Raw genomic sequence first — 213,982 nt, forward strand, 5'->3', positions numbered from 1 at the left:
GTGCATCCCTCCTTTCTGTGAGCCTTCTGACCGGCAGTGGCGCAGGCAGCCGTGCCAGGGCGCTGCTGCCCACCGGCCCGACCGCCATCGCCCCTACGCCCTGCCACCCCTTCGGTGCCGCCATCCCCTCCCAGCACGGCCCGCCGCCTTCCCAGCCTGCCCCGCGCCCTTTCCCGCCTCGCACCTCCCGTCCGCCCCGCGTGACGAGTCTCGCGCGCTTCCCTCCCCACCCCCAAAGTCTCGCGCCTCTTCCCCGCCGCGAGGCCGCTGCTCTCGCGATAGGCAGCGGCCGGCGGGCGGGCGCGCGCGGGGCGGGGGGGCGGTGCCGCGGCAGCCGCTGCGCCCGCGCTCCCTGACAGGCGGGCGGCGGGAGCGGCGGCGGCGGGCGGGCATGTCCCTCCGCGCCGCGCGCAGGTGGTGGCGGCGACGGTGGCGGCGGCGCCGCCCCGTCTCTCCGTGACTCCCGCCCGGCCATGGCCGGCTCCGCGCCCCGGGGGGGCGAGTGGCGCTGCAGCCGCCGCTGAGGAGAAGCCGCCGCGATGAGGAAGGGCCGCTCCCGGGGGGACAAAGCGGCGGCGGCGGCGGCGGGGCCGCCGCCGCCGCCGCGGAGGGAGCCCGGTCGGGCGGTGGCCGCCAGCGCGGCGGAGCGGAGAGCCACCCTGCTGGGGGGCGGCGGCGGCAGGAAGGAGCCGGAGGACGCCAGGGCCGCGGGGCCGCTGGAGAGGGTAAAGCCGGGGCGTGGGGCCGGGGGGGGTCCCGCCGGGCCGGTGGCGGCCGTTGGCATGGAGACGCGCGCCCCGCGTGGCGGGCGGGGGCGCCCGGCGGTGCCGCCCTCTGCGCCCGGCCGGACTGCGGCTGCCGCAGGGGTGCGCCGGGCCCGGGCGGGGGCTGCCGGGGCTCCGGGGGGCGGCTGGAGGCCGAGGGCCGGGGGGAGGCGAGGTGCTACGATCTGGCGGGAGGGGTCGGCGCCGGGCGGCAGCGCCGGTTGGGACTGCATCCTCCGAGCATCCTCTCTCCTTCCAACCGCTTCCTTAGGCAGATACCCCCAGAAGAGGAGGGGGTAGGATTGGGGGTGCGCAATGGAGCGGTGGTGTGTCAGTGCTGTGGCGGCGTGGCGTTGGGTGAGAGGTGGGGCAGTCGTGGTGCCAGAAGTCCTGCCTGCATGCCGATGAAGAGGCGAAGGAGGATGCGGTGAAATCTAGCTTGTGCTATATACTTGCTGGTATTAATAATTACAGAATACTTCTTGCTAGTAACCTTCTGTAGGTCATTCCTAACTGTAACGGTAATTATGATGCGTTTTCCAGCATTTTTTACATCTTAATTCTTAACACTCGAAGTGTCTTTCACCCCCACAAAAAAAAAAAAGGATCTACTGATTGCTGCTTAGGGTTACAGGGATGAGAGATACAAGAGATCTTAAACTTTTTTTCTATGTGTTTTGATATTCCTAGTTTTACAAGAGTGAAAAACGGGGGGGGTGAGAATTAGCAGTTTAAAAATGTAGATGGCAACTAATGTTGCTTTTTTTTTTTTTTCTTGGAAGAGAAGAAGAAAGTATCACAAGTGCGAAGAGTCCCAGGATGCAGTAATTCATTGCTTTGTTTTGCTATTTTTAGGAGCAAAGTGAAAACCTAGGTTATTTTACTTTTCTTGTCAAAAACGTGTCTTAAGTTTATGTCATTGTTGCAGATGCGCAGGTTTACTCTGCCTTTTTTATAATTTCTTTGGTTTTTCTAGAAAAGCTGCGTTACATTGCCTTCAATTATAGGAGACTTGTCTTTGACTAGTGGATATCTCTTGAATATAGATTTCTCGGAATGGGCCCCAGAGAAGAAGAGACTTCTACTTTTTTTATTTTTTATTTTATTCTCTAGTGCCTTGTTAAGCCAGGTGGTTAAGAGGTGCTACTGCTGTTGATGCTTACCACTTCCTGAAGCAATTAAAGAACACTAATATCCTTATTCAGGAAAAGAAAGAAGTAAAAGCAGATGAGGTGACTTAGTTTCTTCCTAACTGTCCATTAAAATAGTGGTTGGTAGAGCTATCAAATGCAATGGCAAGGTGTTTGTTGTGCTGTTTTGACATTTTGTGTATGATATTGATATGGAAATTAGAGGAAATTATTTCCATTCTTGGTAGTTGTGAACTAAACTTTTCATAAATCATGCATAACAGAACATGCTATGTACCACGTAATGTATTGAACACTCAGGAAGCTTCACTAAAACAACAATAACACTGCAAAACAGGAAAGGCTGCAAATTCAGAAATGCGTTTTTGAGATGCACGAGGCTTTTTAATGGGAGATACTGCCAGTTTGTTTTTAGCTTGGGTGCTCTAAGACCTGATGTCATTTATAGGAACAGATCTTTATGTGCTGGCAAGTATTCGGTGTGATGGAGTCTTTGAGGAGTTTTGCAGCTAAAGCTAAGGAAGCTTCTACTCAACCTGTGTGAGATGCCCAGACTTCGAAGGAGAACCTCTCATCCTCTCTCTCCTTCCGTCTTCCATTTGAACTGGTGGAAGTTTAAGTGTGGTAAGCAGCTGGAAATAAATAGATATGTTGGCAAATGTAATAAACACGACATATAAGTCTACTCACAGCACTTCTGTCTTTAATATCAATAATTCAGCATTTCTTTAAACATCAGGAGTTGGTAGTGCGGATGTGGTGGAAAGGGCCTTCTGAGGTGCAAAAGGCAGTGTGATACTCCATGTTCACTGATGCAGCTTGTGGCTTGACAAATATTTCCTTTGGGGCCGCTTCTCATTTAAGTAGCCCTGTTATTTCCAAGCCTGTAGTATGCCCTCAGCTGTACCAATGCAACAGTGTGCACAGCTGCAGGGAACCGTTCCGAATTAAATTCAGATTTCGTAGTTTGTTTGACATATATTTGCACAAGTTTGTGGCTGGGGGAGACTAAGCTACTCTAATGTTGGAAAAAGTACTTATTAAACTGTGACCAATCACTGTGCTGACCTGTAGGCCTTTGAATCTGATCCTTTAATGTGCCGTGCTTATGGTTCTGACATGTATATGCGATTAATGTTTTTACTTTTTTATGAGTTACGTAAGAACATAAAAATGACTGTACTTGGTCACATTAAAGATCCCTCTAGCCCAGTATCCTGCCTCTCTGAGCTGCCAAAAGCAGATGCTTGGAGAAGAGTATAGTGTATATTGAGGAAATACCTCTCCCAGCCTCCAGTAATTTGTGGCTCGCAGGTTTCCGGAACTAGAAGTGATATTTGTTTTTAGTGCCCCCAGTGGGTTTTTTTCTTCTATGAGTTTGTCCAATCAGTATTTGAAGCCATGTGTGCTTGTAGCATCCACAACGTCCTGTGGCTGAGTGTTTTAAGGCTTAGACATATTTTGTGTGGAAAAAACACTTCTTTTTGTTTGTTTTTAAACTTTCTACCTGCTTGTTTCATGCCTTGTTTGTTAATTCTTGTATTAGATGAGGCAGTGAAAAAGAGAATCCATGTTATTCTGTCTGGCTTACGAGTTGATAACTTTTATTTACCTTCCCTGGCTTGTGACTTTTCCAGAGACGTTTTAGAAAGAAGTAACTCTATCCTTTTCATTGTCCTTGCTATTTTCTTTGCACCTTTTGCAGGTGTGTTCCTGATTGGAGATAGTGATGCAGGAATCAGAGGAACAGGTTTGGGGAATGATAACCAGGACTGGCTATAACACCCTGTAAACTTATATAGCATATTAGGTTTTATTCTTTAATCTTCTACCCGCTTTTTCTTGATGATCTTTAAGCATTGAGTTTGCACTTGTGTGGAACTGTCTATTATAACTCCACAATCATTCTTTTAAATTGGTAATAACTAGTTCAGAATTTGTCATTGTGTATATGAATTTAGGATTTTCTTTAACGTTATGCATTACTTTACACTTATCTACATTTAATCTTATCTGCTATTTTACAGCCACTTAAACAGTGTCATTAAGGTCTTCTTCAGATCTTTGGCCATTGCTTTGGCAACCTTGAATAAGCATTGTCAGCAAACTCTGTCACATAGGTGTTAAGCTTCTTTGCTAGATTTTGCTTTCAGATGTTGAAGATGTTGATCCCAGAACAGACCCTTGTGGGACTCCACTGGTGATCCTCCTTTTTTGGGAAAAATGCCAATAGTTCCAACTTCTTGTTTCCTATCTGTTAATTGGTCGTTAATTCATAGTTGAATTGTATGTCTTATCCCATGACAGTTCAGTTTGAGCGAGGGCATCTGTGACAAACACCCATAAAGTTTTCCATAAAGTATCAGCTCAATTGTTCTATGTTTGCTGACTGCATTGAAGGAGAGAATGGAAAGTTGACGTGAAAGTTTTTGTTGCTTGTGAATGACAGTCACCCTCATCCAGAGGCATATTATAATCATTAGGTTGTTTCCCTGTCATGCTTACATAATTAGTTTGAGACATCGTGATATTTATTGTGAAAGATCTCACATGGATCGTAGCCAGTATTTGTCAGAGGTGCTTTTATTATCATTTTCTACTTCAGGGAGAAGTCAAAGGTCAAACTTCTCACATGAAGGATTCTTCAGTGTCTAGAAGATATGACTTAAAAGTGGTTATGATGAAAATATACAAGACCATGGTTGGCACGTAGAGGGTAGATAGCAAACAGCAGCTGACCGTTTCTCTAGTATTCAGCTGGGAGTCAGGCTTAAAAAGAGCTGGATTTTCATGCAATAAGTAATGCATGTATAATTATTTTTTTGTTTGTTTTTTGCCAGGGGATGTGATAGATGCAAAAAGCATTCAGAGGAGGAGGGATCTAGTGAAGATTGTTAAACAGGCAGACTGCATCCACCTGAGGAAAACAGCTGAAATTAACTACCGTCTAGGAGAACATTAGAATGGAGCAAATGCATGATGCTTCCCTTTACTTGTCTGCAGGGAGTGTCTTTGCTATTTTTATAGGTGTTTTCCACGAGGAGTGGGTGTTAGACTGTCCCTAACAAATATAAATCCTGTCTTCCTCTGAAAGCAGGGGGAGAATAAACAGATAGGAGGAATGCTGAAGTATGGTGGCAGGTCTAGGGGGATGGAGGTTGAGGGTCAAAAGAGTAACGATAAAGGACACAGCACTGGTATCCCTGAACAGCGTTCTCTGCTCTAAAGGCATCAAGGGAACTTAGTGGGTACTGCCCAGTGGTGCTTTGCTCGGAGATGCAACAAGGTGAGAGAAAGAGATGGACCTCATGCTGGTCAGCATTTTGCCCTCACTTCTGTCAAGCTTCCCTCTCCTCTTGCTATGGATGGCCAGGTCCAGGAGAGGATTTATAAGTAGATTCCATGAGTTTGTGATTTTGTAGCATAATAAAGAGATGAAGAGGACAACAGTAGCAGAATCTCAACAAGCGGTTCAAGGGACTGGTAGAGGGACTGCAAGTTGTAGAGGTGGGATTTTGGGTTAGATGGACCTTTTGTCTTGTATAAAGTTTAACTTGGTTGCTGCTGACAGAGTTGGACTGAAATGTTGCTGAACTGGGGGCTCCCCTGCGGCATGTATCTTCATTGTATGGGAAATGTTCAACTGATGCCAACAGGCAAGCTGCATACATAATATCAAGAAAGATGAAAAACGTCCTTAGTTCTGGTTAGTTTTGTTTTGGGGGAGCCCTTTCTATAGGGCAGTCATTGCAGTAATCTCTTTAGTTGTAAATTTTGATGTCCTTGAAGAAGGGAGATCTTGCTTGTTCCCCAAGCAGTACATTTTGATATTTCTGCATTGGATAGAAGGTATTTCCTGAGTTTTGAACAAGGTAACTGACTTACAGTCAAATCATTGAACTATTACAGTCATTTGGAACTGTGGTGCTACAAACTTTCTGAGAGTAGCAAAAGTATTCCTTTCTCTCGGTGTGTCTTTGAAACATTGTAGATCTATATGTCCCAAAGCCAAAATGGGTTACTGTGGCGGTAGCCAGTGTGATTTCCTCACATGTTCAGGTTGTGGAGCTTTCCTGAAAGATAAATTAAAACATCTCTCTTAGAGACTGATCTTATCTTAGCCTTAGATCATGGTGTGTCTGTCACCTCTTCTGGAAAGCTCTGCCAATGTTTAATTATTCCTGCAGTTAGGAAACTAAACCATCTTATTTCAAGGCTTGTTTTGTCTAATGTCCAACTCTCAGCTGTGGAATATGCCTATGCTAGCACAGGCAGTACAAATTCTCTACTATCTGATATCTTTTCCGTGTATAAGTATTTGAAATGTAAAATTTTGCTTCAGTTGGAACAGAAGACACTGAGTTCTTTCGCTTCTAGCACTTTGTGCTTTCCCCCTGATTGTTCTTGGAGTGTGTGCACCAAAAATAGGTAGTATTCTGGCAGCAAATTAGAATAGTGTGATCACAGACAAGGTTACTCCTTTTTTGTTACTTGTCTTTTTACAATTTTGGGGATTGCATTACCACAGTTGGGTGTGTCATATGAGAGGGAGTTCTGTAACATTATGGCTATGTGGATATTTCTACTCCCTGTATCCAGGACATTGTGCAAAGTGGTCCAAGACTACTTATAAAGACTGCTTATAAACATTAGGTTAGAAAGCTTATCCCTCCTTTCATGTTGTCTTTGTCTTATTTTATTTTATTTTTTTAAGGAATGGCAAAGGATCTTTTCCACTGACTTCTCACCCTGTTCATTTTTTTGGAAAGCAGTCAGCGACCGGCAGGGAGAAACTGGCCAAACCCCAGAGTGCTAGTCAGATTTGTTTTGCCTCCACAGCTGCAAAGAAGCTGTTACCATGCTTTCCTTGCTGCGTGGCAAGCCTGGAAATTGAAGAGATCATTCTTTTTCCTAATCAGAACTTCTGTGCTTCAAATATAATAAGCGTTTTCTCTTTTTTCTTTTCCCTCTAGGTGCCATCAGTGCTATTAAAGGCAGTTCCTCTATTGTGATGAGCCCTGTACGTAGACTGTTGTTCTTTGGTTATTTCAACCATATCTTCCCTTTTGTTAGATAGATGAAGACACAAGCTTTTGGAGTTTGGTTGACACTTCACTTCTGAGCTTTCTCTATACCTCTGTCTCTCAGGCTGCTGGTCAGAGCTCTCTTGCAGTTCCTCTTCTGCTCCCCCAGCCATGGACCCTATGATTAACCGCTCACAGCACTCAAAGCTGTTTCTTCATATCAAACCTACAAGCTGGGATGAAACTTAATCTGAAGAAGATGGAAGTTTATTTCCAAAATTCAAGTAAATAAAAAGAATCAAATGGACATATTGCTAGGAATGCAGATTGCATTTGTAATAAAATGTAGTTTTTAATATTCACATTACAAATTCTATAAACACAAATATAGATTAAACTTAGCCAAAATACGTTCCATAAGCATCATTGCCCCAAATTGTCACAGGAGAAATGGAGTGCTGATGTACTCTAGAAGATCAGGAACCATCTGTTTACATAAATACTTGTAGCCACCTGTTTTGGGATATTGTTGCTGATTAGGCCTGATTTTAGGGCAACTCTGTCCTGTTTCTGTTTCATGAGGGGAGCTAAAGAAAGTCTTAAGGAAGACATTGGTAAATACTCCTAAATTATGAGCTGCGGATGTGACTTATCATTAATAACTCAGTTACTGTTTGTACACCTCAGATTTCCTTTTCCCACCTCCCTTTCTTTGTTGTTGTCTATCTCTTATTACAGGGAGAGAGAAAAAAAAAAAAGTGAGTTTTTTTATAAGAAGATGCCAAGTTGTAGCCTATAAAGCTTCTGATATGGTGGACTCGAGTCCAGAGTGTATGGTTGGCTGGCAGGCATTCTTATTTATCCTCAGAGTTTAATTTCTGAAGTTTATCCACTTCTCTGTGGAGAAATATAGTGAGGAAGCCAAAGCATAGCTGAGGAAGAGGGAACTGCTCCCTATGACATGTATGGTTCTGTCTTTGTTTTCTCCTCTGTCGTTTTCCTGAGGAGGCAAGAAAAGAAGCCAGAAAGAACAAATGTCTCAATGTCCTGTAGGTATGTCTTGCTGCCTTGCAGATTCTTGTTGATGCCAGAGCCTGCCACTCTGGAGCCTTCTTGGCTTCTTCATTGGCAATAGTTTTGCCTTTCTATATTTTGATCGCGCAGCACTGACAGCTGCTGGTAACATATTAGTCTGAGTTCACTTGTATGTTCATGCTAAAAAGGAAGCTTACAGAATATGGAAAGAGGGACTGGCCACTTGGGAGGAGTATAGGAACATTGTCAGGGTACACAGGGGCGCAATGAGGAAGGCTAAGGCCCACTTGGAATTAAACCTGGCAACGGATGTCAAGGACAATAAGAAGGGCTTCTTCAAGTACATCAGTAGCAAAAGGAAGACTAGGGAAAATGCGGGCCTGCTGATGAATGAGGTGGGTGCCCTGGTGACGGAGGATGCAGAGAAGGCGGATTTACTGAATGCCTCCTTTGCTTCAGTCTTTACTGCTAAGGCCAGCCCTCAGGAATCCCATACCCTGGAGGTAAGAGAGAGAGTCTGGAGAAAGGAAGACTCTTGCTCGATCAAGGTGAATCAGGTTAGAGATCATTTAGGCAAATTTGACACCCACAGATCCATGGGCCCTGATGGGATGCAGCTGCGAGTGCTGAGGGAGCTGGCAGATGTTAGTATGAAGGTGCTCTTTATGTTTGAAAGGTCATGGAGAACAGGAGAGATGCCTGAGGACTGGAGGAAAGCTAATGGTCATGCCAGTCTTCAAAAAGGGCAAGAAGGAGGATATGGGAAACTACAGATCAGTCAGCCTCACCTTCATCTCTGGAAAGGTGATGGAACAGCTCGTTCTGGATGTCATCTCTAAGCATGTAGAAGGAGAGAAAGTTATCGGGAGTGGTCAGCATGGATTCACTGGGGGAAATCATGCTTGACCAATCTGCTAGCCTTCTATGTTGGCATGACTGGCTTGGTGGGTGAGTGGAGAGCAGTGCATGTTGACTACCTCAAAGTTGGCAAGGCTTTTGACACTGTCTCCCGTAACATCCTCATAGGTAAGCTTAGGAAGTGTGGGTTAGATGAGTGGACATTGAGGTGGATTGAGAACTGGCTGAATGGCAGAGCTCAGAGGGTTGTGACCAGTGGTGCAGAGTCAAGTTGGAGGCCTGTAACTAGCCGTGTTCCCCAGGGGTCAGTGCTGGGTCTGGTCTTGTTCAACATATTAATCAATGACCTGGGTGAGGGGACAGAGTGTACCATCAGCAAATTTGCTGATGACACAAAACTGGGAGGAGTGGCTGACACACCAGAAGGCTGTGTTGCCATACAGTGACACCTGGACAGGCTAGAGTGTTGGGTGGAGAGGAACCTAACGGAAGTTCAACAAGGGCAAATGTAGGGTCCTGCACCTAGGGAGGATTAACCCCATGCACCAGTACAAGGTAGGGGTTGATCTGCTGGAAAGCAGCGCTGCAGAGAGCAACCTGGGAGTCCTGGCAGACAATAAGTTGACCATGAGCCAGCAATGTGGTCTTGTGGCCAATAAGGCCAATGGGGTACATTAAAAAGAGTGTGGTCAGCAGGTTGAGGGAGGTCATCCTCCCCCTATACTCTGCCCTGCTGAGGCCAAGTCTGGAGTGCTGTTCTGGGCTCCCCAGTTCAAGGAGGACAGGGAACTGCTGGAGAGAGTCCCAACAGAGGGCTACAAAGACAATCAAGGGAACAGAGCACCTCTCTTATGAGGAAAGGCTGAGAGACCTGGGTCTGTTTAGCCTGGAGAAGAGAAGACTGAGAGGGGATCTCATCAATGCTTATCAATATCTAAAGGGCGGGTGCCCAGGGGATGGGGCCAGACTCTTTTCAGTGGTGCCTGGCAACAGGAGACAAGGGGCAATGGGCACAAGCTGGAACATAGGAAATTCCATCTCAACATGAGGAAAAACTTCCTTACTTGAGGGTGCCAGAGAGGTTGTGGAGTTTCCTTCTCTGGAGATATTCCAGACCCGCCTGGATGTCTAACCTCCTCTAGGTGACCCTGCTTGGGTGGGGGGGTTGGACTAGATGGTCTCCGAAGGTCCCTTCCAATCTCTACCATGCTGTGATTCTGTAATGTTTAGAAGTACAAGGGGGAAGAAATGAGACTGAAGAAAAGTCATCTAAAAGCAAGCAGAGGGAAGTAGCATCAAGTGATCAATTCTGCGGTGTGTTTATTAAATAATAATAGAATTGAGCCAGAAGATTCATCTGGAAGCAGACAAAAGGGATGTAGAGTCAAGTGACCAATTCTGCCATGAGCTTGTTAGATGACAGCAAAATAGTGCCAAAGGGCATATGGCGCTTCTCTGGCCCGATGTAATAAAACCATCACCTTCCTCAAAGTTGGATATTAATGGACAAAGCTAATTTCTTTAAATTGGTTTGTGTAGATCAATAAATAGGTAGGCATTGCATCAGCAGCTTAGATGATTCAACTTGCCCATGTGAGATTTCATTTTCCTGTCACAAGTGAAGAGTAAGACCAAATATTGTGTACTAGCCACATTAATTTAATATCTTGCATATTAGAATAGCCAGGCAGGCAGTGGAGAGATTATGAATATATAGGTGTTTGCATTGCTGATGATTTGCGTCTGATCTAATTCTGCTAATAGTAAAAATACTTAATGGTAGTTATAATAAGAAGCTGGATTTCAGTGCACTTCTGTAGTGCTGCTTCCATTATCTGCACATTGTGCAAACATCCGTCAGTTCATTCAAGACAGATTTCCAGTAACGCTTAAATTTGTTGCTGATATGAGGCTATGTTCTGCTTGCCCTAACTTTTTGCAGCAACTGTGGGCTGTCTTACGGAAATTAGATCAGTGTACTCTGTGTGTGTTTGTGACTTTGATATGTTAGCTGCTAGCACATCAGGATTAAAAAAAAAGTATAAAATTTGTTGATTTTTCCCTATTGGATTTGATGGAAGAGTTCACAGACCAGTTTGTCTTTTTTATGACAGAAGAAAAAGTACAGAATGGTTACAATGGTAAACAAATGCTGGCCTGCAGCATATAGAAAGCAGTTTTACTGAAGACTGAATTATGTGTACAGTTGTACCCAGACTTGAGACACTTTGTCATCTTTTCTTAATCCGGCCAAACAAAAACTAAGTGTAAAAGGTACATCCACTAAGGAGTGAGGGGAATTCAGTACTGTCTGCAGGATGAAAACTTGTGAAAACACTTTGTAGCTGCGTTTTAGGAAGCTCGAAGATTTTTATGAAATATAGTACTTGTCAAATTGACTAATTGATGCTCAAGTGTGTTCTTCTTTTATCCTTCAAATACACAGCTGTCATTCTTTGAGCTCAGTGAGAATCATTTAAAAAACAAAAAAAAGTAGTAGGTTTCTAGTATGTCTTCCTGGTACTATGTATGCGAACTGGAACTCGATACTGCTGCTTCTGCATGCTTTTTTCATGACACTGAGAGTCATACGCATGCAGAAGGACTGCGTAAACACCTGATTTAAGTGTGGTTCCATGTTTCCAGGAAGGGTGTCTCTCTGTGCATATTGATTTCCAGTGTCCCAGGTATTAAACTTGGGGTTTGCTTCTCTTTGCATTGAAGAGCATACAGCTTAGAACCATCAAATTGCATTTCTCTGCACTCTTTCTTAAAATACAATTTGTCATTACAAAGCAAATACACAAATCAGCAAAATTGCATAGATATCTTTGTCCTTTATGTGGCTTTCGGAACTTGGAGGCATGTACAAGACCCAAAGAATCCAACTTTACTAATGCAGGTGAGATGTTAAACTCTTGGAAAAGCAAAACTGAAAGAGCATGTAATGGAGATGTGTGGAGCTACTTTGGGAAAAAATGCTCTGATAGGCAGTGAAATAGTTGAATGTCTTGCATTGTTTTTTTGGTATTTGTTCTGTTAATCTCCTGTTAGATGCAGGTACTCTGTTTAGTGAGGACTAGCTGAGAGTGCTAGCAACAGTTCTTCTTATGATTGTATTTTTTGCTATTTGAAATGGAGTGAGACCTCAGTTTTATTTTAAAGAAGCTGTTGTAAGGCCCCAGAGCAAGGAAATGTAATCTCAAAAATGGGATGCTTAATAATTAAAACAGGTTTATTAGTCACTAAAATCACACCATTCAATCTCTAGTGTATTTAGAAGCACTTCATTATCATAAAAATCACGTTTTAATATGGAGCCTTAGAAAAGACCTATAAAAGGAAATTAAGTGGTCAGGACTGATCTTACATGTTCTGGACAGAACCAGAAGATCAGAGTACAAATAAATAAATTACAGTCACTGTTTTAGAGGAAAGCTTATCAATGAGTTGTATAGTTAACAGAGTGACTGTAGGCATTGAGATGTTTAAACACTTAGTCATAGATGGATGCAGGGGCATATTAGTACCAAATACTTCTTTCTCTGTTTTATTAAATGACTTAAATTCGACCTGTGCAGTGTGAATATGGTGGCAAAAATACGTGACCCTGAAAGTTAAATTATGCATTTGGTTAGTTATTGGTATGTTCTTTGACCTTTGCGTTGATCCCTGTTTTTAGGACAGAGGAGAATATGTTTACAGCATTGTTTTGGCAGTTTAGCAGGCACTTTAGCAGAAGTGTTTGCTGACTGTAGTCTTTCAGTTTGAGCTTGAGGCTTGGTGATGTTCATAAACCCAACAGTTGGGCATTGTTTTAGTTCTCAAGCAGAAGGGAAGAAACACATGGCTTGTCCTTGAAAAAAATTTATCTGTTGTTTCTTTGGGATGTAACTGTATTATGCTGCTTGGTGAGGAGAAGCTTTTGTGCCAGACTATAGAGAGTCCCTTTCTTTGTGCAGATACCGATAAGAATTGTGAATTTATCTTTGTCTGCCATTTTATGTGATTTCTGTTAAGAAAACCTAAAGATCACATGTTTGTTGTGTTTCCAAAGGTTAACTTCATTTCCTTTAGGTCTAAAGCCATTGATAGTTTTATTTTCAGTCTTATAATCACATGATAATTTTTTTTTCGCATTCCATATGTGCAGATCTGCTGTTGAGTTTGAGGTAAAACTTGTTCTCAGGAAAACTTCACATAAGTGCTTCTTAATTTTGCTGTGCATTGATGTGCTTATCTCATTTGTGGTAGGAAGTGAGAAGATTACAGATGGTTCATGGAGACAAAAATATTGATGCCAAAGGATTGGAAATTTCACTGTCACAAACAAAAAAAAGTTTTTAATTTTTTTTTTCCTGCTGCAAATAACAATCTTCCTCAGTGATGATAACACCAGATTAAAATGTATCTTGGTCTTTCTCAATCATGTGTATGAAAAAATAGTGTTCTAACTCTTAGCAGACCATTGTGCTTTGTTAGATTTTTATTTTGATGCTGATCTCTGTCTAACTACACATGGTTCCACTACTACTGTTCAGGTGATAGCTGTGATATGTAAAAGCATCCTGGGCAAAAACATAGAGTGGTTAAAGAGGACTCCTGTAGCGTTTTTTGGTTTCATACTTTTCTTTCTGTGCAGCGTGTGCTATTCAAGTGAGCTTTATAAATTAAGATCAAGTCTTAAAATTGTATTACACATCTGTAAGTAGTCATTGAATGTCTAATTAGAAAAGCCCCTTTAACTCACCTGAGTGGTTCCATGCCAAAGTTCAGTTCATGAGTTAACGTTTTTCTTTTCTTTGTAGGCAGCGTCATTTGAAACAAGCTTTGGAACAGCAGTTGGGCATGGATTTCTCTCTTTTAGCCCCCTTAGCCTTGGGACAGGTTTTTAAGGGCTGTATCTCATACTGGACCAACAGAGACTTTTATTTGAGACTATACTTCAAACTTAATGGCTCTCAACATTTTTCTTTGGGAAGTCCTTTTTTCAAAAGGAGGTTAGACCTCTGCACTACTAGTAAATAAGTAATTTTCATACAACATACGCATTTTAATACGCTATATTATTGTTCACTTGTCATACTTTGTGTTTTCAGTAGTATTTTAATTTTAAATATATTTTATTTTTGCCTTAGACATAGAAAATTGTTTTGGATTGAGAACCAAATATTAATACAGATAACTTCTCAGTTTTTGACACGTGGCCCAGAGATTCCTGTCTGTAATGTATAAAACTAGGTGAAACTCTCTTACAGGTCCTATTGCTATGAAGCAATTGTTTGTGTGAATTGACCGAACCTTTAACCTATCACTAGGTTTTGTTCATCTCTCTCCTTAGATAAACAAGGAGTTTACGTTCACAGTGAAAATGACTTCATTGTAACTTTGTCTATAGGCATTAAGCAGAATTTACACAAGTAGGTATTTTGTGATGTTTTGCTCTTTCCCTGATAATAAGACAGTGAGACAATGTTTGTAATGTAAAGAAAAATAAATATAATTTGAGATGAACTCATTCTCACTCATTGGAAAAAAAAATAGCATCAGCGTTTCAGGGAATCAAGGCACCCTGCACAATGTTCTGGTGATTCTCCTCCTTTTTATAGCCAATATGAAATCATAGGTCTTTTTAGATGCACAGCTTAACATACAGCTGTGTTTCTGCTGCTTGCATGGTTCCTTAAGCAGTTCCCATTCTAGTCTTTCTTGCAGCATAATTGTAATAAAAGGTGCTAAATTCAGTGTGTTCTGCATAATGTCTGAATAAATTTGTAAGAAACTGGCAAACGAGAAAAGTTTTGGCTTGTTGATACCATGGATTATGGTCTTTAGCAAATCTAAACATACATCTCTATTTGACTGTATAAAATCTAATAGACAAGAATATAGAAGATAAATGAGTATTTGATAATGCATAGGATGCTAAAGAGAACTTGCAGTAATACTAGTCAGTAATGTTGGGACACATCACATGCTTGGCACGTCTTCTGAATTTAATGGAAGAAAATCTTCAGAGAGAAGGTGTTATTGATGTCTTATAACACCAAATCTTATTACAAATCACATTTTTTTGGTCATAATTCTTTTAAACCTTAGAGCAGACAGGATTCTAATGTACAGATGATGAATTATAAAGTTGTTAATTTTTTATTTTTTTTAATCTGGTCAGGAGATAATTTCCCTGCTCTGTACAACCCTTTTATGTTTGAAATATTCATGCTAGAATACCAGTGATAAAGGAATGATGTGGCCTTTAATGTGCAGTGTCTTTGTTCAGACTAGTTTTGTTTTCAGTGTAACTAGTGAGTATGTAGTGGGGTTTTGAGTCTTGATATGATAGTGATTTTTTTTGAGCTTCTGTAAAGTTTGATGCAGACTTTAGTAAAGGCTCTGTTGCTCTTTCTTCCCTAGATGAAATTCTTTTGCCTTTAGGCATTTACAAGCTGAATTCAGGAATTACACTACCTTTTTGTCTCTTAGTTGGGAGATCCTGAAGTAGGATGAAGTACTTTGCTTGTGTAAACCGTTGAGGTGTTATTTGTATTTTCATATAAGGACCAAACATCTAAGCTGATATAATTTAATCACAAATTACCTTGTCTTCTAGACTGTGGTTCCATTAGGAATAAAACGATTCTGCATCTTGGTCATCCTCAGAAAGGGGGTAATAATGTACACAGTTGTAAATATTTACTTCTGCTTTTTAACAAGTTTTTTAATGTGTTCCTGCAGCTGGGAACACTTGTCAACAAAGTTAACAACTCGAACTTCCCCGGTGAAACAACATTAAAGCTTCTAATTCATTAGTTCTAATCAAGCACGCCTTGGAGCTGTTTTCCTGAAAAGTTAAGAAGGAAAAAAATCTTCCTATTGGAAGAACAAGATAAGGAGGGTGAATCTCATAGTATAAGTTTCTGATACTATGTCTTTCAGGAAACATTTTTTTTCTTGTTTGTTTTTAACTGGGGTATTTTTTTTTTACAGAAGGATTTAAATTTGCTTTGTAACTTTTCTGTAATACGTGTTATAGCTGCAGATGAGTGTACAGAGGAAGCTTTAGGTATTCAGAATGTTAAATGTGTTTGTGTTACACTATAAAACTATTGAAAACATCACTGTGGCAATAATGCTTAGCTTTCCAATCATTTTGAATTCTTAGTATTGACAATAAATTAAGTTTATATATTTACCTATGTGGGAATGCTGGGATTTATTGAAAAATTCTTCAAATAAATCTATTAAAGAGAAAAATATTGTAAAACTTTTCCCTGTCTTTAAAATACTGACACTTTTATATAATGTAATATATTCTGTAAAGCTTTTCTCTCTTGTTCATGTAGTAAACCAATACATTATAGCCTCTAAGAGGCTATGTTAATTTAATGTAATTTTCCTTGATTCTGCTGTCTCTGACATTTTTCAGGATGCTGCTGGCAAGTACATGAGTTAAGCAGAAACAGTTAAGAAGAGTCTTAGTTCCAAGTTCTTATTCAGCCTCCAATTTTGGTCACATTCGGGCTCACCTCAGCTTCCTGGTAAATTGCTGGCCCTCTTTCCTCAATATGTCATGTCTAGGCTAGAAAGTTCAGGCGAATTTCAGAGCTAAATACTAAAGCATAAATACTGTGATTCCATTGCGTTAATTGCTACTTATATAGATAGATATTTGGTTTGTGATCTGTTCTCTAGGCCTTTAATTTTCTTTTTCAGTGAATTTTAAAATATATTAGAGTAGACCTAATGACAGGATCAGATTTATCTTTTGTTAAGGGCATGTACACAGATTATATAAAGTGACGAGGAAGGGCTGGGAAGGAAAAGAATGCTTCTCAGATATGTGTATGCAACCCTGACACAAAAGGCTTTTATCTTTTAAACGACAAACAGTACTGTATTAAACACTATTATTCAGTGTTGACTATTTTTATTGCTTAAAAAAACCCCTCAAAGTGTCAAGTTATCCTCAAATTGCATTACTCATCAGTTATCTTCCTTGCAAAATAGGGTAATATTAGTGTATTCTTTGCCAATTTATTGTATTTAAATTTTAATTCTTTTCTTCCTTCCAACAGTTTGCTAGAATTCGCTTCTGGATGACCTTAGGTGGTTGTACTCATTAGGCTTAAAAAAAAAAAAAAAAAATTGTCATTTTTCTTGTTCATGGATTACCTGTTCATATAAAACTCTTTTGTAGACTCCCCCCGCCTACCCCCCAGCTAATGTTTTGACCTGCAGATTTGAATATTCGTTGGTCACAGTCGAGTATTTTTACTTGTTGTAGACATCTCTAGGAAATATATATTTTTGTGTTAGTTATAACACAGTTAGTTACATGTAAGGAAGTGCTCCTTTGTATATGATCTGTTACATCTTAAATGGAGGCCATAAAGACAGGTCTTAAGGAGTTTTTTTTTCCTAACATTCATCTGTTGCTGATATATCAGTCTCACTAATTGTGTGGTACTTCATCTGGCAGTTCAAGGAAGCACTCTGACATGCATCCACACTTTCAGTATTCACCTGCCATTTGCAGATTAAGGATCTGTGCTGTGTTACTCTCTTGCAGCACCATTAAATGAACATTAAAAAAAAAAAAAAGCTGCTGAAAATCATTGCAGTGGTATATGTGGTTGTTCTTTTATTTCTTGCTTGAATTGCATGGGAGACTTTCCCTGTGCAATGGAATGGAAAAGATGACTGAGAAGGTTCCTTGTAGCTGTGTTCTGAAATTACCAGGTCAGGATTTTAATGTGGGATATTAGTATAATTTTACATATCAGGAAGCGCGTTTGGTTTCTTGTCTTTTGTCTGCAGCTGTTGTTGCAATCTGTCTCATTCTCCATCTTGCTGAGTGTGATAACCCCTATTTAAGATTTCAGTCAAGGGAAACAAACTTGTATGTATTTTCAGTGCCACAACTATTTTAACTGTTTTTCTATGCAACTGTGGTAAGTGACCAAGCTGAAAATGCGGAGCCCCTCACTGTTCAAGAAAAGCCTTTGCCATTCTTCTTCATATCCTACTGTTTCAAGTTATGTGAGCAAATTTTTGTATACCTTTGAAGGGACTGATAAGAATAATCATTGCCTAGCAAATCAAGATTGTTTGTGTGACGCTTTTATCTTCAGCCCTAAGCTTTGCAGGGTTCATCTGACTGTTTGAACCTGATTTTCAGCTTGTTGCAAAAGCCAGAAGGCCAAAGTAAATGCAGAAGTTTGTTTCTATCACCTTTGAAAAGAAATTAACAAAGAGATGCTCACAGTCCTTTTCACACTGTGTGAGCAAAGTGTTTCTGTTATGTGCTTACTAATGCTTTCATTTCTAAAGCTGCAAGAATTTTTTGTTTTCAAGAGTGGAAGTGGAGCCCTTGAAATTAGGGCAGTCTGTGCTACATCATATATTGTTCAACCACTTGTTCTCGTGGTCTAATTTACTCTTTGGAAAGCAAGTAAGCAAAATTTTGCTTTATCACTGCAAAGAGTTTTATTTACCCACTGATTTGGAATGTTGTGTATGACTTTTTTTTTTTTGTCCTATGTATGTATTTCCTCTTGCTTTGGGGCAAGGACAAGGAAAGATCTCTTCCTGGGGGGTTTTTTTTCCTTCTTTGTTTAAAAGTGGTAACATAATCCACTGCTATTTCCATGTAGTTCGTCTATGAACTGCAATACTAAAGCTGGGTTTTGATGGATGAGTGAAATAAATTATAGTCTTACGAAAGACAGCTCTATTGTCAAGTTAAAACTTTCCCTCTTCATTGTTTTGCTGACACAATATAGGCATAGCTCTTAGAAAATGAAATTTTAAACTGGCTGTGTTGTACTTAACATTTTTTTAAAATCATAATAGGCTGTCTCAGAACAGTGGACTGGATTTTTTTTTTTTTTTAATATTTGAAAAGTGAGTCTAACAGTATATAAACCTGCAGAGTGTGATTGGGGTCCCTTTCTTCAGAACATTCAACAGCTATGTAGCCTTCTGAATATTGCCAAAGTGTTTAATTTGCTTAACAAAAAAAGAGCTTATGAAGAATTTTCCATATGTACTAAGCCTGTCTTCTGTAGAAGACAGCCTAGGTTCTTTGGGGGGTGTGGGAAGTTGTTACCTTTCCACTGTTCCTTTCATATCTTTGTGGTAGAAGCCCTGGTGGGGAGGAGTTGCTTAGGCTGGGATGGCTGTTGAAGAAGTGCATATGGAATGATGTTTTGAGAAGTAGCATGTGCCTTTGGGTTGACCTGAAAGGTGTGTGTAGGCAGGATGTTGCAGCTGAGCGGATATTGTGGTGTGTGCCCTTCAGTGTTGGCGCTCCATGTGCTCCTTCAGTTGAGGAACTTCTGATTCAGGTATTATCAGATCTAAAAAGCTTGTGTACTGTAACTCAAGAAGAAATATTAAGAATTTGTAATTTTTTTTCACTGGCGAGAAGAGACTGCATAGAAGTGAAAGGGGAAGGCTAGGGAAGTGGGCGCATTCTTTGATTGGTAGGGGTATGTGAATGTCTATATGTTGGGTGGAAAAAAAGAGATGTAAAATACAGAAATTGCTTGTAATACGACTTAGTTTCTTTGTTTGTTTCGAACATCACTGCTTTTCCTTACTTTCGTGCCCCGAATGAATGAATGTGTGGTGGTTTTTTTTTTTTTTTTTAAAGTTGCAGTTCACTGAGAAAGATGGGTGAGATGTGTGTGTGTTAGAAGAGGTGAATGTGCACCTGAGGGGAAGAAAACCAAGACAAACACCAAAAAACTAAACCCACCAACAAAGAACCCCAAAACCTGGAACTAACAAAGAAGTCCCTGTTAGAACACTTTTCTACATGTTAATCTTGAAATTTTAACTGCTGATGGGTATTCTTATTAATACAGTTATCTCAAATTTTTTTTTTGTACAGTATTGTTCTGCTGAAATTTTTTGCAGGCAAGAGAATACCTTGTTTTTTACCTTCAAACGAAGAGAAAGTCCTGAAGGGGGTGTCCCAAACCAGCATTTTAAGTAGGCGGTGTTTTCTGTCTTCGATACAGATGTATTTGGGAAGGGAAGTGCAGGAGCCAGGTGGGCGAGGTACTGTTTCTACTGGCACTAGCCTCTGTGTATCTTCCGCCTGCCCTCTTCCTTCTGCCTCAGCTCAGCTGAACATGGTGGAAGAGCAACTACAGTTGCTGCATCAGCCTGACAAGCAGGATTGTGCTTCCCCTTCCTGAAGAAACCAATGTGCAATGGTGAAGGCAAGACAGTCGTGGCAATGGCCTGTGCAGGGTGAGAGCGGGGGGGAAAAGAAATGGCTTTTTTAGGGATTTATGTAAGCAGGCCGTACGCAGACTGTGGGGATGACCAGTAGCATCTTCTGTATAGAGCCCTTCAACAGTTCTGACTAGTTTCAGGGAAGTAGCTAGATATTGAAGAATGCTGGGAACGTTTGTTGGAATTGAAGCATGAAGGAGCATGGTAGGCTGGATGAGATTTTTAGCTAATTTGCTTGTAACCTGGAACACCCATGTTTTTTTGAGGTACGGTAATTTCTGACTGTCACAGTTGGGAAACACATGACAGATTTTAGATGTTGTAGGCATTTAGCACAGGCCATATTATATATATAGTATATTTCTGTATGTCTACTTAGACACGTATACACATGTAACCACTGTCTACCATCCCAAATGAAAACAGCAAAGACTGTTTTTCAGAGGTTTCATCAGCTTGTGCAGCTTTCAGAGGCATGCTAGTGTTCAGAAGACTGCTAATGTTGCAGCTTAAAACTACTTAGCTTACTCGTAAGTGCAAACAGAAAGTGTGGTAGATGTCTTTTCAGCTCTACAAATGACAGAAAAACAAGTACAGGCTGCTGGAAATGAAGGTCTTCAGTAGCTTTGTGGAAAAAGTCAGAGGCAAATGACAATGTGAGGTTCTTTGCTTCAAGATGTGTATGAGGAACCTTAAGATTAAAGCAGTGTTCAGCTCGAGCAGTTTTCGCTACCCCAGGTCACTTGTTTTTGTGCCTCTCCCCACTCTTGCGCCAACACAACTGTTTGCAGCTGTGATGAACTGGGTAAGTGAACTGACCTACTTTAAGTTCCCCAGGTCTCTCTCTTGATTTGGTTTAGACAGCGCAGCGACTGAATGTCTAACTGTAACCAGAGGAAGAAATTGTATCAGAGCAATACCTCTCAACCTGTGAAAGGTGCAGCACTGAAGCAGGTGTGGAGCAAAGGATTCCTGTCCCTTAAACAAATAACAAAGTTATTTACTATTATGAGGTGCCAAAAGATTTCATGATTAAAAGGAGATGGGATCTAAGAAAGGTCAACAATGAGTGACTTGGAGCTAAGTGAGGATTCTATTTCAAACTCAAAATCAGTTTTTCATTATGTAAAACCACTTTATTAATGTTCTTCCCTCCTCCCCCTCCCCCCCCAAAAAAAACCAACCACGCTAAAACCCAAACCCCAGGCAAAAAACAAACCCCATGATTTAAAAGTATGTTAAACCATGTGCTGATGTATCATGCAGGGAAAGTGTTCCTTTCAGTTTATTTTCTGTCTCAGATGAGATTATATGAAGATAAGCATGGCTTGAAGTGCTGTATAGCTAATGAGAAGCATTTGAAATAAAATGGAGCAAACCATTAAGACCTATGGAACGAACGTGTTGCACTACTGCAGAGAAGGGAGAACTTAACCGAGTTCATCTATGTAGGCTATAATGGAAAGTGTCACGTTATCTTCAAATCCATGTATGATAGCTAGGCTCGTAATTCTTCTTTGGGTGTCAAATGAGAGTTTGACAGCTCCAGAACAATGAAATGGGTGAGGAAAGCACCGTGGTTGTGCTCACCACTGTTCTACCTACTGCTGTTTTGATTGAAAGTTTGCTGTATGCTGTGAAAGGAATTTACATGTGTGGGAGTGTTTCTGACAAATACAGGTCTAATTTTGTTTATAGTAATAACAAAGACATTACACAAAGGGTGATCTCTATCCTAATTATTATTTAGTGATACATACGGTCTCGTAGTAGAGCTGTAACTTATAATAAGAGTTTTGGGTTGCAATTAGACATTGCAACAGTTTCTTTGTAGGTGTATTACTCATAGACTGGATGGAATAAATATTCAAGAAATTCGGAGAAAATACTCTGCTTTAGCAGGAAATAACTTGAATCAAAGCTGAGCCTGATTTCTCAGTAGTCTCTCTTTCTACATACTGTAAGAGCAAATAACTGCTGTAGCATAATTGCCTTTTTCTGACTATTATTAATGATATTCTGTACAGCAGTAGTGTTCAAGGGCCATATTTGACTGGGATCTTGTGATATATTTTTTGTGCAGATATCTGGCACAGAAGAGGGGGATTTACAATTTTAAGTGTGGTTTTTTTTGGGGGGGGGGGCAGGGAGGGTGTTTTGGTTTGTGTGTTTGTTTTTCTTTTTTTTTTTTTATTTTTCCCAAACAGTCTTGTTTATGCTTTGGAGATTGTATGTTTCAGAAAACAGATACTTAGCTGTCATTAACAAACTTCTGCTTGTTTTTCTTTCTACAGGAGATGATAACAGAGTCCACTCCATTACGTTGCAGGAAGCTCAGCAATCCTGACATCTTTTCATCTGCCGGGAAAACCAAGCTCCATCGTCAGCTAAGTCAAGATGACTGCAAGCTGCGAAGAGGTAGTTTGGCAAGTTCTTTGTCAGGTATGCCATTTTGTAAACACCATATGACAATTCATTAGTATTAAAGATGCAATATTACTTGTTGGCATAACAGTTGTCATAAAAGATACTGGTAAGTCCTTTTTTTAAAACTAGAGGTGACCTCTTGTTGGGAGGGCGTACAAAATTTTATGTAAGAGAAAGATGCAAAAAGAGATACTAGTAGAAAAGAGTGAAAAAGAGAGACTGAATTTGGAGTGAAATTCTACATATTGCCCAGAGTGAAGAGTTAGAAGCTAAGACTTAATGTGCAAAGTTAAAAGAAGGGAGTAGTGAAACAGGCAACACAGTGATCCATTCTTACCTCTTTTAAGGTCAGCATGGCCTGTGTAAGCTTGCCTATTTTGCCATGTTGTTTCTTACTGAGAAGCTGACTTCTATATCTGATTCAAATTATTATTTAGTTTCTCTTTGGCTTCAAAAGCACTGTAGGCATATGTGATTCAAAGTAAAAATGTTGCTTACTAACTAGATGTTTTTTCAGTTTGTATAAAGTTTCTTTTTTTTTCTTGTGAACACAGTCTTCAGCTCTGTCAGAGAATTTAGTTTGTCAACTGTAGAACAATGGAGCCAGCATAGTCTAAGTAATTAGCCAAAAAATGGTGGATCAATCTCAGTAGTTTTCTTTTTCAAAGACTTTGTACATGGGGTAGGGGGTGGTTTCACAGTTGTTTAAAGCTGGTATCAATGTCTGTGATGCTGGCATTAGAACATAGAGAGCTGCATGATCAGTCTAGAATAACATAGCTGATCTGCCTGAATACCACTGTTGTTCTGTACGGTTAACTTGTTAATTAGGCTGACTGTTTGCTTATTTGCATGTTAGTGCAAGAACAGAAGGGTTGGAAACTCTCAGGTGGGAGGGTATGAGGAAGAGGGTGAAACCACCCATTTTGGCAGCAGCACGAGTTTGACTTACATGATTGTGAAAATACATCCAGTCCTGGTCCCTCCATCCTTTATCGGGGAAGATAAATATTTAATGTTTGAGGTGTTAGGTGTAATAGGATTAAATAAGCAGTAAAGTATGCACCTTTTATTTTGGCTCGGCCTTGTCTTAATGTTTTATTTGTATTAAGTGGCTTGTTTCTGAAAAATTGAGTTTCACAGTGTCTTGCACTCGTGTAAGCTTGTTCTCTAAGGTAGGTTAATTGCTAGAGGAGAACAGAAGTTTATTAACTACACAGCTGTTGGCTGATTACAATGGCTGCCGAAGATAGTACTGTAGTTTGGGTTTTTTCTTTTTTTTAACCTTGAGTAGAAGTTAGCAAAGGAAAGTAAATAGGAGGAAGTAGGAAAACTGGAGAAGTTCTGTTTGTTTTTTAAAAATAGTTCTTCTGTTTGGAGATAACATTCTTGTAAATTTTATGTTCTGAAATGTTCTCCAGAACTTGTTGCTTCATTTTAATGACTTTTCAGTCTACTATAGTCCGATTCACAAAGGGGAAAAGAGCCCCAACAAGATCAGTTTGACCCAATTGGATGAAGAAAATGCAGATATTTAGATATATATTTTGAATGTGGGTGTTTGGAATGTATGTAGGGCTCGAGGCATGGCAGGGAAAGGCTTTAGCTTCAAGCTCCGTCCCCAAAATAATTCCACATTATTTTTGGAAAAGAATCAAATAAGCTTAAGGGTTATAGATGATTGTGCATGCAAACTGGTTGGCTTAGATGTGACTTTTGATGGAATTCTGTCTTCCTGGATTCAGATTTTGTGTAACTAAAAGGAGACATTGATAAATTTGTCTTAGGGAGATTTAAATAATGTTATTCCCGCTCTCAAGCACTGGCATTTTGAACTGTTAGATAATTATATCGTTTGAATTGCTATTATGGGATATATTAGTGCTTTACTGAGATAAATACAGCAATATACATTTCTGTAGTTTTAGATCTCTGCAGACAAAAGGAGTCATTGTATTTATGCATAATCTTGAAAATGAGCAAACCATGGAAATCACGTCCACAGCTGTAAGCAGCTTGAGTGGGACTGGGAAAAAGGTACTAATACGCTGTGTCTCTGTTTGCTAGTCCAAGTTGAGCCGTCTCATCTCTCGTACACTTCGACTCATTCTGTTAATGTGCACTTGGCCTGTTGCTCATTACTTTCACAGAAAATTAACATAAAGAAGTTTAAAAAAAAAAAAAGGACACAAAAAAAAGACAGCACTCCTCACCCCTCCGTCATCGTGGCTAATCACATTATGTGACAGTTGTCCAAATAATGTCGCCACTTCTATGTAATGAATGTAATATTTCATATCTAATTCTAAGGTGAGGTTGAAGTAAAATCACTTGCCGCCTCTGAGAAAAAAGTATTTTTCTACAGTTTATCTGTTTAAAGATGTAGAATTCTTCCTGTTACTTACTGCAACAAATGCCATAGTCCCCTGTGACTCCTGTTGTAGTATCTGAGCATGTAATAATCTGTTGAATGCAACTGTCTTCACCATGCTTGGAAGGGGCCGTCTATAACTTAGTCTCACAGTCCTACTTTTCAGGAAAAGAGGTATTATTCACTTCCATTTTGCAGATGGTGAAACTGAAGTACAGGGGTTGACTAACCAAAGTTACAGAGGAAGTCATCTGGAAGCTAATAATGGAACACAGATTTACAGACTTTTTCACTTATGTGTTTTTAACCACAAGACTATCTTTCTTCTCTTTTGTTTTTTTAGGTTTTTTTTTTATGAATGACATTGTACATAAAAGGAAATTGTCAAGCTTGATGGAGTCAAAATAAGACCTACTTTGACTTTGGTTCCTTCTCATTGTGGAAATTTACTGCTTGACATTTTCCAAAAAGGAATGTTATATTGACTAGAAAAAAAAATATATTGAGCAGATCCTTTTAAATGATTACTATATTTCCTGCAGTAAAGTACAGTGGTGTGAACTTGTTGAGATAAGAACTACTCATCTCACTGTTTGTGTATGTAGCATGGGACATCAGCATCTATACTAATCAGTCGGATACAAGGGAGACTTGGGAAAGCTGTAGAATATTTTGCTTTTAAGGTAATACGGTATTGCTGAAGAGTGAAATTTTTTAAACAGAAAATATCCATCCATGGTTCAAAGCTGAACAATGTTTAAACATATACTACATTCTGATCATGGCTGCATGAAAGCTACTGCTGAATGTTCCAATGGTAGGGGAAAGTGGGGATGTCTAGATGGCAAAGCTATTTAGAAGAGGTAATATTTTACAATTATGAATGCATTTTCATAAGAATTTTTAAAGTTATACTTGGATTTTACAGCATTAACATTGCCTCTATATAGGGCTGTAATTGGTGGCCCTATTGTTTCCTTTTAAGCTGGGTGAAGTAGAGAACGGTATAAAGTGATAGAAGTAATTTTCTACAAGGTTTTGGATTTACCTACCATAATGTAAACTAGATTTTTTGGAAATACTTAGTTATCAAACATAATGAGTTCACAAGTAGCATGCTCTTACATGTTCTAACCTTCCAAAACCTTTAAATTGTTTTTTTATTAAATGCTCTTTCTCCACATACAATATTTGTTTTCAGCATTGTATTTTGAACTTGTGAACTTGTTTAAAAACAAGCTCATAGTATTTTGGTTTTGTTTTTAAAGGAAAACAGCTACTTCCCTTATCAAATAGTGTCCACAGTGGAGTGGGACAGACGATATGGCAGCCACCTGGAGATACCTCAAACCTGGTCCGCATGAGAAATCAGTCCCTCGGACAATCTGCTCCTTCACTTACTGCTGGTTTGGTGAGCGAGTCTGGGAATCCTCATGATGATTTTGTGCTATAAATAAAAAGTGGTGTGATCTTCAGCTTTAGTTTTTACCTTGCTTTCCCTGCTCCTGCTCAGTGAATGCAGCATTTTGTTCCCATGGGCCCTTTTTAGGGTAGAAGGTGAATTAAGAGGAGAATATGTTCATCCTGCTTTTGACAGGAAAAAATGTGTGTGTGTGAAGAATAATTTCTTCTTAGGGAAGCTCCTTCTCAGTGCTACTTTAAGCTTCCTGATACCTGAAAGAAAATATCACTGGATGTCTAGGGTGATGTGGCATGGGAACTTGACCATTTAAAACGAGTTTAATTGAGAAACAGCTTTCTGAGTAGCTACCTCTGCCTGTTTCCGTAGAGAACAGCTAGGGAGATGAAGCTGAAAGGGATAACTGTCCAAGGAATTGAAGAGCTGGAACTGACATCTGCTCTTCTGTGTGATTTCTGTCAAAAGGTTTTGGTAAAGTGAACGTATTTTTGAAGAACGTTGCATCTGTTAAATTAGCATTTTCTAAGAAGAGAGTATTCGGGGGGAGGGAGGGGGCACGATGGGACTCCAATGGCTATAGTCAAGACAGAATTGTGAGCCAAAAGGAACGTATGTTTTGTTTGTAGATGTTACTTATTACCTCTAAATATCTAAAATCACTGAAGTGCAAGGAGATATTTATAACCTGTCATATATATAACAGAAGTTGTTGCTAAATAGTAGACTAAAAGCAAAGCTAGAAGCTTTTTTTGACAAACTTCCATAGAGTTGTTTGTATAACAAGTTTTACTCAGCTGAGGAAATTTTGGTGTGCACTACTTTATAGAGCCACAAGTAACTGGGTAAATTTATATTACATTGTAAGGCTGTTTAGAAGCAATTACCCCTTAAGTAAAAGGGTGTACCTTGTATATAGCCCTTAAATTGCTAGCCCTTAGAATTTTTGGGGGGATCCTAGACAGTTTGGCACCACCAGGCTATGAAAAGAAACTTAAATCTTTAAACTTCAAAAAGCCATGCATTTGTGTTATGACTAGTTTTGATTTTGCAATGAAGTATTTGTAGTCTCGGCATTTTCAGACATGCCACTATATTGAAATTCCTCTAATTTGATTTAATTGTGTTGTGTCTTAGTTTGGTGCCTGTTCAGTGTTTGTCTTAAATGTCTATTCTTAGTGGTTATAATTTGACTGTATCAATAGAAAGGGAAAATGGTTCACGTGAACTTGGCATCTAAGTATTTATCTGGTGGGGATTAAAGAAAGTAACATGTTAAAATACTGGTCTGTTCTCTAGAGGCAGGCACATGCCTTGAAGCTTCATAGCTTAAGTTAATGAAAATAACCGTGCTTTAGAACAAAGCATTAGTTCTCAGATATTTAATTTGGAATGCTAGTTTGTTGGTTAATGGCTGTGTACAAATCAGCGAGCTGCAGATGCATTTGCGTGTTACAATTCTGCTTTTTACTAATATGATGTACTTTGTCATGGCAGTGTTTGTGCTGCTTATCAAATGTTCTGATATGAAATGCAATACCAATAACTTGTTTTCAAATTCTCTGCTTTGTAATTAAGGCAGAGAAATTAAACTATAAATCCAGTATTTGGCCCTCTGTGATGGTGTTAGGTATTGAAGTATATGGTCACTTTCCCGTCTCTGTATACTTTATGGTGGGCTGTATGTTAATTACAGCTGCAGTTAATTGAGCCTAGAAATTAAGATTTTTTTTTTTTAATATATGAAGTGGGCTTCTAAAGCAATGACTAAAGAGCTGGTCACAAGATGAACACCTAATTAAATGCAGTGAATCCTGGGATCTTGGAGCTAGTTACATATTTGCAGCTGTTTTAATATGCTTGTGGTATTGAAATATGCTTCACAAATTAGAATAGCAAAAGGTCTCTTGCCAGTATAATTAATCTCCTTTGAAGAATAGCTCTATTAAGAGATGAGTAGGTTCAGTAATGCAGAGTGTCATTTTAATATGCCAGCCTTGATTGCCAGAGCATTTAATTCTTTTATTATTTGTTATAATGCAATAGACAGATAGCTAGAGAGAAGTGGGAGTGTGTTATGGGAAAGCTGGAATACTCAAAGCTATGTGCATTGTTTCTGCTCCCTCTTTTTGGCACTGTAGGTGTCAGTGGATTTTCCTTTACTAAATTGCTTTGCTAAAATCCTTTGCTTTGCTTGGCATTCAGTAATGTGTTTTGTTTTAGTGTTTTTTTTTCTTATTTTTACTTTCTAACCATTACTAATCCTACAGATTGTTTGCTGTGCTTAAATTACATTCTTTTCAACTTCAAGTATTTGCAAAGCAAAAAGATAAATTAACAATAGCAAATCTATAGAAATTAGTTTGCAGCTTCTGAAACAAGACTGATAGCCAGGCTAGTTATCAGCAACAACTCAAGAACTGGAAATACATCAAACTCTAACATGCTAAACTATGTAAGCACAATTTATTGTGAGACAAAATCTTTCAGCTTGTACATATGTGATAGTCTGGATTAATGTGTCTGCATAGCAGTTGCCACTAGATCTGTGACTTGAGCAAGAAGCCAGGGCAGACTGAATGCTGAGTCCTGTCAGTGTGGAATGGTAGATGTTGATCTGATCTGTGTGCCTTCTAAATATACGTGGGGATTTCAGAGGATGACCTTCAGTTGATCATCTGCTCCTAAGACGGATGGCTCTGATCCTACTAGATTGAATTCTGGTGGGGAGTGTCCTATTTAAGACTTCTAAATCCCTAAGAGAACCGAGGAAATAATCAGAGAAAAAAGATAGGAAGCATCATTGTGGGCATCTCAGTGGTGTTTTCTGCTCTCAGGACTCCCAAACTGGGATGCAGGGAGTGTGTATAAAGCGTGTGTATAAGGAACAGAAGGATAATAATGTGGAAAATGTCTTATGACTTAGTTTGGGGGTTTATTTATCTGAGATATCAACCTACAGGCACCTACAGGAATTGATTACCAGAAGCAATGCCATAATGTGTCAATATTCCAGGGCTGGAGTATTTATGGGTGGGCAACGGATGATTTTTCCTTCATGTTTATTGTTAAGGACAGGTTGCTCAACTGGAGCACTACACTAATGCTGAATATGTATTTACATTTATGGAGAGAGAGGTGGTTTTTTTTGTGTGTGTGTCCCACCCTCTTACCCCCCATAGAGAGCATCTCAAGCACTGTCCCCAGCGTTTTGTGAAAGAAACATCTGAGAGTGTGCTACCCATTAATTAGGAATACATCTTACATGCATTGCTCGCTATCTAATGCTTGGAAAAGTTTGAGATATTCCAAGAATAAGAAACTATGCATGTTCCTTCTGCCAACCATGGTGGTGGGAAAACCCTTGAAGAAGCCTGTCAGTGGAAAATTAGATGCATTTCTGGAAGAGATTTTGAACCTTTTTAAATTTTTCTTATACTTACAAACTTTAGTTTTCTGAACTGTTCCCAGTACTGAACTGAAACTCACTGTACTCCTTGAACCAAAAAATTGAACATAATATTTGAAAGTGAGATTCAAGATTCTAGCCGGGTGGTTGCAGTTCTGTCTTAGGTGTAAGCTTTCTTCCTTATATTCTCTACTATGTGGTATGTGGTGAGAGCCATTTCTTCGTCGATGAAATCTGCTGACTAAGCAGTTGGTACTCTGTTAATCTTCTGATGCCAGATCTGCAAGTTTTCCTTGTAGGGTCAGTCTTCTCTTCAGAGAATAATTTGAAATGACTTAGAGTTTTACATTTACATTGTAAGGTAATAGTTAAAACAAAATGAGACAATTGTGTATTCTTTGCTGTTGAAGAGAGTGCCAGATAGTTCACCTTTCCCTGGTCTTGTTCTAGAAGAAGTGGTTAAAAAAAAAAAAAAAAGCACCTCTCAGATTTTTCTGTCTGGAGGGTAGAAAGGCTCAAATGCAAAGACTTGAAGTTATTAACAAGTTGAAGAACTTCCTGTGTTGAATAACACTGAGCCAGGGATGCTGCCCATTCAGCCTGATTTATTCTAAACGTTTAGTTCCCCAAAACTGCAGATTAGGCAATACTGAGTGGAATGGGGAAAATGGTTGTCCTTGTGATGGTGGGTCCTTGGCTCCGCAAGGAAGCGTATACTGGAAACCCGGTAACTGTCATTTTGTGGCGTGTTATCTTTGCCCAAGTTGGTGTATGCTTTTTAGATGTAGGAGAGAATATTTACTGTTTATTTTCTAAATTTTTACTCTTTTGCTTTTTTATTTCATTATTTCATTTTAGATATATTAGCAATAGAATACCTAATGTATGAACTTCCCATAACAGTATATCTTCTCTGTGCAGATTGCTCTTTATTACAAAAGGATGTATTTCAAATCTGTATCGTTCCTGGCTAATTGGCTACAGACTTGGGTTTGTGGGTGAGGCAATTTAGGCAATTCCCTTTAAGTTCATGTGAAAGCTAAATCCAATTGCTAGTTTTCATAAAGCCTGCTGAGGAGTTTGTGGGGCTGGTCTGACATCTGCTGGTGGGCCTGCGGCAATGGACAGAAATCATTTACTCTGAGATCCAAGGAAGTTTTTGTAAAACGTTTTCAGAGAGTTTCGTAATCGTTAGTGATTTTACAGCACAGACTTTCTATTTCTGGGATCGTGTTCCACGGTAATTACTTGCTAATAACCTGGCCTTTTTTTTTTTTTTAGCTGGAGTATGAATTACTGTCATGTTTTAATACTACACTGTCATTTGCAACATTCTTTGTCTGGTAATAGAGAGATGATAGTTGAGATAGTTATGAATAAATTAAGATTATTAATTTTTAAAAAATTATTATTTGGAGCTAATTGTATAAACCATTGTTTGCAATTTTGAGGTCAGAAGCTGTGTTGCCTAATTGTGTGTTGGTCTATGGCCTGCTAGGTGGTGCTGGAGTACTGGAGGTCTCAGTATGTTGGATTGTGTTTTCAGCACAAAATTACACCATTGCTACAGGACCAACCTAAAGAAGAGCTAGAGGTGTTTTCCTGTAGACTGTAGCTATAGGAGACCTTAACTCTGTGTTGATTGTCAGTTCAGTACAGAAATTAATAATTCAAAAGGCTTGATGAAGTGCAGTGGAACTAGAAGTTCAAGCTTCTTTATACTCTGCTTCAAAACCCCTCCTAGTTATAAATGAAAATTCTGTCTCTGGGTCTCCTGCTTAGTCCCTAGTGCTTTAATGAATTTACTGTTTATTATTTAGCATCTCTGCTTTGTGCAGGCATCTGGGTAGTGGCTGTTAATCTCACAGAGATGAAGTCTTGGAAGGAATAGAGTTTATAGTGACTAGTAGGTATCCGACTAGCAAATTAAATATTAGTTTGCAAAGCACAATAGCAGATCTTCAACCGCACTCTACACCTTTCTGCTGGATATGTATGTTGGCGGTGAGGTGAATGCATAGAGCTTAGACTTCTACCTCCTCACAAAAGAATTAGATGTAACCCCTGTCTTTTTATTGAAAAATACAACAGTAGTTGGGGAACAAATCATTAATGCCAGTTGTGCATAGAGCTACCTCCTGCTGATTGACTGGGTACTTATTACAGAAGCAGACATTTGAATCTGATGAGAAAACGTCATTTACATTTGTGTGTTCTGAAATATGCAGCTGTGCTTTTCCCAAAATGTTTTGTCATAGATAAGGTTACTTTTAGTTTGTATTCTAGGTGGTAATATGTTGACCAATTAAATGTTGTAGAATACAGCTGAAAATAATTTTGTCTAAGAATAATCATTAAAGTTATAGCTAATGAAGGTCATAAATTATTTTAGGGAGTAAAGAACTTTCAATACTTAACTGTGCAAGTGGAATTTCACACTTATATATTGTTAGAAAAGCAGAAGATAGCAGAAACTGTGGTTGTATGAATGAATGGATTTTATTACTGTATGAAGTAACGGAAATTGCATTTTAAAATAGCAGTTGTAATTATAATAACCTGAGATGGGAAGTAAGTTAACTTCCAAATTAAGACCATGTGAAGTCTAAGTTTATGCTATACTAATAAAAACTTTGCATTTACTTATGCTGCAAGGTCTATGGGTGAATCTTTGAGAGTTTGGACACATTATCAGTTTTGGAAGATGTGGTTATAAGGAGATAGCAGATGAGTGTGGCTTGAAGAACTAAAGCAGTGTCCAGGCTTGCATTTGTTTGAAGGGACTGGGTCTGAGGAAGAGGTAAGGAACTAGTTCTAGACGGAGGGTTGTATGTATCAGCATGAGCTGAATGTTAAAACTTGAAAGTAAGAACGAGGATTTTGGATCTGATTAATGTGGAGCAGCGGAGAATAAGGCCTTTGCAGAGAAGTAAATGATATTGTAAGTAAACTGCGGAAGAGCTGCTTTGAATGTATTTAGGTATTCTGAGCAAAATTCTGAGCATTGGGCAGTGTTTAGAGTACTTGCAGAGACTTACCTTTGTCACAGCATTAAGATATCACTGGTAGGAAAGTGCATATGCTATGATTCTGTATGTTTTCATGATAGATTCAGGACACATGCTTCACAGTGGCATTCAAAACTGATATTCCTGATAGGTTTTTCACTAGTAAACTTCATTCTGAATAATTCATGTGTATCTGTGTAACAAACAGCAAAGAGTTATGATAAATCCTGTACTAAAGTTATATTTAATATATAGTGCATGTTACTTAAATACAGTCAGCATCTTGCTCTGAAGAAACTTCAGCATATTACTTAAACACAGTCAGCATCTTTTTACTCACTTCAGTTAAGTGAATTCCATTTTGGAGTGAACTCATTGGCTCAAAGGAGATTTTCATACTTGAAAGAAAATTTGAACATCCTTCTATGTAACCTGAGGCTTGTCATCGTAGGAAATATGAATTCATAAAACTTGCCTTGTGATAATTGTTAGGCACTAGACTGTCAGTTTGAATGATTGCAGTTCTCATTATCTTCAGATGCTGCGTGTTATTTTTTTGTCTGTGAGTATGTTGAATCGACTTTTGGCACATGCAGTCAGTTCTGTTCCTGACAGCAGCACTATTGTAGGTGTAAAGTGAGAAACTGCTGTAGTGTGCATGGAAAATTAACGTTTTTGCTTGGGGAGCTGTGGGGAACTTAAAATATAAAAAATTATTCAGACTGTCTTGAACGCATATTGTCACTGAGTGAGGCTTTGTTCTGTAAGAGTGTTGTTCTGTGGTTCTTACTGGCCTCTATATAAAAACATACTGATGTAGTCAGTAAAAATTTTGGTTTTTAATTTAAAATAGTGAAAAATTGACTGGTTTATTTTGGTGATTTTGGACGGGTATTTCCATAGAAAGGCAGTGTGAGTTATCCACTTTTAGTACTTTAATACGGCTGCTTTCTGTGTCTGGTAACACTTCGGGTAACCGTTTCCTAGGATGTGATTATAGGAGGATCAGTCTTTAAACATGAAATAGTTTGCTTGCCTAAGTTTCAAACTACTTTGTTCCAGTAATGAAAACTGTTTTGAGCTTTAGGACATCTGTAAAAATCTCTCGTAACTCTTTGACTAAGCAAAAGCTTTGGAGATGCTCTAGAAATTAGTAGCATAATCCTCCATGTTTGGCTGCTGGTTTTTGTTTGATGTGTTTTCCTGTACTGTATTATTTCGGTTTGTCCGAAATGTGTCATTCCAGCCATCCAAACAGTTTCAGCTCCAGAGACTCAGTGATTGCTTACGTTACCACTGGGAGGAAAATGGGAATATGGTGGTTTATATGCTTCACCTCTGAACAGCTACAGCTCAGAATCTTTCCTACGAGTTAATCTAAAGCCCTTATTACTTTGAGATTACTAGAGGGGGAGAGGTGAAATCTCTTGGCAGAGATAAGTGTAGCCTTGTAAGTGAAGCACAGTAGTAAAGCCTGAGACTTATGCAACAATCCTGATATCTGAACTTTGATAAACTAAGATACAGAGAGGTTAAGTCATTTGGTCATCAGTGGAACTGGGAGTGAAGCGTACCTCACAGGCTTTCTGTAAAGCTTGGTTTATTAATGCTTGGAAAATGTTTGAAGCTGAAATGGTCAGTGCTATGAAATAACTTATTCCTGCAGTCACTGTATATAGTGTGCCTGTGTCGTTCTCTTACTTCTGTTTGTGTTAAAGACATTATTTAGGTTTTGAAGTTAATTGTTCAAAAGCCAGGGAATACCTTGATCTCTTTCCTGGCTTTGCTATGCTATTATTGCTAACCTCAGCATTTCTGCAGGAACTGTGAATTTAAAACTCTTCCCTGGTGGAAACGGCAGAGTCCTTGTGCTGTGAGAACATGAGGTATGAAGTCAGAATAACCATTACACTAGCAAGCTTGATTTAGAGTCAGTATCTGTACTTCTTCCCTTTGTGAACAGAGACTGGGATAAATAATGTCCAGGCTGTTTTTTCAAAGCTTTGTTTATTACAGGAATAGATGAAGAGGATTCTTGTATTGTGGCGTTTTGGATTGATCAGAATTTTGTTTATTGAAAAGCAGTTGTGGCCAACTAAATGTATATAGTGCAAGACTTGCTGAGAGGGTTCCTTATGTGTTCAAAAAAAACAGCTTACCTAAGCTGTTTTATTAGTAAATAGAGTGGAACAACTGACTGAGGTACTTCTTGCAGTTGTTGTTTATTGCAATGACCAAGTTTCCATTAAAAAAAAATATTTCTGTCTACATTGTAAATATAAAATGCTGTCATGAATGCTGTCATGTTGAGGCTATAGTGTGGGTATGCAAAAATGTGTGTCAATGTGAACTTTAAGGTATTGGTAAGGGGGAGATGTGTATAATAGAGGATTGAAAGATGTGCAGGGATTCAGAACTGTCATAAAAAGATGTGAAATGTAATTAACCTAAAATAACCTTTAAAATATTTTTTGAGCCTGATAAATTACATGAGCTGTTGAGATAACTTAATGAGAGATTTTAATTTTACACCTTAAATAATATCCTATTAAAATCCTCAAGATTTTGCTTTGTGATGGAATCCACTGAGACTTACATTTTCACAACGACCTCATGATTCAGTAACATTGTTAATATATTGGGTGCACATTTGAGGGATAAGGTCTAGGTTAATGGCAGCATTTGTTCTTTAAGTGCTTGAAGCTACAAAGCTCTAATTGAAGATATGAATGTTCAAACCTCATTATTTTAATGTGGTCATATGGTATAGTGACAGTAAAAGTAGTTATATGATGAACTCTTATGGCAGGGTTCATAATTTGTCCATGAAAACAAATTATTATGTGAAACTTGGAATTAAAATTCTCTGCCTTGGAGTTTAAATAAAACATGAAACTTCAGGTCTAACATGATTTCTGTATTTGTCTTCACTCAAAATTAGAAATAAGTATTTGCATACCTTCAATATAGAGAATACTGCTATGTGATTTGTCTACACAAAGTTACAGTGCATGCACTAAACTTTTCACACAAAGACTTCTAGTTAGATTCTTTGTTACATATTTCTTTTAAATAGTTAAGTCTGCAGAGGTACTTCTGGCAAATTTGCATCTCGAATTTTCTAAATACTGGTAATTGGCCTAATTTAGTGGATGAGCTGTTGCCAAAGGAAATACATAGTGTGTTTATCACCATGTCAAGAATCCAGGGGTTGAAGACAAAGGTCAGAATGTTCATTACTGCTTGCATTTCGTCAGTGTTGCTAACCCTGGTTGGCTGTTTGCAGCTTTGCATACTGTGCTGTCTCTAGATCCCTTTTAGGATCCCTCCTGCCTGTTCTGATGTTCCTAAGCTCCCCTTTCCCTCCTGTGTTCTCCCAGAAGTGTTTATTTTTCTCTGTGGCTTCTCTTATCCCCAGAAAACAGGAAAAAACCTCCCCACAGTAAAAATCAGTTCTTATTATTTGATGATATCCAGAAAAGTTGTGAATTTGGATTGCTTTGTGCCCAAGTATACTTCTACTGTGACCACCTTAATCCCTCTCCACTATAAATTCTTTGGGCTGTGGACTACTGGTTTGGGAATCTCAGCGTGAAAGCTATAGAGGTGTGTCTTGTATTACAGTTTTACTGTTGCTCAAAATTTGCATGTCTGTTTCTTACCATACAGTCACTTGTTCTTGTACAATCTTTGTTTCTGAAGTATCTCCTTGCTGAATGAACTGTGTTCTGAATCATGGGCTTTTGATCCACAAGTTGTTCTACTCTGCTCAAATGACAGTATGCAATATGAAATTAAGTTTGTGGTAATTATTTAATCTATTGATAAGTATCTGTTTTGTTTTACATAAGTTTTTGTTGTTTTGCCTTAATTCACTTATCAAATAATTTCTTTCAAAATAAAGTAAAACGTAGGGTGTTATGAATTTAAAACACAGGCACGCATTTCTTATCAAAGAAATCTTAAATCTTATTAGAAGAAAATAGGCTAATGAAATAATTAGGTAAGTTTGACAAGATAAACTGATGAGGTTTTTGAAATAAGAGGAACAATGTGTAATATTGTGTACACGCAGAACTATCTGAATTGAGAGGAAAAGTGTCATGTCAGCATTGTCAAATTATATTGATCAGGCATCAGCATCAATCCTGACTAAATAGGCAGCTGCTTAAAATTGTATATTTGACAATTACATCTTTTTATTTTCCATATGATTACTTGCCTGCTGACATGTTTATATTCTTGATGTAATCTACATACTGTGTTTAAAATGTTGCTGACTGAGAACTAGTTGAATTACACCAGACATAGAGAAGAAAGAAAATCAGACCTTCTTATGGCTGGTATGAACGTTTATGAATATCAGGTAATATCTACAAACAAAACACTTGATTACATTTATGTAGCAACTTAATTCCAAGAGAGCACTCTAATAAATTGAATGGAATGTTTATCTTATTTTTTTTTTAATGCTAAAGGTTATTTAGAAATTGGTTATATATAGATGAGACTTAAAAAGAAAATGGCAGGAAATTCTTGTATAAATGAGAGGTGTTGAAAACCTTGGGGGAACGGACCCTGTTTCTATGGATTATTGTCAGATAAATCTGTGGTATCAACTTCCATGGGCAAGTGTCAAGAATAGATGAAAACTCGTTTAACTGGAGGAGTGCTTGTCCATTAAACTTGACTCTACAATGACGTGGTAGATATCTTTTACCATGCTAGTTGCTGAATTCCATTATTTTTCCATAAGCAAAAGGTAAACTGCTGCTCTTCCCCTTGGCTTACTATAAATTGCAGTAATTTAAAGGGAAAGGTATTGTGGTGCCTAACTTCTTCAGTGAAGTACATTAATGATGTATGCCCGTCCTGTGACCTGATTTCTTTTTCTGTCCCATTATTAACAAGGCTTTTATCATCAAGCTTTGCCTGCCTTGTATGAAATCTCCATCTGAGCATAGTCATGGACAACTATTAGTAATTGTTAGCTCCATTTTTCCTTGCACATCAGGAAACTTCTCCAGTAGTTTTGTGGTTCAGAAGAAGGTAATCATGATTTCACATTCTGGAGCAAGCAATGAAAGGTTGGTTAAACTGCATTTTGTGTTAAGTAAAATGGATACAGTTGATTTAACTCCACTTTACCTAAGCTACATAATTGAGCTTATCCTTTTTATTATAAGCTTCTGTTCTGTGTTGAATCCCTCAGTTCAGAATAGTGGAAAGTGTTCAATAATGTTCACTACCCATAAGTATAATTATTACAATTTCTACTATGTGTTTTACAGATAATTACTTTAATCCCATAAAAATCCTCAAATTCTGACTAGGCTATGTGGAGGACTGGCTGTCTCATTTACATGCACTTCTGTGTCCCAGTAATTGTGTCCTCAAAGTATATGGGAAAGGTTAAAGACGACGGGGTTGTGGCTGGGTGGTGCTGCGTGTTTAAAGACCCTCCTCCCCACCCCTGTTGGAAACAGACAAAGCATCAGTGAGTAGCATGGACCACCTAAGCTTTGAAACTTGGATCGAATTAAGAAGTATTACCCAGGGGATGATACAGATAGGTGATGCGGGACTGGACACTGTAGAATGAAACATTAGTGGGAGACTTCTGTTACTTATATGTAGACAGGACACATGCCCCTCTGGGACATGATGAGAGTAGACTTCACATGTTCAGTGGATGTTTCATAAGAGAGGTCAAGGTCCAGCAAAGAGCCCATCGGAGGAGAGGTAACATTGCTTTTATCCTTAGCCGTGTTCAGTTCTGCTTCAAAATGTAAGTCAAAAAGCCACCCTAAAGGGTCCAACTGAAATACAGGTATGCAGAGCTAAAAATAGTCAAAAACCCACTAAGATTGCTTTCAGTTTCAAAAAGATAAACTGATTTAGAAAGAGAAAGCTTGTTGAAGAGCAAGGAATATCAGCTAAGAGACCTGCATCTTTGTAGTCTCCATGGAACCTAGTTAAGGAATTCTTCAAGGCAGAGGAATGCAGTGTTCCCCCCTCCCACCCCTGAATAAGAGTTAAGAATGATTAAAAGGAAAGTGGAGTGGTTAAAAACAGGATGAAGGAGGTTGCTAATTCAGTGAGTAAAAGGAGATAATGACACAGCTTTAAAAGAATTCAAGGATGAAACAGGTGAGCGTTATTTGTGCTGTATAGCCCATTGCTTAAAGCAGTTTCAGTAGTTGAGGACTGGAAACAGGCAAATGTGGTACCAGTATTTAAAAAACAGGATCCAGGAGAGATCTGTGGAGTTACAGAATTGCAGATGTTCTCTTCATTGCTACAGTTGCCTGAATGCTAATGCCTATGAGTGTAATTAAGCATTTGGTTGTATTAACACAATATTTGAATAGACCAGCCTTACCAAGTCATTCAGATGTCCCTGACAGTGATGACCTCACTGTTTATACTCCGCTATTACAGTAACTTTGTCATCAGTGGTTTTATGTTTATTTCTAGGTCATCAATTAAAATGCTGAATAATATTACATGCATGACTGTTCTGTTGACACAGAATGGTCATATTGAGTAGCAATTATTCTCACAGCTACTTTTACAAATTCAATTGATCGGCAGATTCTTAACCCAGAAAGTTTTGCCCTTTCCTAGAGATACTTTTTATTTTTATTTTATTTAGAAATGTAGTTTACAGGCAAGCCTGATGTCTACATGTTTACTTTATCAGCAGAGGCAGTAATTTAAACACCTTGACCCCCGCCTCCCCCATTGAAAAGCACCTAAGAACTCTTCTCAGAAATGTTGCAACCTTTATTTTTATTTGCAATCTTATTTTTTCCATAAAAATCTCAACAATTGCTGTTACTTCTGCTTTTTCTTTACTTGGAAAAGCTGATACAGGATTAAACTAATTATTTTGTCCAGGATTGACATCATCCTAGCAGCTCTGAAACCTACTGGTTAATCTGCTTACTCTTTGACTCTTGTTTGGCTGGGTAGGAATGGGCTCTCTTGGACTTTTCTGCTGTTGCAAAAGAAGGTTGGAAGGCACTACTGAGAAGGAAAGGGGACTGCTAGTGTGGGAAGTTCATGAGCATGGGACAGAGAGCAAACCGCTATAATAAACTGATAATGCTGATGCCTGATAACTTTGAGGTATATTTAGAACCATGCTGCTGTTGTCGTGTTTGTGTTTTGTCCATGGCAGCTTGCACTTCCATTTAGTTGCTTTCTACTTCCGTGACTTCAGAAGGAAACCTTAGGAGACAGGGGTTTCTTTGGCTTCATTACCTATTCTGGAAAGACCTTCTCCTTCCCTTGAATTCCACCTTGACTGCACAGATTTGTGTTTTGCTATGAGATCATTCTGTCAATATAGGCTTGTTTACTTAACAACTTTGGCAATTTCAGAAGGCTTCTTTCAATATTAAACCGTCCACCTTTTGCATTAGCAGATTATTTTTCAGCACGGAACTGTGGATTGCTGCTGGTGATTGCCAGTGCTTCTTTCTTCTGTGAAGACCTAATGTTTTGGTAGAATTGAATTCTCTGTTTTGTAATGTAGTTTCCTGCATTAATTAGTTTCTTTCTGGATCCTGTCAGATTCAGTATGATACCAGTCTTCTGAGAAGCTTCTTTTGTTGATGTATTTAGAAAAGGCTCTACTTTCATGGAAAGAATTTTCTCTAGGGATGCTGCCAAGACTTGTAAGATCAAGAAATTTTATGTCTTTGTCTTTGATTGTAATCAAACTGGCACTCATCGTCATTTTGTCTCTTTAGAGCTGGAACAGATCTGTAGATGAATATGCATTTTTGGCATTGACGTTAACCAAAATTGAAAGTAATGGTGTAAATGATGATCATAGCCAGGAGCATTGAGCAGTGATAGGGAATCAAAGTTGCTGCAATTGTTCATTCTTTCCTGGTAACTTCCAAGCCGCTGGGCAATTTCATCCAGGCTTGAAAAGAAGAAGAAATGTCAAAAATAATTGCAATTGCAATTTCATAAGAATTGGAACTGAGTAGGAGGCACCCTCTCACATTGTCTCAGAGAGAGACAGTTCATTGTTTGTTGTGGCTTGGCAGCACTGGTTGACACTCAAATGTGGCAGCTCTTGATTAACTGGGGGAGATGCTGTCTCCAGTTGGGTGGAGGTAAAATAGGAGAGCCAGAGTTACCTCTGTAAGGACCATGGGAGGGAGCAAGACGACCAAAAGACAAAGGCACATGATTTCCTACAGACTCAAGTTTATTTCTGTTGCTTGAGAAGCAGCTTGTTTATATTGCAGTACTGAAAACATCTGACATGGTTCTGTTTCCAAAACCATTGATGCTAGTGACCGAACTCTGGGCAAGGTTGGAAGAACAGATCTTGAAAAACGTCTTGTCATCCTTCCTTGTTGTCAGTTTGGCATGTTACTTTTACTGTGGAGGGAGTGGTGGGATGCTACTCCAGCAAATTGAAGATCTTTCCACATGCTGCCTTTGCAGCGTTCTGTGGCTGTCCCAAGCTGAGACTGCACTGAGAGGCCAGCAGAAGGAAGCGATGGACGTCTGTCCTGGACTGTAAATCTGACCTTTCAGAAAGGCGGAGAGAATCCTCAGATTTTCGTTGTGCATATTGGAGCAGAGCATACTTGTGGCATCATCTGCAGTTTATTTCTTTGCTTTTCACTACTAAAGACATTAAAAAAATTAGTATTCTACAAGCTTGAAAGACAGACTATTATCTAATTGGCTTTTGGTTAGGAGGATACTGATTTCTAGGTCAATGTAAAACAAATGAGCATTTAAATTGAAGAGGAGCAGCTGTTCCAAAGCCCCTTTCCACAGTGCCTGGTTTTGTTAAGGATAATTATGTCTAATTTTAAATTATGATAGCTTTGAGTATTGAGCTTTGCCTTGTTACATCCACTAGCTCATTCTCCTTCATCAGTAAGAATATTCCATCATGGAGATAGGTTTCTGATTGTATTTATTTTTCTGGGTCTTTTGAATTATGAAGAGAAACACAGCTTTAAAGATGGGGTTTTCAACACTTTCATGCCAATGTTACCATACTCCCATTTTATTTTTCAAGGTCTCAAAACAGATACGAAGTTGTCTGATTCCAGTGGAAAGATACTGCTGGGAAAATATATATTTATGTAAACATGTAAGATTTTTGTTCATATTTTTAGCTTGAAAATGGAAACGTTAGACTAGTGATGAAAAATCCAAGAAAGCTCTTGTCAGCCCTTGGAAGCAAACATATGCTAAAGATGTCCTGTGGATTACATACTGCTTGTTTCAATTAACACATTGATATTCCCTGGCAGTTCTTGAGACAAAAGCCCAGGTGACAATTCAAATGATGCATGAAAATAATATTTCAATTTTTTACTGGTAAGCTTAGATTTATTTTTTTTTTTAAACAAAAGAACAAAATGTTTCAACTGCTAAGCTCAATGTTATATTAGTAATTCAATAGGATGTCTGAACACTTTAAAGAACATATAATATAAATATCTTGCTGCTGCAATGAAGCACGTTTGTTTTTATGAAATGTTCGTTGCTGGACATGGCAGTATTCTAATGTCATGCATAAAGATTTTTGTGTTTGAATTGAATTTGGAGTAAAATGTAACTATAACTCTAAAGAAATGTAAAATATATTTTTTGCATTTTAATGTGAAGTCCAAGAATTTTTTTCACCTGCCAGTTTTATGGAAAGAGGTTGTTTTCACATGCCTTTTTAAAATAATGAATGTCACGCTTTCCTCTGAGAAATATTCTTTGAGGCTCTCAGTCAGCATCTCTTACTGTCTTTGTTTCCTCTCCTCTGATTAAATGTAATAGGTTCTGTTAAGCAAAAGCAAAAAAAGTTTGAGAGATTGCCAAACTGTTATTATGCATCTGCTTTTTTTGAGGAAAAATAGCTTTCAAAGAAAAAAAACCCCACAAACCAGGAGAAATCATAAAAATTTTTAGAGGTCTGAAGCAGTTTCTGAAGGAGAGGAAGAATAAAAAAAAAAATTTGTCACTGCACTTTAAATCTTTGAAATCCTGAATGAATTTATTCTTTTATCTTCCAGTTTTTGTTCTGGTTAAGTGGATAAACTTTGGGAAAAGGGATATCTATAAAAAAAGAACAGCTTTTAACTTGTCTAGCATTTTAAGGGGATGACAAAACTGTGAGAAATGAATAGCAAAATTTTGTTTGAGACCAGAAATGGAAGAATAAAAATCTGTCAGAATACATCAGTGAAAAACTGCTGTGAGGTGTCTTGCTAGATATCAGTGTAAGCTTAGTCTGTTAAAGAAAGAAACTAAAATCCTGACTCCAAAGTTTTGGCTTATCTCCAAGTGTTTATTTCAACGGCAGTGTTTGAATGTGGATCATGTTGGTCTTAGGTGGGCAAAATGGTGCAATCTTTGGAGACTTGTCCAAGCACTTTAATGTCAACTGGAAACCAAGGTAAAATTCAAGGTATATTGAAATGAATTGCATGTGGATTAAATTGGAAAAATATATTCAGTGCTGTAGAGACTGTTGCGAGCAGAATAATTAAAGAAAAATTAGGTGTTAACTTTCATGACTTTTTTTACTTGTAACTACGTTGACAGCTTAATTTATTATTTGTAAATGTTATGCGAGTGTAATAGAAGAGGTTCCTTGTTTTGCGAAGCATCAAGTGTTTGTTCTGATGAAGCGAGTGTCCAGAATGGGAAATCATTAGGGAAACACAAACAAGAGTTGGTATTGGGTCCTTGCGCTTTGGTTTTGTTGCCATTCTGATTAGAGGTGTTCACCACTTATGTTTTAAGTCTGAATGTCTCTAAAGCATGAGGGTTGTCTTATAATAAAGTAAGAGAATCCTGATTTTGGTAATGTCATCTAAATGTTTACTCAATATAAATTATATTTCTTCAGGTTTAAATTTGCAGCATATATTGAAAAAGGCTTCTCTGCCTACTGAAAAAAGTGTTTCTTTTAAAAATGGTATTGTATTTGAAATGTAGCATCAGAGAAGGTAGTTTCCATTCTGTGCTAATGCCAGTTTAACTTTAGAACAAGAATGTTTGCATAGTGAATTCAACATCTTCTATAAATATTAAAGTTTAATTGAAGAATCCTTTCCAAAGATGTTAGCTTTCGAAGGGGCTTGAGCCAAGGAACTTGTTTCTGCCTAGAAGCTGGTGTCTCTTTGGAATACAACTTCTATGGTACAGTATGAAAACAGTTGGTGTGTAGATGAATGAACTCTGTCCTCCACCCTTGTCGACAGCAAATTTACATTTGTGTGGCAGATTAGTGGGTGTGCTGCCTTTCATAATGTGGGGGATGGGGCAGTCTTGCCTGGGAATCTAAACCTAACAAACTGAAAACAGAAAATGTACTGTTAAAGCCTGATTATTGTGTAAACCTGGAGGATTTTACACATTTTTTCAACATTTTTTTCTCCCTGGGACCAAGCCTCATAAGTGCAATTTGTTGGGGTTCAGAATGAGTTCCGATTATGGTTCACTGTTAATGCACAGCTTTGCTCCAAAGGTCTTAGTTTATCAAACTGAATCTTGTAAATAGGAAAGAAATCCAGAAGGAAATCAGACAAGCTGTCAGGCGAGTTTCTTTAGGTTGACTGCCAAGTTGTTTGGTTTGTGTTTTGTTTTTTTGTTTTTTTTTTTTTAAACAAGTTACCTCATCAACCTTCCTTGGTTCAATAGTCTGTCAGTTTATCTCAAAGGGAGACATTTTCAAATCTCCAGATAAACATAACCTGATCAAAATAAATAAAAAAACTCCACCCCAAACACTTAAATTTCAGATTGACAGTGAAACATTTGGCTCACTTTGGTTGCCCAGGCAAATGTTACCAAAGACTTAAAAAAAAAAATCCAGTGAAATTGTCAGCCGATAATCTTTCAGAAAGTGATTTTATTTCTTTTTCCCAGCAGACAATATGTTATGTAAGGAAATGTTATAACTTTAAGGTTTGCCACAGCCTGATGTCTCTTGCTTTTAGTTTTGACTAAATAGAGTAAGAAATACAATGAATTTTGAATCATGAAAAACGAGAATTTTAAATCTCAGTATTTTAGATCAGGGAATTGTTCCTTGATAATAAAATTATGCAATAAAAATTGTTGCAGACAGTTGAAAAGCTGTTAGCTTTTTTTAGCTTGATTTTTGCATGGGAGTAATCCTTTTGTATGAAAAAGCATGCATGGGTCTTCATCATTGGATCATCCTATTGTGTAATGTTGACGTCCTGCACACCACATCTCGTATGATGGGGTCCCAGTTGTGTTGAGAGGCTTTCTGGTGTTTCTGTGGTCAATACTAAATAACACAAGTGGCTTAATACCTTTTTTAAGCTGTCAATGCAAGTGGACTTAGACTACTAGTGTTATGAGTTTAAGGTCTACAGCTATTGGATTCCCTTAAGCTATACTGGAGAGTACACAGATTTTTGATCCACAGTGTAATGCTTTGATTGCTAATACAACCTTTACTGATTTTGCTTTTATGGTAATGGTAGGTTTCCATTCTAATGCAACGGTTTAGCCCAGAGAAGATGGCATGATGCAGTACCAAAAACGTGAAAGGATTAGGAAGAGATAGCAACATTAATTACTCTCTTCTTCATATTTTAGTTAATTCTTAATAAACTGGATGAAACTTTTCCATGAATGTTGAGTGATTCATGAATTATTCCTCAAGTTTCAATTACAATTTAAGATATGTAGAAGGTCTTTTTATATTCAGCATGGATAGTACAACAAACTGAACACAGCTCAAAGATGATCCATGTGATTCTACACAGTTACATCTTTGTGCATATATGTGCACTCTAATATAGTAGATACAGGCTCCTTTCTTATTTATCCCTCTTTTCAGTTGCTTTGGTGATTAGAAAATCTGAGTAATAGCATAATAGCTTATTCACCATTTCTCAATTATTTTTATTGTGAGATGTATTGTACATAGGAACAATCACACTACTTCATAGCGACTTCCTGTGGTCGTTGCTTTCCTAACTATGAAATTGGTATGCCTTTGGTCATCTTCCACTGGTGCTATTCAGAAACCTGTGGGCTACAGAAAAACTGAAAGAATCGTTGCTTTCATTATACTGAAGTTAGCAGATGGAAAACTCCAGTCATCTTCAGACAATTACTGGAACTATTCTAACCTCTCAGACTTTTCTTTTACAAGACAGAGGAGTAATAGATTTTGGTAGCAGGTGGTGTGGAATGAGGTCTGAATCATGGATGAAATTTCTTCTTATCAACAGAAATGAAATGCTGACCGAGATCTAAGTGCAGACTCCTCCTAGAGTTTTGGTCTGAGAGGGTAGGGTTGGTTGCTTTTTAGTGTGTAAGGAGTAAAATTCCAGGTCTCCTTAGTATTCTTGAATGTCCTGTCGTACTTGTGGTCTTTTCTGTGATAACTGAAGGAGATTGAGTTCCTGAAGTCTTTTAACTCTGATCTTTTCCTGCCCTGAAAACAATTCTTTTGGATCTTTCTATTTTTATCAGTACTTATCTTGAAATATAGGTAACAGACACGATTTTCCGTAATGCTCTCATGAATATCATATGCAGAGACAATACCCCTCATTTATGACATGTAAGTTCGTTTGGTCTGTTCAGGGCCTATCTGCACTGTCATAGCTCTTGCACTATTTTTACAATTATTTTTCAGTTTACAGTTTCACTGTTACGCCTAGTTCCTTTGTGGATTTGATGCCTTTTAGGTTGCAAGACACTGTTGCCTTCAACAAGCGCTACCTTTGTACTCTCTACTTAAATAAAACCTAGCCTGATTCTACTGGGTGAGCCCATTAGTTTATCTCTGCTAGCACCTGATAGCAGGTGTCTCAGGCAGGTTCCCTTCCCAGAACACTTGCAGCCTTTTGTGACTCTGGGTCAGCTTCAGTGTATTTTCCTCTTTTAAGAGTACTTGGCAGATTCTTCAATGAACTTGCCCAAAAGCTTTTAGCCATGCTTGTGATTTATTTTTTTTTCCAACCTTTTACAGCAAGAAATAGCCCAATGTGACTATTGTTTAAGGCACTACCTCCTTTTTTTTCTTTTCTTTGGAAATTGCTCGTAGCCTCGTTTAATTCATCCTAGAATTGGCAAGCTGATAAGATGTCTTTCCCTACTTATCAGACTAACCATTGTAGGAACACACTTACCAGAAGTTCATGGCTCTCTTTTTCTTGATGTCTTCAAATCAAGATTGAATGGCTTTTTCAGAGAGAGCGCTGCAGCCAAACAGGAACCGGTTGGACTATGTCTAGATGATCCCAGTACCACACTACCTTTTCTCTTTTCTCATTGCTGCAGAGCAAAGCAAAATTTTCCCCAGATTTGTGAATCTGATGGAGAAAGAATTGCATTAGGTTACTGATGTTACTGGTGAACAAACTTTCAATACCCTCTTTTTATCCCCCTTCCTAGTTTTTTTTTTTTTTTAGTGAAGTTGAGTGCTAAGGTAGATACTGTAATTCTTAAAGGATTCAAATATTACATCACCTCCTTATTTTGAATTTTTCTTCTGACAAACAGATATTTTATTAGATCTTTTCTAAATGCTGCCTGCATCTGAAAACTGTTTGAGAAATTTGTTTTATGATTAACTTTTTATATAATTGATAAAATATAATTTTATGTACTTCAGTTTCTTTAGTAGCTTTCAGTAGTATATCTCGTAGTGAAAAGTCTTGTAAAAATACATTAATTGGAGACTTATCTGCAGACCTTTTAAGGTGTTAAAATGAATGTCTAAGGATGGTGTTATCTCTTGAAATGATGACTAAATTTCTAAAGGTAATATTTTGTAAGAAAAATTTTCCATGTCAGAGAGTTGCATTTCAATTCCATTTGTCTTTTGCTTGATTCAGTTTGGTACTAAGTATTCTCTCCCACCCTCTTTCGTCATTGCTTTACTGTGGAAGATTTTGTTGAAGGAAAAGAAAGGCAGAGTGGATGAATGTTAACAGTTAAATAGGAGGGAGGAAAAGGTGGTCACCACATTGGGATCTTGCTGCTGGTGGTTTTTGATCTGACATTTAAATAAGAATTATTTCCTCTGAAGAGGGGAAGGGGAGAGGGAAGCTGGAGGAAAATCCATGCCTGCTTTTTTACAGCAGCCGTGATCGGCTTCTCTACCCCAGAAACTGGGTAAGTGTGGCAGGCAGCCAATTTGAAAGCATTCTGCCCAAGAAAGCTTGAAATTTGGAAGGGAACAGATGATTCTCATGGTATTTTGAGACTCGTGCCAGCCTCAATCAATTATAAGTCACTTGTGAAGACATTTTGAGAATTGGCAATGTCTGAAGATTAAGGTAAATAATCCAGGAAGGATTAGATGTATATGTGCTAATGAGAATGTTTTCAGTTACGTTATAGAAATAAGTGGTGTTATATACTAGTGTTATCAGGCTTAAACCTTTTCATTTCATAGCTGATTTATGAGGAAAATGCAACGTGAATGGTATTGCATAATTAAGACTCCTTGATTCCTCTCACAGTGTATGTTGTTTAATGCTGGTGACCTTAATCAGAAGAGGTAAGATCAATGATCCAGTTAATGCACAGTCTAATATAAATATTCCTAAAATCTATGATAAACTGCAAAATGCATGTAATATATCTGAGTATGTACGCCAAGATATTTTGTTTCTTTGGGATTTTTTAAGTAAAAATAGAATTTGGTTGATGCTAACGTCTGATAAACGAAGTTAAAGTCTTTGGAATATTTTTCCAAGGAAGCTTCTTTGATGGCAAAATGCAGGAAGTATTACTTACATACATCATAAATATTATCACAGTGAAGAAATATGATCATCATATGTTTCAGTCTGTTTTTAAGCAGAGTTTTATCTGTATTTTTATGTTGCTGTTCTCCCTGGTGACAGGTTCTTAAGTTCTCATGCAGAGTTTTGTGCATGGCTTGTTGTTTTCCAGTTATATTTGCAGTAGAAGATGCTGTTCCTTTAAAATCAAGTGGCTCATTGAGTTGTTTTTACTAGCGCACAGCTTTTTATATGGTACAGTATACTCCATGCAAATGAGCTGCCTGCTCAGGCTCTGTGTGGCTGCTTGCCCTGGTGGGGAGCTCACAAAGACTCTGCAGACCTAATTCAGCATTCAGTTGTTTAAAACGGCAGATGGAAGGAGGTATCGGCAAGATGAGGATTTATTAGCTACTCACAATAAAAGACCACACTCGCTCCGCGGAGGATCAGAAACAGCTTGGTGAATGGGATTGAGTTGTATCTGCTTTCAGCTGACTTTACAATGATGTGTTTAGCTCATGTGACTTGGTCACTTAGCATGAAGATCAGCTAAAGATTTCCATGTAAATATATATTCCTTTAAGCACCATCAACCTGCGTGCTTGCGTTGAGACTTTTTTTTTTTGGTTTGCAGCTGTCATAACTGTGGGAACAGGAACACTTCATCAAGCTGTGGTAGGCAGCCTACGGTCTGGGCTCTCATTGTTGTTGCATTTGCACACTTCAGGATGTCTGGCTGAAATCCCCTCATAAACACAGCTCCTGATGAAGTTTGATTTCTTTTATATATTGTGAAATCCTTCAGAAGCTGAAGTTAGTCTTTTGAAATACAGTATTTATATTCAGAAGTTATAAGTAGGCTCTTCCTAAGCTTTTATCAGGAGATGAAATCTGTTGCTTTAGCTTTCTGCCTTAAAAAAAATTGAAGGTCGTTGCAGCAGTAGGTTGTTCATTATATTTGCAGTATTTCCTTTTTTCCTTTCTAATACAGAAAGGGCATGTGTGGGACAAAGGCTCCTTGACGAGCCTAGTAATTTAACTAATACTGGGATGAATGTATCTAGATTTTTGTTTTTATTAAAATGGTGTTTGGTATAGCTAGAAGCATTATCGTTCTTTATTTTTCAACACAGGCTAACAGCTCATTTTAAACTGTGATTGGGATATTGTACATAAAGAGGCAAAGCCTTTTTTTGACCTTGCTGGAGTTGTCTGTGTGAAAGTAGCTGGAAAAAAGAAACTGCAGGACAGGCTGAAAAAGCCTCAGCTGAACTGTGCTTTTTCTTTTTTTTTTTTTTCTTTTTTTCCTTTTTGCCATGGATGATGAAGAGGGAAGGGCTTCTTAAGACAGCTCTGTCAGTGATGAATAGATGAATGAATTTTTAAATGTTCCGAACTCGCAACATGTGTTCCAGACCCTTCAGCACATGAGAGTCGCAAGATCTCAGCAATGAACTAAAGAATGTGCCGTGTCTGCTGCATATGAGGAGGAGAGCAGCATACCTCACAGATAGCAGAAACAAAAGAATGTGCGACAGTATCTGAAGAATCTGACATTCGCTTTGTCGTACAAAGGAGTAAAGGAATTTTTCAACATTTGGAAAAATAAAATTTCCATTTTTTTCACAGTGAGGCTTTTCCGTATTTTAAATAGAACTTTATCCTGTGTGTCCACAGAATTGATTTTTTAGTTAAGTATGACTGTGTGTTTTTTAAAGGAAATGTGACCTGGTTTTTGTGAGCTTATTATAAACAGTAAATGAAGGCAGCTGTTGTAGTTTACAGATCCCTTAGAACAGCATAAGTAAATTGAAATAAAGTGAAAATATGTATGTGTGGGATCTGAATTAAATTCCACTCTTTGGCCTTACATGGAGTTGTGGATTATTATATATTTCTATACAGTTGTGTATATGAGGGGATTGAGACATCCAACCTTGAAAAGATTCAGGAAAGTCGAACAGATTTTTTCCAATGTGACCTGCTAAATCTGCCACAAAAGAGGCAGGCAAAATTACGGACAGATAGTCAGAGACCGTGGCTGCAGTTCTTCATGACAGGCAAGTGAAAGACCATGTCCTATTTTTAGCGAGTGGATAGAGCAGGGGGGGGTTGGAGGGGGAGAAAAGTTTGAAAATAATGGACTTCTTTAACAGTTAGAGAGCAAAGCTAGCCAGAAGCAAGCGAGCTTTAGCAGGAATTTGTGATCTGCAGAGTCAAAATATGGATGATTCAAGTATTCTTCGAAGAAGAGGGCTGCAGGTAAGTGTAACTTCAGTCGGCTTTTCTTCTTTTTTTTCCCTCCTGCTTGCAATGTCAACAGTCTCATAAAAATTGTGACAATCTTTTGAAGTAAATCAGGTTGACTGAGTACATAACAGTGATGCTAGAATTTGATTTTTTTCACCCTGTGTATATTTTATTAACTAAAAGTAGGATTTTGTATGAAGTAATAAAATACAGTTTGTTAATTTATTGGTTTATATCCAGTAGTCTTGTGAATATTCTTATGGAAAGAAGTGAAGTCTAAACTATAAGGATGACCTTATTTTTGAAATTTCACTTTTACAGATACTTATGAAAATTTAAGTGACTTTTCAGACTTGCCTTAGAGTGGCCATTTTAGTTGAGCATTATTTAGAAATTCAATGTCAAAGCAGAGTGAATATTTCCATCTATTTTAGAGCTATGCTTTTTTATTACTTCAAATGCACAGTAATATAACACCAGAACGCAATTCTACAATGTAAATAATATTTATATTTTATTTTCAACACCTATCATTAAGTTGAAATAAATAGTCTGTCAGTTTGTTTTGAACTTCAACATAACTAGTGAAGTTTTATTTTGTAGTGGAAGTTTTAGTCAATTGCAATAGTATGACAACTATGGTAATCTGTGTTAGTGTCAATGGTCTATGACGACTGAGCTGATTCTTATGGAGTAAACCAGCTGGAAGTGAGTCAGCTCCGAAATCTTGTGTGAGCTGGGCATGGAATAGATTTTTGCCTGAAAGCACCATATCCTTTTTTTTTTTTTCTGCATTGTAATATGGTATGGCCTATTACATACTTGCTAGCATAAATAATTGTTTATAGACCATGAACCTTGCCTATTAAACAATAGGAAAGGCATGGTTAATTTAACTTCCTTTGAGGAAAATAAATTTACCATTACCATACATACTACCATTTATACCTTACTGCCGCTTTAAGGCAATTACACAATTACTGTTGCGTTATCACAATACATTGTATATATCACCTTTTTATTTTTGTTTATATTTTGATCTATCTTTGTGCCAGGTTATTAATAGTACCAAAATAGTTTGAAACAGTGTGCTGCGTATAACATGGTGACAGTGTGTTATGGTAGTGTATTTGCTCATCATAAAATCAGCTGTATTTAATGTTTGTATAACTGAGTATATAGGAATAAGTAAGACTAGTTTTGGATAAAACTATATTTATTTTCAATGTATTTAAGTAGTCGGAACTTCATAACCAAGAAAATTGTTTCTGACCACAGATAATAAAAATTTTTCAAGCCCTATATGCTGACTGTTTAGAGCTTTCCTCAGCCTAGAATTTTTCTGGGATGTTGTATCTGTTTTGATGTGTGGGGGAGTGGTTTTCATGATGATGCTTCAGGGGAGTGTTGGAAAAGGAAGGGAAGCTGGAGGAGCCCAGTTGTCTACCAGTGTCAGCAGAAGACATGCTGGGAGTGAGAATGCATTTCCCTGGTTTGACTGTGTAGTATGGTGGAATTTGAGAATTTTAGTAGCCTTGAGTATTTACTGTCTATATGTGGTTTTGTGTCTGTATGCGCTTGGGTAGGTATGTTTAAATACACATGCATGTATATAGGTGTAATTAATATCTACATCAAAAATGCTTTGGGAACTAAGAAAATATGCCGAACGGACATCAAGAAGAAAGACAGATGTGTAAATCCAACAGGAAGTTAGTGTTGGATCCCTTCCCCCACCCCCCCACTCCTGATTCTTGGAGTAGAGTTTTTAGAAAGGAAAAATTTCAGGAAGAATTAAAAAGGTGTTGGTTCATGTTGGCACTGCCAAGGCAATATATTTTAATTACTTTTTTGGGGGAGCTGGCTGATAATAGTTTGGGAAGCCACTGATGAATAAAAAAAAAGACTTTGCTAGTTCAAATTGGATGTTGATGGCTTTTAAAATGAACATCACAGCCTAAATTAGGTCCCCTAATTCAACCTCTCTGCTCAAAGCAGTGCTAATTCCAAAGTTAGATCAAGTTACTGAAGGTCTTGTCCAGGCTGGTTTTGAGTATTTCTAGGGACGGAGGTTTTGCAGCCTTTCTTGGCACCTGTTTTGGTACTTCATCACTTGCACTGTGAAAATATTGTTTCCTTTATATTTTGGTATAGAAGAATACTTTTCACAACCCGTTAGTACTATTTTATGTAATATTTACAAATTGACTACTGAAGATTGATTGAGATGAACAAATTGATTATCTTAGGTTTGTGGGGTTTTTTTTTTCCCATGACCAGTGTTCCTGTTTTATCTTGATAACCTCCATATATTTTTTTTTTGGCTGTTTTTAACACAGATGATTTAGATTTCTACTGATGTGGCTTTGCTGAGACTGCCGTGCTTTAGGGGTTTTTGTTCTTTTTTGTTTTCATATCTTCCTGCTCATTCAGCGTCTCATATGGTGGAATAATTTTTTTTTTTGGTGATGTTTTAGTCTTCCCTCTCTTCTGCCTTCCCCCTATTGCTTCCTGTAACTGAGTTCTCAAACATACCTCTTTCCTGTTGTATGTTATTTCTGATGACTAATAAAAGCAAACTGTTTTTTTATTTGTTTTCCTTTTTTCTGTCCCTATTGAGAGCACTGTCTATAAGGCAGTAATCTGAATTTCCATGTGCTTTTCCAATCTCTCCACTCTGTTCATATCAACAGAAATTTCTAATCTGTTACTGGATCAAACTCTTTTTCTCTAACCTTTAAGTTTCTTTCACTTTACTTCCACGGATTATTTTGAAAGTACTGTTGAGTCCTGCCTTATTTTCAGTGATCACCTGTTCAAGGACCTGGGTTGCATGACCTTCAGGTTTCCTTGTGCTCATCTCTCACAGGTGGCTTATTCTTTTCAAAACCTATTCATTTTTTCACTGTAAAATAAACCATTCGCCATCCAGCTCATCCTGTTCTCCAACAAATGAATTGCGTATGTTTTCCTTTTGCTTCTTGTTCCCTCCATTAGCTTGAAATATACCTGATATCACTACTGTGATACTTTCTGTCTTCTCTGGGAATTCTCTTCTGCTGTGATCCCTGCAGTAAATAGGCATTGTAGTAGTGTAAGCAGGTAACCTAAAGGAACTGGAATTGTTCCTACAGGCAAAGTCTGTAGGACATGCGTCACCCATCTGTATCACCTTATGCATTTGCTCAGTCTGTTTTTGTTCATCTTGTTTGGTGCCACAAACTTGGTCTACAAATTTGTTATAGTGAAATATGTGGAAATGAAGATCCAGGAGGGACAAATAAGATTTTCTCTGTATGTATAAATATATATACACATATAAATATACACAGACACAGAGCATGCTCACAGTCTGATACAGCTGTACAATAGCATTGACAGAAGGCTGAGAAAGCGTTTCTGATAATGGAATATTCTTTTAATTTCTAGGCTTTCATTGCAGGTAATGAACTAGTTACTGCCTAGGGGTGAGTGCTAATGCAGGTGGTGGAGCTGCTTCTGCTGTGTTGGGCAGAGATCGGTGTTGTTTTTTTTTTTTAGTCATTTGTCGTGATGTAAAATCCATCATGATACTAGCCACCAATGTTATGAGGCTTCCTAGGTTTGTTATTGTTTCCTGTACATGTATATCATGTGTTGTTGCTGGTATTTTTGTACAGATGAAAAGCAGTAGTACACACTATGAAGATGAGCTTGTATTTTGAACATCATCTTGTACTAGAAATCTGTGATTTTTTTTTCGCATTGCAGTAGCTGCTGCCTGTATGCTTTTACTCTTCTCACACATACAAGAATTTAGAGTTTCTATCCCCAAAATCCTTACGAGTAAGTGTAAGTAAGAAAAGTAATGGAGAGTGTAATATTCCAAATTTCAGATACTTGTCATGGATCTTATATTCTGCACTTGTGGTACTTGTCCAGCCACATCTGAATACTGCTCATTATCATCACCACAGTTCTCTGCATCCACATCTTCCAACAGAGTGATAGCCCCCTTTCTTTTTCTGCTGAAATCTGGGCTAAGTTCAACTAGCTAACTTACTTTGGACCCTTTTTGTGCTGGTTTCAGTGTAGATGTGAAACACAAACTGCATGACAGTACTTGAATGTGTTTATTTTGGCTAGTGTTTTCTACTACGCAGCATGTTTGACTTTACATATATATATGTATATATAGGAAAAATATAAAAAAACCTCAGTAGAATGATTTCTTAATTCTAAAGATAAATCTTACATTTTCCTCCATGGAGGTTGGAAGCTGCGGAAATAGGACATGGAGAATATAATCTCAGAATATTTGGTGGAGCTTGCTTTTGAGTTTATTTTATTCAAAGGACTGAGCACTTTGTTTAGTTTTGTTTTATGGGGAAAGGGAATCAGTGGTTAGAGAAACTCTAAGCATCAATATATTTAACAAGAGAAGACTTACTGTACTGTTCAGTTTTCCGTACAGTTTAAACCCTCTCTGGGACTTCTTTGGACATAATTTAGAGACCCTGAAAATTGACATGCTCTTCAATTTTTCTTGCTCAAGAGTGTCTTTCATAATTAACCGAAGACATTTCTGGCTGGCTACAGAGCTGGTTACAAGATCTAATAAAACATGCAGTTAGTAAGAATGTTGCATTTCACAGTATTTTTATAAAAAGCTAAAAGTAGAAATTGTGTTCTATAAAGGAAAAGAAGCTGTTTATGGTGATGGGAGATTGTGAATGGGACTCAAAATTTGATTTTTTTTTTGTTCTGCTTTTTTAAAACTTTTGAAATACGTATTGACTGAAAGGTTAATTCGTAAATTTTAAATTAACTTTAAATGCTAACTTTAAATTTAGCATGAAAATGCATGCATACATGCACGTGTGAAAATCTTCAGATATTACGAGTCTATTGGACTTGAGTTTTTGCTACTGCCTGCTACAGGGTATCCTGCTGTGGGAAATATTGGCACTGACTCTCAGGAGAAATCTGACTTTGCTTTTACAGCCTTTAGAAGAAATTTGACTTTGAGTGGCTTTTTAATATTATATAGATTTCTCTCATCTTTACATCTTTCATTCTTGTGGTGCATTTTTCTTGACTTACATGTGTTCTAGAGCTATGCTAAGCTCTGTAAACCATCCGATAACTCCCAGTGACTCTGCACCCGACTTTAAACTCCCTCTACTCCCCCAGATCCTCGCTTCAGCGTTCCACAAACAAAACTTGTTCTGGCCAGGGATGTTGTTCATCTTGGTTTGGGGCTTGGCCTGGACCATATATTTTATTTTGTGCTTGAGGCTTTGTGGGAGACGATGGAAAGTATGCTGAAACAAAAGAAAACATTTGGGTTTTGAAGGGGATTGGTTTCTCTCTCCTATACTGGAGATGTATATCCTTTTGGGATACCTGTGATGTGTTTAAAAGATACAAAGGTGAAAAAACCCTCACAAATTGAGATAAAAAAGTTTGAGCATCTTTCGTCATAATATTTGAAAGGATCATTTTAAATAGCATTCTTCTAAAATCTTTGAATAATAAACAGTATAAATTGGATAATATTACTCTTAATCAAGCTAAACATTGGTCCATATGCTGGCTTCCTGGGATTACCACTAGTGTTCTTGTGTGTACATGGAATAATGGCTTTTGTCTTAAGACAACAGAAGAATGACAGTGTTATGTTTGTATCAAAGCAAAGCTGACAGGTCTGCTTTGAAAGTTCAAGCTTAAGTGTTCTTTAGGTAGAAGAAAGACAATTTTATTGAAATTACGTTTAGAAAAAATGTGGATATTTCTTTGAGTTGTGAAAGTTGCCTCTGGAAGATAACATTAGAAACTTGAGTGTAAAGTTTCACATTTGAAATCTGGAATACACCCTGGAATATGGTGTATTTCCGTAGTTACTTGTCATTACAATTACTTGAAGAATTCAAAACTGCAAGAGAAATAACAAATTTCCCTTGGAACATAATCATATTTTCTTCCTAATTTAGATTCTTTGCATTAACGAGACTTATTTTATACTGCTTACAGATTTACCAGGAACATAACTGAATCCACAGATCAGATGTCTGCTGAAGGGCTTCCAACAGTTATGATGTAGGTAGTCACCAGTTATACTGACATCTGAAGAAGAGGTGGTAATACGAGAAGAGACAGAAAAATGATTTATGCAGATACTGAAATTGTAGACTTATCTTAGAATACAAGAAAATGTGTACTGTTTTTCTCTTAAAAATATTAGTTTAAAAAAGGTCATATTTTTAGGCTAACTTCCAAAAGAAACAATATTTGTGCTTAGACTTGGTTCCTATTTTCCCAGTAACAGTTTTCCCAGTTCAACACTTAAAATTAATTAAAATTTGGTCTAGAGAGGATGTCCAAAAGATAGTTTAAGTTCTTAATCTTCTGTGAAAATTAGCAGCTGACAGAAGGAGGGGGATCCGCTTTAGCGTTAGGACAGTGGTGAAGGCCAAATGAGCTTGCTGTTATGGCTAGGTTGGCTGGTCAATAGTTGGGTGCCCAGACTAGCTGGATGTTGTGCACTGTCTTCTGCTCAGGTGGAGCATCTGAAGGGACTTGAGTGAGAAGCAGGACTGAGGAACACTGACTACAGATGAATGGTTACTAGAATTCATTAACTAGATCAGTCTTAAGCAACTTGTTTTGACCAAACTCAGTCTGTGGAAACAAATAATGAATTTTTATTATGCGAGTCTGTTACAATCTTGTGCTTGGATGCCATATGTTATAACATAGGAAAATGGATTGTTATGGTGTGTATGAGTATACTGCATCTCACTGCAGGACTGAGGATTCACGCTCAGAGTGGTATGGAGCATCGTTGATTTTTGGTGGATATCTGCCTGGCATGTGAGCTTTCGCACTGGTCTGATTTTTCAGGGTTGGTGCTTGGGGCCCACTTTGCAATGAGCGGAAAAGAGTTTGGGGAGCACATGCTTCTGGCATTCACTTTGAAGACATTAGAAATTATACCAAGGGAAAAATGTGAAACCTTGTCAGAATAAAAAGTCCTTCAAATATGGACAAGGATAAAAGGTTAAATGGTTTGTTCAGGCAGAAAAGATAGCATTTAGCTGCTGTCTTTGGGGTATTGTTAAATTGGTCTGATAATTTGCTTTAGTTATGCTTAAATAAGTGCTTTCAAATTGTCAGTAAGGACTTTGTGAATGCTTGTGAAGCCGAATTAAACTTTTTATTTTCAGCCTGTGAGAAAAGATAAAAATGCCAATAATTAATTCTACTACTTCAGGAAGAAAGATTTTGTTAGCAGATGACCACGTGGCAGAATGGTGGGGGGTGTGTGTGCATCTGAGTCTAGGTAGATGTTGGACAAAGTTCTTCCCAAAGATAAACAGTAATATCTTTTTCATACATTTCATCAGCTTGAAAATATCTGCTTGATAGACTTGCTTGTTGCCAGGAGGGTACAATGAATGCTGCCGGTGGTGGTTGCAGGGGTTGCTGTGTAGAGAGTGGCTTCTGTTTCTTTTCCTCACCATTAGCCACTTGGGGTGCTTCGCTTGTGTTAATATCACTTCCATTTTGTACCTGCTTAGTGCTGGAAATCCCAAATCTTAAAAGAAAACCCAGTTCTCCAACCTAGCAACATAATGTGCTGCTACCATGCTGCAAGACTAGTGTTTAATCTGCTTATCTTTAATAGTCTTCACTGCTTACGCAGACCCACTTACCTCTTTAATGAGAAGAAATGTCCTGCAGTGAGGCAGCATGTATTTTGCTTCTAGGCTTATGTCATCAGCCTAGAAGTTGAAATTGGTTAGAGCACTTTTTTATTTTCCTGTCAGTTCTGCTGATTATGGTTGCCTCTTCAGTTTCTCTAATACACTGGAAGATAGTGGGTTTTGTAAAAGGAAACCTAATTAAAACATGCCAAGTGAAAATCTAATTTTGAAAAGCTATCAGTATTGATTGGGGGCAGGTAGCCCTCTCATATTTTCAAGGGATAAATATGGAGTATCTTAGCATTGTGAATACCTGTAAATTCTGGCTACTAGTCAGATAAATGACAAAAGGATATTGTGAGTTGCAGTATTTTAGTAACACCTAGAAAAGCCTCTCTAAAATGTTGAGAGACATTTAAAGTCAGTTATGTTGCAGTATTTCCCATATGATTTAGCAGTTGTTCCTCTTTTACTTTGTATTAAATTGCTTTACTGAGGCCATTAGAATTTATGGGACTTCCAGAAGGTACACAGGATTTTACCATTTCTGGGATCAAGACAAGATAGGCTTTTCAAGGTTGGTTATTCTTGAATTTCTAGAAGCTACTATTAAAAAATACAGAGTAATTTGTAGACACCAAAGTGTGTCTGTGCAAAATATCTGTGGTGTTTTTGTGTTATTCTCTGAAGTATATGATATTAAACCTTCAAATTGGATTTATTTTTAAGAATTGCATACCCTAGACTTTTTTGATACACATACCCAACACAACAGAGATGCAGGTATCTGGATTACTTTATTCAGCAACTACGTGAGCAGCAGAGTCTCTTTGCCCACCAGAGCAGTGTGCAAATACAACTATTTTTCTCTGCATCCAAGACAGTTCAGGTATCCCCTGTAGTTTGTGTTCAACTATGTGGATGTACTCTGAAGTTTCAAATCCGTAATACACTTTAGCAGCCTTTTTTTATTGCAGGAGCAAACTGTCTAAAGTTTATGTACTCTTTCAGGAATCAAAGAAGTGGAGTTGGCTTTGGTGGACTTACTAAAATTTTGCTATCTCGATGTTCATGTTTCTACTTGTTAAAGGTTTTTCTTAATTATCATGCAGGTTAAGCAGTGTAACTTCTGGCCTGGTTGTGAGTGGCACATTTAAAAGGAATTGCTAAACAAAATAAATGCCACCTGAAAATACAGGAAATTCAAGTGGTGTGGGAATGCTAGGTTTAATGTAGCAATGTATGCTTTAAAAATACACATTTTCACTTTACTCATATCTTGCAGAAACCTTGTATTTATACTGTAAATAATGCAGTAGAGAGTTCCTTAAACTTGACTTATGAGCTTTTAAATCATTCTCTATTTGGAAAATTTACTACAAATCACATTTTGTAGTTTTGTGATTCAGAGCCTAAAAGAAAGACTGGTAGGTTATACATCTATTAATTTGATTTTGATAGTCTTATTTATTCCATATTAGAAAGCTAATTTCAGTTTGAACTATTGTATACTGTAGCATAAGTACATAATACATGGCATTTTACATAAATGCTTCTGTATGATTAAACTTTGAAGTTTCTCTTTTTGCTTTAAGGATCAAAAATGATATCCGGTATAAAAAGTATTAAGTTGTTTCAGATTTTGATGGTCTTTATTCTAACATTAGGCCTTACTGTCCTTAACTATTCTTCCATGTCAATTTTATTGATATGTTTGAAGGTAATAAGGTCCATTTTTCCATGCATCCTGACATGTTATTGTCTGCTGTGGGCATTTGGGTAAAGTGTTCTACTGCAGGCTTTTTGTAATATAATGAATAAAGGGTTTAATTTTTCCACTTTCTATGCAGAAGGTATCCCGCCATAGTCATTGCTGTCCTTTTAATGAGTTTCTTCTTTCTTAAATAAGTGCATTTATAGTTCTGTATTTCTGTTTAGAGATGAGATAGATATCATTAAAGTCAGGGCTTTGAAGTTAGCAGCACTTTGTCTATGAATATAAACAAATAATTGTCTGGTTGGAAAGTAGTTCAACTTTGTTTTTACCTGTCTTTGGTCAAATCTATAAATGACTCATTTTACTAATAGCAATGCTCCTTTTAAATCAAATTGGTTTAGCACAACAGATGCTTTTGTAGTTGAAGGTTTCTCTTTCCAAAATGCTCTAGGATATTAGTGTGATAAAATCATGTTTAGAATGAGGATGAATATAATTATTGCCTATTGTATGGCATAGCTTAAACAACTGTATCCTGATATAATTACTTTTAAATTGCTTTCATCAAAATATGAAAATACTAATTGACTTTGACATTTATCACTTGTTCTGTATCAGCATAGGCTAATAAATGTCACTTGTATTGGCAGCCAAAAAAATGAAATGATATCGGATGTCACTGGGGTAGGTTGGTGCAGTCCGTGAATAAGGTCCTTTCTGCTCCATTTGTTCTGTGAGCTGTGCCTTGTACATGCTGGTAATGACTCCAGGCTACATTGGTTTGAAATAGAACAAGCCAAACCCATGGTCGTCTCCTTCCCAATGAATTTGTGGCCCTCGGACTATTATAAAGTCCTGCCAATATTATGCTGGTCTTTGTCTTTAGTTATATGTAGTGATCTCCTCTGTAAAAATGTGTGTAGTTTAGCTTAGCTTTATTTTTCATGATTGTAGTGAACAATTTGGTCAAGGTGGAAGAATGTGTACTGACCAGAAAAGAGATGCCCCTGTGGGGGCTAATTGTTGATTGCCTGTTGGGAGGGAATTAGGATCTTAAAAAAACTTAAACAATGAGGATAAATTTAAAGGCCAGAGGAACGGACTGTGATGAGGTCAGGGCAACAAAAAGATTGGCGGTGACTTAAACAGGGACATGAGTGATTCTACATTTCAGATTGATATGAGGATTACAAAGACTGCGGGCTGACAGTTTAGTTTTTCTAATGGTCTCTAGTCACTCACTGTTTATTTTTCTAGCTCTTATCTTCTCTTCCTTTCTTAAGTGTGAATGTCTTGCAGCTAACTGTTCTTAGCTTGTTGCCTGTTTTTGCAGGCCTTGCCTTCAAACTCTGTGGGCCAAATTTAAACCTGGCAGTTCTGTTGCACTTCGTGTCTCAAAACATTTATTTATGAAATAGCATCCAAAACTTCTTGTATGGAAATGGGCAAATATTAAAGATGTTTTAACAGCTATGATCGGGGACAGTTTTGCTGTGTGCTGGTGACTGCCTGCTTGTAAATTTTGATAGTTTGACAGTGCTGAGCCGATGTTTTTCTTCCAAAGTGGCTACCATGAAGAAAGCCCCTCAGGGACACGAGACTACTGTAGACTTTCAGAAAGCAATGTTGTGCTTGATTAAGTTTAGACAGATGATAGAGAGATGTAGTAAAATCATTTTTGTTAAGGCATAATATAACATAGAATGCAATGTAGTACCGCTGGGACTGATAAAAATGAAATACTAAAGAAAAACCATGCCCTTACATACAGCTTTCAGCAGCAGACGCGATAGATGTAATTTAGCTGTGTGGTGCTGGAAACATGATATTGATTTACCGTGAATCAAGAGAAATAGCTTGTACCTTGCCTGGTTGTATGGATCGCAGCAATCTTGGTGAAACAAGTTACCGAAAAATGGTACTGTAAGAGAATTCCTTCTTTTTGATAGTGATGGGGAGGTGAATGTAGCCAGGTAAAAAATCCAGTTACGTGTCTAAATGGTGAGCTGAGAAGTACTTCATGTGCTGTTGCTGGCAACTGCCAATTTTCCATGTACTTAACTCTTCCTTTTTAAAAAGAATGATTTCTTGACAGCTAGCCCTCGCATAACTTGCATAAAATTGAAGGCAGTGGAATGAGGGGTTTGGGGTAGAACTTGCCTTGCGTTACTTGCACAAATAACTTCATCTTTTTGTGTAGGGTTTGTGTACCACAAGATAACCATATTTTTTTTTCTTTAAAAAAAGTCAAACAAAATAGCATTTGAGGTAAAATTGCAATGACTTCAGAGAAAGTTAGTGTGGTTACTGTGTGGCATGTAACTTCCTTCTATTTTTGACTTCTCTCTGAGAGGCAATAGTTCTCTTGTCTTTAAGTGAATTACTGGATGAAGTGATTTCCATTCCATGCTTGTGTTTTTTGGCAGACAATATAATACTAACAAACAGTTTTACTAATTTCACCTTTCAACCAGAAACAACTGTGTTTTCTTACTGTTTAAGAGGTTGGTGTATGGCTTTCATTCATTTATTCCTTAATCCTCAGGTGACCTAGTTTCTTGCTGAAGTAAAATGAATTTAAATACCCTTAATATGGACACTGATATTTTAAACAAAGCAGTCTAGTGTTGGTGCCTGGTGTTCTTGAAGACTCTGATTTCGTTGGTCTCTTTCTGCTCTGGTCACCAGTATCAGGTGAAAGTGAGTATTTCAAGAAACAACTACTTATTTTTTATGTTTAAACTTAGAAAAATTCCCCATTGTAGGCAAATCGAAGCCATCTCACAAGAAGGCTTTGCCTCCCTTTCTCATTCCTCATTTATCTTGAAGCCACAGCGTGCAGATCCCAGTTGTTCTGCAGGTGAAGTCAAACAGCATCGCAGAACTCTGTGTGTTGTATAATGGGACTCGAGAGGAGGCTTCATACTGAAGTTTCTTCTGTTTTCTGAAAACTTTGGAGTTTAACAACAATCATTTCAATATTCTCTACTTTTCTTTCAGGAAGTGAGCTTGATTAGAGGGCTGCTAAATTAATGGCAGCAGGGCGCATTGTGCAAATGAAACCTGACCACTTGAGAGGAGAAGTGTTGTTTTAAATAGAATGGTTGCATTTTTTTTCCCAGCTAGCCACCTCAATTTCTCCCCAAGTATTCTTGGTAAAGAATTAGTGCTTCTAAACTCCTAGGAGGCAGATTTGAGAAAGCATTAAAATAATTCCTTTTGGTATTTCAAGAGCCCCCCTGCTCTCCTGAAGGAAAAAAGAAATACAGCAAGATATTTAGCTGTAAAAATAAAAATAGGCTACCTTTGTATATAGGCTGGGCTTTTGGGTCTTTGCTGAGTGTTTTTATGGAATCGATTGATCTGCTTTTGGTTTATTTTATAAAAAGGAAGAAATGAACACTTTGTTTTAATGAACCAAAGACTGGCATAAATTTACAATCTTCTTGTGTGGAACAAGTTGTTGTTAGGATGGAGAAAGATGGGTGACCCAAATTGTATGTGAAAGCTGCAAGCGCTCAAACAGTCTGAGATGCCGAGTCAGTTCTAATAGAACTCACAAAAAAAAAAGAAATTTCTATTTAATATTTGTGTAACAAGCAGGTTTAGGGACTGTATTATGCTACACAAATACAGGGGAAAAAACCTTCTATAACTCTTGTAATGAATGAGGATTCTTTCCTAAATGTCATCCATGTCCCACGTTCTCTGCCACTTATAGTCTTGGATGTATGTCAATTTTAAAAAAGCAAAAATAGAATAAAATCCTTTTATTAGTGTAACAGATAGTGATTGATAGTTGGTGTTATGGCTAGAAATTAGTTTTAAGCACAATATTTTGCAACAGTTTGAGCAATACTATAGGCTTTTACTTAACATGCCTTTCAAAATCTTCTTGTTTCTGCTCTTTCTCACAGTCTTTCAACTATGCAAACAGATATATTTGGACAAGATGATCTGTTTGAAATAACATTGACTTTACTGTTAAATAATTATTCCCTTCCCTCCCCTCCCCCCTGGAATCTTCCATTTGGTGTTTGTGTTGTTGCTAATTTGCATAGTGCTAAAATGCTTCATAGCAGCCAGAAACAGAAATGAAAAATGATGCAGACAAAGGATAAAAATATCTGTAAATATATTTTAAGTTGTAGGAAAAGGCTGTGCTTAATTCCTTGGCTAGAGTATTTTTCCGAACAGAGGGTAACTTAAAGACTTGTTCTTGGAAAACGCAGGCAAGGGAGTCAAAGTAACTCTAAAGATCATAAGATACAGCTGAGAGCGCCATAAGGCAGAGATAAACATTAATAGCATTTGAACATGGTATTAGTTTTTAAAGGTTAAAATTTTAAATCAAATTCAGAGGATATCTGTTTTAATTAAAAATGAGGTAATATGAGAATAATGAATGTTCAAATGTTAAACCAAGGACAACTAGGAACAAAAAGATGCGCCCCCCTCCCTCCCCTCCCCCCCCGAAAACAGCATTACCTTACTTTGTGCTGGAAGGTTAAAAATTGGTTTCTGTTTTTGTTAGCAGACAGTAAACCAAACTCAAGCAAAACATTAGCAAAAGTTTTTAGCCAGGGGTTTGACATACGTGAGTCTAAAACACGGAGTATAGCGAACAAGACTTTGGTCTTCTAATATGTGTAGCATTGAAAAAAATAGGTATATGTTTGAACCTACACTTCAGTACTGGCTGGGTGATATGAGAGCTCTGTTAAGTGACAGAAAATTAAGGAGGCAGGCAGATGAATGCCGAAAGCCATGAGGCAGGATGTAGAAACTGTAAGAACCCAGAAGGACATTGAAGACCATAGTCTTGCAGTGCCTTCACATCTCAATCTGTATACACAATGTTAATTCTTGTTACACTGCAATGAGTTCTTGGGTCAAATAGTATGTACGCTGAGTTTGAAATCCCAAATAAAAAAAGATATCTGTCAGAATCTGCTAAGCAGTGTTCGCCTTTATAAATTGAACAGAAATCAAAGCCAGTGAAACCAAAATGAAAAACTAGCAAATTTGAAACCAGTTAACTTTAGATTTAACAGTAGTAAGATAGAGGTTATTCACCGTTACCACTGTGAAATAAGCTGATAGGTTATTGAATTCATGTGTTTGGGAAAAAATTACTTTAGAAATAATACACTCAACTGCTAACATCAGGCAGCCTAAACCAAATGTTTTTAGAATTGAATTATCAAGTAGCTGTCAAGTTCTTAGGGAAAAGCATAGCACTGAAAAGAGCAGAAAAATCATAGATGCAAACAAACAAAATGCTACTTCCAAATCATTTTATAAGTTTATGTGAGAGAAATACTGAAGGGATTACTTTGGAAGTATGTTCCTTGATTAAATTTTGTTTCCCATATTAAAATCCACATTTGGGTCTTGTAAATGCTTCCATACACCATCTCTTTGTATTAGCTTTTACTGAATTTCTAAGATAAATTATGAACTGAAGGAGCTGGTTTCAAATGCATGTTATGGACAAAAGGTTGCAGTAAATGTGGAATCTGATCATATGGATATACTGTCTTTTGAACATTTCGGGAAGCAAATCTTATTTTGCTGCTTTAATATGTTTGAAGTCCAAATTAATCTTACACCTAGATTAGCATTACTGGGATGTGATAATGGATTAAGTACTGATCTTTTTTGCCCCCTGTTTCATCAGCTGCTTTCTTCTGCAGGAGTGGTAATTGCTTTGGAATGGAAATCTTCAAATAGTATTTCAGTTGATAAAGATTTGTGCAATATCCATGCAGATATTATTTTGCATTAAAAAGGATTTTTCTAATATTTATTTTGACACATGTTAAATAGTGTAAGAGATATCAGAGTGTGGATCATAATTCCTTAAAGAACTCGTGTAATAGCTATACGAGTAGTCTTGTGTAAATATAAAATCATAACATGGAGATCAGCTCATGAAAATTTTAAACTAAAAATACAAGTATCAAGTAAGAAATAGAATGTTTATCATAAAATACACCCAATGCCACAGGATTCACTGTATACAAAGCAGAACTATCATAAGGGGACAATGTAGAGCATTAGATCAAGAAGGAGAATATATACATTAGTACTAATATTAGAAGAAAAGTGCTAACATTACTAACGTGAATAAGGTCTCCTATTTTTGATCCAGGTAAAAATTCATCTATACTATTTTGGTCTGGAAAATTAAAGACATAGCTGCAGATCTGATGGAATTCCAACCTCAGAACAAATAGAAACAGAAGTCGGCTTTCAACATCAGATGAATTCATCAGAGCAGGCGAGTGTTAAGAAAGTTAATGAAGATAATGTAAGTAAGGCTTGTAATGGACTTGTAGCTGTGCACGTGGCTAGCTAATGCATCTGACCTGAGATGTGGCAGCTTTGTGTCCTGTCCTTACCTGGTCACTCGCAGTAGTTTGACCACAGCCTGGTTACCAGGCAGTTTGAGAATAAACTGAGAAATAAGACCATTTATGCTATTCCTCAAGGGCAATCTCAAAACAATGGGAAAAACTTCATTGCACTTTAAGGCAGCCAATATGCCACTGGGTTTAGGATGGTAACTCGGGGTTGCAGGACAGGAATGAGAACTTCACTGACAGCAAAATATTTAATAAGAACACTTGTTAAACACAATTTAAACTTTCAACAAAGAAAAAACATTGCGGAGGATGAAAGTGGGGGAAAACTCCCAATCAGTGACATAATTTTACAAGAAATTGATTTTTTTTTGCCATGGGAGGTTACTTTCTGATGCACAAGGCATAATAACAAGCCAGTACTAAAAGAATAGCTAGATATTGTATGACTCCCTTTGTGCCCCGGTGGTGGACAAAGTAGAACTTTCTCCATAGTACAACAGAGTTTTAATTTTTACAGGTATTCAGTTTCATTTTATTAATGGTGAAGATTAATTGACCAGTGTTATTTCCAAAGTCCAAATCATAAGTATGTGTAATATGAGATTTAATAACCAAGTCAAAATTAAATTAAATATTTTAATTGATTAACATAAAGGTGCTAATTCTGTTTTCAATGGTGAAAACCTTATTGTTTAGAGATTAAAAAACCTGAAATAACAGCTCATGATGGTTGCTGGTGGAATGGGAGTCAAATGAGAAAACCTTTGGATTCTTGGTAGCTCTTTCTTCGCCTGGAAAAAGTCCTGATCCACAGTGTCGTCTTCAGCAGTGCGATTCCTCCTCCTGGAGTGCATCCTCCTGCGAAAAGACGTGATATAGCTCCGTCCATCCCAAATGACACACTTGTGGTTTAAGGAGTATTTCAGCTGGGACCTCAGTGTATCAGCAGCCAACAGATCCTTCTGTAGTCTTCGCTTGCTGAAATTGGGGCTGATAGTCTTGCAGTTAATCTCTCATAAGGTAACTGGTAGCGCAGTGTATTAACAGCGTGGAGGAAAAAGCCAAAAAGGTCGTATGTAACTAGAGAGGATTCACTGAAGATGAGCCACAAAACAAACAAAAAAGTGCCCCCACAGAAAATGGCAATGGCAGCCGTAAAATCAGATAATAAAGCGATCCTACCATGAAGGCAAAAAAGCAAAAAACAATTAATCCCCCCCAGAGAATCAAACTAAGCAAAAAACAAAAAGCAAACAGGCTTAGTGCAGAGAAACACAGGCATATAGCAGCGGCCATGTTGCCACTAAAAAAAATCCTGTCCTTAAGCAGATTAGGAAAATTCCTCTTGTGCTAAGGTTTCACAGTTTGCTTGCTATATATATTGCAGGCTGTTTTTAAAGGCCTCCATAAATTGTACTTCTATAAAATACATTCCAGAAACCTGTGGCTTCTAAGCCTTTTGTTTTCCAAAGAAGGAAGTCAGTTGTAAAAGATAGGCGTGTTATAAATAATACTGCAATCCGTGCTGCATCAGTGCATTGGAACAAAACTTGCTTTTCTTTTTTTTTTTTTAAGTTTGCATATGTCCAAATTAAAAGGTGTGAGCTTTCCATGTATCCCAAGGAAATTGAATTTCTTTCTATGTGTGTGTATTCACGGAAGTTGTGTGTGTATATATACATATGTATGAAATGAGGTATATATACTGTCCAATTGTATCTCTTTAGGACCATAGGGAATATAGGTACCTCATAATCTGTATTGCTACTGTTTCAGAAGCATGGTCCTCTGAAAATCAGGAACTTTTAATTTCCATTTCCAGCACATACACATGCACCCATTTGTCTGCATCATTTCTTGTGCCAGCATTGTCCTTTGTTCTGAGTAGCTTTCCTTCCATGGGGATTCTCACTTGATTTTACTCAATGAATCCAAGAGACTGTCCTCACCGCAGCCAAAGATTACTTTTGCTGGAATGATGGCTGCCAGCGTTTCAATGTTCATTTCTTTTAGATGAACTGAAGATGCTCCAGTGCTGAACTATGTACGGCACTGCTCAGTGCCTCTGCTGTCACACTGCAGTCTGTTCTTTTGGCTAGAAGGACAAGTTATTTCCTGTCTTCTGAAAACTTGTTCCTTAAAGTTGGTGCTTGGAGGTTTTTTCTAGTTTTAGGCTCAAGTATATATTACATAAGAAAATGAATTTTAAGAATAGTAGCTCGCTGTCTCAGCTTGGAGCCTGGGATTTGTCTTTGTGAATGACATGACCAGAGCCAGACATGGCATCATAGCTGCTGATGTGTTTCTGATTGAGCTAATGGCATTATAATAATTTCCATATTATGTTCCATCCTGTTCTTGATGCTGCCTAACAGCTTGTTTCCTTTTTTCCAAACTCCAGCTGTATATTGTCTTCAGTGAACCGTTTACAGTTTCTCCCCTATCCTTTCTGAAATGAGTGCTAGTTTGGCCTTATGTGGGTGTATGTGTAGTTAGTTGTGTATATATAGATTCTGGCATTGTGTTGACTACTTACCTAGTAAATTCCTCACACTGCTAGGGATTTACAGAAAATCTGCATATTTGGTCTTGTGCAGTGTGTACTAATGTACTGTATGCTGGAGTTAATGGAGAACCTTGAGACTTTGCTGTAATAAAATAATTCTCATCTTCTGCGTTTGTTTTTTTTACTTCTGTATGTAAGATGTTTCACACGCTTAAAACATTACCAGCTTTCTGTCCAAGCATATGGGATACCAAGAATGCTTAGCCTGTTCAGAGATGCAGGGGTGCAAGTAACAGAATTTTCTAATTTGTACAGTGAACAGGGGACAAGAAAAAGGTTGGCTGTCATCAGTGAAGGGAGAGAATGCCTCAAGTCAGCATTTAAAAAAACCCATACAACCAACAACAGAACCACACCTAACACAACAACAAGCTAAACATGCTTTTGGATATATCTCACCTATTTTTAATTTGTTGAATAAAAGTAGAATAGGGTGGGAAGAGATTAATCTTACTTACTTACTTAAAGGAAAAGCTTTACTAATAATAGCTTCCAATGCCTAACACATTTTAAACACAAGATAAAAGTAAAAATCTAGTGTCTAAATGAAGTGTTCTTCAATTATTGCAGAGAATGCAAAATATATGTCGTCAGGGAGCAGGGCTTAAATGTGTGCATGTGATTCAAGGAGCCCCCAGCACTAGGAGACTTGGATTGCTCTTTTCAGATGGAAGCAGCTGAACTGGACCAATGTAGTAGAGTTTCATAGATGAGACCTACAGAGACATGACAGGGTATTCCCATCTTAACTGTGTCAGCCTCTCTGCTGCTGCTGAGGATGTGCATTTTGGAAAAAGAGGGCAACCTACTGAGAAACATGGACCCAGTCTTTTAGACAAGAAACACCTTCCAGATGTTTTCACTGTATCCTTCTGTACTGAGGAGGCTCCTGCGGCAGAGGTGATCCCTAAGGATAAGAGGAAGCTAATTTTGATAGTGGGAGAGTCTGTCAGTAAATGCAGTTAAATGTATTTCTGATGTAGGATGTCTGAGGACGGATACTCTTGAGGCTAAATTCAGGTTGCCAAATGGGACACTTAAAGACAAGATTTCTGTGATAACATTCTCTGTAATACCTGCCAGCTCCGTGTCTGGGACTCGGTAGGCAAGAAGAGATTAACAGCCCCGATGTGTGGATGAGATGATGGTGTAAAAGGAGGAACTAGGCGCGATGGGAACTGATCAACCTTTTGGGACTGAAGGCATTTGCCCAGGAGGAATGCTGCAGCAAAGTCAAGATAGATTTGTGCTGTGGGCACTAAAAACTAAAAAGAATGTAGAAGACTGGAGACTAAATCCAAAATAGCATCTCTTCTTGGATTTCAAACTGGTCTTCCAGGAAACAATTATTTACTATGTCCAAAATATTCTATTGCTTATCCTAATGAGGCACTGTCCCAGTCCATGTAGGGAACTGAAATCTTCTGCTCTCATGACTTGTCCTAACTGTGCAGCTTCCCTAACCTTATTTAATGTTTCCTGATTGTTGTCACTGTCCTGATTTGAGAGTGGGTAGCACAGTCCTAGAACTGCATTTTTTACTATTACGGCATGGGATTCTTGCCCAAAGAGATTCCATGATGCTTTTCTTCTGTAATATTTTTATCCCGGTAAACTTCATCTACAGAGCCACTTCCCTGCCCATACATCTTAGTCCATCGTTCCTGAAAAGTAGATATTGACAAGACTATCTCACAGGTTATCCTCCTATGGGTAGGTATGTGGGATGCCTGTTACAGAGGCTGGTTGGTTGATGCCAAATATATTTTTGTCTTATTTTTCAGGCTTCTAGAATTAATGTGGAAGCACTTCTAAGTATTGCTTTGCTCCATGGCTCAGTATTGCACATGGCAGCTAACTGGCATTGTAGGCAGATTAACTTCCCTTTCCTGTATCTTACTATTATATTGTTTATTTGCCTGTTGTTTTTTTCAGCCTTTTTTTTGCTCTCTGCGTTTCTCAGGCTCCAGAGACTTATTTACCTTGATAAGAATACCTGAATTTATGAAGGCAAAAGCCTGTTAGGTATGAAGGAAAGTACAGATGGAGATTTTCAGACAGTACAATGACCTTAATTTCCTACTTTCTACACTGAAATTAATGGAAACTTGTGCAGTGAGGTCCCTATATTGTTTTGAAAATACTATCTTTTTGTCAGTCACTTGCTTTATCAGGTTTATATCCTGCTCATTATCTCTCTAGGACTGAAAAGGCCATGGAAAGCTGTTTAAGTATACTGAAATTAGCAAAACTTGGAAGTATTAAGACTGAAAATAAGGTTTAGTACTCTTCAGTAGTTATTTTACAAATAATTCTTTCTAGTTTGTTTTACAGTATGGAATCTGCTTCTTAGAACCAGTACACATTTAAACACTCTGTGTACATCTGCACTTAAGGGGGGCAGAGCGGCTTATAAATATTCAATTATAATTATTGGGAAAATTAAAAGAATATTTTATTCATCTTTAATGTCTATTGATTTTTAAATAAGTAGGCATAATGTCTATTGATTTTATTTTTTTTAAGCAAGTTGTACACTGCAGTTTAAGCAGACTAGGCATAAATGCTTGCTAGCTTCTTACAGCTTCAGGCAAAGGAGGGAGTATGATTTGAGCTGCTTTACCTCCAGCTGAAATATATTCCAACACCATGTTAACAAAGCAATGTACCTTCCCAGGGGCTCATCTAGTAAGACAGCAGACTTACTACATCTGAAAAACTGCTCTTTTCTCTGAAGATACCTATTAATTTATTTTTTTTTTGGCCAAATCTCTGATAGTTCTTGTCTCTGTGTGAGCCACCTCAATATTTTTCTGAGCAAAATGTCAAGCTGATGTTTTAATTTGTTTCAAAGGGAAATACTTCTGTGAAAATAAATGATGGGCAGAAAAACTTCATAGTCTAATTCATTGTTTAAGAAGATCGTGGGGAATTAATAACAGTGAAAAAGAACCAAGAGTGTTATCTGTGACTTGCTTTTTTTTATTGTGGAGGTGAGAAAAGACAGTTCAAGATATTCAGTCTAAAAATATCACTTATAAATATCATGTAAATCTGCAGTAGCCCCAGAAGCTGCCTTGGGATTACTTTGGGGTTTATCTATGTTACTCAAGTAGCTAGCCGTCTGTAATTTCTGGACTAGATGGTGGTTTTGCTTTCAGATGTTAAAATTCTGAATTCAACAACTACGAAGTCCACATTAAAAATAAACCCTTAAATCCTGGAAGTTTCTGTCTGAAGGTGTATCTTTCCTCTTAAGTAAACTGAAATGCTTAAAAAGTGGTGGTGAATTTGATGTAATGTTTTAGACCCAAGAATAGGATTTAAATGGGAATCATGATTTTTCCTTTTCTTTGCTGAAAAAGTGAAAATATTTTAAAAGAGCTTTGAACCTGTTGCAGTCAGAATATGTTGGAACTATTTTATCAATTTCTAAATGGCTTTATTGAAATGAAAAGTATCAGTTATCACTGAATTTAAATTCAGAGAATGAATGAACTTAATTCAGTTTTTGTGTATGCAATGAATGATTTTATAGGGTTACTTTAAATGTTTTATTAATCCTTGGTTCTGGCTACTGAAGTTGCACTTCTGTTGTGAGAATCTGGTGAGCACCAGTACAGCTTGTGGCAGCACTGGCTGAGAGAAAACATTAATGTCTAAATATGGATTAATGAGTTAAACATCTAAAGGAAATAAACTAAGGATTTTCTTGATGGAGAAGACAAGTTATATACCAAAGAGCATATAGGTAGAAGGTTGCTATTGAAAAAGTTAAACCTTGAGACTTTCCTTTCAAGCTATTTAGGTTATTTCTTCACAGGTGGTCACCAAACTTTTATCTTTTTAGGTTTTTCTTTGCAGTTTGGTCCCTCTCAAACAAAAATGCAAAAAATTCTGTGAAAAGTCTTAAAACATACACGGCAAGCGCATAAAAATTGTAAGTTCTACTCTGAGAAAAGCTATTGAATTGGGGCTGATGGTTAGCGGAGTGGGGATAGGCAAAAGAAAATTGCAATAAAACTTGAAAAACAATAGTGAGAAAGCTTGCGCAGAGGTACACAGTTGTGTTTTAGGTGCTTGCACCACTTTTGTACTTAATTTCTTTGTACTAAAAATTTGCCTGTTTACACTTTGCATACTACGTTTTCTCTCCAGTATGTATAATATTCTGTAGGTTGTATGAAATACTTATCAGAGAAGCACGGACTTTGATTCTGGTATTCTAGTTCTCCTACTGTACGCTAAAGGCGTAGAGTTAAAAACAATGTATTGAAGACTTTCTAACTCCCCAGAAGCTATTGTGAGCTGAATGCTTTAACCATGCATTGAATTGAACCTGAAAGTGCAAACAAGGATATTGATCAGACTAGCTGTTGTGAGATCTGTCAGGTTCAGGAAAAGCCCTTTCCCAAATCCTTTTTGTTCCAATGACAATTCTTGATGAATTTGCAAGTCTTCAGAAATTTCTTCTGTATCCATAGGTACAAACTGGAATATACCTTAAAATCTGCTTTTGAAGCCAATGCCTGAATGAAAAAAAACTTGCAGTTTCTTCCAAAAGGCGTAGAGGATGGAGAGAACTCTGTGCTTGATAGTATGGAAGAGTAACAATGGTACAGACAGTTCTGAGCACCTGAGAGGTTTTTCCTGCTGATGAAGTCAGTGTTTGGTCTAATTTGAAGTATGGTAAAGGACAGAAGACAGAAGTTTTAGAGATTGATTAATGTCTTTTGTCTTCATATATTTTCAAGGGAGTTCATATTTATAATTTAAACGCAACAGAGAGAAAATCCTAGCCAGAACATGTCCTTGTAATAGAATCAGCTGTTTCTGTCAGTCCATTACAGAGCACACTAATCGCCCATCAGAACTAAAAGTCATTAGGCGCAGTCTGCAGTTTCTCAAATCTGTGCTTTGGGAGTGAGTGCCTGTATTTTACCAGTACTTTAATTGGGGATGAATTTTCCTTTACTCTGAAACAGATCTCTTGGCACCAAGTAAGTCTGAATTATCCAACTGTATTAAATGTAAGGTTGTTCAGAAATAAATCTCTGAAAGATGTTTAGATGTATCACATGCTTTTTCATAGGAGAAGTCTTAGAGATCCAAAAACCTTAGTTCACTTGACATTTGCACGATTTCTGATATACCTGAAGGATAGGCCTGGATGTGGTTATTTAAAAATATGCCCAGGGATGAGGTCAGTCAGTGCCTATGTTCCCAGCTCTGCTGCCTGTCATTTTGAAGGCAATAGATGCTGCTTTCCCGAGATATGTTCCACCTCCTCTAAGCCTGAAGATTGTCTTGCATGCACCAGCGTAAACCTTTCACCACACTCAGTTTGATCTGTAAATTAATCTTGGGCTTGGCCTAACACTGCTTTGCAGTTTCACATTTTATATTTCACCTTCAGAGCCTTGCCACATGTGAACATGACAGGCAGTGTTGTTCCCTTTAAATTAAGATAGTCCAAGATTATAATTTTAAAATTAGGGTAAGATTGGTGGTTATTACAGTTCTACCTCATCAAAACTGAGAGGACCGTTTAATTGCCTCTTTTTTTTTTTTTGTCTTTACAGTTAATTTAAATATTCCTAAGCAGAAGAAATACCTGTTTGAAAGTATGTGTGAGGGAGATGACAGGAGAGCAGGTTTCAATGTAATGTTTGTTTTTCACTGAAAATATTGTTTTCCAGAACTAATTATAAAAAGGTAGTTGTTGAAATCCTTTGTGTTATAACTCTGAAATGAGTCACACTAGGTGTGTAACCACTTTATATTTCTAGGGGATGATTCTCTTTGTTTGCTCATAATACAAATGTACAACTATTGTGGCTATCAGCTCTCGCTATAAAAAATATTTATTATCTGGGAATGAAGCAACAGAGCTCTTTCTTTCATCACTTCTGTCAAGGATTTATGTTTCAGTTTGGCTGCAGTTTGGAGCCCAGCAGACAGAAGCAGTATCGAAGACCATTCACTTTTGAGGTCAAAGAGAGAAGTTCACATTCTGTTGGCTGCTTACAAAGATGTAAATACTGGCTGGTGTTTGCTTATTCTGAATTTTCACATGGTGCTCAGCATGTGGATGTCTTCATTAAGTGGATGATGGCCTTTAACTGTTCCTTTGCAAAAATTGACCAGAGCACCCTTTGCCTGTCCCTCCATCCCTGTTTCTGTGGAGAAGCAGTGATTCGAGAGGGGTAAGCTGAAGTGCCTCATGTAGACTAGCTAAGCAATGAAAAATGACATCTGCTTGTTCTGTAAATAATGTCCAGTCAGAGCAGATGTAATTAACTACTGAACTTAATGGATGCCTCGTGAGGTTACAGATGCTATCAGTCATAAACTAGATGAAGGCAAGGGAGCTTTATATGGTTGGAATTCCTTTTAGGACTAATTACTAAATACCCTTAAAATTGATTGCTTATGCTTTCAATTTCTGAGAGTGTTTTCACGTGATCTGTGCAGAATGGACTTGCAGCAGCTTTAGGGTAGGATGGGAGACACCTCCATTGTTGAGGCTTTTTGAGGAACTGAAAGGTTTCTCTTCCCTAGGACTTTCTCCCAGAGCTTTATTGTTAGGAAACTTGGTCTTATTTCAGGGGTTGCCATGCTGTCCAGCCGTCCTGGGAGACGGGTCTGACAGAGATTTGTCTAAATTAGTTGAGAAATAGACAATTGTAAAGATAAAATTCTGTTAATGTATCAAAAGTCTCAGCCTAACATTGACAAAGTATTTGGAGACACACGGATTGCTTCTCAAAAACAACCACCAACACTTAATTTCTGCCTGTCTGCTTCCAAGTACTTTACAACTGAGGAGTCAGTGAGAAACCAGCCTGGCAGAATAAACAGAACCCTTTGGACTGTTGCGAGATGTCTGCTGATGATGTTAATATTGAGCTGACCGTGTACCTTTTCTTGGTCCAACTACAGTGTTGCAGATTTTCTCTCAGATGATTTATTTCAATATAATTTTCTTCGTAACCTTTGATATTTGTTCATAGTATGTATTAACAGTGCACTGAATGGATGTGAGCTTGTGAGCAGGTCCAGGAGTCTTCATGAGATGCATGTCGGTTTGTGTAACTTTCACATAGGATAAACCAGAAGGGTCCCCAAACTCCCCAAAATTACGCTGGGCTTGATTATTCAGTTTTAAATTCAATAAAGGATGTTTAAAGATTTTTATAAATAAAATTGGTGGTCAGGTAGCCTTGATGTCAGCTGTCAATTCTTTTAGAAACAACCTTTTAAGGAGTAGATGTGTGTATAGTAGAAATGACAACTGACTTAATCATAGATTAATATTAGTACAAGCTAACAAGGGAAAGAATAAAACTGGATTTGTTTATTTGTAATGCTCTTGGCATTTTTAGCAGCTGTGACTGGTTCCTTGTGATCGTTGCATGCCCAGTCTTGAAGGAATTTTTGGTGCAAGTCAAGACAGAGTAATTTTAAGAGCGGTTTCTAACAATAGCGTTACAGCTGCAGTCCTGTATGGCTCCGAGATGACACTCTTTTCTGCATTTTCCAAAATTTTGTAGAATGTGACCTTTGGACTTAAATTTCTGAAACTGGTGTAGCCTGGCAAAATGAAAGAGAATTTCGAACAGTTGCTCCCATTATTTTGCATGACCGTTCAGTGCTGGGGAGGCTGTTTCACACATAGGGCAGATCAGTAATCTGCTTCATGGCTTTGTAAAACTGGAATTAAGTAATGAGAAAGATTAGTGACCTGTCTAAGCCGTGCGCTTTATTCCTCTCAATATTCTCTCTCCCTTAGGCTAATTCGTGCAAAAACATAATACGTATAAGGAAGATTTGGAGCATTTATTAAGGGTGTTATTTCTCAGGTTTTAAAGTATAACCTGCCTTTTATTTAGAGAGGACTATCATGCATCTTCCTTTTTATTTAGTTGATCCACACACATATTTTGGGTGGCTGTTATTGTTTATTTCAGGGAATAAGTTATCGTAATGGTCCTCTGAAGCTACTGCTATTGCAATTTATGGATTGTTATGAGAGCAAATTCACCTTTTTTCTTTTGCTCTGCTGTTTTTTCTATGCTTCTGTGCCACATCTAGGACTCTGGGTTGCAAAATTAAAGCTGTAATCTTTAAATTTACTTTTTTCCTGCAAATGAGATTACATCTTCAAAACGTAGTCTTTTATGTGCTATGTATCGCTTAAAAATAAGTTTGGCAAGTATATTTAAAGGGGGCTGCTGCTACAGTGTCGTTTTTTTTAAGTCTTGAGGAAAACAATCAAGTTGATAGTAAATTAGTTTGCTGACATCTAAGGATTGAACAGCTGAGTTACTGTACCTGCTATTCTTGATGTGACCAGGGTTCGCAGAGGTTGTTTTTAATTTTCAGCAACCGTTCGCTGTTTAACCTCAGCTGAAAAGCTTGGGCTCAAATATGAAACTAGCTATTTTCTTCACTATGAAAAGAAAGGGACTGCTGCTTGACTGATAGCATGAAATTAGAGTGACCCTGTGCTCTTAGTCCCAAATAACAGAGATAGAAGTGAATCCTGTGGAGGAAATGAGACTCGGAGAATTGCAAGTCATTCATTGCTCTGGTTAGCGAGGGATACGCCTGCACCACCCTGCCCTTGGCTGCAGACGCCTTCTCCTCGCGTCATCTGTAGCTCAGCTGTGGCAGCTGGCTTATTCCTGGCGTTGGGGAACACTCCCTTCACCGACTTGGGAATGTCATTTGCACGCATCGTTTCCATTGTCACCTGCCTATCCAAGCCACGATGTGTGGTTTCAGTCGTGTTTGTTGCCATGAGTTGGTTCAGTCTGGCCCATGGTGTACTGCGTATTGTTGTATTTTGGGCTTGAAGACATGATGTAATATACGAAACATGGAGTAGAGACTTCAGCTTACTAATATATATATACACATATGTGTATATATATTTACTAAAAAATACATATATATCTCAGGGTGAGAACTGAAAACATTCTGTGAAAAGTGGGAATTCTTGTCTGTTTTGAGATGTATTCTGGAATTATTTTAGGTCAAGTAACCAATACCCTTAATCTTATGGAAAGCCCCGAGGTTAAGTGATATGAAAGGTTAGCGGTCAACTTTTGGAGCCATATATTCCTGACAGCTTAATGCACAGATGTGACCTGGATCCTTAGCTTTGCCTACAAAAGAAGAATTTTGTGTTGCCCAGGCAGGAGGGCTAGTGGGGGAGGGAAAATAATTTGCTGTGTTTGAGAATTTTGCTTAAAGTTTAGAGAGCGTTTAGCTTTATTTTCTTCTGTAGAAACTCTAGCTTGAAATAAACCCAAAGGCTTTTTTTTTCTTTTTTTTTTTTTTTTTTGTTTAGTAAAGGATTTCTAAGCTGAAGAGAAGAAAAAGACCAGAAGATGCTAAAAACATTAAACGCATCATTGGCTGATTTGTGACCCATGGGTTTGAAGACTGATATGGACTGATTATTTAAAGACATAGATTTGCCTGTTACTCAAACAGCTGATTTTTTTCCCCATTTGATTTTATATGTTAATGTGCTTTTCAAAGGATGTTTTTACTGACACGTAACTTGTGTTGAGGTAGAGAACAAATCCAAATAATACATTTAATTTGCTTTGAACTTGTAGTATGTTTAGGGTGACACTGGGTGAACAGGTATACTGTTAGCTATTGTAGTGCCACACGCATTGTCCTGAAGGCTCTGGCACCCTGTCGCCATGAAGGTGAGATCTCTTAGGAAAGGGCAGTTCCAGGCAGTCTGGCTGGTACTGGGAATATGGGAGGATGCGCTGGAAATAAGTCATCCGTGGCAATTCTGGATTTGTGTGATTGCAGGCATAAATTCTGGGCAGTGTGGAAAAAGGTCTGGGAATTAAACTCTGTGTCCTCTCAATATTTTGAATGATATTGGCAAGAGCTTGGGTATCCATTTTCTGTATTTTAAGAGTCTCTGTAGCTAAGCAGATGAACTAACGATGTGATCCTGAATTCAGTTTCTAAAAAGTCAGGAATTATAGAAACTATCTGCAGCACATTCCATAGGTTAATCTGGCATTCAGTACAGACATGCTTTTAGTGTTGCTGTTTAAAATTCTTTGCTGATGAATTTGGGAAACAAGTCCAGATCTAATCACTTCTAGAGAGAAAAATTGAGAAGTACTGTTTTTAATAACCATTTACAATGATATGGTGAAAAGAAGGAAATTATTTTTCTTGACAGATTCTGATAGGAAAAAGAGAAGCTTAGTGTGGGGTGCTTTTTTTTAATCACCATGAAAAATTCCTTCCTGTTAATCTGATGGATGGATTACAGTTTGTCCTTGCATGGCCAGGTTGTATTTTCCATCAGAACTGGAGATTCCAACCCTCATTATATCATTTCTGTAATGCAAATGCTTATGTATAGAAAGAGATTTAATTAATCCCCCGCTGGTTGGTAGTATACCCTAAAGCAAACATAGTCAGCAAAGTAAAAAAATTAAAACACGAGTACGTGGTACCAGGTCAATGAGTGTCAGTGGAATTTCATCATCTGTGAAATATTAACTTATTAACTGAAATATATTTACTGTTATAGCTGTAAAAATATTTGTCTATTGTCCCAACTGGTATGATAGTGAGCTACCCTGCAAGAAAGCCAAGGTCAAAGGCAGTCTCAGGAATCACACCGTCTGCTCTGGCAAAAATATGGAACATCCTGAATGTAGCGATGGTTCTCACTTTAATTTGAAAGGACTACATTTAAGCTGCCATCAGTGCAGGCTCCAGCATCCAACTTTGCCTGTGGGTCTGTGCCATATGCGCAGCTACATATTCAAGGACAAATTACAAGACTGAGAGAAAGTGACAATTTTGAGTGATGGGCTCCTGTTTTCTTCACACTTTTATAACGTAACGTATCTGTTTAAAAGATACGGGGTGTCTTGTAGGTCAATGAACAAATAGATTTCCAGACTTTATTTCCGTTTCATATTGTGTGCATATACGTATGCAAAACCCCAGTGCTCTTTCTGATGCCTGAAACGTTCCTGTTTTCAGATGCAGTTTCTGTGTACGAGATCACAATAAAATAGAGTTGCAGTGTCTATGTACTAAACAATATATCATGTAAACAGAAAAGCGATGTTTAAAATGGCCAATGTATTTTCTCTTCTAGCTTCCTTGCTGCCTCAAAAATGGTAGGGCCTGTGAGGATCCAGTCCTATTGTGAAACCTGAACTGTGGCATGTCACAGTGTCCAACTGATGTTACATCTGCACGATCTGAGAGAATAAACTTAAGATAAATGGAAATAAACATAAGGAACTCTTATGAAGGAGGGTATTAGACTCAGCTTTTTATAAATTCCACATTTCTTTCCCAAGGTTCATTTATAACTAGTTGTCTGAAAATTTGCTGCTGCTTTTGTCATGTAGAGCTCAAGTAGCATATTTAATAATTATGCCTTGAAATATGGAACTGATACAAGAAATTAACTTTCAGAACAGTCTGCTCCTGTCATTTGGGTACTGCAAGATTTAATACCCTTCTTATTTTTTAAGACCTGTGAAAGTAGTTATTTGTTTCCACTTCTGAAAGTTCTGTGTGAATAGCGTGCAACAAGCTTTTAAAATATTCTTATGCTATTTATCACTTCATAGAAAACAAATATTAAATGTAAGCCTTTTGGGTTATTAAGGGTTACGTTGTTGACCTAGAGAGTGGGTGGCATGGAGGCTGGCCGAAGTAATAATGGTAATACACAGAGGTACTGGGAGCGCCAGTGCCCAGGGAGGCAGATGTGCTGTCGGAAAAGGCAGTTTGAAATCTTGAATGTTTGTGATCACAGTTCTCACCAGAATGGTGGCCTTACATGAAGGATATCTTTTAGGATAAATTAAAAATAAAGCATGTTTACTTAAAGGATTATAGCTGCACCCTGTAAACAGTGTTTCAGACCAAGTAGTCACAGCTCAGCACTCTTTTATTAGTTATCTTACCTCTTAAAATGTGGTTTATTTTTTTCTTTGTGGAGTGGATGGAAACCAGTCAAATCACACTACTATCGTTTACTCTCTATAATCGTTTATAATCTAATCTGTACTATAAAACTGATTCTGACCAGAGTTTCACCTTTATAGGGTACTTCTGAAATGCCAATGGACTTTTCTCTGATGTTTGGCATAATAATTTAATCAGTGGCTTTGTAGTGCTGCTTTGTATGTCTGAAACTACCCTATCATTTTTAGATGTAAACCCTCAGTTGGTCCCATTGCACACATTAAAGTGTTGAGCCATCTTGAGACCCAGCCCAGTCTCCGCCCTGTGAGGGTATCCCCATCTCTGGTGGGCATTTTTGTTGTCCGCTCTATCTCCTGGAAATCTGCAGTGCTATCCTAACAGTGGGACATCCTCAAATAGGTGCCCTGAAATGGGTTATCAGTGTGTCTGCAGGCTGCTCCCTCGCTTCCAGCTTCAGGCATTTCCTTTCTTCTTCCCTAAGATGTAATTTTTTTGACAGTAACTCACTGGAAAGTAAAAAAAAAAAAAAGCTCATAATTATGCTGTTCACAGTCGTTTACCTTCTAGCTCTGATGCTTTTGAGTTGGTCCCACCATTCACGGTCTGGTTTGAGGATTATATAGAAGACCTGCCACCAGCCCTGCTCTGGAGGAGCAGAAAAGGGCGAGTAGCTGCAGGGGTTGGGCTTGGTGATTCTCCAGAGGACGGGAAAAGTGCTGCGGGAGTCAGGGCATGGCTTGGTGCATGGCTGATTAGGGGGTTTTGAAGGGGAATTTAAGACTTAACACAAAACGAGGCATAGTGGAACAACAGGTATAAAAATTGATTGTTTTGATTGTGCTCTTTGTTGTCAAGACCAGAGAGGTATTAAATTTGAACTACTGCCTATTGATTCCACAGCTGCACTGTGTTTGTCAAGGTGGAGGTGCAGAATGAAACAACTGCTACATGGATAGAATAATATTTCAGTTGCACTGAGATGGCACCTGCTAGTACTTTTTTTTTTCCGTATTTGGAAACTCAGTTGATCACAGATTTCAAAGGATGATTTCAGGAACAAAGACCAAGTCAGTCCTCCTTTTAATGCATGTGTTTAATCCTGAATTAGCACATCATAGGAAGTATGAAAGGTGATATTGTCTGAGTAAAACAAGTGTACAGTAGAAGAAAGGAAAAGGTTTGTCCACTGCTGTTGCTGGATCACGATTCCCATGGTGTATGTCCGTAAGTCACAATTAGCGGAGCTGCGCTGCTGCAGGGAAGTGTTCTCTCTTTAAGTGACTTCTCAGCCCTAATGACTAGAGCAAAGCCTGTAAACGTGAACCCTAAAACCTCAAAAATTAGAAGGTAGATAAAGACATTTAAAGGTCACTGTTTTCCTTTTTCAGCCAGTACCATGAAATTCCACATTCATTCTGAAAATTTCTGGGTCTGACAGTGTTGGAATAAACAGAAATACGCCATTTGAATAGAAAAAGTACCCTCTGTTAAGCACCTTTGTTATATCAGATCTTTAAAGAGGATAAATTAAATACATGTGCTCATGTGATGTAAGAGATATGTATGCTTATATAAGTAATATACTACATACACAAACAGAATAATATATGATATGTAATACCTTACCTATTATCCATTTGCCGTGGCAAAAAGCTGTCATTGCTACGTAGACTTCACAGTTGGAAACTAATTCTTTCTAACAAATGAGAGTGGGAGAAGTACCTTTTTAGAATATAAAACACACAACCTGTTATAGATGCTAATGATTTATTATCTTACATACTTGAAATGTTTTGATTAGATCTTGACAAGTTTGTCTGATGACAGGAATTTATTTCTTGGTGCTGTAAGCTGTCAGCCTTGTGATAATTCGCACATGAAATTTGCTCAGTGCTGTTAAACTGCAATGAAATTTCAAATTGTAGAGAACTCGCAAATAACAACAGCGTGTTTAAGATTTAATGATATATTTATTATTATTTTTTTTTTTAGTTCTAGTAGCTGTAACGTTTTGGTATCTTTGAAAAACTTTGTTAAGTAAAGTCCGGCGTATTACTTAACAGACCACTCATTGAGAGTTTGTCAATAACATTGTTAATCACTTAAATCAGCATGTGCTCCCTAACTAAATATGGAAAAGAGGTTACCGGATTTTATGGATTTGGGTTTTTTTTTTTCTATTGACTTTTTTCGATATTGGGTGAAAACACTGATTTTTTTTCGTTTGTGTTTTTGTTTTTCTCCCCCCCCCCTCCCTTAGCGGGGACGAAAATACGGCAGGGTTAGATCAGCATCCTGACGGTCAGAGATGGGAACCGGCTGTTTAGTTATTTCTCGTCGGGTTGTGAAAAGCTGCGGTGAAGCATCCCCGCACCGGTTTCCAAGCTCGGTTCCCACCGCCGGTGCGAAGGGGGCGCGGGGGCTTTTTGCTTTTCACGGTGTTTTCCCTTCGCTCCGGACGGAGCGAAGGGAAAACACCGTGAAAGGCAAAAAGCCGCGGGCGGGGTTGTGGGCGGGGCTAAGGCGCGGTGGGCGTGGCCTGCGCACGGTGGGCGTGGCCTCGGCGTGGCGTGGCGCGGCGGGCGGGCGGCGGCTCCCACCTAGTGGCGGCCTTTGGCGGCGCAGGACCCGGGGGGAGCCACCCGTGTGCTGGGACGGACCCGAAAATAACAAAACGGACGCGGCTGGGTGTCGCCTCATGACGCGGTCAGCGCCGTCGGTGCCTTGTTGGATGCTCACGGCCTGTTTGCTTAAATAAAAACCTTAAAATTCCCGGTCTTCCTCCGCTTAGGTGCAAAATGTCGCTTTTAAGTGGGAGTTATGTTTTGTTGACCTTGGGTTTTTTGTTATAATATATAACCCAAGTAATGTGTACGTTTGGAAAAAAAACCCTTAAGAGCCACTCTGTTGCGTTAATTTTTCCTTTTGGTGAGAATGTGGGAAGGTACATGCAGCAGGTGCTAGGCATCTTTATCAGGGAGTGTAATGGCAAGACACGGGGTGAAGGCTTCGAACTGAAAGGGTAGATTTAGACTGGATATCAGGAAGAAATTCTTTACTGTGGGGGTGGCGAGGCACTGGAACAGGTTGCCCAGCGAAGCTGTGGATGCCCCATCACTGGAAGTGTTCAAGGCCAGGCTGGATGGGGCTTTGGGCAGCCTGGTCTAGTGGGAGGTGTCCCTGCCCAGGGCAGGGGGGTTGGAACTGGGTGATCTTTAAGGTCCCTTTCAACCCGAACCATTCTATGATTCTATGGATAATGTGTACCACGCTGCTGGAAGTGGTTCGGATATAACGCTGATGAGGTATGTAGGATAGAATTAATTACCGCCTTATCTACGTTTAGGCTTGAATTTCAAAGTTATGTTTGCTCTGTTGAGTGCTTCTGGTTTTGTGACTGCAAAGGCAGTGATTATTCTGACAAAACGAGTAGCTTTTGTCCCACAGACTACTGTGCTATGAATGTCTGCAGATTCACCTCTTAAGTGCTGTGCACAGTTTATACACTGAGCATGTGTTTGGAAATGGCCAGCTTTTTATTAATTTTGCCGGAGTCATTTATTGATAAATGAATAATATATAATACCAAGTAACATTTTCATTCTTTCTTTTTTTTTCAGAAGGAGCTCAGTCTCCCCAGAAGAGGAAGCTTGTAAGTATAATTATTCTTTATTCATCACTTGGTTAGTTTTGAACATATATAGCTGTTAATTGTGGAAATCATTTAAATGGGCAGATACTCTATTTTCTCTGTTGGCATTTTCAAGAATCTGTCCTGCACTTCCGAACAGCTAGCTAGCACTTCTCCGAGGCTGAAGCCTGTTCATTTCCTTAAGTGTAGTAGGAAAAGTAGTAGTAGTGTAAGCTTACTTCTAATTATCGGCTTGAGCTGATCATGATACGGGAGTAGCTGCGGTGTTGAGTGTTGCTCGCACTGACATCGCTGAAGTGACTCGACAGTCACTGATTATTTATGTGATATGGACAACTTTGATCACTGCTCTTCAAACCGTCTGTTGACAGAAATCTAAGTACGCAGCTCCTGGGCCATGCAGGTCAGGTGTTTGTGGAGCAGGCAGTGTAAGAGATATTTTTACAAAGTAGCAAATGTCAGTAAAAGTAGGCTTTTAAAAATGTGGTTTAAACAAATAGCATTTTTTTAAAAAATATACATTATGATGTTTAACAAATTTTAGCAAACTAACTTGTGTTTCAATGATATTATAAGTGCTTAGTTTCTGCTATGCTTACAGATTTTTGATGGAAGAAACTGTGTTATTGATTGCATTATATAAAAGAGAAAGCTTTTGTACTGCCTGCTATTGCATTATGATTTAAAATTGTTTCCCGAAGCTTGTGTACTGCAGACATGAAGCTCACAAAAAGCATATATAACCTTTCTTCCTCAGGTTTCTGGTTCTAATGAGAAATGATTTTCAGTCTTTTAATGCAAGCTCTCCCCTTTGTATAAGAACCAGTGTTTGGATAATGCAGTGTTTGGAAAGTGCCAGTGATTCAGGGCTGAACAATACAACGGATCAAAAGGCCTTTTTTTAAAATGGGGCATGACCAGACCTTTTTGTTTAGTTCATATGACAATGGTAAACCAGCCAGGGAGTTATTTAAAGGACATGAAACACTGACTGTTTTTTTTTTGTGTTTTTTTTTTTTTTTTTTTTTTTTTTTTTTAAGGCTAGCTTAACTATATCTGATAGATTTTTAAGAAAGATGGTGTTCGTGATTTTAAGATTGTGAAGGTTCTCTGAACAAATAGCGGAGCAGTGAGTTACCAGTAGGGCTTTTGTTTAATGTGACTTAGATGTTTTCATACAAAACTTTTGGAATTGAAATTGAGGATGCCAGAGATATTTCCTTCCCTCGGTCAAGCGTGGAGGTGGGTGACACAAAACTACTCATGCATTTACATTTGAAATATCTGAGATAGAATTGAAGTGCTTCAAATGTGTAATGTTTTATTTAGTAGTAGCTAAACCGAATGACTGAACGTTTTATTTCTATATTGACTTAACACCTTCAGTTTTCATTACTTCACTTTAGTTTTCTTCCACAAGTGAGTGCCTTTTAAGCCATCATTATGTGAAGAAATTTAGCACCCTGTGTCAAGGAGATCCAGGCCATACATTTTAGGCACAAGGTTGCAGCTACGAGTGAGACTGAAAATCTATGAAGAATTGAAATGTTTTCGGGTAGTTGCCTGTGTTACCTAGTTGATTATTTGATTGCGGTTTCTGAAATTACAGATTCTGTAGTCAATTCTACCAAATGATTTCTTGTTGTTTGAAAAGTTTAACTATTTAGGAGGTCAGTAGTGCGTTGTGGCTTGTGTATATTTGTGTTGATGCTGCACTGTTAAGTGTATAGCATCACTGAAAAGGGTCTTGTGGAGCTGATGTACATGATTTGCATATTCCAGTGGCAGCGTGCTTACTTGAATTCAAAAAAATCCATTCTTAGTCTTCAAATCAGGAATTAGAGAAATTTATACACGAAAGGGAATAATTGTTATGTGTGTGTGTATTATAATAATATAATAAGCCACATATAAGTCCTGTCAAAAAGGATGGCCTAACAATGTGCACTTAAATACAGAATGTAGGCAGTTCTCAGTTGTTCTGGAGACTTTTCCCCTCCTCAAATCAACTTAACAGTGAACCACATAAGCAAAAATAAATTCTGAAAATAAAATTTATTCTGAAAGCTGCTGTTGTGCTGTAGCTAGCGAGTAGGGATAGTTATGGATGTAGCTAGGTTCTGATACACTGACTGTCGTTCATTGACTTCTGTCCACTGACAGAAGCAAAAGCAGGAATTGACAGAAGGACGAAATATCTGGCTTGGAGCCAGGAACCCTCAAGAGGTGCATCCATTTTCTGCACAACTCCAGCCTTTGTAGCAGTTCAGTAGCAATTGTGTTATGTAGAAAGACAGAGCCACTCAGCATTTTTCTGTGTGCTAGTCTGGAGGCAGGGGTGCATTTACGACCGTAAAGAGATTGTATTTGGGGAGGAAGTCATTATTTTCCAGCCAGCCAGAAGCAGAAGGAAGACTTGATTATTGCTGCTTGCTGGGTGATTGCTTTGGTTCATTGTTGAGTTAGAAGGGCTTTAGACTGTGGATTAGCCAGGGTATTTGTCATTGCCGAATGGAGAAGGGTGAGCCCTTCCTGGCAGTGCTTCTAAATTTTCTTTATCAGACTGATGTTGCTTCATATTTACTTGGATCAGTATGATTGCGCATGAACCGATTGTAGGCATGGACAACAACAGTTGTTTGTTGTCTGTACTGTACTGTTTGTACTACGTTTGTACTAAGAAAAAGGAGGAGTGGAGTTAGATGTCCCAGTATTTTTTGGCAAGAGAGCATGAGGAACTGTGTCACTTGAAGAAGGTCTTGGGTAGAAGCTGAACAGAATGAATGGCGGGATGGAGTCTGTGAAGTCCGTTGATTAGCGACTCTGCTTCCCTATTAGCAGAAGGGAACACAAGCACACCATAAAGGATGGCTTTGCCCTTGGAGATCTTGCAGTCTAATCTTGAAATAATCAGCACAGAGTGAGCAGGCATGTAGAGCAGATGGGGGAATTGCATGCAGGGTGACATTAAGAGGAATGCCTGATTATTTAGATACTGTTTTGTTGTTAATATGCTTAAAGTGTGCGTGTTTCTGTAGGGGAGTTGTTTAATACAGTAAAGGAAATTATACTCAACTGAGTTGTAGGCTGCAAAGAGGTTGAATAATACAAGTGTAAGAACAGGAACAAGTAGTTATATTCTGTCTGGTGCAGTTCAATAATCAGAGTTCAAAGTTTTCCTTTAATAAATTATGCATATAAATGTATTGGTTATGTTTTTCTCATGCTTTGGTCACAAAAATAATTACCATTCATGAATATTTTCTTTAATTTCTAACAGCAAATGTGAAGTGATAGACCCAAACTTTGATCTCCATCCTATTAGTGGAAGTGGTTTAATTATTTTCAGCCATTACGCTGTTCTGTTCTTTTGGTGCTGCAGCATGTATACAGAGATTGGTTTTTGTATTGTTGGCTTCAGCCGAACCGTTGGCTTCAGCTTTGAAATGGTTTTGATGTGCACCTGCACGTGGAGCGCACCGGAGACGTTCCAGACTTGAGAGGACAAAGGTGGGGACTGCGCAGCGAGATGAGACACGTGTGTGTTCATGTGTGTAACAGCAACTCGGCATCCAAGAGACCAGGCTGGAAATTCCAGATTTTCACTGTGACTGCAGCATGCGCAACCCCATCCTTGGAGCTCACTATTTCTTCTCATCATCAGTCACTAAATTGAGTTGGGGTTGCATTTGAGCCACCTGGTTTCTTGCTCAGTACCCCATTTTTAATAAACGCAATTGTTTATAACATTAACTTCATTGAGCCGTTCTGCTTTTTTATGAAAAATGTGGGTTTGTATTTGAAATCCTTCTGATTTATTAGGCAGTGTTACTAGCTCGGGTTGCTGTAATTTTTGTAATATCTAAACATAAAATTTTCTAAAAAGAAAATACTGCTTTCCCACATTATGTCTAAATTTGAAAAGAGTAATTTCCTCAGTAAACTGAATTTGCTAAACCAGTTCTTAAATTCAGATGCAAGTTATTTTTGTTAATTCTTTCCTGCTATCAACCATCTGTATCAAGTATACTTTTAAAATTTGTGTGTGAAAGGAAAAAGAACATGGAGGCATACGAAACGTGAAAAATAATTATGATCTAGAATATATGCAGTAAAAATACATGTTTAAATCAATCAAATATTACAAACTGCTGCTTTGATGGTGATAGGTGCTGATAAGAAATAGTATTTACCTCAAGTTTTTATATCTGTCTTTATGAAATTTGGTAAGCAACATGATAGTGTTTGCTAAATACATGTGCAAGGCTTTTATGGTCGTCTTTATTCCTTCTAATCTCTTTTTAAGGCAATTTTATGTCCACTGTGGGACTCGTTTTCTCTCTTTCTCTACCTCCTTTTCTGTCCCCCCCTTTTGCTTATAAACCTGTGAAGGTTCTTCGTTGCTGCAGCCCTGGACGTTTCATAGGGTGTCTCGTTAAACGAGTCTTCATCATAATTTGCTAAACTTACCCCCAGCTTCCTGACAGTAAAATAACACACAAACACACCAAGGAATTTCTTTGGAAGGATATGCTGAATACCAGTTTAGATCAGTTTCTACTTGTATTCTTTTTAATGCCTAGAGCTTGGAAACAACAAGAAGTTTGATGGCAGGAAAAAAATTTCTGGCCTTTAGTGCTGGTTTATGGCTTTATCTTGCCGTGCTCAGGTGCTGTGGGAATTTCCTCTGTATCTGCAGAGAAATGGAGTATATCACTCCGTTTCTGTTCGTGTTGGCGGGTAAGTGTTTCTGCTGGGGATCGATCGATGCCGTTTCCCTGCCAGGAGCAAGTGCTGTGCCTCAAGCGTGGAGAAGCCAAAGTGCTGGAAATGGAGGAAAAAATGGTTCTGAAAAGGCGCAGGGAGTTTTGCTACTTTTGCACTCTGTTTTGTCTTGGATCTGGAAATAGAGTAAGAAATAATGCTGCCATTCAGTGCTTTCTGCTTATGATACTTTTTATAGATGGGGAGATAAAGAGGTGGTATTTTCTCACCACTCCATCCTTCTCTGAGCTGCACAGAAGCAGATCAAAAATAACCCGTTGCTCTTAAGCTGATATGTGGGCCTGGCTCTGGAGGTGGAACGTGCCGAATTATTTCTGCAGTGCTCTGTAGGAGTGTTGCTATTCATATATTAGGCTTTAAAAATAGTTTGAAAGCATTGTTTCTATAAAAGAAGTGATTTAGTGAATAAGGGGGATTTCAGTGTTCTGTATATACTGTAATCTCAGAGTCAAAGAATTTTTGGAGGTTTTCATCAAGCATTTAAAAGTGAGAAAAGTCTTTTGTGCAGATTTTATTATCAAGTTTGCACTGCTCAATCCAGGGTCCCATTTAATAAGTATAATAAAATTAGATATAATGTACTAAATTTTGTTGCTTGCTATGCTTTCTTACTCTGAAGGCACGGCGTGGGGGGGGGCAGGGGCTCTGGCTGTTTAAGGACCAGCCACACTGGACACCCTGGCCCTTACTTCTGAGACTGTTGAGAGGTTGTGATCTTGTAGTGTGGGGCACTCCTGCTGTGATTTGACTCATGGCAGGATCTGAAGATAATCCTGAATTTGACTTGGTTGATGAGTACTCCTGAATAGCAGTCTTTGCCTGCCTAAATACAGTATTTAACACTTTAAAGTATATCTATATTTGGGATTTTTAAGGGGAAAGCTGTCTTCTTACTAAAAAATATCGGATCTTATCTTTGGGCAGTTTTGTTAATGGCATGAAATTGATTTCGAGCTGATTGAAATTGCCATTTGCAAACAAAAATGCAAGACTTGCATTGTACGAGGGAATATTGTCTCCTGATGAAAGTGATTCTTGCCCCCCCGCCCTTCAGCATTTGGCTCCCCAGGCTGCTGCATTGCTGTTGCTCTGTTTTTGGTTCTAGAATCCATAAAGTTTGTAGCTGAAACGCAGCTTGGGAGTTACCGGAAGATGTTTTCAGATTAAAGTTGTGTGTGCGCTTAAGGGGATTGATATCTGAAAAAGGGATGGTTCTGGCGTTCCCCCGCCGGTGGAGAACAGCTGCTCTTTGCACCGCTGATGACTCTGCAAGGGCTTCGGGTGGGAGCGGGGACTCTATTCCTATCGCAGTGTGAGTTTTCAAGCTGCTATGTGAGATTTCTGCCAGAATCCTTTCAAGTGTGCCATCGCTCCCTCTTTGGCTTTATGCTTTCCTTTTGATTTGGTGAGAGCGGCTGTTCCCGCTCCGTGAAGCTCCAGGAGAAGTTTGTCACTGATTTGCTGCGGGCTCAGCCCGAGCGTGTCGGGACTACGTTGCTGGCTGCGTGAGGGGTCAGATGGCTCATTTGTGGCTTGGACTTTTCTGCACCTTCGTTTCGTACTGGTGGGCTTCATTTCCTTTCTCTGGATGCTATGAATAGACTCGCAGAAGATTATTATTATTTTTTTAAATAATTAGGTTTTTGACATGAGCAGTGTGATTAATCTGGACCATTACTGAACTCCTGAGGTCTCTGTGGCACTGGGAGTACACGAAGAGCTTGGAATTGCGGTGATTGTTCTGTGCTCTGCGTTGGAGTGATAACGGTGGGCTCTTCTTCCTGGCTCTAAGCCTCTTACGCTGGGAAGAAACATAGAATATCAGCACAATGATGAAACGGAGGAAACAGAGGCTTGGAGCCCCATCTCTGCGGATCCAGTAAGGACTGTTGTGAAAAATAAATCGCACTTAAACATTTCAAATTGAAACTATGAAGAAAAACAAGCCAGACATCAGACAATAGGCATTGCTTTTATTTGATAGAACTTCCTTTATCTGCCGCGCTTATTTGGCTGTACACAAAATTTCGTTTGGAAGCTTTAACGTTTTACTTTTGTGGAGCATTTACCATAAAGTATAGCCAAAAAAGAGCAATATTTAAATGTTTTTAAATGGGGTACAGTGTAGTTAGGTTTTATACCAAGCATTAATTAATGTGGTAAAACTGAATGTTTATAACTCTCTCTTTCTAGTTTGATCACTCTTCAGATTTAAAAAGTACTTTTAATACAGAAAGCTGTCACAGGGCTCAAATCTACAGAAACCTGTGCTACCTTTATTATCTTTGAAAATTAAGAATGTGATTGAACACTCTTGGATTTGAAGCGAAAAAATCTTTATTTCCATTGCCACATGTATTTCTACAAATGAAATTTAAACAAGCAATTCCTTTTTAGTGCTTGCGTCCTTTATAAATGCTTTGAAATCTACTAAAGAAAGCTGTTATTTATGATGTTTGGAATTATATTTATTATTTCTATTAGTTAAGGAAATTGTGTATTTAATACTATGTGTATAAGTAGAGGAGGTTAAATGAATCTATCAGTGAAGGGAGGAGCGGGGTAAGAGGCAGGCTTAACCTTTTCTGGCTGTGGACTGTAAAGCTCATCAGCTGTTTAAGCAGAGATTGCTAGTGGGGAGGATTTCCAATCTGTAAAGGTTACTTACTGATAAGTATTTGGGTTCATTAGGAAATTTAAAGCACGGAACATTGACAAACATGCTTGACCTCAGGACTCCCGCAGTAAAATGTCTGAATACCAAACAAAATTGAAGCATGTCCCAGATTTCCTTTTTGCTGACTTTTATGCTTAAATATGGTAAATAGAAACTTTTTTCATTCCTCAATCAAAATCAAAGTTATAGTTGTAAAAATACAGTGGCACTGGTTTGTATTCTAATGCATAAGCACACTTTATAATGCCAATATTTGTAAGTTAATTTTTACTTTATTTCTAGTGAAGGACATCTCATCGTGTATAGTACAATAAAGTAGGTGTTAGAACCTCTTTTTTATGTTTACGTGTAAGCCTGTTTGCAGCTTTTTGGCAAGCAGCTACTTTGAGAAATTTTCTGTGCTCTCTGCTTATACAAATACGTGTTGGCTGCTACCCCTGCAAAAGCAGAACAGTGCACAGAACCGGGCACAGAGCTGGGAATCAATGTCCTCAGCTGTAATCCTGATGCTGCCACGGATGTGCTATGGACGAGTCACTTAACCTCTTTGTGCCTCAGTTTGCCCATTGCTAAATTTAGAATAAAGCCATTTTGCAGTGCTGCTTTCACGCCTAATTAGTTGTGGCTATAAACACTGTTGTTTTTTAGTTAATGGTTCTTGTAATTCATGTTTTCACAGTTGTGTGTTTCTATTGTTGCTGCAGCCATGGTGTGGAACCATGGCTCCCAAATTGTGAAGGCTCTGATACAAATGGTCCATGTCCATTACTGGTGCCATTATCAACTTTGTTAGTTTTTCTCAATTAAATGTTTTACATGAAGGATTGACAGTGGTGTATGTTCCAGAAAGCCTGGAAATCACTACAAAAAAGAATTTGGATAATTCCAGATTGGAAGAGTTTCATAGTGGATAAATGATGTTGACTAGCTAATATACGGTCAAATACATTTGTTTTGGATGATAATCAAAAGGATGACTGCATTTATTGCATTTATTGAGAAGATAGAACTTGTATTTTGGAAATATCTTTTCTTTTTTATTTTATGGAAGCAGAAGATGTGATATTGACCCTGATTTATTTTTTCTCTACTGTGGTACCTTGTCAGAATCTCCTCTCCTTTGTACTCCCACTGCCGAGGAAGTGATGTTCATCAGCACATGTTCTCTCCTACATCTGCTCCAGGTCTGCAGCACCTTAAATTCCCATTTAGTGCTGACTGTGCACTTGTTACTTCTCCTCTAGTATTTTACCTGAACTCACAACCCCAGAGCAATCCGTCTAGTCCATGCTACAGCCATCCCTTTCAGTGGAGGTAAGGAGAGGTATCAACTAGGAATTTCTAACAGTTTGGTGTTGTCTAACCACTTGTGAACTTACCAGCTTTATAGTTTAAGAGAATAATATCTAACAGAAGGAAACAGCACTGTAGTTGTAATTTACTTCCAGTCATTAGGGTTCAGGTCGATATTGTTTGTTGGTACAAATTTTTCTAGTTCATATGTAGTTTAAGGCTGTAGGGAAGAAGATAAAATTGAGGAATAGAACCCTGTCTACCTGTGTGTGCATGCAAATTCCTGGTTGTACCTTGTGCTACCTTCTGAGTGCATGTGCAACCTGTACCATGGAGCAAGGGGACCCTCCCAGGTATTGCTGATGTCAAGAAAACCAACTTAAAAGTAAAACAGCCTAGAGCGGGGTCCTGTGCTAACGCGTCGTGCTGTGTTCTGTTCGCTGTAAACCCACCTTAGTTTCTTAGAGAAGCTAGCAGGCTGAAGCCTCTGTCTGCAGACACAGGGTCTACAAAGGATAACCAGCAAAATCAAGCCTGTTGTGGGGTACAAGACTTTGTAAACCGAAAAAAGTCCAAACCAGCTCAGCTTGTGTTAAAAGATTTGAGAGCTTGGCTGATAATGTTTTTCCTTTAGCAATAGCCCTGCCTCCACGTTGTGCTATTATGGCACATGTCTGGCCGTCAGCAGCTCCAGTGGAAACCTTCAGCTTCTTCACTAAGAAGAAACTTCACCCAGTGAGGTTGTCCCACACAAAGGCTAATACAAGATAGAGATCTTTGTGCGTGCAGTTATGAAATTGGAGCTCGGTGGTTACCTACTTAAAACTTGAGCCAGCAGAGCCATCGGAGGGCTGGTTTTGAAGTTCACATGCTGCAGTGTGGATGTAGCTGGTCAAATTTCAGTTACTCATCAGGTGGTAACGCAATAGTCCCTGAATCTGGACTGTTATTTCAGAGGGAGATTGCTTTTGCTGTCCAGCTCTGGTAGGAGTAACAAGAAAATGTGACATTGGGCTATTTTAGGCATCTGTCCCTCTAATGGAGAGTAACATATATTACATCTGTTGGGTGGAAATCAGGTTGTCAGCACAGGAAAGGGGTGTCGTCTTCGTCTGTACTTCACTGCCGTGAAGAGAGAAGTCCTTGCCCAGCGTGTCTCCTGCTTTCCCTGCACACTGGGCAGCGCTTGGTGAAAATTCTTATTATGGTGCTCATTTTGGCAGCGCTTGCAGTGAAGTGACTAAAGAGCAGTCTCAACATTTTGGTGTCATTGTCCTCAATATAATTTTAAATTATTTTGTGTTATTTAAAAGCTGGTACTGGGTAATGTTCCTTTACAAGGGCGATTAAATGCTGTTAAGCATTAGGGCTAATTAACAGACTCATAAATAGTAATTAATTCTCAAAATTAGATTACTGTTAAAGTCAGTTGAGAACTGTTCTTTTTGGAGAGGAGATCTAATGATTATCGATTATTTTCAAAAGCCTTTTTGCTACTTACTGCCTTTTTTCTCTGAGAAACCTTCAATCTTCAAGCTTTTGACATGGGCCAGTGAGTAATGTTCTCTTTAAGAATAGTTCATATGAAAGTCTTGGTGTCGAGTTATATTCTGCTGTTACTATGGACTCTCCTTGATAATAATATTTTTCACATATGGGGACCTTCCAGCCATCTGCTCTCTAAATACTGAATGGTTGATGATTCACAGATACATAGCTCTGTGAAAGAGCTTAGGTCTACTATAATAACTTTTTATTTTCGTCTTTGTTGCTTTCACCTGTGCAGCTCTTGATCCTGTTTTATCCTGTCGTTCTTTGTTGTAGTTTTGTTTACTTGGTTACGGTACCAATGACAGCCATTCCTGCTCGCTTAGAGCAAAGGTCCATCTTGGCAAGTTATTACCATCATTGATCTACTCAGCTTAACACCCTCAGGTTAGCCAGGCTGTGGTTCATTTCCATGGCTATGCAAGTGATGCTAGGAAAATGTAACTAGAAAAGCCTATGCCTTAATGTTAAATCTTTCTCATTTTTTACCATCTGTATATTGTGTCTGCAAGTATCTACATAGGTTTCCCCTTCTTACCTATTTTTTGTGGTGTTGATATTTTTACATGGATGGATGAGCAACTGTTGGTGCATCTGACATCTGACAGCTAGCATGGAATTTCATGGCTTCCGAAAGAATTAATCTAATTAAGAATGAACATACTTATATAACTTTTGAACGATTGAAAATAATGTAAACCTTTCAAAAGAGTAAAAGGAAATGTGACGTGGCATGATTACAATAAAAATAAATTGATAGCAGGTGAAATAAGACTGCTGTAGTTGATGCAACTGTGGGTTGGAATTAAGGTCATGTATCTTTAGGAAGAAAAGAGAATGATGTCCAAAATTAAACTGAAGTATTGAGTCTTGTATTTGGGATCTGGCTTGCACTCTTATGGGGGTAGCAGGGAAGTCGAATTACTGAAGAAGAAAATGAGGCCATGTTTCACAGCTGGTCCTCTTTATGAGTTGGCAAGTCTTTGTACACCCATATTTATCTTTTAATCAAAATAAGGATTTACAGCATTTCTTGATATCAAGTTGCTTAAAAGAAGTCAAATTAATTGTTCTAACTTGGAAGTGATGGGCCTTGAGGTTAAAGGAACATGCATTTCCCCCCACTTCAAAAAACATTACGCTCCCTGTAACACCCTCAGCAAGATAATAAGATAGTTTCAGTAATTCTAGAAATGGATTAATTTGTGGCAACAAGGATGAAAGCATTCAGGTGCTGTATTTCTGGCATCTCTGGTTGCTGCAGGTGAGGTGGAGTCTCAGTGGAAATTCACTTTACCCTAACAAATCAAGGGAAGAGTGGGTTCAGCTGGATTATTCAAGGGGTATTTTCTCATGCTATTTTGACTTAATGAATTCATGCCAGTTGTGGGACATGTTCTTATAGGGATATATGGTAGAGATTTTTTTTTTTATAGGAATGTTTTCCCTTGGAGATTCTAGCCTTAATAAAGTCTATTGATAATAGCTATTAATTTTTTATAGCTTTGCAGAATAGTTTCATGGATTTTGTTGTTTTTTCCTAGCCTGTACAAAGTCTGGTGACCATTTCTGAATGCGGTGGTGGTCAGAACCTAGTTGTCTCATTTAAGTAAAACAAAATGGGAAACCTAATGTTGCTCCAAAATACTCAGTGTTTGAGCACAGTACATAATTACTTGATCAGTGTGTAATTACAGTGTTATGAGTTTTATGTAATTAGGATTTTATGGACATCTGTGATATAATTTAAGAATATATTACTTTATTTACATAAAAAGCCTATTCTAGGAAACAAGCATTTAATCAATAACTGTGGTAAGTAACAAGACTATATTATACATAGACGTTCAGCAAATATACCGGGAGGGTTGCCTGCCTTTATTTAAAGCCTTTTTCATATAAGCTGTTGCAGTGGATGAGGGGAGACCTATATTTAGAGCTATGGCTCGTTTGGATGCATGAGCGTGGTTCGACGTGCGGCGTCCTCAGCGAGTCTGCTCTGGTGCAGTAAATAGGTGGGCTTCCCGGGCATTGCAGGGAGCCGGTCAGCTCACCTTCACCAAGGGGTGGCCATGGAGACATCCACCTTCTCCGAATGGGGTCTGCCATCAGACTGTGGTTCTTTTTCTCATGTGTTGGGATTGCTGGTGTGTCTTCGTGAAGGTCTCGTAACTCCAGTCCCTCTACTTCAAGGCAGGTGCAGGGATCCCTTCCGTAGTGTAAGGATGTATTCTTGGCACGCGCTTTTCCAAATCACCTGTGTTTTGAGTTTTGAAGACTACAGATATTTTACAACAGCAGGGCAGCACCTGTAAACAGGAGAAGTGCATATTTTTAGGGAAGATAAAAAAACATTTCGGAATTCAAACTTGATGAGGTTCTTTATATTTTTTATTTTGAAACGCCTCAAGGCTTGTCAAGAGTTGGTGATAGTTTCCTATCTCTACTTAAATATCCTTTTAGTTTAAAGAAGTCACTTGATACAGGTTTTAAGAGTTGATTTTAGTTAGAATTTGCTATTTGACAAATGTCAGAGGATTAATGAAGAGGACCATATTCAGCTTGAATGACATTTGGAAATTGTCCTGTCTTTGCAGCAAGTTTAGTGCTTGATTTGGTACAGGTTCTGCTTTCTTAAATGTGCTAAATAATTGGTCAGTTGACTGCAAGACAGACAGTATAATGTCACTTTTGGAAACAATGTAGATAAGCAATTCAGGAATAATGAGTAACAGAACAACTTTGTGAATATATCATTATGCATAATGTGAAATGGTGAATTTTGAGTAGGTAATCTTTTGGCAACTGAATTGTAATCTGCATCTCACATTGCATGAACGAATGAGTTTCCCAGAATTCATTTATTTTTTAATGGAAATTTTTATCTTTATTCCTTTTCTTTTGGACCAGTTATTATTCTTGGGAATAGTTTTCCCATCTAGGAGATGGAAACTACAGGGGAGGGACATATTGGTGATACCTAAAACTTGACAGGCTCAGATAACTTTTTGTCTTCCTTATGCTGTTTGGAAACTGTCCATGTGCTTGCCACGTGGTTGGAAATATTCATGCATGGTGGCCTGAATGGTATAATTTTTTCATGGGAAGAGGTTATGTAAATGCTAAAATCCCTGTGTCCTGCCTGGAGTTGCAGTAGCAGAAGAGTTAAACCCTGGGGCCTGAGGTGTGAATTCTTGTCTTGTTCCAGGCTCACCGTTTGGCTGCCCACCGTGGGACCACTTGTAAGCATAACCCAGTGGTTTGACGTGGGGAACTGGAGGCTCCCAGGGGGGAATATATACTCGTGACTTCAGAAGTTGGAGGGCTTTAATGTTTGCTAGCCTTTTCACCTATAAACCAAGTGGTTCCTAACTGGGTTTTCTATGTAATTGTGTTTGAAGGCCGTGGTCTGCTGGTACACCTCCATATGAGCTGGCTCATTTACTACCTCTGCACTGGTGAAAGAGTTTGGGATGGTTGGGACAAGCTAGCAACTTCTAGTGAGGAACAAAAAGCTCAGAAGGTTCTTAGGAGACTGTTGTAAATATTGAAGCTTTTCTTTTTCTGTCCTCCTCCTCAAATAACAGTGATTGCCACAAACAATAGCGGTGTCCTCAGTTCTGTACAGAATTCTGACTTCCACATAGTCTCTCCCTCAAGACCTTTTGATCTTCAATACAGATACGGAAACAACCCCTGCGCTGAAAGATTCCTGGTAAGGGAATCATTCTGAGAAAGAAACATATATTCTTAACCAGGCAGTCATGTGTTTGTTATTCTTGATAGACAGTTCTATGCATCTTCCAAAACTTGTTTTTAATTGTACTATGAAGCAACCAGGTGCTATTTTTAGTTTTGACTTGGAAAATCGGTGAGCGTGTAAACAGGCCCGTTAATATCCTGCACTGAAGCACTAGCAGTAGGGATGTACGAATAGCGAGTACCTAGTGTCGATTTAACAGACTCGAGCTGGGGAGAAACAGATATTATATGACACAGCTGCTTGCATTAGCACGGGACTATTCCTGCCCATCAGCAGGAGATTCCTTTCAGATCTGTTTTCTTAAAAAATTACTGTTTGAAGCCGTGAGTTGCAATTTCTAATGTAGATAGATAAACCATTTAGTGGATCAATATCAACCTGAAAGCTTAAGGAAAGTTTAGAATGTAAAGAAGGAGAGAAGATTTCGGGGAAACATAGCACCAGTTTTAAAAGTTGTATCCCATTTCAGCTGTGTCTCGCTGTCCTGAGCTACGTTGAACTTTTGCTTCAAATTTAAGCTCGTTTGAATATTCAAAACCGTACCATGCCAGAGGGCCTGCAAGAGAGCTTCACCCTCTATAACCTATCCTTTCGTGCTCTCTTTTCCACAGTCTGCGTCTGTATTCCCCTTTTCTTCAGTGTCTCTCTTTCCTGTTTTTGTTTGTTCACCTCAAATATGCTTGTTTTAGTCCTCCAAGTTCTCTCTTCCCCTCGTTTATCTCCTCAAATTTTGCTACTTTGGCTAGTGGTTATTATTCTGTCATTCAATCCCTTGTGTGGTACTTGAGAGCATAATCTTCTAACCTAGTTTACATTACACTGTCATTATGAATTATTAATGTTCTAAAATAAAATCTTCAAACCGTAATCTTTGCTGTGGTGAAAGAGCTCTGTGTGTGCTTTTGTTTTCCTTCCTGTCCTCCCTCTCCTTTCCTTTCTTTAGCCCTTCGGGTCTTTAAAGCAGGGATGTTATTGATCCAGCTGTCTGGGAAAGACTTGCTGTGCAATGAGAGTCACGTTGTCATGTCTCTGGGCTGAGAGAGGCATTTATGTATATAAACACTAAACAAAAAAGTTGGGGAAGTAATACTTCTGATTCTATTAGAAGACCTGCTGCACAAGTAGAGGTGATAATGCATTTTTGGGTTATAGCTTGCCTGAGGTGGTGAATTATTATTTTTTGTGCTCTCCGTTATATTGTGTTCCTGTGATTCTCAGTTTTATTTGTCAATAGATGAGGAATTTAAAATAGCAATAGAACAGGTCAAATTATAATTTTCAGCAAAGGTTTAGGGCAAAAAACATTCAGCCAAAAGAAATCTGGTAAAAATCCTTATCAGCGTGTTTCCTCCACACTTCATTTTAATGCAACTGTTTGTTCATCCTGCTTCCGAGAAATTGGAAGATTCCAAAATCATTAAACGTCCAATTTTCCAAGTGAATCAACACACAAATATCGACCAGAAGTGTTCCTTTAAGTCACGAGTGTCTGCATTGCCCTCGCAGAGAACTTGCAATTAATTTGAACAAAATGGAGTTGATTACAGCTGCATTCATCTTTGACATAGAGGACCAGCCCATGGGGACGTGTTCCAGCCTGCACCCCATGGCTTAGCGCGCGCAGCCTCCTCTAATATCAAGATGGATCATAAAACTGTGACCTGTCGCTTCTGCAACTTTCCCCTTCTTATTAAAAATAAGGGCAGCTGCAGACTACACCGCAGAAGGCCGCAGTCTACTTTTTACATACTGTTGTTGTAAGTGTTTGGTGGTGTGAGAAGTACTTTATTTAATAATTTCGCAAGTCATGTTTTCTCTGCAGAAAGTACATTCTTCGGCCAAGCAGGTGGTGTTTATTTGCATGCATGATCTGTGCTGTCTCGGCTTATCTGTTTGGTTAGTAGTTTGTGTGTTGTACCAAATAATTTGACGAGCTGGAAATATTATTTGCTTTTTATTACTAGTTGCATTGTTATAGGTAGTGCAGAAGCCTAAATTTGGTTTTGTTAGAAAATATTTAAAATTGCATACATTTTGCTTAAATTTTGTTATTTTTTTTCTTCCGCTAATCTATAAAATCTGTATAATGCTAGCTCAGCTAATAAAAATTTGGAATAATAGAAAGTAAAGTGAGTAAAAGACGAATATTACCATTTATCCACATTTTCTTTTTTCTTTATGTCTGAGGTGTTTTAAAAGGTCACTGGTGAGGTGGGCTGTGTAAGTCATATTTATTTAAAAAATGAGCAATTCTGTTACATATTTTGGTTCCTAGCTACATTATTTAGATTTATTTGCACCACTTTTGATGTGTTACAGTAGAGTGTGGTAAGATTTAGCATTGCAAACTTTTAAATTTTCTTTTTAGTATTTTAAAATGAATTTTTCTCTGGAGACTGAAGGAATCATTAAGAGTTCCATATCTGTCTCTTGGGTACTTTCATTTCAAAGCAGAGAATTCAGTTTGGGCCAGTTTATCTTAATTTATTAAATCTGCTTCTGTGTTCCAGACCTCTAACGTGTATGTCCCTACTTATATATAGGCAGACATACATGTTAGAAGTCTTATATATAAAACAAATATCTTCCTTAGAAGAGCTTCTAAATATTATGTATATTTTCGGAAACATTACTTTTGTAATGCATCACCTTTGTGGGTTTCCTAGAATTGCTGTAAAACAGTTTATAGAGATGTATCAACGTGCAGTTATATAAAAATCAGTGTTCTGGGCTTGTTCTGACACTCGTTCTGTCTTGTAAGTTATATATTTTTCCGAGGCTCACAACCTTGAGCAATTTGTTTGCCTGCTGGTTGATGATATGTTATCATGGCTTTCCCAGACTTTAAGATTAAAAGCTAAGCTTTTGCTGTGAAGATTCATATTATTCCAAAGGAATAACTAAAATAGGGACCACCTTATGTTAAAAATTTATGGCCAAATTAGGACGTAATTCTGCCTTAAAAACTGGATGAACTTTTTCTCTTTTTTTTTTTTTTTTTTGTATACCAGCACTCATGATGTTTCCCAAGCATGGTTTTGATTTCTCATGTCTCTTCTGTACCGTGGCTTATTTTGTAAAGTCTATTCTTATCCCATGCTCTAACTTCATTAAGAATTTATGTTTGAAAATGTAAAATTCATCCTCTTAGTCTGTTCATTACATTAGCATTCCCCTTGCTCCCAGAATAACTCTTCTTAGCCAACATCCTACAAAATAAGCTTTTTGTCTCAGAAAAGCTGTGGTAAATACGAGGGCTTTACAATATCCTCAACGTTTCAGCCGAGCCAAAGTGTGTTAACCAAGAAATGGGGAAACAAGCTGCAGAGTGGAAGGTCCAGCACCGGAGATTCAGGTTGGAGCAAACAGCCTGGATTATACCTAGAAAGAAATCAGATGCCGGAGCTCGTTTTTGAGTTCAGGCTTGACTTGGTCTTCTGGGCAGAATGCTGTCGCAGAGGTGAGAGCAGTCCCTGCTGGCTGGTACCAGGGGTAGCCCCGAGCCTGGAGGCACCATGCTGATCCTTGGCACGGTGGCTGCACCGGTTGCTGCCGTGAGACGGGTCTTGGAAGTCTGTGGTCGACGAGGGGAGCCCTTTTTGCTGTTGTGAGCTTCTAGGTGTGATTTGAGTAACAAAAATCCCTCTCATTCACACACTTAAATAGCAACTTTGTTCCCTCTCATTGCTATTGGCGTTGTTCATTTTACCTTAGTTGCTTGTGCCTCTTCTTGATTTAGATTTAAGCGTGCACCAGTAGTTCTTCAGTCCTCAATCCCTACCAAGGCACAAAGTGTGCCAACCACCTTTGCTGTCGCTTTTCATCTTAATTTGTCCTTTAAGCTCTGCGCTGTAGCTTCCCAGTGAAGCAGAGGGTAATAACACCTGCTTTTTCAAATTTGCTTTGCTGCAGCAGTCTTGTTGGAATGGGTCATGGACAATGTCTGTCAAAGACTGTGTGTGTTACAGTTCTTTGGGATATATAGAAAACCTCTCTTCCGGGAGAATTCAGCAACAGCCCGGTCTTGTTACTGAGCGCAGGGAGCCAGTGGTGGGAGAATTTTGCAAAGAGCTGAGGCGGATGCAAGTGCTGTAATTCTTCATGGAGAGGCTGATGCAGGTTGGAGTGGCAGGAGAAGAGATGGAGGTATCTTCCTGTTTGCAAACTGTTGCACAGTGAATTTATTAACGGTGTATTATGGGTTAGAAAGTAAGTTTTAAGTGTATCGTGATAAATAATCCATGATAAAGATGAAGAAATGCTACGGTGGCAACAGGAGGCTCAATCTCTGTTTTCCTTTGGATAAATTTTGGCTGGTGAAGAAGAGGAAAAATCTTTGGATGAGGACATCGAGGTTATAGCCGCTCTCTGTGATGTTGTGTTTCTTGCAAGTGTTATTGACTGTCTTCAAGAACCTTCTGGACAAAATGTTAGAAGATTTCTGCATAAGCATGAAGTGAAATTTTCAGAACGGATGTTCAGTATTGTTGTTTTTCAAATAACATTTCTCATTTATTTATGGTGTTTGAATCGCATACTGAGGATACATTTGATTAAATAAGACAACTGACATTTGAATCACACATAACGAAGACAGCGCTAGGGAAAGAATGTGAGTTCTAGTAACTTATTTAAAGAGGCTAATTGACCTTTCTGTGGCATCTGAGCCCAATCATCAATTTTGTGAGCTTGAAATAATGTTAAGTTTATGTTGTACTGAAGTTGCCAAATATCTTACTCGTGTTATTCGGGAAGAATAGTGTTGTATGGAGTATTAGCATATTAATAAGTGATATTTTTGTAAATAGAAATACAAAGAAAGAATCCTTCTTATTAAATATTCATAGGATTTGGGGCACAATTAGCTTTGTATTTTAGCAGTGCTTGTTTCTTATCACTACTTGGTAGTGTTTTCATTTAGAAAATACTAATTGTGGTGATAGACCTGGAGTTAACATCCTCTATATCCAAGCGAGTACGATTTTGTAAGAGTTGTTTTAGGACTATGAAATCAGAGCAGTCGCTTACGCTTAAGCCGTGCCGTGATGTTGTAGTGCATTAGATAGCATTTCAGGCAATCCACTGTGATGGCAACCCCTGTTAATTCAGTTACTGTGCTGGATTAAAGTTACATGAGAAGTTGGCAGCTTTTATTTAGGCATATGAGCGTAGAGTGCTTGATAGCTAGTTCTGCCTCGGTTCAGTAAATGTTTCTGATCCTTTGAATCATTAACTAGTGCAGTCGCTAGGATGTTCCCTGCATGGGAAATGCACACCAGAGGGAAGTTTGGTTGTTCTTCACCCCCAAAACACTTGGCCATCAGGTCTTAGTTTAATCTCAGATAGATGTGTCTTTGGGAAGCTTTTTATACAGAGGTGGCGACTAAAATCTGCGTGAACCACTGTGGCAGAAGGGTACGGCTCTTTAGTTCTGTATTGGCTTGGTGATTTCTGGAGGTGGGATGATTTCTGCCATAAAAGGAAGAAATCTAAGATTATATAACCTAGCAAATAATGATAGAAAAATGAATGCTGTATTCAACTTAATGTTTTCTGTCAGACTGTTACTTACATGTCTTGAGCTTGTAGTCTGCTCAGTCTGTTCTTCATTTGCGTAGGTCACTGTTCAAATAATAATGATGCCCCAAATAGCTCAACACACATCTTCCATGTAGTTTTTCTTAAAGGAACTCTCCTGTTTTAGAAGCATATAGGAAGAACTTTTTTCCTTTCTTTGTTTTGAAAGACCAAAGTTTTCTGCTGGAGTTTTTACACACTACACAGTTTTAACTGTGTTGTTAGTGATATAGAACAGATATCTCTCCAGTTCATCTGCGTCAACTTAGGCTTACTTATAGTGAAATAATTTTCCGTGCTTGTTAGGTATACCATTTAAAATTTAAAATAAAATTGATATTCTCTTTACAGAGAAATAATATATCTTTTCTTTTGTGACTCCTCCAGACAGTTTAGCTTTGCTACTAGAACAGTTTTAATTTCTGGGTGTTTCTAGTGAATAATTTGTGGGTTTGAGGCTATTCAAAAAAGTTATATGACTGTTAAAAAAAGTTAAGTCTGAAACTATCATGTATTTATGTGACACTTAGTACAATGTAACCATTCAAGTGATGAACAATTAGGAAGAGAGAGGTTTTTTTCCAATTAATGTTTCAGCTATTTTCCATCATAAGTTTTCTTTTACCATAATGTGAGTCAGGAAAGTTTTTTGAAAGCTAACAGATTACTACATGTTTCATCCTGGTTGAAATATTTAAAAAATATTTCAAGTCAAGAAATATAGTCGAGAATATTTTGTGGGAACTTTTCTTGATATATAGTCAACTTAAAACGTAGTCAGTCACAAGAGTTATTGTGATATTTTTTATCATTACGGGATTATTTTTTATCATTACGGAATTACGGGATATTCTTTTTGCAAAATGACCTCAGCGATCTCCCTGGTACCACTTCAAACTTTACAAGGAGTTCAGCTTAGTTTTAAAATTACAGGTTTTATTTAAAAGAAGATGGTCTTATACGAAGTGAATTTATTTAATGATAAATGTAGAAAGAAGTCCAGAAAGTAATGGGTTTCGTGTGGACTGTTTGCCTAATTGCATTCTCATTTAATGTCAGGCTTAATTAATGTCTTACTTTGGTAATGGTAAAGAAGAGAAACTGGGGGAGTCGTTGACATTGGCTATTCATAACTGTCCGGTGGATGCAGTGTCATTAGGAGGAAGGCCCTGGAAACTACACTTTTGGTCCGCAGAGAAATACTCCATCATCCTAGGAGCTGCTGAAATGTTCTGCAGGTGGTCTTTTCTGAGGACAAGTTGGGCATGAAGTGGAGAAGGTACATTAGGCAGATTGATGGAGACTGAATATCCTGAAAGGCAAGTGGAAGAATTTTATAAAGAAAGAGGTTTCTTCAGGCTTGGAATAGCTCCGGATCAGGAATTCACAAAGACGTAGTAATGTTTTTATGAGTGAAATAAAATAAAAAACTCATCTCACATCTCGTAACCTGTTTATGTGAGTGCGCTGTTTTTCTTGACATGCTTTCTGATATGCAGAAGGCTTTATTTTTGAACTAGTAAGAATTTTCTAGTCCTAATTTTGCAAAATGTTTTGCTTATCATGCAGAGACAGTAATATGGTTCCTTAGAAGGATTTCATTTGTCATTGTAGATGTGAGAAAATCCTTATGCTTCATACATTTGTTACAACTAAAGCAAATTCTGCAAATGTTGACATTGTCATATTTTGAGACATGAGCTATTTAAAAAGATGTTTGACGGGTTTCATTGTGGTGTTCTGTTTTTCTAGCAAAAACACTGCATCTCCAAGTAGGGTGTCTTCACATTTTTTTGGGTACTCTGAACTTCTCTGTAGTTACCGCTTGGGGACAGTCCCAAAATGAGCGCTTTGCAGGTACTGATTTGCTAGATTAGATTCTGCCATTGGCATGTGGGACGGGCACGTTGAAAAGCAGGACTATGAAGTGTTAAAGAAATTTCTGCTTTTGTGAACCGGTGTTACATAATTCCCAAAGTGCTTTTTGCAGTTCCCGGGCAAGTGCTCCGCAGAACCACCTTAAATAGCATGGCGGGTGGACGGGCGGCTTTCAGATGATAGCAACCATCCCGTTCCCCCTGTCCGGCTTGGGGTGCCCTCTGTTCCCCAAGAGCAGCGGAGGACGGACAGGGTTTCACTGGGTTAATGCTGCCGTAGAGCAGTAAGACACTGATGGCCATGGAAAGTCTTCTCCTAAAATGGCTTCTCCTTTTTGTGTCTCTCCTGTAAGAGGTGTGGAAGGGCTGGTGCTGAGTACAGGGACATGATGAGCGGTATGTCTTCAACTGCTGAGTTTTCAATCACTTTCAAAAAAAGCACAATTAATATAAATTTAGGGAGTTTAGCCGGTGGTGATCTTATTTGCCTAACTATAAGCAGTCAGGAATTTAATGTTGTGGTAGGTTTATTCTGTTAGTTAACTGAACACTTTTTCCCCCTCCATTATTGCTTGGCAATTTCAATTCATATTTTAGCTGACAGAGTAAATCTGAGTATTTTTATACCTTTTCAAAACCAGGGTTTATTGGAATTGGAAGGTCACGTAATATCCTGAATGCAATATTAAAACGCTGCTCTTCAGTTTCTAGACTTGACTGGTGTGTTTAATTATGTGGATACAAAAATGAATGTGTTTATTTTTTTTTCCTCATCATTAGTAGATAGTGGCAGAGTTTTGTCTGGTTGTACTCTTAACTTTGTGATAGCGAAGCAGAATGTGATTTAGATTCAATATAAATGTTTAAAAGCACTAGAAGAGGTGGTTGTGTTGAACAGAGATGCGGTTCCAGCAGCACACAAAATCACATTTCCCTGTTTTGAAGCTCGGATGGAAGGACATGCTTTGCTGAATTAGCTACTGCGATTCCCAATCAATCTGTGTATTAAAAATGTGCCATTATTTAATGGAAAGTTATGAAGACCTCCTAATTCTTCCATGTGATTCTGTGGAAAGCTAAAGGGAGCCTACTGGGATTTCTTTCTCCCAGACATTTATATGTATTTTTAAAGGGCTGTATTGTGCATGGAAGGCAGTGCCAGCTGTTGATTGTCATCTTTCTCATGTCTGTGATAAAAAGCCACTCAAGAAGGCTGAAATATGAGAACATCATTAGCCTTCCTACTGGCAGAAGCGCTTAAAAAAGCCACAATAGAAAGAAAATAGATTGCATATTGAAATTAAAAAAAAAAAAAAAAAAAGAAAAAGAAAAAAAGGCTGTTACAATGAGGTTTTGTTTAGAGCCTGGAAAAAGCGAAAACATGGCAAGGACCTTCTACAGGCACAAAAGGGGAAAAGTGAACTGTGGCCGTTGTGCAGGGGTGTGTGTGGGAACCCTCTGATGCGCATCACACATGATGCCTGCTTGCGTTTGTTGTCAGAATTCAGCTGGTTGAGTTGTTTTGTGGGCACCAGGTGCTACGTAGGAGTTCGTGTTTACTGTGACTGACGTCTACGTGGCACGGCTGGCTTCAGGGGGAGAGTGGATTTCTGTTTTTAAATTGATCTTAGGTGGCATTGTAAGCTTGTTTTTTGTTTTTGTTTTGTTTTGTTTTTTTTTAAATTTAAAATCCACTTGGGTTACTTAAGATTTGTTTAAAGATGGGAGGTTAATTAAAAAAATAAGCAAATGCCCCGATGTGCCTCATGTAGTTATGAAGCAGGAGGGCCACCATTTCAAAATAGAAACACAAACTAGGCAGTAAGTGGTGCTCTCTGTGCAGACACAGCTTAAAAACCGTGTGTTATTCAGGATTGCAAACAGAGCCCGGCTGTGGTTTTGCTTGAAAATCTTTTGATTGTAATTGGATGAACACAGAGAGATGTATATAAAGGACGTATGCTGTGTATACAACAAACTCCGGTTTTAAAGTGTACATATTAGGAAGGGAATAAATATCTCATTTTGCACTGCCTCCTAAGGTGGAGGGCGGGAGGCAGGGATGGAGCCGGGAGAAAACAGAGGCAGTGGGAACAGCAGCAATATGTACGCTTGCCTGCCTGTCTCACATTAATGGAACAGCTTGCAAGGTCTACAGGGAATTTGCATTGGCTCTGTCACTGGTATTATTTAGTTCCTTATTTATTGCTAGTGGCTTGATTGTGCTGTATTTTCCCAGCAATGAAAGCTTTTAAAGATCATGTCTGACTCCTTTTGGACAGTGCTGTCCAATTTCTCTCTGCCTGCTACCAGCATGTTGAGACGATCCAAAAGGTAATCTAAGGATTTTGCGAGTAATTCTTACGATGTTTTTCTAAGCTACTTGGTTTAGTATTGTTTCAGCTTGCTTGCTGCTTCTTTTTTAATGGATTAAATAATATTCCTAGTATGTTAGGTACGATTTCTTAATGATTTGTAATTGTATTCATTGTAAAAATTGTACTGTGCAGATCCACTGATCGTTCTGTTTTAGGTATTTATTGAAATTTATTGTTCCTTACTTCTTGTAGTATATGACTGTGATAAGGGGGTTGTTTCTACAAAATGATGGATAGATGCTTTACTGAGAATGAGCTGTTTCAGTATTCAGAGTGACAAAACAGTATTATGATGATACAGGCAGCACTAGGCAGGGCTTGCAGATATTTTGACTTACAGCACATGGTTTTCTTAAAGATATGCATAACCTTAAATTTTAAGTGATTCTTAATACCTTTCGCTTTTTTTTTCTGGGAGATGTAAATATGTTAATGTAGTTAATAAGATGAGTGTTTGTAGTCACACTACTCTCTGGGTTTTGATAACATCACATTGAAGTGTGTGAACTAAGAACCGTTATCGTATCTGATGCAGTACAGTGGTGTCCCTTAAAGACTGGGAAATATCAATCTAATTATTGCTCATCAGGTGCTCTGTGGAGCTTAACGTATGTCTCCTCAAAAACTTACTGGAGGAACAGACTTGGTGAGTACGGTGGGTAGTTAATCCCGACTAAAGCAGTATATTCAGGTTTATGAGTAAATGGTTGCAGCTAGTGTCGTAATTTCTCATCAGCTGATTTGTTGATATGGTTAAAAATCTATGGGAGACATCGGAATATAAGCTTTGACTTGATTTTGAGGGTCAGCTAAAAATCTTCAGCTATCAGAAATGAAATTTATCTTTTTTTTAGGGGGTTGTAGCTTCTAAATAGAAATATATTGGGGGGCCGCTCTATTTCCTGCTGTCTCCCATTTTCGTGGTTTAAATTTTATCGAGTTGTCTTCTGACAGGGATTTTTAGAAATTTTACTGGCGCTGAAGAAGGATTTTGTAAATAAATTTAGATCTTAGTTGCAAAGAATTGCATTACAGACATTACTCTTTTCAAATACAAGTTTTGTTGTCTTTAGCCTGGTTTTTACAGGAAAAGAGCTCCTTGGGAATCAGATTGTGTGTTGATCTCTCTGCTCCCAGCAGTAACTTTCACACTCATTGAGCGGTGGTTTGGTGGAGGAACAGAAGTGGCAGAGATAAAGCTCAGTATTTCCTTACGGGTGTCTTGAACTTGGCTGGGGAGAGGGAAGGGGAGGCAAATTATTATCCCGTGCCCGCGTTTCCAAAGGATAAGGTAGGTAGGACTTGGCTTTCAGGTGCTTCTTGGCCGCCAGCCGGTGAGCGTGGCAGCGGTGTGGTGTAACTGGCCTTGGCTCGCTGGGAGGGCAAGGGGAGGTGGGCAGAGCCAGGAGGAGCGACGGAGTCGGGTCAGTACAGGTGAGGGGGGGGGGGCGTTGGTGAAGGAGGACGTCGGTCTGTAAGAAAATAACCTGTGTTAGACCTGCAGCTTATGGAGCAACTCGTTTATCCATCCTGCTTGCAGAACTTCGCTTTTCTAATGCTCAGTCCATTCTAGATCGTGCTCTGCGTGCACAAAGGTAGTATTTTGTGCAATTTCAACAATCGGGGACTTACAGGATGGATACCTGCAGTGTTTCTGCACAACAAAAATACAGTATTTTTATTTTTCAATACCTTGTTAGTGTGCCATTTTGAATTTAAAATTAGATATCGAGGACAGAAACAACTTGAGAGATACTAGCAAGGTTTCAGGTGCAATATTTTGTCAGAAAACTACTCAAAATTTACAATTCCATTTATCTGTTAGTAGTTGAAGTACAAAAAGAAAGAAATTGATCTGTAAATCTGCTGCACATCTTAATGGAAAAGAGATGACTTTTTATTGATTTAATCACATAAATGAGTATTAGATATTTCAAAATGATCAAACAGCTCTTTGAGGATTCATAGCAGAGAGGAGCCGCACGAAGTCATGTGGTGGAAATCCTATGTCGCGCAGCATGGAAACCGCAGCCTTCAGTCAGCCTTAGAAATGAAATATTTGAGCATGTGTGACAGTTTGCTGGGAATATCACCTTCTGCCGTGCTCCGCTGGCCGCCTGCCAGCTCTTCGCCTACTCTCTTGGGGGAGGTGGGTGGGCAGGTTGGGCTGGTCTTTTTACGTGTATTGTCATAAATCGGCTAGTTCATACGACACACTCTCATATCGCGATTCCTGCCAGGGCGTTGGTGCTGGGAGCGTGTGTACACACGTATGTAGTAAGTTTACTCCCAAGAGTATTCGGGCTATGAGAGCGGTCACTGTACATCTACAGTGTTGCAGCGACCTGGGCGTTTCGGTGTGTTTCGTGTTCTCAGGATCGTGGCATCTGGGCACTTGGAATGAAGTGCCTTATTTGTTAAATGAATAAATATTTTTCTGTTTTAATTGGCCCCCTTTCAAAGCGTGATGTTCACTTCTTAGTAGACTTCTTACTCTTAAAAATTACGATTGCAAATTAAATTTCTTGTGTAGCCTTGCAATCTTGGGCATTTTTAGTAGCAGAGAATTTTTTTGCTATGTCAAATATTTGATACAGTTCTCCTCTGATCTGTTTGTAAAACTTATGTACAGTCCTAATGCATTAATGATAGCTTGTGTGCTCTTAATTCTGGGCTCCTTCACCTTCAGTTTCTTAGTTTTTAATTTGGTTTTGCATCGCAAGAGTGGGTTGCTAGTGGTATCCCGACTATAAGGCACATTTCTCTATAATGATGGTTTCTGATACGTACTAAACATCCTGAAGGGCTTCACTCCCATATGGCTTTTCCTACATTAGGAGGCAAATGGGAAGGACTCCTCTTTCTCCTTAGTACATTATGTTGAAATGAGCTCTCTTGTGCAGCTGGTGGGATTCTCGCTGCAGCTAATGGTACTGTAAAAGTGAACCATCTGCTCCTCCGGCCAAAGTGGCTGGATTGTTTCTTCTTGAGCGTATTCCCGGAAGGACAGAGAAAGTCAAGAGCAAACTGTAAATACATAAGAGTTTGTCATGGGAGGGGTGACGTAAACATAAATCAGATTTACCTGTCAAGCTGGTTCTGTATAAATATTTATGATGTTAAACTATAGAGGAAATATGAGAATTCCTTGGTTCAAAGGGCACGTGCGGTTGGTATTCTAGTATCGGCCGTACTGAGTGAGGCATTACCTATTGAAATTGGATTATGGAAAGACAGAGCATCATTCTGACGTATTTAAATGTCTCTGTTTTTAAATCCTTTTGTTTCTTTGTGCTTTAGGCATGTCTTGAATATACTCTTACAATTTTATCATATTACCAGGAGTGTAGAAATGTGCAAGTGGGTGTGCGTGTTGGCTTTGAAAAATTTACTTAGAATGGTGATTTCTCATGTTTCCTTGGTTTTTCAGCAGCTTAATCCTGTCTGGGTGGAACAGGCTGCAACTATGGATTTTAAATAATTTCACTTTTGTTTCGTGATTTTCTTTTTGCAGCGTTAAAACGGGGGAGATTTGTGTACTGAAGTGACTTGAAAGATAACTCCGGGGGGAATCACAAAGGTGGATTTCTGTTAGGAAGGATGTGCTGCTTTTGTGTCCACAATTGCCATTGGTGCTCTAATTCTCTTTCCTCTCTTTTCCCTTCGGTGAAAGGCCATCAGTGACACGGTAATTTAGTAATCTGTTAAAATCACAGAATTAACTACCCTTAAAGTGCTAAACATTCCTAACATAGCAAGACAACTCTAAAATCAGTGATTCTGTGGACATCTTTGTATTTCATTGTAAACAGTTCCTTGGTGACTAAGAAAAATGGTCTTCATTATTGAAATATTCACAAACAATAAGAGAAGCCACCTTTCACTGGGACATAAATGACTGAGTGGGAAATTACCAGGCCTCCCAGAGAACATAAACGGTGTTTTCTGATGCACTGGTGTATTTGTGCTAACTTTTAAGCTACCATAACAGGACCACGTTAGACCCTGAGTCCACACATATCCCTTCAAATGTATTCAGTATCTTTTTTTATGCTGATTCATCTAGATTGACGTTAAAAGCTGTGTGTGTCAGAAGGATGCCACCTCCTCCATCTATACATTGTCACTTTGAAGACAAACAATTGGTTTGACGCTGGCAGAATACTCACTTCTTTGTGGTAACATAAAGCTAATCTTAAAAATGTGAGTCTATGCTATAATTAACTTTAAAGTGACAGCTGTCACGCCACACATTTCCTTGCTCAAATGAATAAAGTAAGAAATGTTTCCCTTATGTTGGGAAGGATGTGAAAGACCTGGAAATGTGATGCTTTTGATAACGTTTGCCTCCAATTTTTTACCTAGCTCAGTGTATTAAATGGCCTCCTGTTACCCCTAATTGGAGAGGCAATTTTATTCAAATTACTTTTGCTAATATTTCAATATGGCCTTAGGGCAAAAACACTGCTTGGGGGGAGAAAAAAATTCTACCTTGTCTTCTGAAAAACTCTTTATGAGAATAGTCTTTTGGATTGTTTGAAAATGTAATGGGCATTTTGCTCGCTAATGGATGAGTTTTGGGGAGCTTCTAGTACACTCTCCATTACAAGATATTTGTGCTACTTAGGTACGGTGAAAGAGACCGGTGTGCCATGAATGGAAGGAAGGTCCACCTAATATCCAAATTAAGTATAACGATTCCAGGAATACACCTGGATTGTTTGTAATTCCTAGTTTGTTTGGGATTCTGTCTGTGTGAATCAGATTTTAAATTAATTTTCATTGCTGTTGGCTATTTCCCTGCCAGACTAAAACCCAAAGTGTCCTGCAGGGTTAACACTGAAGTTTTCAGCCTTGAAAGCTCTTTGTTCAGATGGAAACTCTCTTCTATGAACACTTGGCTGTAGCCCAGGACAAACCAGTTTTTCAAGTCAGAACTTTTGTGGAGAGGAAACTGAGCAACACATAAATCGTTGACGATTTCATGAGTTATTTGGATCCTTCCCATGAAGGAGGCTGCTGAATATAAAATAATTTTACACTGATGTTTTAAGTGAGTGGAAAAAATATAGGCGAGAGAGACTGATTTCTGAAGAGGAAGGAGGAGAAGGGAGATTCTGAACTTCACAGAGGGACACCAAGATCAGTGTTATTATGGAAAATGAGACAGAAAAATTACATACTGGCATGCGTTTGGCCTGGAAATGTGCAGTTCTTGTGTTTAATTGAAGTCGACACATTTGGGTTTTGGAATCCTCACAAAATCTCTGCATCTGCTTATTTCAACTGTTGTTTGTCTCTTGACAAGTGAATTTTAAATCCAGAGTGCCCATCAGCTTAAAGCTCTGGGATGGACTTGTAGATTTATCTGGTTTCGAGGAACCTTCTCCCATGCTTTGACCTTTGCAGGTCCTTGTTCCTCTTTGAAGAGGTGCTGGGTTGTGGTGAGGAGCGAACTAAGAGGGGTGTTCTCTGGTGCACTTGGGATTCCCATTTTTTTTAATGGCAGCTGAATGTTGATGTTAACTAGGAACTGTACACCTTAGGGCAAAATGTTTTTTATAAAAAGCAGACCTTATTTAAGGAATGGAGAGAAACAGTGTATGGCATGTCATCTTCTGTCACCATGCACCTACCTGGAGGCAAATAACTTAGTTTTCAATCAGGTGCTGAACACTTAAACACTTAGCATTGATCACCATCTCAGTTACCATATTAAGAAAGTATACATTTTTTTTCAAAGCATTAAGGAAAATGCCTTTGAAGTGATGTGATTCTACATTTGTAGCTAATTATCAGATATTCCCTGAATAGTTTTTCCTGGTCCATAGCCCAATTTATCTATTTTTTTGCTATTATTTTGAGGACTACAGAGTAATACCTAAGTGCTCTTTAGAGTAGATTTGCAGATAAAAGTATAAGCACTTCAGTAGTGAAAAGTCATCATTTATTCCAAGCCTCTTAAAAGTTTAGGTTTTAAGACCGTTCTGGTGTGCTTGCTTTTGGTACTACTTCAGCTGAATGTGGAAGGGTCCAGAGAACCAGGGTGCAGAAGGGGAACGCTCACGAGTCCTGCACAGGGGACTCCTTTGTGCCAGATGTGAAAACCAAGCCACCCGATAGCAGTCTCTCTTGTTTATAGTTTTAGGCAATGCTGTGCAATGAATTGGACATGTTTTGAGACTGTAAGCTTAATAAATCACAATCTTTTCTACAGAGTACCTCAAGTTTGAGGAGTCGGTATTCAACTGTGATATTTTATATGAATACAAAGCTTAGTCATGTATTGAAAACCTAAGCAAATGTAATGCTTATATAGCAGTATGATGCTTGCATTAGTCTCCCCATATCCATGACTGCCTGCTGTGCTTACTTGGTACTAAGCATAGCGCTTAAACTACTTCAGAATTAATAAAAGATGTAAATGTCATTTCACGTGTTTTATTTGGTGCTGAAGGAGTTACTTTGGGTATCACAAGACCCTGCCAGTGAGGATGTACTAGAGGAGAGCCGCCGGGACCCAGAGAGACGTGAGCCTCTGTAGAGTAAATGTTCTGCAAGCACATATGAGAACAGTCTTCCCCTGAATCTTTGATCTCTAAGGAAAATAGCTTGAATCCCGCGGTGGCATTTGAAATTACTTATTTCCAGTATATTGTATGTTTTCCTGTCCTTTAATTTTGTTCCGGTCTTGATTGCGTGGTAAATTAGTATGTTACAATTAGCAGACTTAATTTAAATTAAGCATGATTACTATGGAATTTGAAGACCTGGCTTTCTGCAAGTGTTTGCATTTGTCTTCCTCTGTGTCTTCATTCTGCAATTGTCACAGGTCTCATTTGGTTTCACGCTGGCTTCAGACTTTGTGGCAGAACAGAACAGGTATGGCAAGACAGCTGGGATATGACAACACCCGGCTCCCAGAAATGTATTTTACAACAATCATTTACTTCTACATAAAATTAACAGTCTTATATTTCCCTACTTTGTCTCAGAGAAAATTTGGGCCATGTTTGCCTGTGCCTGTGAGTTTGTGCTGAAGTTTGTTACGCATCTTTTGTAAAAATAATACTTACCTGTTTCTAGTTCTTTTAATTGTGAATAAGTACATAAAGCATTCAAAAAGCTTTTAGTGGTTCCTTCTTTTGCTTTCTGAACAAATTTTAGAAGAGGTGCATTTATTTAATATCTGTGGTTTTTTTAATACCTGTGTAAATTATGACTCTCTGATTTACTGGGGTTTAGATTTTTCCTAATTTCTTTTATGATTCCTTTTTGTCACCACTGCTACCATCCATTTATTTTTGATACATTCATGTATTTGTATTTACTGTTCTCCTCTGTCTTACTGTAAGTGGAATTGATTTTGATTTTAATGTTCAGCCTTCTTAAGTAGAATAGCTTTTAAACCAAGGATACTTTCTTAGGCGATGGCAGGACTGTTTTACCCTTTGGCCTGTACTGCAGCAAGTTTTAGCTCTCAGCTTGTGGCTTTTAATGTTTGTGTTTTTCTTCTGCTTAGTTTTTGTGAATGATTGTTTCAGCTCCGAGCTCCAAAAATTTCAAAGTTCTGTGTGTGTGTGTATCTATTTGTAGGATGTGTTTGTATAGTTATTAAACTGGAACGGCCATCCTTGTATGAAAAATTGATAGCAATTGGATAATGAACATTTGGCTCAGATAGCAAGTAAGCTTTATACAAAAGAATGAGTTTTACCATGTAATCAGGCTTGATTGTTTGAGAAGCTTAACCCTTGCTGGAGATCTGGGGGTTGCTCTTAGTGCCAGGGTGGGATCCGCACCCTGCGCCTCCCCCTCTTCTGCTGCCTTTTGTGGTTTCATTGCCCCATTAACATGAAATGCCTTCTACAGGCGTAGTTTCTTAATATTTTAAAGTAGACTGCTTATTTCATCTGCTCTACGCTACAGTATAGTTAGCTAATGTATTTTTGTAAGTATTTTTTTCAGGTCTTTTTAAGTTTGTTGGTTTTGTCTGAGAGAGTGGTTTGTGGACAGATCTGCCTCCCTAAACGAGCAAGGACCAAATATCTGAATTTCCAATGGTGTACTGTATCTCTCTACATGAATTTATAGTAGTTGCTACACTGAGCATTTTCTGTGTCCACAGAACTCCAGCTCCTGTCTGTCAACTTCTTTGACATTTAGAGCCAACTCTTACCTAGGTATCCTTTTTCCCTCTCTGCCATTCAATGAGTGTATTGATTAGAAGCGTCCCAAGCAGCACTTCTTTTCTCAAAGCCGTAGGGAACAAACTGAGCAATATGTGTTCTCTCTGGATGTCTGTTTCGGATTACAGCAGCACTCCAGCGTGGGCATCTGGCCTTCCTCTTGCTTTGGTGGGGAGCAGCTCTGCCCAGCGCCTCCTGAGCCCAGACGGGCAAAGCACGGCACCTTCTTTTCTGAGACAGCTTAGTCCTGAACAAACGTCAAAAGTTTTGTAGCTTACTTGCTGAGGTTACAGTTTTGTTAAGCTCGGATATTTTCATAATGTGTTCTTTAGACTATTATCAGCCTACCTTCGCAGCCTCAGGCGTTGCTTGTATTCCTTTTTAGAGATATTTTTGAGGATTTTTCTCCCATCTTTGTGTGTGCAGATTGTTTTCAGTGCTTCTGTTTGAAGGCCTTTGGAGACTGAATGTTTGTCTGTATGTGCACACATACACATTTTAATACTTTCACAGGAGAGTGCTTTTGCCCCTTTTGAAAAAATGAACCTTTCTTCATCGAACTGTCTTTAGAAGTAACTTGTCCTTACTAAGAAGTGTTGCTAAGTTGATGCTGATTTGGTTGATTTTTGTTTTTTCTTTGTAAGAAGCTGCAATGTTTTGCTTTGTAAGAAGCAATAATGTTGGGAAATATTATTGCTTTAGAAAGGGGATGGTCTTCTATAATGAAAATACAAAGTGCACTCTCACCTTTTAGTTTAGAAGCAAAAATATAAATTTAAAGTATCATTGTGAGGTAGGCAGATTGAAACCGAGACTTTGATTTTCTGGGTCTACATCATTATCTACTATGCTTTGCTATAGGGGATGAACTTGTGAATTATTTACCTATTCAATAGATATGTTTTTTTTATATCAAAGCTCTGCAAAATTCGAAAAGGGAGAGCTGCAGTCCCAGTACAATAAAAGAACGTGGTTCTTATAGCAGGCAATAGTTGGAGTGATGTGTGGGTCAGAAATGTAGGAGGGATGAGGGGGTCGATGTACCAGTGGTGCAAAGCACGATAATACATGTTGCAGCTCACCTCGGTGGATTTTATTTAAAGGTCAGACATTTTGGTCCCTTTAGCTTCTGAGATAAATCCAAAATATATGGTAAACCTTTCTGTCAAAGCCATGTAGAATGGAAAAATTGAGGGATGGTGATTTTACCCAAAGCTACCTGAAATGGTGAGGAATTGGTTGTAGATGAGGACTTGGGGACTGGATTTATTGTCTCTGTTGTCTGTGCTCCTGGCATGTTTGTCCAGATGTGGTGCCATGTTCTGTTCAGGCTTTTCTGTACTCTAAGGGACTGGAAAGTGCTTGCAAGTTAAATATACTGGATGGTTCTTAGGAAAGTTGATGTTGTCCGTCTTGTCCCTTGGATTGCTGAGGATGGCAATAAATAAGGCTCATCTGCTAAATAGCAGTAGCACCAGGGATGGAAGCATGGCCCAGTACTTATTAGCCTGAGTTTGCCTAAAAGTCAAAAGTAGGCCTGGAGTTCCAGCTGGTATGAAAGTGTACCATAAGCCTAAAATTCTGTCAAGCAGGCGCAAAACCTGATGCTCTTCAGTAGGGTTATTACTGTTAATCTCCATAGTTGGGAAGCTGAGTCTCACCAACGGGGCAAAACCTTTCCGGTGGAGCTGAGGAGTGCACAGGACCTCTCTGCCTTTTCCAGACTACAATTTGGGAATAGTCAGCTCCAGCAGCGGGGAGCCCTCAGTGCAAACCAGCGGTGCTGCTGGCTGAGGGACGGGGAGATTTGCCTTCCACCTACGGACTAAGCCTCTTCAGCTCATGGTCTGCTGAACCACAACTATTTTCACATTCTCTTTTTTTGGAGGGAAACCAGCATTCAGAGACAGATATCTATATACCTATATAAATATATATAACTCTCTTTTCATTTCCCGTGCTTTGTCTCTACTAGGGTTTCCTTAGAGTAGTGTCTGCGCTGGCATTTGCCCTATCTGGCAATAATCAGGTCAAACCTGATAATTTGTGTGAACTAGAGGAATGGCTTTTCAACTCATATCAAGTTGTGAAAATCTATGTAGTTACAAAGGTATCAGTGGCACATCATCTTTTATGAGCTCCTGTATAGTCTATTGACAAGTTTTTGGCTGTGAATCATCACTAGAAAATAAACCCCGTTTTTTTTTCAGGGAAAAGGTTACCTTTTGATTTGAGTATTTAATGTAGGAAAAGTGTAGTTTTTATCGCCCGTGTGTGTTGATTTTGTTTGTCTAACCTCCAGAATATGTATTTTTAAAATCTGGCATATAATTTAATTGCAAACATCTTAGTCCCATTTACATTGATAATGTTCCCACCCTGGTTATTGCTTTACTCCACGACCGTGTGAAAGTCTGCGCTCTGTGCAGAAAAGGCAACTCCATTGACACAGTCTGATTTGGACAATATTTCCAAAATAATGTATTGTTAGAAGAGCTTTTCAATTAGATACGTAATTTATCCTCGCACTGAGGTTTGAAGCTGCAATTAGCTGATAAAGAGCTCATTTGTAACATTTTTTGATACTTAAACTAAGAAAATGCTCAGAAACAAAATGAAGAGAACTGTTCATGTTGTGTGCTACGTAGCAACTGACTGACTTTTTGTATTATTTTATGCAAGATTTATATTAAACCTCCTCACTTTTGACTCTTGGAAAGCTGTTTCTTTTCATTTTCATCTTGTACGCTTAGTTTTCTCAATGCGTCTTTGGGGAGTGTGTTTAGAATGGGTTTTGTTATATTCCACACCTGTATATGATTGTAAGCTACATGGTAAAAAGATTTGAAACAATATAAAATCACTTTGTCATTTCATTCTTGAATTTGTTTGCTTGAATTTTCTGGAGGAAAAATTGTGATAAACCATATCCCATTAGAATTGCCGAGCAGAGACTTATTTAAAAAGCGGTTATGCTACATGAACCATTTAATAATAGAGTTGGAGGAAATGGGAAATGAAAGTATGCAGTTATGCTTAGTTTTCATCGAATCATCCTTTCACACTTTGTGATGTAACTTCATGGCAGTATAATGCATAATGCAACTGAAGTAGGAGACAGTAATGCTTGAGAAGGTTGGTATGTATTTTCTCCTATTAAATAACATCTATATTTATTCTGGGGCGACTCTTCCATAAGAGGTTTTTTTTTTAATATTTTCATATAAGAACGAAGATAGCTTTGGAACGTATTTGCAAGGGAGGAATATTTCAGAATAAAATGGCGTGATTTAGTTGAGAATGGCTGTACCAGTCATTGTAATTTGTTGTGACATTTCATTTTGTTTGGCTTTGCAGAGTTGTTCTGGTGTCGTTAATAATGCAAAAGGTCTGGACTATACAGCACGGTGTAAGCAGGTGTGCACCAGCCTCAAACATTAGGCAAATTAGACATAAATTATGACAATTTCAGCCTTTTCTTTTGTAATTTCTTAACTCGAGGTGATGCTGCTTCTTGAATTTGAGCTCTAAATGAAGAAATAAAAGGGTGTATCTCACATTTACCTTGTTCTAGATGAAAGGAAAATCGTCTTTGATGCAATAAGTTAATTCCTAAATACTAGGGTGTTAATTTTCCTTAAAACAAAAGAACCCGTCTGCATCCGATTTATTGCATGCTTTGTAAGTCTTGCATTGCTCAGTGCCTTGTTCGCTTCAGTTAATGTGTGCATTAGCATGCTGAAATGCGTGGCATTATGAAAGAAGCTGTTCATATTTTTTCCCCATGCTCTCTTTGGGTATCTGTACAGAAGCACAGCCCGCACCTTGCAAGTTGACTACATCTTTTCTCCATGCTCCTTGTCTCACAGAATTCACATCTTTCCACAGTTATCCCCTTACTGACTCTAATTTACTGGTACCAGCATGAGGCATGGGAACACACATCTTGAATACAAAAGGGAAAAGCTTCAACCGTATGGGCAGGATGGCAGGACTTTTCTTTGGTTTCATGGCAAAGTGGTAACCACTTTCCAAGAAGACTTTCTTGTGCCTCATAGATGACTCTGCAAAGTTTCTTCCTCTGAAGCAGCTCATCCATTGCACGGATTGGGATTAATATGAAGTAGGTGCTAAAAAAAAGGAGGGAGGAGGATGAAGTTTTTCATCTGATGTGGAACACCCTTGAAGTGGAGTCTGCAGCAGCCTGGTACAACGGTCACCTACAGGAGGCTGAAAAACTTTGTAGCAAAGTGGCCAGATATAAAAAAAAAAAAAAAAAAAAAGCTTATTTGTCCAGTTTATTTCCTCTTACGAGCTTGAAAACAACAGGCGATGCAAATTCGAGAAGAGCCTGGCTTATTGAACACCTTGCATCTGTTTCTGTGGTTGTAGTCAGCATGGCTGTAGTAACTAGGCCATGCAAGGTTCCTGTGGAAAAGGATCCTGCACTCCTGCAGTTGGTTTTAGTTCTTATTTTTCTTTAAGGCTGAATTCCTTTCAGTTATGGAGTTCAATCATATTTGAAATTCTTCGATAAGATGGGGGAAACAGGAATACTGCAACACGGTCTCAAAGTCACAGGAGTTGGGGTTTGACCTTATGAAGGAGTTGCACCTAAAGGCTTTTTTTTTTATAAGGAACACAAAGTAAAATTGTTAAGGGTGGTTTAAAAACAAAAATCTGTAACGAGAGATCCTCAAGAAGACAGCACATGGATTATATTGGTGTTTTTAGTGAGCTCCTTCTCCAGAAAAACCCATGAAAAATGTGTGATGCAGGGTTAGGTTGTCAAAATGGCACTAGTAACACGTAAAGGTTGCAGTAATAAGGATAGGTTTTTAACTAGAAAAATTAATTTTGTAGTAGCGCTTTGGATTGCTGTAAATGGACTAAGGCTGCATTTGTGAAGATTAGAGACGAGGATGCTGGAGTAGCTGAGAGTTTTACCTGGCTGCATGGCAGGGAAAGACAGTCTCGAAATGCCCTGGAGAAAGAATCCTCGGTTGTTTGGTCTGGACAAAAATACAGGCAGGGATTAAAATTAAGGCTGTTTCCCTGCTCATGGGACTCAATGAGAGGAAATATATGCTGTTTACCTGGGTGACACAGGGAAGGGGGTAATTCTGTGTCTGTTGTGATGGAGAATCTGTCTGCGATCTTTAAAAAGCTGCTTGTTGGACTCGTGCTTCCATCCTTCAAGTCTTAAGTGAGCGTAACTGTGTTTCCTTAAGAGAAAAGAAGTGTTTATTATAGGAATGTGCAAACCACCAAACCTACACCGTGAATAATAACACTTTTCTCCCCAGTTATTCTAGGATGAATAACTTTTAAACTATTCTTGAACATGAAAAAAAAATAATCAGTTGAACCAGATGCTTACTTATTCTTATCTATTTTAGAGAACTAATTATCCCTGTTGTTGGTAGTGCTAAAGCTTACAAAATTGCTTCCATCTTTGAATTACTATAATTAAGACAATAACTTCCACATCTAGTTAACGTTGCTGCGCAGCTGGTGCATTCATTGACATGCAGATTTTGGATTTTGTAAATTTTCTGCCATTGTGAATAAAAATTTTAAATACTTATTTTCATTTCCAAAATGTCTGTTTCTTATAAAGAAGTCTTTGTAAAGCAAATCAACTGAAACCAAACTCCTGTACCATCAAAGTGGAATCTAGTTAAATTTGGTTAGGTGATAGTATATTTTAGGAAAATACGTAACCACAGATACCTTTTGGCGGTATGATCGCTCTGAATTTTGGATCCCATTCTGTAGGGATTTGGGCTCACTGAATTAAAAGTCAAACCTGGAACAAGTCTGGTGTTGGACTTCTGAAGTCTTATTTAGAGAGGAGTTATTAGTTGATGCAAGGGTTAATCCGGCACACTTACAACCCGAGGTGGTTTACAAAACTAAAACTTTGTAAGTAAAAATCACCAATATGAATAAAATGCATTAATGATTACTAACCAAAATGTGATTTAAGCTATACTTTTTCCTGTACATCTTTTTACTTCAAGTTGATTTCTATCAAAGTCTATGAGAAAACTCGTGCAATTGATGCTAATCTTGTTTACTTGCATATTCAGCAGCGTCAACCAAGAGAAATTTTTCAAGGCCTATAAATTTAGATAGATTTTGAGCAACTTCCTTATCATTATTCATTTCTAATAACCAGCAACACTATGAAATTACTTGATAGTGGTATTGGTTATTTATTTTTAAATTGGTTTTCGGTGGCCCTTGCTTTCATTACATGAATGCCTCGTGGACGCTAATCAGTTTTGCTCGCTGAGTTAGAGATGTCCCCTGAGTCAACTGCGAAAATAAAGAATCAAATATTGATTTATGCCAAAACTGAAACATTGATTTCTTTTTCAGGCTGAAAATACATGCGAAACCAGGTGTACCAATGGTGCTTATTTGAGAGGCTCGACATCGAGTTGCCTGTTGGTGGGTGGGAGGAGGTTTGTCAGGGTGTAGCTGAGGAGCAGCCGGGCTGCCTGCAGCTCGCAGGTACGCCACCAAATGGTCTCATAAATAACACTGGCCAAGGACCCTGGCTCCAGAGCACATTTCAGTGGGTCCAAAACCAGTGTCCGGTTACCAGACCCATGTCCGATGTCCCGCAGTGTTCAGTTTCAAGAATGCGCTGGGAACACTTCAGTACACGTAACAAATGTTATTTTTACTGCAGGCAGAGAAGTTAACTCTAGAAATAGTAAAAGCACAATTTCCGTAGTGATGGCAAAGGCATTGTTTCAAATGTTTCGATATCCACTACCTGTTTTGCTTTACGTGTTCAGAATTACATCAAGTTGCTCTCGTGCTCTCACAGATTTCTAGGCTTGGGTGGCAGGGCAGGGCAGGGGGTGGCATCAGGGGTGTTTCACGTTGACAGCCCTCCAAAGCACTCCGCTGGTTGGAGCTTAACCCCGCAACTCCGGGCAGTATGGAAACTCTGCGCTCTTAAGATCATATTTTGCCTATACTGGAAGACCTGGAGGAGGGGGGGTGGGGTTGTTCTCTGAAATTATGAAGTGGGATCTGAGGGGGGAAAAAAAAGTTAACGAGACCCATAACAAATTGTGAGAGGAAAAGGAGGGTCAGGGTCAGGCTTGCCTTGCACTTAATGAAAATAGCAAAACTTTGGCTTATAAACAAATAATAATGCTTGGAATCTCTCTGGACTCGTTAAGAACTTTCTTTTTTTCTAGTTAAAATATTCAGAGATATATAGGTAGCCTTTTCTCTTTCTACTTTCTCCTTCTACTCCAGTCTCCTTATTTCTTAAGTAGCTTAAATTATTTTTAGGGCAAGAAAACATGTAGTATCGTTTGGAGAATTCGTGAACAGTGATAAACAAAAATTAATGCAATTTAAAGGGTTAATAATATGATCTCCTCATTATCATTGGCCTTGTAGCTCAGTATTGAGCCCAGTACCGTCTGTCTGGCTGAAGTGTGTCTTCCAGGAAATAAGGAACTTTTTCTTCATTTGAACTGTTTCTGCCAAGGCTTACATTGACTAGTTTGAATTTCTTTGGCACAAAGTCCTGGTTCAAGCCAGCTTTGCTTCTTTCATATTTAGCTGTTCTTCTGTAGGAGGTACTCAAATGCTGTCCCAGTGACTTCCTGGGAGACGTTGCCCAACTGAAGTCTTTGTGTTACCTCCTCCCTTCCCCCCTTTTTTTGTATTTTTGTGACCAGCGGGACTTACTCTTGTTCTGTAGTTTCTCTGGGATTCCAAGATCTATTTAAAGTTTTCTGTGTTTATCCAGAGAGCTCTCTTCAACCAGTAGAGAGTATGACTGTATTTGTTTGTATATTTTTCACATCATATAACATAGATTCAAGAAATAGAAATTCTGGTTTTAGCCTGTGTTTAAGCTTTGCCTTGTTGCCAACACACATGGTTCATAGAAAAGGCTAAATGGGCCCAAGTGACGTTCCCCCTTCCCAGGTTAGAGATCCAGGGAAATTGAAACTTATCCAATGTCGGGGGGTGTAAAGAGAATTATGTTTTATTCCTAACTTGGGGCTTTCGCTCTGAGCCATTCCCTCCTGTGTGGGTACATTTGTGTAAACCTGACCTATTTTAATGGGTCTCAGCTGTGCTTGTGCTTAACCCTTTCTCTTTTGGTGCCTTATCTTTGCAACCACAGCAGAGAAAACGGGTTTGTAAAACTTGCTTCAATTTGGCGAATGCAGGCGAGCCGTTAAAAAGCTCTGAGTTTGGGACAGTTCGTGTTCCTTGTTATGCTGCGATTTAAATATACCAAGTTTCCATAGCCAGCTCCAGACATCCCTGTGGTAAAGCATATTTTAGGAACTCTTTTTAGCAAAGGGATATGACCATAGAGGATGGCGCTCTGTTTTCTCGTTGTACTAGTGTTTTATATTGAGCAAGATCTTAAATTCTTACCTTGTAATTTGTATTAAAATAGTGAGAAATTTTTTATTTCTTACATAGTACTATGTATTATATTAGAGTACTCAGGACTTCCGTGTTGCGAGAACGATTTCCTGGTAATACAAACATAACGTTTATCTGGTATTAATGTTGGAATTGAGTGTTCTGGGTTTTTTGCAACCATTACTGGAATAGGGTGACTGAAAACATATTTAAAAAAAATCCTTGAACTGTGATTTTAAGCTTTTGAAAGTCAGGCTGTTGGTTTTTCCATACGATGCACACAATGGCAATCAGTTCTTGGATGGACTGTTGTTGAATAATACATGAATGTAAATGGAGATTGTATGGAATCAGTTGGATAATTTTGAGGAATGCTTTAAGTACACTAAAGAGCCTGAATAGCAGTTAATGGTGCTTCAACTTTATTACTGTTTATTATAGTTGGCAGTGCAGTTGTATTTTTTTTCTGCATCAAGTTCTCCAGTTTCCTATAGAACAGCAATAAAAAAAAGCTTACAAATAATAATAGTCAGATGCACTGTATCCTGTGGCAGAAAAACAGTTTTGCATTAGAGTGTAGTTTTTGGCAGTCTGAGCGTGTTTATTGTTGGGCAGCTCCAGAAGATGGGCCGGTGCGGGAAGGATGGAAGCAGATGTCAACGTTTGGAGCTCTGGAAGCGAAGAGGCTTTGCATGGGCTTGTGATAACCCAACGTGGAGCTTCACCGGGCACCTCCGGAGCTGGGCCAGCGAGCCCCTTGTTCAGCCTCTGCTCAGCCTTCCCCGCTCCTGTCTGTTCTCCCAACCCCTATCAAGACCAGCATGATTTTAGTTACCTGTTTTGAGATCTGCTGAAGTCAGCAGAAATGTTTCTGCCGTCTAGAAAGCAAGTTAGAGAGGTACAATGGATAAATGTATGTAGCTTTAGTACTCGGTCGGTTGTGAGATTTTGCTGGGAACTTGGACGGTTAATTCTGTTTAAACAACAGGGGAAGCGGTGATCAGAAAGAGATTTCAATATCTAGTTGCCCTTGGTCACAGCTCCCATGATTTAAAAATGTTTCCCTTGCCCGTTACAATTACTTTTATCATCTTTAAAGCCAAATGTTTGCTGCTGGGAATGACAGGCTGGGAAGCAAATGGAGGAATGCATCATTCTCTTCATTTGGCTAAGTTCTGAAACTCCTGTGGGGAAAAAAATGAACCCCAACTGCCTCACGCAGAAGCGTCGCGTTCTTTGTTGGAACAAAGTCATGGCAGTGAGTGGAGCTGATTCGGCAGAGGGCTTGTCTGAAACTTGCTGCGCAGAGTTTTCTGTCAGTATTGCCACACGTGTTCGCAAAGATTCTTGAATCTCAGGTTTTAAGTTTTGTTAGTAATCCTGCTCATCTGCTGAATTGTGCTAACACTTTGCTTCACGATTTTAACTCTGCCCTAAGGAGTCTGCTCTAGTTTCTTATGGTAATAGCCAATAACTGTAACAGATTTATTTGCTAGGTTGGATCTTGGTTAGAATATCTGAAGCACTCTGGGGTATTTTACAGTCTTCTGCCTTTTGTGTGATTTGCAAAGCATGAGTTGCACACGTTTTTGTGAATCAGGAGTATGTTCTCAGCTATTTGTAGTGGCCTGTGCAGCACGAGATACAGTTTTTATATTGCTTCCAGCGTATTAAAACACTTGTTGCTGACAAAGTACCTTTCATCCCCCAATGTTTACTTCTTTGCAGGGTCACCACTGAGATTGAGAGCGTGAGGAAATACTGACCTAAATACTGAGAGATTCCGCCTTAGCTGAAAGACATTCTGCAGGACCTGCCTTCAGGTGCTTTTGTTCGTCTGACTGTGCCTTATCATTTATCTTTCCTTCTTTCAGCTGTCGGACAAGCAACAGAAAGAGTTTGATCGTAACATCCAGCACATCTCCAACTCTCCCACGACCGCATTCCCCTCTTCATGGACACGCAGGTAACTCCCTAGGACTGCTTTATCTGGGAATCATTAGGAAAAATGTCAGTGCTCATTGTAGTGAGTTGGAACATATCGATACTCCACATCAAAATATGCTCTTTGAAACTTAATCTGACTATAGTTTTTCACCTTTTCTAACTTGTGAGAGGGTCTTTATAGTATCAAAGTAAATGTTTTATGTTCTCGTCTGTTCTGCACGTTCTAGTTCACTACCATATCTATCCTCCACTCTTTCTGGGGAATTCAGTCCTCTTACGTCCTGCAAAAGAAGCTGAGATGGAGAATGAAGTAAAATAAAATAAATACATTTAAGTAAATATCTTGTTTTGGGTCTCCTAGCCTGGTTAATTTGTGCCAGCGATTTAACTGCAGTTCTCATGAGAAGAAACATCCTGCTTGTTTCCGTATGCCTCCGGCAGCCCCTCAGCTGTGCAGTGTGCCATCTTATGGTCTCTCTAGACGTTTAGGATTCTCTTCTTTTTCTTACGTTACTGCCAGTTTTACCATGGCAGCAACTGGGAAATGCTCATTTCAGAGCAAATGGGCAACTGCTTTTTAGTCATCGAGGTGAAGTGTGCAGAGAGGTTTTCTGTAGAAAAAGAAAGAATGATCGTTCAGCCTGCAGTTACTACAGATTTTTCAGAAAGGGTCACGCATGCAGATTCAACAGCTTGCCTGAACAGCATGTTCCCTTGATGTTTTTATTGCTGAGGGAGGTAGGTGATGTGTGACTACATTGTTTTCGATATTTCAAAATGCCAGAGAAGATGTTTGGGCTTCAGGTATGGCCCTAATGGGCACCAGTCGGTAGCATGAAACAGCTTGAACATTTGTGGCGCATCATCCACAGCGGAGCCTGTCTGGAAGCACATCACTGTTGCATGTAAGACAAGTAACTGTTGTTTTCATTATAATCAGACTTTCTTCCTCCTACATGGCAGTATGTTCTGTAAATACTTTCTGGAGATTGAAACCAAGGAAATGCTGAGAAAGAACAGCAAATTGATAGTAGCTCAGCTAGAAGGAGCCATCTGCTTCTGTCTGCAGAGCATTGCATCTCGGGAGGCGGTATCCAGCCTGTTGAAAGGAAAAAGAAGACCAAACTTATTGTTCAGGGATGCCCATGAAATCCTTAAGTTTGTATAGAAATTCGCTTGGGAATGCTATAAAGCCCAGTCATATAGAAGGCTGGGAAGTTTTTAATGACATTGATTGAAATGACCCATGATTTTCAAATTAAAAAGTTAACAAAATCTTAAAAGTAGTATATTAAAACCATTTTCTTTTTGCTTCAGCATCTCAGATAAAATACAGGGCCAAAAACGTGCATAGAGCAATTCCCTTTCACTTCAAACTCCCTTGGTTATGTTATGTGTGATTATAATAGTGATAGCTTTGTAAAATTTCATTTCAGCAATGCATTTTTCCCGATAGGGATTCTCCACTTAGTTATGTTGTGCTCTTTACGTTTTCTTAGAGTTGATATATGTTGGATTTACCAAATTCTAAATTAGTTGTACAAGCCTTTAACTAAAGCAATAAAGATGCTCCTCAGAATATGGAAGAAGTATCCTTGCTTGGTAGATCGTTGTTGTGATCATTGCTCAGGAAACAAATGCAGAAATGTTTACAATAGAAACATTTATATTTTCATTTGTTTTGCATTTCTCCTCTATTTAAAAACTGAAAAAATTGCTCTTAGTGGTTTTGATGCTGTCTCAGGCTTTACAAGCTTATCTTTTATTAGAAGTATGTGACTGTCTTCTAGAAACTAGAGTAACTGATCAGTGGTATGCCGTCTTTCTTCAGCAGTAATTGTCAAATATTTCCATTTTTTGTTCTGATGTTGCATATGGAATTTAAAACTATTAATTAAAAGGATATCCTTTGTGACCTCCAAGAATAGCCAGTAGAGCACAGGAAGATAAATTACTTGTAATTTGAGTTCTCTACCGGTGCTATATTTAGGAGTCTTCCCTGGGAAAAATAATTTATTCAGGAGACAAAAGTGGATGAAATTTAGAGTAGTCTCACAAATATTTTCTTAAGAAATATCATATATGAGATGTGAATTTGAAAACAGGCTGTGATATTTGTTTAGTATTTGAACAGAATCTATCAATCTGTTTGTTCAGGCACATAGACTGGTAAGTCACTAAGAGAGGCTGGAGCCTCTCCCTGGCCTCTTTTGTCTGGAACACGCTCCTCTTCTGCCCTTCTGAACCTCTCATGAATCAAAGCAAGCACGCAGAGCGATCAGGGAGGCTTTCTAAAATGTTTCTGTTCAGAAACCACTCTAAAACCGAGTCCCGTATAGCCCTAGCCTCAGGAGTTATTCTTCTGTACGCGATGTGAAAGTCGGTGGGTGTGATGCAGCACAGTTGACTGTCCATTGGGCAAACCTGCCTCCTAATGAACACTGATCCAGGCAGATACTACCTGAAACAGCATCCAGATAAGATGCCAGGCAATTTCATATCCCAGAAAATTTAGAGGAAAAGTAATACTTCAGAGATCTCAACATTTGAGATGGAAATATATCCAAACAATTTTAACTCTGACACGAAATCACTTCTGATTCAAGAACGCTTAATGGATTTGAAGTGTGCTAATTCAGTTTTCCAACTGTACGAAATAACATTTTCCAAAATGAGCTGGGATCTTGATATAGAGAGCTGTAGCTTTCAGGGGAAAGTCACTCGGCTTATCTGGCCACCCAGACTTGGATTGAAGTGACCAGTTTTAGGAGTACAGGTTTGAAAATCCTCCTTTTATTCTAAATTCTTTTTCTTTCAAAATCAGAGGGGAAAAAGTTATGTAGCAATGTTCCTTACATTTTTTTTTTGTATTTGTTTGAATCCATTTTTTAAAAAATCTGAAAAGTACAGAGAAGGTGTGCACCATACACCTGTTATAGCATACCCATCAGGAGGCTGGTTACTAAGTAACCATTAGATTATATTTTAAAGCGAAAAGCTTAAAACCAATCAAAGAAGCAAAACATCACCTTTATAATTCAGTAGGAAAAAGACAGATTCTTACAGCTGGATGATTGAAATTCAGGCTGTTTTAAAACTTACTTTCCACAGCTGTAAGGTAGCCAGGTTGCTCGCTGGCTTCCAGTGGAGACACTTGTCACCGCTGGGACCTTTGTCCTGCTCCCGTCTGTAACGGCAGGTGGAGGAGCTGCTCGCAGGCAGCACCGTGGTACTGAACTAAATTATTCTGCTCTTTTGCTGCAAGTTCAGTTCCACCTTCTGGCAGAAAAATGGTTATTACTAAGGCCTCTATTTATATATTGTTTTTAGAGTGGGCAGAGGATGTAACATACTGCTCTACATCCTGCCCTGGTTATCAAAGCTGCAGTTCATCAGCATTTCATGTGTGTGGTCCTCAGGTAGTGTGAGAGCTATATGTGAGACAGGGTGCTCAAGCTTTTTTGGTCATTTTAAGATTCGTGTGTGCTGGAAGGCAGCTAATTCTGTAGCATGCAATAAAATCTTTAGCTGCTTGTGTTAATATTCAGCAAATAATGTTAGTACGTCCTACGTAGAAGACCACAACAACTTTGGGTTTTGTATTTATTTATTTTTACAAATCTCGGAAGCCGTTTTTACAAAATGGTTCTGGTGTGAGTTTTTGGACTCATTACCTACCTGATGAATGTCATGTCTCTAGATGGTACCTGAGACTTTCAGCTATTACCCCTAAGGTCCAGTTTTGTACTTTGAGGGCAGTGGATGTACAAATGCTTTGGCTGCATCCTTCTTCCTGTGTCCGGAAAATGTAAAGGTTCAGTCCTGAATTATTAACGTCCGTGTAACTGTGTTGATTTACCTAATGGCTGATCATTCTATGTAACAGCCTCCCATGAGACAGAATCATTTCAGGTTCAGTAGTAGCCAACTATAACCCTTGAGCAACAGGGGAATTTACCTTTGCTAACACAATAAATAGAGTTTTGATCAGCCTTGGTGAATGAGAGCATTGCACTAAGGTTTCTCTTATTAAAATTCCTTCAACTAGAGCAGATGCAGCAGTACTGGGAAACTTTAGGGAAAGTAGTAATTCCCCTTCTCCCTGTTGTTGTTTTAAAAACTTCACCCAGACTTGAATTGAGTAGAAAAACTAATTGCTTTTCATTTTAAAACTAGAAGCGACTCACAGGGGATCTAATTAAAATTCCAGTGTCTGGAAGGAAATATGCCTTATAAATCTGAAAAAGTAGTTGCTTAAAAATTAGTATTATCTCCATACCAGATTGTGCAGGCTCCGATGATTTCAAACACCCACATACTTAATTTCAAAATTTAAAAACTGCCATTACCCAATTTGCTCAGTTATTCTGAAATCCTATTTTGATCATAATCCGGAAAGTATGCAAAAGATTGATGAAGATATAAAACAGCAATGACAGTTCATTGCTTGTTTATAACAGCATTGGGCAATGGGCTTTTTTGTTCAAAAAGCTCCTCCTGACGCAGTGGGGTTCATTGGCAGCACAGCTTGAAAAATGGGAAGGCAAAGGCCAAGGTTCCCACCAAAACGGGCAGCCTTCCTTGCTTTGTTAGAAGATCTACATAACCATGGAAAGGCTTTGCTCCCGATGCGTTTCCTCCTCACCTAAAATGCTCTTTTAGCTTTCTGCTAGCAAGTAAATGGTGACCCCAGCCCTAGCTGTGTGCTGCTGCCAGGACATGCGTGTTTATGCACCATTGACTTGTTCGCTTTGTGGCCATCGTAGCCTTCTTCCATCTTTCCTGTAAGCTTGCAGTGCCATCTAGACTGTCACAGCACTCAGTCTGCTCCTAATTCAAAAGCAGCATGATGCCTGTTTTTCCACTGTGACCGTAAGAATTAACATGAGTTATATATAACAAATTAAAACAAGCTTACTAAATGAAGCACCAAAAATCATCTAGTGATCTCTCCCCTTCCCACTTGGGGTATACTGGGAATGGGTTAAATGGTGTCCAGTTTTGGGTGAAGACTTGCATTGTGTTACGTTACACTGTGAACTCCTTAGTTCTTAACTAACAACACAAAATAAAACGAAGCCAAAGGAAAACAAACCTATTGCCCAAACCCTTTGTTTTTAATTTAGTTTGCTCTTGATAAAGCAGATTGTGGAGTGGTCTGGAAATCACTTACCTCTCTAGTTCGCTCATCGCCCCTTGACACATGTTAGATCAGCCTGGGGCTGCTTTAATCTCAACCAGCTGCTATTTTTCCCCCTGGTGGACTTGTAGACCAGATGGAGTTTGCTGGCCTGTGCCGTGCTGTGGCCATCCTCGTACCCCAAGCGCCATCAGCTTGTTCTCTTTCCTCCTCCCTACCTGCCCAGGCATTCTTGCCAGGTCTGCACACACCTTGCTCGCAAGGAGTCGTGGAGAAATCCTACTGCAGATTTTTGTGAACCATTTGTATAGCCGACGTGTGAGTGAATGTTACCTTCAACTGGGCACAGTGCTTGTATTCCATTTCTGCTCAGCGTAAGAGTTAAGGTGTATGAATAACTTGGGTTGAAATTAATGCAGCTTAATTATAAGCGTCAGTACAAGTGCTGGATGGGACCGTAACCTCACAAGCAGTGCTGCCTTGGGGGCGAGCTGGGCACCCAGTACTTCTCCTGAAACAGAGACCTTTGCAGATGACTCATCACTGATGTTTGTCTTTTCAATATGACTTCTAAAATAAATACATTTTTATATGGGATCTAAATTTGAAAACATTTCTGATGACCACAGTTATGTACCTCGCAGTGTATTGCTTGCCCAGTATCTGTTTAGTTTTCCTGTTCTTATTTTGATGTTATTTTATTGTCTGTGCACAAAGAAATTGCTGTTGGCGTATGCTTACTATGTATAGTTTCTCTTTTGTGCTTGTATTAAGGATCTGAAAGAGCAAACCACTTAAGAATACGCCTGACAGAAAACACACTTGCTGACGCTTCTAATTCATCCATAACTTTCAAAGGCTTCTGCAGTTAGTCTGTAAATGATTTTGGCTTTCAAAAGGGCTTTCTATGAAATAGTTGCTTTTCACTTTGAAATAAAATCCATTGCAATGTACCACTTACCGACCATATGCTTACACATCATAGGACAAAGCCCAGGGAAAGTATTCTTGTGCCAAGTGAAAATTAGGTGTCATTTTTTTCCTCGCTGTGTAAATTCACTGGAACTTTCATTTTCATAGTAGAAGTATGATTTCAGGAAAGTGGTAGTTAGGGTGAATGCTGATAGTTATAGCCTGATCATCTTACATGCGTATAGGCCTTTTATTAGCATGTGCTGTTCCTTTCGTATGTCGTCTTTTTTTTTTTTCCCTCAGTGAATTTTGCATTCAGCCTTGATGTACATTGTGAAGAAATACTTTCTTACTATTCCTGAAACTGTCATCAATGTCATTTCTAACCCAGGTTTTTCATTGAGAAGTGTTAGGAGAAGCTCATATATAGAAATTATTGCAAAGTATTAAGAGACTGTATTATGCATGTGTGATAGATTACTTATCTGAAAGTAAGAAAGAAAATGTACACCTTAAATTATTTTAAAAGGAGGAAAAATACTGATACATCCATATCAGGACATTCAGATGATCAAAGACTCAAATCTCCATATTTTCAATTATTTGTGACTGCAACTTCCAGTTGAAAGTCTTTCTGCACAGTGAAATCTTACTCCGTTTGTTGCAAATGTGAATGAAATGGTTTAGTTTGTTTGTTTGTTTTTATTTTCTCAAACAGGTAGCAGCCCCTTGGACAGTCCCAGGAACTTCTCTCCAAATGCACCTGCTCATTTTTCCTTTGTTCCTGCCCGAAGGTAAGGCAGGATCTGTTTTCTCTGGACTGGCAAGCAAATAATCTATATACTTTTATTTAGAAATGGCCTGTGGGTTAGAAGTTTTTTGATTGTGTTTTACTTTCTCTGACAGTTCCTATTTTATTTTATTTTATTTTATTTTATTTTATTTTATTTTATTTTATTTTATTTTATTTTATTTTATTTTATTTTATTTTATTTTATTTTATTTTATTTTATTTTATTTTATTTTATTCTTTTTTGTTTAGATTTTGGCAGCACTCAGAAATTATTAGGTGCTTTTCGTACCTAGAAGAAGATAAAGTAAATTAAGTAGTCAGTGCTGCCTAGGGAGTAGGCAGCATTTCTCCCAGAAGGATGACATGTAGAGCACGTGATATAACAAATAATTCAGTCATAACGACATTAAACCCAGTTATGATTAGGATAATTGTATCTTAGTTGTAATCCTAGATGCTCTTCTCACCGAATAACTGAGGCGTATTCTAAGTGTACTGATTTTCTTTGCTATGTCTGCACAAAGACGTAAGCATACCTAAAATGAGGTGTGCACAGCTGTGTGTGCATTCATTCGCTGCTTTCTGACTGGTAGCAACTTTTTAGTTTTCTCTGCTGTCTTGGGCATTGGTGTTAGGAGTACATTATTGCTCTAATGAGGAAAATAGCTGATAATTGATATTGCAAGTCCACAAGAACTTCTAGAAGAGCAGCACTGAATGACCCAAATATGAAGCTATCATCTGTCCTGCGGCGAATGCTAGACGAATGCTGTATACCAGACTGGTGGAAAGAAATCTGATACTGTAGTGATGAATTTAGTGTAAGGAATAGGACAGAAAGAATAAAGACAGCTGAGAGAAGCAGACAAATGGTATATTGAACGTCGTATCCCAGCAGGTAGGCAGAAATGGATAATGATATAGAAAGTTAAGTTTTGTGGAGAAATAAAGAACAGGGAAAAAAGAGAAAAAGAGATCCCAAGCAGGGTTTGGGCATAGTAGCAGGATTATTAGATTCAAATGTGGGCAAGATACTTTGGATTTGCTAAACTCTGCCTTGGCTGAAAAAAACCCTGTCTGTGTTGAAATGATCTGAGAACGTGTAATCATCCAGAGAGGAAGGAAGTTTTCTGAGAACGACAGATTTAGCTTGAGGACTAGTTAGAGAAAGAATGGGACTCAAAACTTCAAAGAAGAAGAAAGGGTTAGGATTTGATGAAACAAAGGTACACCCGTTATCTGAACGGCAGGTAAATCCTGGAGTTTTTCTCCATTGAGGTGATCTGCTAGAAGACCTGGTGCCCTTGAGTCCTGTTTGAAGTAGACTTTGGTTTGCAGGTCTTATGTAAGAAAAAACTTCATGATAGTGTGCGAAATGCAACAGACTGGATTTGTATTCTCCTGTTGCCTCAGAAGGAAAAATTAGTGTTTTGCCTGCTGGTAAAAGAATTCAAGTGGACTCACAGCACCCACCTATATTTTTATAGAGGTACCTGAGCCTGATGTGGGTGTATTAAATAAGTTCTGCTGAAGTCAATTGAATTTTTACCAGTTTTCACGGTATCTGGAGTTCTGGACCCTGGAACACAAGAGGAAAATTGCAGCTGAAACCGTTGTTAAAATTTCACATAATATTTCAGCATCAGGTTTCCCCTTGATGTTGCAGTATCATTGCTTTCTAAAATTTCAAGCAGCAAATAAATGTTTTAATAATAAAACTCTGAAGAGTGCTCTTTCATACTTTTCCATTCTTTTAATCTGATTTTTAAAGAAATAGGTGAATAAAGGCTGTCTGTCCTATGGAACACTGGTTCATTTTACAGTATCCATGTTGCTCTCTATAATTTTTCTGTCATTGAAAAGAACACTTAAGCACAGCTTGGTTTAGAAACTTGTTTCTATTTTCTACTTGTATTACACCCTGAATAGCTATGCCAGCAGTACCGGTACGTATTTATTAGATTATCACATAGCGTTATCAGAATAACTTCTGTACGATGGTGTTAAGTAATTGCAAATGTGGTGCTCTGTTACCCCAAAGAAGTGGGATTTCACTGTACCCTTTTGATCGGCGTTGCGTGGGTCTTAAGAGGTGCTTCTGACCTGGTTTCCTCCTGTTGCCATGACAGAAACCATTTGTTGCTGACTTTCTGCCTTTTACCTTTGGTGTAGTTTCTTCTTTTATTATCCTGGTTGGGCATCATTTGTGATTTCCGTTCTTTCATTATAGACCTGCGATGAGCTGATTCTTGGGACAGAGTGGGAATCACATTTGGAAAACTCATTTTATTGTGAAGCCGATTTCACTACAATTTACTGCAAGGTTGTCCTTAGTTTGACTAGTGGTTAATCATAAATCCCTTGCTAGACATCCTTTCAATGATTGTGTCAGTCATAGCCACAAAGTTGGAGTGTTCAGGAATCCTCCTGTCTGAATAAGGAAATGTATGGTTAATTCTGTCCATATTCACTAAAACTGATCTTAGTGGAATACCAGTAACAGAAGGTGAGGGTTGGTTGTTTTTGTTTTTTTTTCTTTCTGAAATCACACATGCATCTTTTACTTCTCCCTCTCTCATTATCGTTGTACAATTTCTTCCGTACAGCCACGGACACAGAGCAGACAGGTACCGTGCATCGTGTTGCTGTTGTCTGTGTACGTGTATGAACTGTGCTTCTGTGCAGCCGAGCCTGCGTCCCTAACAAGTTCCTGCTGTAATAACCCCATTTAGGCATTCAGCTTGTGTTCTTTGGTAATCAAAACAGGAGATCTTGTCAATTTGGCTTAAAGTGATGAACAAGTAGTGGTCTGGAGAAGATGTGTTGTTCTTCTAGCACCTACTTGTTTTGAAATTGACCTACTGTTCATTGAACAGCATTTAGCTGCTGTAAAAATACCTCCTTAATTAACTAATTAAAATGTCATTTTAAAAGCGGAATCTGTTGTTCGCATGTTTTTCTTGTGCTAGCAAAGGGTCTATAATAAGTAAAATAAAAGACCTAAAAATTTCTTTCCAGGTATCTTTTCCTGAAGCAATATTGCATGAGGTTTCTCTAAAAATATGTTTATTAACAAAACACTGAAGTAACTTTGAAATGTTTTGCATAAATGAAGGAGGAATTTCCTTTTAAAGTTTGTTTTTTTTTTTTTTTTTTTCTTCCCATTGTCTTTTGATTGGGAAGATTTCTACTCTTGTCCCACTTCTTTCTGCTAGATTAGAGCTGATCCGCGTTGCCCTGACTGCTGAGCACATTGCTTGCCTAGATTGCATCAGCAGAAAACAGCCCAAGCATGAAGAGGTATCCTGTCATTTTCCAACTGAGACAGACTTTTTTGGTTAACTTTGTCGAAATGAAAATTCCGAAGTCATTTCAATACACAATTTAGGCAACTCGGTTAAAAAGGGATTAGGCTTTCCTTTTGCATTCCTGACTACTGTTGGAGAAGTCAGGGACGTACTGTCTTGCTTTGGGACTAATGGTCCAAACTGAGGTTGAAGCATTGACCTAAATATTTCCCCAGTACCCCTGGATGGATGTCACAAGAAGCTGAATAAAGATCATTGAAGTTCCGTGTTCAGTCGCTGACCGCATCATGCAGCGCCTTTGTAATGCTGACATTTGTTGTTTTTCAGGGTTAAGAAAGGAATTTAATTTCTCTTGGAATTTTTTGACATTGTTCTTTTACATGTAATTGTCTTGCCAAAGAAAACATCACCTGTGGCTGAATGGGGTTTAGCTATAACATACGCATGCAATAGAAATCTGCACTACAGCTTGATTATTTTTTTTTTTTTTTTTAATGCATGAAGCATGAGTCTTCTCAAAAAACTCTCTTGACATAATATTCTTTCAGTGATGCAGAACAGTGGGTTTATTTCCCTCTTGTTCTAAGATAGATGGCAAAGAGAACGGTGTGTATCAGTGCCTGAAAATAAAAGGAACTAGATCTGGAAAAAATATAAACGGGCATTTATGTCTGGGTGTGCAGTGAGCTTTTTTCTGAAGCTGAAGCTTCATGGGTGTGGATAGTGGGATGAGAAATATTACTGTGAAGATGATGACAGCTGAGTTTTTTGATAAGCACTAAGCACTATTTATTTCAGACTTCTGCCAAACATCTGATTTTATAATGCACTTGCGTATGTGTACCCAAAACCCCCGAAATCTTTCCAAAGTAAGTTCAACAGTGAACTGTTCTAATTCAGCTTCACTTTATGACCAGTTACTGATACTCTGCTGTAATAAAACAAGCAAACAAACAAGTGGAGACTGATGTGATGAAGAGACTTCTTTAACATCCATCCCATCATGCAACAAGACACGTTATAGGACACAAAATGCACGTGAGACCGAAATGAAATCAGAGTCAGAAAAAGCGCTGAGACCGAGCTGAATGTAGTCCAGTTTCCATCCTCACTGAGGCGGGTTTTGAGGGAAAAGGAGGCTTTCATGGAGGGCAATACTGATTCTTCTCAAAGCACTTGTACAGATCCTCAGTTTTGATGTCAGTAAAACAAGACCTTTTCTGCAGTGTCTCCAGGATGTTTTGGCTATTTTCCCTGAGGGTCATGTTTCTTTGGCTACAATAACTACTAATATTATATTGACTGGAGGAGAAAGAGACCCTAGGTGGAATTTCCATGATTTCTATCTCTGTATTTTGAATGGACCTCCCGGCTCAGTTCAGATCTGCTGGAGTGGATTTAATTCGCCAGCTGCGTCAGGCGATGCGCTAGGCAGAATGCCTTCTCATTAGGTAAACCATCAAGTCCGCTTTCAGTTGATTCTTGATCTAATATGATCTTTTTTCCTCAATTTGAAACGTTATTTGGCAGGCGAGGAACTGCATCAGTAATAATCCTAGGCATGGCTGTCTTTTTCAGAGAAGTTTGAAATGAGCTGATTTCGTTTGTCTGTTTTAGAAACTCCAACTGGTAATATTTACAAAGTATCTACCTAATGCAGGAATCTGATGCCTATTTACATTATCTTTCCCAAGGTCACTTACTTTTGCTTTTAAAACTTACCCTAGCTGCTTCTTCACAAAGGTAATTATATATGGGATACCTCATTCGTCTGAATAACTTGAGACTTTAGTAGAAATGTGAGGTTAAGAGATTTGAGGGAGGAAAATGCTTATTTCCCCCAAGTATTAGCCCCAACATATCCCTGACAGTAATTTCCCTGGCTTCTTTTCCCCAGAACGGATGGACGCCGCTGGTCCTTGGCCTCCCTTCCTTCATCTGGATATGGAACAAACACTCCCAGTTCAACAGTTTCAGTAAGTGGCACAGACTTTTCCAAGCAATTCAGTTTGTATAAACACACCCTAACAAATCAGCTTCTGAGTCTTTACTAAAATATCTGGTCTTTCTTCATTGTTTTGCTAACATTATTTAATATACTAATTATTTTTAAAATTATTTTAATTATTGGTTCTGCTGCTTTTTTCCTCCATTTCCCAGCTCCTATCATCTTGCACTTTGCCTTTAGCATTGGTGAAATCCCAGTGCAGCGCTTGGCTCGACTGATCAGTTGAGAGGCACAATGTGTCAGAAGTGGCAGGACTCTAAGAGATAGTGCATAATTACCAGCCAGCTCTCCGCCTTTTCGTAACTGGGAAATGAAATTCTTGTCTGCTTTCAAGTTCTTACTATGAAAACCTCATAAAACCTTAGAAAGGAAAATTGATAACCCACATCTGTTACTCAGCTCTAATAATTTGAACCTCCTAATGAAGCTTTTCAGTTCTTACACATGTCATTAGAAAGGCTGGCTGCAGTTTGCTTGAGTTGTGTACTTTCAAAAGGCCAGTACGTCCTTAATGCCAGTAAGGTAGCAGCACCGTGTTAACCCTTACAACTCTCAGATGCTTCGTACAATGAAGCTTATTTTTTAGTTTATGCAAACTAGATGTTGTGGTTATCCACATAACAACCTTGCAAAGCCAAACATAGAAAAACTAGAAAAGCTAAGGCTGCCTGTACAGACAATGTTACACGCTTTGTATATTATGGTGAGTGTCTCCAGCTGTGTGGTCACATATCACTGCCTCTTTCCATAATACTTCTATTGATCATTTTGTTTTACATGTATTATTTAGAGTATGTTCCTAATAATTGTAATACCTGCATTAATTAGGACACTCTTCCACGTTATGCAAATCTTACACCGAATACACTCTCATTGTTTTCCTTGTGAACTCTTCTGTTAAGTTCGTCCATAAACTTACTAGTACCTCTTAAACACAAATTTATCATTGCAGTTCCTTAGGAGGTGAGTGTTAAATTCAGTCTATAGCAAGACAAGAAATTTGGGTCAAAACTTCCCTTTTAGTATAAATTGATATGATTAAAATATGATTTTGCAACATTAATCTCATCTCTATAGCTTCATATGTTCAGACACATTCCCGCAGACTTTAGTTTGCACAATTTCCACAATTTGTTATCTTTTCTCCTTCAAGACAGTTGGTTTTTTTGTTGGTTTTGGGGATTTTTTTGGTCTCCTTAGAAGGCAGGTGACTTGATTTCAGTCTCCTGATGGAGAATTCTTTGTGTGCGTGTGTGTGTACAGATATATGGGCAGGAGCACAGAAAAACATAGAAGATTTCATTACCAACATGAAAAAGATGCCCCTGGTTTCACTGCCAAGCAATATTGTATATTCAAGCACCTGAGAGCAGCTGTTAAAAAGGAGCTCTGCTTTGGCCTTTATAGTCTTAGGTTAAATCTTTATGGGTATAAGCCATGGGTATAAGTCCTCTTCTGGGTGCAAGCTGTGAGAGCACGGAGCAGGTACGGTTGCTTTCTGCATGGATGACATCCAAATAGTTTGATCATTGGTAGTCACTGAGAACTTCCAAGATGCCTGTGAAGGTGACACCCTTGGAGAACAAACAGCCTGCAGTGTGTCAGTCCTTCTTACCTGCAGGTGTGATCAGTAGTTTTTCAAGAGTTTATAGTTTGACCAGCCTTTGGGTGGATGTCCACGGAGAGAGCAAAACTAAAAAAAAAAATCTGTTGGAAGGATCGGTCCTTGCTTTGAAATAGGAACGTGAAAGCTAATTTTAGAAAGTTATCAGCTTTCTGACACGGGAAAGAAAGCATATTTGTCTCGTCATGATCCCAGAAATAGCTAGATCATTTTGATAGACATTTTTCCAGAAAAAAACCCAACAAATCTGAGATAGATGTCACATAGAAAGCATCAGTTTAAATGGTGTGAGTATTGTAAGCAACAGAAAACAGGGCGGTATAATGAAAAGCATGAAGTGATAGTCATATGTAGATCTGAATTCACCTTCCTTCAAGAAATAGTTAGATAAAAACCTGTATTTCCAAGACCACCTTTTTTTTTAATTGGCTGACTCGCATCTCTTGTCCTTTTGCTCATTCGGTGTTAAAACCTCAGAAAGACATTGAAATGGGATGTTTAGTAAGTAGTGATGCAATTCTTGGAGCTATTAAACTTAGCATTACATTTCGAAGCCAATCCTACTTACTACTTGTCTATGACAAGACTATTATTATAGTACTTCATAGATCAGAATTAATTCGAATAGATCTGAGTAACACCTCTGAAGTTGATGAGCAGTATTATTTCTGCATAGACTTTTAGAACTGAAGTCAAGGGGCTTGTCAAAAGGGCACAATGAAATAAAGCTGCAGATGTGAATTTAACAGAATTTTGGGCTTCCATTTGGTGTGGTAAGTCCTCAAGATTACGTTTCTTTGTCAAGCAAGATAGAAGGAAGCCAGAAGACCTTCTTTCTGCTATACGTATCAGTAGGAAATGAAATACCAAGAAGAGCCTCAGTCCTTGTTCTGCTGGCCTGAGTTTCTCTATGGCAGTTAGAGCTGACCTGCACTTCTGTGGTCATAGATCAGCTGCTCAACCAACCAACCAACTGAACAAACCAAGACATTTACCTAGTCTAAGGTCAGTGGAAACATGTAGATTCTGCTTTATGTTTTTGCTTCAAGTGAGGGATGACACTTCTAAAAAATACATGTTTACCCATTTCATACAAGTCACGAAGACCAGATATATATCATCAGACCAACACTGAAAAAGCTTCTTTCAAGTTAGATGAATATAAAACAGTCAGTTGAAGGGACCAATATACAATTATTTTTAAACGTCTAATCTGCTATTCATTTTCTAAATGCAGAGTTAATATATAAGCTACTGTAGTATTAGCTTGATTTTTCTTTACTGGAGAAGAATTAGCTAATTTGGCATCTGTAATTAAGACACCAGAGGATGTTTGTATTAGTCTGCTGCAAATATTGAATACAGTGATGTGATTACTTAAAAATCAATACTTCAGAAATGTTTCACTTTGCTTTTACGCTTTTTCATTGAAAAGTTGTACACGTTAAGGCTGCTAGAGAAGTCCTCGGTAGAGGGAAAGTCCATTTCTCATCACGGTCTTTATCTTCGGGGCTTTCTTTAATTATTCTCTGTAATTACAATTTTTATGATCTGACGGTTTAAAGGAGAGAAAATGGAGGGAGGATTTTGTTGGGTCATCCATGAGTTGACTAGCACTGCTTTGCCAGTGATTTTGCTGTTGGGAGACATAAGGTTTTTAATGCTTTTTCTAGACTGTCAGTTTGATGATTTTTTTTTTTTTCCCCCCTACCTCAGCAACGAGTAACTATGTGCTAACCTTTCTTATTGTGGTAGTTTTAGATTAATTTTGTTTTGAATAAGACATGTGTTTATAATGCCAGAACTTGAGTACCTGCTAATGCAGGTTTGTAGGACAGTGTCTTTAGTACTTCCTACCATATTCCAGGAGTCATGTTTATTCATCATGAACGGGATGCCAACTGACACGTACCTTTTCTTTGAAAAGTGTTGCTGCTTTCTCATAGGCAAGTGCTTCTTCCCACTCCTTGTATTGTGTAAGACACAAAGAAAGACATCAAAGAAAGCTCTGAAAGTCAAACAGGGCTTGCGTAGCTCTGTACTACGGGGAGAGGATCTTTCCTGTATTTGGCATAAGCGGCGTGCACAGCAGAATAGCTGTGGACGAAGGGGCTGTCAAATACCCAGACTCTCCGTCTTGGCTTCAGTGTGGATTAGACCAGTGTGAGCTGATACTCCATCTGGATAATCATCACTGTGCGGACACTGTGCTGGAGATGACTTCCCAACGTGATCCCTGCACCTAGACCTGCCTGAAGGAAAACGTTGGAAGTGGCGGTTTCCTGTTTCAGCCACACTTGGGGAGTTCGTGCATGTCCCAAGGCTTTCAAGGGGGTTCTTTTCTGTAAATACCTCTGCATAGTGCAGAGGGAGTGGATCTGGGGTCTGGAGCCAGTTATGTTTTTATCAAAGAATATGATCTTTACATTTATAAGTTCTCATGTTCACATCTCCATCTCAGGCTTGGCTAGAATTCTCTAGATAAGACTAGGATCTGCAACAATCTGCTAAGTTTTAATTCAGTTCAGGTGTACCTGTTACCTTCTTGATAAATTTGGATGTGCCTGTTTTAGGTGATTTCAGAGTATTTTCTCTTTGCTATCAGCGTTACAAACATGCAGGACTCGGTGAAAAGCCTTGTCAGCATTTGGCTTTCAGCAGCCATGCTTCTTAGCTTTCTTTTCCAAAAACCATCAACAGCAGATAAGTCTAGAACAGCACGCTAGGTGAGTTAAAACTTTGGCCATACAAATTTTATCATTGTTTTTAAAGAGGATTTTAAATTTGTCCTTGCAAATTTTCTTTTATTTTCTTTTGTAAAATGGAAAGGGGCATTGAAAAATCACACAAGAAAAACCACATTTGTTAGTTGACCTACAGCTCTTTCCCCTGGAACATCCAACATTTGATGTTATTAACATTTCCCACAAATATTTATTTTAATCTCAGGTTTCTTGAGGTTCAGGAATTAAAGAGAGTTTCATGTCTATCATTATCACATGATGTGTGTCGTATAAATGCATCGACTTATTTAAAGATGAATAAGCTGTTTAACTCTATAACAAGAAACTCTGTTAATCTTAAAACTCTGCAAAGTCAGCTACTTTAATTTATTATTGCCTACTTGGTTAGAGAAGAAGCCTGATGGCTAAAGGAAGGGAGAAATAAAATCCTGGCTATTTACAACAGCAATTTCCAATGAGAGCCAATAATCAGCAAAAACTCTCACGTCTACACAGCTCCATAGCATTCTGCATGCAAGTGAAACTCCTGAGCTGAGAGAGCATGAGGGAAAGGGAAAGAAAGTTGCTCACCACTCCAGGAACCTCCTTGTCCTTTGCAGAGTAGCGCTGGTACTCACGTACCTTCCTTTCTGTCTCCTGATAGTAAATTACCCGCATGATCAGCTGTAATGATTCCAGAATTGGATGCAATGGTTCCCTAGCCGGCTCCCAAAGTTTTCCTGATCTCACTAGCTCTGTCATTATACGTCAGGGTTGGCTTAGCCTCATGAGAACACTAAAAAGAGGCACCTGGTCTGATAAGTAGCTTTCTTTTCCGCTGGAGTGTGCAGTGTCTGGCAGAATCCGTTCCTCTTCCATTCATTAGCTGACCCCTATGCATGCGTTTAGTGCATTTCTTTTCTGTATTTTTTTCTGTACTCAGTCATCATGCTCATCTCAGGAGAAGCTGCACCAGCTGCCCTTTCAGCCCACGGCAGATGAACTTCATTTCCTGACAAAGCATTTCAGTACTGAGAGCATCACTGACGAGGAAGGGCGCCATTCTCCAGCCTTGAGGCCTCGATCTCGCAGTCTCAGGTGAGCTTCAAGTTGTTTGTTGAATTTGTAAGATGTTGGACACACGTGTTGCATTTCTGCGTATGCTTTCAGATCTAAGAACAGTCTTTTGTGACATGTTTGTGAAATTATTTTAATCAACTTTTAACCCACCTCACCTAATTAGAGGGGACTTTTTTTTTTCACCTTTGACGCTGAGGTTTTGGGTTGCAAAATGGTTAGCATAGCCTGCTTTTGTATAGTCACAATAACTCTGTGAAGACATGATCCACAAATGTCTCGGACTACATCTATAGGATGTAGGTTTCCTTTAGTGAAGTTTCTTCTCAGAATTTTGCTGCATTAATATAAGGAAGTGGTTACAGCCACTGTTAATAACTTTTCCAGCGGTGCTTCTGAAGGGGTATGAAGACCAGAGTAGATGAAGTCAAAACCTTAAATGGAACTGCATCCAAGAGCAATTTTGTAATAGTGCTGCAAACATTTCTCCTGCGTTAGCATTTGAATAGTTTTTACTGTTGCTTCAGAGAACTGGTTGTTCAAAGATAGCTTTCCGGGAGTTATTTCCTTGTGCAGTTGATTTTTCCGTACTTAAAACCAGAAGCAACTGGAACTTCGCTTTTCACAGAATTACAGAATGACTGAGGTTGGAAAGGACCTCTGCAGGTCATCTCATCCAAACCCCTGCTCGAGCAGGTTGCCCAGGTCTGTGTCCAAATGGCTTTTGAATATCTCCAAGGACGGAGATTCAATGAACTCTCTGGGCAATCTGTCTTGCATTCTCTAACAGTTGTGTGGAATGAACCCACCAACATTTTGTATCATGGCAAAAGCCTTAAGTTTTGCTGTGCATTTAGTGCTGGACCAAGTGCATGAATGTCTAGAGATGCATACCTCTAGATGCAGCACCTTGGGAAAGAAAAAGGATTTGTACAAGCAGAGGACAAGAGGTGAAGTCTCCCTTCTGCTTCTCATCTGAGGGTGTCAGATGTGGCTATCGCCTTTAAATTAACGAACAAGATTCAGAAACTCTGCCGCAGGAAATACTGAATCAGTGTGCCCAGCTCAGGAGCTGGCCTGGGGTTTGTAATAGAAGGAAGTGAAACGGGCCAAGATAACAAAAAGAATCCATGGTGAGTATCATGTCATGGCAGAGGTGACCTTCCGTGATTATTTGTAATTATTTGTATGTTCTAAACTTCAGCGCAGGCTGCATGGTAATTGCATATGGATCTCCTAAATGTAGTTACACAGTAATCTACAGGAGCAGGTAAGTTCTATAGGTAGTAGCACACTTAGCCTGTGATCTCTGCAAATTGCCGTGTAGTAAAAGACTAGTTTATATGATTTGTACTAAGTCTCCTCGAATAATAGTCCTACTTCAGTCCTGTTGCTGTCACTATTAACGCTGGCTATTGCTGAGTAGTGTAACTGTAGTAATACTAATTCTTTATAGATGAGACAGCTACTGTAGGTAGACAACACATCACTAAAGTAATTATTGTCCTTTCTAATGGAGACATACTCCTGTTGGCATAATGAAGTATAAAATACTCTTGCTATGGAAGAATGATGTAAATGATAAAACGAAGAGCCCAGTTTTGTTTTTTTTCCTTGTTAATATGGATTATCAGCTTGCTGAGAATTTTACCTCTGTGAGCCAATTTAAAAGTGGAACTATCAGATAGAAGGTTTATAATTTGTGATGAGACTAGATTAATTCAGTATGTCATATAACTATGTGATTAATCTCCTTCCTCTCTTGAATGCTTTCTATAGCTCTCTGTGGTTTTCAGTGTGATAACAGCCAGCCTTATTGGTATGCCAAAGCTTAGAATGAAATAATTTAATTTTTTAAACTTACTGTGCCCGATTTGTTTTTCATTTTGCCTATTGCTAGTACTGTGATGCTGTGTGACTCTAAAGCACCCTTACCACCACCAAGCATTCATGCTGGCCCTCGCACCTCGAAGGAAAATTGATATGTCAGTCCAACCAATTGGAGCGACGTCCGCAGGAGTAAATGCCCTCTTTGACAGAGGGCAGCGTGTCTTTGTAGGCAAGCAAGTACTAAAATCTGTGAAGACCAGACCTTATTCACTGCACAGCTTGCTTATTTATTTGCCCACATGATAGAGTTCACTCACTTGGTGAGAGGATATTTTTACTTACTTAACAAATGAAAAAATAAAATCTGAGCAGTTTATGTGTTGAAAATTAAGCAGGAATTCCCTAAAAATGTAATATTTTCATAAGCATTTAGTGGTCTTGTTTGATCAGCTTTAATGAAAAGCAGATGAACAAAATACATCAGACGTTTTCCTTAATTGGCAGTCACAGTTTTGTAATTTAAAAGATGGTCTGATATTAACGACTGATTGTTAACACGTATTCATTTTTCATCCTTTATGACTGCAGCCTTACATCTGTTTTTATGAGAGAGGAACCGATATTTTGAGATGTCACTGTTAAATGCTGGGGCTGTTGTTTTTGAGGGTCTCTGTAACCCAGGATTTTTCAGAAGTATCAGGTGATCCTTTTATGCTCCTAGATAGCGGAGAGTATTGCCTAGATGTAACTTTTGAAAAAATCTACTTTTTTGACCAGAAATTTACCATTTTCTTGTATCTAGCTGCAAATGTTCTGTTCATACACAGCAGTCTTAGTGATCAAACTGGATGACAAAGTAAGAAAGCATACAGTCGTGGAGGGTAGCGTTGGCTGATGTACACTGACATGTTGGTGGCACCTCTGTTGCTTGAGGTGTTCTGCCAGTGTGGGTTGAAGATACTCATGACTTAATTAATCACGTCCTATTTGAAATCCCCCGAATTTCTACACCAAAGAAATGGGACTGGTTCTTTCCCAGCTGCTTTCCTGTGCAGGAGGGAGGAGGTAGCTTGAGACCAATGGTGGAATCCAGAAGTGTGATGTGCTTATACAACTGGTCGCTAAAGCCAGGAGACTGTTTTCTCATCCATCTCCAATAGATCCAGTACTGACATGCTAAATGAAAGAACGTATTTCCATGTGACCCACCTGTTTTGGGGCTTACAGTGTGTCTTCAGTAGAAGAGAATATTTCTTTATTACCTGAAGAACGAATTCCTAAATATCATCTCTCAACTGTTCTTTTTTTCTTTTTTTGTAATACAACGTTCAAATTCTTCAAGTTATTGACCAACAGAGAGAGACCCAGACTGCATTCACTTAATTTACAGCAACCCTGGGTTTTACCTGAAGGAGGTCTTTTCTCCCAGAAGTAAACTGCACGGAGAGTGTGAATTCTTGCACTAAACTTGGCATCGTTATTCTCAAGTTAGAGAGATGCTGCCCTCCATTCCCAGTTCTTTACTTGTCATCCTTTAGTGGTTGCTAAGCTGGGAATGTGTGGAGAATGTCAGAGATAAAAGTAGAGTTAACTAATAATGACGTCTTCAAGAGCTGCCTTCGTGCATTCACTCAGCCCACCGATCTGCCTGTTTTTCTTGATCTCTTTTTGTATTTCAGGATAATGTTGTCTAGGGAAAAGGGGCTTAAGATTGCAGCAGTGGATTTGTATATAGTTGAAGTAGATGAGATCATCCTTAATCAAATATGCTCCTTCATCTCTTTGCTGGGTGGTGCTTTTGAAATGCAATCCTCCAACCCGACTTTCGACAGGCTGGATCCTGCCATTAAGAATATAGAGGGAGAGCTCCTAGAAAATGCCAGTTTCTAGGCTTCTAGACAAAGAGGCCAGAAAGGCTTCTGACAAAAACATACCTGAGATGGGAACAAAGAATAGGTGGTGTGAAACCACGCCGGTGGCCCACATTTTTCTTAAAAACTGATCCTGCAGGTTGAGGAGCTCTCTCATCTCGCTGCACTTAAGCATCGGCTTTAACCACTTGAGTAATCTTAGTGGTTTCATCACGTTGTGCTGCTGCTTTCAGAAAGTGCCGATGCCACAAGCTGCGGAGGAGCAGGCGGTGCTCCCTGCAGGGCAGGGATTCACGCAGCCATGGATTCAATAGAGATGGATAATGATTTTATATTCTGAAGCATAAGGCATCTTTTTCTTATGAAAATACATTTTAACTACATTACAGATAATGTTGGTCTCTTTGTTTTCTCTCGCAAGACAGTGAGTTCTGTGAATTTGATTTTTAAAAGTTCTTCAAAGTGATCGGTTTTAAATTTATTAACGCTTGGTTTCACTCACTCACTTTATGGTGTTCTATTATAAGGAAAACTAAGTATTCTTATTTGCCCTCTGTACTGCTCATTACTTTAAATTTCTAGTGTTTTCTGTCTAAAGCAGTGCCAGTCTTTGTTGGCCTGCAGAAAAAACCTGAAGTATTGGAAAGAGCTAGTTGCGGCCCCTGTGTAAGTCTGTAGAAAAAACTCATTAGTCCTTACTTTCAAAGAGATTGCGATTGAAATGTATTCCCTTTCCCTGAATGGCCTCTCATATATATACACGTATATAAAATAATTATAATTTATTAATTTATTATTAATATTTATAAATAAAACTCCCACACGCATTCAGAAGAATGTCACTCCTAGTATAAAGAAGGGCTGAAGTGGAAAACAGTTCAGTGATACAAAACCAGTCACAAATAGTATTTGTCCACAGACTAAACATAGCTGAAGCTCAGTGTTTGTAAAAATGAATTAAAAACTCAAAAAGTATGTAAACAAACTCAGAAATGACTTTTCAAACCTCTCAGTGAGATAGACTCTTTACTGTTCTGTTTCACCGCTTGCCTGTTCCATAAGAAGAAGAATTACTGTATATTCTGCTTTGCCTTTCTTCTAGCAGCACTAAAATAACTGACCGGTGTTTGGTTATGATTATGCAGGGAGAAGGATCCTTGAATAAATACATGTTTAATTTTCTATGTTATTTCCTCCATGGTATAGATTGTTGTCATTCTGTGGGAAACTGTATTTCACTGTTGTTGTTCAGTCTGGAGAAAAGAAGGCTCCAAGGAGACCTTATAGTGGCCTACCAGTATCTTAAGGGGGCCTACAAGAAAGTTGGTGAGGGACCTTTTAGGATGTTGGATAACAGTAGGACTAGAGGGAATGGATTAAAACTACAGCTGGGATGATTCAGACTGGACGTTAGGAAGAAGTTCTTCACCATGAGGGTGGTGAGACTCTGGAACAGGTTGCCCAGAGAGGTGGTGGAAGCCCCATCCCTCGAAGTTTTTAAGCCCAGGCTGGATGGGGCTTTGAGCAGCCTGGTGTAGTGGGAGGTGTCCCTGCCCATGGCAGGGGGGTTGGAACTGGATGATCTTTAAGGACCCTTCCAACCCAAACCATTCTGTGATTCTATGATTATTGTGTGCGTTGCATAAATTCAGATTTTAGCAGGTGGATCCTGCTCTGCTGAGCTCAGTTCTCCTTTGCTCATTGTCCCATCCAGAAGCAGGATTAGGCCCCAGGGTCCAATTGTGGTCTGTGTGAAGCACCGAGTCATATTTGCTCTTAAGTTTGATGGACAGAGGTAGATTTGCCATATTTGCTTCTGCTTTAATGTCTCTTTTTTTCATGGGGAGTTTTCTGACTTCTGGTATGAATGTAATTTGTATGAGTGCAAAGATTTATATATTTATTTCTTGGGGGAATAGGAAGGCCTGTGCTCTGCTCACCTTCAGCAGAAGGCTTAACTTAGTTTCTACTTCATACAACTTCAGCTCTCTAGTTTTAAAATTCCTTATTTTGTGTGTCTGGAAATGACAGAACATTAAGGCCTATGGTTTAATTTTCCTGTGGACACTGACTTTGGTGACATGCTGTAAATACATCCTAATTAAACCTTTATGTACAGGGTGAAAGCACAGGGGAGGACAGTGCTTTTAGCTTCTCTGCTTTTTCCTAATAAATATAGCTGTCACAGTGAAGGAAAAATTAGGTATTTATAAACATCTCACTTTTATTTAGTCACAGTTAAACTAAATTTCGTAAGATATAATTTATTACTATAAGTGCTACTCCTTGAAATACCTGGCTATGAGCTGTTTTCACTTTCTAGCATCAGATAAAGACACATGAGTTTTGACAAGTTGAAGCCTAGAAACCTTTGTGGGAGATAGATGTCACTGAAAGTCTACCACCATATCGTTTCATAAAGCAGAGGGAGGGTGAAGAAAGGGAAAAGAGAGTAGTTTTTCATTCTGTTGTTAAGCTTAAGGGGACAGATATTATTCTTCTAATGTCTGCTCTGCTGAAATGAAAAACTCACTGACAATAATCACTTCTTTGACCTACCTATCTACACCAAGAAAAGAGAAGCAGCCTGCTTTTTGCCTTAAAATGTTATGCACGTGCACAGTATGTGTCCTCTGTTTTACAGAAAATAATCTGTTCCTTTGTGAGGCTTGAAATGTTAGACTGCTTTAGTTCTGTATGTGAAATTTTTGGTGCTAGATAGATGTGTGAAGCTTTTGCATTCGAAAAGCAGTCATGCCAATAAAATGTATTAAACTCCTTTTTTTTTTTTTCTTTTTTTTTTTCCCCTAAATTCCCTTACGTTCTCCCTTGATGGCATTCAGTTATCTGCCCAGTCCTGGCTTCTTTTTCTCCTGGTTGTGTCTCAAAGGTGCTGTAAAGTAACCAGCAGTGCCTGGCAGCCAGCCTTTGGTTAGTTAGTCAGTTATCCATCCCATTATTTCTATAGTTTCCCAGGCTAAGGATCAACATAAAAAAATTATGATGCAGTATATTATGTTGCAGTCTTGCTGTAGTCAGCTACATATTTAATTTGACATGTTATATTGGGCAAATTTAGAATGACAGTTTGAACCTTGATCCCCGGTTTTATCTGGAGCTGTTTGTACACTCGTGTCGTTTTAGGTGGTAAAAAGTGGCATTAATCAGCTTCCAAAGGTGAGACACAAAACTGCCAACGCCCAAGGAAGCCAAGGGGTTATAAGTGTTTACTTTCTTGCCCATCAGTAGACTCTTGTGCAGAGAAATTACTTCGTTTCCGAATCATAAAAAACAAAAGCAAACCCAATAAACCCATATCATTGTGGCTCTCCTTAAGGAAACACTACATCTGCTGGCAGGAGAGCTCATGTAACATGATTGCTGCGTAGCTCTTAATTTCCTGTATCCAGATGAATAAATTGCCATGAGAGCAAAAGGCAAAACCCCTCATGTTTTATTGTAGCCCTAAGACAGCAAATACTTCAGCAGGCACAAATTTTAGTAGGACTACTTTAGTGTTAAAATGAAGTATGTGTGTGCCTCCGTATTTCTGTAGTTAGTATCAAAGGGCTTATATAGCCTTGTAATTTATACCTCACTTAAATCACATGGAGAAATAACACGTTATGGAAAAATAAGTTCTTCATTAAGTATGTTCACCAAGTTCTTCAGCTCAGTATGAACTGCCAGTAAACCAGTGTCATATGTTTGTGTCAGATTGTTTGGTCTTAGAGAAAGAAGGATAAAGATAGCAGGCGAGATGTGTGGGGGCATTTGCCTTCTAAGTCTGAAACTTAAATGTTCTTACCCTTCTTTTTATTGTGTCATACATTGCATATGAATATAAATATAACTTTCTTTCTGAAGAAAATTTTCCTTGATTAAAAATAGCTATCTACCAAGCTAAGGGATATATTTTCTTCAAAAAAAGTTGATTAAAATACGTTTTTACTTGGTATCCAAAACATTCAAATCAGTTTTTCTCCTTTAACATAAGGATTCAGTGAGAGATTTAATCTGAAGTGCATTTTCCCAAGCTGAGGGATAAACCTTAATAAAAACAAGACACAATGTAATTCGTGGAATTCCAGCACCAGGCATGAAGAGAGATTGGTATTGGTATTGCTATATTCCATGAGCCAGTGAGTTAAATTTTCTTTGAATTGTAAATATATCTTCCCAAAAGAATGTTTTTTCCTTTAAATAGGTTAGCAGCAAGGTAGTAACTGTAATGCGTTCCAAGTTTAAAATGCATTTATTCCATTCAGAGACATTCATTTCATCCTTCACAAGAAAGTTTAAAACGTTTTGAACTCATTCAAGATAAAATTGTATTTTTTTGACAGAGAGAAAATATTTTTGGCAATATGTTGTACTCTTAAAAATCATAAAGACAATGATCATGTAAGATGCTGAATAATTGAAGCCCTTGCTTGTCTTGAACATTAGAACAAGGTAACCAGAGAAATGAGATGCTGTAGGCGATCCCGTAGCTGGGGATTATCTGCATTACCTCACTCCGGCTGTCCTCAGCGGCAGAATGAGTCAGAGCATTGCATACCATCAGATGTGATGAAATGAGATGCAACTCTTCTTTAAAAAAAAAAAAAAATAAAAAAAATACCCGAACAGTAATATAAATGCAGTTTGCCAAGATGTAGTGTCCTGTTTTTTGAAGTTGCTTGCTAACCTATGCATACATGCATATGCATCCGTGGTGTAACATGCCTCAAGGGAGCCCGGTTTTCATAAAAGTATTCTGTTCCTATTGCTTGTGGTATTTATATATAAGATTTAGCTGAATAACACTGCTCATGCATCCCTCCTGTAGCGTGGTATTCTTCAGACAAAGGAAAGCAAGTCATCTCAAGTTCCTGGTTCCATTTTACTCTGCTCCTTTCCAGCGCTAGAGTCTCCAGAAATAATAGAGATTTCTTCTGGGCAGGGCTGCTACCGCCGCCACGGAGAGCAGGAAGAGAACGAGGGAAATTACAGATGTACCTGCAACAAATGCAGTGATTTTTTACATGCTTGTATGGTAGGGCTCGCGTTCACTGAAAATAGGTGGGTTTCTGCCTGAGTTCACGTGAAGACAGGAGTGTTAGCAGTTTTCAGACGAGTTAACTGTGGGGCTGTAGATTGCCATTGCTTGCTAGGATTTTCTCTGAATTTAAGCATCTGCCCATTGCTGAAGTGAAGTCAAAGCTTTGGAAGGGCGACAGTGAGCGTGGCAGCATTGTGACCAGCACTGGATTTCGGAGGGTTTTGATGTAATATCTGTAAATGATAATATACTTTCTTTTCTCCTCTAGCCCGGGTCGCTCCCCAATTTCCTTTGACAGTGAAATAATAATGATGAATCATGTGTACAAAGAAAGGTTTCCAAAGGTAAGGAATCACTTTTTGAATAATACATTCAATGAACTTGGAACCAAGCTCAGAATTAACTTGTAGCGCTCAATGGAGAAGGAGCCCAGTCCTTACCTCTGATTTCCAAGCAGTGCAGTTTGCTGGGAGTTTGAAGCTGCATTCTCTGCTTCACATGTTAATTCTGCCATAGAAGAAATAGAAAAGCTTTGTGTATTTGTGTATGTGCATCGTATTTACTAAATTTCTCATGGCTTTTATTGGCGTGACAAATGCTCGCAGGAATGAGGAGAAGGGCAGTGCTCTGGCTGCTCAGTCCATTTATGTTGTTTATGAGACCAGTGTCTCCAGCTATTTTTAACTAATCCGTGTCTTTTTTTTTTTAAATTCCAAATCAGATCAAGGCTGGAAGAGGGATGTTTTGTTCAGTTTCATATATACTTAAAAAAGCTGTTTTAGAATAATTTAAAAATAAGTTGAATAATATCCTCTCGTTATTCACTTGTATAACCACCTTAATTTGATTTATACTGATACAAACTTCTTTGGTTTTGGTAGGCTTTCCATTTACATATTGGAGATGCAAAATTTTCTTTTAAAGTCATTCCAAATTATACTAGAGGTTTTGGGAAAAAACAAGTTTGCCACTGGGCCTTTTGGTACCAGAGAAGCAATGAAGATAGGTTTGGATTTTTAGAAAAATCAATCTGAATTCAGTCACACTGAAATGCGCTGAAGTGATCTGCCGTGAAAATAAGTGTGAGGGTTTTTTATTTAAAAAAAAAAAAAAAAAAGGCTGAATATTGAAATCTTTGGAATCGAGCTTTGACAGTTAACATCTCATTGAAATGAGGGTAGAGGATCGTGTATCCCAGAGCTGTCGATGCGGCCATTCCTTCCTGTTCCACCAATAGCAAAAATAGTTGTTTCTCTGGAGACAGGATATCGGGGCATACAGTGATAGAAATGCCATGTGTCTGTTGCTTGGGGCAGTGATTTTCAGCTTCCATGGTCTTACCTAAAAGTTCTGAAAACTGCCTCATATCTTACATCCTTACTCTGGAGACCCTTGGAGGAATACAGCCTCAGGACCAAGATATTTTTATGGCCATTTGCATTTTCAGAAAGTGCGTTCTGATTAATTTTTGTGGTTTGCTCATGTGAACATAACTTCTGCCTTTGGTATGCTATTTTTATTCTCGGCAAAATGCTATTGTATTTTGGAATATTTTGTAAGCCTCCTGTATTTTGGAATTGCAAATATGTTACTTTAGCACCCTGCTTGTTTATGCTTTAAGTTCTGGGATAGTAAAATTTAGGAGTAATTTCTCTTTATTCTGTACTCAGGCCACGGCGCAGATGGAAGAACGGCTGGCCGAGTTTATTGCCTCTAATGCTCCAGAGAACGTGCTGCAATTAGCAGATGGGGTCCTAAGTTTCATTCATCATCAAGTTATTGAACTGGCCAGAGATTGCCTAGATAAATCACGTGAAGGTCTTATTACTTCTCGGTACTTTTATGAGCTGCAGGAAAACTTGGAGAAACTTCTCCAGGATGTAAGTGCTTTCTGGAAAGTTGAATATATTCTTTTGATTGAAACTTTATAAACAATAAGCCAGAGCTTTGATTTTAGGAGAGACAATGTGGATTCCAGGGGAAAGGCAGCAGGTGGGGGTGTCGGGAGGTCTGAGTTGTTCCAGTCTGCCGTTGATCTACCATGGGTGGATTTGAGCAAATCACTTCACCTGTGTACTTCATTTGTACCAAAGTTAAATATGCATATGAGTAAGTCAAAGGCAGTCTTTACCATTTATGAAAATTGGGTTCATCCAGATGAAGGAAATTACTGAACTTCTCTTTCATGTACTTCAAGACTCTGAATGACTTATTAATTACAATAGTGCCTTCAAGGATTGAAAACACCGTAGTTTGTAGTGTTGCTATTAATTTTTCATAAAAGATTTTCTTGAGCTGAAGTTGAGCTGTAGTTAATCCAGTTGTGGGTTTTCTAGTACTTCGATGTGTTTTGTGGTGTTCAAAGCCCGTGAAAATACACAAGGGGGCACAATTTTAATGCATGCTCAGTATGCATCAGCTACTCATTAAAAATCGCTCTTTTCCTTTAAAATGAAAATAACATAAAATTCAAAAAAACTTTTAGAATTTATGCTATAGCTGTTGTGACGAGTCAGTGCTATTACCAGTTGCTGGGTCCAGACCTCTGTTTGGGAATGTTGTCCTGATCCTCTGCTTTGATTTAAGGAGACAGCAAGCTGGAAACACGGGATTTGTAAAGATCACAGTCTCAGATAACAAATATCCCTGAGACGCCTAGAAGCAGAGCACCTGAAATAATTTATTTTCTGTGATGATTTTTAACCTGTTTGGTGAAGACATGTTTATATGTCATTGATCAGTTTGCCAGCCCACTAGTTTGTGCCCCTTTGCCACTCTTTCCAGACATTGGAAGATGGCAGATGAATAAAAATACTATAGCAATATACAATTATTGTATTAAAAAGGTTTGTTAAAACTTCCCTTGTATTGGCAGAATCTTCCCTTGTATCAGCTAAAATCTTTGTCTGCCTCATTTATATGAGTGTGGCTGTAGTTTCCCTGATATTTGTTATGCACGGGAGCAAAATGACTCACGTTTGGTTTTGTGGTGTTCTGCCTGGATGGTGAATATAATTTTGACAGATCGAGAGAGGTACGGAATATCTTTCAAGGACCTATATGGTTGTCTGCCTGTGGGATATCAGCAACCACTATGGATGCATTTAATAGTAACAAAAAAATGTGTTTCCTGGTGAAAGTGGTGTTCTTTGGATGCCGTGCAAGAGTTTGACCATTGATGCCATCATCCGGGGCTGGAGAAACTGTGTGTAGTCAAAGAAATTGTTCAGTATCCATAGTCTTTAAAAGAGAGGAAAATTTGAGAGTGGCAGCGTACCCTTCTCCAGCAGGATAAGCATCACCCAGCTGTTACTGGTGGGCCCAGCGCTGGCTGGCTGTGGACTGGGGAGGCAGGAGATGGGTCCTGCCTGGGCAGGGCAGTGAAAAGGGGCGGTGGAGGATTCCCTGCAGCCAGATGAGGACGTGCCACTGGGTCCACTTTTTATCTCCAGAGTCTGGAGGCAGGGTATTTCCATGCGTCAGCTATGAAATAAGGGATCGGGCCTCTTTGGGTGATGGTTGGGAAGTTGAAAAGATGTCACTAAAAGTGGGTGTGTATGCTTGGCAGAAGAGCTTACGTTTCAAGGGGCACGAGGGGACTGCAGTGTGTTTTACTGCTTCTGGTAGCAGATACTTGGAGCTTGAAATTCTCCTGCTCACAGACTTTCCTCTTCTATATGTGGACAATGATTTCTCATATCATAAAGAATTAAGAGAGCAATAAATTGAGTCTGGCTACTTCCAGTCTGCACTTTCAGGCCTGTCTTCTGGCCTGAACAGGTTAATCAGGATTTCAGAGAAGCTGTGGGTCAGATAAATCTGCTTTTTCCTTTCCTCTCCCCCTTCCTCAGAACAAATCCTCAAAACACACTTCTTAAATGTCCTTTTCCCTTTGATCCTACTGCTTTTCCTAAGCACAGGGAAAGATGACATTGAACTGTTATTAGAGAAGATACAGTGGTCATCTCTGTGCTTGTTCAGGAATTGACATTCAGGGCTCGCTTTGACCTCTTTCTCCTTACCGTCTTCTGCAGAGCCCCGGGGGTGAGAAAAGGGTCAGCTCTTAAGTTTAATTGATTTACTTTAGGAAGTGAGGTGAGCTAGAGACGATTAAATGGAAAGCTTAGAGAGACAAGGGAGGCAAAACAGGCTGGGAAGAAAGAGGACAAAGAAACTGAAGACAGCAGAGGAATGCCAAAGACTTCATTCCACATCTTTCTCATCTGTTTTTTCTGTACTATCATAGTTCCTTGTCTTTTATGTTTTAATATTTAAAAAGTACTTGCATTCCCCTGCTTTCCACCCTGTGCTTTGCCCTTCAGACTGCATTCTGAAAGGAAATAATTGAGACATTTCTGTCTAAATATACAGAAATTGGCGATAATATTTCTTTTGGAGGACTCGCCTGAAAGGCAAGGAGTTTGGAGACAATATTAGATTATGCCAAACTTGAGTGCAGGGTCTTTACTTTTGCTTAGCTTTTAATGTCTCACGCAGAGTTACACGCTATATAAAAATACCAACTGGAAGGTCATCAAAAAAGCTCTTCTGCTTGGGAAGTTGTATGGTCTGTGCAGTAGGATATATAACTTTATGGTACATTTTTATAAGATATAGAAAGATTGGGAAGATGATTTATTAGTGAATAAGGAAACGAGCTGTTTAAATACACAAAACCAGAAAGCTTTTAGAAGTTTTTAGATCCTGACTTTTGTGATGAAATACCAACAAATCTCATTAGTTATGGCAAATGAGATCTTTTCCCTTGTTTAGAGTGTGAAATATTGTCTTTTGGTCAGAAAAACCTATTGCTTATTGCATCACTGAAATTATCCAGAAGTAAAAATGAATTTAAGAGATTTTCTTTATTTTAGAAAAGGTGAACTTGAGTGTTATACGTCACAGTTAAAGTTAAAAAATCGAAAAATAAGATAAAGCACTTATGAAAAAGAACATATGACATTCAGTTCTTTATCTGTTACTGTGAGGTGGGATTAGAGGACGGGATGGGAGCCCAGGTTCCTGGGTAAAAAAAGGTTTTAGTCGGTTATTACTTGGTTGAATTGATGGGGTGAAACTTGCCAAGAGAAGTTTAATGGCTTCTGCATAGGTGCAGCCAATTGGTGAGGAAGGTGAAGGATTACAGGTGTTCCTGTGCACGGAACAAAAGAAAAAGGGGAGGGTGTTCGTATTATACTGCAGTGACTGATGCTGCACATTGGCAAATGGATATTCCGATTCGGTTTGCTTTCTTAGTACAAGCCTGAGTGTAAATTTATTGGTTCTTGGCATTGCAGGTCTATTGTTTTGGTTTCCATCAGTATATTAGCTCAATTACAGCGTCGTGACTTGCATATCCCAGTTATTGGTCCCGCCGAACCCCAGGGGAGGACAGTGATTTTAATTTCATGCCCCAGTAGCTACAGTTAGTGACGGATGGGTCTTTCAGATAAGGGAATCGGTTTGTAAATTACCCATTGCTACCTCCTGTACACGTGTCACTGGCAATGTGTGTCGGAATGGCATCAGCCTCTACCCACAACCCCTATAGCTTCTCCCTCCTCCCCTTGGGAGGCTGGGGAGGGGGGGAAACCCTGAAATGCCACCAGTAACCTGCAGACAAGCGTGTCGTCATTGGGAACTGCTAATGAGATGGCAAGCCTTGTACCAAGGCACATGGAAGCGGCAGGCAGTGCTTGGCTATATAACCCTCTGGTTTCCAGATGCTGTCCTTGGGACAGATTGTAAACAAGCCGTCTGTAGGGATGTCCGGGCTGTCCTGTGCCAGAAGGAAACAAGAAGAGGCAGTTTTAGTGCGGATCTTGGAAGAGCAGCGCCGTGCAGAGATGATGGCTGAGTGGCTGTTACAAGTTGTGTTTGATTGTTCTAATATTTTTATTTTTTTTCCTTCCCTTTTGCTTTTCTCTATCATTCGGCAGTCATGGTCTAGCTTTTCATTTTCAAAACAGACACCTGATTAAATTAGTTACATTTTTAAATTATTTTGCCTAAATTGTTGTAGATGAGAAAAGGAGAAAGCAAAAGGACTTGATTTGAAAGAATAAGTTTGCTTCAACAATACAAATGGATGCAAAAAGATGAATTATTATTTTTTGTGTAATATAACTTACCGGGGGGGGAAGGACTTTCCAATTGCGTGGCTCATATTTCAAATAATATAAAGTTGTTGATGTTTTATTTATTCATTTCAACACAGCTAACCCCTGGTGATCTGGAATGGCTTTTCAAATATGAAAGCATTAATTTCTTTCTAGAATTCATATTTTAACTCATAAGTTTGCATAATGCATTAGGGGACACATGGTGAATACTAATCATTATCATTTTCATTATTTTCTATTTTATAATTAGAAAATACCTTTTTAGTTAGAAAAAAAAATAGCAACTTATTTCAGTGCTTTCAAAATAATCTTCTTTATAAGGCTCTATAGCCAGCAAGCATCTCTGATGTTCTTTTTAGATTACATTGTTTTCTTCAAGGTTAAGATTCTAGCCCTGGCTTATCAGTGCCAAAGTAAACAAATAACACTTCTTATTCTGACCTGTGTCAAAATGAGAAATAACGAACTCTGATTTTTTTGTTTGGTAACAAAGTATCAGGGCTATATTATTTAAAATGCTGCTTGTGTGTTTCTAGCTCTGAATTTCTGCTTCCCTGTGTTTTTATTGTTCTTTTAGGTGATCACCAGTGTGATTTGACTTCTCACCCATATATGTCTTTTTCTTAGACGGCGCTAATGAACAATGCTAAATGAACCTTTAGTTTCTTGCTGCTTGCATCGTTGGTGATAAAATATCATTCCTATAAGCAACTGGCTCATTGTTTAATTTCTGGACTTTATATTTTGTCATTCTGCTAAAGCCTAATTTTTAGACCATGGGGAAAAAATAGCTGTACTTTGTGTCAGAGTTTTTACTCATTGGAATAATCTTTTTATCACCCTGTAATGAAATACTATTTCAATTGCGCTTCAGGACTGACCATTGTGTGCTTGAGCAAAAGGAGAGTAATTTGGGGGGTGGTTGTCCAAATCTATCTTTCGTGGTTGTTTTTTTTTTTTTTACATTTGCTTTAGTATATGTATTGTTATAAAAAGGACACCCTGTCACACACACACCCCCCTTGAAACTAAGCCTTGAATTTATACTAAAATCTGGTAAAGAAGAAGTAGTTCTCTGAATTAGGTTTCTATATGCTCTTTGCTTTGCTCATGTGCTTGGTCTTACATAGAATACAATACAATGCTGTAGTTGTTCACTGGGATTTATAAAAATAAATAAAGAGAAATTAAAGGTCAGGTTTTTCTTGATGATGAACAGTAGTAGTTCAAATTCTAAATGAAAGTAAAGCCTAGAAATATGTGTGGCTGTTAGTAATCATCTAGACGTCAGTATCATGTGGAAGGTAAAATTGATAAAAACCAGTATTCCTAGTTTCATTTTAAAAAATAAAATAAAAGCACATCAGATCTAATACAATTGATAGGTGGTATGATGCAAATAGAGCCTTTGAAATATCTCTTGCGTGATAAAAGGAGTCAGCTGTAATGGAAAAGCTGTATGTAACTTAGCATCTTTGGATGAGCGGAGATCGTTGCCTGCTCTGACTCAGTCATGCCTTTGCTGCTGAATTACAGTTGCTGAGCTGGTGATTGCTCCGCGTTCAGCATCTGACATAAAAATGAAGAGTTCACCGCTAGGACCATAATGTGATGTTCTGCTCTCCGCAGGCCCACGAGCGATCCGAGAGCTCCGAGGTTGCCTTCGTTACCCAACTTGTGAAGAAGCTGATGATTATCATTGCACGTCCAGCTCGGCTGCTTGAGTGCCTGGTAGGTTTGGTCCTTGGGAGAATACGTGTATGATCTAAAGAGTCTGGTGTGTGTTTGGGGAGATAAGGAGCACAAAGCCTTCAAGAGAAAGCTTTAAATTCTCATAAAAGCATTGATGAAAAATAAATCAATATTTTACAAAAAGAAGTACTAAATGTCTTTTGCATTAATATAGAACTGTCTTTCCAATGAAGTGTCAGCTGCAACAGCAGCTTAATTATATTTTAGTATAAAGTTTATGGCTGAGGGGGCAGATGTAGCTGTTGACATCATTTCATGCTACTTGATGCCACCTGATTTTCCTCGTGTTTTGAGTAGGTTCAGTGAAGAGTGTGTACGTGTATGGTGTGCATACGGTGCCCAGAGAACCGTGCTAAGAAAGAGCTGTCACTAAGGAAGAAGTTCTTGTCCATGATATAGATGATGTTAGGGTTCTTGGACTCAAACTCTTACTGTAGACCCAGCAATTGCAGAGAAACATCATGTCAGGTTTTCCAGCTGTGAACAAAGAGGGATAGGCAAGTGAGAGATCCAAGCAGATTTGGAAGCGTGTGGTTCAAATCCTTTTCAATGTTACTGGAATTATATGGAAAAGCAAGTCTCATTGCTTTTTTTTCAACAACTTGCTCTGGCTAGTAAGACCATATTCTTTTATTTAACTCTAGGATATGGTGAAAAGTGTATAGGCCATCCCAATGAAATAGGCTGCTGTGTCCTGAAGTCGTGCGACTCCAAAAATACTTATGCAGCCTAAACATGCATTCTCACTGTGATTCCACAGCAAGACGGCTAATATAGTTCTTGAATATATATGGAACGAGATGTTCAGGGCTCTGGTGTGCACAGTGTTGTGGTGATTATTGGTTATAGGGGTTCAGTGTCAGATCCGTGGCACTATTTTAAAAGGGTGTTGGAAAAATTGGTGAAAGCGTAGGGAAGAGTCACAAAAAATTGTTTGAGGGCTGGAGAAGGTGTCACAAACCTGCAGTAGAAACTTAGGAAATAGCAGGATGAAATTCCTTGGCTTGTGTTACATGAGAGGTCGAAGCTCACAATGTAGTGGTTCTTTCTGCACATAAAAATGACAAAGAAGGTACATCTGATTGGGACATTAAAGAAGTTGGCTAAATGAGGAATCTGTGGCTGGATATATATGTGCAGTTAACAACTGAAGCACATTCTGGGCAGCGTGCACAGGGCTGACTTTTACCACTGGAGTCACTAGCCGGTAAATGAGTTTTTTCAGAGCTTTCTTTGTCAAAGTAGACAAGAGTAGTTCAATGTTTCTAATGATGTCAGCTTTTGAAAACATCTGCTGAGGTACTGGTGAAAATACCAATAGACTTTTGAGGGTTCCCTTATTCCTCCTCCATGACTGTCACATGGATCGCTTTACTGTGAACCCAATAGCGCAAGGAAGACGGTTGTTAGTGATGATGAAGTAGGCTACACAGCTGGAAATATGGATGCCTAGACTTGTTGAAGAAGTCTCCACTAGATTACAGTGAAAATCCTGGACACAATTCCATTCAGACTGGGAATTCTTTGGCTTTCAAAACTACTTTTGTGATTTAGAGCGGTTTTGTGACTCCAGTTATCTTTTAGCCCTTATTCAAAATATCCTTTGGAAGTGAAGGCAATGAAGAAGACAACTAAATTTAAGCTTATTGTGTTTGTATATGCGGTGTTCGCCGTTGTCATTTATTCTTGCGTATGCTTTACTAGTAACACATCATCTCGGAAGGCATGAAACCTCAGTAAGTTTTATGAACCCATCTCCATACCTGCAAGCAGATCCAAACTCAAGCCAGTTTTTAGCTGCAAATCAATAGGTCTCCAGGTTCCTCCATGATCTTCTGCACCTGATGTTCTGCAAAGTGAGGTGGGAGCAGGTGGAGGCCGTAAACTCATTGGGATTTGAGTAATGAACTCCAAAGCATGTAGTGACAACCTTGACAATGAAGTGGCTAGACTTCAAAGTATAAAAATAGTATTTGTATCTGTATATTAGTCTGTCCTGCTTGTTTAACCTTGATTGCCTTTCTTGCAATTTTTTCCATATATAGATTTTATTATGCTGACATGAAGACTAAAGTATTAATGTCCCTTTTATCCTTTAAAAGAACACGAAATATAGCAATGGATAGTCTACCATTTAAACAGCTTGAGAACTAAATTTCTTCTTTTTAAAAAAATATTTTTTTGGTAATTTAACGTCTGGCTTCATTGTTTGTGAATTTATAAACAAATATTCTAAGATTTAATATTAATGTTAATTTTAGTAACACAGCTCATTCTTATTTCTTCCTTGTAAATGAAATAACTGACCATATAGGCAGTGGTTGTGGTGGTTGTGATTGTTTTAACTGGGTGAAGTGTTTTAAACTTCAGTTATTTGGCTTCAGTCTTTGTATAACCTGTTGGACTGTGAAAGGTTTATTTATGGACTGAGTCTCTCAGGCTTCAAGAAAATAATAATGATGTGGGTTTTGCATCACTGAAACCATCTTTTGGGATGTAATTTATTTTTTTTCCAGATTATTTTTCCATAGCATTTGCTTCTGCTTAGTAGGGATCATTCTTCTCCATTTAAGTAAAACTGTTTTCAGATGATTAAATAAATCTACTAAAAAGAAGACAGAGTTGGAATTTGTTTAATTTCTTAGTTTTTTGTATGTTGGAATTTTTTGTCACCAGACCTTTTTTCTTTTGTCATTCACTCACCAATAAAAGACCTACAGTTGTATCTTGAAGAGTTCTTCCCTCACGCCACTCCACTCCTCCAGTAGTGCAATACGTTGACCATCTCTCTCCCGTGGTCCTCGCTGGTCTGGCTCCTGCTCTCTGACAATTCTGAGGCAACTGATGAATCCTTTTCCAGCAGAGTTAGGAAGGAATTTGCTTTCTTACATTGTTGCTGTCTTTGGTGACAGCACGTGTCTAAGCAGCATTGCTTAAAGCAATCAAGAAAAAGTGCGTCTTTTCTCTGTTTCTCTAAGCGTTCAAATGTATTTACGTCATCACATTTGTTTTTCTTGTTTGCAGTTCTGTGCTCTCTTTTCCCTTACGCTGCTGAGCACATTCCTGGCGCTTCTTTTCCGATGCCCTCACAGCTGTACACTGTCACTCTTCCCGTTTTATCCTCACATTTCACTAGAAAAAGTTTTTGAAGAGCCTTGGCAAGGCTGCTTGTTGCAGGCGAAGGATGAGGTTTGTAGGGGACAGTTAAAGGTAACTAGTGAACTTGCTTCTAAGCAGGGTGCTCCAGCTGCCAGAAGCTTGTCTTTTATTTCCAACTGTATCTGTTAGTCTAGTAAAGGAGATCACACCTTATAACCTTACCTTGCCTTAGAGACCACGTACACCACGACTGAGTTGATAAGATGATCCTGTACTGTATAGTACAAGGAATACTGCAGCAGTATTTCTTATATAGAAAGTGAAGTCTTCTCTGCTGATAAAATAGCAATTGCTGTTTTATTAATAATTTAATTAGCAATTGCTAAGGTCGGGACAGTTACAGAAGCAGATTGGGTGTATGGTTTGATCAGAAGTGACATTTGAAAGCCGGAGAGGTTTATATTGGCTTAACTCACCTGTCAGACAGAGGTGGCAGGAGAAGGCACCTCAGTCCTCCTCACAGACCTTTCCCTGGCCCATCTCAGTGTGACGGAGTCGGGAGGTGTGTCTGCATTGGTGCTTACGTTATCATGACCGTATTATCCGATAGCCTGTGTTTGGTTCATAAAAAGTCCCTGCAGTCCTTGTCCTGTTTTGATTTGCAGATCTAAGCCAGTGGACGTCCGGCAGGCTGTAAATGTCTGTCATTTTTGCAGAGCAGGGCGGTACGCGTTGTCTTGCTTGTTGTAACTGCAAATGTTTCACATCACTGCTGAGCCCAGAATTAACTTCAGATGTTTCTGAAGAATCTCCTACACGGGGGAGAAACCTTTTGTAACTGTTGAGCTGAATCATGTACCTCTCTCTGTCTCTCTCACCACCTTGCTGTAGGAGTTCGATCCTGAAGAGTTCTACCATTTGCTAGAAGCTGCAGAAGGCCATGCCAAGGAAGGGCAAGGAATTAAATGCGACATTCCTCGTTATATTATCAGCCAGTTGGGACTCACCAGGGATCCCCTGGAGGGTGAGAACTCTTGTTTTGTACTCTCCAAACTGCTTGAAAGGATAACCAGATCTCCTGGTCACTACATAGCTGAAGGAGGCTTTTATTTTATTGGTTTAATTTCAAGGCCATTTTTCCTTATTTTCTTGTTTGCTGTCAAATTCTAGACTGTCCTTTCCAGCCTCATGTCTCAAAGGAGCGTTGCTGGGGTAAGGATCGCACATCAACAGTGACAGTTCTTTACTTATGATGTTAATAATGTCTCCCTGTATTATAGCTGAAACAATGTTAGAAAATGGCTTTATGATTTAACTGTTTTCTTTGTGCTGTTGGACAGTGAAAGTAAATTTACCCGTTACTTTTCTGACCTGCCTGCTTGCTGTGGCCTGGTTGGAAAGTATCCTGTCATTCCACTTTGTTGTCTTCTCTGGGAAAAGCGTGTTTGTTGTGATTTTCCATGAGAAACGAGGACTAGCATGAATTTTTAGGTGGAGATGAGATTGTGTTTTTACATCTTGCATAGCAGCAAAACCAAAAGAGAGTAATGCTTTAGAAGACAGTGGCGGCTTTTCTGCTAGGTCCCAGAATTGCATATGGTAAATTGACGATGCTGTAATCGTACAGAGGCCCAGAACATCCTTACTTTGGAATTTGAGAGTTGCTATCTCTGCCTGGCACTTTGCTAGCTGCATCTCTTCTCCTATGACAAGTTTTGTGAGCATGCACGACTTGCTCAGCAACAATAGAAAGTGTGACAGAGACCGGAGGTTACTGCAGAATATTTCAGCAATTGAACCGTACTTTTTGTTTTCTCAGGAGAGCATAATTTTAGCATAAATTAGTCGTCTGGATAGGACTAGTTTAACTTCTATGGTGTTTACCAGAATGACAGTGACAGGTTGACTTCAAGTGAAAAGCTCTTCGGGAAAATTTCTACCAAAGATTGCTAAATGCAATTTAATAGCATTTGTTGAAATCTGACATTAAAGAGAAATTTCCTTTGATCCCTGTCATGGGAGAGAACCTTTCCATCACTAATTCCCCTTACTAAAGTCAAATTTTCTTTAGAAATGTGTGGAGATGTCAAGGTGCATTATTTCCTTTCTGTAAGGAGGGCACCCAGAAATGTCACTGATGTCTGCGCAGAGACTGGTAGTTAATGTAGGATTTGGTTTGGCAAAGTTTGTAGCATCTCCTAAGAGAGCTGAGTAGCCTAAACTAACTGACTTTCTCCCCAGTTTGCTGCTGCTCAGCATTTTGCAGAATCAAGACACATTTCATGGAGGGAGGTTGTTTGAAATGTAAAGCTTTTTCTTTTCTGGAGTACAGAGGTGCCACCAGGCTATATGCAGACATATATGCATGGAATAGGTTTTAATATTACCTAGCCTAGTGGTTTCCCCAAACTTGCATTTATTGCTTTTACTTATTATAGAAACCACCTAGAATAAGTCAGGCTGAAATTGGAACAATTAATTATATTCATCTTTGTATAAAATACTGCCTACAGCTTAAAAGATGTTAAAGGTTATCACTGTATAATTGGGGTGGCTTTTTACAGAGGGGGAAAGATGTCCTTCCTCATCTAGAAGCACCTCTTTAAGATCCTGTTTGTCTAGTATAAACAAAGAGAATAGTGTTTGATTGAGATCATTAGGAGTAATCTTTCCTCTTTCTTTTCAGAAATGGCCCAGCTGAATAGCTATGACAGCCCAGACACTCCTGAGACAGATGATTCAGTCGAGGTAAAGCAGTAATACACTCACTCTGTCTAGCGCTTTTTTTTCTCTGGAAAGAAGTAGTCTACAGTGAAGAATTAATTATAACGCACAGTAATTTTGATTACAAAAAAAAAAAAGTGCTGACATTTAGAAGTGCATGTTAAAACTGGAGTATACGCTCATAAAAACATGGAAATCTCTGTACTGTGGTGGTGAAATGCTTGAAAGTTGCAAACAGGCATTATCATCAAGTTTTGATTTTTTTTTTTTTTTTAGATTTGTAAACAAAAATAATTTGAAGAGATTCTTTATATCTGTGTTTGTAAAACGTGGTGGGTATTGAAGAGAGTTGGCTTTAGTAACGGACTGTTGGGAAAATTTAACTATATAACTCACTAGGTTTCTAAAATCCTTAGTTGTTTACTTTATTGGTATTTTAAAAATTTAATGTTGGGGAAAGGCCTGAATCTTATAGTCCACTGATTGTGCTAATAATTGTGGAGGGAATCTGCAAGGGTCCTCTGGATACAGACCGTTGTCCTAAAGCTGAGGACTCCAGTGGTTCATAAATGGATTGAGTTTGGGTGAAAGCTGCTTAAAGAAGAAAAGGACAAAAAAGTGAGGTGTAGAATGGAGTAATTCATGCTCCTGATTTCCATTTTCTTGCTGTCTTTCCCCAGAGCCGTGGGGCCTCTGTCCAGTCAAAGAAAACTCCATCCGAAGAAGAGTTTGAAACTATTAAACTGATCAGTAATGGTGCTTATGGGTAAGGCTTTTTCAGACTTTGCTTTAGAAGAAAATACTATTATTGTCCAACCCAGGGAAGGGCTATAGCACAGTTTGGCAAACGACTGTTTTTTGTTGGGTCCAAAGCATAGATGAATCTTACTTGAGTCTTACAGAGGTTGCACACTTGTCATGTCCTCTGCATTCTTCTGGGAGATGCCATTTTCTTGCACTTTCTTGGGGTTTCTTAGACAAAAGCCCCGTACCTGGACGTAGTTCCTGCTGTGAAGTCCTTACGTTGCATTGAAGCACTGGCACACTACTTCCAGCTCAGGAAAATTAGTTGCCCTACAGTAAAGCTTTCAGGATATGGTATTCCTAATCCCTCTGATGCAAATTTTCTGAAGCCCTTCCTAGCTGTGACTTCAAGCTGGTTTTCCGGTAACTATTTCTGCACCGTTTCTTTGTGGTAGGTAGGTGAAATATAGACACTTCAGTACTGTAGCTTGAGATGACAGAAACATTTTCCCTAAATATTGTCTCTAGGGAAAATACCGTCACTTAGTTTATTGTAAGGTTTCCTAAGTAATAGTAAAAAGATGTAGTTCCATGAGTCTGAGAAAATTGTTTTGCATCTATTTCCTTACTGCTTAGCAAGGCAGTCTGTATTTCCTTTCATGCTGTCTGGTTAAGTCCTGTGATTTGTGTTTGTTTAAAGCCTGAGCGAGTGAGGGTAAAATCCTGTAGTTGCAAACGTTATTGGTGATTCATTGAAACGGCAAGAATATTGAGGGAGAAGCAGTTTATGCTTTTCCATTCTTCCATGTATTCAGATTATATATGTAACACATGTGGCTGTTCACGAGCGCTTGAAATACTAAAAGAAATGCTAAAATTACATTGGGACAAATCTACTGTGAGAAGTAATACAGTGAAATTGCTATTAGATTTTATTATCCATTGAAGAATCCAGAATGAATATGGTCAGTTAAAATTTTAACCGCTGATACAAACCTATCCGGAATTTTAAAGACGGTTCCTGACTCTTTGCAATTCATAAATCCTTACCAGTGACAGTCATTAGGTTGTAACTGAAAAGCAGTGATATTCAGTGGGCCATAACAGCAAAACCTGAACATGTGCTTGAGTGTTTTGTTTGAAGTGGCTGCTTAGTTAACAGCAACTCATTTTTTGAAAATTATATGTGGAAAAAGTGTAAGCATATTTTTTTAGTCAGTGAAGACATGACGGAGCAGGTCAAAGAGGCACATTGTTAGACAAGAAGAGTTTATACATTTTTCGGTTATGTTTCTGTACAGGCCCCATGATTTAAATGTAACTTTGAAAAAAGGGGAGAGAGGTGGTAGTTTTGCGGTTACTCATATCTATCTTTATACTGGGTGTATTTTATAGCCAGCTGCTGGTGAGACACAGTACCATGTTAAATGTAATATACTCCAGAGAAAAGGAAACAAGTACTGATTCAATAAGGCAGGCAAACTGGATGAAAATTTTATTTGCAAACTGTATTATTAATGTGCAGGAATCTAATGATCTGCAAATGATAGAAATGTAAGAGATACTTTACTGAAGGAAATCCCTCGCGACAGTGTTGCGTCAAATTAATTTTATGGAGCTTGGAAAGAAATTGTGCTGATTCCATATGTTTTGGACAATTTTTTAAGTGAAATGGTGACTGTAGTGTTGAAAAATACATGCCTCTGCAATGATGCTTAAAGAAGTTTGGGACATTTGTGTCTGAAATATCTCGCTAGTCGCGTCATTGAAAATGCTGCTTAATTCAAGAAGGCAGAGTAGATTTTGAAAGAAACATCATGGGGTTCCTTCTTTTTCTAGGGGAGCTTGGCACTGAAGTGGGATTTTATGGAGTCACAGATAAGTCTGTCAGGATCTATCCAAAATAGTTACCATCACTGTTTTTAAAAAAAAAAAAAAAAAAAAAAATCCCCCAAACCAGTTTGAACTGAAAATGGAACTTTTCCTCTTGGTATGTGGTTTTCTAGAGCGGTGTATTTGGTGCGACACAAGACCACCCGTCAGCGTTTTGCCATGAAGAAGATCAACAAACAGAACCTAATTTTGAGAAACCAGATCCAGCAGGCTTTTGTGGAAAGAGATATCTTGACGTTTGCTGAGAACCCCTTTGTGGTCAGCATGTTCTGCTCCTTTGAGACCAAGCGCCACCTGTGCATGGTTATGGAGTATGTGGAAGGTATGGTTGTCATTATCTACACCTGCAAAGGGGCCTTGGGTAGGATGGATGTGTAGTGTGTGTGCAGGGTGTCTCCTCGTAAGGGATGACATTTCCAAGTGACTTATGTGTACTTTTCTCCGTAAGACTGGTCAGGGCACTGCTCTGAACACAATAAACAGGAAGACCTTCTCATGCGTGTGCTACTCCTTTCTTCACGGAAAGTGAGCTCAGTCAGCCCTGCAGTCGCAGGGGAGGTCGTGGTGCCCTTTTAGGGAGGAATATATGGACTGCTTGGGCTGAGCCGGAGAAATGAGTCATTTACCGCTAGCACAGTTTAGCGTAAGGAGATACTCCATTTGTGAATCCCTGTGACTAATACAACATGATTGCAGTGGAGCTGAGGAAACGTAAAGCCACATGGAGAAAACTGCTGGGGTCAGAAGTCAGCACGAACTTTCCAGTCTTCCCTGGAAAGAAATCCTCCCGCTCTCCTGTGGGATGGCATGGCTAGATCCATACCGCGTTTGCTTGGCATTACGGTTAGAAAAAGACAGTTAAGAAACGTCACCAAGCAACGCACTCTTAGTTCTTTAGCAGCCTTTTTAAAAATACAGTGTTATTGTATGCTGGTTTTTATTTGTTTTGCTTATTCTTTGGACTATTATTTGATATTATTTTATCACTGTATCTACACTGTATCACAGTGTAAGCACTATATTTCCACTGGTGGATAGGATTGATTTCTTATGGCTGGCTTGCTTGCTTGGATGAATGTCTGTGAGAAATAAGCTTATAGTTATTCTATCAGTGTTCTTTCTGATAAATTACTGGAATGAAAACAGATGTATTGACATAAAAATTTTTAATATTAATTCCTATTTGCAAGTAGAGATGAAGGTCAAATGAAATGTGTGGCCAGTGTTCCTTAAGAAGCTTGAATCAGGAGACCACAGGCTTATTTTCATTACTACCAATGTGTCCAAAGGCACGGCTGCCTCTCCATGCGTAGGGAGAGCTGGTTTGTAGTTGTAGATGTTTTTACTTACTATTTTAAGAAGCTTGTATATCAGAAGTAGTGTGTGTCTCAAAGGTGGAAAACAAAGATGTTTATAGAGAGGCCAAACCGTCATGAACTGCCCTTTCTTCGAGGCTTGCTTACGGTTTGGAAACAGCATCTGTACAGTTCTTGAGCAACATACATGGATCTCAATTTTCCTAAGATTTTAATAGTTACTTGAAGCTCAAGATGGAGTGCAGAGAGCGCTTCAGAATTCAGGTTAACAGGGCTGAGAGAGACAACCTTTAGGAAACTTACACTAATCTAGTATTATAGATCTGTAGCTGTTCTTTCTTACTGGTATTTGCCGTTTCACTGTGCCATATTTGCAACTTTTTTTCTAGGAGGTGACTGTGCTACCCTTCTCAAGAACATTGGTGCCCTACCTGTTGATATGGCGAGGATGTATTTTGCTGAGACTGTTCTGGCATTGGAGTACCTACACAATTATGGGATTGTTCACCGTGACTTAAAACCTGATAAGTAAGTCTTCAGCTTTTCAGAAGCTGGAGGGAGAGAACCAGTTCTTCGGGGGCTTTCTCCCTAAGCAAGAGGACATGGGGTCTAGAGACAGTAGAGATCTTCAGTGGCATCTGACATGTGGGAGATTTTGTGGAGTCTTTTGCTATGATGTGAAACCAGATAGACACTGAGAAGGGGTGGGAAGAACAGATACTGTCTCAAAGCTGTTGCTACTGATGAAATTATGGCACAAGGTAGCCTGATTACTAGTTGCCTTGGCTGCTCTGTGATATTCAGTTGCGTAGGAGGTTCCTTCCAGGTGTTTGATGGGGACGTAACACTGAGAACTTGCTTAGCATTATCTTGGGCTCTTCTTTTTTTTTAAATTGCTTTTGGGAAAAAATTAATTGAATGTTGGATTATTTTGCTGCTTCTCTTTCTTCTAGTCTCCTGATAACTTCCATGGGTCACATTAAATTAACAGACTTTGGACTGTCTAAAATTGGATTAATGAGTCTTACAACAAATCTTTATGAGGGACACATTGAGAAGGATACCAGGGAATTCCTGGACAAGCAGGTAAGCTGAAAAATTTTGTCTGTTGATGTGGGATCAGATGCAGGATTCTGTCTCAGGATAGGATCAGAGTTTGTAGCATTCCCTCTCTGCCTCGACACCGTGCTGTGCATTGTAGAATGGGAGGAAAAGATGCAAGTCCTGTCTCACGTTTGTGCATAAATTGGTGTTGTTCGTTATTTCGACTTGTTTGGAGTGATGTAGTTCAGCTCTTACTTCAGGATATCGGAAGTCTGTCCCAGGCAGCAGTGCGGGTGTGAACAGAAGTTGGTTTAGGGATGTAATATGGATTTTGCTAGAAGGTTGTTCCACAGTCTCCCCCTTCTGGTGCTTAGAAAGTTCATGGCAAGTTCCTATATGTGTCTTCTTGTAATTTTGTCTGATGGCTTAAACATTGATTTTTATCCCCGTGGTATTTACGAAGGGTCATTTTTCTCCTTAGCCTTCATTTTGCCAGGCTTAACCAGCTAAGTTCTTCTGGGTAACATGATAGATTTTCTTTTGATGAATGAATAGCTCTTCCATGCACCTCTTCCAGCTTGAGTTGATATTTCCTGTGCATCGTTGACAGGAACTATACCGTTCTGGATGCAGGCTCACCAGTGCCTTGTATAATGGGATTAAAAAATGCTTCTCTCTTCTGGAAATACCTAGCTGAATTTATTATTTTTTTTTCATCTGCGCCAAGTGTTAACTCGTCGTCATCCTGTGCTATTCCTTTGCTTCTGAGTAACGATGTCTTTTCTCACAGGAACTCTCTTTGGTCACTAGATCATGGTCTTGCACTTCGCAGTGTTATATTCTTTTTTACAACTGTTTTGTTATTGTTGCTGCTTCTAAGCTAAGCCTGAGGCAACTTAGAACTTCCAGTGTGATTTCCTTAGCCATTGGCTGTGCCAGCTGTACCTCCCAAGTTTAAATGCTGAAGCGTGTAATCATGCTGTGCTGCTAATTCTGCATCTGTGAAACTAAATTCTGCTAGCACCGAGGTGTGAGAGGTTTGTCAAAACTCAGCTCCTGATAGCTGTAGCTGTGCCAGTAGACATCCATCAAGCAGACAGATCTATACTCACGGAATACGCGTTTTTCCCATATGCTTTACTATACGTGCACCAAAGAACCTACTTAGCTGGCATGTCCACACTAGGAACATCGCGTAGTGTGTGGTGTCAGTTCTGTGTGGGTCATGTGTTCATCATAGATAGACTCTTGCTCCGTGGAAGTAGTTCACAGCATAAAGGGGTTAGTGGTAAAACATTCCTTGTAAAGCTCTGAGGGGGAAAAGTAAAAAAAAAAAAAAAAAAGAACAAAAATAAGCTTTGATGTGAATTTGGCAATTCATAGGTTTATTGCTTTCTCGTGTGTTTCTTTTGAGGTCTGTGGGACTCCGGAATACATTGCGCCAGAAGTGATCCTGCGCCAGGGCTATGGGAAGCCCGTGGACTGGTGGGCCATGGGAGTTATCTTGTACGAGTTTCTAGTCGGCTGCGTCCCGTTCTTTGGGGACACTCCTGAGGAGCTGTTTGGACAAGTGATCAGTGGTACGTTTCTGTGCTGGTTCTGAAGGGGTTTTGAAGTGTGCCATGAAGTAAAACCTTGAAAATACCAAGGATCCACAGTTTAGTCAGGAAAAACTAGGTATAAAATAATGGGGTTTCATTTTAAAATATTTACCTTTCTGTGCCAAAGTAGCATCCATCTGATTCCAGCTATCGGAAGTGGTTGAGTCGCTTAACATCTTGCTAGATAGCTCTGTCATTGCGCATGATGTGGGAGTCATGCAAACCCTTGTGGGATTGGGGAAAAATATTTGGGGATTTTTTTGTTCTGTCTTTTAACTTAAATGATGGAGAATATGAGAGGAGCAGCCGCCAACTGGTCTAATTCTGATTTTGGTTATTGATTCTGTAGGTGCAGATTTCAGTCAATTACTAATGGCTGTATAAATGAAATAAAAGGGAAATTCTAAGCAAAACACATTGAAACCGTTGTATTCGGTACCTTTATGTCTTGTGGCTTTTTAAACCTGTCCTGCTTGGAGCTGGACAAACAATTGCTTTGTGTTCTCTCAGTGAATATGCCAGTGAAAACATTTCCTATTGGGAATGCTTTCTGAAACAGTAAATTTTTAACACGCTTGGCAAATGTCCTTTGTAAAAAGCAAATTTCAGCAAAGAACTAAATATGATGCATGAAATCGTTACCTGTGAATTGTTCTCTCTGTTCCAAGTGTAACGAGTGTGGAATGTGCGGGCACGAGATACAGCCACAGTATTGTCAGTGTCTTTGTTTATGGATTGTCATGGAAGCCCCATTTCATACTTTATTAATAGAGTTCTTAATGCTTTTTTTCTCCACAAGCACTGCTTGGATTGACAGCAGCTTTAGCTGACGCTGAATTTTATGCATTTTGGAAAATGTCAATGCTTGAATTATATTAAGTATGCAAGCTGCTGAATTCAAGGTATTTACGATTCTGGGGCAGTACCGAACGCTGCGTTTTACAGTATAGGAATGTGAATGGTTATTCAAATTGGTCATGAAGCTGGTAGAAAATGTCAAGTCTCTTTTTGTCCCCAGATGAAATTGCCTGGCCAGAAGGTGATGATGCACTGCCACCAGATGCCCAGGACCTCATTTCTAAGCTTCTCCGCCAAAATCCTCTGGAAAGAATGGGAACAGGTAGGAGCCTTGCGTGTAGAAAAGTACTGAAGCAGGAAAAGAAGCTGCCTTGCCAGTGATGCATGCCCGCCCATGTTGAAAAATGCTCGTCTAGGGCTGGGGAACAGTTTATGCTGCATTCAGTGAATCCTGTGTGATGAAGCTCTGAGAGTGTAGATTGTACCTGAGTCAGACAGATGTGACTGCCTCGTTTGGGAAACAAGAAAGGAGCACTGTCAGTTTGGCAACATAACTTCTCAAATTTGTGCTGTTCCATTAAATGCTTGAGGGTAGTGTCTCCATTTGAACAGTTCATAATCAGATTTCTTTGAAGTTCTCTTTGAGTAGGGGCTCAATCCCCTACATGGATGTGAACTCCTGGGTGTAATCAAACGCACGAGAACTTTCCCGTTCCTAGAGGCCTGGACTGTAGAATTCTCCAAACATACAGCAAAGTCTGATAATCTCTTTGGCAAAGTCAGATGTGTATGTCAATCTTTCTGTATGATAATGTCAGATTTAAAGTTTAACAAGTCAACACTTCTCATTTCCTGATAGTAAATAACCATAAATAATCTCTAGCTGTGCTCTTGTTTTAAAATCATTTGTGTGACACTGCAGCTTTACAGCACAGTCTGTTTAATTTATCTGATTTAATTTTGGATTTTCAATTGGAAACTACACTTTAGGGATAAAATAAAAACTTACATATATAACAATTCCAAAAGGCACATGTACTCAGCAGACTTAACACACGTGCGCACAAGGGTGATGAATAGATCATGAATTAATAATGATATCAGATGGTTTTCACATGTTCTTCTTTACTTCAAATACATGTACTTGAAAGATGTTGCTGTCATGGAAAAGAGGTAGAGGTTCTTGCCTTATAAAATGAGTAGATGGACTGATTTTTTTGATTTCTTACATACCTGTAGTGCTGAGGCTGCTGTTCCACTTGGCATCTCGTAGTGCCACTGGCACTCAGCAAACCTTTTATCTCTTTTCCTCTGCTATTTTCTTTTTTTAAAAAGACAGTAGTATCTTTTATGAATATTAATTTCATTTGGGAAAAAATGCATATACTAGTAGACAGACAATCCTTAGTTTTTCCTTCTGGGTAGCCAAGATTCTGAGGTTAATAACAAAAGATACTAATTCAGGAAGATATGTAAGCCCCTGCCTTGTTTTAAGCACATTGAATGAGTTTATTAATGAGAGTGGAGCCATGCACATGCTAAGTACCTTTCTGAGTTTGCTCTCTTTATTTAGATGATATTTAGAGTTTGGAAATTTTAAATTAAGATGTTAATTAGTTCTTAATCTTGCAACTTGCTGTGGAGCGTAACAGCAGATGCCGTCTTCCAGCCAGTTGAGTCATGTGTTGTCATTAAACAGGAAGAGGGGGTGGGAAGGAGGAAATCTTGTTCAGATTTCATCGTGCATCACCACTTTGGTAAAAGGATAAGTCGTGTCTCAAAATTCCTGAAAAATGTGTGACTTAAATGTACTCGGGTACATTCTCTTAGGCTCTCAGTGCTTTTAAGGTTTGTTTTTCTTTTTATGCAAATGCTGAAAGAAATACTTTGCAATAAAAGATGCTTATTTCAGGTAGTGCCTTTGAAGTGAAACAGCATCGGTTCTTTAAAGATTTGGACTGGAATGGATTACTTCGGCAGAAAGCTGAATTCATCCCGCAGTTGGAATCTGAGGATGACACGAGCTATTTTGACAGTAAGACTAAAGACTAAACGTCATATTTTTTGTGCCTATTTCATTTTTAAAATTTTTATGTCATTGTTAGAAATTGAATAAAACACTTGATGGAAATTGCTTTAAAAAGTTTCTGTTGAATGTCAAGTAAGGTTTCTTTGAAAGCAAGTGAATTTTAAATGAAAAAAATGTGGCTGCTGAAGTCAATTGGCCTTTCACTGGTGCCTGTGGTCCTGCCAGCCGTGGCTCCGCGGCAAGAGATGCGGCGGTTGTTATGCTGGGTTTATTACAGTACTTCCAAAACATTTGGTATATCCAACTTCCAAGAGTTTTTGAGCAATATTATCATTCCCTAGTGACCTTTTTCAGCCAATGAGTGTTTCTTTAAAAAAAAAACAAAAACAAACAAAACCCAAACGTTCAAGACACGTATATAAGGAAAATTCTTTAGCGATTTAAAGTAACTTAAATTATTTTCACCGCGAGTCTATCACCTGTTTTTTTTTTAGTATTGTTAACTGTAATGAGATGTGAAGTGCCTGTCTGGTGTGTATAAATGTCTGGGAGCTGCCGTGGTATCAGTGCTGTGTAAGATTCCTGGTATTTCCAGATAAGCACCAGACAGAGTCGGCGCTCTTGGGTGAGACGGGAGGAGCGTCACGTGAGGGATGGGGAGGTCTCTGCTCCCTACCTTTTCTCATTTGACTTGGGGAGCAGAGCAGGCGGAAAGGGCTTGGGCTTGTCACTGGTCAGGGGGGTCTTTCCCCCACTCCAGCTGCAGCACAGGATGATACTGGGCTATTTCAGTTTCCTGAGCCATGGAAATTTCTGCCCTACTTCAATGGAATCTCTTCCATCCTTCTCCCAGGGACTTGCTGACTCTGTACGAAGCACGTTTTTGCTCTACTCCTCTGTTTTATGGGGATGGAGAGAGCAGCCTGCCTCCATCCCCCCAGCTACCATGCTGCAAAAACAGAGATCCTATTTAGATAATGTGCTCCCAGTTTGGGGAAGAGGCTTTTAGGCTAGCGGTTGGATGGAGAGACAGACAGACTGAGCAATCTCCACGTGCTCGCTGCGGAGAGCAGTTTGAGTCAAGCTGTGCAGAGAGGGCAGAAGTGTGTGGTTTTTTTCATGTATTGAGGTTACATTGGTACAACATACACGTAGAAACTGAGGTGGTGATGTGTTCCCCCAGCTCGTTGGACTTACTGGACATTGAACTTGAGCTCTGGTCAGTGAAAGGGGTCAGTGACTGGGAGAGGCTCAGCACAGCAGCCGTCAGGGGATCCTGCTGGGTAAAAGCACCACGTTCTGTTCAGTGGTGCAAATCACTGGGTCTGTCAAGTAGGAGTGGTGGCAAACTCCCCCAGTGCCCAGGCGTGCTCAGCAGGTTGTCGGGGTGACTTTGATGTGAGCCCTTTATAAAGGCTGGAATTCTCATGTCAGGAAATATCTCACATAGACACTGGTAAGAGTTGGCGTTGCTGTTATAAACCCTAACGCAGAAAATTTTAGAATTTACAAAAGTAGCTTTCTGGCTGATACAGTGCAGCAAATTTGGCTCAGTATAGCTATCAGCTTTCTGTAGCCAAACTTATTAATGCCTGCCCTGCAAAATCCAGTGTGGCTGGCTTAGAAATCCAGTGCTGCAAATCTCAAAGCTCAAAATCTCTTTGGAGGCAGTTTAGATTTTTGCATTAAAAAATAGCTCTGCATATTGGCTGCTCGCCCATTTTCTTTCACAAAACCTAATCCTTTTTCTAGTGGTAGGAGGGAGAAGAGGAAATATTTTTTTTGGGGGTAAATATTTTTATTTTTTCAAGAAAGCTTGTCTGTGTGTATGCAGGACAGACTTTGTACAATCATAAAGCTGTTTACTGGAAACTGGGACAGTGAATTGTTTTCTGTGTTTCCTTCCATACAGTTGTTTGCCATAGGGAAGAAACATCCCTACCACGAAGGGTCTGCAGGATTAGACACCTGCTGACTATCTGCTGCTTTTAGAATAGGATACAGCTGATGGTGTAAGATAAATTCAGTAGGAAGGAGGTATTTTCACTGCTAATTGTACAGGATGAGCGCAACTGTCTGGATGTGTTTCAGGATTAAGGAAAATACTCTTTAAGGTTGTATGAAAGTTCCTTCTAAGTAGACAAGTAGGAATTGGTGCAAAGACTGTTCGTGGGTAAGCATGCAGAGCTTGAGGTGTGAGAGCTGCCAACGCTCCTCGCACTGATGAAATGTGCCATGTCTTGTTCACAGCCCGATCAGAACGGTACCAACACCTGGATTCAGAAGAAGAGGAGGACACTAACGATGATGATCATGTGGAAATTCGGCAGTTTTCCTCATGCTCGCCAAGGTTCAGCAAGGTAGGCGCATGCTAGCTTGTTGAAAGAAAAAATATAGTGAGGAACACAATTTCATTGCTTCGTATGGGGTAGATTTTAATCATGCAGATGATGTGTGGGAGTCGCATGGTGTTTAGTATTCACTGAGGAAAGAAAAAACTGTACGTTGTTTATTCTGTGCTAGTTTGTGGCCTGTTAGAAGGTGAGTGCAAGAATAATTGGAGAATGAGGTTTTGTATTTCTTAATGTTTCACTAATATGCAGGGTACTGCGGAGGTCTCTCCTGCATCTGATACAGTTTGATGTTTTTACTAATGACTTGGATGCTGGCGTAGGGGTTGTCCAAAGCTTATTTGCTTCGAACGGTATCGTTCTGAAAGGGTCTTCCAGTAGGTGACAAGGTGGTATTAGGATGAAAACTGATTCTGACATTTTGAAATAATGGTCTAAAATCAAAGGGATCCCATGCAGTAGGAGCACAGGTGAAGTTTGCATCTCTGCTGTTCATCGTCTCAAATACAGCCTGAAGAAAAAAAGGTGACGTTTTCAAAGAGAAGGATCTGGGTATATAGTGCATCATGAGTTAGAAGTGCCAAATTATAGAAGCAAAAAGGCAGTTACCATACTGGAATAGCACAAATATTTTTGGCAAGGCAAACGAAGAAGTCCTTTCCATCTGCTTAGCAGTAGGAAAGCCTTAGCTGGGGCACTCTATCCGGTTCTGGGCAATGTTCTTTAAAATAAACATGGACCAATAAAAGAGAGTCCAGAGGAAAGCAACAAGAATGGTCCAACATCTACAAAACATAAAGCCTAATGTGTTTCCAGATGCACAACTGCTAGAAGGAAAGTGTGGTCTTCCTGTTCTACCCAGAACTGACATGAAATCATGGGCACAAAGGAGGTATAGGATAGATAAGTAGTAGTTTCCAATGTTGAACAATGATTAAGCGCTGGCTTGGGTTGCCTGGGGAATTTGTAGAATTTCACTGGCGGCATTTAAGAACAGGTTGGAGAAACATCTGGCAGGTGATCACAAGAGAGCTGGTTCTGCTTTGAGGTGGGGAAATGGACAGGAAACCCTGAAGAGGTCCCCTCTAGCCATGCTTTCTGGGTTCAGCATGCCTCACTCAGGTCTGTGCGCGTCTCCTTCTTACTCAGGTGACCTGAAATAAGCTGGGATTACGGGCATTACAAAGGAGTACAACTCTGCTGTTAGCGTGGATAAAACAAAGTATGTTTGGGGAGGGGCAGAAGGGAGAAGAAATGCTGTTTTGAGGTCAGCCCTCTCTATAAACAGTTATTTCCCTCTTCTTGATGAGATGGGAGTAGGAATTTTACTTGCAGCCTCTGAAAGATGTTTCAGTTTTTCATGACAGTTCCTCCAAATTTCCATTACTGAAGTCAGTTTTGAAGCAGCACTTCGTTCTTCTTTGTCCTCAGCTGGGCTACAGTGGTTTAAGTAACAGTTACTGTTAATTTTATGGAGTCGCTCCTGATTTGCATCACCAAAAGTATGTTTAAAATTGGACCTGAGGATTAGTTGAGGTTTTGAAAAAGTTCTCATGAGTACATACTGCCTTTTCTCACCATGAGTATTATTCATCTGTTAGACTGAAGCTTTTCTTTAGGGTTCAGTGTTTTTGCCACAAAGAGAAAAAGTTCACTTTTAATGAATTTATTTTAAGACCGGGAAAATTATACAGCATTTGTAATGTGGGAGGCATAAAAGGCTCATTATATTTTGAAATTCTTGTCTGACAATTCAGCCATATGATTTATTAATAGTTATCTTGTTGATGCTCTGAATTTTTAATAACATTATTTTCATTAATCTCTTCTTATGTAAATTAGGTCCACAGTCAAGTGTAGTTTTAAAAGGATGGATTTTTTTGCTTAATCATTTAATTATTTAAAGACGGCTGTAAAACCAAGAAAGGCACTTTCATTAAGCTGTCAGCATTATAGTAGATTCCTTGAGGAGGGCAGGACTTTTTTGTTCTGAAATAAGCTTGGGGCAATGCTGATAGACTGATAATGAAATGGGGTCATGAGCGTGATGCCTATCACTGAATTGAATTTGTGTAGTAAGATTTCAAGATCCAGATGCTAGCCTTCAAGACTTGTGGAGCCTGCTTTAGCAATATCTCTTCTTAGATTTGAGAATCGTTAAGAACAAAAGTCAAGTAATTTCAAAAAAGTCTTAGTATTTCTGTGGTGTGCTGGGATGTTTCCAGATTAGAGATATTGGGTGCTGTTGTAGAAAAGTATCTTTCATGTTTCCAAAGCTTGGTTTTTTTCTTTCCTCCCTGGCACACTTTGAGCATGTCACATCTGCGCTGTGTTATTTAGTCAAAGAACATTGCCAAGTTCATGCTTTCAGGGAACATCTTTCATTTTGAGAAAAGATTATGCCCCCTGATCAGAAAGGCCACAGAGGTTTGTTTTCTCTGTACGGAAGGATCTTTTGCTACATGCAGGTGTACAGCAGCATGGAACGTCTTTCCATCCACGAAGAGAGGAAGACTCCACCACCAACTAAACGGAGTCTGAGCGAAGAAAAAGATGACCGGCTGGACAGCCTTGGCGGCTTGAAGAGTCGAGACCGCAGCTGGGTGATTGGGTCTCCTGAAATGTAAGTTCTGTAGAACTAAGTCTTTTGGTTTCTTATAGCAGCTGAGAAAAACTGACCTGTGCCAAAACTTTACATGACCAGTGTTAGGTCAGGAATACTTCATATGATGCATTTCTACTGGTCAAGCCTGAAGGGTGGAATAAATAGCTGAAAAGGAATGTGTAGAAGTGATACAGTCCTTAAATGTGTCTAATTAGGTACTAACACCTCCTAAATTTGTAGCAAATACTTTAAATGAACTTAAAAGGTTTCTTAAGTAAAGCTTTCATTTTTGGAAATGCTAGTTATGTTGGAGATGTACCAAGAGCAGGTTTTTCTCAAACATCAGTGAGTCCAAAGTCTGGTGTTGCCAGGCTTCTACCATTTGTCACAAATTAGAGGAACCATTAGGAAAGTTCAAAGTTTCTAAAGTTCAGAATATCCAAAAAAATCTTGTGTTCTAATAAAAATGTCAGTAAAAGATATGAATGCCCAGGATTTGGTTTTATTCCTTCCTTCCTTAGAAGCTTAACAATGGAATAATATTGGAGATCTAGACTAGGTGATGCCGCAAGCCTTTGCTGTTTTACGTCCTAATGATTTAGCGCTTAATGATAACTTCACCTTAAATTGGCTTCAGATGTCTGAGTTGGGGGCTGTGTGTTATTTTCTCTCTTTAACGTTCATTATCCCCCTAACTCAACTGAGGGGCTCTGTCTTGTTTTCTCTCTTAGATTGCGTAAGCGCTTGTCTATGTCTGAATCCTCGCACACGGAGAGTGACTCCAGCCCACCCTTGACGGTCCGACGACGCTGCTCGGGGCTTCTCGATATGCCCCGTTTTGCCATCTCTGCTGAGGACGAGGGAACTGTTCTCAAAAGGCCGCAGTCCGAGGGGATGCTCTTATCCACTGTGCAGTCGCGGGAGGGGCTGCCGGTGCCCATTCCAGAACAGCCTGTGGAGCAAGAGCTGCAGCTGGAAGCTGATGCTGGACCCACCACCCCCTCCACGACCGTCAGCAGCGCCTCAACGCTGACAGGTACGTGCTCAATGTGGTGGTGTTGTGGTCCCCAAGAAAGGCGTGTTAGCATGCAGATGTTAACTCTGTGAAACTGTGGATTTGGATGTCGAGTGATGTGAATGTCTCATGCTAAGTGGTTATTTTCATATAGTTTTGTGGCTGTGCTTGTCTTTAAGATAACGTTGGTGGTTTATTTCTTCAAAAGTACATCTTTTACTTCAGTCTTCTCACTTCAAATTGATTAAGGTTGTTTCATCCTTGAGACCCACATGATCTACGCCCACTTACAACCACTGGGTTGTGTTACGCATTAGTCGGAGCAGATCACTGCTAAGTTGGGGCTGGACAATATGGGTGTTCAGCCATACTAAAACATCCCTGCTTCCTATGATTTTATTTATTTGGAAGGCTCTAGTTTAGAGTAGAGACTTGAAATTTGCTAGGGGAGTGGGGTTTGTGTCAGGAACGTGCTACTTGCTGTCTCAGCCAAATATCCCCAAATTTAGCCAAGTTGCAGGCTTATAAAAGTGCAGCCTAAGTTTAGGAAAGTGAGTCTTAGAAGTCAGTGTTTGACTTCTCAGAAGCTTTGTCCATCCTGAGGCCTTTCTCCAGCACTGGGCTGGTCCAGCACTGGACCTTCCCTGCAATGTTGTCCTGGGCTGCTGCGGCGCAGGGCTGGGCTCTGGGGGCTGCAGTGTCTCCAGCTCCTGCCCCTTCCAGGGCACTGGGAAGGCAGAGGGCGAAGCTGCCTTTTTCTGAGTACAGAGGAGGCCAGAGCTGGGAACTGGTGGGAAGTAGTAAGGAGGAAAAAATTTGGACCAATGGAAGAGAGCGAAGAAGTTGAATTGAAGGTTGGCGAGATAATATTTGAGAAGAAAGGCATATTTAGGGGAAGAATTAGATTGTAGCGTTGAAGAACAAGGAAACAAGGACTAACTGGGTAAGAAAATAAGAAACAAGTTTATGGGGGAAACTGGGAGCAAGCAGGCAAAGCAATTGTGGATGCACTGAGGATGAAAAGGAGAGGAAAGGGGTACTGAGCAAGAAGGCAGAGTGGCAGCAAGACTGGACAAGGACAAGGTGAAGGGCATTGGGCAGATGTGATGGTGGATTGATAGCAGAAGGTGGAAATGCCTTAGAGGAGATCTGCCTCCAGACTAGAGTAAAGCCAAAGATCCCCACATATCATTATTCTTCTTCTGCAATGCAGTCTGTGAAATTTCCTCCAAAATTGTCTCATTCCCGCCTCTGTGGCTCTTCTTCCCAGAAGAGGCCTGGGGTGCTGCCATCACGAACTCCATTAACCCATGGGCAAATGTGTAGGAGCGAAGGAAGTAAGCTACCACATACTCGGGTGACAAAAGTACCATAGTGGAACCTTAGTTTCTCAATTTCATACTAAAAGCTTAGAAACACGCTATTAAAGATTGCAAGAACCACTATTATTGCAAATTTGAATATCTACAAGCTGAAACAGGCAAAAATGAAGCTTCCCTGGGCAACCTGCTCCCTAGAGCCTAATGCACTTGAGCAGTCTTTAATCTAGAGCATGGGATTCAGGGATACCATTGCTTCAGTGTCCCCAGCCTACAAAGTTAAGTCAGAGGCAGGGGACTGCAAGAAAAGAATTTCATTCCTGTCACTGTCTCGGAGTGCGCCTCTAATGCGTATCGCAGCCTTTTCACACGCAGCCTCCGATTCTGGGTTCCTCATTGTCTGGGAGCCTTATTTGAAACTTCGTGGCTGTTAAATGTTGAACTGGCATCTGGTACTGAGGTCTATGGGAATGGTGCTTTGAATTTTTATTTCCATGGTACTTCCTGCTTTACTTAGTATGCAGAGCAGTGGTGCCTACTTAAATAACGATGATCAATGTTTTGTTCTGCCTTCATTGTTCAAAATGTGGCCCTTAGGCTTTATTTATTGCACGCTGCTTAAAATTTGCTTTTGAAGACAGAATGATTAATTTCCCTCGTGGACTTGCTGTGATGCTCACCACTTTCATTTCTGAGCACCTTGTAAATTCTAATTAATGTATTTTCACAGTGCCCCTTTAAGGTATCAGATGGGGAACTGAGGCACCAAGCTTGACTACAGCATCCCCAGCCCCCAGCATCTGCTATTGTTGCATGCCCAGTCTGATTTTCAAGATTACTTTGCATTTTATATATACGTATGGCAGGTTAAGTAATTCAAGACTAAATTGCAGCGGTGCACAGAAGGGGGCAAATTAAGGTTGCCTTTGCAATCCACATTTTTACTTTCCCTGACTTTAGTACCTTAGTATTCTCTTAAAGTGGATTTTTTATGTGCAACTCCAGTAGAACCTGGCTCTTCTATTACAGGCAGTTTTAACTTTAAGATTGACAGTTCTTGCTGGTTGTAAAAATGGAGCACTTTCCATAAACCTGTTTTCATCTGTGAACGATCCCATTGAAATGGCTTGCCTGCAGAACTGCACCGCAGCTCTCGGATTCATGTAAATGCTACTGAGCAACGTGATTTCATTAGCAAGCTTTTCCAACAGAACAGAAGCCGCTAATTTTCTGTATTCAGAATAACACCGTTTCTGTAAATAAAAATTCAAGCCCTGGGGTTTCTTCTTAGGAAAATTTACTCTTGGACTTCATGTAAACATGACTTTGATTTAATGTATTTTGCCTGTAGGGGAATAGACTGTTAGGAATTCCCTGTGGTTCTAATCTGTTTTAATTTAAACTGTAGCTGGGAGCACTGCAGATTTCTCTGATCCACGCGCTCGCAGTAATAGCAATGAAGGCCCAGACTTTACCACTCCAAAAGCCATCAGCGATTTGGCAGTGCGGCGGGCACGACACAGGTTGCTCTCTGGGGAATCAGGGGAAAAACGTACCTCAAGACCTGTCAATAAAGTGATTAAATCGGCATCCGCTACTGCCTTGTCTCTCCTGATTCCCTCAGGTAAGAAATGCCTCGGGTGAGGCATTGTCAGAATCTGCAAGCACTAAACAAAAGGTCTGCAGACAGACCCTCCCCCTTCCCTCTCCTGGAATAATGCCCTCGCTGGCAGGAGGGGAGAGATCTAACTTTTACAATCGGTGTAATATTTACTGCTCAGCAGGATAATGAACGCTGCTTTGCCACAGACAGGAGCATTGTGTGTGTGGTCTGACTGCAGCTTCTGCAAATGGCAGCTGGGCCTTATTCTCTCCCCAGTTTTGTTTAAATTGGCTCCTGGCTGGTCTCTAGACAATGGTGCGGCAAGGAGGTGTAGAGACACGCAACGATTTTAACCCTCAAGGTGCAATTTTTGGGGGCCCACGTGCTAACTATAGTGTTGTCTGGGAGCTGAATGTATTTGGTGCCTTCGTGCACCGGGAAGTTTCAGTAACTCTAGGTAAACTGGTTGAGAATGAGCGTTGAAGAATTCAATAGCGAGAATAACTCACAAAGCAAGTTATGGCTGGATAGCTTACCTTGTTGGCCGGCTCTGGCTCCTTGGCAGTTCCTAATGCCAGGCGGTAACTTCCAGCGAACAGCCCGACCATGCCGAGCTGTGACAGACCGGTTCAGCAGGAGGCTCTCCCCACAAGGACTTTGTCCCTCTTTCCGGAGGATAAATCCTTGCTGTATTTCCAGGGCTGTACCTGTTCCTAGATGGGAGCAGGGAATTGCAGCTGGGCCACCAGCGCCAACCCAGCGGACCCCGCTGGCAGAGCAATGCCTGCTGCCCCTCGAGCCGGGGAGCCGGAGGCAGGAATGTGGCTGCTTCTGTGCACCGTCGTGGTGGTGCACGTTACATTTCTTGTGGTTTGGGTGTTGGTTGCTTTACAAACTACAGTCTGCCTCATGAAAATCTCTAAAATGTGTATTTAATCACCCAGCAAAGGCTCCTCCAGAGCTGCTCTCATCTGCCAGGTAAATATGCGCTGGGCGATTCGGCAGGTGTTTCTTAATGGATTAGGGATTACCTTTTACAGCTGCATTTAATATTCCTGCTCTTTGGGTTTATTTCACTGATGTTGACCAGCTTCACTTTAAAATGAGGGGTTCTGTATTTGCTTTGTGTTTTTAAAAGTGGATGTTGTTCCGCTAGCAAGCAGAGTCAGATAGTTCATCCGATAGCCCAGCCCTTGGCTCTTCGTTTGGGAAATGCGCTCTAAAATACATTTGTGATGTTGTTTTTCAGTAGCAAAGTCCCTGCAGCAGTTAATTTTTTAGGGTTAAATATTTTTGCCCCTGTGAATTTAAAGCACTACCAAAACTACCTAGGTGTAGTTGCTGTCCTGATCGCCTACTGATTTTTTTGTTGGTTTAATACTAACTGATTTTGATTTATCTCAGCACCAACGTGTAACTTGCACCAAGATCTGGAAACTATTCGATCTTTTGGAGGGGGATAATATATCATAACCTTGAAATGGGGTGTTCCAGGATTGTGCCTAGAGCAAATGCTTATGATGGGTTGTAAGTCCCTGAAAGAGGAGAAGTAAACACTGTGACCCAACCATAATTCTAGGCAAGCAGTGCTGCTGGATCAAATACACACCTCCAAATGTGCTTTTTTGGAAACACTGCCAATTTTTGTATTTTGAAGCATGAATTAGTTGAAGCTGCAGGCAAACCCAGCTCTGGTGCACACCACCAGCTTTAAGAGCGCTTGGCGAGATGGTTTCATAGCTGTTCTCTAACAAGAATTTTCTCTCTTTTGGAGGCCTGGTTTCCTAATTTTTGCCCACCTTTGTGTCATCACTGTAGATCACCACACGTGTTCTCCATTGGCCAGTCCAATGTCACCTCATTCTCTATCCTCCAACCCATCTTCGAGGGACTCCTCACCCAGCCGCGACTTTTCTCCTGCTATCGCAAACCTGAAACCACCAATCATCATCCATCGGGCTGGAAAGAAATACGGTTTCACTCTCCGTGCCATTCGCGTCTATATGGGTGACAGTGATATCTACACTGTGCATCACATGGTCTGGGTATGTCTCTGCTTTTCTCAAAGGAGTACCCTTGGGGCCAGAAATGCCTTTAGCCAGGGTTGTGGGGTTTAGCCTTAAAAATTGTGTTTTGCCACCCTGTTTTCTCGCTCCTTATTCGAACCCAAAGTTACCTTTTTGGGGTAGGGGAAACCCTTTAAAAATAAAGAAATCGATAACAGCACTTTGGGTTCTACCTGTAGCAGTTTTCAAGCCCATCACAGAACCACAGCAACCTTTCTCTCCTTCTTTCTTCCCTGGTTACATGGATCCACCTTCTTTCACCTGTAGCACATAACTTTAAAGCATGTTTCTGTGTACATACCCTTGTTTTCTTTATTGGGGTTGTTGCATGAGGGCCAGTCGTAGCTAATTTATTCAGACCTGTGTTAGCGATTACAGCCTGCTTCGGATCAGTTCAGTCTGCTGGGGTTTTCCAAGCAGTCGCTTGGAATTGATTGCGAGCCTTAAAGCATCACTGCTGCTACGCTGATTGCCATGGGATTTAGCTCTTGGCTTAGTTGTGTGCTATGCTAAAAGGTCTGGTTTCCATGTCTGTATCTCTTCCTTCCCGTTATTTCTGGTACTTGATCTCTGTGTTCCTTTTTTGTTAACGTATATGACTTCTAGGAATGATCCGTTCCCTGAAGCAGTGTTGCTTGAATTGTGTAGTTAGGGAGAACGGAGTCAGGGTAAAGGTGGTTCATTCTTTTCCTTGTATCTCTGTGTTCATTAGACAATTTGGACTTCATACGCTTTGGTCATCATTTAACACTCATTCTTACCTAGAAAAATAATCTGAAGCTGCATTTTTCCCTTGCTCCTCTCAGCTTTCCTTGAAAAATGCTGAGTTTACCAAGATACTGATTTGTAGTCTTTTCTGGCTAGAGGGAGAGTTGCAGTGTTCTCAAGTGTATCTGTCTCCTCACGGCAAAGGAGGCTTTCTGAACAGCGATGGGGAAAGGCAACGTGTCCATGGGGGAAAAAATAAAGGACGAAAAATGGAGAAAGAAATTCTGTTTGGGATAAGATGCAATAGAGGCACTCCAAAAACATGTCTGTCTTAAAAGTTTCTTGGCCTTTGCGGATTCCAGCAGGTCCATGGAAGGACACTGGATTTGGGATGGCACAGAAATTGAAAAAGATTGAATGCTTGTCTGGAAATCAAGGGTATCTAGTTAACATTCCCGAGTGCTGAAAAATTTTGGAAGTGTTTTTCTTTTGTTTTGGGAGGAGCTGGTCTCTTGATCAGCTTAACCATCCTGGCTGGCTGCCTTGGATCGGGAAGAGCACAGATTTCTGTGCTTGGCTGTGCCAGTCAGTGGTGTCTTTCAGCCTTCTTTGAAGCAGCTGATGCTGGCTGCAGCGAGGGGTGAGATGGATGGGCTTTGAGTCTGATCTGGCCAGAGATCCTGTACATTCCTCTTCTCCAATCAGTCATCCCCTTCTCGTTGCCAGCACGTGGAGGAAGGTGGGCCAGCGAACGAAGCAGGTCTGCGTGAAGGGGATCTGATAACCCATGTCAACGGGGAGCCGGTCCATGGGCTGGTGCACACGGAGGTGGTGGAGCTGATTCTGAAGGTAGGGACGCTGCTACGTTTTGGAAAATATGAGCAAGCTTGTTTAAAACGCCGTAGGTGTCTAATTGGCATTGTCTGAAATACAAGTATGTACACAGCACCTGGTCCTTGCTTTGCAAGAACTCATTGCTGTGGCTTGATCCCTAAATCTCCCAAATTTCTGCATGTAATTTAAGCTAAACTCAGATAATTTGTATAAGAAATAAGGACCCGTCAGATACATTTTTATCAGCAGTAAAGACAAAGGTTAAGAAGATTTAAGTATACCTTTCCACAAACATCACTTTAATAAACAAATACCTTAAAAAATTTTCCAAATTACTTTTATTTTTTGCCTTTAGGCTGTGCTGATGTTATGAACCTTTAATACTGCTTTCTCCAGGATTATTCCTAGTGATATTTAAAAGCAGCTTTGTAATGGTTGGTCTTAAAATTATCCAGTTAAATGACTTGCATTTTGATGCCTCCTCTGAGCTGAATCCATTTACGGAAATAAACCCCAAAGTTTTGGACCATTCCAAGAGACAGAAGTCTGTGGGACTGCAAATAGGGGAGCAATCAGAATTATCTTTTTTTAAGATGAGAGAGACGAGCCATGCTCTGTGTTGCAGATTCGTCACGATAGCTGCCTGATACGCTCACATCTGCCGTCAGTCAGAGTACTGGGAATAGGATTGGTGACAGAATATCACTTTGTTCAAGTTTCCAAGTATTACAAGTATTAAATTGAGGCAGTTGGGATCTCCATGGGAGAGGTCGGATGCTGTGTTCTATCTGCTCTGGGAAGCTTTACCTGCCAGCTGGGGTCTGAGCTAATCATTTGTGAAAGCCTGACTAAAGAGGGCTCTCTCTCAGCAATTCCTTAATAAATGATAGGTGGAAATGCAAAGGGGGAAATGGAGTTTGACAAAGGATTACAAGATGGCAGGCAGCAATCAATTAGCAGCCTACCTGCTTAGCCTCCAGATCTGCTTCGAATAGCCCCGTTTTAAGCAACGTCTCTGTGTCTTGTTTCTCACAGAGTGGAAATAAAGTGTCCATCTCCACCACACCATTTGAGAACACGTCCATCAAAGTTGGTCCAGCTCGAAAAGCCAGCTACAAATCCAAGATGGCTCGTAGGAACAAGAAGAGCAAAACTAAGGATGGTCAGGAAAGGTTCGTTTTGATGTTTCTCTGTGAAAATTAAATGGCAGCCAAGATAATGTAAGAGAGATCTTGTCAAATCAATTTGCAGATAATGCATATCAGCAGGTATGTCCTGTAGTTCTTCTTTTCCTTTTGTTTTCTTTTTGACTGTGCCATAAAATTGACTGAAATATGCCAATAAAGGTAATAGATCATTTGGGCTTGTAAACAACTTTTGAATGCTCTTCCACAGTAAGAAGAAGAGTTCTTTGTTGAGGAAGATCACTAAACAAGCATCGCTGCTTCACACCAGCCGGAGTTTATCTTCACTAAACCGCTCTCTGTCTTCTGGAGAAAGCGTGCCTGGCTCTCCAACTCACAACCTGTCTCCTCGGTCGCCAACGCAGAGTTACAGATCCACTCCCGAGTCTGTACACTCAGGTAAAAAAAGAAACAAAACAAACCAAAAAAACCAACAACGATCCACACAAACAGAAAAAAAACTTGGAGAAGATTTTTGCTTATTGATTAATTTTTGAAGTAAAATACGCAGCAGCAGGCAGCAAGTCTGTGAAATAAAATGACAGCTGTCATGTCGATTACCTTAAGGATGGATATATTCTCATTCATTGATTCATTTAAAAATGAAAATCCATACATCCTTTTAAGAATGCATTTGCTGTACTACAGCATCCTTTCACTTTGATGCAAACGTGTATTGTAAGTTGCGGTGTTTTTGTAGCAGTTTGACACATTTTCTAGATTAGTTCGGAGAAAAGGAATCAAAACAGTGTGGCAAAGTCATATTTGAAAATTGAATCAGCTGGTGGAATAAAGAGATTTGCATCTTGAGAATAGTAATGGAACACGTGGTTCATCCACTTGGAGGTTTTCTCAGGGAAAAAAAACGTTCTGATAGCAGAGTGTTTCTTACTATATTCTGGTGTTGTGTGACAATGATGTGACTTTTCCGTCAGAGGCCGTGCAATATTACCGTGTGATATTACTGCAGTGCTTTGTGGTAACATGGCATTTTGTCTTCGCTTTGCATGTCTTATTTTCAATAATTTGTTTTAATGGCCAAATATATATTAATCATCTTAGTCCTTTTTTTTTCTTTTTCTTTTTTTTTTTTCTTCTCTTTCAAGTTGGTGGCAATTCTTCCCAGAGTAGCTCTCCCAGTTCCAGTGTTCCCAATTCTCCGGCCAGCTCTGGACACATCCGACCCAGCTCTCTGCATGGACTAGCACCAAAGCTTCAAAGGCAGTACAGATCTCCAAGGCGTAAATCTGCGGGAAACATCCCTCTGTCACCGCTAGCTCACACTCCGTCACCAACCCCACAGTCCACGTCACCGCAGCGCTCCCCATCTCCTTTACCGGGACACTCAGTTGGCAGCTCCAGTATTATTCAGTCTTTTCCAGTAAAACTACACTCCTCTCCACCGCTGGTGAGACAAATTTCTCGCCCCAAAAGTGCTGAGCCCCCGAGGTCTCCTTTGCTAAAGAGAGTGCAATCGGCCGAGAAACTGGCTGCCTCGCTGTCCTCTTCTGAGAAGAAGCTGGCTTCCTCGCGTAAGCACAGCTTGGATATCTCTCACTCGGAATTTAAGAAGGAGATGCTACAGAGGGATCCCAGTCTCCAGAGCTTACAAGAATCTGCGAATGAAACAACGGGTGGCAAACTTGGGCTGGCGGAAAAAGGGATGTTGCAGAAGCCGGGTTCTCGGAAGTTGGGTGCTATTCGGCAGGACAGGGTGGAGAGGAGGGAGTCTCTGCAAAAGCAAGAGGCCATCAGAGAAGTAGATTCTTCCGAAGATGAAACGGATGATGGTTCGGAAGATAGTCAGGATGGGAGAAGACTGGACAAGCCCCCTGACGGTGGAGACCAAGGCTCAGATTCTTTTAATGAGGATAATAAGTTTTCGTCTAAATTGGAAAGCAAAGACAGTATTGAAGATGATGCCTTTCTACCTGAAGATCCAAAAGGTACAGAAGATTTGCAGAAGGGAAACAATCAACAAGCCAAGGCTGTTTCAGAGCCACTGCAAATCAGTGTGCACCCTTCCCCATCAGAGGTCCCCCCAAGAACTTCTCCAGAAAAATTAGCTAATTCAGAAAAGCCATTCCTAAGATCAGAAACAGCTGCAAAGGAACAGAAAGTGCCAGAAAACAAAACTTCTGAGTGTCTTGGTCCAAAAGACAAGTCTTCTGAAGCAATCAAAGACCTAGGGAGAGCTACAAGTACTCAAAAAACAACAGACCGCACAGAACATGTACAGTGCCCATCTATAAAACTCCTGGGACTTGAAGAAGGTGACTCTTCAGGGGCCTCGTGTGGTAAGCTTGACCTGAAAGACCCTCTGCTAACAGAAAGCAGTCAGAAAAAACAGGATTCCAAACCTCTGCTGGCACTTTCTTCGTGGTGCACGGCAAGCGTGAGCCCTCCCCTCTCGGCGAGCCCCGCGGATCGTGGTGAGAAGGATCGCAAGGAGACCCTTCAGCCTGCACAACAGCACAGCACTTCGTTTCTGTCTCCGGGAAGCGCGAGCGAAACGTCCCGAAAAAGCCCTAGTACTGAAAAGCAGCCCAGCTCGTCCCAGGCAGAGGGTGCTTCAGCCGCCAGCAAAACGAGCCCGGCAGGTCCCGTGTCCTCCACGCTCCTCGTCCCCGGTGCTTTCGAAAGAGCTCTCTCCGTGTCTCAGTTAGTGCCACTAGCTCAGAGCGTGTTAGGCCCTTTGAAGCTCAGTATATCTGTTTCCGGAGAGGTGGAAAAGAGAAAGGATTTCCCCCATTTGGGAGCCTCCTGTAAAGAAGAGAGAGATTCCAAACAAAAAAAGCAGGAAACTTCACAAGCAGGAGCGTGTCAAGAGAAAGCCAAACTATCTAGCACAGACGGTCTGACCACGAGGAGTGGGTCCTGCGCGGAGTCCTTAAACTCGGCAACGTGTCCCGTGGTGGCAAAAAAGGAGGCAGCTTTCTGCAGCGCTAAAACATCTGAAGCGTTGGGAGGTAGCTGCAAAATCACTCCGTCGAAAGAGCCGCCTCACGCTCCTGGACAAGCAGCTCTGAGAGCCTCCCCTCTGCCAGGTGGCAGCACGAGGCCCTGTAAAGAAGGGACTCCCGCGCAGGCAAAAAGCAAAGAGGTTGGAAATCAGTTAAAAATACAAGACTTTCCCCTGTCACATGATGGTGCTGTAAAGAAAACATAGCAGCATCCCCGGTACACGTGGACTGGAGCGTTCTACATTCAAAATAGAGACTGCATGTTTGAATTTTGTAATATACACTAATATAAAATAGAACTTGTGTACATCTATTTTTGGGAGGGTTTTTTTCATACTGTTTTTTGTGTTTTTTCATCCTTGCTATTCTATTTTTGTACACAGTAATGCTTGCCGTTTGAGGTCTCTTTAGAACAGGGTATCTTTAAAGCAGGGCTTAAGAAACAGTTTGTTGATTTTTATTTTCTTTTTCCCTTCCAGACCTTTCATTTTGCCCAAGTTGAGGGCCGGTTGTGCTCTTCCCTCTAATTCCACATTTATTTGAGATCCCAAAAATTCTGAGTACAAAAAAAGGCAGCTTACTTTTGAATTTCATTGAAATTCACAATTTTTTTCCTTCGAATTTACAATCCGATGTCCTTTGACAAGCAGAAGAAACTACTCTCTTGTCCGCAAGTTGTTCTGGAGCTACAAATCCTCTTCGGTGCAAGTAGAACCTCTTTGTCACCATGTGCATTCCCAGCCCTCCATGCATCCTTAGCGGATACAGAGGCGAGGGACTTGGCTGGAAGGGTCGGACAGAGAGAGAGGACTGTCATCTCTTAATACCAATTAAAATTAAGTTTTCAATGGAATTATCAGAAAGAGAAATCTCCAATCCGTAAGCTGGGTTTTTTTGGGATCGTTTTTACTTATCCTTTATGGGACACATGGCAACTTTTCCCTCTGTTTTTAAAATTTTAGTGATATTTTATCTTCCTTTCTCTGGCTTCAATTCATAACTTGCCCTGCCTCGGAATAAATGACCCCGGGAAAGGGGTGCCTTGTAGGTCGATTTTAAGGTAGAGAAATTTGTAGTCGCGTGTTCTCCAGTGTGTCTCGGGCAAAGTTATCTCAACGATAAATGACCTTTGGAGACTTTTCCTTCTCTTGGTGAGTCTAAATAGGTAGGGGTTTTAAGGTGTTCCTTAACATTTCGGAATTGGGGCTTGGGAAACTTGCTGAGTTTTCTGCATCTGCCCGTTTTAAAAACTAAAAAAACAAACCTATGAAGAGTTCTGACTCCTCGAGTTCTGTGGACAAGCTGCAAGCAGACTTCAAAACACATGTGATATTTTAAGATTTCAGCTTTGATAGCTAGACCATTTCCACTGCTGAGGTCACTTTCCATTAAAAAAAAATTACTCTTTGCTCTTAGGTTTAGACATTGCTTTGCTTTATGTGTGACCGACTCTGGATAACAGTGCTCTTTGCTGAGGAGTAGATCAGTAATAACACACCAATAAACGTGTCGAGTGGTGATACCTGTAGCACTGTAAGCCATTTCTTCATCCAATTAAAGGTTCCTCTCAATGAACACTCCCATCATTTGTCCCAGATTGTGCTCAGCTTTTATTCTAGTCTTGTCTGAGTGTATCTCCCTGCGGATCACCCGCGAGGTCTAGTATCCTGCTCACTGGCTGACTCCCTTAGAAGCAGAACTGACTGTGCAACAGTATTTCAAGCTAAAACCTGCCTCTCTTGGTCTGATTTCATGACGCCGCCTTCATTGTCTTGGCTTTTTCTGAACTTGGAAGTTCTGATTCGCTTCCCCTACATGCAAATATGGTTTCATATAGGAATATATTTTCTCCATCTCTTTCGACTTGGTTTCAGCTCAATCCACAAATCACCGAAATCTCTGGAATCTCCCCCTGCCTCTTTCTGTATAACCGTTGTTTCCCCCCATTATATACTTGATTTTGGCTGCTTGGATTTCATTTCTGGACCAAGTTTTGGTTTGGTTTGATCTTTTTTTTTTTTTATTTTATTTTTAAATCATGTTTAAATGAGCGTTTACTCCGTGCGTCTGTGTGAACATGTATGGTGTTGTTGATACACTAACCAAAGCCTCAACGCTCCCAGATAACACGTTAATAAATCTTGCTGTGACGGTGTTGAGAGCAGAGCCTGCTGCGCTGTCTCTTTGCTCTTTTTCCCGGAATTCGTAGCCTACACGTATACACTTGGTTTGCGATTATAAACCGCAGTATTTCCACTGCCTTGTCGAGGTCCTGGGTATCTCCAGCCTCTCCAAGCACTCTTGTTGATGAGCATCGTTCTGTGCTGATTTGGAGCGATAGCAAGTAAGGAACAGACTTGGCGGGATCTGGTGATTATCTGGCCGGTTTCCTCCCCGATGGGTTGATCTAATAAAAAATTGCTGAGAAACAAGGTCCGATTGGCAGTACGCTATATGGTAAAATGGGCAGGAACAGTGAAAAATTGATTCAGCATCCTGAGTAATTGCAAAGACAAGCCTCAAGCTTATCTCCTGAGGGCACCTAACGTTGGCAAGATGGAAGTCTCTGTATCAGTTTAGTGGTGAGCCCGGAGCTGGTGAGAACGTGGTCCGACCTGGCTGTTCCCTGGGTGGCAGGTGCCTGTTTCCTTCTCCTTGCGGTGGCACGGCTCCTCCAGTGAGCGTGCTCCTGGGGCATCCATGAGGGGCTCTGCGTTTGACAAACGTAAGGGGAAAGTCAACCACCGCTCTTAGGAGAGAGGAGTTTGTAACCTGGCTCATCCCAGCAGGTTGGGATGGGACCCTCTGGAGGTACCAGCTCTGTTAGCCACTGGCTCCCTCCCTTCGCAGCCGGTGGTTACAGCGCTGAATCGTAGAGTTTTATCCTTTCTCATGCATAAAGAGAGGAGTGAAAAACCTCGCTGTGTCCCAGCTTTTGCTGCTTTTGCCTGGTTTGGCCGAAGAAGAGGTGAGGTATATTTCGTCACCTCTTTTGTAGCTATGGTACAGAAAGCGATCAGTGCAATTTAAAAAAAAAACAGGTTTTTTGGAAGCCAAAGCCAAGCAGCGTTACCAGGGAAGCATCCTAGTGAAGCCCCGTACCCCCTGCTCCTGGTCAGTCCTGCAGTTTCCCTCAGAGTGCCAGGTGCACCGTCATCCCGGTTCCACCTTCTGTCAAATTTAGACAGTGCACCTTAGCAAAAAGTTTGGGCAAAAAGACTTTTTCTATAAAATTTTGCTAATAAACCAGGTTTATTATCCAAGACTTATTCCTTGCTCTGCTAATTGCTTAAATACCTTCTCAAATAAGCTCGCAAAAACGTGTTGGGGAGGAGCGAGGTGCTGGAAGAGCTGTGTGTGAAGAGCAAGAGTGCCTTCCCCAGCGCGGGATCGGACCCGCGGTACCCGAGCGATGCGCTCAGCGAGCCGAGGGCTCGGCCTCCGTGGATATCCCCGAGTCGGACGGGTGGGAAGTGGAAGTTGCGTGCGCGTGGTGTGCATTGGGTGAATGAGCCGTGCATGGAACCATCCAAACACCCTGCTTTCCTGCTTCAGTTCCCTCTTTTCCTTCTGTTGGCTTGGATGCGTCTCCCGCTTCTCATCCGTGCTGGGATGACAGCATCAAAGCCTCTGCAGCTCCTCTCTGCTCCTGCGTCCTGCCCCATGCTTCATTTCAGTGTTATTTTTACCCTTTGTCTCTTACTGTTGCAAACTGAGAGAAATGGATGATATTTATTGTAAATATTAGACTTTAGCATTGTAACGGCCACTCCTGGGTCCGAATGTCAGAGGCCTTTGGCTGCTAATATACTAAAGAGTGCTTGCCGGGGAAGGGGTAGGAGTGACCAGTGGTTTTGGTTGCCACACTTGCATTAAGGTGTGATTTGGAGTATTTTAAATCTTTTTTTTTTTTTTTTTTTTTTTTTTCTTCTCTTCCAAAGAGGGGAGGATAAAGTCTTTCTCTGGTTTTCTCTTACTGGATGTGAAGGATAATTCTGTACTTCTAGTAGAAGATTTGACAGAAGTGTGTGTTTACGTTGTGTTCGATTACCATATCCAGGTGGCTGGGAGAGCACCTCCCGAGCTGGGCTCTGCCGAGCCGTGTCACTCAGCACTTACCTAGGTAACGAGAAAGTGTGGAATTTCTGTGTTTTTAGAAACTTGAACAATTGCCACATAATAGCGGTGCAATAATTTTTATTCATGTTGTACCTGCATGTCGATGTTCAAATCCTCCTCCAAAATAAATAATTTTTTTTTTTTTTTTTTTTTATACATAAATTCAAACTCGTGTGTGTCTCTTGTTTGGTCTCCCTGAAGGACTGGCGTGGGGGGTGCGGCTCAACCGGCTGCTTGGCAGGGCAGAAAATAGCCAGCGGAGTGTCTGGGTGTCGGAGTAAATCTGCCCTTTGGCTATTTGGGATGTATGGGCCAGATGTATGGATAAGCCAAACCTTTCCACGCTGAAACTCAAGCCCAGAATTTACCAGCCTCCACCGAGAGCCCCTGAAGTGTATCGTGTCCTGTGTCTCGGCTAATGCAGGGTCCTCCTGGTCAGTCCCTACTTAAAGGGGTAAAAAAACGTAGCTGAGCAACAGAAGAAAACAGCCAGACAAGGAGAGGACGGGACTGACCGCCATTGAGCACCACAGCTGATGGGCCTATGAATGATGTGCAACTACATAAAATCCGAAGGGCAGCGGCTGCCAGCAGCACGGGAATGGCATTGGCTTGCATTAGCCAAACGGCACGAGGCAGCAGGAGCTACGTAGCCCCTTTGTGCACCCACTTATTTAGGCTCTCGTGCTAATATATCACCCAAAACCTTTCCAAAACCAGCCCTTTGCTTTTAACATCCGCAGGTGTGCACTCGCCACCTGAAAAGCCTTCAAAGGCTTGTTCCTCTCCTTGGAAATAAAGAGCTGGGGAGACGCTGGTGTCTGGGGGGTTGGACTCAGCCTTGTTCGCTGCTACCGAGGATGTTCAAAACATCCCGTGTCCTCGTTCTCCGGGGAAGCTGCCGAGCAGAAGTTGGGGACGAAGCACAGCTCCATCCACGGGAGACTTGCGGTGCCTCTGCCGGCAGCCTCTCGCTGCGCCGGCGGTCGTCATTGCTGACGTCAGTTCATAAAAGAGTGATATTCCTGCCCACGCGGAGAGGGACGGCACGGCTCGAAGGGACAGGAGGCACAGAGGGAGAGGAGGTTGTTACATCTCCTGCAGCATTGAGCAAAATGGCCTTTCTCTGGCACGGCGGGAGGCTGTGATGGCTCCGGGCAGGGACCTGGTGCAGAGCAAGGGCTGGCCGTGACCCAGGGACCGAGTCCAGAGCATCACCTCCACCGCCGCAGGGGGCCAGGAGCATCGCTCTCGTCCCGCTCCTTGGGGACGAGCAGAGACATGGCAACAAGAGCTTTTCAAATTACATCTTCATGGGAACATCCCGCTTTTCTCCTTTTTTAAGACTTAGTAGCTGGAGTTTCATTAGGGTTAAGTTTAAAGCCTGCAGCCCTCCTGTAGAGGTTCCCCTAGTCAGAAATAAATTGCCCTTAGTCCACAGTAGTTTGTTCTTCCAGAGGATTAAGCCGCAGCAAATCAGGGCCATTTTCCTCCTGAATGACGGCATGCACGAGGGCAGCTCAGGGTGCTTTGATGCCCGCTCCCTGATGCTGACACGGAGATTTGAATCCTTCCCCTGGGATCAGAGGGTGCGAGCGAGGCCCCGGGCAAAGTCCCGCTGCCGGCAGGCAGCTTACCAGGAATTTCAAAGATGGGAATCAGGGGGAAAGCCGAAACAACCCGTAGGGGTGCTCAGCCCCTAGCTGTTGACAGCCTGACCCGGAGGGAAAGTGCAGCTGGAATTGCTGTCGGATGCACCAAACAGCAACATGTGGCCCTGTCAAATTCTGGCACCTGCAGCAGCAGCACAGGGGGACATCAGGGCTTGTCGCCTCTGCCAGCCTCTTCCCCCTTTTTTGGGGCCTTTTAATAATAATAATAAGTGGTGCAGGAGGGCTGGGCTGCCTTGTGAGCAGGGAAAAGTCGCCCCACGGGAGGTTTTGCAGCAGTGTCCTTCAAGGGTGAAGCTGAGCGAGGGGCACGTCCCCGGGGCTGGGAGGGTTTGTCCATCCCGGTGAACTGCGTGATGCTCCTGTGAGCTTACGGTTCTGACTTCGCCTGGGTTTAGGTGAGACCAGACTGGGCCAGGCCATTTCCCCCCGGACCAGCTGCCAGAAGAGGAACACGTGGGATTTCAGCCCCCAGCCCAGGCGCTGGCTGCAGCTAAAAGGGGACCCAGGTTGCAAAGTGCTGATTCCCGCTTGGTTTGGAGGGAGGTTGGACCTGGAAAGCTGTTACTGGCCAGATGATGCCCAATAATACCTGTCAGCCGTGTGGGAGGATGAGTTTATTGTGCCTTTGTGTGCATTAAAAAAAAGAAATTCAACGTGTTTTGCTTCAAATCGGGGTTTTACTGGCAGAATCAGGCTCTCTCGGAGCGTTGCTCCTCTGTCCCTTCCTGGGGATGTTTCTCCTCTGGCCTCGCCTGGCATGGTGGGGTTGGTGGCCGTCTGTGACCTGCAGCCATGGGGCTGTTCCCGTCCCGTCGAGCCGCTGCCTGGACCTCTGGGTCACCCCCCTGACAGCAGCGGCATTTCCAGGCCCCCAAATCCTCCGGGCTTTGCAGCCTGGGGGCTCATTTGCCCCCAGTGCCAAGATGCAGCAGCAGCCCATGGGGACACACCCACGCTTTGGGGGGGGTTGTAGCCGCCCTTGGGTGTGGGGTACAAGTGTGGGGGTGCTCCCCAGCTGCCCCCCAAGAAATGGCGCAAGAAGAGCCATAAGCAGGGACAGTGGCAGCATCCCTGGCAGCTGGTGGCCCACGGTCCCTCCGATGCAGGGGGATTGGGGCCAGGTCAGCCTCGCCTGCAGGTGCTTTTGCCTGGAATTTGTCCCAGGGATGTCGTATGTGTCACCCTGGACTTGTCGTCTCCACTTGGACACGTTCAGCTCACCAGGGTTAAAACCCACCCGAAAAACCCACCGTCTCCCTCCGCTCTGGAAAGCCCCAGAGCAGGGACATGGTGCTAATTGCCGAGGGTATTTACCGTGGCTGATTGCTCCTCCATCCCTCCTGCCGCCCGTCCTCGGGGACACAAGTGGGATGGCCCATCTGGAGTTTTCCAGCGGGGAAAGCCTGGTTTCAGGGGGCAAAGGGAGAGGTTTCAGTGCGGCAGAGGGATGCTGTGATTCCTGGGGCTGATGTCCAGCTGGGCACAGCAAGGAATGGGACTTGAGGGGAACCTGGGACGTCTCATGGCTGTCACCCCGAATGGCACCGCCTGCCCCCAGTGTGGAGCCCGGACATTCACCGAGTGCGGGGAGGCTGAGATTTGGGGTGGTGAGCAGCTCTCTGTGGCTCCACAGGATTTAACCCTTCGCGTCTGGCTCTGCCCTGTGCAACCTCGTTCCCCCTGGCCATGGAAGCCCCCGGTACTGCCCCCCCTCTCCCGCCTCCATCATGTGCCAGTGGGCTTTATATTTTAAATGCTGATTAGGGCTGACCTCATATTTCAGAGCTTACTTCATAGGCGCTAATGAGGGATTAGGAATGTTAAGCTAATTAGCAATCAGCAAACGAGGGCTCAGTCTGTCTTCTCAGCCTGACATGCTGTCAATGAACCAGTTATTTGATGATTATCGTAAACCCGCTCAAATGGGCTAGCTAATTCTGATGGGCAGCAGGGAACTGGGGCGAGCCGTGGCCGAGGCGATGGGAGCCCATGGCCCTGCATGGCTCTGGACACTGTCCTTGGGCTTGAGGGTGCAGGGCACCTGGTCCTGGAGCCAAAAGATTTAATGGATAAATAAATCGGAAGGTTTTTTTTCCAGCTCACATTTATTGAGTGATACTCTGACCCATCTGCGTGCCCAGTCTCGCTGCTCTGGGAGAGACTCTACCTGATGGGCCACCTAAGGGGGAATTTGGCCACCCCTGGATGCTGCTCAGCTCTGTGGCAGCCAGGAATCCCGTGACCGCATTGGGACTTGGAGCTGGTGATGAGCCCTGGGGGCATATTAGTCCTGTGCCTGGCTCATGGCAGGGGCTGTGGCTGTATTTTGGGGTTTGCAGACAGTGCGGTCAGAGGTCTCCTTCTGGTGGGGGCTCAGCTCCAGCCAGGACATGGGGCTGGGGTCCCCTCCATCCCTTGATGGGAAGGACCATCCGGGGACGGATCCGTCCTGCCCCGCAGCCGTGCCCTTCCCCATGTGCCACCCCAGCTTGGCAGCCTGGGAGCTAAAAATAAGTGAAAGGCAGGGGATAACCGGGTGCCTAAATATATCCTGTCTTTAATTAGCACCAGGCGACTGCCTCGCAGTCACGTCCGACAGCCCGCTAATCCCACTAAGCTGCGCCCGCGTCAGAGGGCTCCCCCGAACGGCCTCCCCGGGCTCCAGCCATCGGAGCATCCTCGCCGCCGGTCAGCTTATTCGCGCCAGCCCTAATCGTGGTCCCGGCGTGACGGGGGGATGGTGGCGTGGGAGGGCTGCGTGACGTGGGGTGTTAAATCGGCACGGAAGCTGGGGGCGGTCAGTGGCGCGCCAGGGCTGGTGATACCCTGGGGCAGGAGCACCCACAACCTGCTACTTTTTTCCTGCGCCGCTCATCCCTCCTTGCCCTTCCCCTCGCCCGCCTGACCTGACGTACCTGTCGTTTCCTCAGGCCGGGGCTGGCTGGGAACCTCTCCGGCAGCGGGATGCTTTCCCACCCCACTGCCTGCGGAGCTCCGATGTGCGGGGCTGTGGTTGAACTCAATGGGGTCGGGCTGGGAGAGCATCCTGCTCCCCCACATCTCACCTGGGAACATCCCGGCTCTCCCTGGGGCAGTGGGCCAGGCAATATTTAACCCATTGCAGCTCCATCCGGCTCTGTGGGGCGATTGAATGAAATCCTGTGTCGCACCACGGCTGTGGCTGCTGGTTTCAGCATCCTCTTGCATTTCTAATACATACATATATTTATTTTTCTGGTTTGCCCCTTCGCGAGGGCACTGGGTGCCAGCAGGGAGGGATGCAGAGGAGGATGGGCTAAACCCATGGGCCTGGTGGCTGCAGACTCCTCTCTGCTCAGCAGCCGTCTCTTCCCCTTTACTCAAAGGCCAGATTCCCCGCAAAGCCGGCTCCCGGGAAGCTCCGCAGGCAGCGCAGTGGTGGGGGCAGAATCCCCGCGGGGTTTCCCTGGTGTCCCGCAAAGCGTATGACCAAGCCACCCCCGCTTCTGTCAGCGAGGACACAGGTCTCGCCGGGCTGGGAATAAGCCTGGGCTTTGCTCTGGCAACCCCCGTTAATCCTGGAGGGGCAGGTCTCTGGGAAAGGTGCTGCCCTTCCAGGTCACCGGCAGCAGAGGTTTATGTTTCCCGTTAGACGAGCCCGGCTGGCTACCTTTAATCTCCCAGCCTGAGCCAAGTGCCTGGGACGGAGCCAGGTGCTATCCCTCTAAGCTGGGTCTTTTCCGCAGCATCCGTCTCCCCGCTGCGCTCCGGAGCTCGTGGCCTCTCTGGGGCAAGATCCTGACATCTCAGGCACAACCCAGGGGGTCTGCAGATCTCTTCCCCCCACTCCCTGCCTCAGTTTCCCCTTACCAGTGCGATCCCAGTGCGGTGCAGTGCCTCGGACCTCCTCACTCTGCCAATGCGGGATGCTCCCCAGGGCAGCTGGACTGGCCGGGGCCGGGGGGGCAGAGCCCCACATCTGCTCCCCAGGAGCTGCTTTGTCATGTGGAAAGTTTTCCAGCCATAATATAAAATTCCATGTAGTCCTTCCCCAGCTTTCCCTCCATGGGAAAACCCCGGGTGGTGAAAAATTGTGTTGGTCAGATTTTCCTGGGCAGGAGGTGGTCGGGGCGGGGGGGGCGAGCATCAAAGTGAGCCCACAGGGATGCTACCGGCTGTAAATCCCCAGCCTTTCCTGGGAGCCAGGTGCCACAGCCAGCCCTCGTCCCAGCTCTCGGTGCCACCTGCCTAACTGGGAACCAGTGCCTGCCCCTGCTCAGACGCATTTGCTTGACGAGCAGCAGCACCCGGGGCTGTTACGCTGCCCTCCGTCCTCTGCTGCTGCCGCATTGCACCCTCCCGTGGTTTCGGGTCCAGCTCGTGGGTGGCAGCTGCCAAAAATGTTGTGCTGATCCCACATCTCTCTGAAGTGGCTGGGGTGGCTTTGGGGAAGGTCTTCCTCAGCTCCAGCCCTTCCCAGTTACTGACTGGGGGGAGACGGAAGGAGAGACATGGCTTTGCAGGGAGCCGAGCAGGGCTTCGGGCTGTGCCTTTGCTTCCAACAGGGAAGGGATGGCTCCATGGCCCTGAAAAGATGGATGTTGCGGGAGTTTGTGAATAAAAATTGCAGGAGCGGCATTCCTGGGAGGAGGCAGCTTCCAGGGATTGCCATCCACATGCAGCGTTGTCCTGGTGTGAGCCCAGAGCTGAGCTGGGGCTTCATCTCGTGGTCCTCCATCGCCCAACCCTGCTCCCTCCCAGCTCCGGTGCCGGGGCAGCACCTTTCCCTGACCCTTGGCTGTGATTTTTGGCTTTACAGGCCGACACCTGAAGCGGAACCTCGCCGGGGCCGGCACTCCCCGTCCATGACTCCTGCTCACCGCGCCGCTGGCTCCGCTGAGGATGTTTGAACAGTTTCCCTCAATCCCCAAGAAAAACAGACTGAAGCAGAGCGCGGGCGCCTTCTGCAAACAGGGCGGCATGAAAAGCCCGTTTCCTCCCGTCCCCATCCTCTCGTTCTCCGACAGCCGCGTCCGCTTTGCTGGACCTGAAAAGGAGAAGATTAAAATGTGCTTTTAACCGTTTCCAGCCATAAGTTTGCTGCTGTGCCACCCCGGGACGCTTCCCTGCTCAGCTGCTCACTGCGGATTTTAAAAGCAAAGGGGCTCCTGTTGCCTCCCGCGTCAGTGTAGAAGTTGATGCGGATGTTGGATGCTCGTTAATTTTGGAGCTGTCATTCGTTAGGGTGTTTCTTAACCCTGCTGGTGCCATCAGGTTTGCCCACGGGGGCTGACTGGGGATGCACGTTCCCATGGCGGCAGGGGATGCTCGTCCAGGGTTGGGCGGGGGGGCCCACGCTGGTCCCCAGTGCCGCCCACTTCCCCTGTTACTCATATTAGAAAGATGAGGGTGTTAAGGGGATGAGGGGGGAGCAGGACCCCTTTGTGCTCCCCCAGCCCCCCCGTTTCTATGTCCCGTCTTCCCCAGTTGCTTTAGCCATGAGGCACTTGGCACCAACCCAGCCCTCGGCGAGGGGAAAAGCGCCACCATTCCCCCAGCGTGGGGCTGCCCCCCCACCTCCACACCCCCCCCCCCCCCCCCCCCCCGGCTGCCGCGCTTTGGGCTTCCCTCATCCTGCTCCCACCCCGGTGGCAGTGGGGCGGCCCATCCCCTCCCCAGCTGCTGCTGGTGGCACAATGGGGGTCTCTGGCTGGATTCTGGTGCCAGGAATTGTGTGTGTGGGGGGGTGACCCCTTTGCGCCCGCAGGTGCTCCCCTGGAAAGCAGAGCGTTGCCGGCAGCGGGCAGGGACAGGGTTTGGCTGCGTCCCCGGTGATGGATTCCAGATGGCCCATGGGCGCATGGGCGCTTTTTTTTTCGGCAGCTGGGCTGCAAGAGGGTCCCGTCCAAAGCCAACATCCGTCAGAAGGTGGCTGGCAGGGCCAGGAGGAGGAGGAGGAGAAGAAGAGAAGGAAGAGGAGGGGAGTGGTTTTATTCCCTTGGCCGCTGGCTCACGGGGCCTCGCAGGGCTGACTCCGTTTCTCCATCCCATCCATCTCCTCCCATCCCTGCTCCAGAGGCTGGTGGCAGCGCAGGCGCGTTTCCTGCTGCCTAAAAATACTCGGGATGTGGGCAGGGGGGGCTTTGCCTGCCTGCCCTGCCCTGCCGGGGGTGTCACCTGTGCCCCACGCCGCGTGGGTGTAGGGGCACGTGGGGACCGTCCCCTGCGCGGCAGGAGGGGACAGCCCAGGTCTGGGGGCTGGTCAGGAGGACGATGCTCATCCTCATCATCTTGGGGGCACCAAAAGGCCATCTGAGCGTGGGAGCTCCCGGGTCCTCTGAAAGGGACATGGTTTGGGAGGAAGGTGCACAGCCCTGGAGCAGTTTGGGTTTCCCACCCTGAGCGAGGCTGGGATTTATCTGACAGGTTCAGAAACCGACCTCTGAGCGGAAAATGATGGTGACGGACACCTGCACCTGCAGTGAGCCCCAGTGTGGGGGTGATTTCTCTCCCTCGGTGCCAAGGAGGGGTGCTGTGTCCTCAGAGGGGCTGTGGGAGCTGCGCGCTGTGGTGCCGAACCCAAAACCCCCGGCAGAAAGGGCAGCTGAAGCCTCCCTCCGCAGGGAAAAGCCACGAGGGGCGAAGGGGCCGTGCATTGCCTGCACCTTGCTCCCAGCAAGACGTTTCCTTCCTGCAGCAGCAAGAAATTTCTCCTAGAAATTATAAATACAAAGAATTATGCCTTGAAGTAGGAAGAAAAAAAATAAGAGCAACACGGAGAAGGAAAGGAAAAAAAAAAAAAACCCCAACAACCCACCCCGTGCCCGGATCAAAGCCGTTTGGAAGCCCTTGGACAGAAATATTCCCCGGTTTCTTTGGCCAAGCCGCCGCAGTGAAAGGCCGCTTTGTTCCCGGGCTCTTGGTCTCACGTTTGCCCCTGTGGACTTTGCTCCTGCCGCAGCCGGGGATGCTGCTCCCTGCTGCTCCGCGGCTCTGCTGGGACAGGTGCCGGGGGCCGGCCGGGCTCCGGCTCGGCGGCAGGGCTTTGATGGGCGCAGAGGAGCAGGATGGGCAACCGCTGCTGCTCCTCATCCCCCGCTGCCCACCCACCACCGAGGGCAGGTATGAAACACCCCGAGCTATTTATTCCGTGAGTGATGTGCGGCCAAGTGGCCTTACATTCCTGCTCACCCCCTCTTCCGCCCCGATTCCTGTCTTCTCTTCACATCTTCCCAAAGTTAAGGCCAAAGTTACACTCTTTTTTTTTTTTTTTTTAAAGCTATTTTTGTTGTCCCAGCCTATTTCATCAGCTGCGTCACCCCGTGAAACTGGAATTTCCCTTCAGTAGCTGCTTCTAAGTACAGGGGCTCATCATCTCTGCAGGGCTGGGGACAACCAGGTTTGGCCAAAGTTCCCCTTGCCAGAAGCAAGGAGAATTGGGGTCCTACATCCTGTATCCTCCAGGTTCCGTATCCTCCAGATCCCACATCCCAAGGTCCCAAATCTCCTGGGTCCCAAATCCCCAGGTCCCGCCTCCCCCTGGAACTGCATCCCCAAGTGTCGCATCCCCAAGGACCTGCATCCCCAGGCCCTATATCCCCCTGGAACTGCATCCCCAAGTGTCGCATCCCCAAGGACTTGCATCCCTCAGTCCCACATTCCCAGGTCCCTCATACCCCCTGGAAGAACATCCCCAGCTCCTGCGCTGAGGAGAGGAGGCAATTCAGCTTTAACTCTGAAGTGTCTCACATTAGACCAGTTTAAACCCTCTCCAGATCTCGGACGTGGTCACGTTGACTGGTTTCAGTGGATCTAACGTGGGGTGGGAGGGGTGGCTCTGGCCGAAGCCCAGCCCGGAAAGCTGGGCCGGGCTCTGGCTCAGCCCCGGGATGCGGTGGGGAATGCTGCCCAGAACAGGCCGGCCCTGTGCAAAAATGGGAACCTGTGTTGCAGATGAAAAGTGCTTTCTTTGGGTAGGATGTTTGTGTTTCCTTTGGCAGAGCGGCCGCGGGAGCGTGCACAGCACCTGCCCGGGGCGGGCGGGCTGGCTCTGCTCCCAGCCAGCCCCTTCCCTTGAAGGTGGGAGGAAAGGGAAAAAGTTTGGAAAACGCTCCGACGCTGGTTCTGCTTGAAGCAGGCTTGTGGCGAGTGGGTGCCTCGCCTGCAACAGCAGCCCGAAAAGCCGGGATCTCTCCCAGGACACCATGCAGGACCCCAGGGAAAGGTTTATCTGACACCCTGACGGCACCGGTGGGATGGAGGGACACATCCTGGCCCCTGCCCTCCCGGCAGCCCGGTCTGCCCAAGATGCTCCATCGAAGGCCGTGCCTTTGCTCGCCCCGGGGCCCTGTGACAGTTAATGCTCCTCTTCCTGCTCCTTATCCCTCTTCTGGGAACCGGCCCCTGCATTGCTCTGGTTTGCATCAGGGCTTGGAGGCCGAGCCAGCTGGGCGTGAGGAGCCGGAGCTGCCCGCGCTCCTCCTCCCGCTCCGAGGGGGAGCCCGAGGCTCTGCCCTTGGCTCGGGTCTGGGGGCGATGGGGAAGGGAAGGGGCTCCGGGGGGTGATGGCATTGCAGAGGAGAGGAGGGAGACCACAGGGAAGCCGGAGACGGGCTTTGCTCCGTGGTGTTCAGGCTCGGGAAGAGCGGCCGGGCCGTCATGGCTGAGATGTTTCCCAGGAGCCACCACCACCAAGGATGGGTTTGGGGGCAGAAGTGGGGGCAGCAGCCCTGGCTGCTGCTCTGCAGCTTTCCTTCCCTGCTCCGCCATGTCCCCTGCCCCAGGGAGCACAAAGCCACCAAGCAGAGGGTGCCCCGGCAGCTTGTCCCTACCCATGACTTCTCCACAAAAGCCAGTTTGATTTCTCCAGGGAAACAGTTTTGCCACCAGGAAGTGCAGATTTAATGAAAATTCAGGGAGAAAATAGCAGCCAGTGAAGTGGTTTGTCTCACTCGGGGTGATGCCTCCGTCCTCCAAACCTTCCTGGGCGTTTAGATTGTGTCAGTAGGGAAAGGCTAATGCTGGTGTGGGACTGTCCCAGCTGAACCAAAATTGTTGTGGTGGGTTTCCTCCCCCGCCCCCGCGAAAATATTGTCCAGAGTCAAACTTTGTATTTTAACATTTTGTTCCAATTTGGATGCAACCTGGTGAGTGAGATGACGAGATTTCCCATGAAATGGGGATTCTGGGTCCGTGGCCAAGCCTAATCTGCCGGTTTTACTTGAAAGCTGCCAGCCCCTGCTCCAAGCTTGGACGTGATGCTCCAGGGAGGGAAATGCAGTGTCTCACGTCTGGCTGGGAGGAATCGTGGCTCGTGGCCAGGGCGGACGCTCCTCCATCCCCCTCGTGTCTCCCCGGGGCTCAGCCAGGCTGTGCGTCCCTAGGGGGTGTCCTGCTCCCAGGGGATGAAGGCTGCACCCTCCTCCCTGGGCACCTTCCCACGCTGGTCGTGGTGGGGACTGGTGTGAGAAGAAGCCACCTTGAGCATTTCCATGCTCAGTCGCTTCGTTCATGGCAGATGGGTCCCACGCACCAGCCGTGTTTGTTGGAGCGCGAGGGAGGGGACAGGCGACCACGTCCATCATGGTTTCCTTAGGGAAGCCCCCCACACTTTTCGGCAGCTCATGGAGCCATGGAGACCACTTTAGCTGCCTTACCATGTATTCATGACCGTGTCTGTGGTACTTTGAGCTGTGGGTGGTGGTTACGTTGCTCCCCTTGCCCAGCAGCATGGTGTCTATTAAACTGAACTATTAGACTAAAATGTCTATTTTGAGATCAGAAACCCAGGAGGGGAAGCAGAGCCGCTTGGTCGTTGCAACAAGCTCACGGCTTTCAAACCAAGCCTTGATGGTCCGAACCAAACCCCGATACCTTCATTGAGGCATTTTGGCTGGGGGAAAGATTGGTTTTTGGAGATTGTTCGCGTTTTTTCCCCAGACTTTTTCCCCATGGGGAAGATCCTCCCATGCTTCTCCCACTGCAACCATCTCCTGCCCTTGGGGAACAGGAATCCCACGAAAGCATCCTGGGGCATCTGTCCATCCATCCCGCACTCTGCCCTGTGGTGCCATGCCCGGGGGTGCCTGTCCGTTGCTGGCCCCTGGGAAGGGGCCTGCGTATGACTTGGGGAGACCCAGGGGACTTGGAGGAAGCTCTGCATCATTGCCAAGGATGGAAAAATCCCAGGGATCTGCCCTTTCTCCAAGAAGACATCTGAGCTGGGAGATGTTTTTCTTTCCATCCAGTCAGCACAGCCGCTTGGAAATTTCCTACGCCGGCTCCCGGCTGTAATGTTTTCATAACGAAACGAACCGTCTGGCAAAGCCCTGAAAAATGATTCGCCAATTAGTGACTTACATCTTTCCTGTAATTCTACCTCATTAGCCTTTATTAAAAAGAAATAAATTAAATAATACTAAAAAAGAGCCCAGGAACGCCTTGCAGAGCCCTCCCCGTTTCTCGCTGATGTTTCTCCCTTGCTCTCCTCCCGCTTGGGTGCCATGGGGTGCCGCTGTGGTGGCCACGAGCCTGTGATGCCCATGGCTAGTGGCTCCTGCTGCCTCCCCGTGGGCAACTGCCTCCCTCCAGCGCTGTACCCCATCCCTGGAGGTGGTGGGGAGCCCTGCACCACGACCAGGGGTTTTTCTGCCCCTTTTTGGTGCTCGCCACCTGCTGGCACGGGGGGCCTGGGGCGATGGAGGGGATGCTGACTCAGGGGCCAACAAGGCTGACGCAGCAATGTGCGAAAATGCTGGCTCAGCATCTTTTTAAGTGGTCGACTGAGCAGGTTGGAAAACCGTTGCTCAGCAGTCTGAAAAAACGTCGACTCACCCGGTTGCAAAAACAGCGAGCCATTTGCAAGCCCGGCCAGGCGAGCCACGCACAGACCAGTTCTGCCCCTGCTTTTACTTTTCCAAGGATGCTGCTGTGGCATCCCATCCGACTCTCCAAGTTTGAGGGATGAAACTCCCCAGGTTTGCCCTTGCCAGCCCTCAAGTTTGCCCAAGCCCTGTGGCTGGCCACCCTTGGGCTGTGATTTCCAGAACTCCTGCAAAATTAAGGATCTAAGGAAATGGATCCAGCCCCTCCTCTGCCCCCAGCACCAGGAGCGGAATCACCGAACGTGGTTTTCCCTGATGGCAGAGGACGCAATGAGGCATGCAAGGACAGGGCTGAGGGCTCCCGCTCTCTCTAAAGATGCTGCAAAAGGAAGGGAGCGAAGGCTCCGTTAAGGAGCGCGCGTGTGCTACGCGTATTTCTCCCTCATCCAGCCCCCAGAGGGTTTCGGGGCCCGGCTGCTCCAGCTGGGAGGGAACTGGACCTCCACGAGCCTTTTTTAAAAGTCTCTGTTAAAGAAGATGCTGAGGGCCTCGGCCGGGAGACACAGACACAGCTAACACCACGAGAGCCCGACCACGCTGCAGTTCTGAATTTATTAGAAACAGCTGTCAGTACATCCTTCTAAAACATTACATGTCAATGTGCTTTATTGCAATTTTTTTTTTATTGCATTTTTTTTTTTTTTTGATCTAGAGCAAGTAGGCCCAGGATGCTTAGTGTCTGGGATTTATTAAAAGCCCAACCATCTAGTAAAAGAAAGTACAGCAAGATTGTAACACACCTGGTGACAAGTACAGTGTTGCATTACTGAGCTAGAAACTACAGGATGACTCCTCTGAAAACACTAACATACAATTGGTTTCCTTATGAAGCAGTTTGTTTCTTTTCTTTAAAAGTTAAACTACATGATTCCTTTTTTTTTTTTTTTTTTTTTTTTTTAAACCCCCAACTACACCATAAACGACAGAAGAACAGGTTTTACACAAATAACAAACAAGAGTACCAAGGTTACATGCTGGAATTCTTCCGGAAAACCAAAATAATTCGATAGCTTCTGGAGAAGCAGGTTCTGAACAGATGCAGTTTCCCTTAAAGAAAAAAAAAAAAAAAAAATCGAAGCCAAAGAAAAGCGGAAACATTAATGCAAAGGTTGTACAAAGGAGTGTGCTGTTATTTCAGCCCTCGACACAAGGTCAAACACCCACTCATGCTTTACATTGAACCACACCTTATACAAAGAGTCCACTCACAAAGGGACACGTACCAACACCACCCATTGCACATCAGCTCCGGACGGGGGTGGGGGGGGGTGCGGAGAGCAGGGGGGGTTACCCAAACTTGCAAACCTCCACTGCCTCTCAAAGAAGGAGCTAAGCCTTTGCTTGGAACAAAGCTGAACGCTTCGTCCCGGAGAAAATAACATCCCAATTCAATTCGGTTTGCAAATAAAGTGGTAACCCCCTCCTCCCCCCTCCCCCAAGGAAATCCAGAGTTCAGCGTTTCAGAAGCACATATGCAAGATGAACACAAGAAACTCCTTTTCATTTGACAAAAACAAACCCAATTCTGCCTGAACACGCGGCAGAATGTGCTAACAGTGAATTTTGTTTTATTTTTAAGGGGCAGTGCCACTTACAGCTAATGCATATAAATGTGTACATGAATATATTTTACATATATCTATATACATACAGTACATATACACACACGCGCGCGCACACACATACACACACACACACACAGATGATGCAGACCATTACAATCCCGTGGTGCAATAAACAGCCAGATATACAAAATTAACAGGTTTCGTCAAACATATCTTTGCTTGGATGTAGAAATCACTCACGAAAACAAAACAGACCAAAACCCCAACCAGCCCCAACAGGAACCCCCACCGCCCCCGACGGAGACCCAGGGGCAGCTCGCGACTGGCCCCAGCATCCTACAAACTCCCCTCAAGTGACGAGACTGATGCCGGGGGGGAAATATTCACCCTCGGACACTTTTTTTTTTTTTTTTTTTTGGTCTTTGGAGGCAATCTTTTTTCCAAACGATCCTGAGCCCCTTGCTACGAGCACTTGGCAAGCGCGCCGGTACAGCGCTGCTGAATGGAGGGGGCAAATCTCAGCCCCCCCGATCTCACAGCAGCAATCCCAAAGGAAGGTGGTGGAGGGGGGCATCAAGTTAAAGCTGCTTTCTCTAATACAGGTTGATTAACAAGGCTTTTTTTTTTTTCTCCTATCAATAAGGGCCCGTTCTCATATTTTTTTTTTGCCTCTGAAGCTCATATTACATTTTTTAAAGGCAAATTTTAGAACAAATGGTGAGTCCAGTCATAAAATACGGTGAGTCTATGCCAATAGAAATAAAAAAAAAATCCACAAATTCTGCATTAATTGTATGGAGCCAGCCCCAAAGACCAGCACTTCAAGCACTGTCATCACCTAAACAGTTAACAGCCCAAGCTCCCGATCTGCCCCTGTGAACAAACAGGAAGGAGCTGAAAAGATTTCAAGAGAGATTTTTTTCTTTTCCCCTTCCCATTCGGTGGAAAGTATTTCTGCCCACAGAACGCAAGATTCACAAAAATGTTGGACAAGCTTCATCTAACCCCATCCAAAGCTATTCCTCAGGCAGCACTTAACTAGCCCAGCCCCTTCACGAACAGGCCCACGTTTATTTGGGCTAGTAACTGGGTTCCCTTCTCCTGGCTGCACGGGTTGTGCCAAGGGAAAGGAGGGGATCAGCAATGCAAGTTCCCTTCCAATACGGAAAGAGAAGCAAGTCCTTAAGGACTTCTATTAATTTCCTGACTATCTCCTTGCACCTACGTTTAAGGAGAGTACAACCGATTCCAAAGGGAAGGGTCTGCTCTGGCATCTCCTCTTTCTTTCGTGGTTCGAGGCGGAGGATCCTACTTCACGGTCTGTCTACTGCTTCATCAAACTACAACCAGAGGGATGCTTTAGGATGCTGACCCTTCCTCTTCGTTAAAGCTATTTCCTCCGAACGCTGAATTTCAGCAAGCCTAACCCCCCTCCCCTCAGAGTATCTTTGTTCTTTGGGAACGTTTTGATTTTGCTGTTCCAAAAGCAGAGGTTGCAAAACAACATAAGGAAACTACACGTAAGAAAAGCTGATTTTAAACACGATCTAAACAAAACAACCCCCAACCCATCATAGTGCTTTGTAAAACTGCATTTTGAACCTGTCTCTTACCCCTCCCGATCCACAAACAGTACCTGTTTCATGTCTGCACAATGCAGCAAGCATACAAGACTCACTAACATTTCAGATTTTTATTCCCTGTTAGTGTAACAAAAATAAAAAATAAACAGACATTCAAAAACCGAAGCGAGATTGTTCAAGTACCAAATAAGGGGCTTTTCCAAACTGAAGGTGTGACACTCCTATAGCAATTCTGCTGTTTTAAACAGCCACAGCGTTCAGTCATGGTCACGGTGCCACCTGAACCTGCAGAAAGCCCAGGATTTGGGGCAACCGAGACCCTCCTCCCTCCCCTGTTCTCCCCAAAACAGCACTAAGTGTCAACATTCACTTCCACAGTCCCCATTACAGTTGCCTGGCTTTGTGAAGGACAAACTTTGATTTTTTGCCCTGCTGTGACTAGAATTCAGGTATGATTAAATACAAGCTCTTTTCCTGGGAATGGCTTTTGGTTGTGGAAGTCTTGCTTACACTAGTGTCAGCGAGAAAAGAATCAGGCCCATCACATTAAATGGAAAACTTCTTGACCATCTGCCACGTCAAGAGCGATGAGTGTGGAAAGAGCATTTTATTTTTGGTGTAAGACAGAGGGCTGTACTGGATGTAACTCTAGATTGCAACTACCAATGGTGCAAAGCAGCAACCCAATCCACTGCTGATGAGAATTAAAAAAAAAAATAACCAAAATACAACCCCTAAATCTAGAGCACTCCCGTATCAGAAGGTGGGCAATCGCATATTACTGCTTCACACACCACTGAGGCATCTCTCAGGACATCCCTCTGTTTCTAGGTTGGTTCTTCCCATGCTAAGATTACTTGTAATCAATAAAGAAACTAGTGGGAAAAAATTTATAACTTACTAACTTCAAAA

The 213,982-nt window shown here is 40.5% G+C and overlaps 1 protein-coding gene across 7 annotated transcripts; it reads left to right on the forward strand.

Moving 5' to 3' along the window:
• The first annotated feature begins 317 nt into the window (after window positions 1-317).
• On the forward strand, window positions 318-195,432 carry MAST2 (microtubule associated serine/threonine kinase 2). 7 transcript variants are annotated; one of them, XM_074596795.1, is made up of 33 exons: window positions 697-725; window positions 6,889-6,935; window positions 22,371-22,518; window positions 26,143-26,285; window positions 84,685-84,716; window positions 93,286-93,492; window positions 127,096-127,187; window positions 133,939-134,014; window positions 136,620-136,640; window positions 139,219-139,297; window positions 144,620-144,774; window positions 145,958-146,023; window positions 153,767-153,842; window positions 155,169-155,378; window positions 161,250-161,351; window positions 165,363-165,495; window positions 167,158-167,219; window positions 167,876-167,961; window positions 169,946-170,154; window positions 171,538-171,676; window positions 172,102-172,234; window positions 173,607-173,772; window positions 174,812-174,913; window positions 176,504-176,626; window positions 178,871-178,980; window positions 181,440-181,594; window positions 182,308-182,612; window positions 185,319-185,534; window positions 187,332-187,558; window positions 189,014-189,136; window positions 190,157-190,293; window positions 190,517-190,704; window positions 191,412-195,432. In XM_074596795.1, exons 2-33 carry the CDS (start codon window positions 6,927-6,929, stop codon window positions 193,472-193,474), a joined length of 6,093 nt encoding a protein of 2,030 aa, XP_074452896.1. In that variant the 5' UTR covers window positions 697-725; window positions 6,889-6,926; the 3' UTR covers window positions 193,475-195,432. The 7 variants fall into 7 exon arrangements, with proteins under 7 accessions (XP_074452894.1, XP_074452897.1, XP_074452895.1 ...); XM_074596793.1 differs by lacking the exons at window positions 6,889-6,935; window positions 145,958-146,023 and having other exon boundaries at window positions 318-725; XM_074596796.1 differs by lacking the exons at window positions 6,889-6,935; window positions 93,286-93,492 and having other exon boundaries at window positions 318-725.
• Window positions 195,433-213,982: the final 18,550 nt, after the last annotated feature.

Source organism: Larus michahellis, chromosome 8, assembly GCF_964199755.1.
Source record: "Larus michahellis chromosome 8, bLarMic1.1, whole genome shotgun sequence".
Lineage (NCBI taxonomy): Eukaryota > Metazoa > Chordata > Aves > Charadriiformes > Laridae > Larus > Larus michahellis.

Excerpts from the sequence above, each read along its gene's own strand:
- MAST2 (XM_074596793.1), top strand. The coding sequence starts at position 540 with ATGAGGAAGGGCCGCTCCCGGGGGGACAAAGCGGCGGCGGCGGCGGCG. Across the intron at positions 127,188-133,938 it reads CCCTCTTCATGGACACGCAG|GTAGCAGCCCCTTGGACAGT; the intron begins GTAACTCCCTAG and ends TTTCTCAAACAG. Across the intron at positions 155,379-161,249 it reads TGGAGAAACTTCTCCAGGAT|GCCCACGAGCGATCCGAGAG; the intron begins GTAAGTGCTTTC and ends TGCTCTCCGCAG.